The sequence below is a fragment of the Spermophilus citellus genome (genome assembly GCF_964194105.1).
Source record: "Spermophilus citellus genome assembly, chromosome: 5".
NCBI classification, from domain to species: Eukaryota; Metazoa; Chordata; class Mammalia; order Rodentia; family Sciuridae; genus Spermophilus; species Spermophilus citellus.
The window spans coordinates 58,815,724-59,094,982 of record NC_138186.1 but is presented as its reverse complement, the minus strand read 5'-3'; the positions used below and the strand labels follow the sequence as shown (position 1 = coordinate 59,094,982).

Genomic DNA, 279,259 nt, shown 5'->3' with positions numbered 1-279,259 from the left:
TTTCATCTCATCTCCTCTGAAGTGGGGCTGGGTCTGCACCTGGCCCTGGACCTTGTGGACTTCACTTCCCTTTATCAGCTTAGACCAGATGGGTCTGTTTTGGGCCTTCTCGGAGGGCAGAAGAGTCTAGAGGTCTAAAGACAACAGTATGAGGGGAACAGTGGGAGATGAAGCTGGCTGTCCCTAGGGAAGCTATCCAGCCTCCTTTCAGAGAAGTTTGTGAAAAAAAGTTTATTCAGTAAACAGAAGAGGGTGCTGCAGACACTGGGGATCCCCTCCTCACAATGGTGGGAAGCAATGAACTCCCCATCCCCACAGCCCCATGATTCTGGTGGGGCAACTCCAGCAGTTTCCTGCATCCTGCCCCTCAGTCATAGGCTTCATCATCATCCTCCTCATCACCAAAGAAGAAAGTCTCTCGGTCCAGATTTTCAGATTCCTCATCGTAGAAAAAGCTATCATTGTCCAGCTCCTCATCAAACTCATCTTGCTGCCACTCGGGCACATCATCATCATCTTCCTCCTCGTCCTCTTCCTCCTCATCCTCTGCCTCCAGCCCAGAGGAATCCTGGGGCCTAAGGAAAGCCACTGCTCTGAGCCCAGAGAAGCCTGACATCTCCCACTGCCCCTCTGGGGCTCTGTCTGCCCTACTCACTGATTGTCAGGTACGTTGGATCCTCTTGCCTCCCGGGCCTCTACTGATGGACTCTGAAGACCAACTCGGAAATCCTGGTAGAAGCAGGAGAGCAGAGGACATGTGGCCTTGTGCCCAGCATACTTTCAGCTGTGTTTGCTGAGAGCCAGGCTCCTGCCATGAGTGCTCCCTCCTCTTACCATGGCCCTTCACAAGCAAATGCCTTTGTGCAATGTAACTGGCTGGGAATCTCCAGAAATACAAGATACTCTGGCGGGAACCCCACCTGTGCTCGAGCAGCTTACAGTGCGTGTTTATGTATTCTGCCCAAGTTATTTTCTAGTCAGTGACAACCTGAGGGCAGGGTTCATGGTACAGGTACAACACACCCATATTAGAACTGGAAGAACCTTGTAGGCTCCTTACTCCAGTGATCCTCACTTCTGGTCCTCACTTGTGAGATTTGAACCCACATCTGGGAAGTATAGTCTGAAAGGGTTCCCTGAGTGATTCTGATGGGCACCCTAGCCAAAAACCCTTGATATGGGCAAACCAACCACCATTCTATAGGAAACCCCAGGAGGTTAAAAAACAGGAACTGGCAGCACAGCTGGATGGTCCCAGGGATGGGACATCTGCCCAGGCCTCCTAACATCTATTCACCCTCCTCACTGCCTTTCCTTCTGGACTTGACCCTGGCAGGGTTGTGCTGGACATAGGTAGCCCCTGACCTTGTCAAGTACAGGGGCACAAGTGGCCAGCAATGGAGGTACCTGGGTGGAATGCTGCAGGATGGCTAGCAGCCTCTCCTGGATCCGCCGCAGCAGCTCCATGCCTGTGTTGAGACAGTCAGTCCGCAGGAGGCACAGGGAAGAGGCCAGGTCTTGGCAGCGCAGCAGGGTCTCCTCTGTGGAGGGGCAGGTACAAGGGCTTGATTCCTTTTCTCATTCTCACCCACTCCTTCCACAAACACCTATGGAGCATCTACCAGGTGCCAGGCATGGCTATAGACACTCATGGAGCTTACATGCCAGTAGCAGGGTACAGACCAGGATCAACCCATCAGGTGCACATCTGCCCTTGGCCCCTATAGCATGGACTTTAGACCCAAGGGTGAGAAGCTATGCAGAATGAAGAAGATGGGGACAGAGTGAAGATGAGGGCATAGTGTTACCTGGCTGGTTGGGCATGGATGCTCAGGACTGAGAGGGGCCCCGCTCACCAAGAAGGATCTGCAGGGCATTGGTGTGCAGCTCCAGGCTCTCCGTCTGCTGCTCCACCACATCCATGTACTCTGTGTCCTGGCTGTAGAAGCTGTATACACAGGCATAGGCCAGCACCTAGGGAAGCCCCAGTCAGCATTCCCTGCCTGAGGCCTGGCACTTCTGCCTCCCCACCTACCCTCTCCTCAGTCCCTCCATCCAGATAAGTCAGATAAAAGCACCCACCAGGACCCTTTGGTACACTGTTCCCCCACCACTACCACCTTTCGAGCCTGCTCAAGGCCCCGGCAGGCATCACTGAGGAATGTGAAGGATCTGGGTGGGGGCACCTCATGGATGGCAGAGACTCGGTTCCGCAAGTTCACAGCAAATTCCTGCGTGAGGAAGGTACTCAGCACAGCCTCCCATGCAGTCACCCCAGCCCTCTGGCCTCACCCATCAACCTACCCGTTCCCTCCCTGCTCACCCGTGCCTGGTGATGGAAAGTACACCGTTCATTATAGTCCTGAAACCTCTTCTCCTGGCGAGCTGCTTTGCTTACCTGGTGAGAACACGTGGAGAAGGTTGTTGGATGCTTTGGTCCAACAGGATGGAGTTAATAATTAAAACAGCCACCATCCATTGAGGTGCTTCTGCATTGTACACAGGTGATTTTCATTTAAATTAGGGACATTATTAATCCCCTCTACAGGTGGGGACTTTGAGGCTTGCCCAGAGCCACACATGACTTCAGTGTCCTGCTCTGCTGTGCCCAGGCACCCACTGAGGATGCCCTGTCCTCAGATTCTCTGTGGCCACTTGGGGGTGAGAAGTCTTATTCTGAAGATAAAGGCCCTTGAAAACAAGCCTCCCAGTACAGAATTCCCAGTGTCTGCAGGCCCTAGTGGCTTCTGTCCTCCCCTCCACTGAGTCCCAACTGCAGTCACACTGCTCTAGACACAAAGCCCTTTTAGCCCAGGGCCAGGAGCAGCAGCCCATCGTGATTGTGCTTGGGCCTCTGCCTCCTGGGTGCCCAGCCCCTTACCATGGCAGAGCAGTTGTAATAGTCTTTGTGATTTGGCTTCCAGGACTTGAGGCAGCGCCAGCAGAATCCATGGTTACATTTGGCACAGGTCATGCTATGGAGGAAGCTAGCTTGTCAGAGGGTGCCTGCCTCTGGGCAGGGGTGTGCCAGGACTGCCAAGTGCCTGGACACACCACTGACAATGCCCTGGGCCTCTGGCCTGTCCCTCTGCCTTGTAGTTACCTTCATCTTTCCAAGCCCTGCTGCATGCACCCTTGCTTTTGAATTTGCCCACAGTATAGATTTTAAAGTGAGGAAAGGAAAATGAAGGCCTAGGAAGTCACTCTGGGAGTGCCAAATTGAGGGGTGGTTCATCTTCTGAGCTTTACAACAGGCTTCATTGTCCCTTTCTTACTGCCAGGACTCCCTGCCCCTCCCTTGCCCTCTCATGTCCCAGTGCCCACAGTACCCCCTTCTTACTGCAGGCACCCCTCGTTCTTCTCAATGGGAGCCTGACAGCTGGGACAGCGTTTGGAGATGAGCTTGGCCAGGTGCTTGCTCTGGGCCTCCACACTCATGCCGTCATAGTAACCACCATCATCAACCCACTGAGACATGTGGCCACAGCTGGCAGGGTAGTGTGCCTAGAGCAGAAGGGGGTGATGAGGACACAGCTGAGCCCTGACAGTGTGGCCCTGCTGGTGTGTATTGGGGGAGGGAGGGAGAGGACAAATCACAGAAGGGTGAACATCAATAGGGTTGTAGAGGATGAAGAAGGACAAGTCACATTCTGTGAGGGCAGGGGTGCTGAGCAGGGAAGGAGCCGGAATACTTGATCAGGGGCAGGGTATGGGGAGGGCAGCCACCTCAGGGAAGCTACAGTTGAAGCAGGAGGCCCAGCCGCACTTGGAGCAGGTGGTCCCACAGCCTAGGCCTTGGCGGCAGAGAATGCGGTCGCAGCCCTGGGGGTTGGTGCACCAGGTCAGGTTGGAACAGCTCTCCACATAACCACGCAGAAGGGCCTTCTCATACTGTAGGGCCACAGGTGCCACAAGGTGAGTACATGGTTCTCCAGGATGCCAAATCGCCAGGCTCCTAGCACCCCACAGGTCAATACATTCCTGGAGGCCCTTTGGTTCTGATTAGAGCCTCTCAGACTAGAGGGGATACCTTGGAGATGACCTCTGGTGAAGAGACGATGGCACGTATAAAGGCGCTGGTGGGCTGGGCGGGACAGTCAGCAATGGGGCAGGTGCAGTTCAGCACAAGGTTCTGCTCGATCCGAGTTGTCAGATACTCATTCCAACAAGACTGGGAGGGACAGAAGGAGAGATTGCTAAAAGACAGGTGTCCTTGTAACTGACCTAGCACCCACCCCTTCCCTACCATGTGTAAGGCCAGAGACAGCTGTTCCTAGATCTACCTCACAACTGACCCTGATCCTTCTGGTCTCTATGGGTTTTCTTATGCTTGGCACAAAATACAGTTGTCTTTGAGGATGCACAGGCTCAGGCATTAGCCTAATATAATTACTGTTGAGTGGACGTGGAGGAAGGGAGTAAAGAGAACAAGAAAAAGGAGGAGGACCCAAGTTTTAAAAAGGATGGAAAGAGCAGACAGGCCAAAGAGAAAGGAGGCCTGAGCAATGAGTGGCCTTTTCTCTCCTAGGCACTGGTCTCAGTAGAGTTTTCAAGAAACTGTGTTAGGGTGGAGAGTTGGGGGCCTCACCTTACAGCAGTAGTGCTTGCAGCAAAGGGAGGGCAAGTCGTCATTGGGTTCCAGGGGGCTCACACAGACCGGACAGTGATCAGGGCGTGTGGGGGCAGCCTGGGCCGGGGGTACACACAGTCCAGCTGCCAGTAACAGTGGCTCAGGGTCATCACTGTAATTCTGCAGCAGTTGTTCGGCACCCCAGTGGGTATGAGCCAAAAGGTGCTGAGCCACATCTGGCTCTAAGTTCAGTGTCTCCTGCACCTGCCGCACTGTCTGCTCCATCAACCCTTCTACTTCCTGGGGGCTCATGGTGCGGCCTGCTGGCAGCGGTAAAGATGCCAGAGCCACCATGGCTTCTGGGCTTGGGGAGAGAAAAGAGACAGCAATCAGTATCTCTGTGCTATTTATCTGACCTACCATCTGAACCCCACCTGATTCAATTCCCCACTTGCACACCATCACTTGGACTTGCCTTACCAGCCTGAGGGTTACAATGCAAACTGTCTGAACAAAGACCTCCACAGAAGGATTGGTAAATGTGGGGCTAGGGCTGGATGTAGCAATGACTGGTAATACTACATGGATCTGATGGGCAGAGGTAAGGATGCTAAACAACCGATAGTGGATGGGAAGATCCACTATAGGTCCCACCCAAAATGCTAGCAGCACCTTTGGTGAGAAAGAGTAGTCTATTTCTTTATTACACAAAGTGTGGCCTATGGACCAGCAGCACAAGTCTCACAGAAAGCACTGCTGAGCCAGGATCTGCACTGAGCCCAATCCCAGCTGATGTGTGTGCATGTTTATATTTGAGAAAGATTATTCCAGAGAACTCACTTTACATACCATGTAAATAGCAGGCATGAAAATTAGTGTAATTAACAGTTTCTGATGAACTGGATCTGATGTTGGAAGTTTTAGGGGTGCTGGCCAATTATAAAAGGCTGATTGATAGCAAGTTCTGCAGAACAAACTTTTTTCATATTTCACTGAGCAGAGTGCTTTTCAGCACTCTCTATATTTGTAGAATATTTCATATTTTTTAGAATGAGAGATATCTATAAAAGGGCTTGAGTGTTTAGGTCCCATGTGTAAGGGCTGCTTTTAGGAAGACAAGGATAGCAAGACCCCTTACTTAAGGGAATGGTGGTACACAAAGGGAAAATGAAGATTAGCAAAGGGAGGAAATAATAAAGGGAATAGGACCAGACACAGAAAGACTGGAAATGTTTTTACAAAAAAAAAAAAAAAAAAAAAAACTGGCTTTGGCCCTACAACCTTTCCCACCTCATTACAAAGGGACAGAAGTAGAGGTGGCTACCTTGGCTTGGAGGCCTTGGTATTTTGGTTGCCACAGAAAGGGACATCTGCTTGACCCCGGCAGGGACCCATGGGCTCTGGTGTGGCATACATCAGGATCTGGGGCCGGTCATCACGCCGTTCTACATAGCCCTGGCCCAGGAGATGCAGAATGCAAGAGAGGACATCTGTACTAGTACAGGCTACACCTCCAGCAACAGCACGACCCAGGATTCCAGGGGGATTTGGGCCCTTCTGCCAGGCCTCCAGCACCTGGACAGAAGAAACAAAACAAGCAGACTACTTTACTGAGCGGAGCCAGGCTGCCTGAGTTCAATGCCTGGCTCATTGGTTGTGTGACTATGGGTAAGTTATTAACTTTCTCATGCCTTATTTTCTTATCTGTCAAACAGGCTAAAATAATAATATTTAGGATCACTGTGAAAACTAAATGACTTAATCATGCACACATTAAACATTCAAGTTTTTTTTTCTAACTTCTAACTGTTTGGTCAGGAATAGAAACCCAGTCGGAAATGCTACCCAATGGAAGTCTCATACTGAGAATGATTTACCTTACCTTGTGAGACCTCTGGCTCCATCCCCCAACCCCAAGCAGGACTCCCTTCCTCTCCCAATGTCATGGTCCCCTCTGCCTACCAAACAAACCAGCTGATCAATGTGGAGGCCTTTTTCTCCATGGGCTTTAAGAATACGAATAAGAAGACAGCTCAAGAGGTTCCTCTTCTGTTCCAGGGTTCGGCCCTCATCCTTCTCAACATTCAGGTATGTCTGTGGAGGTATGAGCCACAGGACCTCCTCACTGGGCTGGAGTCCAGGCCTGCGGAGCCGCAGCACACCTGGAAACCAGGTTCTAGTCAGGTTCCCAAGGATAAGGAGGGACACATGAGTAAGGACTAAGAAGACACTACTAGACACTCATTCCCTAGTATACCATTCACCAATCTGAGAGCCCCCCTGCCCCATAGAAGAGACTCAGCCCAGCCCCCACTGACCTACCCCTGTGTGGAAAGTCCTGACCCTCTTGCAGGGTCAAAGGGCCATTCTCAGAGGTGAGGGGCAGAAGTGCCTGGTGCAGTAGCTCAGCAGAGAGGTCAGAATTCTTCAGCAAGGTCTCTATTGATAGCTCCTGGTGAGGAGAAACAAGGCCAGTCAGGAGTAAAGGGAAAGGAAGAGAAAAGGAGGGAGGAGTATGGACCTAGAGAGTTTAGTAGGAAAATAGAGACAGGCAGAAGAGAATACTGAGAGGCTAAGGAGCTAAGGCACCTCTATCTGATTGAAATTCAACAGCAGCCACATCTGCACGGTAGACACATGCAGGGTCTGGTCACCAAACTGCAGCTCAGCCCTGCCCAGCCATGTCCACTGCAGTCGCCGATGTGGTCCCATGTCCAGAACTGGGTGGTTCTGACCTAGGAAATTATTGAGGAGAAAGGTGGAGGCAAAGACTAAAGGAAATGAGGGGGTTAGGGTCAGGTTATAAAAGCACAAAATATTTTTCAATCTGAGTTCATAATGATACACATTTTTAAAAGACTTCATTGGGCTTACATGAGTTTGCTAGGGAACCAACATTATAACTAACTGGTTAAAAAATAAAGGAGGGGGGCTGGGGTTGTGGCTCAGCGGTAGAGCTCTCGCCTGGCATATGCAAGGCCCTCGGTTCGATCTTCAGCACCACATAAAAATAAATAAATAAAATAAAGGTATTGTGTCCAACTACAACTAAAACATAGATAGATAGATAGATAGATAGATAGATAGATAGATAGATAGATAGATAAAGGAGAACAGGTGGGGCTGTAACTTAGTGGCAGATACTTGCCTAGCATGTGTGAGGTACTGCGTTCAATCCTTAGCACCAAATAAAAATAAACGAATAAAATAAAGGCGTTCTGTCCATTTACAACTGAAAAAAACTTTAAAAAATTATGGGACAAGAGGGAAGGATTAACCCTTCCCTATAAAAACTATACTTTGAGGTAACCAATAATTGATGAGAGTAAGTTTCTCTTTATAGAGAAAACATTCCAGCTAACACATAAAGGAGTGACAAAACTATAGTATCACCATTTCATAATCCCCAATAAAATGACAGACGGGCTGGGGATGTGGCTCAAGCGGTAGCGCGCTTGCCTGGCATGCGTGCGGCCCGGGTTCGATCCTCAGCACCACATACAAACAAAGATGTTGTGTCTGCCGAAAACTAAAAAATAAATATTAAAAAAAAAATGACAGACACGAAAATCTCATGAAAAATTACATGTAATATGTAGATGAGATTGAAATCCACTGATCTGTCTTAACATCTCAAAGAGAGACAGATAGCTAGCTCTAACATGCCTTCTGCTGGAAGGATACAGTGCCACCCTTGATGCTTTCTGGACAAGAAATCAAAGTAGAATCTGATTAATCCTCTACATCTAAATATCAGGTTTCAGGAAATAAAGGAGAGAGGGGAATATGCTAGAAGATACCAGGTGGATGCAGTCAGCAAAAGCCAGCCTGGGGACAACTCTAATTAACAACCAACCAATTTCCTCCAGAAACAATTACAAGGGGGAAAAAAGGGAGGCAGAAACCTATAGATTAAGGGAGTGAGTGATAATTCAACCAAATACATTACGTGGGCTGCTTGGATCATCATTAAACTAAATAATCAAACAAAAACAAAAACAAAAAAACTCGAGATAACAAGGGAAATATGAACACTATATATTTAATGGTATTAGAAAATATTTTTAACTTCTAAAGGTAATGATAGTGCCCTTGTTTTTAAAAAGGGAGTCCTTACCTTTCAGATTTGGGGATGAGAGAAAGTAGGTTAGGGGACTAGATGAAACAAGATTGGCCAAGACTTACAATATACTGGTGGGCTGAAGTTTATTTATTATGTTTGTATATGCTTGAATTTTATTATAATAAAAAATTATTTTTTAAATAAGAGTAAAATGACCCATTCTCAGACAAATAAAAACTGGTAAGGTTTTTCTTTTTTCATGGTGCTGGGGATTGAACCCAGGTTTTCTACCAATATTCCCTCAATGCAGAAACTTTTAATGGATGTACTTAAAAAAAAAGACAATTGAGCATAGAAAGACCAAGATGCAAAAAGAATGGTGACTAAAGCAATTGGCATGATGGCAAATGTAAATAACCACTGAATAATGGTTAAACTTGGAAATAAAAAAAAAAAGATAATTCTAAAGTACTAAACACCAGTAAAATAGGAGTTAGGATTGGAGTTGGGATTTTTCAAAGGTCCTTTAATTGTTCAGAAAAGTGGGAAATCACATTAATTCAAGAAGGTTAAAAATATAAAGGTAGGGGCACTACTAGCATGCATGAGGCCCTGGGTTTGATCACCATTATGGCAAAAAATAAAAATGAAAAATAAAGACCAATACAAAAATGAATGCATAACTTCTAAAACTGACAGAAAAAAAAATTAAAAAAAAATCTGTCAATCCAAAAGAAGAAAGTAAAAATGCACAAAAACCCAGAGTAGAATCATATGTACAAAGGTATTCAATTTATTATTTTTTTTTAAAATATAAGAATAAATAAAAATATAAAATAAAAGATTAAAGATGTTGTTATTCATAAATAAATAGGCTAGAATTGACAACTCAGAAAAAGAGACTGTCGGGTTGAACAGAAAATAAATTCTAGGTAATTTCTAAGTCATATGTAAAACATAAGGGTATGCCAAAGTTAAAATTATACTGGGGAAAATTCTGATGGGAGTAAAATGCTGGCATGACTTTAAAGTATCTTCTCCCACATACTGCTTGTTAATGGTAACAAGGGAGAAATATTAACTATAAGGTAGAGAACTCAAACAACCTTTTGACCTGGTTGTTAAAATTAACATCACAGGGGGCTGTGATGATACAGCAATTACATAGCATGAATCAGGCCCTAGGTTTTTTTCAGCACTGAAAAAACAAAAACAATAATAAAATAAAAACTTCAACCGTCAACACTGAAAAAAAAATTAACATCATAAACAAAAAGGCAGATAGAAACTGTGTGTCTGGGGATGAAATACCTTGAGAAGAACATAACATCATTTACTTAGTACTCCACCTGGGAATGTATAACCTGAAGTCTAATCATGAGAAAACATACAATTAATCATGAGAAACTATTTAAAAAATTTTAAAGGTCTGGTTTATGTGATGGTGCACACCTGAAATCTCAGTTCCTGAGGAGGCTGAGGCCAGCCTAGGTAATTCAGTAAGAAGACAATCTCAAAATATTAAAAAAAAAAAAAAAAGCTGATGGTGTAGCTCAGTGACAGAGCACCTGAGTTCAAGCCCCAGTACCACCACCAAAAAAAAAAAAAAAAAAAAAAAGTCAATTTCCCAGATGACAAAGAAAGCTGAGGAAATAGTCTAGATTAAAAGAGACTAAAGAGACCTGACAACAAAATATGACAGGTAATCCTAGACTGCATCCTCTCCTGAAAAAAAAAAAAAAGACATGGAAAATGTTATGGGTCAACTCACAAAACTGGAATATAGATGTTAAATTTATTAATAAATAAACTTATTATGTAGGAGAATACCTTTATTCTTTAGGAAGTATGTACTAAAGTATTTAGGGGCAGAGTTTATGCAATGGTTGCCAAAAACGTGTATATGTGTGTGTGGACCACACATAGATAATGTACATGCACATACATACATATACAAGAAAAGCAAATGTTAAGAGCAATGTTAATGAAAAGTTCATAAAAGGAAAATCTGGATAAAGGTTACATGGGTTTCTTGAAATTATTTGCAAATTTTAAAAAATTTTAAGTAAAAGGACAACTAAATTGTATACTTAAAAATCATTAAAATGGCAAATGTTATGTTAGCTATATTTTGTCACAATTAAAAAAGAAATCTAGAGCCAGGCACAGTGGTGCTGCCTGTAATCCCAGCAGCTTGGGAGGCTGAAGCAAGAGGATCATGAGTTGGAAGCCAGCCTCAGCAACAGTGAGGCACTTACCAACTCAGTGAAGCCTTGTCTCTAAATAAAACACAAAATAGGGCTGGGGATGTGACTCAGTGGTCAAGTGCTCCTGAGTTCAATCCTCAGTACCAAAAAAAAGAAAGAAAAGTAAAAGATGAAGAACTTCTCTTAATGCAAAAACAAAACAGTAAAAGGATAGGAAAAAAAAAAGATACACCAGAAAAATGAGAACCAAAGAATGCTGGTATACAATTAATACCTGAGAAAAATAGACTTTAAGAGAAAAGGCCTTGTTAGAAAAAAGTTCACTTCACAATAATAATAAAGTTTAATTTTCCATGAAGACTACATGTACAGAGTCCATTATAGTAGTCACTAGTCACATGTTAACTATTTATATTTAAACTGATTAATAAATTATTCAGTTCCTCAGTTGTGTTAGTAACACTTCAAGTACCTAACAACCATGAATGGCTATCATGTTAAAGAGTGCATGAAAGAACTTTTCCATCATTACAGAAAGTTCTATTATATGGCATGACTAAATGATTTTAAAATGTATCTAATAACATAACAAAAAAATTATATGTGGGCTGGGGATGTGGCTCAAGCGGTAGCGCGCTTGCCTGGTATGCGTGCGGCCCGGGTTCGATCCTCAGCACCACATACCAACAAAGATGTTGTGTCCGCCGAGAACTAAAAAAAATAAATAAATATTAAAAATTCTCTCTCTCTCTCTCCTCTCTCTTTAAAAAAATTATATGTATATATATTTTTTGTTATATAAGATATATATTTTTGTTATATAAAAAATATATTTATTATATAAATTATATATATTTTTGTTTTGTATATATAACAAAACTGACATGGTTAAGTTTTTAAAATCACTATGATAAGGGTACATTTTAGCAAACCTCTCTCAGTAGATGAAGTAGATAAAAACTAGTAAGGGACTGCGGGTACAGCTCAGTTGGCTGAGTGTTTGCCTTGCATGCACAAGGCCGTGGGTTCAGTCCCCAGAACGGGGGGAAAAAAATTAGTAAGATACATAGAATATGTTAACAATTCAATTAACTAATTAACTAGGTCTGTTAAATGAAACATATAGCATCCTATATCCAACAGTTAAGGAACACATTTTTCTTTCCCTTATGTTTTTTTAGTTTTGCAGTACTGAGGATTGAACTGGGGGGTGTTCTATCACTGAGCTACAGCCCTGGCTATCTAGTTTTTGTTTGTTTGTTTGAGACAAGGTCTTGATAAATTGCAGAGATTGGTCTCCAACTTGGGATTCTCCTGCCTCAGCTTCCCTATTAGCTGGAATTACAAGTGGGTACCACTGCTCCTGGCTCCACATTTTTCTTAGTCATACATGGAACACTTATAAAATCTGGCCATCTATTAGGCCATAAAAGAAGTTTCTGAGGAAATAGTCTAGATTAAAAGAGACTAAAGAAACTATAAATTGCAAAGGTTCAGAATCACAAAAATCATATTCTCTAGCCACAACAGAATGAAGGTAGAACTCTAAAATTTTCAAATATACGTTTAAAAAACTAACAAATCAAAGAAAAAATAATTATAAAAATTAGAAAATTCTTGGAACTAAGCAACAATTAAAAATACTGTATAATGGAAACATGGAAGCTGGGTATGGTGGCACATGCCTGTTATTTCAGCGACTTGGGAGATTGAGGCAGGAAAATTGAAAGTTCTTGGCAAGTCTCAGTAACTTAGCCAGGCCTAAGCAAATTAGCATGACCTAATCTCAAAATAAAAAAATAAAAAGGCTGGGGATGTGACTCAGTGGTTAAATATCTCTGGATTCAATCCTCGGTACCAAAACAAAAAACAAAAAAACAACCCCAAATAAATAAAATAAACAAACATATGGAACACCCCAAATATCTATCAACAGCAGAAAAGATAAATAGATTCAGACAATGGAATATGACTCAGCAATACAAAAGAACAAACTAATGATATAACTGATGATCTGATAATTCTTACAATTACATGTGTGCAAGAAATCAGGTACAACAGAATACATCCTCTATGATTCCATTTGTATGATATGCAAATACAGACCAAAAAAAAATCTATGATGATAAGCCAGGCACAGTGGCACATGCCTGTAATCCCAGTGACTCCTGAGGCTGAGTCAGGAAGATTGCAAGTTTAAGGCCTGTCTCAGAAGAAAAAATTAAAAAGGCTAGGGATGTGGTTCAGCAGTTGAGCACCGATTGGGTTCAATCCCTGCTACCAAAAAAAAAAAAAAAAAAAAAAAAAAAAAATCTATGGTGATAAATGGAAGTAAAGGGAAAAAGAATGGTATCTTTTAGGTACACAGAGGGTGAAGTCTTCTGGGATGTTGAAGATGTTCTTTACTTGGGGGAATGTGGTTGTACGTGGGCTAGGAATTCAGTAAGCCTTATAGTTGGTATTTGTACATTTTACTGAATACTAGTTATATTCCAATAAAAAAAATCTTTTAAAAAAATCCATGGGGTGCAGCAAAAACGATATATATTTTTAAGGACTGAAAATTAAATATATAACTTTAAATTAGAAAAACAAAACAAATTCATAGAAAGGTGAAGGAACCAAGAGCAAAAATTAATGAAGCTAAAACCCACACTTTTGTACCCTTTCCTAAGAAACTGCTGAACCTAGAAATTATTTCTTCATGTCTACATATTCCTGTCCCATGATCCTCTCCTTTCCCTCTCTTGCCACCCCAAATAAATCATTCCAATCTCTAGTTTCCTCTCCCTAGCTCCTCACTCTGGCTGTAGAAACTGGAGAAGCAGTCAAGGGCATCACAGAATTCTGTGGGAAGGCACTTTCTGGGATGGTGCAGATAGCAGAGTGGGGAGACAGGCCAGCAGCGTGGTGACAGGACCAGTATGGAAACTGTTGGACTTGGATCTTCCATAAAAATTTCTTTCCCCGCCTCTTCTTCCTCCTCTTCCTCCTGAGGAACAGAAGGATTTCAAGGGTCCATGGGCTCCCTTCTTGACTCTAGTCTTCTCTTGTTTCCTATTCCCCCACTCTTTCCCCTTGCTCTTACCCCCTCTTCTTCTAGTTCCTCCTCATCTTCCTGCTCCAAGAGCAACCTGTCAAGCTGCTGGAGCTGGAAAAGGTGAAACTGGCGCTGTAGCTCCTCTGAGGTGCTCAGGCTCCGTAACATCTGCTGGGGGAGGCGGTTGGGAAAGCAGAGGCCAATCTGCTCCAGCACAGCCCCCTCCAGCCAGGTGGAACCCAAGCTCAGAAGACGGTCTGCCATGTAGTGCCTGCAGCACACACAACATAATCCAGGCCTAAGTGTAGGTGCCAGCACAGTACAGGCCCAGCTTCCCCCTCCAGAAGGCAGGTCCTTCTGTTGCAGCCTGCTCGAGTCACAGGCCCTACTGCTCTTCCTTTCCACCCGCTTTCCATCAATGTATGAACATCTCTATAACTTAACTCTCCTCTCCACTGCCGCCTCCTTCTCCTCCCCTCTAAAACTTAACTCTTTCTCCTCTAGAATCTAGGCCTCCCATCCCCTCCCTCTCCAGACCTGCACTCACTGATAGAAATGCTCAAAAGTAGTGGCCAGCTCTAAGCCAGAAAGGACCATGATGGGTTCCAGGTGTTGCTGAAGCTGCCCCAGCATTTCTGCTCCAGGGGATCCACCAAACAGGTTACCCTGGATCTGTTGGTCAAGGTGCCTAGCAAACTGCTCACTCATCTGGGAACAATGGAAAAGGCACTGGGCAAACGGTGAATGAGGCAGCAAAGGAGAATATGGAGTGAAAGGAGGTGAAAGAACAGAGTAGAAGGAAACGAACACAAGTTTATGGCTCTGTGGCCTGGGAGGCTGGCAAACTCACGTGAGCAGCAGTGAGAAAGGACTGCTGCAACAGGGCACCAGAGAAACCGCTGCGCAGAGCCAGGGTAAAGGCTGCCCGGGACCCAAACAGCTCGGAACCTGCTCTCTGCAAGTGCTCATAGAGTTTGCAGTAACGAGGCACAAAGTCTGGGGCCCTCCAGGCTGCAGCCAAGAATCTGCTGACCTAAGGAGACAGAGCAAGAAATGACATAAGAGGCACAGCCTGCACCCCCCCAGACTTCAGCTTGCTTCTGCCCACCTGCTCCTGCACTACACTCAACCAGCACTGGGTTATGTTCCTCAGGCTGCTGCTTGGAAGAACTGGTGAGGGCGCAGGGCTCCGATCCCGAACTTTGCTGTTTTTGCTGACTGTGGAGACAGAGGGCAGAAGAAGGGGTTTCACCTCAGCCTCTGGGTGAGTGCAGGGGTCTTGGATACTGATTCTCCTGGAAAGGGCAGTAGATCCCAGGGGGCTAGAAAGTCAGAGAAGGAAGGAACCAAAGATTTTCAGTTCAGCTGGCCACCGATGGGACTCACAGGGCCGTGTCAATGGTTCAGGAGAAGGTCCAGGAGGAGGCTCCGCATGCACCAGCAAGTGGCAAAGGCGACGAACTCGAGATGCAAATGATGCTGCTCGACTCATGGGGATTTGAGAGTTCTCTCTCTGCTCTAAGTACTGATCCAGCAGCCATCCCAGAGAGCTCACACCTTCTGCATCTGAAAGTCAGGAAGAGGCAGCTTTGGGAAATGAGCAATAGGTAGTTCAGGGAGAAGGAGAAATTGTACAAAAAGGTTTTGGGGGCAGAACTCTAGTCCACCCCTCAGCAAGGCTTGCTCCAGCAGGTTGGAAGTAGGGTTGAGAGGAAGATTCAAATATCAGAATCTCAGGAAACAGTCTCCAGAGTTGGAAGGAAAAAGGAACAAGGGGGTGACAGGCCTTTGGGGACAAACATAGGAATCAAGAGAATCAAGAATATTGACTCAGGTGATTCCTGGGGATAATTATAAGGAGCTGGTTAGCAGGGCCAGGCATTGGGATGGTTACCGGGCAAGGTGATGTTCTGCACTAGGGGGCTGACCAGGGCCTCCCAGCAGGTCTTGCCCAGTGCTTGGGCGGCCTCATCATCAGGGAGGAAGCGATCAGCAAAATTCTGTTCGTGACGCAAAACCCTGTTCAGTCTGGGAACAAATACTGGAGTTAAGACTAAAGACACTGCTATTCTGGAGATTGAGGCAGGAGGACCGCAAATTCAAGGTCAGCCTGGTGAATTTAGCAAGATCCTGCCTTAAAATAAAAACTAAGAGGCTGGGGTTGTGGCTCAATGATAGAGCACTTGCCTAGCACAGGCGAGGCCCTAGGTTTGATCCTCAGCACTACATAAAAATAAATAAAATAAAGGTATTGAGTCCAACTACAACTAAAAAATAAATATAAAAAAAAAAAACCCAAAACTAAAACGGGGATGCAGCTCAGTAGCAAAGTGCCCCAGTACCAAAAACAAATACAAAAACAAAACAAAACAAGGATTAAAGACACAGGTTTGCCTGAGGCCTACACTCAAATGCAAATTAACACCCAATCTTCCCAAGCTTAGTCCTTTCCCCAGTTCTGCCCTATCAGCACATACTTCTTGCTCATGTCCACTTGTCTCCTCATGTCCTGACTAGTTTTACTTCTCAGACTCCCATGGAAACCTATCTTCTGCCACCTACTTTTTACAGTATCCTTAACCATCTTCCCTCCTTTATACCCCACCCACCTGGGACAGAGCTGGAGAAGGCGCTTGCGGTCCTCTGCTATGTCCCGGCTCCAGGCTTGTGCCCGAATTGTGTAGAAGAGACATGTACGGCGACACAGCTGCTCCCGGAACAGTGGCCAGAAAGTGGGCTTAGGGCCCAGGACCTCCACACCCCGAACCCGGGTGTCGATGCCGCCCTGCATGCAAGTAGACTCATCTGTCACATAAATCACCTGAGCCACTACGTATTACCAAAGTCAGGCCTTATGCCATGAGTTCCACAGAGCTGCTGAGGATACCTCCATACCTCTGCAACTTAATGGTTTGCTGGGTCATCTCCCAAGCAGACCAAAGAGAAACCTTGGCTGAAGCCTCGACCTTTAAATGTTAGGGAACCCAGTCCCTAAAGGGACCCTGTGTTACTTCCTGATCTTCTGCCCCATTCTCTTCCCAGCCCCACCTGCTGGCAGCGCTTTATACGGATCTGGATGATGGGCCAGAAGCGGTTCAGATTCTCTAGGAGGATTACCCGGCTGGCAGAGGGCATCACGTTTACCTGGCAGGGCAAAAGAGACCAAGAGAGAGAGCTGTCACCTAAAGAAGCAGGGCTGGAAGGACTGCTGACAGCAACCAAGGTGGTTATGGCATGTGCCATTCACTGAGCCTAGGGAGCCACACAGTTACAAATCCCTAATTCTATTCTTGTTGCTTACAAGGTGAGGCCTTTCCAGAAAGGAGGAGACTGCATCCAGGGACCGCATTTTTCCCATAGGCCATGGGATAAATAGAAATATGGGGAGTAAAGTAAGGTGAAGGGGGGCACATGCATCCTCACCATATTGAGCTCGGTGCTGATGCAACTGGTACTGTCACCCCCAAATACCACCACCCTGGCTGGCATGTAACTTGAGTCCTCACTGGCCACCAGCAAAGTCAGCTGCCTGAGAGAGGAGAAAGGGGTCAGTCAAATCTATTTCACTCTACTATTTCTTTCTCGGGCTCCTGCTCCTTTGCTGGCTCCTAACATATCTTTCTTCCCCAGACCCTCTGCTCTTGCCTTTATACTTCCCCAAAGTGACTTCATTTAAACTCACAGCTTCAATAAAAAATTAATTCAAAAATGACTCCAGATTCACATCTCTAACCCAGTCTGCTCCTGAGTGTTCATGCTGTATACTTAAAACATTTCCATGTCATGTCCCACAGGTACTTCAAATCAGCAAGCTCAAGTAGAACAATCATCTATCCATGTAAACCTGCCCCCTTCCTATTGCTCTCTCCTGTGAAATAAATGGGCCATTTACTGTATCCTCAAACTAGAACACAGACCACTGTCACTATGGACATCTCACTTTCATGGCTTTTACCATCCAATCAAGAGTGAGTGGGGCGGGGTAGGAGTTGTGGCTCAGAGGTAGAGCATGTGTGAGGCACTGGGTTCGATCCTCAGCATCACATAAAATAAAATAAAGATGTTGTGTCCACCTATAACTAAATATTAAAGAAAAAAGAGTAAGTCCAATAGACCCCTGATTCATCACCTCCTCTCTATTCCAAGTCCTTCTGCCTAACTGAACACATCAAGCACTCCTTGACTAGACCACTGAAGAAACCTTTCAACTCCTTTTTCCTGGCCTCTAACCCAAACTCCCATAATTGCCTAAATGAGTTTTCTAAATAAAAAGTTTAGTTTTGTCTGTTCTTAAAATTCTTCAATGCCCCCACCAAGTTTCAAAGCAAAATTCAAATAACTTTAGTTCATAAATCTTTCTCATCTGCCTAAGCCTACTCTCCTGGCTTCATATTCTGTCACTATGATAACATACACATTTCATTTCATGCAAACACAATTACTTAAAGTTCCCCAACACAGCGCTGTTTCTTACTTCCATTTTACACACATGTTGTCCCTCTGCCTGCGACATCCACTGCCCCTTCTTTATCTAGCTAATTTCAACTTCAGGGCTGGGTGTAGCTCAGATGACAGAGCTCTTGCCTAGCATAAGCAAAGCCCTTAGTTTGATTCCCAGCACCACAAAAAAAAACAACCCCTCCTCAAACCAAAAAACAAAAACCCAACCAAATAAAACACTCAATTTTAAACCTCAGTTCAGTCAATCCCTCCTTCTAGAAGGAAGTCCCTTGACCCTTCCATCAGCCTCAGGACTCAAGGCACATATAAAGCATGATGTTTTTTGTTCTTTTAGCTTTTTTTTTCTTTTTAAAGATGGGGTCTCACTAGTTGTCCAGGCTGGCCTTGAACTCCTGGGCTCTAACAATCCTATCACCTCAGTTCCACAAGCAGCTGGGATGTTAGGCTTGCCACCTGCCCAGCCCATGTTTTTTCTTTACTGTACACTCTACTTTTTTGTGTGTATGGTGCTGGGAAATAAACCCAGGGCCTTGTGCATGTGAGGCAAGCACTCTACTAGCTGAGCTATATCCCCAGCTCTGATTTTCTAACCTGACTCCCCAGCTAGACGGTAAGTTCCCTGATACAACCATATCTTATTGTCCTTGTATCCCCAGATCCTAGTACAGTGCCATGTACAGATGCTTGGCATTAAACAAATGACTTCAGGAAGAGTAGATAAATCAGTTACTGATATCCCTCAACACTAGTCACAGGGAGGTGACATCTGTAACTGTTGGGATATATGTAGGTTATAATGCTCAGCAAGCAAGAAGTATCTATACACAGAACCAAGGTAGTCAGTCTATCTTTTCACTGCACGGAAATGGGTTTGAGTATGGCCCTCAGGGATGGGAGTTATATGTAGAATTCTATGTGGATGCTCTGGAATATATATATATATAAGGGTCTATCAAAATATCTGTGTGCACGAACATGCACGCAAATGGGTGTGTTCATACCTAATAAGAACACCACGGTGCATGTGCAAAGTGATGTAGTGGGAGCCAGTGCTGCCATTGGACTCCCAGTAGGTCTTGGGGTTGCGGTCCATCAGCTTATTGGCCCGGTGTGGGTTGGAGGACACCTCCACCTTCTCCCAGCACTTGTCTTCCTTCACTTCCACACTGGAGCCTGGGGGCCAGTGGTAAGGGGTAGAAGCCACACCTGGTTAGTTGACACAGAAATAAGGAAAGGGAGCAGGAAGGGAAGGAAAGAGTAAATGTTGGGTGGGAGTCAGGAGAAAGCAGAGGGAGGCACTAACCCTGGCAGAGATGCCTGAGGAACACATCAAAGAAGGGAATATTGATGGGTTGGTGGGTTCGTCTGTGGTCTTCAATTTGACCCAACACCATCTGTAGTGAGAATATCACAGAGGGAGGGAGACAGAAAGTGAAGAACATTAGAGAAACATGTATAGAGAAAGAGTCAAGGAGCAACAGAATACCCAACCCCTTTCTCCCTACATTTTGATAGGACCATGTAGGGTAAAGGTTAGGGAACAAGTACTCCAGATTTGCTGCCACTTCTGCCACACAGGGATCCCAGAGAGGCATACATGGAGTGCCTTTCCCTAGCTCTGGCTTACCTTCTCTCAGCTCTATATGCATAAGCCCTTCCTCACCTGAATGCAGCCAGCCAAGATGCTGGAGGTGAGGTTGCTATAGAGCTGGGCATACTTCTCACACTCTGTCACCAGGTCCCGCAGCTCAGAGGCCAACAGCAGTTGAGCTGAGTGCTTGTCTAGAGCTTTGGAGAGGGCCTCTTTTGCTCCCAGGCAGCAGAGAAGTACAGCATAGTCCTTATGCATCGAAGCCAGGCGATGCAGGAAGCAGGTTAACTCCTGAACAATCTGACCCAAAAGCCAAATGGATTAGTTTTTAGGAAATGAAGATCAGGGCAAGTAAGGATTGAGGGATGGGTCTAGTAAATTAAGAGTGATGGCTAACATTTTGGAGAAACCTGAAAGCCCAGAGAAAGGACAGGGCCAAGGACAGAACAGAACACAGAGTGAGCTGGCAATGGCAGAGCTTGGGCAGTTTCCCAGGTTTATTCCTGCCAGGACCCAGCTATCCCAAGAACCAACTATGGTGCCTGAGCCTCACTCCACATACACAAACCCTGACAAGTGAACAGCAAGGGCTATTTGGATGGGTGAATATGAGCTTCTCCAAAACCAAGAATCTAGAATCCAGGTACAGCCACAAGGTTAATACTCTATAAAGATGCCAGTTCCAAAGACCCTTCAATGCTATTAGCCTTCCTCTCCCCAACCCCATCCCAGAGCCTGCAGACATGGTCAGAATGGATCTGCTATGCCTTGAGCCTCAAGAGGTGGGTGTTACCCCAGATGTTGCCTTTCTCTTCCCCACTCCTGCCAGGGCTCTGGTACCTCAGAGTCACTGCTGGGTCCACTCAGGCAGTTGAGGCAGGGCTCCAAAACCTCATGCCAGGTGAGGGCCATTGCTTCAGGGTAATCCAACAGGCGGGTCATGACCCTGTGAGGGGATGGAAACAAGTGAAGTCTCTGCAGTCTCTCTCACCCCTGCAGTGCATGGGTGCCTGGACAGACCTCTCACCTCAGCACTTTCAGGAGCACAGTCTTGTTGGGCCCAGGGGCATCCAGAGTTCGCAGCAACAGGAGGAAGGGCTGGGTCTCCTGCTGAAGGCGCTTGAGGAGGGGCCTCACAGCGCCCCCTGGGCTGCCCTCATGGCACAACATATGCTCCAAGTCCAGGAGTAGTTCTGCAGATGGGCCCCCGGCTAGGGATCGAATCAATAGCTCAGGGGACCCATCCTGGCCCTGGGCACTGGGGGTTTCCAATGCTGTAGTCAAAACATGCCAGATGGGGGAAAATGTTTATGAAGAGGAGTCTTGTAAGTTCATCGAACTGAGATACAGAAAGGTACAGAAAATCACCTCCAAATTTTCTTCCCATATCAAGGATGTCTACAATTTTTACCAAACTAAGAGAGATTTGTTTTTTTTTTCTGTTCCCAAATACAGACATATCTACATCTAAAAATAAATCTAGTATAGCAAAACATTGTCAAGTTAAACAGTTTTAATTTCATAGACATTAAGCAATAATCACGTAATGATTATGAATAGTTAATATTGTCTAGCCACAATGTCTAGTATGATGGCTTTAGTTTATAGACTAACAGAAATATAATGCTTATTTTGATATCTGCCCATACTTCTGGGTTTTCACCTGTTTTTTTTTTTCAATTTTTTTTTTGGTGTAGTTGGACACAATACTTTTATTTATCTATTTTTATGTGCTGCTGAGGATCGAACCCAGCGCCTTGCACATGCTAGGCGAGTGCTCTACCTCTGAGACACAACCCCAGCCCTCACCTGTTTTTTAAACATAAGTTTTCTGTACCACCAATATTTCATGTTTCTAGTCACAAATTTTCCATACCGTAAATTGCAATTCCTCTACAGAAGCCTTCCTACATGCCATTTCAATACATTTTCTACTTTCCAATAAGATAGACCAAACCTAGACAAAACTGGCTAGATTCCCTGTCTGTTTAAAGCCATTCATAGAAGGCAATTTCTTTGCACTTATTCTAGAATATCCTACCCTTGATCAGGAAGTTCCACTGAAGCACCAAAACCCTCACTCATTTCCTGAAGATAGCTCAGATCATTCTAGTAAGAACTGGTTTGTAAATCTTAGCTTTTCTGGACATTGGCTGGCACTGTATGATTCCTCAGCAGAACAACTTCCCTCCACAATGGTACCTGTATACTCAGGACTACCCGGTGGCTCAGAGTAGCGATTGAGAAGCATCATGAGGATGGTGCGTGTGGTAGGCATGGGTTCTACTCCTGGTGCTACCCCTGAATGCCTGAACAAGGTGTCTCTCAGCTCTCGGGTTATGATCTGGTCCCCCAGAGTGTGGTGGTTACACAAAAGCATGTTGAGCAGAAGCAGGCCGTTTCTCACTGCAGAGGAACACCTGAAAGAGGGAGGTGACCCAGAAAGAAATTGATGGTAAATGAAACTGAAGCAGCAAAGCAAGTGCAGAGGGCCCTGCAGTTGAGGGGGCTATTATCCCTCTGAGGCAGGACTTTTGGCACCCTGACCTGAGGCTACTCCTCTCAGTCCCATGAATGAAGATCAGGGTCTCTCTGCTTTCTCTGGGAATCTCCCTACCCCAACAACTTAGTGTCTCTTATAAGGACATTCAGGGAGGGCCACCATCACTTAATTCGGAAGTGACAATGTAAGAGGAATTTCTGTGGAGCGCACAAGCCTGGGACAGAGTAGTGGGGTTTGAGACTTAACAGAAATCTGAAGTTTGGAGGGTAATGTTCTCACCCCTCAGTGTTCAGCATCAGGATCACAGCTGCAGGGACAGTAAGCAGTAGGCTCTCAGAGCCTGGGCGTGTGGCTGAATCAATGCTGGCAAAGATCTCTCTGGTCATCTGGGCATCAAACAAAGGCTGAATGGAATCTCGACCAGCAACAAAAGTGGGGATCTCTGAGGAGCTAGAAACAGCCAGCATCTTCAGCACCTGCAAGGGGGATGTGGAAGCAGAGTTAGGAGTAGACAAAGTCACTATAAAGCAATGGGAAGATAGGAGTCAGCATTCTAGATCTCAAACTTTGGGGCAGCTGAACTATTTGCAAATAGGTAGTGCAGGAGGTGAAAATGGAAGATGTAGTGATAGAATATCAAATGCTAAGGAGGAAGGGAGGAGAAAGGGAGGGAGGAATAAAAAAGAAAACAAACAAACAAAAAAAGAAAACAAACCAAACAATCTAATATCTGATGGTAATATCAGACCACCATTTCTCTCTGCCTCTACACTCTCAGCTCCAAGGCTACAAGAGTGGTCTGGCCACCCACTCCTGAATCACCCCACTCAGGATGGTACCTTTTCACCCTTTCACAGTCTCACCTGTCTTCAGAGGCTTTCCTTGAATTCCTCTTCCGTTTCAAGTGACCACTCCTTCCTTTGCAAAACCTCTCTTCCCTGAGTCCTGTGACTTCATAGCCTCCTGGTTTTTCTACTCTTTGTTGTTCTTTTGTCTGGTCCTCAAGCACTGAAGTTCCTTGTCCCCTTTCTCTTCTCTTTTTGTGCTCCCTCCCTAAACAACTTCATCTACTCATTACCATCTATATACCTTCCAAACCTATATCCCCTGGCCTTAGCCAGTATCCAGCCCTTCTTGACAATGCTACTTGGTTATCTTACCAGCAGAGTAGTTGGAATTATAGGAAAAGAAAAATATAGCATGAAAACTTATTTGCTGGTACTACAGAGAAAAATTAATTTTAAATGAGCACTACATCATCAAAGTGCAGAACCTCTCTGCTGGTAAAAGCACCGACTCTCTAGAAACAACCCACTAAGGATGGACAAAGCTAGAACTTATTCTCAAGAGGACCCATGTAAGGCCTGAGTCCACCAAGCCACCTGGTAATGAGGTCTTCTCCCTTTGATTACCCCACTCTGACCCAATTAGATAAATTCTATAGACCTCAAGTTATAAACAAGATGATGAGATTTTATTATGGGCAAGAGTTTTAATTTAAATGTAAACATTGTATTTTGGCCATGAAATTTGAAAGGATCAAAGAATTCTTTGAGCACATGTGGCCAACTCTATGAATGCCTGGCAGCTGTTGGAAGAAGAAGAAATTCGTTGATCCCATAAAGGAAAGAACCTCCTGCCCTCTCCCAGATGGCATGCTCTAAGAGGACATGTCCTCCCATCCATGCTGTTCTCATTATACTATTAGAATCCATTCTCAGAACTGCTCTGGTTGAAGTCTACCTGTCCCCCAAAGAGACCATCAGGCTATACAGAGCCCACACTTCCCAACCCACCCTACCAGCCAACACTTCTGTCTTGAGTAGTCAGGAAGTCAATCTTTTGTAAGATACCCTGAACAAGGACTTCCCTTTCCTATTCTTTGCAGCTGTCGGGGTGGACAGAGTTTGTTTCCCAAATCTGGTGAGGGAATATTTTCTGGGTAAGAGTATCACTCAGATAAAAGGGTAAAAAAATCCTTTTAGTTTAATTGTCTCATTTAAAATGTTAGCCTTTAACCAGACATTCAACACAACTAAAAACTCAACTCCTGAACTTCTCCTTCCCCTTACCTCCTTTTCTTGCAACATTCTTTAAATTGGTAAGCAGCCACTTTATGTACTCTGCTGTTCAATTTTAAGCCTGAGCATCATTCTTTTTTAAAATTTTCTCCACATTTTGTTTTGGTGCATTATAGTTGTACATAATAGTGGGATTTTTGGTTACATATTAGTACACACACACAATATAATTTGGTCACTGTCCCTCCCCAGCACTTCCTTCTCCCACCCCCTGGTCCCTTTTTTCTATTCTAATTGATCTCCCTTTGCTCTTCATGAGCTCACTCCCCACCTTTCTCTTTCTTTTTCTTCTCTAGCTTTCATAAATGAGAGAAAACATAAGCCTTGACCTTGAGAGTTTGGCTTATTTCACTCAACATATGGTCTCAAGTTCCATCCATTTTCCTGCAAATGACATAATTTCATTTTTCTTTATGGCTGAGTAAAATTCCATTGTGTACATATACCACATTTTCTTCATCCACTCATTCATTAATGGAAACCTAGGCTGGTTCCATAGTTTGGCTATTGTGAATTGTGCTACTATAAACATGGATATGCATGCATCACTACAGTATACTGATTTTAATTCTTTAGAATACCAAGGAGTTGTATAGCTGAGTTCATATGTTAGTTCCATGCCTAGTCTTTTGAGGAACCTCTATTCTGATTTCCTTGGTGGTTATACTGATTTACAATCTCACCAACAGTGTAAACATGTTCCTTTTTCTCCACATCCTCTCCAAAAAATACTATTGTTTGTATTCTTGATGATTGTCACTAAGTCTGATATGAGATGAAATCTCAGTGTGATTTTAATTTGCATTTCTTTAATTGCTAATGATATTGATAAACATTTTTTTCATGTATTTGTTGGCCATTTGTATTTCTTCTTTTGAGAAGTATCTGTTTAATTCATTTGCCCATTTATTTTTTGTATTTTTTTTTTAGTTTTTAATATATTCTAGATATAAATCTTCTGCCAAAAGAGTAGCTAGCAAAGATTTTCTCCTTTTGTAGGTTCTCTGTTCAAATTCATAATTGTTTTCCTTTGCTGCACAGAAGCTTTTTAATTTGATGCCATCCCATTAATTAATTCTTGGCATTATTTCCCAAGCTTTAGGAGTCATGTGCCTATAACATGAGCATCAGGTTATAAAAACTGCCTTCCCCTTTTCTTCAACATGCAATCTCCAAGACTGTCCTGATTGCAATCTTAAATCCATGTGTGTCTTTTCTTTCATTCTAATGTCTACACCTTAAATACCTCCAAGGTCAGAAGTTCCCCAATTTGCCTGTCCTGCCCATTGCTCTTTCCCACAGGGCCCAGTGCACTCACCGCCAGCCCTGCCTGTTGTACCAAGACAGAAGTCTTATATTCTTGCATGCAAACCAGCACAGCGTAGATGCCACCCTCTCTGGCAAAGAGTGAGCGCCACTCATGCTTGGTCATGAGCAGGTAAAGGAGGCGGAGAGCCAGCACCACCACCATCTTCTCTCCCACCTGATTGGTCAGCAACTCCACCAGCGTCTTCACTAGCTTCTCTCTGAGAAAAGACGAGACACTGGGGCTCCCCATCCCAAGGAATCTTTCCTGACTTTCACCATCTGACTCCCTGCCCAACCCCATCCATTAAGATCGTGCCTGTCCCCCTCCCAAACCTGTTCTCCTTGCCCTCCCCATCACTACCTCCTTCCCTTTGCAGACTACCTCTGGTAGAGAGCAAAATGGCTACAAACTGGCCCAGCTTTCCAAATGAATCTACAGATTCAATATAATTCTATCAAAATGCCTTAAAAATTAAAAAAAATTATAGGTAGATTCAGACAGAGCAAGAGAAAATATGTAATAATAATCAAGAAATGTTTGGAAGGACTATAGACGTAGCTCAGTGGTAGAGCATTTGTCTAGAATTTTTGAGGCCTTGGCTTTGATTCCCAGCACCTCAAAAATACAAAAAGAAATGTTTAGGAAAAAAAAATGATAGAGGGGCTGGGGTTGTGGCTCAGAGGTACAGCATTTGCATAGCATGTATGAGGCACTGGGTTCAATTTTGTGCATTGCACATAAATAAATGAATAAAATAAAGGTCCATCAACATCTGAAAAAAAATTAAATAAAAATGATAGACTGTCTAAAGTTATCCAAATATAACTAGAAAGACATACTAATTAAAACTCCATGGGCTAGGGATATAGCTCAGTTGGTAGAGTGCTTACCTCACATGCACAAGGTCCTGGGTTCTAATCCTTAGCACCATATTAAAAAAAAAAAATCTGCCCTCAGAGAGAAATCAGCAACACACTGAAGGCAATAAATGAAGAAACAAACAAACAAACTCAGTAATTCTAAAACAGGGTAGCCAAACAGATCAATAGATGACAAAAGAGATAACAGTGACATCTCAGCCAAATGAGGACAGAATGGAATACTTCAAAACTGATACTGGGCTGGGGATGTAGCTCCATGGTAAGAGAGTGTGTGCTAAATACACATGAGACCCTAGGTTCAATCTCCAACACAAAACAATACCTGAAAACAAAAAATGTGAGGTTGATACACTTGAACTTGAAGTTCTACTTCACACCATTTATTAAAAAAAAAACTGCAAATGGATTTTAAAATGAATGAAAAAACAAAAATCACAGATCATTTTAGAAAATATTTTTCTAGGAAAAAAAAAAGAAAATATTTTTCTAGGGCTGGAGTTGTAGCTCAGTAGCAGAGCACTTGCCTAGCATGTGTGAGGCACTGGGTTCAATCCTTAGCACCGCACAAAAATAAACAAATAAAATAAAGGCATGTTGGGGCTGGGGATGTGGCTCAAGCGGTAGCGCGCTCGCTTGGCATGCATGCGGCCCGGGTTCGATCCTCAGCACCACATACCAACAAAGATGTTGTGTCCGCCAATAACTAAAACAATAAATATTAAAAATTCTCTCTCTCTCTCTCTCTCTCTCTCTCTCTCTCTCTCTCTCTCTCTCTCTCCTCTCTCACTCTCTCTTTAAAAAAAAATAAATAAAGGCATGTTATCCATTTAAAAAAATAGTAAAAACCATTCAATTGTATAGCTTAAATGCTTGAAGCTATGGCGTGTAAATAATATCTCAATAAAATTGTTTAAGAAAAAGAAGATCTTTTTCTAATCCTGGAATAGGACAGACCTTTCCTAATGGACTCAAAATCTAGAAGACACAAAAAAAGTTGAAAAATACAGCAGCAAAAAAGCCTAAAACTTCATCATAATGAAAGATACTATAAGTAAAATTAAGAGATAAACAACATGAGCTGGGGAAAAGGTTCAGTGGAAATGCTGATGTGCAATGAAAAGAAGTGGTGCCTCCAGAGTCTCTAGTCCTCAGTGAAGGTTAGTTACAAAAGGCAAAAAGCAGGTACTGACACCTTTGACAGTGATAGATGCAGATGAGAAGGTGGCCTTGGAACTATGGAGAAAAGAATACAAATAGAGAATTTCTGGGGAAGAAAGCAAATAAATGTACTGGAGAAATTGTTTTGATCTACATTTTCTCAAGAGGGCTTATGATGAATCAAATATACTTTAAATACATAGCTACTTCTGTAGCCAGGATTTATTATTAACTACTTAATGTACATAGTTAATATATATAGGTAGATTAAAAACATAAGAATATTAAATATTTATTGCCAAAATATTAATACTTATTGTCTTGTATAAAGGGATTCTAGATGATTTTTATATTTCTAATTTTCTAATTTTTTTTACAGAGAGCATGTATCCTTTTATAACCACAAAAATAAAACTAATGAGATTTTTTTTTAAAAGACATAATATTTGAAACATAAACAACAGAAGTTTAATATCCAGAATGCCTATAAATCCTTAAGAATAAGGCAGTGACCCAATTAAAAACTGGGCAAAGGACAAGATAAAATTTTTATAGAAGAAACATAACAAATGCATGCAAATATGCCTAACTTTATCAGAAATGAAAATTAAAACAGACACCATTTAAAATTTTCACTGATTTAATCTATTGTTTTTGAGAATGATATCCCATTATTGATGGAGGTACATAAAAAAGAGATCCACTAGAAAACTGTACTTGAATTTGGCTGTGACCATATCAGAGTTCTATGCAGCAATGAAAATAAGGAGTGGTTCCATGTGAACTGACATGAAAACCCTTAGAAACATACTAAATGGAGGTAGAGAAACATGCAGTCACAGAAACAACCTCTGGAGACAAAATAACCTAGGTTTGAATCCTAGCTCTGCTATCTGCAGAACTCTAAGTTAAAGTGGTGTAAATTCTCTAAGCCTGTTTTTTCACCCAAATAGTAATACTGTGTTAATAATAATGATGGAATAATAATACTATCAATGTTCCTTGGTAGTATGCAGATTTAATGAGAATGTTTGTAAAATTCTAGCACAAAAGTGCTTCAAGAATATTTTAACAACCCACCTCCTGCTTATATATTAAAAACACAAACTCAGAAAATGTTCTATTTCAACTTCAATAGTAAGTACAATTTTTATGTTTTTATGCATCAATTAAAAATAAATTTAATGTGAATTTTTTAAATACTGCCAAAAAGCCAGGTGTGGTGGCACATGCCTGTAATCCCAGTGATTTGGGAGGCTTAGGCAGAAGGATCATAAGTTTTAGGCTAGCCTCAGCAATTCAGCAGGATTCTGTCTTAAAAAGGGATAGGGATAAGGGGCTGGGATTATGGCTCTGAGGGAGAGCGCTTGCCTCACATGAGTGAGGCACCAAGTTCGATCCTCAGCACCACATTAAAATAAAGATATTGTGTCCACCTATAACTAAAAAAATAAATATTAAAATAAAAGGGATAGGGATAAAGCTCAGTAGTAAAGAGCCCTAGGTTCAATCCCCAGCATCACAAAAACAAATAAAAATAAATAGAAAATAATAATATAGTAATAAATACTACGCCAAATGCTTTATTTCCAAGTACATAATTACTAGTGTAAAACTGTAGATGGTCTGACTGATATACCAGCCTGATAACAGTGGTAAAAAGGACTCAGGCTTTTCATTTTTAATGATAATGTATTTGTGTATTATTATTTGTAATTAAGAAGCAGGAAAAAAGCCAGGCACAGTGGTGCATACCTGTAATCCCACTAGTTTGGGAGGTAGAGGCAGGAGGATCATGAGTTCAAAGCCAGCCTCGGCAAAAGCAAGGCACTAAGCAACTCAGTGAGACACTGTCTCTAATAAAATACAAATTAAGGCTAGGGATGTAGCTCAGTGGTCCACTGCCCCTGAGTTCAATCCCCAGTACCTGCCCCTCCCCTCATAAAAGAAGCAGAAAAAACTTTCAAAATGAAAAAAAAAAAAAAGCGGAGATAGAAGAAAAACATTTTTTAAGAGATTCCTTTTTTTTTTTTAAATGGGCCTTTACTTTGTTCATTTATTTATATGCGGTGTTGAGAATCAAACCCAGTGCCTCGCAAGTGCTCTACCACTGAGCCACAACCCCAGCTCCAAGAAAAAACATTTTTTAAAGAAAAAAAATCTTGGGCTGGGGCTGGGGCTCAGTGGTAGAGTGCTTGCCTCCCATGTGTGAGATACTGGGTTCTATTCTCAGCACTGCATATAAATAAATGATTAAAATAAAGATCCATCAACAACTAGAAAACTATTAAAAAAAAAAAAAAAGAAAGAAAACAATCTCAAGCTCTACAGCCAAAGGACCTAGGTTTGAATCCTGGCTCTGCTACCTATAGAACTCTTGAGCTAAAGTTATTTAAATTCTATTAAGCTTATTTTCTCACCCAAACAATAATACTGATATTAATAAATAATGATAGAATAATAATACCATCAATGCTTCCTTGCTATTAGGCAGAGTTAATGAAATAATCCATATAAAATCCTAGCACAGAAATGCTCTGAGATTATTTTAACCCCTCTCCTGCTCAGCTGCTCCTCAGGATGACCCTTTCTTCACCCTTAGCCTTTCTAATTCTTGATTACTTCTTCCCTCCACCATCAGCCTCACTGCCCGCAGGTTCAACCCAGACCTCTTCCCTCTGTAACATGCTAACCTCAATGATCTGTCAGGACGGACCAGAGGGTGGTCCCGCTCTGTGACCTCTTCCAAAGCCTGAGAGAGGGCAGAGAGCCCTGAAAGCTGCAGGTTTGTGTCCAAGCTGGATATCTGCACAGTGGCCACGACTGCTGCCACATGCTGATCCAGGGAGCTGCGCGGACCAGGACCCCGCAAGGCTCTAGCCATTTCTGAAATTGGTGGGAGAAAGGCAAGTGGCTTAAAGAACTGTGGCACCTCCTCCACACTGGAAGTCTTTAAAGGTCAGCCCAGTTATCCTATTGACATTTAAATGTTATCCGTTACTATAGCTTGCATTTGGAATATTTCCAATTCTGTGTGAAAGATCTAATCAAATACAGAAGATGGAAATACCCTGAGAAATGGACTCTCCTTTTCCAGAGATACTGAAGAAAAGGAGTTCTTTTCAAGTTCAAAGGGAAGATGATGGATGCAAGCCATTTTCCCTGCAAAAAAGGACCTCACTCCATGGCTTTTCCTCCACCCTCACAACCCACCTCTGGGCCCATGACAGGATTTGTTCCAATGTCTTTGCCCTCCCCTCCCAGAACCTGACTCACCACTGGCTGCCTCCTTCATCTCAGGGGACAGAACCATCCCCTCAGTCACCAGAAGCTGGTTAAACAGCTGTGAATCACTCTGGGCCATGGGAGGCTCAGTCTTTGCCTTGGCAGGCTGTGACTCTGCCTTAGGGGGCTCAGTCTTTGCTTTAGGGGATTCAGTCTCTTCCTCTGAGAAGCTGGCCTCTGACTTGGATTCCTCTTCTGGATCTGAGGTACAGCAGTGACTTCGTGAAGATAAGCTGCTTAGTTCATCAGGTAGCAGCCCATATTTGGTATAGATTTGGGAGTTGAGCAAGTCACGGAGGGTGCTGCCCTCAAACCGATTACTGAGAACCTGCAGAAGACCCTCAGCCATCGCCACAGGCACAGAGATCTCACCTAGAGCCTTTTCACCCAGGGTCTGTCAATACAAAGAATATAAATTTCAGGGACAAGCAGACACAAAGGTCCTGGGGATAGAAATAGATCACTCCCACCATAACTTCATCCTTTCTACATACTAGAAAGCACATGTCTCACAGCACATGTCTCCCCCAACCAACAAGACCCCTATACTCTCTAACTCCAGCCTCCCCTTAAGTGGTATCCATAGATAAAACTTCCTTTAGTTTCTACCTCTAATCCCATTACTACTACTCTTAATCCCTCAATGTCCATCTCCCACCATATCTCAGGCCTAAAATACCTCATCTAGTTTCTCCTGAAGATTCTGGAAAATTGGCTGCTGCTCACATATGTCCAACTTTTTGATGAAGAAAAGCAATTCCCACCACTCAGCTTGGGTCAGGTATCCCAATTCCTCATTCTTCTGAGGCTCAGTCTGGAGGTACGGCAAGCAGTAGAGGCCATCCACAGGCTTCCAGTCCCAGGAAGGAAATGCTAAGAACACAAAGATAGGGCTATCAGCACCCAGTAGAAATAACAGCTGATTTCTGAACCTGGGGAAGCTCCCAGTCAGAAGTGGTTTCATATGAGACACAACTCCTCTGTTCAGAGACAGGCTACCCACATCCTCTCTTAGGCTCACCTGTGCCCAATACAGTAGCCCCTGCCCCCTTCTCCACAGCTGCCGAAGCTGAATCCCCAGTAGCTTCCTCAGCACCCAATATCTCCAGCATGTGCCAGTGCACCCAGTAGGTGCGGCCTGTCGACTGCCAGAAGACCTGTCATGAAGGAAGAACAGAAAGGGCTCAGTGCTCTGAGCTCTGAGCTGTAAAAGCTTGAGAGAACATGCCCAAGTCCAGATCTGGATCATACCCTCAGATACACACCTGTCTAGGCTTGGAAGAACCTCCATATAGCTAAAGGATTTCTTCCCCTATCAGGAGTGGACCCTGCCTCTCTTCCTAACCTTGATGGTCTCTGTTCTCACATTCTTTCCTAGCTTCTTCCACTAGTGGAAATGATGATATTATCTCCATGTATCACTTCTGCTTCCTGGTTATGAGCCTGTCCATGACCTCATACCCACTCACACCCACCAAGTTTTCTCAGCTCTTCAAATAACACCCCTTCATTTGCTGATGCTCTCTTACCATTCCAATTCCCCTGGAGGTTTTCACCTTGGGTGGTGTACCAGAGCCTCCTACCTGGAAGTTCCAGTTTATGCCCCACCCAGAAGAGACCCCCAACAGTGTCCCATCACTGTGAGTCCCTTACCTGCACAGGGGGCACACCACTGTTGCTCTGCCGGAACTCGCCTTCATCCCCAGCACTGATCTCCTCGTAATCATCCAGCATCCGCACTCGCATCCCTGGCTGCAGTGTCTGCTGCACGTACTCGCCATAGCCACTACGGCTAGAGAATTCGGAGCGCTGGCGAAAGGCCCACCCTTGCCTTCTGGGGATGGTGACAATGGTGGGGAGTAAAAGGGGTGGTCTTGAAATGCAGGGTTGAAAGATGGACCGAGGTGGCCGGGGTGGTAACGTGCCCTGTTCACTGATGTTCCGGGCCCAGCCCATGCTCCGCACCAGTTCTGAAATGAGGTTGCCCACAGCCATGCTGAACTCCAGCTCCCTTTGTCCCCGGTTTTTCTCCCTCATGGTGCTTGGGGAACTTTGGTCTCCAGCTCCTGGCTCTGGACTGTTATTTAGTTGATCCAGCAAGGAAGTGACACATAGGTAGCACTTCACCAAGGAGAAGAGCAGCTTTCCTGGGATCTAGGACACAATCCCAGGTATAGGTTCATCTCTTCCTGGCTTGGCCTCTTCCCTTGCCCCTTAATATCCTCCCCCACAGAAAATTGCAAAGGTCTCATTCCTAGGTCTATAGCTCTTTGATTTGGGTAAGAAACATACAGGGAGGTCTTAAAACACTTTGGTTCTAATTTTTAAAATTCTCAATGGGAGAGCTTGGGAAAATGGACATGAACCTTCATTTTAACTACCTGTTCAGGTGGCTTTGGTGCTGACATAGTCCTGAACCATAGCTTCAGAAATAATGCCTTGAACAGAGTATTCCCCCATAGCCGTGGAGTACCTGAGGCAGATGAATGCCTTCAAAGGCCATGCAGTGCTCTTCAGAGGATGTGGTCTCTGCAAACAGCTCCAGCAAAGTATATCGGCTGTCAAAATCCATGTGCTGCTCGATGCCATCTTGCTGGCTCAGTGACAGAAGGACGTGAGCCCGACTCCCTGTAATCCACACCCAATCCGTATCTTCTCAATCCCCAATACTTTCTCCCTGCCTTTCCTAGGCTTTCTATCTCCTTCCCTAGGTGTTTTCAAACTTCCTTGTGACTAAGACCCACAGCAAAAAAATATATTTTATGTGGTGACCTGAAACAAACCTATACACATAAAACTGGAACATACAACATGTTACAAAAACTTTATACTGCATATTGATATTGTTTTGTAAAAATGTTAGTTAAAACCCAACAAATTGATTTCACAACCAATAAATCTCAACCTACTTAAAAATTACAAGTCTACCCCATTCTCTTTTCTTACACTGCACTGAGAATGGACATACCTACCAGGTGCCAACAATTTGTCCTGTTTATGTACTTGTAATAACCTAATAATTTATATGCCTCCTTTACACTGAATTGATATTCACCAATACTAGGTGTTCTAATAGAGTTGGGAAATCTCTGTTTTTACTCCTTGCAGCCCCATTTTCTCCAATGTTTTCCTTCTTTCCCTGGCTGTCTTACCAGCATCATGGGCTGCCAGAGCCTGCAGCATCTTGCCCGCACTCCGACGAATTTGAGGCTCAGGATTGCACAGCATGTGCATGAGCAGGTCCAGGGCTCCTGTTTCCCTGAAGACCCCGGTGAGAGGCCCGATGCTGGCATATGCACTGAGCACATGGATGGTGTGAAGCACAGCAGCTGTAAGGCTTGAGGTCCCACCTTCTGCCAGCTGCCTGGCAGCCCTGCGTACCAGCGCCCGCACATCAGCCTCCATCTCTCCCATTGCCACATCGTCCAGGCCTCCTGGGTCTCTGGGAAAGCTTCCTAAACCCCCAGATGGTTCATGCTGAGGTCCCTTAGATAGTGCTCGCTCACCTAATAGCATGGGGCAGTTAGCATAGACCTCTGGGGCTGACAGCCACATGAGAATGTGCTCTGCTTTGCCTTCCTCTACACCCACTTTGCTCACTTCCCCACACTTCAGGACACTCCATCGGATCAGGTATTCAGGGCGTCCATCATGTCCAGGCCGTTGTCGAATAAGTTCTTCAGGATATGCCTGCAGCTGGGGCCCCAAGGGCACCATAAGGTCCCTAGCACGCCGTTCCCCTATCATCCTGATCTCCTGAGATACAGAAAGAGAAAGATCATACAGTATGGGAAAAGAAAGACTATACATAGTGGGATAACTTTTGGAACAAGAGAGGGTGTGTGGTGACTGGCAGGCTACATGGTAGAATTCAGAGGCCAAACATAAAAGATAAAGAATAGGATGGAATGAACAGCTGAACTTAACTTTGATATTTATAAGAGAAGAAAGAGTGAAAATATCAAGGGGATGAAATAAAGGGCTTCAAGAGATGGAAATGGTTACAAAGAGAATAAGACAAACAAGCAAGGTAACAATACACAGAGTTAACAGTTAAGCAGGACAGGCTGGGCAGTAAATAGTAGAATGGCTGAAGGATATAGATCAAGACTTAAAAGGCTAACATGAATGAACAGGAAGGACAGCAGCATGTGAGATAATGAGGCCAGAAGGCTGGGGGAGGGACAGGACAGGGTAAAGCTAGAATGTGGACATAGAGGGGTGGGCCACAACAGATACAAAGAAGCAAAGGAAAGGAGGCAGGGATGTAGGGCAGATTACTGGATGGGAGAAATATGAGTTTTGTGAGAGGAGGAGCAGCTGAGGAACCAGATAAAATTATGTGAGAAAAAGACCACATCCCACCCTGTACTTTTGCTGTATGTATAGTAAGGGTTTAGGTCAGCTAGATTAACAGGAAGGTAGTACTCACAGGGTACAGGGTAGTGAATGAGATCATGAGATAAACAATAAAGCACAGATTTCAGAGTCAGATAAATACATGATTCTTAATTCCAACTCACTACTGCATAGTTTTGAACAAGTTGCTTAAAATCTGAGTCTATTTCCTCCTCTATAAGGTGGTAATATTCACACCTATCTCATGAAATAAAAACCTAATAAGATTATGTATGTAATACATTTAGAGTAGCATTTAAGGCTGGGGATGTAGCTCAGTGGTAGAGTGCTTGCCTAGCATGTACCAGGCCCGGGGTTCAATTCTAGAACCATACAAAGAAACAAAAACATCTAGCACATGAGTGCTCAGTAAACATGGTCTAATATTAATCTACTATTATTCTTATAAGGTACAGGCAGTTATCAGATAAATTAAGTCAGAAGATTATAAGTCAGAAGATTATAGTATGATCAGGAAAAGCCATGTGTGATAAGCAGTATAGAGGCAACAGGGAATAGTAAGCATAAGAATGTAAGATGAACCGGACGGGGATTGTGTCAGGGTACAGAATAGAAGACAAGAAGGAAGGACAGAAGAGAAAGAGACATAAAAGATGTGGACTTCAATGGGGGTAGGGATTCACTGAGCAAGAAGGAAGGACAGAAGAGAAAGAGACATAAAAGATGTGGACTTCAATGGGGGTAGGGATTCACTGAGCGCGGGGGTAGGGAGAGGCCGGGAGGTAACCAGCCTCCCTGCAATCGGCAACTGATTAGCGCCAGGAGGAATAAAATGAATAGGCCCGGCGGGTGTGGAAGGAAAATTGAGGAGGCGCAGAGTGGGCCTAGACCAGGAGCAATAAACAGATGTAGGGGTGAGGTTTGGCTGCGGGGACTGAGCCCAGCGGGGAGCAAGGCCAGTCTCACGTTTGCAGGACAGTGGGGCGGTGGAGACCTGTACAGCAAGGGAATGGGATTGAGGGACGGGGTAGGGATGCCGGGTAAGCATGGTGGGGGGCGCGGTCAGAGAAGGATGACAAGACCGAGCGAAATCTCAGAGTAAGTCTTGGTTCCCTCGTCAGCCTCACAGAGAGTGGGTAAAGGACCAGAGATTGGGGAAGGGACTGGGTCGGGCGCAGAACCTCCTCTCACCTCCCACCGTCCGGACCGGTCCTAGCTGGGACCCGCCGTCCAGGTCCCGCCTCCTCCTCGGCAGCTCCCTTCCGGGTCACTTAGCGAGTGCACGCACCGCCTAGCTTCTACGATCTACGGGTCCCACAGCGGTCCAGGCCGAGCGTGGCGGAACAGCGCGCGTGGAGCATGCGTACTACTCGTGGGCCCCGTGCTCGTGGAGAGGGGCGTGTGAAGGCGGCGCGCTAGAGGAGTGCAGTATCACTGGTTGCTCCTTCTTAGCGGCAGTGGGCTGCCCTTTCCATGTAGTCAACTGGAAAACTTCCCTTCTCTTTACTAGGTCTGCCTTCCTCATATTATCTCCGGTTACTTCATCCATTCTGAAACATAGTAATCTCCCACCGTAGGGCTTTTCAGTAGGTCACGTGCCATGATTTCCCCAAACTTATCAGCAATACTTTGGGTAATTGATCCCACATACCCTGTTAATAAAATTGCTTGATTCTGCTGGCCTAAAGCACCTAGCAAAACTATGCATAGGGAGACAACCCCCCCCACCACCACCACCATGTTCTTTAAATCATATAGAATCCAACAGCACAAAGCACCCCTTAACATTCCGTTTTCATCAAGCAGCCAGATTTATTTCTTGGAACAGCTTTGGGATTTGTTTCATGTTTGCAGCTCCCTCCCTATGTTGAAAAACAGAGCCAAAGACCCCACAGTCTGTGCACAAAAATGATACATTTATTGAAAGAGTATTTTTTTTTAATACAAAAGAAAGCTCTGTACATAGGACTGTGACCATGTCCACTATTCCTGGGTCAGTATCCCAGGGGAAGTAGAAACCACTGACACACACACCCCACATTCACACACACACATTCACTCAGGCACACACACATACCCCAGAGCCATCAAGTAAGGGAAACACCAAGGGTTGCTCCACATACAAATGCCACCTCATCCCTGATGCGCATGTTCTCCCAAGGCCACACTCACACAACACACATTGTAAGCACTTTGCCTGATTCACTCATTGGGTCTGTCTTTCGTGGGAAGGAGAGAAATTCATCAACATCTCCTCCTCCGGGTGGGGGATTGGGGAGTGAGTGAGTGGTGGTGGAGTGAAACAAGAGCAGAGAAAAGGGGTTGGGCAGTTACAGACCTGAGTCCCAAGCTCCCCAACTCTGGCCCCTGATTTGCCATGCCCCAGCCTTAAAAACCACCCATAAGCCCCAGCTATCTCCAGGAGAAAGCCTAGGAAGGCAACTTCCATCTTGGTACTCCAATTTGGGGCAAGACAGCAATGGGGGTTAGAGGTTAGGGGGTTCTTAATTGTGTCGGCAAATCATCCCCTTGATAACTAGGCTGTGCGTAGAATCTTCCCCCACCCCTTCACCTAATCACAGAAGCAGGCTTGTTCCTACTGAAGGCAGTCGTTAAGGGGTTAATAAAACTCCACCCCAATTGCTGCCCCATTTCTGAAAAAGCTCCCTCTCTGGATACAGGTGGTGAAAGTAGGCTCTAACACAGGGTAAAAATCTTCCCCCATGGTGGCCCACCCTCAAGTTCTACCCTAAGGGAGCAGGGGTGGGGTGGGGCATGGCCCCTGTACAAATTACATAAATACTGAGGTTACACTTAGAAAAATAAAGTCATTTTCTTCAAGGCTTTTTGTCTTAATTTAAAAAAGTTACAGTAGCTGCTCACTCCCTGGGAGAGCTGCCCATTTCTGGCTCCCCATCTCTATACTCAGCCCAAAAGCTGCTCCCACTTCTGACCCCCCATTCCTGCCTCTCCCCCCTCCCAGATCCCACCCTGCTCACTGCAACTTGGGCCCCAGGCAGCTGCAGGCCTGGGGGAGCACAAGGCTGCAATGCCCATGTGTGTGGCACAAATGAACTCAGTTGCCTCTACCTGACACCCTCCCACCCCACCCCCACATTTGGTCTCCCTCTTCCCTCTCCGGAGCAACAGCCTAAAGGGCAAAAAGAGGCCCAGAGCTGTGGGTCACCCTCCCCACCCCTTCAGGGCATGGCCTGAGGGCCCCTCCCCCGGCTTTCTCCTGGAAACAACTCAGGACCGGGTGATCCCAGATCTCCCCCACACACTGGCAGACCCCAAGCTCTTGGGGTGACTCTGTCCCCAGGGATCCAGCCAGTTCTGGGGAGCACTTGGGCTCCCCAGGGAAGGGGAGTTCGGGTAGGGAGGGGGATGAGAAAAACGCCATAAAAAAAAGTTAAATATTTTAAAAATATATATTTATAGATTTGTTTTCACTTCGTCTCCTCAAATAAAAAGTTCAAAATCAACTTTAAGTAAAGCAGCTGGGAGGAGTGGGGGGGGGAAGACAAAGGGAAGAAGGGAACGCTGGTGGTTCCCTCCAACCCAAGAGCCCCTGGAGGTCCATGGGGAACGGCAAGGCAGGGCAGGTGGCCCCAGGAACCTGCCCAGTGCACAGGCCCAGCTACTCAGGAGCTGAAGGGGCAGAGGGCGGCAGCATGAGGGAAGAAGCTCCCATCTCCTCAGCTGGCTCCCTGAGGGGAAGGTACAGGGCTCCTTAGACCCAGCCTGTGGCAGACACAGTGCTGACTTGGAGTCAGCAAGGAGGCTGGAGAGAGAGTCCCAACCGCTTCCTCAGGGGAGGACACAGTGTCCAGTCCCACAGAAGGCCTGTGAGTGGGAAGGTGGGACACGGTCCCATTGGGTAAGCTAATACTCATGGCAAACATCCAGCCAAGCTGTTGAGGGGAGTCTGAGGAGGGAGGACAGCCCCACTGTCAACAGAAGTAGGAGGTGGAGCAGGAAGGAAGGAAAAGTGAGGGAGGACAGGTGGAGGGCAGGCAGGCCCATTTCTTTGGCTGGAGTGAGAGGGCATAGTCCTGTGGCTGCCCGCTCCTCCTCCCTGCCTCCCTCCTGCGGCCCGTCAACAAGTGTGTAAAGAAAACGTGAAAAGGCAACAATAAATAAGTGGTGCCGTCCCTTGGGCCATCTGTCCAGGGCAGCGGGCGGATCATTCACTCTTGGTGCTGTGGGCGGCATCCAGGTTCACCACCTGTAGCTCGGTGAGGTTGCTGCTGCTCCCGGCCTGCTGCCCTATCACAGCCATCTGGAGGGAAGGGGGTATATGAGGAAGTGGGCAGGAGGATCAACCAGTCTGCTGCTGGCCTGCCTGCCTGCCCACCAAAGGCCTGAGCAGAAAACAAATTAGGATGTGGGCTCTGACCAATTGGTAATAATGTCCACCCAGCTTTAGATGCAGTAGCTATGTGGGATGATGTGAGAGGTGCCCCCACCTACCTGGTGAAGCTGGACTGCAGAAACAGGGATCTGCACTGTCCCAGATGGCGCTGTCAGGAACACCTGGGGGACGCCACCTGCATTGGAAACCATAAGAGATACACACTCATGTTTGCTGAAGAGGATCTTCCAGCTATTGGAGGAGTGGCAATGCACAAGTGACTAGTGAGTCTCAGTGCCCAATATATCTTGAGAGTACTTGTGGGTATGAGGGTCCAAGTAGACAAGTACAGGTGTCCTAGTGTATGTGAGAATATTCAAGTCTCTGTGTGTGTGTGTGTGCGCGCGTGCGCGCGCACAGGAAATATGTATTGGCATCCAAGTGTGTGTGTATGTATACCTCAGTGAGGGAGTTGGAACATTTGAGTGTATAAGGGAGGAAATGGTCCTCCTTCCTTCAACCCTGCCCTTCCCCTCACCTTGCTCCTGAACCTGGCTGTGTGACACCTGCATGGTGGATGGCGCCTGGGAGAAGGCATTGAGCACGGTGAGGCTGCCATCAGCTAGGCCCGAGGTGGGGGCATACATCACCGCATGGGGGCTAGGGTACATCATGTGGCCTCCCACAGTTGTGGGCACGGACGATGTCATGATGGTGGCGGGCAACGTCACTGGAAAACACAGACACATGTTAGGCACTAGTCTCTCTGATATCTCCCTTCCTATCCTAGGATTCCAGTCTCCAAGATCTTTTCGCAATGTCCCAGGGGGTCAGAAGCTTGACGAGACTATAACTCTGCTCTCTTAGTCACCAGCTAAGAAAAGCCTATTTTTTTCCCGGAACACAAAAGCACCAACCTTTGACTATATCCCATCATTTGTACTATTGGATTGTCCATCTACTGAACTTTTTGCTCAAGCCCTAAGATTTCAAGGACTAACCCTCTCCCAGGAAACTCAGATTCTCTCCCTTTAGAGTGCTCCATCATCCCATTTTTTAAAAATTTGTTCTTATGCCTCCTCCTCCTTTCTAAACTCAAACCTCACAAATTCATCTTCTAAACAAGCACTTCTCAAATGTTAACAAACATACAGTTACATAGGAATCTTGTTAAAATGCAGATTCTGATTCAATAGGCTTGAGGTGATGCTTAAGATTCTTTATTTCCACAAGCTCCCAGGTAATGCTGGTGCTCCCAGTCCCTAGACCACATTTTGTGTAATAAGGTTGAAATAAAGATAACTTAAAAGTAATTTTGAGATAATCCTATTGTTTCTGAAATGACCAAAGATACCTGAGGGGTGAAATGACCAAAGATACCTGAGGGAAATTATGGCTACTCAAATTCTAGAATACCTTCCCCACAAGGAGATAACTGCCCCACAAGGAGATAACTGCCCCACGAGTCCTTCCTGTTAACTGATTAAATGCTGGGGTTTAGGGCAAATAACTTCTCCTTATCTAAATAAGAAAGAGGTAACTTCAGTGATCCTTAATTTCCTCCTGGAATCCACAAGCCCACTGCAGGGCAGGATTTAAAATCCAGCATTCTCACCTGACTTTTCCTTAAAATTATGCCAAATGCCTCAGTTTCTACTTTAAGAAACTCTCTTACTTTACATACAGGAAGGATATAGTTGGTATCTGCTGCTAGGCCTCGTGGGGTGAGACAGAGCAGGAAGGGCAACAGGGCTGCAAGTTATACCTGTCCCGCTGGAGGAGGTCTGCGTGAGGTCTGTGCTGCTGTCGCGAGAGGGAGACGCTTGCTGTGGGGCCTGGTGCACCTGAATGGCCTGCACTGGGACCTGCTGGGCCACTGCCCCACCTATGAGACACAGAGTCTTACTTGGGCTCTATCCTGCCCAGTTGCCACCTGCAAACATGTTTAAACACTCCAGTCCTAGGGTCTGGCACACTGGTCCCAAACTCCCAACCCTCTTTCCTAACAGCCAAACAGGTCTTCCATGCCCTGAATTTCCTCTCCAGGGGCTTCCTTTCTTCTCCTTCCCGAAACCTTACCTCTACCTTCTTCAAATGACCCATCAAGGACATAATCTGCCCTCCAGTCAAGATAGGAGAGTAATGGAATGTCTACTGTCCCCATAACAATGGAGGAACATGGCTGGGCTAGCTAGAATGGCTAGAATATACAGTTGAAACTTACTGATGAGGACAGCAATCTACCAATAGGATATATAAGGTTTCTCTAAGGTTCTAACTCTTGTTCTGAGCTGAGAAAAAGGGTCTCCTCATGCCAGTCCTAAACCCACTCTGAGCATGCTCAATTTGGCCCAGGGAGGATAAATCTCTCCCTGCCTCTTGTGACTCACCAGGCATGAGGGTGAAGCTGGTAGGCAGCTGCATAAGGCCCCCAGAAGAGACGGGGCCACTGCCTGTACTCTTCAGCACAGTCCCGTTGGCACTGCTGACAGCGCTGGGGCTGACGCTAGCAGACACTGGTGCCAGGTAGTTGGTGATGGGGAAGGAGGGGCCGCTGCTGACTTGCATGGTGGTAGAGGTGCTAGGTGCTGTTTGGATCGTGGAGGTGGTACCTGGCAGGTTGGTGACTGTGAACGCCGGCTTCAGTGTGTCCTATACCCAGAGTAAAGATGAAATAGTGAGCCTCTACCAGACCCCACCCAGCAGAAGCTTTGTGTGGACTGAGAGCCCAGACTGAAATCAGTGTGCTTTGGTTCAAATCCCAGCTCCACAATATCTGATGCAGGACCCTTGGGCAAGTTATGAAGCTGCTAAGCTTCAGTTTTCCACCTCTGAAAGCGTAGAGGGCTGGGAGCACAGCTCAGTGGTAGACAGTTGGCCTAGCATTTGTGAGGCCCTGGGTTTGATCCCCAGCACCATAAAAATAAAATAAAAATAAATGACTAAAAGGAGGACAATACCTCATAAATTTCTGTTTAGATTTAATAGGCTAACATATCCAAAAACATTTAGAGACTATTACCTAGCACATAAAGACAAATACATATCTGCTACTCTTGTGATCATGATGACAATGATAGTCATGATTATCATCATCAGAACTCCCTGGATTCTCTGCCCCAGTGGACTGTGGTCACAAATCATGACCAGGGTCTGTTTCCAGCTCTGGCAATGACCATCTGTATAAAGTTGAGGAAATTACTTTCTTTTTCTGAGCCTCAGTCTTCCTCTTCCTTATGTTTATAGACACAAGGAGACTGTACTACTATCTTATCTTTAAAGGGTTCTTCCAGCTCTGCCCTGCCAGGCTTCTAAGATGACTGAGAGTTTTTCAGGGAACTCAGGATGTGAGAGAGATCTTAGAGTTCAGGCACTGAAGAACTATGCTAAATGCTTAAGACTTAAACTACCTAGTAACTTACTCATCCACCAGAATTTCCTATTGCTACAGGGGTCTGAAAATGATTACAGGTGTAGGAACTAATAGAGGGGAAGACTGGAGCATTGACTCTCTCTCCTCATGGGGGCGGGAGGAAGAGGGGAGGGGCAGCTCTGTTCTTAGAAGGGGAAAGAAAAAGCCAGGAGCTTAAAACCAACCACCAAGCCTAAATCACTGAGTTAATAGGGGTCTCAAAAGCTGGGGGTGGGTCAGCGAGGGATGTTTGCTAAGCAGCTGGGCTCAAGGCCGCTGATTGGTAGTGGCGTTGCTAAGGCAAACAGTTCCCCTTCCTCTCATTGGCCAGTTAGTTAAGGCACACCCGGAAGGTGGAGCTCCCCAGACAGCAAAGAGGAAGCCCCGCCCCATCTCCTTACCGGGAATAGGAAGGGGGAGGCGTAACTAGGGCCGGCATCCCTAGCAGCAGGCGAATACACTCCCTAACTGCACAGGCCTCAACATCCTGAAGGGATAGGCGGCTAGCTAGTAAGGTAGTCCCCCGCCCAGTCGGCCAGCCCGCCTGCCAACAGTGCTGAGTTCCCAGGACCCTGGGACCCAAAGTGCTCCCTTCCTACTCCCGGGCGACCCAGTCTACCAGGAGGGCAGGGCTAAGTAACACCCCCGCCCCCAGCAGGGAGACAGCTGGCGGGAGGAATGCAAAGGTTCTGCCAGGCAGGCGGGCTGCGGCGGGAGGCCGGCGTGGAGCCCGAGCAGGCCTTATATGGGCACGGAGGCCGCCCGCTTATCTAGGGGGCCGGCCTCCTGTCAGGAATGGAGGATGGACACCTGTCCCCTAGGATAAGGGGCACTAACCTGGCTCTACCCACCTTTGTAGACACCTTTCTACCTATACTGAGCCAGGTAGGGAAAGAGATCCCCTTCCCTTCCCTCCTCTTACATATGTGATACAAACACACCTTGGTCTCCCCACTGCTGTCAGACTCCGACACCTGGTAGGTGAGATCTGGCTCTTCAAAGCCAGTGGCACTCATTCTCTGGTCTGTGGTGGGGTCTGAGCGGGGTGGAGAGTCTGGCGAGTTCAGGCAGGTCTGAATCAGTGCCTTGCCGGTGTCACTGGTGATCATGGGCTGCAGTTTGCGAGTGGCAAAAGTATACACATGGCCTGTCTCACTGGCCACCAGCAACAGCACCTGTGTCCCTGTCAGCGTGGACAGCTCATAGGCCTGAGGGATGGGGAGGGAGATGGGCAAGTCAGCAAAACTTTTTATCTTCAACCTTCCTCAGGAAGAAGGAAAGAGAAGAACACACAGAGATCTCCAGCCCCCACTCCTATAATGACCTTCATCTTTAGTGACTCTACAAGGGTCCCATCAGTGTATATGAAAGTGAGCTATGAGCAGTAAAACTATCCATGCCTCTCCCCAGAACACAGATAGCCAGCAAACAGTCACTACCTCCCCAGAGATGGAGCATATAACCTCAGGGGACATGGAGGGACCCAGTTAGCTCCCAGTGGATGGAGCCTCCCTCTCTCCTCCCTGTCACAGGGATAGGGCTAGAACCCTATGACACTGGAATTCACACATCACATTAGTGATAAGGGACCACCTAAGCCACAAACTGTTTCATGGTTCTTCCCAGGCCCTAACCTGTTGCTATAACCTAATTTTTCCTTCTGCCCTATAACATTGTACTAACCTTTTTTCCTACTTGTCTTGGGAAGGAGGGAGAAGGAAGGGAGGAAGGAAGAAAGAAAAAGAGGGAGGGAAAGAAAATAAAGGCGAGTTTTTCTTCGTGAACTATCTTTCCACACAACCTTCTCATGATAAAATAACAAGGGACACTGATGTAACACTATCTGGAGTGATGGGAGATGGCACCAAATACTCTGCCAGGAAGGGGACCCCAGAGATACCATCCTTACTCCCAACAAAGTTCCACACCCACATTGGATGCACACACAGATAAAAATACCAGCCAGTGTTCCCAAGATTGTAGCTTGTTTTCCATTTCCTCTGCTTCCACCCATTCTCATATATTCTACCCCCAAGATGACTCGGAGGAGGCATTTCTAGGCACTTCTACAAACTTCCCTGATCTTCCCTCAAAGTCCATGCCCAAATTTTCCCTAGGGTTGGAAACCCCATCTGCCCCAAAGACAGGCGATTCTGCAGACAGTCCTACCGGGAGCTTGAGGTTTCCAGTGAAGCAACGGAAGACACATGGCCAGGGCGGGACTTGGTACCCGATGGCTACTCCAGACAGCACGAGCTCTCCTGCCCTCCTGCTCGGCTACCTCACCTGGCCCCTAGCCCTGCCAATCCTCTAGCCAGCACTACTCTTGTGGTGCCCACCTTCTTCCCACACATGCTCGCTCACTGTTGTCATACAGCTCCGGTCTTCTCATCTCCATACCTTCCCTGCTCCCTGCTTTTCCGACGCTTTTCCCTAACACCGAAGTGCACCGGACCTCTGACCCCGGCATCTCGTTAGCCACCTCCCCGGCAGCCACTGCTCACCCCTTCACTCCGCCCGGTCTCTCTTCCTCTCTCGTGCCGGTCACTCCCACCCCGGGGCCTCTTCCCTCTATTCCGGACGTTTGCGGCATCTCCCCTCTCCCCACATTTCCCTGGCGGCCCCTCCCCTTTCGCCCTTCGCGGGTAACAACCATCCCCTCCCACACACCTCCTACGGACTCGCCGCCTCTCACCTCCGCCTCAGCTCTGCCTTGCTCCCGGGCTCCCCCTGTGCCTACCCACCCTCCTGGTACCCGGTGGCCGACCAGCCTCCGGCTTGGTACCTTCTTCATGATGCCCGTCTTCCTCTTGCTGAAGGTCGTGTAGCGCCGCAGCTTGTTGTCGATGAACTCCATCTTGATCTTCACCCGGCCCCGGGTCTTCTTACCCGGCTTGGCCCCGCTCACCGCGCCGCTCACCGGCCCGTAGCCCCCAGCGGCCGCCGCCGATGCCTCGGGCCCACCGACCACCACGCCGAGCTCCATCTCGCTCAGGCTCCTCTTCAGGCCTCGCCGCTCGGCGCCCAGCTCCTCCTCCTCGCCCGACTCCGAGTCGCCCTCGCTGCCGCTGTAGAGGGCCCCCGCGGTGGGCGCCGGGGTGGTTGCCGCCGCTGCTGCAGCCTCCCGCTCGAGGCGGCCCGCTCCGGGCCCCGCGCCGTTCCCAGGGACCCGGCCCCCATTAGCCCCGCGAGTCCCGCCGCCTCCACTCCCCGGCCGCCCCGTCGGGGTCCGGTTAAGGCTGCCCCCCAGGGCCGAGCCCCGGCCCAGAGCCGCCGCGGCCCCAGCTTGGCTCGGTAACATGGCGCTCAATGCAGGAGGGCGGACGGGCAGTCAGCAAGGAATCGGAGCCGCTGCCGCCGCCGCCATCGGCTTCCCGGCTAAACCCGGCACTCCTGCTGCTCCTAGTGCGGCTATAGCTGCTGCGGCCGTCGCTGCTAACCCGGGGCCCCTGCACGCCCGGTCCGACCTGGGCCCTCACTTTCCTGCCCCTGTGGCCCGGGTTGCCCCAGGCCGCGCGCAGCGCCCCCTGTCCGTATGCTAGGGCGGCGCGCCCGGCGGCCGTCAGCGTCCCCCGGGGGGCAGGGGCTGCTGGCCGCAGCCGAGACGGCGGGTGGAGGGGGCCGGGACCGCGCGCTGGCGGCGGAGGGATCCCCCGACCCTTCCCCCCATATAAAGAGATACAATGTTTCCTTTTATGGCGAGGCCGCTCCTTATATGGTGAGCCCCAGCGCCCCCGCCCCATTGGTCCGCGGTTCCGGCACCTCCGCTCCCCATTGGCCCGCAGGGGGCTCTTATTTGCATAGACATACCGAACTCGCTGCTGTCATCCGGCGTCAGACAGCGATTCCGATAGGGGAGGAGTCGACGCCCTTAAAGGAACCAGAAAGGAGGCACAACTCCGCCCCCTGAACCAGAGAATGGTAGATTTGGGAGGGGCCTGAAGAGAGGAAGCCTGGGAGAGAACTGGAGCGCTGTCTTGCGGGGAGAAGGGAGCTTGAGCCAAACACTCCGGGACCGCCTGATGGGCTGGAGGTTTGCAATAAATAGAAATTAAAGCCCAATTCCGATGAAGGAATTGACTGGAGCACTTCTTCACGTCTTCCTGAGGAAGGCAAAGTTATTGATCCAGCGGTGGGGGCTCGGGTGCCTGGTATTTACGGACTCCTCGCGACCAGTGGCTCCACTCCCCTCTCACCGCCCCCCCCCCCCGACTTCCCATTCCTTTCCCTCGCTTTTCGAGGGATCAACACTTTCCCACCAGTTCGGCTCCAAGGTCCCCATTCATCACCCTCTTCACTGGGGCGTCTTTGGCAGATCTACATCTGGAAAAAGCCGGGGGGAGAGAGGTGGTCTTCCTACGTCCCTGATGGGGGCAGGGAAGAGAGATGGAGATCAGTGAAGACTTCCAGCTGTTGGGTGGGCTGGAAGAGGGGGTGGTCCAGACGATCAAGCATACCCTAAAAAGTCGTGCAAAGGCCTGAGATAAAGTGTAGCGGGACCGAAAGTTTAAAGGAGCGAGCAAGCGAGCACATGCACGCGCGCACTTGCCCTTCTTTCAAAAACCAAGGAAAGCTCTTATCTTAGAAATTAGGCTACAGGGCTGGGGTTGTGGCTCAGCAGCAGAGCACTTGCTTAGTACTTGAGAGGCCCTGGGTTCGATCCTCAGCACCACATATAAATAAAATAAAGGTATTGGGTCCATCTACAACTAAAATATATCAAAGAAAGAAAAGAAATTGGGTCTTTGCTCCAAGGTAGTAAAAATAATTTGGACTTAGCTGTTAAAAAAATTACTCAAATCTGAAATCTGCCTCTTGCTAGTCCTGGCCTGGAAATAAGTGATTAGATCTCTCCAGACTTCATATTTACCATTGTTGGTGTCCATCTCAAGAGATTTTGAATGCAGATTTAATGAGATAAAGAGTAAAGCACACAATAGTCAGTGAATAGTTAATAGGAGCTACCTAGAATAAGTCACCTCTTTCCAGGGATAAACATCCTGGGTGTTTTTGTTGTTGTGTTTTTACATTTTATTTTAGTTGTAGGTAAACACAATGCCTTTATTTATTTTATTACTGTGGATTAGGGGGCCAAAACTGTTGATGGAGGATCTAACCCAGTGCCTCAGGCATGGGAGGCAAATGCTCCACCACTGAGCCATTCAGGTGTTTTTAAGGGAATAGGAGAGAGTGATGATTTCTGCCTTAAAAATTATTGTGGGGCTGGGGATGTGGCTCAAGCGGTAGCGCTCTCGCCTGGCATGCGTGCGGCCCGGGTTCGATCCTCAGCACCACAAACCAACAAAGATGTTGTGTCCGCTGAGAACTAAAAAAAAAAAAAAAAAAAAAAAAAAAATTATTGTGAAGGTCTGGGGTTGTGGCTCAGTGATAGAGTGCTCACCCCGCACCTGCAGGACCCTGGGTTTGATTCTCAGCACCACATAAAAATAAATAAGAGAAATAAAGGTATTGTGTCCAACTACAACTAAAAAATAATTTTAAAAAATTGTGAAGATTAAATAAAGCAGTTGATTGTGACTTATTAGCGCTATTGTTAGTGATATCAATTTAGTGTACTGTAACCAGCATTTCAATGAGTAAATTAATGGGTATCAAAAAAAGCAAGGGAGGGCTGGGGATGTGGCTCAAGCGGTAGCGTGCTCGCCTGGCATGCTTGCGGCCCGGGTTCGATCCTCAGCACCACATACCAACAAAGATGTTGTGTCCGCCGAGAACTAAAAAAAATTAAATAAATATTAAAAAAAAAAAAAAAGCAAGGGAAAGCTGGATGCATCATGCCAGTAATCCCAGTGGTTTGAGAGCCTGAGGCAAGAGGATCAAAGCCAGCCTCAGCAACTTAGCAAGGCATTAAGCAACTCAGTGAGGCCCTATCTCTAAATAAAATATAAAATAGGACTGGGGGTGTGGCTCAGTGGTTGAGTGCCCCTGAGTTCAATCATGGTACAAAACAAAACAAAAACAAGGTAAAGTATCATTGCATAAAACTTGTGTTTGCATTATATATAGGCTGAACCATATATCACCATTTTTTTTTCTTTTAGAGAGAGGGAGAGAGAATTTTAATATTTTATTTTTTAGTTATCGGCGGACACAACATCTTTGTTTTTTTGTATGTGGTGCTGGGGATCGAACCTGGGCCGCACGCATGCCAGGCGAGCGCTACCGCTGAGCCACATCCCCAGCCCCAATATATCACCATTTTTATAGGTCAAGAAGTTGGAATATTGTCAATTTCATGTTTCAATGTATGTTTGTACTAGATGTTAACTGCATTTGTTACTGTGAGTCATAGTAAAAAAAAACTTTGAGAAATACTGAAATAAAGTACTACATTTGAGGGATTTGTGGGACATAGTATACACATGCATATTCATCAAACCCCTAAACATGGGGATTAGAACCCATCTTCCTCCCCATTTCCCAATAGTGTTTACTTTTCCTTTCCTAATTTACACAATAGATAAACTTATGGAATGTATTAGCTCAAGAGGATAAATAGGTCAAATAAATAAATAGGTCCTATTTACAGTTTCAGGGGCCACTAATGGTGCTAGGGGGTGTGTTTTGTCTAAGCAATACAATCTTACAACCACAGCCTTGGAGTTTCATTCGTGCCTGGCCTCTAAAGTCTTTTTCTTTTGAGACCTCTAGTCTAGACATATGCAGGATTGATTGACTGCCCTCAGTAAGGCACCCCAGAGGATAACTACTCTGCCACATCCACAGGGACAGTGTCTAGCAAGATTCTACTCCTCAGCTTCCCCTCAAATGAGCTGTCCTTTCTCCAACTTCATGAGCTCCTGGGCCATTGTACACCAGTGTTAGTGCTACAGTCCCTTTGCCTTCTTGGGATGGCCTTATCCTCAATCCTTGGTCACCACAGGGAAGCAGAAAGAGACTTATACCCACACCACTCTGAATTACTGTGGATTCAGGGGCCAAAACAGTTGATGGAGATAAATTCAAAATAATAAAAAAAAGGACTCATAAATGTGCTTCATTTGGGCTTTATAATGCTTAAACATCAGGAGATTTTACATAAAAATCTGAATATCCAATGGGGAAGTGGCTGAATGGTAGAGCATTTGCCTAGCATGCTCAAGGCCCTGAGTTTGATCCCCAGCACCACAAAAAATTTAAAAATTTTAAAAATCTGAATAATGGACCTTTTTTAAAAAATGGGATTTTTCATCTTTGCTCTTTTTCTCAAGATATGATTTTGCTCCACAACAAACTCCAGCCAAGATGTGCTGCCTCACGACAGACCCAAAGCCATGGGACCAATCCATCATGGACTAGACCTCCAAAACTTCTGAAAGTTTCTCAAGGATAAAAACCAAGTCCTAATCATCTTTACTTCTTCCATACCGTGCATGTTTTGTTTTGTGGTGCTGGGGATCGAATCCAGGGCTTCATTCATGCCAGGCAAGTGCTTTACTACCAAGCCACATCCCCAGCCCCAAGAGTTGTTAAATGAATGACAAAACAAATGAACGAAATGAATGAACATCCTGAGTTTAGGCTGATGGGTGAGTTTAGATTTATGGCTGAAGGTAGAACACAGATGATATCCAGCAGAAAGGATTATCAAAGAAAGTTTATTCATATGTTGGACCTTAAAAAATTATTGGCATTTTGGCAACACAGGGCTGAGTACCCACAGGAAGACTCTAACCTAGAACTTAATGGTGGCCATAGAAGAGGCATGTGCTTTCAGCTTCACCACAGACCCCACAGGGAGTTCAGGTAAGCTCTCTACCTGAGCTCACTGGAATGTGTTTTGTGCTTTTTCAATAAAGTGTAAGTCAACTAGTCCCTGCAACAGAGGGAACTCACACCCACACCAAATCATGCAGGGCCTCCAGAGATGCATCAGAATTCTAGCTAGGTCCTCTCCACATGGTTCCCTCTCGTCACATGATTCCCATTTGATCTTCCTTTCTCTTGATTTTTATCACCCAGATAACATCAACAGAAATTAAGTCTACTTTTAAAAGTGGCCCTGCCAGGTGCAGTGGCACATACCTGTAATCCCACAGGTATGCTAAGGCAAGAGGATAACAAGTTTGAGGCCAGACTCAGCAATGTACCAAGACCCTAAGCAATTTAGTGAGACCCTGTCTCAAAATAAAAAATTTAAAAAAGGGCTGGGGATATAGCTCAGGGTTAATGCATCCCTGCGTTCAATCACTGATACCAAAATAATAATAATAGATGACCCTGAAACAGTTTTCATTTGAAATTACACCTTTACCAGGGGTTCTTCATCTGGAGGCAGAGGGTCTCAATTGTGACGGCAGATTAGAGGGAATGAAAAAGAAAAATAATCATGAGCCAGTGTGCCCAGGAAAAGTCTGGAAAACCATGCTGCAAGACACTAATCATTCTGGAGGCTAAAGCAGGAGGATTCACAAGTTCAAAGCCAGCCTCAGCAATTTAGTGAGGTCTTGAGCAATTTAGTGAGACCCTGTTTCAAAATAAAGAAATGAGAAAAAAAAAAAAAAAGGGCTGGGTATGTGGCTCAGTGGTAAAGCACCCTTGAGTACAATCCCCAGTGCAAAACAAAAACAAAAACCAACCAACCAACCAACCAATAACAAAAACACTAGTTATTCTTACCTCTAGAGAGGTTTGGGACTGAAGGGTTATATATTTTTATGTACTTTGACTTTTTACACAATCAGTATCACTTTTTTTATTTTTGATTTTTTGGAGGGGATTTGTTATAATATTTCAGAATCACTTTTTTAAAAATGTATATATTTTTAGTTGTTGATGGATCTTCATTTTATTCATTTTTTTAAATACATGGTGCTGAGGATGGAACCCAGTGCTTCACACATGATAGGAAAGAGCTCTACCACTGAGTCACAACCCCAGTACTCAGTATCAGTTTTTGTTTAAATATTTTTTTTAGTTGTATTTATTTTTATGTGTTGAGGAGGATCAAATCTAGCACCTCGCCGTGCACTAGGCAAGCACTCTACCATTAAGCCACAACCCCAGCCCTCAGTATCACTTTTTTTTAACATTTATTTTTTGTAGTTGTACACAATGATTTTATTTTATTTATTTATATGTGGTGCTGAGGATCGAACCCAGGGCCTTGCACATGTGAGGCGAGCGCTCTACCACTGAGCCATAACTCCAGCCCCTGAGTATCACTTTTAAATGTTTTCTTTTAAACTCAAGCAAAAAATAGGATTAAGGCAGCAGCAGTCTAAATGGATTTTGGCAGTTGGCTATACAGGGAAGGGATGCAGAGATTTATGATGAATGAAGGTTTTGAGTAAAGCTAACTCATCTCCAAACAGTGGCACCTGTTATGGTTTGGATGTGAGTTGTACCCCAAAAGCTCAGATTTGAGACAATTCAAGAAGGTTCAGAGAAGAAATGATTGGGTTGTGAAAGTCTTAACCCAATCAGTGATTTAATTCCCTGATGGGGATTAACTGAGTGGTAATTGAAGTGGTGGGGTGTGGCTGGAGGAGGAGAGAATTGGGGCATGGCTTTGGGTATATATTTGTATCTGGCCAGTGGAATCTCTGCTTCCTGATCATGATTCGAGAGCTATTCCACACTCTTCTGCCATGATGTTCTGCTTCACTTTAAGCCCAGAGGAATGGAGTCAGCCTTCTACCGACTAAGACCTATGAAACTGTGAGCCCTCAAATAAACTTTTCCTCCTCTACCTTCTGGTTGGGTCCTTTTAGTCACAACAGCAAAAAAAAAAAAAAAAAAAAAAAAAAAAAAAAAAAAATGCTGACTAAAACTGAGCTCTTCATGGAAACAGGGAAGTTGGATGAAGGAAGTTTGGGAAGGAGGTAAGTTCAGCCTGGGCCCAGGGAGATGGGCAGGGGAAAACATCCAGTAGGAAATGGCAGTAGGGTGTTCAGAAATTGAGGGTAGAGGTGGGATCTGAGTGGTTCTCACTGCCCCCAACCCCACCAATGCATGCTCAAGATTGGACCATGGGTCTCACACATGTTCAGCAAGCACTACCACTGAGTTACACACCAGTTCTAGAGCTGAGGCTTTGGGAACTGTCCACACTAGGGCTAGGAGATAGCTCAGTGTTAGGGTGCTTGCCTAGCAAGCACAAGGCCCTGGGTTTGATCTCTAGTACCAAAAAAAAAAAAAAAAAAATCACTCAACGGTCAGTTAAAGCCTTAAGGGGTTATAAAGTTGAGGAAGGACAAGGATGGTCTCAGAAGAATGGACAACTCTTAAAGCAGGCAGAAGAAAAAGAAGCCTCAGCCATGGCTGCAAGACTGGTCAGAGAAGCTGGAGACAGTGCACCTACCATTACCATTACAAAAGTTGAGACAGGAGATTCTGAAGAGGAAGGAAGGTGTGGCCAACAATAGTAGCCACAGGAAGAGGAGGCAAAGAGGTTTTTGGTTTTTTTTTAATATTGTTAGTTGTCAATGGATCTTTATTTTATTTATTGATATGCGGTGCTGAGAATCGAACCCAGTGCCTCACACATGCTAGGTAAGCGCTCTGCCACTGAGCCACAACTCCAGCCTGGAAAGGAGGGTTTTGGTGATTGATGACTTTCTAGAATGATGCCTTTCAAATATTTTTTAAAAATATTTATTTATTTTTTAATTGTAGTTGCACACAATACCTTTATTTATATGTGGTGCTAAGGATCAAACCCAGGGCCTCACACATGCTAGGCGAATGTTCTACCACTGAGCCACAACCCCAGCCCGGGCCTTTCAAATATTTCTGAGTGCAAACCACAATAAGAAATCATTTTACAGGTGGGCACAGTGGCATGAGGCTGAGGCAGGAAGATCACAAGTTCAAAGCCAGCCTCAGCCAAAGCAAGGCACTAAGAAACTTAGTGAGATCCTGTCTCCAAATAAAATACAAAATAGGGCTAGAGACGTGGCTCAGTGGTCGAGTGCCCCTGAGTTTAATCCCTGGTACAAAAAAAACCCCATCATTTTACATTCTAACCTGAGGTGAATTAGATGATTATTCCCAACTATCCACTCCCAGTGATAGGATTATACTGCAGGCCCTTGGGAGCGGTGGGCTCTTTATCCTCAGATCCAATTGATTTCAAACTGAAAATATTCATTCCCCAGGGGATCAATTTCATGACCCTCTAAGGATACCAAAATCCGTAGATACTCAAGTCCTTATATAAAATGGCAATAGTGCTTGCATGTAACTTATGTACATCCTTCTGTATACTTTAAATCCTCTCTGTATTGTTTATTTTTAAAAAATTTTTATTTATTTATTTATTTATTAGAGAGAGTGAGAGAGAGGGAGAGAGAGAGAATTTTAGTATTTATTTTTTAGTTATCGGCGGACACAACATCTTTGTTTGTATGTGGTGCTGAGGATCGAACCGGGGCTGCACGCATGCCAGGCGAGCATGCTACCGCTTGAGCCACATCCCCAGCCCCTCTCTGTATTGTTTATAATACCCAATATAAACACCTATTATACTATATTATTAAGAATGATGATGAGAACCAACTCTACATAGGAGGATGTGTATAGGTTGTACACAAATACCACACCATCTTACATAAAGGACTTAAGCACCTGTAGATTTTGTTTTTTGAGTTGTTTTTGTTCTGTGGTGCTGGAGATCAAACCCAAGGCCTCAGGTATGGTAGGCAAGCACTCTACTACTTAAGAGTGTACCATCACCATCCCAATAGCTATACACCCAGCCCAAGTGTCTGCAGAGGTAAGGTGTATATCCTGGAACCAGAGATAAATGAGGGATAGTTGTATACCTATGTCTTTTGCCATGTGGTAACTGCAATAACTCCTACTGGTGCTGATGCAGAGTTTTATATATGAATTTGGCCAATAAAATGTTAACACACCTGTGGTTTTAAATGTGCTTCTGTGATTTGGCTTGACCTCTTGTACTTCTGCCACTGCATAATTGCAATCTCTAGATGTAGACAGACTAGATTTAAACAGCCTAAAGATAAGCCCAGCTGAACTTGGATCAATCAACATCAGCCAAACCTCTCCTACCTGCAGATCCATGATTGAGAGAAATGTTTGTTGTAAGCAAATGAGATTTGGCAGATTATTATGTAGCATCACCATCCCATATAACCCTATACATTAGTCCCCCCTTACCCATGTGGGTATGTGCCAACATGTTTTTCAGATGCCTGAAAGCTAGGATAATATCAAACCCTATGTATATTGTTTTTTTCCTATACAAATTTATTTAAAACTCATGAATTTTTTCTGGAATTTTCCATTTAATATTTTCAGGCTGTGGTTGATTGCAGGTAACTGAAACCTTGAAAAATCAAAACTGGATAAAGAGGGATGATTATGGTTTCTGAGATTAAATGAGAGAATACCTATTAAGTTCTCAGCAAAGTGACTAATATGGAGTAAGTCTTCAAAAATAATAGCTGTTATATCTTTTCATTACTGAGAAGTTGGTGAGGAACAGAAGAAACTAGAATAATTTCAGAGATATGGACTCATTGCTTTAGGTCAGGGAATCGGGCAGAAGTTACTGGAATGAGGTGAAGGACACCAATGATGTAAGGGGACAGAATTGAATCAGTGGAGGGCTGAGATCCCTGTAGGAATAAGACCTCGGAGGTGTCTATATATCACTTTTCTGCTCAGTTTTTTTTTTTTGTTTTGATGCTGGGGATTGAACTCAGGGGTGCTTTATCACTAAGCAACATCCCCAGACTTTTTATTTGAGACAGGATCTTGCTAAGCCACTGAGGTTTTCCCTAGGTTGCCAAAGCTGGCCTCAAACTTTGTGATCCTCCTACTTCAGCCTCCCAAGTTGCTGAAATGATAGGTGGGTGCCAATGTACCCAGCTACCTTTCTTCTTAGTTCTACCTGAGTTATTACCTTCCCAGAGTATTTTGTGTGTATGTGTGTTGAGGGAAGGGTTCTGGAAATAGAACCCAGGGTCTAACATATGATAGACGTGCTCTACCACTAAGCCAGAACCCCAGCTCTTCCTAGAGTTTTAACGGGACGCAGAGTCCAAGTCTGACATCGATCCCTTCAATCCTACTCCAATTTGTCCTCCCTTACACTTCTACCCTACCCACCTGAGGGTGGTGACAGGGGTGCTAGGACTAGGATTAGTATGTGGCAGTTCCCAAGGGTTGGATGGACAGACAAGATCTTGTGCCTCTGAGCCTACATTTCAACCATCTGTGAACTGGAGGCAAGGACCAGTGTCTATCCGTTAGTCCCATCCAAGTTTTATCAGACTCCATGAAGGATCACAGCTCCTTCTGGTCAGCAAGAAGAAAGCAGAGCATGAGCAGAAGCAGGGATTGAGTCTCAGAAACAGGTTGTAAAAAAGGCTTCTTTATTGACAGCAGCGAGTGTAAAAAAACAAAAACAAAAAAAACACAAAACAAACATTAACAACAACGATGATAAAAATGTGAGGCAGGAGTGGCCCACCCCACCATCTCCTCCAGGGCCCACCCTCACCTCCCATGCCCACCCACCCCACGCTGCAATTACATACAAAAGCCGCCCATGGTGCATACAAAAAGGGCGGGTTATAAGTGTCAAAAGCTCCTGAAAACTCCTTCATCTGCCAGGCACTTAGGATGAGAAAAGGAGAGAACCATGGGGGTAAGACGTGGGTCTGGGTAGTGTGCACAAGCTCACAGCAGGGAGGACTCACTTGCTATGTCCTCCACAGTCCTGGTGGGATCCCTAGGTGGGAACCGTGGGTTAAAAGGCCCCTTGGCCCTGTGTGCCCAGAGCTAGCTAGCCAGCCCGGAACTTGAGTATATTATGGAACTCCCCGCAAACCCGGCTCACCCCAAGCCTAGCCCTCCCCAGGCAAAGTTGGCAGATGAGTGGCAGAGCTGGACTTGGTCAAAAGGAGAAGATGCAGGCCAGAAATAGGGGTTACCTGAGGCACCCACATTGTCCCTCATGAGGGAAGGGGTGGCAGAGAAAGCTGCCCAGCCCAAGGCCTAGTCACCCAGACTGGGTCTGAATCAGCCTCCCTAAGGGCTGAGAGTCAGGAAAAAAGAGGGAAGTCTGCCTGCTGTGTGTGGGCAGGAACCCTGGGGCCCAGGAGGACAGGGATCTTGCCCATCATGCTGTAGGCTCCCCTCAAGAGGTGTCCTCTCCCCTGCCCATGCCATCCTGAGGCACAGCCCATTGGGTTCCCTCCTCACGGCTTGCTGTCTGCAGGGCTGTCTCCCAGGGAATTGGCAATCTCGCTGAAGGAGGGCCGGTCCTTGGGGCTGAGGGCCCAGCAACGCTGCATCAGCCGGTAGAGCTTAGAAGGGCAGCCCTCAGGCTGGGGAAGTTTAGACTTCCCAGCCTGCAAATCTGCAGGGAAGATGGGTGGAGTGTTAGGCAAAACATTTAACAACCTATCCAATACCTTGTGAGGCCTATCGTTCTCACAAGCAGTCACATAAGTATGACTCTAGGAGTGCTGGCCAGTGATGTATGGATCTTGACTCGAGCAAGTATCCTGCAAGTCCTGTGGGAGCTTAAGTTATCTGATGGACACACAGCATTGCAGTTGGGGCCAAGAGCTATTTGCCAACCAGTACAAAAGTATTTTAGTATTTTAACAACTGGAGTAGTCCTATCTGTGTACTTGCTAAACACCAGTCCTAGGAGGGCCCTAAGAAAACTCTGGTGTGTGTGTGTGTGTGTGTGTGTGGGGGGGGGGGGCATCTGGAATCATCCTTGGGAATACAGCTGCCTACCTGCCAGAACTTCGTCATCTGCCTGCCCACCATGGGGCATCTCTCCATGGGTGAACACTTCCCACATCAGCACTCCAAAGGCCCAGACATCAGACTTGGTGGAGAAGTCACCTTCCAGGATGGCCTCAGGGGACATCCAGCGTAGGGGCACCCAAGCCTGGCGGAAGTGGTAGTACTCACTGCAGGATAGAAGCAACACAAGAAGCACAGTTGGGTGGGGCCAGGACCTTGAGTCCCAGCCTCCTGCTAGGTCTGGGACTCCTCCTTGGGCTGAGGTCCAGTATTTCTCCAACAAGACACTCAGAGAGATAATATATGTCCTGAGCACCAAGGTACACTGGGTAAATTCTGGAGACACCCACATGGGGTTTTAGGGTTTAAATATTCCATTAAAATAATATTTTGCGTAAATGTTAATTAAAAATAAAACTAATAATCATACATACTGTAATGGTTAAAAAAAATTGTGAAAAAGAACTCATTAGGGATAGAACTGTAGCTCAGTGGTAGAGCGCTTGCCTAGCATGTGTGAGGCACTGGGTTCGATCCTCAGCACCACATAAAAATAAATAAAATAAAGGTCCATCAACAACTAAAAAAAAAAATTTAAAAAGAGAATGTCTTAAAAAAATGAGCTCATTGAATGGAAACAGTTTTATTAGTGATAAACGAACTGTGACCAAAGCAACAGTCAGATGAACTAGGGTGACTGGGAACTAGGTGACTCAGGGGAGGTTCCCGGAGGGCGCCACCTAGCATGTGTAGGCATTCCACACTTGATCTTAGCCAAAAGGCCGAGAAGCAATGTGTAGGCATTCCAGAGCCATCTCTGCCCATAAGGCTGAGCTTGGAGTCTTAGTCTTCAAAATAATAACTATTGAATTTAGGAAGTTACAGAGGATGTTATATGAATAGTTACACTACATAAAAACTATTAAACAGTTTGCCTAGTTATAACAACAAAAAGGTGTATCATTTTTTGTCACTACAGAAAACTTACAAACATCAGGGACCCACTGCTGGGAAGCCTGATGTACCTTTGGACAGAGGATGGGAAGGCTCTGCTCCCTTCAGGGCCTTCCTACTTTGGACTAAGTAGTCATGAAGTTCTTTCCCACATACCCCCAAACTTTATCTGCCCTCTGCCCATCACCCTCTGGGAAGGAGTACAGAGCCCCCATTCTTCTAGGCCCTTCTACCTGTTGTACACGTCCTTGCTGAGACCTAGGGCCGACACCTTCACCTGTCTCTGGGCGCTGACCAGGCAGTTGCGAGCAGCCAAGTCCTTGTGTACAAAGCGGTTGTTGGACAGGTGCTCCATGCCCAGGGCCACCTGGGTGCACAGGGCCACCTGGAGAGAAAATAAGGGTCTGTCAGAACAGTCCAGATCCAGGGCTTAAGGTGACCTCCCTTGACACCAACCCTTGTTGTGCTGGAGTGCTGCTTAGGAAGCCCAACAACAAAATAACCTCAGCTTCCTTTTCTATAAAATGAGGATAATACAGTACCTGCTTCACTAAGTTGCTAGAAGGTTGAATTAAATGAAATAAAGTGCTTGACATCATTCTGATACACAGCAAGTATGAGACCTAATGAGTAGTACATGGGGCTGGAACAGAGTAACCATTTGTTGAGTGAGAAATAACTGGACAGTAATACCAGCTTATATCTTTAGGGGTTACTTCTTCTTTTTCTTTTACTTTAAAAGTAGGTATTTAAGTAAAAAACTGTGTGTGTGTGTGTGTGTGTGTGAGAGAGAGAGAGAGAGAGAGAAAGAGAGAGAAAGAATACAGACACACAAAACTGGGTGCCTCCAAGGAAGTAAACTGGAGTCTAGGGAATAAAGAGATAGTTAACTTTTAGCTTAAATTTTTTAGATTGGGCAGGGAAGCAAATCAACAATGCTAGCACCCCAGAAACCCCCCAAGGATTCCCTCCCAATGCTACATTCTCCCCCACCATTAGCCAAGCATGGTGGTGCATGCCTGTAATCCCAGCAACTTGGGAGGCTGAAGCAGGAGGATTGCAAGTTCAAGGCCAGCCTCTGCAATTTAGTGAGGCCCTGCCTCAAAAACAAAACAAAACAAAACAAAAAAGACTAGAGATGTATATAGCTCAGTGGTTGAGTGCCCCTGGGTTCGATCCTCAGTACTACCAAAAAGAAAAAAGAAGAGATCCCTGTGAACTATGGAAATTATTGAATAAGTTACTGGCCAGCTATGTGTCCTTCAGGCCTACAGATTCACTCTAAGGATCCCTAAAGGAGAAGTCACTCACTACATAATGCAATCATGAAGGGATGAAGAACACCGTTAGTAACCAAAGTCACCAGTGATCAAGGAAATACAAACCAAGACCCATGACACATCAATTTACACACAACTGGTTGCAAAAGTTCAAAAGCCTGTCTTCAGCTTATCTAAAATGGTTCAGAAATAAATGCATAAAAATGATAATACACTCATATGTCTCTCTGTGTGTGTATACACACACACACACACACACGAAATTATAAAGGAAATGGGGCAAAATGTAAAAAATTGAATCTGGATATAGGTTTGTAGGAGATTCTTGAACTTTTCTTATTACCTTTTTTTTTTTTTCAATGCTGGGGATTGAACCCAGGACCTCATAGAGCACTAGGGAAGTGCTCTATCACTGAGCTACATCCCCATCCCTTTAAGTAAATGTTATTTTTTTTAAGTAATTACTTTTTTTTTAATACCTTGATTTGTTTATTTAGCTTTTTTATGTGGTGCTGGGGATTGAAAACAGTGCCTCAAGCATGGCAAGGCAAGACTACCACTGAGCCACAACCCCGGCCCCTGTTACTTTGAGACAGGTTCTAAATTGCCCAGACTGACCTTGAACTTGCAATCCTCCTTCTTAGCCTCCCAGTTAGCTGGCATTATAGGCATGTGTCACTGTGACCAGCTTGTTGTTACACTCTTCAAAATACGAAATACCAAAATTAAAATTTACCTACCCCTAACATACAAATAGCCAATAAGCACATTTTAAAAAACCAACAATACCTGACTAAATAAACAAAAGCAGGCCACAGAGGTTGGGGGTTGAAGGGTTGATTTTAGATAACAGGAGACATCTCCTCTGTAACACCAAAAAAAAACCCAACAAAAAAAAAACCATCATGTATGAATAAAAAAATAAACAAATATATGGGGCTGGGTTTGTAGTTTGTAGTTTAGTGGTAGAGCGCTTGCCTTGCATGAATGAGGCACTGGGTTCTATCCTTAGCACCATATAAATAAAATAAAGATATTGTGTCCATCTACAACTAAAATAAATAAATAAATAAAAGTAAATATATTGTGTCCATCTATAGCTAAAAAAATAATAATATTTTTAAAAAGCTAGTTTGTAGATTTCCTATTAGCAAATTAGACTCCTCTGTGGACCAATAATGAGATTATGTTATGAATTAACCAAGGATTATTTATGTTTAATCTGATTCTACACTTCTGGGGTTAAAAAACAAAGAAAGAAAGAAAGAAAGAAAAGGGATGGGAGGGAATAGGGGGCTGCTACCAAGTTAACTTCACGCAGGCGAGAGGTCAGCCTTTTAGTGGAAAGGAAGGGCTGGAGGTGTGTAGCTTAGTGATGGAGCATGTGCTTAGCTCAAGGTGTTGGGCTCCATCTGCATCACTGGAATAAATAAACAAGCAAATAAATAAAAGAGGCCAGGGGAAGGACACTGCTGAGTACATACTGGGCCAGCTGCCTTTTCTCACGTGCACTCTGAGGCAGGGCTCATCCTCAGCTTTGTCCAGAATCCACAGCCAGGTTTTACATACAGCCCAGTGTCAACACCACAGCTACCTCTCCTGGGTCACATCACTGGTGAGGGGCTGGCTGTCCACCATTACAGAACTGGCCCTTTGGCTTCCCTTCACCAGACTGGCCCCCAGGGTTACAGGCAGGCCTGTAGAGTAGCACAGTCCAAGTGCTGGGAGAGGGGTCATTCCAAAGTGGCTCTTAGCCTTCTGTGCACTGGCCAGTGACATCCCTGTGGGTCTCCACTGGTGGTTTGCTAACTAGGGTCACAGCCTGTTAATACAATATGAAACCAATTTACCGAATCTTAACCAATATTAAAAATAAATGAAAACAATGGAATAGAAAATAGCACATCACCATGTGGCTATCTAAACTTAAGTTAATTGAAACTTCCTAAGATTTAAAATTGAACTCCTCAGTCACTCTAACCACATTCCAGGTCCTCAATAGCCACATGGGGCTATTGCTGACCATATTGGCCAGGAAAGATACGGAAAATTCCATCATTGTAGGGGGCTCTATTAGACAGCACTGATCTAAACCACTACCAGAGTGGACCTTGCTACACAGCCAATGTGTTGCCTGGCACTCTATCAACACAGACGTGGCAAACAAATTATACCATCAGAACTGGGGAAAATTTTTTTTTTATATATTTCGTTATGAAAGTAAAGACACAAAATCTCTGGATAGCTTCCAACCAACACAGGGTTAAAGTGGGGCCAGATGGACAATCTGCCGAGATTACTGAGCAGCCCTGGGTGCAGGTGCTGCACTAGGTCTCCAGGGGAAAATAGAAGCCAATTCCCCAAATGATCTCTGGAAGACCATTCTCAGAATGTCCGAAGTGCCTCTGGTAGTCTAAAAGTGCTTAATGATCAGTGGTCATCATAAACAGGGTTAACTCTGCTTCAGGCATTAAAACCCCAGGGCACTGTCCTATCTGTAAGTGGCAGACAACCACTTTGGTATTGTGCCCACCTTAGACCTGCAGCTCCCCTCAGCCTGCTCTCACTAGATCTAGCTCACAAGCTAAGCAATCTACTACAAGTCAAGAGAAACAGAAAAGTGGACCTGGCACGGTGACTAACATGCTGTTTTTCCAAAGAGGCAGTGTTTCTGGAAATACTGGCTAAGTGAGGATAGTAAAAGAGAATTCTGTTATTCCCTAGCCAAGTAAGTCTTTCCTTGCTTCTGTTATATCCTAGCCAAGTAAGAGTTTCCTTGCAAGATGCCATAAGATGGCCATTGGATTAATTGTCAAATACTGTTATAATATCCTTTTCTTTGGTAAACACCAGACCCACCCTTTCCTTTCCAACTTTATCACCTGGAGGGTTTGCCCAAGTCCCAGCTAACCCACTATGACTACTAAGCTCTTCCAACAATGGGCTTTCTGTTTCTGCCCAAGCATCTGACTGGATAAAGCACAGACCTCCAGGTATGCTAAGCTGAATCTGCTCCTCCTTGTTGTGTAGTAGGTGATCCATTTAGCAAGCACAGGTCATTTCTCTGGCTGCTATTGTCCTCTGACATCATCCTATCAACTACTCTAACAAGCATTACCTACAATTGTGCCAACTCCCAGGGCCCATGTCTTTCATTTCTATGGCTGCCCACAGCTGTCTTAAAATTCCCCTGGGGCTCCTCTCAGCCCACTCACCTTCCTTCCAACTCTAGTTGGCCAGAGAATAGCCAGCCCACTGCCCCACCTTCCTCTAAAACCTTGACTTTTCCTCCTTGCATTCACTCCTATAGGCCTTAGCAATATGAAGTGAGAATGCAGCTCACTACATTATTAGAAGGAAATACCTAAAAAGTTTTAGTATATCATTTCTAAGAATTTTCATTTTTATGGAATCCCCCAAAGCATTGTTTTTGAACAGCTCATCCAGACCCACATGGGGGGCTGGGGTTATACTCAGTGGTGGAGCACTTGCCTGGCATGTGTAAGGCACTGGGTTTGATCCTCAGCACCACATAAAAATAAATACAGTATTGTGTCCACCTACAACTAAACATAAAAAAAAAAAAAAAGACCCATATGGGTCTTGAAACCAATTTAGTAGGTTTAAAAAGCAAGAAAAAAAATCTGGGCCCAGTGACACACACCTGTAATCCCAGCAGCAGGGGAGGCTGAGGTGGGAAGATTGCAAGTTTGAGGTCAGCCTCAACAACTTACCAAGCCCTAACCAGCTTAGTGAGACCCTATCTCAAAATAAAAATAAATAAATAAAAAGGGCTAGGGATGTAGCTTATTGGTAAAGTGCCTCTGGGTTCAATCCCCAATACCACCACCAAAAAAAAAAAAAAAAAAAAAAAAAAAAAAGAATAAAATAGTACATATCAAGTACATCAAATGTAGAGTTGTGAAAGTTCAATTTTAGTTTTAGTTATATATATGTGCATGCTTGGGTGCATGTGTGGAAGGGTATACATGCTGGGTCATGAGCAAAATGCATTTCTTATAGGAAATCCCAATCAAAAAACATTTCAAAGCCACTGGTTTCCAACAGGGTTCCTCAAAAATTTTTTTTCTTTTTTGATACTAGGGCTTTCAGCATTCAGGCTCCTAGAACTTTATGAGCTTAAGAATCTGCTACAGAGAATGGGGTTGTAGCTCAGTGGTAGAGCATGTGCTTAGCACGCACAAGACCTGGGTTCAATCTCCCGCACCTAAATAAATAAATAAATAAATAAATAAATAATGACCTGAAGAGATTATTTTAAAGATTTAGGTCCTCAGAGGTTGGGGTTGTGGCTCAGCGGCAGAGCACAAGACTTGCGCGTGTGAGGCACTGGGTTTGATCCTCGGTACCACATAAAAATAAAAATATTGTGTCCATCTACAACTAAAAAAATATTAAAAAAAAAAAAAAGATTTAGGTCTTCAGGCCCCACTCACAAGCCCTCTGATTTCCTCATTCTGAAGTATGGTCTATAAAAATTTTAAGACAGGACTGGAGATGTGGCTCAAGCGGTAGCACGCTCGCCTGGCATGTGTGCGGCCTGGGTTCGATCCTCAGCACCACATACAAACAAAGATGTTGTGTCCACCGAAAAAAAACTAAAAAAATAAATAAAATTCTCTCTCTCTCTCTCTCTTTAAAAAAAAAAAAAAAAAATTTTAAGACAATGTCTCACTATTTTGCCAGGCTGGTTTCAACCCACTTGTGCCCAGAAGGATCACTGCATTCAAGTGATCGATCCTCCTACCTCAGCTTTCCAAGTAGCTGGGATTCAGGTGTGTTGCACCATGCTCAGTGAAATCTGCTTTTCTTTTCTTTCTCTTTTTCTTACTGGTACCAGAGATTGAACCCTGGAGCCCTCTACCACTAAGCTTCAGCTCCATTTCTTTTTATTTTTTTGAAACAGGGTCTTGCTAAGTTGCTGAAACTGGACTCAAATTTGCCATCTTCCTGCCTTAACTTCCTGAATTGCTGGGATTACAGGCATGTGCCACCATGCCTCACTGAAATCTTCATTTTTGAAAAGCATTTCTCCTATGTGATGCAGAATAGTGTCCTCAGAAAGTATGGAACTCAACTTTTTGAAACTCCCTCATCAAATTCAAAATGCTATAGGGAAAAAAAAAAAAAGCTGGGGGGGGGATGTTTAGCTAAGGGGGAGATAACTCTCAAAAGTGTCCCTCAGGTCACTTGACAGAGATAGCTGACTTCCTGTCAGCCTACCTCCCTGACCCAGACACACAAACTTACCTTGATCCCCTCCCTCTTGAAGCCATCATCCCCTTCCTGCCATTCAACTAGTTCCTGTCCTTGAGAACTGGACTCAATGGCTTTTTCTACCAGGAAACCTTCTTTGTTAATCACAGCTGTCTGTCCACCTGAAGGACTCGATTGTCATCAACATCTCTCATCGATGCCGCCCACTCACTTCCGAGTGGTACCTCAAGTCCCCAGGTCTGTAATGTCAGACTCATTTACCTAATCTCCCCCACTAAATCCTAAGAGCCTGAGGGCAGGCTGTCCATTCAGAGAAGGGCCAGCTACCCCTGGAGCCTGGTGAAACCCACTCAGGGCCACACCCAGCCAACAGGCCCTGGGACTTGGACTACATGCAGCCTCCCTACTCAGCTCACCATAGGTAAATAGGTGTCTGGTTCCAAGGAAAGCTCCTGCCCCAAAGGCAAGGGCCAGAGCTGCTTTCTATGTGACGTCACTAGGAGAATACAAGGCTATTTTCAGGCTCCATAAGTGGGGCAAGTCCCTTAACCTTTCTAAGTTTCAGATTCTTCCTCCACAAAATGGGGATAATAACATATATTTCGGGGGACAACAGTGATGAGTAAAATAACACATATGAAGTTCTTACTATAGAGCCTGACCCTTAGGGAGCACTGAATAAAACAGCAGCTCTGTTACTATTACTGCCCTTGCTCTCGGCCCACTCTTGGGACCTTTCTCCCCACCTCCTCACCTTCTGCTTGGTGCTGAGGGGCTGTGACTTCAACTTCTCATCCTTGCTCTTGGAAATCCTCAGGAACTGTTTGAGGTCTCCCTAAAGGAAGAGCCAAGCATCTGTGAGGGCAGAGTCCAGCTATGGCATGAATGTTAGCCCTGCCTTAGTTTACTTACTAAAGCAGTAAACTAAGCAGGCGCCTACACAGATTCTGCCTAGGGAGGTGGTAAGAAGGCCCTGACCCCAAAGGCCCTCCCAACCTGCCCCCTCTCCTGTGGGGAAAGCTCACCAGAAATGTGGGAATTAAAAGTCACATACGAAATGCCTTCTAGGAGCTTTGTCAGAAAAGGAGGAGAGCTGTCCTTCCTACCCTGACAAAGCTTCTGCCCTTAGGAAGCCAAGATGAAAACACAGGCCCCTACCCTGTCCTCACAGATCCCTGAGAAGACACCCCTGTCCTGCAGACAAAAAAAAAATCTACTAGACAAAAATGAACATGGAGAATACCAGCAGCTGAAACATACACAAAGCACCTGTAAGTACTTGTTAATGGACACACTGAGAATACTCCCTCCCCCGCCCACTCCAGAGCTGGGAGACTTAACAAGGGGATCAGGGACTAGAGCAACTGGGGAATGAAGAGGAAAGGGCAGCTCTGGGAAGGGCTGGGTGGAAAGGAGAAGACTGATGCAAGGCTAACACATGCCAGAAGAGGAACTGGGGAGGCAGTGGGAAAGAAGGAAAGGAAGGAGAAAGAAAAGAGGGAAGGGGTGAGGGAAGGAAGGGAAGAAGGAAGAAAGGCCAGCCAGCTAGTCAGCCTGGTCTAACAAGTTTATTCTCAAGGGGTGACAAGTCCTGGGGGGAAAACTATAACAAATCAAAGATCAGAATCAGGGGCTGGGGTTGCAGCTCAGTGGTACAGTGCTTGCCTAACACACGTGAGGCAATGGGTTCAATCCTCAGCACCATATAAAAATAAATAAATAAAACAAAGGTATTATGCCCAGGTACAACTAAAAACAAAACAAAACAAAATTAAAAAAAATAATTTAAAAAAAAAGGTCAGAATCAGGGAAGTTGACCCAGAAGATGCCCTAAAACAACTTAGGATCAAGCAGACACTGACAGGAAAGATGGGGTGCTGGTGAAGGAAGGGCAGGTGTCGGAGAACTGGGAGGGTAGGGAGCAGAGCATCTCAAGGTGGCAACAGCAGGCGGGCAGAGGTCTCAGCTAAGACCACATAAGATAAGACCTCCAAGGTGTCCCTGCCCCCATCTCTGCTAGCATACCAGGTCCACATATTCCAGCACCATGTAGTGGGGCTCAGCCTCCCGGCACAGCCCCAAGAGCCGCACCACATTGGCATGATTCAGTTTCCCGAACATCTCAAACTCCCTCCGGAAGTCCAGTTGCTGCTGCTCGTCCTTGCTCTGCAGACTCTTCACAAGTACTAGGGTCTCTGCCACACCCTCTTCCAAGCCCTGTGCCTTCGCCAGGAACACCTCCCCAAACTCGCTTTTTCCTGTGGGTACAGATCTGGGTCAGGCTGCTGCCTTTACCCAAGCAGAGGAAATCACTAGCTTGGGGAGGACCTATGGCCTCACATACAGTGGGGAGTCTTTGCTCCACCCCACCTACCCTGGTGGGCACTAGCCCTGGTTCTGTTCATCCCTCCCCCTGGGATTCAATGACTCCAAGAATAAAATAAAATGGTTGGACAGATAGCACTTTCCAAACGGTGGTTTACATAACAATTTTTGGTGGTTTATGATAAACATGTGTTTAATAGTTAAATGTTTTAAAGTATGTTACAAAAAAAGCCAACTAGTACAAACCCATAATTCTCACATTTTTTTCATATAAAAAAGCTAACTTTGCTTTGTTTTCTCAATACTGGGAATTGAACCCAGGGGTGCTCTACCACTGAGCTACTCCCCAGTCCTTTTTATTTTTTATTTTAAGACAGGGTCTCACTAAGTTGCCTAGGTTGGCCTTGAAACCTGTGATCCTCCTGCCTCAGCCTCCAAGTAGCTGGGATTATAGGCATGTGCCACCACATCCAAGGTGTCAATTTAATACAAAACATCAAGAGAATAATACCATAGGCAGGACCACAGGCGGGACACAATCTGTATGGAGGTAGCCTAGCACACAGGGGACACCCCAGATAATATCTCCACCTATGCTCTCCCATCTCTTACATGCTAGGGTTCACAGACATCAGGGTCACCACCTGGCTATCACCAAGGCTCAGAACAGGCCTGGTGACATATAATGAAGCAGGATCATCTGTTACTAAGGCAACATACCCAGCGTGGTAATGGGCTGCAGGCTGGCCCGTGGGAAGTGCATCTTATCACTTGTGCTGTGCCGCTTGTTGGTGGCTGCAGAGCCAGAGCCCAAGCTAGTCAAAGCCACTTCCTCCTGGATCTCTGCTGAGGTTTGCCCATTCTGCAAAGGCCCACCTGGAAACATGGGACATGGGGGCATGTCAGAATGAGACCTGACACTCCAGCTACCACGGGGACCTCAGATCTTTCCCTGTCTCCCTTGCTTGCCATGTGGGGCCAATCACCTTGTTCCATGTGATAAGGTCAATGCCACTGACAAATTGATGAGGCTGAGAGGAGAAGCAGGGATGGGTTTCTCTTAGTATATGACCACTTATTATAGCTGATTATGACCTCTGAAATGAACACACCGCAGAAGTCTGAACCACCAGTCCCTGAACATCAAATTTCAATCAGGCCTTTTCTGTTCATGGGGCCTCCTATGGGCATGGTCCTAACAGCCACAAGGGGGAAATCACAATGGGGGAAACCCAAGCCCTGCTCTGAACATCTAAGCTGACAGGAGACCCACAAATGACCGTAGGGAGTGCCCTGTCAGGGGAAGAGGTTAGGAAGATGGACACAAAGAGATTGCCCTTGGGGGACTGTTAGACGTGGGGGAGAGATGTGCTACAGAAACATGTATGCATATACTACTATATTGTATGTGTCATTTCGTGCTGGGAGATGCCTGGGAAACAGGCAGTGGTCAAGAGGTTCCAATGAGGAAGAATTGAGTGAGGCTGTTCAGTAGCTAAGGCCCTGGGAACAGGCCAACACCAGGCTTCCAGCTGGGGTGAGACAGTCCCAGTTCCAACACAGACCTTCAGTGCCAGGGCTCACTCCTCCGTGGCTAGGGAGGGGTCCACCTCCAGGGGTCCTCACCATTCAGGCACTCCATCTCCGGCTCCTCACCCTCAGGCTGCTTCTGGAGGCGCTTGGCTTTGCAGCGCTTCTTGCAATAGAACATGAGGCCCAGCACCGCGATGATATAGGCCACAGCAGCGCCCACTGACAGCCCAATGGTCTGGATCATCTTGTAAGGAGGAGGGCTGCCTGGGCCCTCGGAATCTTCCAGCACGGGCTTATCTAGAGACACATAGATGAGTTTGGACAGGGGCTACTGCAGCAAACCAAGCCCTATTTCTCTACTAAACCATCCCACCTCACATATGACAACTTCTAGATATTTCTTGGCCTAATCAAGGCAGAGAGACAGGGGGAGTTCACTATCTTTACTGGCTTTAATGAGGGCCAGCAGGTCCTTGTACCCATGAAGGTCACTGAAGCTCTGAAGGAGATGAGCCCAGTGATTCCCCAACTGGCTGTGCATCAGAACTCAAGACAGGGATATATATGAAAAATACCTCTCAGGGAGCCACCACAAACCCACACTATTAACAAGCTTCCTAAGTGACTCGATATTGTAAGCAAGTCCTGAAGAACATTTAGAAGCTTCCAATTTAGAATCCTAGTCAGGGCCTAGCAGAGAGCAGGGATCTCAATAAACCTATGTGTAGAAGGGGTCTGCTAGTCTAGGGGCTTTCAATGGCATATGGAGAGAGCTCCAAGGGGTCATCAGCTGAACTGAGGGCAAGAGGAGTCCATAAAGGATCCCTCAGGGGCTAGGAATGTGGCTCAAGCAGTAACACGCTCGCCTGGCATGCACAGGGCGCTGGGTTCGATCCTCAGGACCACGTAAAAATAAAATAAAGATGTTGGGTCTGCCAAAAACTGAAAAATAAATTAAAAAAAGGATCCCTCAGTTCTTACGTGTACCCCAACAGCTTCAACCAAGGGTCTGGCTACTTAATTTTCATTCATTTAAACTTCCATATAATATGCTATTTAGAAAAACAATTATTCTGCTAAAACAAGAGTTTGTGAACCTTTCATATAAACCCTTCTATGGGCTGGGGCTATAGCTCAGTGGTAGAGCACTTGCCCAGGATGTGTGAGGCACTGGGTTCAAGCTTCAGCACCACATGAAAATAAATAAATAAAATAAAGATATTGTGTCTACCTACAACTAAAAAAATAAAAAAGGAACCCCTTCTATCTTACAGATGCAGAAACAAGTCCCCAGATGGGAGCTACCGCCTCCAAGGGCATAGGGCTGGTTAGCAGAAGTCTGATCCAGGGCCTTTTTACCTAACACATCATCCTTTGGTCCTGTAGGCCAAAGCCACCTTGTCCTACTACATCCTGACATAATCCCCTCCCCACCCACTCAAGTAGCTGTGTGGCTGCTCAAAGACCCAGGGAGAAGCATTTTAGGAAGAGGACACTCCCCTCCCCACCCATCATACACATCCCGGCTGTAAAACGTTAAATAAATGACAGTAATCCTAAGCAAGGAATCTAAGAATGTGCCATGGCACAGTGGAGGGGACATAGCTGAGTCTCCTCTCCCATCACAAAAAGGATGCCATCTATGTATGACGAGAAAGAAGCCTGGCTGCACCACTTCCTGTGCAAGACACCCCACTGGGCCATACCCACAACGTAGAGGGGGGCCTCCGTGTGTTTGATGTTGCAGCTGTTGCCTGCAATGCAGGTGTAGCGGCCTGAGTCCTCGGGGGCCACATCATGGATCACAAGGGAGCCGTTCTGGAAGATGTGCATCCTGCCCAGAGAGAACCACAGCACTGCCCACCTGGCCAGCTTCTGAGCCAGAACTGGAGAAGAGGTAAAGTGGGTGTGGAAGGGAGGATGTTCTACCTGGGTCCTAGCTTGGTAGGATCTAGGATGCGGTCTTTGCCCTTCCACTGAATGAGTGGCTTGGGGTCCCCCTGGGCCTCACACCGCAGCAGGGCCGTGTGGCCCTGGTACACGGTCGTGCGCTCTGGCTCTACCTTGAAGGTGATGAAAACTGGATGGGAAGAGACCAGCAAGGGATAGGAGTGGTGAGCAAATGGGGCCAATATAGGGGATAGGCTGTGACCCCCCAGAAGGCCTGCCAGCCCTGACTGGTCACACCTGCCACAGTGAGCTGAACATGTGCACGGATCTGGCCCTGTGGCCCATTGGAGGCAATGCAAGTGTAGTTTCCAGCGTCATCTCTGGTCACCCGGGCAAAGTGCAGGGTACCAGCATTGTCGGTCACCCACTCCGGAAGACTGCTCCCATCTGCAGGGAAAAGGAAGGGACATTATGGGATGGACCAGAATTACAATGGGTGGCTGGCAATGCCCTCAGTCACCCACCTCTACTCAAAAATAAGCCATCACTCCTTATTACCATAGACAAAGTCCAAACTTGTGGCAGGGCGCAGTGGCGCATGCCTTTAATCCCAGCAGCTTAAGAGGCTGAGGCAGGAGGATTGAGAGTTCAAAGCTAACCTCAGCAACTTAGCAATGCCCTAAGCAATGTAGTGAGACCCTGTCTCTAAATAGAATATAAAAAAAGGCTAAGGATGTGGCTCAGTGGTTTTAAGTGCCCCTGAGTTTAATCCCTGACACCAAAAAAAAAAAAAAAAAAAAAAAAAAAATCCAAACTTCTGTGCCAGATGTTGGAAGTCCATCACTATTTTTTTCCCCCCAATTACTAGTCTCACCTTCTCCTACTGCCCATGCAACATTCCACTTCTGCCAAACTGGACTTCTGAGTAGAACAAAGGTTGGCTTTGTTTTCATCTCACTGCCTGTCACTCCTCACTCCTAGAACCAACCCATTCTTGCTATCTGCTAATATCTCAGCCTCCAGATTCATTTTTTTTTAAAAGATAGAGTGAGCGAGAGAGAGGGAGAGAGAGAGAGAGAGAGAGAATTTTTTAATATTTTTTTTTTAGTTTTTGGCAGACACAACATCTTTGTTTGTATGTGGTGCTGAGGATCGAACCCGGGCCGCACGCATGCCAGGCGAGCACGCTACCGTTTGAGCCACATCCCCAGCCCTCCAGATTCATTTTGAGTCCCACATCCCCTGCAGAACCTACAACCCTACTCCCACTCCTACTGTTAGTGGGAATGTAAAAATTGATCCAGGATGCAGTGGTGCATGCTCATAATCCCAGCAACTTGAGAGGCTGAAGCAAGAGGATCACAAGTTCAAGACCAGCCTTAGCAACTTAGAGAGGCCCTAAGCAATTTAATGAGACCCTGTCTCAAAATAAAAAATAAAAATAAAAAGGGCTGTGGATGTGGCTCAGTGACTAAGTACCCCTGGGTTCAATCACTTGTACCAAAAGAACAAAACATCTGGGCACAGTGGCACACACCTATGATCACAGCTATTTGGGAAGCTGAGGCAGGAGGATTGCAAGTTTAAGGTCAGTCTCAGCCACTTAGTGAGGTCTTAGGGAACTTAGCAAAAAACCCTGTCTCAAAATAGAAATAAAAAGGGCTGTGGATGTGGCTGGGTTGTAAGCACACCTGGGTTCAATCTCCAGTAGCAAAGAAAACAAAACTGGCCAATCCCTTTAAAATCAATTTGGCAACTCACATCAATCCCTTGCTTTTTTTTTTTTTTTTTTTTTTTTTTGCAGTATTGGGGATAGAACCCATGGGCCTTCTACCACTGAGTTGCATTGCTGGCCCTTTTTATTTTGAGACAGGGTCTTGTTAACTTAACCAAGATGGTCTCAAACTTGTGATCATACTGCCTCATCCTCCCAAGTAGGCTTTCACCACCACACCCAGCTGTTCAAACCCTTTTATACATAATTATTCCATTTCTGGAACTCTTTCCCAAAGGAGGTAGGAGGATCACAAGTTTGAGGCTAATCTGAGCTATTTAGTAGGACCTAGTCTCAAAATCAAAATAAAAAGAGCCAGAGATGTAGCTCAGTGGTAGATTGCTTGTATAGCATGTGCAAAGCCCTGGGTTCCATCTCTAGTATCACCACTGCCCCCCCAAAAAAAAAGGAAAAGAAAGAAAAGAGAAAACATATAAAATGATATATACTCAGGCATAGAAGCATATGTCTGAAATCCTAGCAAGAGGAGAATCATAAATTTGAAGTGAGCCTGGGCAACTAAGTAAAACTCGAAATAAAATTTTTAAAAAGGGCTGGGAACATAGTTCAGTCTTAAAGCACCCCTGGGTTCAATCCGCTAGTACTGCAAAAATAAGTAAATAAAATTTAAAAAATATAATAAATGACATATAGTTGGGCTGGGGGTGTAGCTCAGTGGTAAAGTGCTTACCTAGCACATGAGAGGTTTTGGGTTTGGTCCCCAGCACCACACAAAAATTTGATTTTTAGGGGCTGGTGTTGTGGCTCAGTGGTTGAGCACTTGCCTAGCGTATGTGAGGCACTGGATTTGATTCTTAGCACAACGTATAAATAAATGAATAAAATAAAGATCTATCAACAACTAAAACAATTTGGTTTTTTTGAAACATAATATATAGTTATTATCTGTACCTTGTTTCTAAAATAAGCCACATCTTACTCATCAAGCTGAATAAGTGAAAACTATATATGTAATAAATTGCTATGTAAAAACAAAGAGGCACAGAAAAAGGACATACACTCAAGAAAATGGATAATGGGATTACCATCCCCACCCACCTCTCAAAATTTTCTAAAGGAGGCCACATTACTTATGTCAGAAAGAAAAAAATAGGACTTCACAGCACTGTCTTGATTGACCCAACCACTTGCTGCCTTGAGACGTCTTCTGTTTTGTCCAACGCTGCAATTTGACCCTTTCTGGATCTGGCTTTTCCTTCGTAACTGGATTATACATCGGCCCTACATCTCTATCACATTTCCTGGTGTGGTGCTGGGCACTCAGTGGGCTCTCAGACATGCACACCTATTAGTGGACTGCCCTGCCTCCCGTGTACAAAATACCCACCTGCCCGTACCCACTTAATTGTGGGCTTCTCTCGGCCGGTGGCTGAGCAGGGCACAGTAGCCTCCTTATCAAACTCCATGCACTGCTGTGGCTGGGGTGGCGGCGTGAACTTGAGCTTTTCTGTTTAAACAGAAGGCAGGCAGGTGGGGAGAAAGAGGAGAAACTGAGGCAGCTAAAGGCCAGGGGCAGACCCGCTACTCCTTCCCCATCACTTTCCTGCCCAGACGGCCAGGCACTCTCCCTGCACATCATACATGCTGGCTCACCCAGCACTTGGACACGAGCCTGGGCCTCAATGCTGCCGGCTGGAGTGCTGCTCACACAGCGGTACCATGTCCCATCGTACACCTCCACGTTGTTGATGCGCAAGGTCCCATTCTTAGAGATCTCGAACCTCGAGTCCTGCAGGATATGGTCAAGAGGTATAGCAAGTGAACCCACACAACAGCTCCCTGCAGGCAGCCTCAAGGAGAAGAGAACTCTTGGGGTGAGCAGAGACAGAGCAGCAGAAGGAAATCCCCTCCTACAGCACATCCACCAGCAACCTTCTCATCTCACCTCAGAGATAAGCATCTGGTTCCGGTACCAGATGACCATGGGTTTAGGTGTGGCCTGGGTTAGGCAATGCAGGTAGCCTGGTTTGCCTTCCTCTAGCTGGCTGTCTTGGGGCTTCTTCAGCCATGTGGGCACAGCTAGAGGGACAGGAAAGAACAGGGAAGGCTGTTTAATAGGTCTCCAGGGCTGGGGATATAGCTCAGTTGGTAGAGTGCTTACCGTGCATGCATAAGGCCCTGGGTTCAATCTCTAGCACCACCAAAACAAACAAAAACAAAAAACAAAAAAAAAAACCCAGGTCTCCAGAGCCAAAGGACGCACCCCTAGGAAGTTCTAATATCCCACTGGGCCCTGAGTTCAGAAGCCAGAGGCTACTTGAGTGATTACTGCAGCAATAAGCTCTTAGGGTAATTCCAGCTCCTTTCCAACATTATCTTAGTTAATGTCACAATAAACCCCCAAGGTAAATATTCTATTTCTTGCTAAGAAAACAGGTTCAAAGAAGTAATGGTGATTGGCTAATACATAAAATACATAAAATGCTGGTGTATGTAACTCTAATACCCTGACTCTGAATTCCTCCACAATGTGCCAAGGCTCAGTGCTTAGATACCTGTTCTATTCTAGCCATAGTAGCTCCCCTAAACAATCTCATCCAATCCATGACCTTCAATAACAAACCTATACCCTGACTCCTGACTGCCCACCTCCACCATGAGCTTCAGACTTGTAATACAGATGCCTATTATACACAGCTGCCAAATGGAAATTCAGGCATTCAAGCTTCGTGAGTATAAAGGAGAACACATCATTTCCACCCAAACCTGTTAGACTGCTTGCAATGATAGCTGTCAACTGTCTTCCCATCCATTTCATCTCCTTAATGTGATGGTAACACTTTCCCCACCAAAAGACACCCCATTTCTCTACTCCCTGAAATGTGGGTGGAATCTGGGTGGCCAGTGACTTGCCTTGTCCAACAGAACATAATGAAAGGGCTGCAGCTCCTGCTTTTGCACTCTTGGAATCCAGCTTCCACATGAGCAAGACTGGCCTAGCTAACTGGAGAAGAAGGCTCTGTCAACTGCCAGACTTGTGAATGAGGTCATCGGAGACTAGCCTGCCACCAGCTGAGCTATGAACTGACCGCAAACGTGTGGGAGCCCAGTTGACAGCACATGGAGCTGAAACCCCCACAGAATCAAAAGCAAATCAACCAGGTTTAGGAGTGGCTTGTTATGCGGCAGTAGAAAACCAATAACACTTTAATACAAGCTGAAGTCCTCGCTAAGTCCTTACAAGGTCTCTACCTCTCCAATGACCTTAGTTGCTCTCACCACCATTTATTCAGCTCAGGCCTGCACGCTATGCTGTTCCTCCAACTCATAAATCCATTTCTGTCTTGGGGTCTATCACGTGGCTCATTCTCTCCTTAAGTACCAACTCAAATGCTACCATCTACTGAGGTCTTCCCTAAACTTCCCTCCATCCCATCCTGGTCCTCTCTGTCACTTACCCTATGTTAGTTTTTCTTTATAGCTGTACTGCCACTTAAAAATTATATATTTGTTCATTCAACTGTTTTTCTCATTTTCTTCATCTCCCCACTAGAAGAAAAGCCCCACAAGCAGAGGAGTGTTTGCTTTGCTCCCCACTGCATTTCCAGTCCCAGAAGAGTACCTAGCATGGAGAAGGCACTCACCTAATCTCTGCTGGTCTAGACGCAGTCCTGGAGCTTGCCTTTCTCCAAACTCTACCTTCTACCAAGCAGCAACTGAACCAGCCTTGCTTTTATCAGGCACCCTTCTCAAATTCCACAGGCCTCCCTTTTGAAAGTTACACAGAACACCCAGCATGGGTCATTCAGTGAACGATCAAGACCTGTAGTTCCCAAACTTGGGCATACATAAGCACCTCAGAAGCACTTGTTAAAGACACCTCTGCAGATGGGGAGTAGGGCCTGAAGTCTGAATATTTAAAAGAATCCCTAATGAAGAAATGACCACAGACCCCATTGGAGAAAAGCTGACTGCAGCTTGTATTTGTCTGCATGTTGCTGTTTAAGTGTCCTGAGCACCTGTTCTCTGTGTGCTGCAGCTTCGCACTTGAACCAGTACCGGAACATGAGAGAGAGCACGTCTTTTGAGATTCCAGTATCATATATATGAGAATAACACCATCACAACTTTACATTTACAGAGTCCTTTTCATGTTCAAAACTTTGCAAATTTACCCACATGAAAAGATTAGTAATGTAAAGGTAAGTGGAAGACACAGATAACAAAACAGTCTGTACATGTATGTGTCTTTGGGTATACTATAGTTTGTATTATATATCCTTTGAAACTATCACAAAAGCTTGCAATGAGATATGATATAAAGAAATAGAAAACAAAAATAAATAAATCCTACTGAACTCAGTGGCATATTCCTGACAATCCCAGCTACTCAAGAGGCTGAGGGATTAAAAATCTGAGGCTTGGGGCTGGGGATGTGGCTCAAGCGGTAGCGTGCTTGCCTGGCATGCATGCGGCCCGGGTTCGATCCTCAGCACCACGTACAAACAAAGATGTTGTGTCCACCAAAAAACTAAGAAATAAATATTAAAAAAAAAAAATTTAAGGCCAACCTGGGCAATTTAGTGAGACCCTATCTCAAAATAAAATTTTTAAAAGGGCTGAAGATGTAGCTTAGTGGTATAGCACTTGCCTAACATATTTAGGCTCAATCCCCAGTATGACTAATCAATCAAATAAAGAAATCCCTATACCTATCGCAAGGTATATACAAGGCTTTATCCTATGTGTTTTGGTCATATCTATTGCTCCCCCTCCTTTTTTATTGGTACTGAGGTTGAACCAGGGGTGCTATTTCATTGAGCTACACCCCTAGTCCTTTATTTTTTATTTTTGAGACAGGATCTCTCCACATTGCTGAGGCTAGCCTCAGGTTTCTAAGTTGTTAGGATTACAGATGTGTACCACCTGCCCCTGGCTCGTAAGTAACATATTTATTAAAGAAACTTATAAAATATAACAAATATGAGAAATTAAAACACAGTGAAAATCATCTATTATTTTGTCCACCATTACTTCCTGAAAAAGAAAAACAGGATTTTTAAAAAAAATATTGTTTTAGTTGTCAATGGACAACTATTTACTTATTTATTGCAGTGCTGAGAATTGAACCCAGTGCCTCATGCATGCACACTGAGCCACAACTCTAGACCCAAAAAAGATCTTTTTTTATATACTGCATTTGATCTTTCCAACAACCTTGTAAGGTAGATAGTGGGTTATTGACCCATTATATGTATGAGGTGACTGAGGCCTAGCAAGGCAGATGACAGGCTATCCATGGTTATTCTACTCATTAGAAACTGAGTGGACCCAGGTCTCCAGACTCCCAGTCAAGTGCTCTTTCTTCTGTGGCAAAAGGACCATTTTCCTGTGAGTGCTGTAACTATTTCCTCTGATGTGCTATGCCAAACTTTGTGCCTGGCTCCACACTTTCTCCCAACATCACCTCTTAGCCGGTGACCGATCCCCAAGGTTGGGGGGCCTAGTGCTAAGAGAGCCTCAGTTGAGCACCAAAGAAGGCTTCGTCTATTACACCAGAGTCCAAGCCCTCCTATGACATGGGCTTCCCTCCACCTCTCCTCAACCTTCAGAGAAAATGGACTCACTGGCCACAGTGATGTTGAGGTCCTGTCGCCGTTGACCAGCCAGGTTGGCTGCATGGCAGGTGTAGACACCAGCATCGCTCTCGGCAGTAATGGCAAACACCAGTTCATGGTCCTTCTGGTAGACTCTGCCATGGGTAGGCAGTCGGACTCCTGCATGCTCCCACCATACACTGGGCTCTGGCAGACCCTGGGGAGGCACGCACGCCACACGCTCCTCGCTGCCAGCTGTGAACACCCGTGGCTCAAATGGTAGCATGTCTTCAATCTCTGCAGGATTGTAAGGGGAAGGTGACCAGCCTGATTTCTGTGAGTCCTGGGATACATGATGTTTTCCCCCAGCAAGCCCGGGGCCCCTTCCAGTCACAAATCCTCCCCTGTAGCCCTCTATACCACCTCTTACTAGCCCTATCCTCCTCCTCCCTCTGCCCTCCAGCTGGTAGCTGAGTGAAAAGAGGAGCCTAAATATCTACATGTCACTGCAGCACCAGGGGCTCACCTGCCAGGTGAAGCTTGGCCTCCAGGATGATGGGTGGACCCCTCTGTCCCTGGCCAATGCAGCGGTAGGTTCCTGCATTGCGTGGTCGGACCTGGGTCAGCAGCAGGGACCCATTGGCAAACACTGTGGCTCTGCGGAGATGTGGGGGACTACAGAGGGGAGAGAGGGCTATTTGGAAGAAGTGGCCCATAGGCCTCCTTCTGGAAGGGCATACAATGGAATTCTATCCTGCAGAGGTCAGAAATGTCCTCAAGCCTAAAGCCAGGCCATGAACCTCAGAGCCTAAGGATCCACACCCTCAAGAACCAGAGTCATGCCTGACACTACAAAAGTGCTATCTGCTTTCCTAGAGCCTGGGCAAGAAGCAGAAGTCCCAACAGAGGGACTAGATGCTCCTAAAACCTCTGGAGGTATTTGCCTCCTCCAAAAAGTGTGTAAGTGTGTGCATGTGTAGTGTGAATAGTGTTTTTGCCTTGGACCTTTCTATCCAGAAGGTGATCACATAGATTCCGTGTCCCTCCCTTGGATCTCTAACTCTCTTCCTCATCCCAGAAGACCCAGGGGGAAGGCTGGAGGGGGAAGAAAGCCATTCCTAGCTCACAGGGTGCCTTCATATGAAATGCCTTCATATGAGACTTCCCTTTGTTGGACTCATTTTGTAAAAACAAAACATTATACTGCCATCTGCTGGAAATGAGAAGTAATACATGTACAAATCCATGATGTTTGTTATTTGAACTAAATCTGCATCTCCTTGGGAGAACAAATGTGCAGTCCACAACCTGTTTCACAGTACTGGAAGGCTCCCAGCCAGATGTCTTACCGACTGCGGTTGTTGATTGGAGTATCATCCTCAAAGACCCACTGCAGGTTTGGGGGTGGTTGGGCTGAGAACTGACAATGGAACATGGCCTCCTCATTCCTTGCCACTACCACATTCTGGGGTGCCAGCACCACCCTGGCAAAGCTTTCATCTGCAATGAGTGGAAGTGCAGCAAGGTCAGCAGGCAGGGTAGTAAGCGCTCTTCTATCTTGGCCTCGCCTCCTCTTACCCCAAGCCAGGCTCACCTGCAATGCTCAAGGAGAAGTTCTGGCTACTGCAGGCCTGGCCAAAGGCATTGTGGGCACAGCAAGAATAGAGGCCACTGTGATCAGGACTGGCCGGTCGGAGGGTCAGATTCCGCTCCTTGCTGCTGACTGTGTGATTGCTCTGGCTGTCAGAAAGGGGGGTCCCATCTCGGAACCACTGGTAGGTGGGCCTGTGGGGCAGAGGAGGTCAGTAGCAAGGAGAAAGGGATACTCAGCGGACAGGACAGAGAGACCCTCAGTCTACAAATGGAGAAACTGAGACCTGAGGAGGGGAAGTGCACAAAGGCACACATCATTCAGGGACAGAATCAGAGTGAGATTCCAGATCTCTCAGTTCTCAGAATCTAGGCTCACTCAGCGCACAGTGCTGCCCCTCCTCCGATCCCCAGGGGCTGGCATGGAGCAACTAGGGACAGGCGAAGAGTACTGGTCAGGGGAGCAAGGTCCAACTGCAGAGGCTAGGATTTGGGGGAACATCCTGCTTGTCTAGAACAGCCCTCTCTCATCCACCCTCCTTGGCTCCTTACCGAGGGTGCCCGTCAATGTGACAACGAAGCGTGACCTGGGTCTGTGGCTGGATCTCAGCTTCTGAGGCTGGATGCTTCAGGACCACAGGACCTGCCTCAATCCCTATAGCAGAGGCCACAGTGGCAATGAGGTCAGAGCAGCAGCAGAGGGGAAGCAGGACAATCAGGAAACCACTGAATTGTAAGGCTCTGGATACAGTGACCACTGGGGCCCTGGCTGGTCAGGCCTGAAATGTGGCAGGCGGCCTCATGGCCCCTCCCGCAGCAGAAGATAAATGGGCCAAGACTTGAAGGGGGAAAAAAATACTTTGGAAAAAATGAGATTCTCAGTAGAGTATGTGCTTAGCATGGGTTCAATCCCCAGCAAGAAAGAGAGAATTCTAACTTCTTCTTATCTACGTAAGCAGAAAGAACTGACCACAACTGCACTGTCTTCCCCTTTCAACGGGCAGTGAGAAAAGCTGAGCAAAGGTGGTGAAGGTGGTGTCCCCAAAGCTCAATAGTTAAGGATCTGACAAGGGTCCCAGGTACTGTCCCCAGGTTCTCACATTTGATGTTGAAGGTGGCATTGGCACTTCGGACTTCCTCTCCGGTGACATTATCCCGAGCCACACATTGGAAGGCACCAGAGTCCTGCAGCCGGTCCACAGCTACAAAGCTCAGGCTGTTTCCCTCGGCAAAACGCCGTTCAGTATCTTGGACAGGGGCCCCGTTGAGCAGCCAGTACAGATGCACTGGGCCTGTGGCTTGGACTTTACAGAAGAGCAGGGCCCGGCGCCCCTGCAGTGCATCCTGGGAGGACGGCTCCTTGATGAAGACAATGTCTGCCTGGATACCTGCAGATGGGGACACAGAAGAGGCAGGATCAGAAGTTGCAGCTGAACATAGCCCACCATGTATAAAGAAGGAATGGGGTTGTGTACACAAGACGTGTCCAATAAGTACAGGGATGAAAAAAATCACATTACCACAACTGGCAAGGATCCGCTAAGGAACTTAAACTGCTGGATGCTTTGCAGAATATAAAGATGGTGCCCTCCTTACAACACCTGCAGGACCAGATCCTGGGAGGTCTGGAAGCCAAGCTGAGGAGCAGAGCACAACAGCAGGCAACCTGGCCCCCGACCACATCCGGATCAAGACACTGAGCAAAGTTAAATCCTAGGAAGATTATCTGCACTCACACACTCACTGAGAATACTGGTGGAAGTAGCCAGGGGACAGAGAAGCTTTGAAGCCCACCTAAAGGTGCTTACCAGCCCAACATTCCTGAGGGGCTTCCCCATCACTGGAAAAGCCAAAATTCTCTAAAAACCTGGGCTATTGCCAAAGGCATGCCAAGGTCACCCTTGTGTCCTGTGTGCTATCCCCAAGAATCTGTGAGTCAAGTGGTACCAGGTTTTCACCTGAAGCCATTCCCCCTCCAGCACCACCATTGTTCAGCTCTGGCCAGAGAAGAAGGACCAACCACAGACAAGGGGGCCCTATGACCAAAAGTAGAACTGCAGTCAGTGGGAATAAAGGAAAGAGAAGCCTATACTGAGCACAGATGGGGTACGAAGGCAGAGGGCAGGGCTGGGCAAGTGGGCGGCTGGTTACAATGGCAGCAGGAATAACACTGGGCTTTACTCCTGGCCCATGTGGGCGTCCTGCAGAGGCCTAAAACTGCTGGGCCTTGAACATGGAAGAGGATGCTCCCACTGCCCAGAAGAAGCAGGCTCTGCTCTCAGCCAAACTAGGACTTACAAGGACAGGGAGACTCATGGGGTCTCAAACCAACGGAGACTAATTGTGGCCCAGAGACCACCCTTCCAAGACCCTGGAAGTGGGGTTTGCTTCTTTCAGGCATGAAGTCGGTGTCAAAATAAGACCGGGGCTGGGTCCAGATGAGGGATTGTCCTGGTGTTGGTCCATCTGCCAACCTGCCAGCCCACATCTCCCAATACAAAACAGTTGTGGAGCTAGAAGCAGCCCAGAGCACCCCTATTACTTCTCCATGGAGCACTGTGCTTCTCGGAGTGGACAATTCACCGGGGTGAGCCATACCACCCACAGTGGAAGTTAACAAATCTGCCTCCAGGCACTGCTGAGCACCCCTAGTCATCATGCTAATCCAAATACACCCCTACACATTTCCAAATGCTACACCAGGGTATGGCCCTGCCCCAGCCTCACATTTTTTTTTTAAAAGAGAGTGAGAGAGGAGAGAGAGTGAGAGTGAGAGAGAGAGAGAGAGAGAGAGAGAGAGAGAGAGAGAGAGAGAATTTTTAACATTTATTTTTTAGTTCTCGGCGGACACAACATCTTTGTTGGTATGTGGTGCTGAGGATCGAACCCGGGCCGCACGCATGCCAGGCGAGCGCGCTACTGCTTGAGCCACATCCCCAGCCCCCTAGCCTCACATTTTGATCCAACTTCCTTATAGTACAGATGGGTAAATCCAGGCCCAGAAATGCAAAAGATATGCCCAAGATCAGACAGCTCACATAGAGCAAAGCCAGGATCGCAACACAAAGAAGCCAAGTCCAAGCTCCACACTCTTCCCAGCCCCACCCTGGAAGTATCTGATCCTATAATGGGGAGTCAGTCACCTTCCCCACAGTCAGCAAGAGAAATAGACAATGCCAGGCTCACAAAGGCAACCAGAGAACACTGGCTGAACTGAAATAACCTGGAGGCAATGTGGGGCAAGACCTGGCATCTGGAATACTTCCTGACCACTTCTCATGACACATGCAGGCAGACTTAGGCTGCGGCACCAGTGGATCTCTATAAATGTGACTCACCAAAATCTTGGGCTCCTCAACCTTGAACTCTCAAGATACTAATCAAAAATCAAAGAGAGATCTCCTACTTTCAGAGTGTGGGTGAACCCCACTTACCCACTCAGCTTCTGCAGATATGTTGGGAAGCCAGAAGCCTCACTCACACAAAGGGATGGTTAAGGGTTTGGATTCAGGCAGGTTGGGCTCAAATCCTGTCACAATTAGTGTTTCTGACCTTGGGCAAGTGACAGAGCCTCCTCTGCCTCGTTCATGAGGGTGTCACGGGTTCTCAGTGCATTAATTTGTGAAGCGCCTTGGCCAGAGTTCACCTGCAGTAAATGGCAGCTACTGTTAAAAACCCCATGATCGTCCTTCCTGCTCAAGGATTTGAATCCTAAGAGCATTAGAAAGCTCCCCTCTTGCCAAGGCCCAGGACCTGGAGAGGAGAGAGCCACCAGAGCAGAGGAGAGGTCTGAAGAGAACCACCTGGTGGTAAATGGGATGGAGGAAGGCCCTGGGGTGCAAGAACTGCAGAATACTTTCCATAGAGACCCAAGTTGTAAGAAGAGCCAGCATAACTCAGAGGGACCCCAGCTCAGCTCAGCCCCAGCCACCCCCACCTCTGCCTCCAGCATCTCATCCTGGGGCCTGGGCTGGGCTGGGCTGCTCCATGGCTGTGGTGAGAGATGCTGCATTCCCAGACTGCCACTCAGAGCCCCCTGCGCCCCCACGACAGGGCCTGGGAAACATCAAAGCCAGCCCCGCGGGGGCCTCTGTCCTGACGTCAGCTCACAGCAGGTCCTGGTTAGTGCTTGGCTGGGGCAGACTTAGATGTTTCAAAAGGCAGGGAGAGCAGCCTCCAGGCTTCTCCCAGTCCCTGCTGTGAGCAACTCAGCCAAGAGACTCCCCACTCAGGAGGCTGGCCTGGTGCTGTGGCACCCATGTTTGCTCAGGAGTCAGTCTGTTGCTCTGCTGGGGGGAAATGGGCAGGAAACTCAGAAGCAGCCTAGGAGTCCCCAGCAACAATGGCAGACTTCAGGAAAGAAGGGCTGGAACATAAGGAGCTCTTCAGAAGTTTTGCTGATGCTGATAACAAGAAAGGGAGGAGAACAATGGCAGAGAAAGACAAGTTTTTTGAAACAGAGGTAACACCTGCTTCAAGGTGGCACATTCCTGCCCCTTCTTCCTAATTTGAGGATGCCCTAGGGCTGTGGTCTGGAAGCACACTGGTTCTGGGCCTCCAAAGCTGCCCCTGCTCTTAAGACTGAGCCTCACCACACATCAGCATCACCCCTACCACACACGTGCCCTCGTGGAGTCACCTGGAGGCCACCTGCTCAATACCGAGCTCTGCTGCTGCCCTACAGCCCTGCCCCTGCCCCTCCCTAGCAACACCACCTCATGTGACCTCTCTGCACCTTTCTCCATGCTATGAAATGTGGATACCTGGCCTAGCAGACAGGTAGCGTGAGGGCTAAGTGGGTTCATGTTGGGAAAGCACGGAGTTAGGTCAGCCACTTCCCAGGTAGGAGCTTGTCCCACTGTGCATAGTGGACCTCAGAAGTCCCTTGGCAATGACAGGCAGATGGAGCCATATGCTCACACCAGGCACCCACCCCGACAAGCTGAATCTTTGAACCCAATAGGGAAACTTCCAAGCCATGTCCTTGGTCCCTAACAGCTATCCAGTCACAGACACTTGCCCTGCTTGCGCCTTCAGCCCCAGCCCTGCAAAACAGGACCAGTGGGCAACAGCCCAACTCCCCCAGCAAGCATCTGGTCTGGTGCCCACCCTCCTGATTGCTCTCTGGGCTCCAGGCCCAGTAAACTGTGTATATATAAGTGTGTGCACACACATGTGTAAACAAGAATGCTATGGGGAGCAGTGAGCAGCAGGAAGTTTTTCCTAAGTACTCCAGCTCTAAGTAATTCTGGCGACTTTAGTCTTAAGAGTACCCATCTCAACTACTCAGCTCTCAGGAGCTGGTCCTCCTGGTCTATGAAAACCATCCCCAGAACTGACACATGCCCCAGAACTACCAGACATGACTACCTCCTCTCCTCTTATGAAAGAAAATTCCATTCTTTGGACAGATGCCTCAAGACTGGGCTGAGACACCAATATCCTGGTTAGTGAGGAATTTCATGCTGCCAAAACTCCCCCAGGAGTATGCTCCAGAAGAGCATGGGCACTTCGCATGGTGCTATGTGTGTGATCATCTGAGTGACTGTGACCCCTCCGACATACCTGGCTGACTCCTCCACAACCAGGGCACACCAAAGACTCAGTTGCTGGCTTCAGGACCTGTGGAGGACATCCCGAATTCTAGGTGGCCCCTAGGGCCCACCAAAGTGGCTCCTGTTAGTGCAAACAGGCCCAAGGAAGAGCAGCACCAGGGCACAGGCTGGGACATGCAGCCCTCAGGTTCCCTGACCCATGAGAAGACTATTGTCCTCACAGGACTCCACCATCTAGAAACTTTATTTTTCCAAAATTTTTTTGGTGCATTATAATTAGTACATAATAGTGGGATTTGTTGCAACATATTCTTACATGCTCACTATGCATGGAAACAATATAATTTGACCAATATCATTCCCCAGCATTTTCCTTTTCCTCCCCTCTTCCTGGTCCCTTTCTTCCCTGATTCTCCCTTTGATTTTTAAGGGAAATTTAAGGTTCCAAGTGAGAGGTCTTAGAGCACCAGGGTGTCTCACCAGACACTCAGCAGCTTGACCAACCCTCCTCTCCAAGGGGCTGCCACTCTAATGCAGTCTCTTGGCCTTTGAGGGCTTTCAGTCACCATGCTTTTTTGACTGTTCTTGAGCTGCGAGGAAGGTCCATGACCCACAGACATTAGTAATTTTGGAGGAATAAATCAGTTGCTGCAGGAATAAGTCACGTGGATGAACAGTAAGCCCAGTCATTTCCCAGTTTACTCAGGTTGGCAGAACCACAAAATACTGCAGGGGTATTTGTGATTCTGGGGATTGGAATGTTCTTCCTGACTACCACCAATACGCTGTATATGTGGTTTTAGCATCAGCAACCCAGACTGTTTGATGATAAGTCCAAAACCAGAAGAGAACATAAGGGTTCAGAGGTCAGCAAAGATGGTCCACAACTGACTAAGAGACCTAATGTGTGGCAAGACACAAAATTCCATCCCCCACCACCTGTCTTCCTGGGGTCCTCAAAAGACCCCATGTTCACCAACAAGAGCCTCATTGCCCCCTCCCCCAAATACATTCTAAAATTTGCTCTGAGCAGGGCAGGAGGGAGCAGAGTCAGGGACCCTGCAGAGTTTTCTTGTCCTAGGATTAGAGAACAGAATAAGATCACTAGGGATTGAGGCTGAAACAATTTAGCAGGTCTGTTTTTCCACCTTGGGCCAAACCTCAACTCAGACCTGCCGATCCTACTCCTGAGAGGCCCTAGAATAAGGAGATTGACTTTCAACAGCAGGAGGAAGACCATCACATGGCACCCAAGATCAGGGGGGCAAAACACCAGCCCAGAGGCATGGCTTAAGGTACTGCCCAGTCAGGGGCCACTCCACCAGTCTCTGGAACCTGCTGAGACTAGGAGGGTTGAACTTAGTACATGTGTCTCACTCACCTTTAGTGACCCTTCAATGGCTGTGGTATCTCCAAGCTATGGTGTCATACTGGTGTCCAAGGAGACACCATACCAGCCAGAGTGATGTGGTGTGATGTTGTGGAAGGAATCCAGGGAGACCTGGGTTCTAGTCTTGATAAGCCAGCCACTGGCAATGACTGTGACCAATCAACACCCTCCCTTCCCAGGCAGTCTTGACTATTTATAAAAATTAAAGAAATGAGAGCAGAAGCCTGGACAGTCATCGTGACTTAACACTGCATTAGCTACAATGATGCTGGGAGGCAGTTGCAGACCCAAAGGGCCCACTCCAAGTTACCCCCCACCCCAACCTCCAGCTGCACAGTCAGCACTTGCTTGGCAAATGTAGGGCCAGGCCTAGGAGGGATTATGAGTAACCCTCCTCTATGCGGCAGGTGTACAGGATCTGAGGCAGTTGGGGGCTGCAGACGGGAATCTGGCATCCTTCTGCCTCCCCCTTTCCACACTGCAGCTCAGCCTCCCCAGGACATCTGCCTCTGCCTTCTATTGCCCCTGGAGTTGGGGCCACATTCCTGTACCCAGAGCTCACTGTCTTTGACACCCCTGCTTCTGCTGGGAATGAGGCTTCACCCCCAACACTAGATCCTAAGTTTGAAGGGAGAACAGACCTTTGTGCACAGGGTGACACTTCTGTGCCCCTTATGGCCATGAGCATGTATGAAGAAATTAAACCACTCAAATATCCATCTGACCTGAAATCTTATCCTTTATTTACCTTTATCTTTTGTGGCCAACTTAATTTTCCTCTCTGGGCTTCAGTTTTCTCATCTGGAAGATGGCAGCCTTGAAACGGATTTTTTTTTTATATATTTTTTTAGTTGTAGATGGACACAATATCTTTATTTTTACTTATTTGTTTTTATGTGGTGCTCACACATGAGAGACAAGGGCTCTACCAATGAGCTACAACCCCAGCCCTTGAAAGAGATTTTTTTTTTTTTTTGATAGGCTTACTAGGCAGCCCAAGTTGACCTTGAACTCCAGGTTCAAGTGATTCTCCTACCTTGCCTCCAGGGTAGCTAGGTACAACTAGAAACAGATTTTAGATTCTTTTAGAGCCTACCTTAGGATATTCAAATGAAATATAGTAAGTTACTGACACACTAAAGTCTGCCTATTATTCAGGAAAATTGAAGAACCCTAGATGTTCCAGGGAACTGACACCTCCAATTAAAATGTCCTTGAACTAAAAAGATGCCTTCCAAAAGTGAATGTGAAGAGGGAGGAGGCATGGAACTAAACTGCCAGGGGAACCATGCCTGGGGACAAATCCATTGTCAGCCCCCCAAAGGGAAACAGCAGGCAGCTAGCTGTCTCCCGAAGATGCCAGTGAGGGGCCTGGGGACAGTGACAGAGCTGCTAGACCTGAGACTGAGAAATGAGCCATGGGCTGTCAGCCACAGGAAGACAGTGGTGCTCATCTAGTCCATTCGGGGACCCAGAGTGGACAGAGTCCAGCCCCTCAGTCACTCGCTGAAGGTGTCCACCGGGGTAAGCTCGGGTGTAGTCTGACTCCCCAGTGCAGTGGGGAAGGACCCTGGGATGTGCAGGACCTTCAGAATCCTAGTGGGGTACAGCCCTAGGGCAGAATATGGGTCAGCTTCAGGCAAACTAAATGACAGCCCAGGGACCACCACCTTTGGACTGGCTAGACTGAATCTTAGTTTGATTCATTTTCAAAACAGGCACACAAAAACTCTCTTTTTCTAAAAATATTTTTTAATTGTTGATGGATCTTTATTTATTTTTTATTTATATGCAGTGTTGAGAATCAAACCCAGTGCCTCATACATGTGAGGCAAGCACTCTGCCACTGAGCCACAACCCCAACCCCCGACTCTTTTTTTTTGATGGTCCTGGGGATTGAACCTGGGGTCTTGTGCATGTTAGGCAAGCACTCAACCAACTGAGCTATATTCCCAGCCCCTTAGAGACTCCCTTCTATCAGTTCTTGTTGCCTATCTCTGCCTTATGTCTGAGAGGCTCATGATCCAGGCAGATCTAGCCAGAGTGACCGCAGCAGTTAACTTCAAATTCCTTGTGGCAGAGAGGACATGACTTCCTGCCCTTTACCTTGCCCATACCTCAAGTCTGTTGAGCTCTTTTTAAAATATACATATTTATTTTTAGTTATGGGTAGATACAATATCTTTATTTTATTTTTATGTGGTGTTGAGGATCAAATCCAATGTCTTATGCATGGTAGGTGAGCACTCTACTCTGAGCCACAACCTCTGTCCCAAGTCTTAAGGGCTCAGCAACTGCGTGGTGGCCACAACTCCACTCAACAAGGAAAATCCTCCCTGGCTTCTAAAGAAGTAAAAATATCCCTTAGAATTGCTTTGTCCAATATGGTAGCCACTAGCCACATGGGACTATTTAAATTTAACTTAATTAAAATTAAATCAAAAATTCATTTCCTCAGTCTTGGTTGCATTAGTCACATTTGCTCAGGAGGCACTTGTAACTGGTTGCCACCATATTGAATTGCACAGAGAATAGCTTCATCATCAAACAAAGAGATCCATTGGTGGCACTGCCTTTGCTCCTCTGTCTGCCCGTCTCTTACCAGGCTCTGTGCAGGGACACATTATTTCTCATCAAAGGAAGCCTCAATATTGGCCGGCCACATCGGAGTCAGGATATCCTGGTAAATGGCAGGGCCTGGAGCTGCCCTGGGTTCTGTCTGTCTCCTAGTCTGCATTCTTTCCATGATGCTCCCCCTGTGGGCTGCTTTTCATTTCATCCAGTAATTCCCTTTCATCTGCTTTCCCCTTTAACATTCTCTTATGTTTAAGATAAATCCTTTTGTTTGTATGTGTTCTTACAAAATGTGACTGTTGTTTCACGTGCAAGTATTTCTTTTTAATTATAAAGCTTTTTAAAAAAATTTTTTATAGCTGTAAATGGACAGAATGCCTTTATTTTATTTGTTTATTTTTATGTGGTGCTGAGGATTGAACCCAGTGCCTCATGCATGCTACGCAAGTGCTCTGCCGCTGAGCTACAGCCCCAGCCCATCAAGTGCAGGTATTTTTAACGTATATAGAAGGTCTTGCTTTATATCTTCCCGAATTCGTACTTTTTTTCCCATTTTTTGCACTGTGTTTTGAGGATCCTTCCCTGTGGCCTTTTCCTGCATCCTGTGTTCCTCCCAGTAGATAAATGTATTGTTGGGTTTTGTGGGGCTCAGGGAGAAGCAAATGGATTATTTTTTAAAGAAGTAAGTAGCTGAACAGGGCTGTCCATAGTTTAAAAATCAGATTTTTTGGGCTGGGGATGTGGCTCAAGCGGTAGCGCGCTCGCCTGGCATGCGTGTGGCCCGGGTTCGATCCTCAGCACCACATACCAACAAAGATGTTGTGTCCGCCGAGAACTAAAAAATAAACATTAAAAAAAAAAAAAAAACTCTCTCTCTCTCTCTCTCTCTCTCTCTCTCTCTCTTTAAAAATAAAAATAAAAATAAAAATAATTAAATAAATAAAAATCAGATTTTTAATACATAACCTCCTCTCTGTGTGCTGGGGAGCACCAGGTCCTCCACACATCTGGGGATCTTCAAGAGCCTGGACATGGACACACACACCAGCTTCTCCTGTTCTCCTTTCTCCTCTAATCTCAAAAAGTCACTCAAAAGCCTGGTCCTCAGCTGGTTTCAAAGGGACAAGAGAGCCAGGCTCATACTTTTATATTTAGAAGTGTCTGCAAACCACTTCCCGAGCAGCCAAGAGCGGGGAATGTGAGGAAATTGCTTTGCTATGTCGTGATGTGGAAAGCACGAGCCACTCAGGGCCTGCGGCAGTGGGCAGCATTTGCCACACACCCAGGGACACGCGGCAATGTCTAACATATGTGCAGGAGGCCAAGGCGCCCCTTGGCAGCCAGGCTGTCCCCCCACCCCAAAGCAGGGCCCTGGAGTCAGAGTGACACACCACCCAGCAAAGGCCCCTTCCCCAGCCTTCCTTTGCAGGGGGGCAGAATGTGGTCCCACCTGTCTGACAACAGCTGCTTCTGGAAACCAACCCTCCTCTCCAGGGAGGGGTCTTAGAAAGCTGTTCCTTAGGTCTATAAGGCCAGACTATAGAGAAGAATCCAGATGAGGGAGGATGCAGGAGGTAACCTAGATGAGCTACTGGCTTGAGGGGACCCCAGGCTCATGGGGAGCAGAATTATGCACAGGGCCCACTGCCCCCTTCTGATGACAGATCTGCTTCTGTCAGCCACCTCTAATACCAGGGTGGCTAGGAAAATGGCAACTCTCATATGCACAGAAGAGGAGGTGGAGATACCTTGAGTGATGATCAACTGTAGCCAGGACTGTCACTCAAATATCACTCAGGTCAAGTCAGGCCCAGGGCTCTGGGGTAGAAGGTAGCCTGGGTTAGGTGAACAGAGGGGGTCACAAAAGGCAGGTCAACTGCTCAAATGGGACAAACCATCAGATTTTTCTAGATACTTTTCGGACTCCTCCTAAACCCCATTTTACTGTTTACAATATAAACTTTCTTTTTTAAAAAAATATTTTTTAGTTGTCAATGGACCTTTATTTTATTTATTTATATGTGGTGCTGAGAATCGAACCCAGTGCCTCACACATGCCAGGCAAGCACTCTACCACTGGGCTAGTACCCAGCCCTACAATATAAACTTTCTAGTAAGGCAAAAACTAATTTCATTCTTTTATTTACTCTCTTAACTACAGTTCTAATTATTTATTTGTTCCTTTACCTTTAAGGAAAATAACCAAAAAAGTCCCTGGGTTCAATCCTCAGCTACACACACACACACACACACACACACACACACACACACAGTCACACCATTAAGAAAAAAAAAACATTTAGAAAATGTATTCTGGCTAAAGATAGCAAAATAAGCACTTCAATCTCCAAATCAATAACAACAGATGAAAAAAATATATAAACGGATGAATAAAGAACAGAAACAGCTCCTTATAAGTTATTTTTAAAAGCACCAAAAACTTACAATTCATCACCAGATGCATGCAGCCTGGGGACAACCTACCCTGGGGGCTAACGTTATACAACATAAAGCACACAGAAAACTGGAGAAGAAAGAGCTCCTTGGAGTGGCTGATGCAATAACTGGTTTGAATAGCCAAAAAAATGACAAAGACCTAAAGTTTGTTTCACGCCTACTCTGTCCATCTTTAAGTCAGGGTCTGGAAGGCGCCAAGATCTGGCTTCACTTAAGTCAGGGAACTGGCTGTCCCTGCATTTCAAGAGATGCCTTTTAGAGACCTACAAGGTCATCATGGAGAGAGAGAGACAAAGGGAGGCTGGGAGAGACTAACAGAGAGGAGGATAGGGGAAGGAGAGAGACGCAAACCAAAAGAGACAGAGGCAGACTAAGAGAGAAAGATGGAGAGAAAGTGAGACCCTGGCAGACAGAGAAGATGAGAGACCAACAGGCAGAAAAATATGGACAAAGATGAATGGAGAGACAAAGATGGAATAACAGAGTCATAGAGAGACAGAGAAGGGGGCAAGAGAGACAAAGAGTACACACACACACACACACACACACACACACACACACACACGGCTCCCTGCAACTGCAGTGCAGACCCCCGCCCCACACAGAACCCAGCTGCCTCTGGCAGTCCTGTCCTGTGTCTCCAGGAGGGGGACTCTCTCCATCCACTTCCCAGCAGCTGAGGGGACACCAGACTCAGTCCTTGGACACAGGTTGCCCAGAGTAAGAGCAGATAGGGAAGGTTCCAGCTTGTCTGTAGGTGGGAGTCTGGCATGGACAAGGAGAGGGGAGTGGGCTCTATATGTGGCAGATTTGGACCATGTATAATGTAGAGCCCTCGAATTAGAGGCCCCTGGTAAATAATTCAACAGGAAGAGTACAGTACCTTCCCTGGGCTCATCCATTATTCACCAAGATAAATGTGCCATACTATTATACTTCCTGACATCTAAAAATGGTCTGAGCCATTAGGCCAGGAGCAAGAGGACAGCAGAGCAGTTTCCACCCAGCTTTTCCAGAACTTCTGAACCAGCAGTCGTGCTGCTTTGGGAACTTAGTTGCTGCTCCTCAAGTCATGGCACAGCGCACAGCTTCCAGAAAGGGCAAGGCCTGGGCCCAGTGGTGAGATCCCAAGGGCAGCCCAGGAGCTAGAGCCAGAAGTACACAACTGTGCCCAGAAAAATTCTGAGTAAAGGCCCTGTGTTCACCAGACCCCAGAGATCTCATCCCTCTCCCAGGGAAAAGGAAACTCTCTTGTTTGAATTTAAGAGCCATACTGTTCCTGAAAGGTTCTACTTCGATGCCAAATGAATGCCAGTTACCAAATACAGAGTCCCACATTCCGGATCTGCTCTGTGCGAGTCAGCCCATTCTTTGGGTCTCCATGCCCCCATATGTTAAATAGGCTGGTACCACCTGCTCTCTATCCCCAGGGATGCTACCAGGACAAAAGGCCCCAGGAAGTTTAGGGAGCTCCGCAACTTCACGGCCCTGGCACACAGAGTACAGGCAGGATCGAAATGGAGTCAAGCGCTCAGAGACTGACTGGGCACAGTGGCAAGTGCTGTAACCCCAACTGCTCAGGAGGCTGAGGTGGGAGGATTGTACATCTGAGGCCAGTCACCATAACTTAGCAAAATCCTATCTCAAAATAAAATAAAAAGGGGTTCAGGGTGTGATTCAGTGGTAGTAGAGGGCCTCTGGGTTCAATCTCTATATTATCCCTGCCCTTCAAAAAAATTATAGTACCAGCCTTGTAGGCTGATTATGAAAAGTAAACTCACATGCTAACACAGGCACAGTGCCTGGCATACAGTAGTACATGAGTTTGAGCCTTTTTTTCTTTTTCTTCTTCTTCTTTTTTTTTTTCTTTTTTTTTTTTTTTTTGTAGTGGGGATTGAACTCAGCGGCACTTTACTTCTGAACTATATTCCAGCCCTTTTATTTTGAGACAGGGTCTTGCTAAATTGCCCAGGCTGGCCTCAAACTTGAGATCTTCCTGCCTCAGCCTCCTGAGTCACTGCGATTACAGACATGTACCACAGTGGATTTGAGCTCTTAACCCTTATTTGCCATTATTGTGTTCAGAACTTTTTCTTTTAAAAAAGAAAATGCATTCCATGCTGGGTACAATACCACACACTGTAATCCCCATGGCATGGGAGGCTGAGGCAGGAGGATAGCAAGTTTTAGACCAGCCTTCTGTCACAACCACCAACTTACCTTTTCCTTTGTTGGCATTCTTCCTTTTTTATTTTTTTGAGATGGAATATTACTATGTTACCCAGGGTGGCCCCAAACTCCTAGGTTCAAGTGATTCTTCTGCCCAAGTGGCTAGGACTACAGGCACATGCCACCAGGCCCAGCTTGATGGTGCTTTTCTTATGCAAATCACTTACAGCTACAGAGTACCCGAATTGAAATCCTTCATCCAGTTTGCCACCTGGGATTAGTGGTTCCCTTCAAACAGACCTTGAGGCCTGAAGCCATCTCCTTGATGCCCAACAAGGATCTTAGAGCCACCTGGTCAGCAGATACAAGTACATGAGCAAAGGATAGGTGAAGTTGGGGCAGCTGCTGAGACCTTTGCCCTGGGCGCCTCCATGCAATGTCCTGCTTGCTTTCCTAATAGGGTGCAGAGTAGCAGTTGCTCATGGTTTCACTGGATCCCCAAGAAGCTGTTCAAATCAGAAACACCTTCAATATGAATAAGAATCAGGGCAAACCTGCCTGGATGAAAATAGACCCAGATCGTCTTGGATTGAGGCAGAGCTCTGGCATCAAAGAACACTCTCTACAAATAGATAAAGAGAGCACAGTCATGTTCATGCACCAATGCCTGCTGGAGACGACTAGCAGACTTCAGCATTCTGATCCTTGCAAGGCCCTCCAAGAGACCTGGAAAGCTCTATGATGCATAAGGGAAAGCAACTGAGTGCACGAGACAGCAGCTGCAAATAACTCTCGAAGGCAAATGACAAATTGGGAAAATTATTTTTAGCAAATGACAGAAGAGGGGTTTCTGGCCTTGATATGTGTGTGTGTGTATATATATATACACACACACACATATATATATATATACATATAAAGAGTTATATACATACATATAAAGAGTTACAAATCAATCATGAAAGCTGCTAAAATTCTAATAGAAACAAGGTCAAAACAATGAGAGTTCTCCCAAATATAAATAATTAATAAATGTAAGAAAACACGCCAATGTAGTAGCAATCCAAAAACATAAATTAGAATGAGTTAATTTGCCCATCAGTGAAGGCCAAGATTTTTAAAATAACACTCAACACTGGTGCACATATGGAGAAAATGGTCCTCTCACTTTGCTAAGAGGAGTAGGAATTATGATTCCATCTAGAAAGTGACTTGGTAATATTGTACAAATATTCTTTAAAAAAAACAATGTGTGCCCTTTCTCCTTGGTGAAGTGGCTGATTTCAGGTTTGAGGTAGGAAATGTACCAAATAGGCCTGAAGTGACCTTCTCATACCAAAATGAGCAAGTAGCAGGGCATCATCAAAAGTTTCAGGGCCAGCTTGAAGAGGCTCCTACCAGCCAAAGAGAGGACCACTTAAGCCCTCGTAGGGGTAAGAACCATGTGGACTAAACACACATCAAATAGGTTTAAAACCCATGAGTTCGGGCTGGGGTTATGGCTCAGCGGTAGAGTGCTTGCCTCGCATGTGCAAGGCCCTGGGTTCGATCCCCAGGAAACAAAATAAAGACATTGTGCCCATGTATAACTAAAAAATCTATTTAAAAAAATAAAATAAACCACATATAAATAAATAAAATAAAGTTATTGTGTCCAACTACAACTACAAAAAATAAATTAAAAACATGACTTCACCAGGCATAGTGGCATGTGCCTGCAAGTCTCAGCCACTCAAGGCTAAGACAGAAGGACCTCAAGTTCCAGGGCAGTCTGGGTTACTTAGCAAGACCCTGTCTTAAAATAAAACAAAACAAAATAAATAAAAGGAGAGCTGAGGATATAGCTTAGAGTCCGAATGCTCCTGGGATTAATCTCGGAAAGAGAGAGAGAGGAAGGAAGCAGGTGCGGTGGTGCATACTTTTAAACCCAGCAGCTTAGGAGGCTGAGGCAGGAGGATCACAAGTTCAAAAGCAGCCTCAGCAATTATCAACAGTACAAGCAACAATAAATGTTGGTGAGGATGTGGGGGAAAAGGCACACTCATACTTTGCTGCTGGGACTGCAAACTGGTGCAACCATTATGGAAAGCAGTATGGAGATGCCTCAGAAAACTTAAAATGAAACCACCATTTTGGGGCTGGGGATGTGGCTCAAGCGGTAGCGCGCTCGCCTGGCATGTGTGTGGCCCGGGTTCGATCCTCAGCACCACATACAAAGATGTTGTGTCCGCTGAGAACTAATAAATAAATAAATAAAAAAGAAACCACCATTTGACCCAGCTATCTCACTCCTTGGTTTATACTCAAAGGACTTAAAATCAGCATACTACAGTGACACAGTCACATCAACGTTTATAGCACTCAACTCACAATAGTTAAGAACTATGGAACCAACCTAGGTGCCCTTCAACAGATGAATGGATAAAGAAAACATCCTAACCCAATGAAATATTATTCAGGCTTAAAGAAGAATGAAATTATGGCATTTGCTGGTAAATGGATGGATATGGAGAATATCATGCTAAGCAAAATAAGCCAATCCCAAAGAACTAAAGGCCAAATGTTTTCTCTGATAAGTGGACAAAAATTCACAATAAAGGAGGGGAGCTAAGGAAGAACAGAGGTACTCTGGATTAGAGAGGAGTAAAGTGAGGGGAGTGGGATAGGAAGGACAGTGGAATGAATCAGACATTATTACCCTATGTGCATATATGATTACAAGACTGGTGTGATTCTATATCATGGACAACTAGAAGAACGAGAAGTTATACTCCATTTGCGTATGATGTGTCAAAATGCATTTTACTGTCATGTATAACTAATTAGAACAAATTAGGGGCTGGGGATGTGGCTCAAGTGGTAGCGCGCTCGCCTGGCATTCGTGCGGCCCGGGTTCGATCCTCAGCACCACATACCAACAAAGATGTTGTGTCCGCCGAGAACTAAAAAATAAATATTAAAAAAAAATTCTCTCTCTCTCTCTCTCCTCTCTCAAAAAAAAAAAAAAAAAGAACAAATTAAAATTTTTTTAAAAAAAGGCCAATCTCAGCAATGTAGCAAGACCCTAAGCAACTCAGTGAGACCCTATCTCTAAATAAAATACAAAATAGGGCTGGGATGTGGCTCAGTGGTAGTGGTTAAGCACAGCTGGGTTCAATCCCTACTACAACAAAAAAAAGAAAGAAAAAGAAGAAAGGGGTAATCGGTGCTCAATTCTTTACCGTTTTCAAAATAATGAATTGTTTTTTTTTTTCCTTTCTTTTTTATTTTATTTTATTTTATTTTTAGGTGTAGATGAACACAACACAATTCCTTTATTTTTATGTGGTGCTGAGGATCAAACCCGGGTCCCACCTGTGCTAGGCAAGCACTCTACCGCTGAGCCACAATCCCAGCCCCTTTTTTTCTTTCTTTTTCCCTCTTCCTCCTCTCTTTTTTTTGGGGGGAGGGGGGCAAGGTGGGTGGGTACCGGGAGATTGAACCCAGGGGCACTTAACCACTGAGCAACATCCCCAGCCCTATTTTGTATTTTATTTAGAAACAGTATCTCACTGAGTTGCTTAGGGCCTTGCTAAGTCGCTGAGGCTGGGTTTGAACTAAAGATCCTCCTGCCTCAACCTCCTGAGTTATTGGGATTACAGGCATGAGCCACCGTCTGGCTATTTTCCCTTTCTTGAAGAGCTATATATATCTCAGGACAATAAAACAGTTAATGAGGGGAGATTTGTCTTTATAGAACTTTCCAGCTAATAAATAGAATATCACCATTTTACAATCCTCTAATGAAATAATGGATCTAGCAATGAGTATTAATGTCTGCTAATTCCAGAGAGACAAACAGATATTAAGTTTCTACTGAGAAAAGTACACAAGAAGGAAAATAATCAAATCTGAACCCAAGGAAACCTAGATCTGCTTTTCATTATTAAGAAGTTTTAAGAAGGGCTGGGGATGTGGCTCAAGCGGTAGCGCGCTCACCTGGCATGCGTGCGGCCCAGGTTCGATCCTCAGCACCACATACCAACAAAGATGTTGTGTCCGCCGAGAACTAAAAAATAAAATATTAAAAATTCTCTCTCTCTCTCTCTCTCCTCTCTCACTCTAAAAAATAAATAAATAAATAAGTTTTAAGAAGCTGGGCTGAGGTTGTAGCTCAGCGGTAAAGTGCTCGCCTAGCACGTGTGAGGCCCTGGGTTCAATCCTCAGCACCACATATAAATAAATAAATAAAATAAAGGTATTGTATCCAACTACAACTAAAAAATAAATATTTTTTTAAAAAAGTTTAAGAAGCTTTCTAGAATAGCTGAGCATGGAGGTGCACAACTGTTACCCAGTGACTTGGGAGGCTAAGATTGGAGGATCACAAAGTCAAGGCCAACTTAGTGAGACCCCGTCTTAAAATAAAGTTACAAAGCAAAAAAAATGGGAGTTGGGGCTGAGGATGTAGCTCAGTGGTAGAGCACCCCTGGGTTCAATCCCTAACACACATGCACACATACACTTTCTAGAACAAATTTAGAAAAAAAACAAGGAAGAAATTAGCTAACAATGTGCCACCAAAACAGGAACTGTGAACACACATTCCCAGTGCTTCGTATTGCTCCTACCCTGGCCGTGAGACCTAATACTGCTGTCAAACGCCTCAAATGCTCACAACCTTGTCTCTCTGGCCAAAGTCTATGCTTCCTGAGGATAAGAGTCGATCTCACATCCATCCACCTCCTCCACAGCAGGCACTTTGTCCATGAGAGGTGCTCAGGAAAAACTGGCTGATTTGTGGTGGTGTAAACAAGCCAGATAAGTCTTCACAGTATCTCTACATAACGCGGAACCAGCAGAGGGTCAGAGCCCCATATGGTTCCTGGTAGACAATTACATTAATTATCATTATTAATTCAACAAACATTTATTTAGAGCCTTCCATGTGCCAAGTACTCCCTAAGACATTGGGATGGAAAGAGAAAAACACACAATTACTGCCTTTAAGTATCTCAGTTTACTGGGGGAGTCAGATAAGTAAACATATAATTACAGTAATAGCGAACACTTACTGACCCTTACTATGTACCAGGCACTATTCCAAGCACTCTAACCATATTATCTCTGGTTAATGCTCACGCCCACTTAGTCAAGCAGGCACTACCATCCTCATTATGTAGACAGAGAAACTGAGGTACAGAGAAGTAAAGCAATTTGCTCAAGGTCACAAAGCTAATAGGTGGCATATGTAAGAGTCAAGTCTCAGTTCATCTGGCTCCAAAGGAATGCCTACTGTAGTCACTAGCCAGGGCTGCACTGTCACACAGTATGGATACAAAGGGTGCACGAGGAATGCTTCTCAGGTAGACCTGGGGGAGAAGGGGCCAGGCAAGAATCCTGGAAGAGTTCTTGGATTTATGAAGGAACAAGGTTTTATGAAGGAACAAGACTTGGAAAATAGAACAATCAGAAGACAAGAGACAAAGCAAGGGCAGAGAATTCCAAGTGATTCAGGATGCTCAGAGGAGACAGCACAGCAAGAAACCACCAGGATGCTGGTCAGAGGCAGAGCGGTGAAGGGGTGAAATGCAAATCTCCCCTGCTCAGGTTGTTTTCCAACAAAAAATCACTATGATGAGTCCTTGTTTCCAGGGAGGTGGTTGCCAGGGTGGAAAACGGACTGAAGAAGCTCTCTACCGCAGGGAGGGCAGCAGGCGCAGTCAGAGGTTGGGATTGCAGGACAGCACCACACCTGTGCGTGGGTCTCCCAGGACTGCCACAGCTGCTACAACAGGGCTTCAAACAACAGAGACTCACCCTCCCACAGTACCAGAGGCCAGAGGTTTGAAATCAAGTCCTGGCAGGGACCTTCCGAGGTTCACAGGGAATTTGCCCCGTGGCCCCCTCAGCTCCTGGTGGCTGCCCCAGTCTGGCCTGAAATGTCACTCCAATCTCTGCCTCGTTGTCATTGGCTGTCTTCCCTTGGTGTGTGTCTGTCCCAGCATCCCTTCTCCTCTTTCTACTGGGCACCAACACTCACACAGCATTACTCTCTCTTTTTTTTTTTTTTTTTTTGAGAGAGAGAGAGAGAGAGAGAGAGAGAGAGAGAAAGAATTTTTCAATATTTATTTTTTAGTTTTTCAGTAGACACAACATCTTTGTTGGTATGTGGTGCTGAGGATCGAACCCGGGCCGCACACATGCCAGGGGAGCGCACTACTGCTTGAGCCACATCCCCAGCCCTTTTTTTTTTTTTAACTGCACTTATACTTATCCCTCCCATTTATGCCATGGCTATCACAGTTTACATCTTTTTTTTTTTTTTTTTAAGAGAGAGAGAGAGAGAGGGCTGGGGATGTGGCTCAAGCGGTAGCGCGCTCGCCTGGCATGCGTGCGGCCCGGGTTCGATCCTCAGCACCACATACCAACAAAGATGTTGTGTCCGCCGAGAACTAAAATATAAATATTAAAAATTCTCTCTCTCTCTCTCTCTCTCTCTCTCTCTCTCCCTCTATCACTCGCTCTTTAAAAAATTCTCTCTCTCTCTCTCTCTCTCCATCACTCGCTCTTTAAAAAAAAAAAGAGAGAGAGAGAGAGAGAATTTTTAATATTTATTTTTTAGTTCTCGGCGGACACAACATCTTTGTTGGTATGTGGTGCTGAGGATCCAACCTAGGCGGCACACATGCCAGGCGAACGTGCTACCGCTTGAGCCACATCCCCAGCCCAAAGCATTACTCTCCTACCTCAATGACTTCGCTTTATCTTGGTTACATAAGCAAAGACCCTAATTCCAATTAAAGTCACATTCATGGGTACCAGGGCTTAGAATTTCAAAATATTATTTTGGAGGACACAACTCAACCCATAACATTTGGTACTAGCAGTTTCCTTCCCTCCCTTCCTTCCGCACAATAAACCACAGATACCTTTCTGATTTTTTGTTTGTTTGGTTTTGGACATATCTTTGTTTTTGGTACTGGGGATTGAACTCAGGGGCACTCGACCACTGAGCCACATCCCCAGCCCTATTTTGTATTTTATTTAGAGACAGGGTCTCACTGAGTTGCTTAGCGCCTCACCATTGTTGAGGCTGGCTTTGAACTCGCCATCCTCCTGCCTCGGCCTCCAGAGCCACTTGAATTACAGGCATGCATCACCATGCCAGGCTGGTCATATCTTTTCTTATTTCACTTTTTTTTTTTTTTTTGGTACTGTGGGGGGTTGAACCCAGGGGTGCTTTACCCTATCCCCAGCCTTTTTTGTTTTATTTTTTTTTAATATTTTTTTAGGGCTGGGGATGTGGCTCAAGCGGTAGCGTGCTCGCCTGGCATGAGTGCGGCCCGGGTTCGATCCTCAGCACCACATACCAACAAAGATGTTGTGTTCGCCGAGAACTAAAAAATAAATATTAAAAAAAAATTCTCTCTCTCTCTCTCTCTCCTCTCTCACTCTCTCTTTAAAAAAAATAAATAAATAAAATATTTTTTTAGCTGTCAATGAACCTTTATTTTATTTATTTATATGCGGTGCTGAAAATTTAATCCAGTGCCTCACACATGCTAAGCAAGCACTCTACCACTGAGCTACAACCCCAGCCCTGTTTGTTTTAACTTTGAGACAAGGCCTCACTAAGTCGCTTAGGGCTTGCTAAATCACTGAGGCTGGCCTCGAACTTGTGATCCTTCTACCTCAGTCTCCCAAGTCATTGGGATTACAGATGTATGTCCCTGCCCCTGGCTTCTCTCTGTATTTTTTCACATGGCCCTAGCTCGTTCACCTCAATTACTGTGTAGTATTTCATTGCACGAATTACCCATATACAGTTTGCCAATACCTTAGCAATGGTCAATCAGATAGCTTTCAACGTTTTTTGGGGGGGAGAGAGGGTGCTAGAGATGGAATCCAGGGATTCATACACACTAGGCAAGTGCTCTACCACTGAGCCACACCCCCAGCCTTCAATTTTTTACCATTGTAAAAAAATGTTCCCATTGAACATCTCCATGCAGGTGCCTCTACACACTAGTAATGTAAAGAAGTGTTTGCCAGGATGATTCCCTAAGAAAATAGGAACGAAAAAGAATAAAATTTCAAGTTTTTGATAAATAACAAACTGCTCTCCAAAAAAAAGACTGTGCCGATTTATGCTTCCTTATTAAACTGATGGTTAATTTCTTCCTACTGAAAGATATAAAATAATACTTTGCTTTTTAAAATTTTTTTAGTTGTTGATGGACCTTTATTGGATTTATTTATTTACTATGTGGTGCTGAGCATCGGACCCAGTGCCTCACACATGCTAGGCAAGCGCTCTGCCACTGAGCTACAACCTCAGTCCCCAACACTTTGTTTACTTAATATATATCCTAATACTAATTTAGGTTGTCCCTTCACAAGATAAAGCAATCTCTTGTGTTTACTGGTTCGCTAAATTTCTTTGTCCATTTTCTCTTAAACTTTGTTGCCTATTTTTTTCCTGTTCATTTTTTACTGTTACCTCTTTCTTATCCATCATTTGCAATCAGTAAGACCAGGAATACAGGATCTTTTCTGCATTCCATGTTGCACTCCCCTCCCCACCTATGAGCCAGGCTTGGCTCTAACTGCTGAGAATACAGCAATGAACAAGACAGCGAAGCTTCCTATTCCCGAACTTTATTTAACATCTCTGAAGAAAATGAAGAAAAGGAAACATGATTTGGGATAGAAAATAGTTGAATGAATTTCCACCCTTGAGTGCAGAGATGGCTAATGGAATTCATATGAATACTGTTCTGTTTTGATCCATTTTGAGAATCTCTGGGGAAAATCTGCTCTGTTCTCCAAGTGCCATGGAAGGACCTGCCAAAGGCTTAGTGAAGGTGGAAGCAGGAACGTCTGACAACCTGGCCCTTCCTTGCAAGGAAGCCACACCCCCCCAGGTTCCTGGGAGCTGGTTAAAGCCCTATTTTAGGGAGCAAAGGAAGGAAGTTTCATGGAAGAACAGCTCCAGCACCCAGCATCGAGCTTCCGAGGTAGTATAGAGGGCACCATAGGAGCACCCTCCAACCCCCTTGCACAAGCCCTAGGGACAGAAAGGGCAATATCTGATTGGGTATATTTGGTTCTAGTGCCTGACTATACTTGGCACACACTGTATTTACTTTTATTGGTACCGGGGGTTGAACCCAGGGGTGCTTAACCACTGAGCCACATTCCCAGCCCCCCCTCCTTTTTAAAATATTTTATTTAGAGACAGAGTCTCACTCAGTTGCCTAGGTTCTCACTAAAATGATGAGGCTGGCTTTCAACTTGAGATCCTCCTGCCTCAGCATGCACCACCATGCCCGGCTTGGCACATATTTTATATAGGTAGCCTCATCCTTGTACAGGATGAATAGGACATTTACCTTCTTCAGATTAAAGCCTTATTGCTCAGCCTACCCTTTACCATTAAAACAAATGATACCTTGATCTCCATCTGTCTAATCCCTGGATCTGTCTGCTTTTTTTCCTCTCTCTCCCTGTTCCCTCCCACCTTCTAAATTAGTTTCAAACTCGGAAGTGAAAAGGGTGATATTTACCAACCCCTTAACATATACTTTCCAGTATATTGGTTTATATCTGAGTACAGATATAAACATATAAATATCTGGTTTTGAGAATAATGAATAAATGTTTCTTTTTCCTTTTTGTAATATGGGGAATCCAAATTTAGAGTCTCCCCATGTTAGTGAAGCGCTCTATCTCTGAGCTACACCCCAGGTCTATTTTGTTATTTGTAAAAGATTACTTGTTGATGACAAACAAATGTGTTTTTTTTCTCTTTTTCTTTTTCTGCGTGCTGGGAATTGAACCTAGGTTTTCATGCATGCTAAACACATACTCTACCACTGACCTACACTTCAGCTCCTAGATTTGTACTGAATTTGCATTTGGCCAAATGACTAGTCTCTTAGAGACTGTTGCAATTTTCAGTTGATAATTGGGTATCCCATATAAAAAGGAGTATCTATCTGTTAGCCAGGCATGGTGGCACCCATCTGTAATTCCAACAACTTAGGAGGCTGAGGCAGGAGGATTGCAAGTTCAAGGTCAGCCTCAGCAAGTTAGCAAAATAAAAAGGCCTGGGATGTAGCTTGGTGGTAAAGTACCCCTGGAGTCAATCTCCTGTATCCCCCAAATTAACTTCATTTTTCACTCCCCCCTCCAAATTCCTGGCTTAATAAGGACTTGGAAAAAAAAAGGTAGAAAATACCAATCTGCTAACAAAAATAACCCACAGTCTCAACTTTTGAAAACAAATATTAAGACGATTATACTGATTATTCTTCTAGAGGATTCATTTGACATTCCAACTCTCATTCACAAAACTACATTGTGTTGAACAGCCCTGCATAGGACTCTCAGCTGAGGTATAACACACATACCTCTAACTCAAAGTGGCTTTCAGATGCCACAAATAAACGAGATTGCCTTTGCAGTCAAGAGAAGCTACTACTGAAATCACATATGAATGGAAAGAACTGTACTCCCTGCTTAACAAGAGATGATTTTGGCGACAGATGATAAAAACCATACATCCTTTTTATTTAGCCATAAAGAGACATAAAAGTTAAAAGCAAAATTTACAGGGCAAACTACTAGGAGCATCAAAGGAAGTAAAAAATGGGACCAGACGCAGGGCAATATGAATTAATGAACACAGGAAGGACAAAGATCGGGAGAACAGTGAGCCGAAGACACCAGGGGAGAGGATCTGGTGAAATTCTGACCTTCGACAAGTGCCTAGGAAAAGAAATAATGGGGTAAGATTTTTAAAGTCCACTATGTGCTGAAGAGTCATCCTCTTATTAAAGTCAGGCGTGGTGGCACACAGCCATAATCCCAGCATCTCAGGAAGCTGAGGCAGGAGGATCACGAGTTCAAAGCCAGCCTCAGCAACTTAGCGAGAGCAAGAACCTGTCTCTAAATAAAACACAAAAAAGGGCAGGGGATATGGCTCAGTGGTTAAGCACCCCTGGGTTCAATCCCTGGAACCAAAAAAAAAAAAAAAAAAAAAGCACTCCTTCTTCAACATCCTTAATCAATTCCAGCTGGTCATCCCCCATCTTCATTATCCTCATCAGCCAGTGGGTCCCCTCCCCAGCAGAGTCATCTGCCCCGGCTCGGACTCCATCTTCACATCAGCCTCACCTTTCTTCAGGGAGCTGCCATTCTTCGTTTGCTTGTTTGCCCCTTTTCAGTTTTTTTCAGGCTTTCCAGAGAAGAATGCACTTTGTGTTTTATTTGGGTCAGCTCCTTCTTAATGGCCTGAAGGTCAGCTCCTTTCTCTTTCCACACTTGGAAGAAGATCCCCACTGTCCACTCTTAGAATTGAAGCTACTTTTGCTCCTTCAGGCAAGAATTTCAGCTACAATTTCCAGAATCATGTTAAATAATAGTGATTTCACTGTGGGTTTTTTTTTTTTTTTTTTTTTTGGTGTGGGGGGGTATGTAACCAGGGATTGAACTCAGGGGTACTCAACCACTGAGCCACACCCCCAGCCCTATTTTGTATTTTATTTAGAGACAGGATTTCACTGAATTGCTTAATGCCTTGCTTTTGCTGAGGCTGGCTTTGAACTTGAGATCCTTCTGTCTCAGCCTCCCAAGCCACTGGGATTACAGGCATGAGCCCGGCTATGCCCAGCTCACTGTTTTAATGCAGGACTTCTTTATTTTAGTGAGTACACAATATCATTTTTAAGTTTAATGTTGAATGGGTTTGAGTTTTAAAAAAAATCAAAAAAGGATGCTAATTTGTAACTAGTGTCATTTTTGCCTCTACTGACAAAATTGTATAATTCCTGACTTCTTTGATGAATTGTATGAGGTTAAGCCATCCACACAATTTTTGGAATACATCCTTGTTTGTGGTACATTACCCTTTAATGAAGTGTTAGATTTAATTTGCCAGTATTCTAAATTGGGCTTTTAAATCAACACTTCTTAAGTTGTGTATTTTTCTTTCCTGCACAGCCAGCCAGCATTTGGGAACGAGGTTATATCAACTTTGGGACACTCACAGGATGTTATCCATCAGTTCCTTGGCTCTATGATGATCTAGAAAGCATTATGGACTCTATTTCCTCAATATTTTTCAAAATTTCCCCTCAAAACCATTTCATACAATTTTGGGATATATTTTTTTAACTACCTTTCAATTGTTCTTAATAGTAACTAGTCATTCTAATGGTTGTTGAACAAATGTCAGTCATTTATTTCATACCATAGAATGAAACAGGGTACCTCTTATAAATATTGAAATATTTTCTGGTGCTGGGGTTGTGGCTTGGTGGTAGAGCCCTCGCCTAACACAGGTGAGGCACTGGGTTTGATCCTCAGCACCACATAGAGATAAATAAATAAAGGTATTATGTTCATCTATAACTAAAAAATATCTTCTTAAAAATTTCCCTTTGCAATGATCATATCTGTAATTACTTACATGCATTTTCTTTCTTTTTCCTTTTTTTTTTTTTTTTTTTGGTTTGTTTGTTTTTGGTGCTGGGGACTGAACCGGGGGCACCTAACCACTTCTTATTTTTTATTTTGAAACAAGGTCTCAATAAGTTGCTGAGGCTGGCCTTGAACTTGGGATCCCAAGTTGCTGTGATTATAGGTATGCACCACTGCACTTGATTCCAAGTATGCATTTTCTTAAATAGTAACCCTCCCCGCTGAAAGGTAAGCTCCTTAGAGTCAGACCTTATCTATTTGATGCCTTGCTCTATATCCCTAGTACCAGGTCCTCAATGTGTATTCAAGAAATAGTTGTGGGGGCTGGTGGGTAGCTCAGTGGTAGAGTGCTTGTCTAGCATGCAGGAGGGAGGAGAGAAGGAGATAGGAAATAGTGAAGAGCTATGAATAAATGACATTAAAGCCTCTTTTTTGTGCTTTCTTATCTACTGACCTTTTCTTTTTCTTATCTAGATTAGTCAAAATTTTGTTTCTTCTATTCTTTTAACATTGAATCCTAAATTACTTTATCAATTATATATTCTTTCATTTTAAATCTATTAGTTTTAAAGTGGGATCAGAAGAAAATTAATACTCTTAAATCATTTCCTAAATAATGAGTAAAATAAATGAAGCTATTGGCCTAAAATTAAAATAAAACAACAACTAGACCAACGTGGTGGTGCACAGCTGTAACCCCAGCTACTTGGAAGGCTGAGGCAGGAAGATCTAGTTCTAGGCCAGCTTGGGCAATTAGGGAGATCCTGTCGCCCAAAAAAAAAAAAAAAAAGGGAAAGAAAAGAAAAAAGAACAACTAAACAAGCCCTGTCAACTATTTTAGTTTTGTCTCAAGTAAGGAACATAAAATATTTCTCTTTTTCCTTTTTTCTTTTTCTGGGGTGCTGGGGACTAAATCCAGAGCTTTAAGCATGGCTAGGCGCTTGCTGTACTTCTGAGAACACCACCAGCCCAACATGAAACTTTTTCACTCAGTCTAAATTGTGTCTTAAGTCAGTGGGAGACCTATTCCACTGAAATTTATCATCAGAACAGATCTGTCTTTGCTTTTATCTCGTTTTTTATTTTATCTTGGTGGGGAGCATCAAAGATTAAACCCAAGGGCACTTAACCACTGAGCCATATCCCCAGCCCTTTCTGTTTTTAGAGATAGGGTCTCCCTGAGTTGCTTAGTGCCTCATCGTTGCTAAGGCTGGCTTTAAACTCGAGATCCTCCTGCCTCGGTCTCCTAAGTCCCTGGAATTATAGGCATGCACGACTGCACCCAGCTTCTGATTGTTTCCTTACACCTGTTCACTACCTTCTCCAGTCACCTTATATTCCTTACCCTCTTCATCAACTTCCTTTACTTCTCTCAACTTCTTATCTGATTTTTTGGAGGAAGATTTTTACAAAGAATATGTCTTCTTGATATTTGAGGGGGAAAAAATACATACTACCTTTAAAATTTACTTCCTTATAGTGGCACACACCTGTAATCCCAGCAAGTCAGGAAACTGAGGTAGGAAGATCGCAAGTTAGAGCCCAACCTGGGCAACTTAGCAAGACCTCGTCTCAAAATCAAAAATAAAAAGAGCTAGGGATGTAGCTTAGTGTTAGAACACCCTTTGGTTCAATCCCCAGTACTACAATCATTAAATAAACAAATAATTTTTTAAAAATAAAAAAGAATTCACTTCTTTACTGGCCATGATGGCACATGCCAGTAATCCTAGAAACTTGGGAGGCTGAGGTAAGAGAATCACAAATTCAAGGCCGGCCTAGGCAACTTAGCAAGACCTTGTGTAAACACTTAAAAAAGAAAAGGTGGGTGGGGCATGCTGGAGATGTGGCTCAGTGGTAGAGCACTTGCTGAGCATGCCCAAGACCCTAGGTTCAATCCCCAGTGCAGAAACAAACAAAAACCTTCCTTTCTTTTTTAATATTTATTTTTTAGTTGTAGTTGAACACAATACCTTTATTTCACTTATTTATTTTTATGTGGTGCTGAGGGTCGAACCCAGTGCCTCTCACATGCCAGGCGAGCGCACTACCACCTGAGCCACATCCTCAGCCCCACCTTCCTTTTTTAACAGCAGTATTCAAAAAAAGAAATGACAGGACCTGAACCATACCCAGGACAATGAGACTTAAAGGTAAAGGAACAGATTGAGAGCAATTGAGAAGACAGTAATAAACGGAAAAGTGGAATAAATTCAGACAGCCACCTTAAAGGCTCCCAAGCAGTTGTCACTGAGTAGTTAGGTAGCCCACAAAAAGGAACTCTGTGGCTCTCCTCCCACATGGCAAGAACTGAATGAACACAATCCTTCAAAAACTACCTCACATCCATCACTGGATAGGAAAGGAACAGCATCACTTTCATCCCACGGATTAGAAAATAAGTTCAGCACAATCACCCCATCTTCCAGGACTGGAATTCTAGTCTTTGGGATCCAGGAACTTCTTTTTTTTTTTTTTTTTTTTTTTTTAAGGGGGGGGGGAGAGAGAGAGAGAGAGAGAGAGAGAGAGAATTTTAATATTTATTTTTTAGTTATCTGCGGACACAACATCTTTGTTTGTATGTGGTGCTGAGGATCGAACCCAGGTAGCACGCATGCCAGGCGAGTGCGCTACCACTTGAGCCACATCCCCAGCCCCCAGGAACTTCTTGAGCATCCACTAAGCCTCTGGGACAGGGGCAGGCTTGTGGGAAAACAGAGACAAGACTTTGACCCTCTCCACAAGCTGATCATCAAGCTGGTGCAACAAAAAGAACACATGGGATGGGGCTAGAGATGTGGCTCAAGCGGTAGCGCGCTCACCTGGCATGCGTGCGGCCCGGGTTCGATCCTCAGCACCACATACAAACAAAGATGTTGTGTCCGCTGAAAACCTAAAAAATAAATATTAAAAAAAAATATTCTCTCTCTCTCTCTCTCCCCCCCCCCTCTATCTTAAAAAAAAAAAAAAAAAAAAAAAAAAAGAACACATGGGACAGAACGGAAGATAAGAGCAGGCTAGCCAGGTCGGAGTGGTGCCCGCCTGAGTTCCCAGAGGCTCAGGATCAGCCCCAGAAATTTATCAAGGCCCTAAGCAACTCAGCGAGACCCTGTCTATCAATAAAATACAAAAAAGAGCAGGCAATTTGGCACTAAATGGTACAGAAAAGAGAATAGATCCTCAGGGATCAGGGAATAAGATCCTGGGTGGGCAATGGGCCACCACCCTGCCTCATACCTGGAACAACCCTGGTTCATGCTAGTTATCTTGGCATAATTATTAATGATGGGGCTGGGAATGTCTGGATGATAAATCATCTGGTCACTGTAGCAATGCCCCACATTTGAATCACACTTCACTGTTTTCACACTATCCTGTGATTTTTCACAGGCCCATTGTACAGCAGTGATTGAGGAACTTTTTGGTTACAGGCCAAATAGTTGATGGAAACTATAACCGCCCCTCCCCCAAATAACAAATAACAAGCATACAAATTCTTGCACACAATTTTGATAAGTTCACATCCTTTGACAGAGCAATTCCACTTCCAGGAATTTATCCTACAGATATACAAGTGCAAATTAAAGACAGGTACAAGGATATTTGTGGTGGCATTGTTTAAAATAGGAAACCCTAAGAGAAACAAGCCAGGCAACCAGTGAAATCAACTGGGGAAGGCAGGTGGAGTGTAGACAGCACTTGCTCCAGGATTAGCTTCCCCTTAAAAGGTGTAGGAGCCTTCCTGACCCCCACCCCACGTGCCCCCCAACACAGTAAGTTCCCAGGGGAGGAAGAAACACGAGCAAGCACGAGGAAGGAGGCTAAATAATGAATTGTAAGTATGTGTTTTCTTTGGCTGGGGCAGTCTGGCCAAGCTCTGGGGGCTGCTGGGCAAACATTTTTCATATTTTAGTAGCTGGCCTTTGCCCAAGGTAGTCAGAAGTTAAGTAAGCTTGAATGAGCTGTGCCCATCCTCTCCCCTCCTCTCCTCAGCCCCAGAATTCTTAATGAGGTTGGAAGGCAGCGGCCTCCAGCAAACCTGTCCTGCTGCCTTAAATAGCACTCACTCTTCACTATTTTAATGAATGCAAATGATTCAGCAACAAAACACTTAGCCTGGAGTGAAATCCGTCTTTGTGTGGCGGGTTTCGTCGCCAGCTTACAGCCTGGTGGAGTAGGGCCCTACAGGACAGGCGGGCATCTCAGCAGAGCCTCAGGTGCCCAGGCTAGCCCAGGCAGCCTCTAGCACATCCAGGGCAGCAGAAGGCAGGAAGTACATGGTACAAGGGAAGACCCCCACCTCTGCTGCCCCCACTCTACCCACAAGCCCAGCGACCAGGTGCAGACCCTCACATCTCAACCTCTTTATGACTCTGGCTCCAGGGCAGAGGAAAAGTGTGAGCAGGAAAAACAAAAGGTGTTTCTTTGATCTAAGAAAGGGGTTGGTCTCAGGGCACCTCAAAGGCCTGTCAGGTCACCACACATCCTGCATTCAAGGGCACTTCACAAGAGACACGCCCACCCCCACCCCCACTTCACCTGATGCCAGGTACCTAAGGGACTCAACAACCAAAAACCTGAAAAGGCCACTTGGATCCTCACCCTCCTTCACCAACTTCATGGAGGCAACAACAGAGACAGTGTAAATAACCCAATTCACACCCTGTTTTCAAAGTTCTCTTTTGGCAGCAAAAACTGAAAGCAATTTGTCAGGAGTCTGAGAGCAACTTTTAACTAATTTATTTCCAACCTGGGGCTCAGGGGATTTGTTGCCCTGTTGGCCTGATCAACATCTCTCTCCAGGACTGAGGAAGCAGCCCGGCCCAGAACAGGCCACTGTTAATTCAGAAGCTGCCACCTCCACCCATGAGGCAAACCCCTGGCAGGAGACCCATGGAGGTCTTTCCATACAAATTCTCTCTGGACTTGTCCTCCATGAGTGTAAATGTGAGTAAGGGGGAACTAGAGCAAAACTAGGCAACTGGTTAAACTCAGGACAGTGGAGAGCCCACAGCTATCTGACTGGTGCTCTTGGACATAAAGAGCTTCAAAGTAAGTCAGCTCTCTGTATCTGTATATTTGCATTCATGGATTCAACCCACCTTGGAGGAAAACATATATACATATTTTAATTTGCATCTGTACTGAACATGAACAGACTTTCTTATGATTACTTGAACAATACAGTATAATAACTATTTACATAGCATTTACATTGTACTAACCAGTGTAAGTACATCTAGAATGATTCAAAGTACATGGGGGATGTGCTAGGTTACATGAAATACCTATGCCACTTTACTTTTACTTTTTTTCCTGATTGGTCCATTTGTTTGTTTGCAGTGCTAGGGATTAAACCCAGGGTCTTGCACATGCTGGGCCAGTGCTCTGCCACGCAGGCATATATGCGGCCCCCTATGTCCTTTTATATAAGGGATTTGAGCATTCACAGATTTTGGTATCCAAGCGCAAGGTGGAGGTAGCGGTGTCCAGGAACCAACCCCCCACAGATATAAAGGTACCATATACTATTGAGGTGTCAAGGAACCAATCCTCCACAGATATAAAGGTACCATATACTGTTCACTTGGTTTGAAAGGAACCAGGGCCCCTTATGACCCTCACAGGAGAGAGAGGACAGGAAGATCAGACCCTTCTCAGAAAGAAAAATATTTCACATTATGTTTTAGAGGGCCTCTAAAAATAAGTTGTATACCATTAAAAATGTTCTTACCAGTATATCATAGGTTTTCAGGAAGAGTGTTGAAATTTTAACACCTCCAAACTGTTCTTCCTGATTGTTCGAAGTACAACATGTATAATACCTTATTCTTCTTCAAAACACTCTTAAAGGAGGCCAAAGGGACTAAAGAAGGGCATTCACTTCCTAGAGGGGCTGGGTCTCCTTAGGTGGGTGCCTAAGCTTACAGAAGTGAATCTGTAAGCTCATACAGTCACACAAAAGGGCATATCTTTCTCTTTTCACCTACCACCTAAGCCCCAACACCACAGTCAATCCATCCCACCATAAAATGAACCATAACTCAACCGAATTAAGAATTCCTAGGCCTTTGGGTTATTTGTGTCCTAAAGGGAGTAAGATACTACTTAGTAACTTGGGGATCACACAAAACAGAATGAATGGGACCAGTTGTCTCAACAAAGTTAGGATCAACCTCACACAACTATGCTACCTGGGAAAGAAAATGCTACCATCTCCTGTCTATCCCCTGCCTGTCCCCTCAGGTCCCCAGATCCTAAACTCCTGACACGTACCATGTGGCCTGTGTACCCCCTCTTTAGCCTTCCATGTACCTCTGTCTTGGTAATTACTCTCTTCTAGTTGTGTCCTGATTCACCTACAGACAATCCATTCCTGGAATCAATCTCTAGTCTTCCAAAGGAACAGCTCAGCCTTTTAAAATGGAGACTCTGCCATCAAAGTCCTTAGAGACTGGATGTCTCTTGTCTTCGGTGGAGTTAAAGTGTCCCCCAACACACACACACACACACACACACACACACACAATGTTTAGCATAATGTCTTATGCCTAAGCATCATTTGTTATTTATGTGCCAGACTAAAAGGAAAATGGCTTCTATTGAAAGTTACTGGAGGCTGAGAAGCAAACCCAGTAAATGAACACCCCTTGCGCTGGGGATGTGGCTCAAGCGGGAGCGCACTCGCCTGGCATGCGTGCGGCCCGGGTTCGATCCTCAGCACCACATACAAAGATGTTGTGTCTGCGATAACTAAAAAAATAAATAAATATTTTTTTTAAATTTTTTTTTAATATTTATTTTTTAGTTCTCGGCGAACACAACATCTTTGTTGGTATGTGGTGCTGAGGATCGAACCCGGGCCGCACGCATGCCAGGAGAGCGCGCTACCGCTTGAGCCACATCCCCAGCCCAAAATAAATATTTTTAAAAAATGTATTTATTAAAAAAAATGAACACCCTTATAAAACATCTTTTATTGAGCATTCACTAGTTCACACGCTAAGTCCTTCATACATACTAGATTTCAAAGATGCCACTGATTTTAAGATGCACCACTATTTATGTGCACTAAGGAAAAACAGCACCAGTTAAACAAAGAGAATGCTATATAGTTGATCATAAACTATTTTCCAGTTTCAAAGATTTGAAAATGTGAAAGACCACTTAGCATTAAAGAAATACAATATCTTCCCTCTTAATTCTTAAAAAAAAAAAAAAAACAACTCTAACAAGATTGGTATTACTATATTCCAGCTTAGAATAAACTGAGGCTCAGCAAACTGTATAAGAGCTCTTAGTAAGGAAGTTGTGGAGCCAGAACAGATTTCTGATTTTGGAACTTCCCTATGAGCAAGGGGACAATATGGGCGGCGGGGGGGGGGGGGGGGGTAGTGCCAGGCCTCCAACAGACCCTCCTTGGTTAAACAGTCCCATCAAAGGCAAAAAAACCTTATGTGGCTGATTCCTAAAACCAGGATCTTTCTTCAGTTGCACCTTCACAGATCCTACTTCCAGAAACAACAACAAAAGGAAAACAGGTTTCCCTAGCTCCTTCCCTGCAAAACTGGCTGGAAGTGAGGGGGGACCTCTCAGCCAACTCGTTACATATAAAGCACTTTTAACAAGCTTTTCAAGTCCTGGAGTGGGAGAAGCCAGGGTTCATTGGAAACCTGATACTTTGGCAGCCAGGCGAGAGGGACTGAGCCCTTAGCATCAGCCTCTGGGGATAAACACCATCCCAAACCCCTTTGTGCGCCAGAGGAGATACTTCCTGGGAGGCAGGAGACGGCAATCCTTTTTATGACAGAGCCCACCTAACAACAACCCTCCACCGGAGACCAGGTCGGGGTCTTTGTACAACCCACCTAACCATAAACGCTCTATCTTTCCCTAAACCTGCTGAGGTCCCTCTCTCCACAAATACCTGTGACTGCCATAAATGCCCTGAAACAGCCCCGGTTTACTGCCCAGCCTGCCTGCTGCTAAATGAGGGCATTTGTTTCGAATTTGCAAATACCGAAAGCAGTGGAAACCTAAGTCCACCCCTAAAATGAAATGTTCTGCATTCCTCCTGGCCTGAAGCACCATGCTTCAAAAGCTGGAGAGGCCCAGGCTGTTTACTCACTGGTGAGGCTATTGGGAGAGGTATTTTCCTGCTCCCTGAGGAGGCTCCTTTGATCCCAGTCGGGTGGGAAGGGGTGGAGAGGGGTGCCACCCGTGCCCAGGCTACATTGGGCCCACGCTCTGGGTCACCAGTAGCAGCTGTGGGGGGCCTGGAAAAGGGAGTCTCGTGGGAAGGCCCAAGTAGAGACTCGCCTAAAATTGCAGCCTGGAGACAGAACAGGCCAGCTCAGCGGCCTCCATAGGCCCATCTTCAAAGGGCCCTGAGACAAAGGTAAAGAGGGTAAGGGAAGACTCCAGCAGCCGAGAAGCAGCCCACAGCACTCCAACTGTCTTACACAGCAATAAAGAGGCAAATACTGCCCAGTGTACCGAGCCAATCAGGATACTTCATCAAAATGGGTTACAGTGTTTACTAAATAATAAGTCTTTTGTTTTAAGGAGTTTTCAAAAAAAATTAAGGAGAGGTAAAGGGGGAGAGAAAGAAAAAGAAAGAGAAAAATCCTCCTCTAGGTACCCCCCTGCCTCCTGGAGTGAAGGAAGAGCCCAAAACCCAGGCCTCAAAAAGCTGCTGAGGTGGGCATTATTTCAACCGATCAGTTTAACAATTGGTTTAATTTTCTAAATTAACCAAACTGGTAGAATGATTTGCTCTTTATATCTGGAATTACAAGACCAACAACATTTCCTTGTTTTCCCCCTAAGACTGCAAGACAAGGTTTTCTTTGTTTATGATTTATTTTGTTTTTCAAGTGGCTAAGAATGAACTCTGGATCTCAAATGTCATCCTACCCCATCACCTCTCCTGAGAATCTGTTGGTCTGAAGGAGCCTTCTCGCTCTTTTCCCCACTGGAAAACAGCTCCACTTTGTTTCTGGTCTTATTTTTATACAAGAGTATCAGATCACCAGAGCTGTCTCTTTGCATCCTTCCATGATAGGAACCTGAGAACTTCAGACGCTGAAGAAAAACCTCAGTAGAATCCCCAAGAGAGGTCAATGACTCAGCCAAAGGGAGAAACACCTAGCACAATAAAACTTGCATCCCCTAGAATGTCAAAGGTTGTGATCTTGATTTTTTTCTGAACACCTGTGAGGTTTAAAAGACTTGACTCCAAAGTCCTCAGCCTACTTGATGTCAGGGCCTGGAGCACCATCACCACTACAGGAGTGACTGTTGCCACCTACGTGGTCTCCATCAGAGCAGGCCCCAGTATGCAACTCCCAAGAGGCAGCACTGGTCTGGAATGTGGCAGCAAACCTACAAGCTGAGGCCTGTAGCCTGTGACTTTCCAGAAGCACCAGGTGGAAGAGACTAAGGACTTAAGGCTTGATGAGAAGAACCCTCAAACCATGGTCATTCAGGAGGAGAGTTCTGGACCTCTAGACTACATACAGTCTGACCATGACTCTTAAAAACTTTTAAAATATGTACAGATCTTTAAATGAATTATTTGAAAATCTTAACTTTGCTTGAAATAAAAAAGTGGGAAGACCAGTATTTTTGAATATAGAGCCCAAAAGATCTCTCCATGTATACGTTATTGATTTATTCCTTGACTAGAAAGAGCAAGGAAGGTCATTCCACACTCTGACTTTGACAGGACTGTTCCTAAACCTACCCTCTTGATGGCAAAATCCTCTCTCCAGCACGTATCCTCACCCAAGGTACATGTGTGACATTTCACAGCCTCTAGTAATGACTGTATACCAGGACTTTAAGTGGACAGGACAGTAGAGACAGGCACTCTAGTTGTAACTCTATCACATACCAAATCTGCAGAGCTGAGTAGATCATAATTTTGTGCCTCAGTTTACATGTCAAACATCCCCCCCACACACACATACACACACAAAAACACCCTTGTCTTACCTACTGCTGAGCCTGTAGATAGGACCCAATGTCAGTGTGGGTGGAAAGCATTTTGTAAATTACAAAGCAGGGTGCAGTTGTCGGTTATTACAGGGGAGGCTCTTCCAAAGCACACAGTCCTCCCCAGCTTCAACTCTCCCTCTGGGTATTCTCCCTTCTGTGCACAAGAAAAGGGGACTAACTAGGGACACATGTAAGCCCTCTCTTACTTAGAGAAAAATCTATTATTTTTCTTCTCATGAGAGTATCCCAAACCTCTCCAAATTATTCCAACCTTTCCACTCCCCTTGGCATCCAGGGAATCACACCTTAACACCCACACCACCAGTTGATTAGGTCGAAAGGCACCTATGCCCACGCACTAGAGAATAAAATGCAGCCATCAGATTAAAGTCTTTCCCAAAAACCAAAGGCAAGGAGGAGAGCCTGTGAGGTACGGCAGAAATACAGCTGGAGGTGCCACACTGGGTTGGCTTCAAAGTTCACCACAGTAAAGTCCCTCCAGGGTCTTCCATCTTCAAGCTGAGACCCAGAGAGGATGGGACTTACCTATGGTTACACAAGAAGTTTGGAGGAAATGTGGAAACAGGGTTCCTGTCTCCCCACTCCAAGTCTGGGGTCTAGTACATCCTAGGCTTATTAGGAGGTATGGACATCACCAGGATCCCCTAGAGCAAGAGCCCTTCGAGGCCTGGAACCCACCTTTGACACTAAGGTGATACCACTTCTCTTACATGGTTCCTCTATAGCAGGAAGTGTGCCCACACACTTTACCTAGGGGCCCAGGAGGATCCTGGGAGAGAGAACACTGGAGACAAGAAAGCCTGAAGCTCCACTATGAAATGTAAAATAAACTCTTGAGAGGCCCCTTTCCTTGAAGACTCAGCCAATCTTCTGCACCAATAATTACATGAAGCTAACAGCCTGCGTTTGCCAGGCAGCAAAATCCTCTGGTGGGAGAAAAATCCAGAAATAGGCCAAGATCTCAGCAGCCTCTGATAGGCAATGTGAAGTAGGTAGAGTATTGGAGCCCCAGCCTCCCAGGCTTCTCCTACTGTGTTATAGGCAGCAGTACTCCATCTTAGAAGCAAGGAGAACAGTAACCAAGAGGGTTCATTTAAAATATAACATTAGCTGGGAAGGGTGGTACATGCCTATAATCCCAGTAGCTGGGGAGGCTGAAGCAGAAAGGTCAAAAATTCAAGGCAACTTAGTGAACCCCTGTCTCAAAACTAAAAAGAGCTGGGTGTCAGCTGAGTGGTAAAGCACCCCTGGGTTCAATCCCCAGTACCAAAAACAAAATAACAATAACAAAAACCTAACATTAATATAAAGGTCACCAAAATCATCTTGATCTATCGGCTGAGAAATAAAAGACCACTAATTGCAAGTCCTCGTTCCAATGAGACAGCCCTGAGTAACTCCATAGGTTGTACACAGCTTAAGATGCCTGGCCAAAGTGTAACACTGAAATACTGCCTGAACTCCACTAGCCAAAGGCCTGGGCCCTGGTACAGAGTTGCATCCACCAGGAGAAAGGGGTACCTTTTTTCCTTCCTTCCTTTTGTCTGAGTGTGGGGGAGAGAAGAGGTTTGGGAGGATTGAACCTAGGGCCTTGTGCATGCTGAGGGTACCTATTTCTTTCTTTTTTGGTACCAGAGATTGAACCCAGGGGTAATTATCCACTGAGCTATATCACCAGCCCTTTCTTGAGACAGGGTCTCACTAAGTTACTTAGGGCCTCATTAAATTGCTGAGACTGGCTTTGAACTTGTGATCCTCCTGCATCAGCTTGCTGTATCGGTTGCTGGGATTATAGGTATGCACCACCATACCTGGTAAGGGGGACAGCTGTTTCTAACATACACTAAGGTACTGTGCTGAGACACCTTAACAATTTCAAAAACAAATATTCTCCTCCCTGCCTCACTTCCACCCCCTACTTCCTATGAATGGGACAAAAAAGAGCCAATGTCTCCTGGAGGAGACTCTATGCATGCTAGTCACTTCTAGGAAGAACCCTCCATCCCTGATCCCAAAGCACCTCCTCGGCAACCTCCCAATAGCAATGACAGAAGTTCCCACAAGTTACAGTCGCTGACTGGGGAAATCCTCACAGTCACAGGAGATGAGAGAAGCCCTTCCCACGGGTATGGTAATCATCTGGCTAGACTGTAAGAAGCATATGCCCGCATGCCAGGGAAGATGGTAGCTCTGAACCAGTTATTGACCCCCCTTGGAAGAATCTGCTATTGAGCTGAAGGGAGGGATAGTTCCCCCCAGGAAATACCAAGTGACTGTGCCCACATTTCTAAGCTGCAGTTGGAATACTGAGAGACATTTAAAAAGTCTGTGCTTCTGGTCTGGGGGGTGTAGTTTAGTAGTACAGTACTTGTCTAGCATGTGCATGGCCCTGGGTTCAATCTCCAGCTCTACCAAAACAAAATAAAACAAACAAACAAAAAAGAAATCTGTGCTTTTGAATGAGGAAACTATCTTAAAGTTGTCTGATCAAGTGACTCTGTTGAGCTCTCACAAACCATTCCAAAGACTGAAGGCTGGAAAGAAAGACAAACACCTTGAGGGTGACAAAGGGTCAGAGCAGTCTCTGGGAAGAGATAGCAAGATTAGGCAGAGGGGCCGTCTCCAGGGGTCAACACTGTCCACAACTGGAGATTCATCACAAACTCATGGGGCAGGCAAGGCATGGATCAGCATCACTTGCAGAGTGCAAATGAGGACATGAAAAAAAGGTTAATTAACCAGCTCAGCACCATGTGCTATGCAGCAACAGAGCCAGGACCAGATATGGAAAACCAGGAATCACAGGCCGACAGATATCTTGTCTTACTTTATCACACAAGGGTGTTATGTGATACTGAAAAGAACCATCCAAGTTTTCAGACTCCTTCCAAAGCTTTCATATTATTCCGAAACAGTGACCACTGCCTACTTTTACTTAGCAATATCTGCTCTTCTCTGAAGCCCTCACATCCCCATTTGCTCTTGAGACTTAAGTGCCCACACATTCTGGAATGTTCTATTCTACTTAGCACTTATCAAATGGTAAGTCTTTCATTAATGCTTTTCTGATTCACATCTCTCCATCTTGTCCTCTTCCTGGTTCCTGCCCCTCCTCACACAGCTTCACCCACAGAAGACACTCAAACACTTTGAATGGACTCCTCCTAAGCCCCTCAATAGTAACAGTACCCTCTATCCCATTACTCTACCTCAGACTGACAAAGTCTCTTGTTACCAGGTGGTTCTCAAACTTCAGGGAAGTTAAGACTCTCCTAAAGCCAGGCATGATGGTGCACGCCTGTAATCCCAGAAGCTCAGAGGCTAAGGCAGGGGGATCACAAGTTCAAAGCCAGCCTCAGCAACTTAGTGAGGCCCTAAGCAACTCAGAGAGACCCTGTCTCTAAAAAATTAATTAAGGGGGGGGGCTGGGGATGTGGCTCAGTGACTAAGTGCCCCCGAGTTCAATCCCCAGTACCAAAAATATAAAAAATAAAAAGAATCTTCTATGGCTCTATAAACGCAAATTCCTTTCAAAATTTGAACTCTATGACTAGTCTGGCTACTCAAAAAATGCAGGACAATATAATGTAATATAATATAGAATAATAAAATAAGAGACATTATCTGGTCCCTCCACCAATGATCCTGGTGGACAGGTCTTGCAGTAAGGACCAGGAAATTAAAACTTCAAACAGTACTTATAGCTATCTGCTCTCCCACTCTACTCCCCATCATACATTTTTGGGAAACACCTATCTACACCTTCCTCACCCATGACTCAGAATCCCTACTCCACAACTTCAGAGCTAGTTTTCAGAAGCTGCATGCACACTTAAACCAGCTCAGGGTCAAGCATCCAACAGGAGCTGGGTTCTGCAGGGCTCCTGAGAGACACCATTCCACTCGCCTGTGCATCATTCAAGGCACATCTCAGTTAATGTTCATAGGGAGATGAGAGCTTAGCAAGTAGCGCGTGCCTGTGTCAGCACTTCAAACAAAGTGTCCTCCTTGCCCAAATGCTGTTTGTGTAGCATCACTGGGAAGGAAATGGCCTAAGTGCAGAGAAGAAAAGAGGATGGAAAAAGTGACATACTACAGAGGGCTTCCTCAAACCACTGATTAGCTGTGGCAGCTCCCGCGCCAGCTCCACCAAAGCGCCAGGGGGCTCGGTAGGGCCGAATGTGCACTCCTGTGCACTTGGCAATGAACTCAGAGAACCGCAAGACAGGACACTAACCCAGCCACAATGGCAGAATCTCCACACACTCAGAAAAAAGAACCAAGCAGATGGGGGTCAGAGCAACCATGGAGGAGAGGGGCGGGCAGCAGCTCCAGGGCAAACAAGGGCCAGTGCCAGCAAACAAGCAGAAGCCAAGGCCTGTAACCCACCACGTGGCTCTGGCCAGGGGCAGTGGCTAGGCACAGCAGTAGAGAGGCATGCTATTGAGGTTAGGGAGAGCAGAGAAAGGCTGAGGGACCACAGGCCAAGGACAGCTAACCCTGCTTAATGATCCTTTCTTCCATCAGGAAAAAAAAACCAATGATTGAATCCCTGGCTCCAAACTGCTCTTGGCTCAAATATGAGAATCTGAACCAGCCAGCGTCCATCCCAGATGAGTCTCACAGAAGCTGTGCTGGCTTAAACACAAATAGCACAAACCACCTCACTCTCAAATATGAAACACTCCAAACACAACTGTCGAAGCTCTATGGAGATATGCCCCCCTTTTATGAATCAGACATGTTCCTGAAAAGTCACCCTTGGACCAAATTTCTTTCCTTTTCCTTTTTTTTTTTTTTTTGTTTAGAGGACTGAACCCAGAGCCAGTTCATCATAAGTTATATCCTCAATCATTTTTATTTTCAAGTTTTATTTTAAGATAAGGTCTTGCTAAGTTGCTGAAGATCTCACTAAATTGCTGAAATTGGTCTTGAACTTGCAAGCCTCCTTAGTCTCTTCAGTTGCTGAGACTAAAGGCATGTACGACCATGCTTGGCTCCTTCAACTAAATTTCTGCTTAACAAATCCAATTTCTTCAATGGCGTTAGCTCTAAAAGAGATGTATGCTCCTTAAAGAAAAGCATAGGTTCTGAGAGGAACTAAACATCACATTTCATGTGACAAAGCTCACAAAGTCACACTTCTAATGGGCAAGTTTCCTGACAAAAATCTAATTCAAATTCAGCCCAAAGTGAGGTAATTTTAATTTTTTTTATTTTTTTTTAAGAGAGAGAGAGAGAGAGAATTTTTAATATTTATTTCTTAGTTCTCGGCGGACACAACATCTTTGTTGGTATGTGGTGCTGAGGATCGAACCCGGGCCGCACGCATGCCAGGCGAGCGCGCTACCACTTGAGCCACATCCCCAGCCCGTGAGGTAATTTTTAAACATACACTTTATACCAGTGTTCACATGAACTGTTATTTATTTATTTAAGTACTGGGAACTGAACCCAGGGAGGGGTACTTTACCACTGAGCTACATCACCAGTCCTTTTTAATTTTCTACTTGGTCTTGCTAAGTTGCTTAGGACCTCACTAAATTGCTGAGGCTGGCCTCGAACTTGCCATTCTCCTGCCTCAGTCTCCAGAGTAGCTGGAATTACAGGCCTATACCACCCTAACCAGCAGGAACTAAGTTATTTAAAGCAAATCTTCAAATATCATACAAGGTCTCAGTCCTAATTTACACAGCTGCAAAAGAAAAGCCCCGTATGGCAAGTTTCTGTATAAGGAGGGACGCCTAGACCAGGATTTCTGGAACTTTAGGATGAAATCATCTGAGGACCTTATTAAAAAGCAGATTGTGATTCTGATTCATGCCCTCAGGGAACGCTGATGTTGCTTGCTTTGGCCTTAATTTCGAGTAGCAAAGTGATAGAAAACCTAGGTCCAGCCAGGCGCAGTGGTGCACCCCAGTAATTCCAGCAGCTCTGGAGGCTGAAGCAGGAGGATCACAAGTTCAAAGCTAGCCTCAGCAAAAGCGAGGTGCTAAGCAACTCAGTGAAACCCTGTCTCTAAATAAAATATAAAATAGGGCTGGGGATGTGGCTCAATGGTCAAGTGCCCCGAGTTCAATCCACGGTACCCTCCCCCTCCCCCCAAAAAAAACCCCACAAAAACAATAAAACCTAGGCCTGATATAGTTCATTGCAGAAGGAACCTCAGTATCAGCTTTTAAGCTACCACCCTCCAAAGCAAGTCAGCTTCACACACAGAGGTGGCTGTCCATGCCCAGAACTCTTGGAGAAAGGCAGAAACTCTGCCACATCAAAATTCAGAAAAGATCCACAAAAAAAGACCACACACCAACAGGGAAGGAGTATGATCTCTTGATTCTGTTATACAGAAATGACCACCAGGCAACCCCACCCCAAAGAAGCTGGACAGGGCACAAAGGATTCCAAGTGCCTAGGAGAGGCTTCACTTTGCCCTTGATTACTCTGCCCTATACACAAAAGGTTTAAGCCCTTTTTAAATGAACCTAGATAGGGCAGAGTACTGAACCTCTACAGAGGAAGGCCCTCAGTAAATTAAGGCCAAACTGGAACAAAAATATGGAAGGTGTCCTAAAAATAACAGATTTCCAAAACAATATCTACTTTATGGCAGGAGAGAAGATAGCTTCAGGAAGGAAGTGAAGGTGAACTGGGCAAAAGAGAGATGGGGAAAGGTAACACAACACACATAGGGGACTGCCCTTGAGGAAAGGAAGGTAGAAGAAAACTAAGTAGGTATCAGGAGCTGACATTTAGGCAGGCTGGCTATAAAGGAGCGTTCCAGTAGGTGGAAAACGTATATTGTGGGGATGATGATGAAGCTGAACAGGTATTCCTGCAAAGCACAGGAGCAGAAAGACCTGGAAAGGGGTCTTTATACATCACTCTACTCAGCTCCAAGAAGCAAGCACCTTTACAGAGGAGGCAAACTGAGAAGTTAAGAAATTAGCCCAGGGCTGGGGTTGTGGTGGGTGGTCAATGGCAGAGCACTTGCCTCGCACATGTGAGGCACTGGGTTTGATCCTCAGCAGCACATAAAAATAAATAAGTAAAATAAAGGTATCATGTCCACCTACAACTAAAAGAATATAAAAAAAAAAGAACAAAAGAAAAGAAATGAAATTAGCCCAGGGCCTGTCAATGAATTTGAGTTGGTTATGCCAAATACTTCACCTCCAGAGCCTAAATACTGACCACCACTTATTGCTGTTCTAAATACTAGAAGTCTAACTATATCCTCTAGAAGTGATCTGAAGCACATCCTTTCCCTCCCATCACACTTTCCACAACTGATAAAAGCAAATCCCAGGCTTGAATTACAGGCTAGAAAAAGTTGGGGAATCTACAGTACAACCTATCCCAAAAAGTGACAACTTAGTTTCCCCAAACAAGAGCCTGGAGGAAAGAATCCAGAGATGGGAATGTGAATAGGGATGGGTGGTGACCACAACTGATTATTCAAGTGACTGGTGTTAAGAATCCCAGGTTTGGGGCTGGGTTGTGGCTCAGTGTTAGAGCACTGGCCTAGCACGGAGAGGCCCTGGGTTCAGTCCACAGACCACATAAAAATAAATAAATAAAATAAAGGTATTGTGTTCAACTACAACTAAAAACTAAATATTAAAAAAAAAAAAAAAATCCCAGGTTTCAAACCTCAAGCCTCCCTGTCCTCCTCCACCATATTTATCACACCAGGGATCTCAGAGTTTGGAAAGTAACTCAGTCATTTACAACATAATTACCCAAACTTCAAAATGGTCTAATCTACAAACCTAGCCAGCCTAGGTTCCTAACTCTGGCCTTATTAACAGTGGGGTCTCACTACAACTCTAGTTAATGACACAGTTAAACAATGAGATGGAAAAATCTACTGTGATCTATTAAAGAATCCGTTGCCCCCTGAAGTCATGTGTCTGGGGTGGATAGAGTTAGGGGATTTCACTACAAGACAACAGGCGCCTCAGCTTCGACTGAAATTGTTTACAGCACATAGATAGGTTCCACACCAAGGCACACTTGGTGGAACTGATTTAAAGCTCTCATTAAAATGTTCTTTTGTTGAGCACAAGACATCCCCCCCCCCAGGAGATTCCAGACCTCCAGTCCCAAGCCCTCAGCCTGCCCTAACTCTCCCTCACCACTGTCTCCCCCTCCCCTGCTAAACACCCATCACTAGATTAACATCAATTAACATCAGAGTCATCTTCTCACAGAAGGAATTTAGCATTTGTTGAACAAGAGACCAGTCTCCACCAGAATCCCCCTAACTTCAGAAACTCTAAACAGCCACAGCAAATGAAGCTGTTTCAGTAGAGTCGAACACCAAAACCCAACCAGACAACCCAGAAGGCCTGTGAGCTCAGGCTGCTCTCCCATATGGCTGGGCCCCCTGATCCTGGCTGTGCAAAGGAAAGGAAAGGAAAAAAAAAAAACTTCCATACTTCCTCTGGGAGCAGATGTGGATTCTGCCATGAGCAATAACCACCACACACATCATAAGATGCACCAGGCAGCTCCAGAAACACCTCTTGCAAAGCCCCAGAGCTTCTTCCTTTCAGGGTTACATTAACCTCTCCTTTTACAATTAAGGGTGAGGGAGATGTTGATTCCATCAGCCCCCAAATCCTTCAACAGCTGGCAGGCCAGGAAAACGTCAGAAAACACAATTCCCTACCCCTGTTTTCCCCACTTCCACTTTTCAAACAAGGGAAAAAGTGACAAACTAGGATATATTCCCTAGGCAGAAGAGGAAGCTGCTTGAGGACCACGACCAAAGATTTTGTATTTAGATAAATGAAGGGACATCTTTTCCTTAATAGTCCAGGGTGTTTGGCATGCACTTTGGGTAGGTTGGTGATTTCCTGTAAAGCACTTCCACACTTCAGAGGTGACTCTCAGGTGTGACTGAGCCAGGAAATAAAAGCTGCAGGGGGGGGGGGGTCCGTCTGCCTTGAGATGCGGGCCACACCCTCATCAAAACGCTGAGGCCCTCCAAGAAAAGCCGGAATAAGCTCTTTTTGCCTTTTTATCTTTAGAAAGTTAGATTGTCTTTCCTCTGTGAGGACGGACAGAATGGAAATCCAGGAAGACGCAGAACAAACCCCGTCCGCACCTTGGCAGGCCGGCCATGCCCGATTTTGGCAGCGGCCTTCACACATTAGTCACCGCGACAGCCTGGGACCCTCTGCTCCCCGGATTCAACTCTGGCACGGAATGAGCTCAGGACTTAGGCCAGAAGCTAGAGAGGATGGAGCGGCCCCTAATTCTTCCCTTCCTCCGCCTTCACCAACAGGGCCATCTGGGGTCCCTGCTTTGCTCGGTAACTTGCAGGAGGGCAGCCAGGAACGTCGGGCCGGCGGAGGCAACAAAGCTCCGCGCTTTGCGCGCCGCAGGTCAATCCGGATCCAGCCCCAGACCGGCCTCTCTCACCTGGACTGTGCCTGCGGGTCGTGGGGGGAATCCGTCTCCCCCACCGCCAACCACCTAACCGCACCCCTCACGGGGGGGCGGGGAGCAATTCGTTTATCCTCCGAAAAGAAAGCCCCCACCAGGAGCCGGTAACTCCTGGCAGTTGTCGAGCAAACTCTCAGGTCGGGCCGGGAAAACTCCGTGGAGGCTAAAAACGCAGGATGGGAGAGGGATCCCGACAGAGTCCGCGAGGGCTTCGCCAGCCTCCAGACCCCCCAGCTCCCTGAGCCCTTCCGCCCGGACCAAGCAGTCCCCGCAAGACTCCCCTTCGCTCCAGGGGTACTGCGCCCGCTCCAGCTCACCTCCCCGGGGCCCCCTCTTGCCCGCCGGACTCCCGCGCTTCCCTAGTCCCGCTCCCACAGCTCGCAGGGACTCACCGCCCAGGAGCGGCAGCAGCAGGACGCTTAGCAGAAGCAGCCGGCAGGGGCCGGCCGCGGATCCCCGCGCAGCTCCCATCACGACCGGCTTGAGGAAAGCGGGAGATGGGCGCACGGAGGGCGCGCAGACAACGCTCCGCGGCGGGCCCAGGAGGCCGACGCACTACAGCGCGGGCGCCGCTGCAGCAGCCGCAGCTGGAGCCGGAGCCCGAGCCCTAGGCGTCCGGAGCTGGAGCCGCGCGCGCCCGGTACCTCCAAGTCCACGCGCGCCGCCGTCGCCGCCAAGCCCCGCCTCACGACACCCCCTCCTTGTTGGCCGCCGCGCGGCGCCCCGCCCCCTCAACGCCCCTTCCCCGCGGTGGCAGGGAGGAGCTCTCAGTTGGGGGAGGGGTCTGAAGAGAGATGCGGGACGGAGAGAGGAAGTATCTGGGGAGTGTGAGGGACCAGGACGAGGTAGGATAGCGTACCTTGTACCCACACACCTGGTTTGCAAGCACGCAGGAGTACCAAAGTGACTCTTTTAATTCGTAGCCCCTTGGAAGAATAGTCAGTTATGTGTCTGCCTGGAAGCTCCGACCCTGTTTCCTCAGAATTCTCCAAGTGGTAAGGAAACAAAACACCAGAAATCTTGACTGAGATCTAGACCAGCAGGTTGTCCTTGGTGTCCCCAAGTAGGGTAAACTAGAGATACTCTGGAGCCCTAGGAAGATGTAGTGGGAGAAGCCGGAGGGGGGCGGGGCGGAGAGCAAGGCTGGGGTCTGGTTTGGCTTTGGACCAATCTGAACCGAAAGGCGAAACATGCTGGGCATTGAAAGCCAGGCTGAAGGTTGTTAGATTCATCCCAAGTCCATCTCCAGGCTGTTTGGGCCATGTCAGGGCATGGCCAAGTCTCCAGCTGTGGGGAGGCCCTGCTGTGCACAGCCCTTGTTCCAGGCATCCCCCTCCTACCCCCAGCGCCACCACCCCCACATTCTTTCTTTGTTGTGAAAGCAGCAAGGGGTGTAGGAGGCGGGTCAGGAGGAGTCAAACTTTAGAAGATGGGCCCCAGCTGCTGTTCAGGCCTCCAGGATAGACTGGGAGGGGATGGATAGTGCCTTGTCCCCCCCTTGGTTCTGGAGGGCCCCCCAGGCCTGCTTAGACCTCCCTTCCCCCCAAGCAGCTGGGAGGAGGAGGGGCAGCGACAGAGGGCCTCACAGGCAGAAGAAGTGGCGCCAGGACTCCAGGGTCCTGCCACATGGCCACCACATGTCCCTGACAACCCAGTCCACAACACCTTCTCCTTGAGTTGTAGGCCTCCTTCCCCATCCCCCAGATGCCTTCCTTCAGGCCCTGTGGGAGAGGATACAAACAAGGGAGAAGAGAGAAGAGATTCAAGAATCAACCAACACTATTCCTGGTACCCCATCCACCGTTGCCCCTCACCCTTCTGTGAAAGGCCCCAACAAAATCCTTGCTTCCTATCCCCTTCAATCAGGACTCAAGCAGCAGAAAGTTTACCTGATTCTTTTTTTTTAATTTAAGAAATGTGAAATACATGGACCTGAAGTGAGGCAGCAAAGGGAAGGGAACAAAAGAGGCCAGGGCAAGGCGACTGGCCAGCCCCAAACCCCTGACAGAAAAGTCAGCAGCAGACTACATCTCTGAGATGCATTCCTGCTTTATACCCACCTTGGGGGCCTCAGAGCCAGCTATTTTAGAGGACCCCAGGGTGGGGAGAGTGTATCCTGAGGGTCCTTCCTAAGGGGGATTCCTGAGGAGGGAGCTGAGACCCTACAGGCAGCAGCAATCTTCCGGTTAAACTGCTCCTCCTTCACTGTCCCACCTTGGGGTAGAGAAGAGGCTGGAGCAATAGGGAATGCCGTGTAGGCTGTGGAGGACCCAGCAGATCTAGGGGATGGGTTGAATGTCAGCTGCTTGAAGAGAGGTCCATGGTGCTGGCACTGAGGCCCCGAGAGACCTGAAAAAACAGACATTACCATCCCATCAACCCAGGGACCTCAGCTTTCCAAAGACTGTCTCCCAGAGTCCATCTAACCCAGGGCTGAAATCTATTTCTGGACTTAGGATCAGATCTATAAGCTCAACTCCAAGTTCTGAGACTTTGGTTAGGCCCTGCTAGGATCTTCCAGAAGGCTAGAATCTGATGCAGAAACTACCAGGAGAAAGCACAAGAATATTCACATATTCTTTGAATGAGCTGAACGTAAGTAGTCATCATCATCACTATTTTCTCAAATGGAGACTACTTAATACTTTTATTCTTTTTTAATATTTATTTTTTAGTTATAGGTGGGCACAATATCTTTATTTTATTATTTTATTTTTATGTGGTGCTGAGGATCAAACCTAGTGCCTCATGCATGCTAGGTGAGTGCTCTACCACTGAGCCACGGCCCCAGCCCGATATTTTTATTCTTTTTCTTTGTCTTGGACTATAAAGTCCCGAAGGTGAGTAATATGGTAGCTGCAGAAGAATAATTAAGTGTCTTCAATGGAGGTTAGTATCTCCATTCTTGAATTATTCAAAATTCCAAAGTAACAATTTAGAGAGCATCAATTCCTAGTTTCTTCTTTCTTGTATTTGGGGGGGTTTTGTTGTTGTTGTTGTTATTGTTGTTGTTTGGTTGTTTGGTACTGGGGATTGAACTGAGGGGCTCTTAACCACTGAGTCACACATAACGTAGCCCCCTTTTATTCTTTATTTTGAGAGAAGGTCTTAACAAGTTGCTTAGAGCCTTGCTAAGTTGCTGAGGCTCTAACTTGAGATCCTACTGCCTCAGCCTCCCAAGTCATTGGGGATACAGGTATGCACCACCACACCTGGCTCTTAGTCCCCTCTTGATTAATTTACTGGTTATTATGTCTAGCCTAAAAAATGCCCCTTGTTGGTTACTCCCAACCCCCCAACAAGCTATTGACAGATTCCTCAAGGACTCCAATTCCCTGGCCCATCTTCATCACAGGAGACTTTTCCCTCTTCCCTGCCTTTCATGGGCTTGCTTGATAATCCTTTTCTCACCCACCAATATGCTCACAGCACCACTCTTACCTGGAGAGGTGCTGCACTGGGTTGGTTCAAATAATTCAAAGAGGCTGCCCGCTTCATGTTGCTGCTACAATGGAAAATAAAATAAATAGGACCTCTTTTCTTTCTTCCAGGGGCCCTGAAGCTACAGGCCTCTTGGGCAGTATCACATTAAGTCAGATCACTGCTGCCTCACCATCCCCCATGCCACACCCACTCTTATCTGCATCAGGCATCAGTATTTCCTCAGGTAATTTCATCCCCCATTGAGGCACCCATCCTGCAAGAACTCCTTTGGTCACCATTTCCATTGACCTCTATGTGCCTCTCCAATACTCTTCTCCAGAGATCAGGGACCAAGAGGAGTTGCAGGCAAGGGCTTACTTGCCTGCTTTGCCATAACTCAACCTCATTGTGTACCTGGAAGGCCGAGGCTCAGTCCCCTGGAGCTTCCTCACCAAGAGTTCGCTGCTTCTACGAAGCACATCCCGGATCTTGCCCAGAGAGCCACTCCTCTGCAGGGTCCCACTGCCATCCTGACATAGAGGGATGGGCAATCAAAGCTAAAGGAATCCCACGCAGACTAGCTTCTGAGTAGACTCAGAGAGATTTATTCTGCATAAGTCCTCCCAAAGCCCAGTGATTGAAAACAAGATCACAGTCAAAAGTTGGCTTCCCGAGGTAGTCCTGGGGGATGGACTAATTGGAATGGGGACACATGTCCTCATTGTAGGTTGCCCTCCAGAACCTGGAAAAAGGCAGGCTCAGAGCCTCTCACACCACCAGCAGGAGAAGGCAGGAGAGATCAAGGAGAAATGATTAGACTTACCCCTGACCATTCAACAGCCACAGAAGCATCTTCACCTCCCTCAAATTTCACACTGTCCCCAGGTCCCTCCTGGGAGGTCCTTCTACCATCACCCTCCCCAAGCAGCTCTGCCACCTTGGTCTGGCTGATAGGATCAGTGCCCTGGAAGAAAAAGGAAGAAGCTTAATTTCTCAGGGTGAGCTCTAAATTTTTTCTCCACCATCAGGACTGTAAGGAAAACATTCTTGTATTTTTTCTCCTTGTGATATCCCAGTACACAACTACTAGGGCAATACTCACTTGTTCTATTTGTGATGCACTTTTTTTTTTTTTAATACTAGGGATTGAACCCAAGGGTACTTAACCACTGAGCCAAATCCCCAGCATTTTTTATATTTCATTTAGAGACAAGGTCTCATTAAGTTGCTTAGGGCCTTGTTAAGTTGCTGAGGCTGGCTTTGAACTCACAATCTTCCTGCCTCAGTTCCCCCCCACCAGCCACTGGGATTATAGGCATGTGCCACTGCACCTGGCTGCAATACACTCTTACATATAAATACGTCGATGTATTTTACATATATATGTGTGTATGTATATATACATATATATTTAATTTTATTATATTCTTTTTAGGCAGCATTCCTTGCATGAACATCTCTCTCTCTGGGTAAAACTGGTAAAAACTACAGTCTGAGAGCCTTGCTTGCTGGTAGCAATGTCACACACCTGTAATCCCAGCAACCCAGGAGGCTGAGGCAGGAGGATCACAAGTTCAAAGTCAACCTAAGTAACTTAGTGAGGTCCTAAGCAACTTAGGAAAACCCTGTCTCATCTTGGGATGTAGCTCAGTGTTTAAGCACCCCTGGGTTCAATTCCCAGTATAAAACAAAAACAAAAACAAGCTACACACCTATAATCCCATCAGTTTGGGAGGCTGAAGCAGGAGGATCACAAGTTCAAAGCCAGCCTCAGTAATTTAGCAATACCCTGTCTCAAAGTAAAATATAAAAATGGGCTGGGAATGTGGCTCAGTAGTTAAGTGCCCCTGGGTTCAATCCCTGGTAACAAAAAACAAAACAAAAGTAAATCAAGTCTGAGAGCCTTTTTTATTTAAAAAGCCATAGGTTGCTTATTGGTTAATCAATGATCCTAAAATATATGTCTGAATTTTTTTTTAATCCTAGAAAGCTATACATCCATCTGGTACCCTGAAAGTTATATAGATAGTTGTATCACAATATCCTTAACCTCCAAGTGTGGTGGCTGGGTGTAGAAGTGAGAGAATAACTGTTCTTAAGAAGACTAAGGGGGCTGGGGATGTGGCTCAGGCGGTAGCGCGCTCGCCTGGCATGCGTGCGGCCCAGGTTCGATCCTCAGCACCACATACCAACAAAGATGTTGTGTCCGCCGAGAACTAGAAAATAAATTAAAAAAAAAAAAAAAAAAAAAGAAGACTAAGAAGCAAGTGCAATGGTGCACACCTGTAATCCCAGTTACTTGGTAGGCTGAGACAGGAGCTGCAAAAGTTTGAGACCAGCTGCAGCAACATAGTGAGACCCTGTCTCAAAACTGGAAAAATTAAAATAGCTAGGAAGATAGCTCAGTGGCAGAGCACCCCAGGTTCAATCCCAGTATCATGGCAGGGTCAGGGGGAGAAAGCTAAGAAAAAGAAAGACCAATGTGGCAGTGGTGAAAGAGTCAAACTCAATTTTCCTGCTCATTTTTGCTAAACACAACTCTTACTTATAAATATGTATAAATATGCTTATAATTTCTAGCAGGCAAACAATGTCATTTATTTAAAAAACAATTCTTAATGGGCTTCCCTCCTTAGATTACTTTTTACATAAATCAAACTGGTGTATTGGTTTGTTTTTGTTGTTGTTGTTGTTTTTACCATAGACCACACAGACTTTATTTCACAATCTATTAATCAGTCAAGATTCACAATTTGAGCAGTTTCAACTTTGGGCTCTCCTAACCTCAGCCTCTTATCACCATGCCCATCCATAGGAAAGGAAGGGAATCTTCAGCCTAGCATCCTCACCACAAAGGGTAGACTGGGAGGAAGAACACACTTCATAACCATAAGACTGTCTCACCTTTCTCTCCTTCCTATTAGCCTCTCATTTTCAGGACACTCACAAGAGGCCTGAGCATCCCTTGTCCTCAGCGCTATTCCTTCCCCAGGCCTCTGACCTGTTTCCGGGAACGCAGAGCACATTCCTCCAGGGTCTCAGCTGCCTCCAGTTTTCCTTGGCGCCTGTATAAAGCCCCTAGGTTTCTCAGAGTAGTGTTCACTGTGGGGCTATGGAAAGAGACCGGGAGGAAGGGAGAATGGGTTCAGCGGGGTAAACAGGAGACAAAGGGAGCAGAGCTAAGGCTGAGGGAAGGTAAAAGAATAGAAAGAAAAAGGTGCAGGAGGCTGGGATCAGAGCTTGGGAGGATGGGAATAGGAGGCCAAACCACTGTTCTTAGGCAGCTCACCTGCTCACTTTGCAGGCCTTGTACCAGCCTCCATATTCAGCATAGGGTGTGCCTCCCTCACGGTGCCGGCTCTGCAGCAGAGGGGAAGCCAGAGATGAGGATACAGAGATGCTAAGGGATAAGATGGGCAGGGGGGAGCTGGGGATGTGGCTCAAGCGGTAGCGCGCTCGCCTGACATGCATGCGGCCCGGGTTCGATCCTCAGCACCACATACAAACAAAGATGTTGTGTCCGCCAAAAACTAAAAAAAAAATATTAAAATTCTCTCATTCTCTCTCTCTCTCTCTCTCTCTCTCTCTCTCTCTCTCTCTCTTTAAAAAAAAAAAGAAGATGGGCAGGGGGTTAGCATGCAGGCTGGTGTGGGAAGGCACCATGTATCTGGGGCTGGAGCTGGGGTGGGAAGTGAGTAGCTGGGTTAATGCAATGAGCAAGACAGAGGCCCTGACAGCCTTGGGGGTCCCCAGGTTGGGCACTCCCACTCACTTTGCTCATTTCTTCCCGTTCCTCTGCATGCATCCAGATGGGCTTGTGATGATCTGGGGGTGACACATGGGGTGGAGTGAGGAGGTTATATAAGACAGCTGTACGGTCTGGAGGCGCCAGGACCCGGAGACCAACAGGGCTGAACTAAAGGGATCTGGCTCCCCCTGGGTACTACTGTTGGCCTAATACCCCACCTTTAGTTCAAATTTATTTTCCTCCCTGTAGCCCAGTCCCCAGACCCTCACCACTCACCATCCACAGACCCAAACTCCTGCACATGGGCACGAGTCAGGATCTCCTTGTACAGGGTCTCAGCCTCAGCGTATTTGCCCTGCTTCAGGTAACAGGAAGCCTGGAAGACAGGAGCAAGAGATGGAAGGAGACAAGGTCTTGGCCAGATTCAGGGAGTTCCATTTCTTGGTGTCTATGTGAGTTTCCCCAGAGGTCCTCCTTACACACCCTTTTCAAGCTGCAGGGTTATAGGTATCCCCACCCTACTCCCAGGAGGCTATGGCATGAAGCAGATGCCGCACCCCCAATGGCATATCATTGATGAAATAGGCACATCATTGATGAAAGTAGTGTACCAAATTATGATACTGATTCCAAGACCCAAGTGGCCTTTCCCTTCCCTTTCTTCCACCCATCTTGTCCCCTTCTTCCTTACCAGGTTGTTCTTGGTCCGAGCTACATTAGGGTTATCTGGCCCCAGCTGCCCCTCGTAGATAGCCAGTGCCCGCTGGTAATAGCGTTCCACAGCCTCATACTTGCCCTGGTTTTGGCACAATAGGGCCAAGTTATTCAGCTGCTTTGCCACATCTGGGTGGTCAGTGCCCAGGACCTGAAAAGGAGCAAAGGAACAGATGAATGACTATGATTATGTGTGTGCATGCACATATGGGGAGCAGAAGGAAAAGAAAGAGAAGAAAATAAAGCAGAGGTAAGGGAGAGGCAAGAGGGAAGGTAGGTCAGGAGAGATGAGGAGAAGGGGCTGCGGTGACAAGTGAAGGATGGAGAGAGAATGTGGGTACCTTTTCTCGAATCTCCAGTGCTCGCTGGCACAGTGGCTCTGCCTCCTTGTATTTTCCCCTTTTGCCATACAGCACAGCCAGATTATTGAGTGTGGCAGCCACCTGCAAGGGAAACCTGTCCCATCAGACACTAGTGCTGCAAAAGATCTAAACGAATCTGAGTTGTAGCAGTCCCCAAGACAATATTAAGGAGACTTGACTCCATCACCCTGACCAAAGGCTGGGAGGATGGCAAATTGCTGCCTGGGATGGTTCTGAGGCTCTATAGGGGTGTAGTATTGCCCTCTAGGGGGATTTTTAGAAATTTCTGTGTGTCTGTAACTAGGGATTTAGTCAAGGGTGCTCTACCTCTGAGCTCTATTCCCCAGCCCTGTTTTTTGTTTTCATTAAATTGCTGAGGCTGGCCTCAAACTTGCAATCCTCCTCCCTCAGCCTCTTAAATCACTGGAATCACAGAAGTGTGCCACCACACCCCGTGATTTTTAGAAATTTCTGATGGTGTTTTTTTTTTGTTGTTGTTGCCATAAAGATTGGGGGCACTATTACCAATGGGAAAACAGGAACACTACAACTGTTTTTCACATGCAGGTCAGTGGTCAACTTTTGAACAGACTGCCAGACATTCAGACACTGAGCATAAGCTTTGGCCTTTGGTAGGATATCAAGGTAGGAGTTATATTTTCTGAGCTAATCATCCCTGCCTATCATCACATGTCATATCATAGGGAATTACTTTCACATGTTCAGCTCCTTTTTACATGAAAATATTTTACAATATTTTAAATAAAATCTTACTTCTCACTTTTTCTACTTTGACAATCTATCATTTGTTTTGGCATGCTACCCCTACTTAAGGTTATTTCTTTCTCTTATGTTCAAATAAGTCTGGTCTGTGGTTACTTACTGTAACACTACAGTTTAATTGAGTCTCCATCTATACTTCTTTTCTTTCATTTTTCTAGTATGGCTTCCTAGTCTTCTGAATCCAAAGTCATTCATTATATATCAGTTATGTATCATTGTGTCTTCTAGCACAATTGTACTCAATACAGCTATTGCTGCGTTTTTACTTTTTATTTTATGTATTATTATAAATTACTTTCCTGTTTCTTTTATATTAATTAGGGAATCATATTAAATTTCTTGGAAATCTTATATGTAAGTAGGACACATTACCTATGAATTAAATTCAGGAAAATATTCATAGTAAAAAGGAGTCATCGAGTCTCAGAGCATTAAAACCACTGGGCTCCCTGGAAAGTGCATGGAAGAAAAGAGTTCTGATGCCTCCTTCCTAAGCACCCCTAGAGAGAGGACTGAGGGCAGCAGGTGGGGAAGCTAAGAGAGGGCGAAAGAGCAATGGGGTGGGGAGCACTGGAAGAGGACCAGGAATACTGACAGCAGGATGGTCCCGGCCCAGGGTGCTCTCCCGGATGCTGAGAGCATCATTCAGCAGATGGGCAGCTTCCTTATACTTATTCTGATCCCTAGAAAAGAAAAAAGGGGACAGGTGTTACCCTGAATTCTGTCCCCACAACATATCCTTCCCTCCCTCCCTTTGAGAATACTGTGTCCCAGAAGACTGGGAGTCCCTGGAGACAGGAAGCCTGGCATGGACAGTGAGAGGGTTTCACTGACACACCCACACCAGGCTACAGATCACTGCCAATCCAAGAGGAGGCCACAAGTCACGGGAAGCAAGAGACACTTTTCAGAAGAGAGACTAGAGAAGCAAAGAGCCTGAGAGATGAGTGTTCTTTGAGGTTGAGGGCTTGGGAATGGAAAAAAATAAGTATTCTGGTACATGAGGAAGCACCGTAGTAGAATACACTGGAAAGACCAACAGGAAGGAGAGGCACCTAGTAGAGAGGAGGCACGGGAGCCAGAGGAGGATCAAGGGGTAAATAGGTATTGTGGGCCATGCAGAGGGCGTACTAACCGATATACCAAAGCAAGGATGTTGAGCATGGTAGCCACATCAGGGTGGCCACGGCCAGATGTGCGTTCCAGGTCCTCTAGTGCCTGTTTGCAGAGTGGCACAGCCACCTCATAGCGACCCTGGGCTGCATACTGGATCACCAGGTTGTGCAGAGTCCGCAACCTTGCTGGGATCTCATATCCACCCTGCTGGGCTGCTGCTGCACCCTGGCCACGGGACACTAAACCATCCCAGAAAGTGAACAGGAGACTTCCTCAGAGGACTCTTCCTCTCCCCTTTGGGTATGCCTCCCAACTCCCATACCATGTCTCCTGTGCTACCACCCCCACCCCGCCGCGCCAAGGAAACCTGCTTCCAATGCTATTGTTTTATCCATTCCCTTGCATCTGTGCCCATCACAAACCCATCTGTTCACCTAGTAATTCATTCATTCAACAAACACTTATTGAACAAGCATAAGCCAGTGGCTGTCCCAGGATTACAAAATAAGAAATACCCAGTTCTTTCCCTTGAAGGGCTCATGATCTTCCCATCCCAGGATCCCTCTCTGAATGCCTTGCTAATGAAACCTGTATCATTTTCTTGTTGGTATTCTTAGTAGTCCTCACTATTAAGTGTTTAATAAATATTGATGAGTGAGGAGGAGGCTGAGGAAATGAAAATACTAGCCCAGTCCCTTCTCTATCTCCAGAGGAAGTGGAGAGCTTATTTCTGGATGATGAGCATCCAGTACACAGGGTGGGCCCTGCTGGGACCAGCCTTATCCAACTTCAGAGGCCAACTCACAACCATTGCTGGGGTCCTCTTCTTCCTCATTGGGGAAGAGGTCATCCAGGGAATCCTTGGTAGCATCTCCTTCTTTGTCCTCCTAAAAAGGAAGAAGCAGCATGACCTCTTCATGGGTCCCTCTAAGTCATAAAATCTCTGACAGATGGGGCTTAGGAAAAGAGCCTTATTCCTGCCTCTGCCCTAAGGAAAGGCCATCATCTGGCCAAGTCAAGCTCAGGCTTCTCTTCCTTCCCTCCCTTCCCATTCAGAAACCACCTTACCCTAAACTACCTTCCCTCTCCAGCCCCTCCCTCTCTCCTGCCCAACTATTGTAATTATAGCCCCAGTGCTGATCCCTCTGTTTACATTGATTACATGTCTGCCATGTCTCTCCTGAGGGGAAGGAGTGTTTCTGACCTTGACACGTACCCAAAGTGTCTGGCACTTCTGCCCATCATCTGGCACTGCTTACTCTGGACTTAGTGCCAGACCCTCATATATCACCTATTTCCACACTGGAGAAATTTGCTTTTTCCTATTAGGAACTGCAGTTTAATACAAAGATCTCTAGTCCTCCTACCAACTTCACCAATGTGCTCTATGAAAATCATCTCATTTTCTCTGAGGCAGACCAGCTCTCCATCCCTGAACTCTTCTTACCTGTGACACCCTCTGTCCTGTCTAGAAAGCTCCTCCTTCTCTTTTGTCATCCTTCAAAATTCATCCCAACTCCTAACATTCCAATAAGCATTCCAAACCTGTACCCTGCTTCCTCTGTGAATCACTCTCAGACCATTCCAAATCTCAGGGACCTATCTTCTTTGAATTTCCCTTACACTGACTAAACCACTCATCCAGAATGAGCACCTGCTGCTTTGGATTATCATGGATGTGTTCTCCTGTGTAAGCCTTGTTCCCTAAAGAAACATTATAAACTCAAGAAGGAACTCTCATAGTTCTTTACTTCTCTTCTATGTATGTCTTCTTGCACTGCATAAAGCACAGAAAAACCTAATGCCTGTTCAGTAAGGGTTGAATTTCATACATTTTGAGAGCAAATTTTAAGAGGGTCTTGCTCAACTGAGAGGATTCTGGATTTGAATTATCCAGCTGTTTGTCTTTCTCCTATCACAAATATACCCATGAGAGCAGGAATGTCTGCTCCATTCATGAGTAGAGTACATAATACCTGGAGCATAGGAGGCATTTAATTAAATATTGATTGAATGAAAATTGTTTCCTCTTCTTCTTGTTTAACCTAGAGTTGGTGTCAGGACTGAAAAAGGAATTATTCCAAGTAGGGACAGCTTGGCCATCAATCCTGGCCTCCAGGGATGACGGAGCAATTGCCTCCTGATTTTGCCCAGATACTAGCTTCTAGCCAATCCTGCCTGTGCAAACTCACCGTTGTGTGTCCATCCTCATCATACTGCCGCAGCTGTCCCAGGAACTCCAGGTGCTTCTTTTCCTCCTCCAGCTGAGCCACAGCCTGTTCACTACGCTGTAGCCGCTGCTGGGTGCCTGCCAGCTCATCCCGGAGCCACTGGTTCTCTTGGCACAGCCGCCGTACCTGAGCCCGTAACTTTTGCTTCTCTGACTCCACTGTGCTCAGATGGCTGGCAAGAGCCAGCATGACCTAGGTGGGTACATCCTGTAAGCTCCAGATTCTGGGTGGCAGCAATCAGGGACAGGCAAGAGGGAAGCCTCCTGGGAGGTGGCAAGTGGCAGCAGCACAGAGGAGCAATGGATAGAAGTAGGTAGCAATGGCTTTACCTTGAAAATATACCCTGAACTAATTTCTCACCACCTCCATTATCATTACCCTAGGCCACGCCACCAGCTCCACCCAGATTACAACGACCTCCTCAAAGGCCTCCCTGTTTCTACCCTTTCCCTTAGAGTGTGTTCTCAACCTAGCAGTCAGATGATGTCAAGTTAGACTTTTTAAAACGTTTCAACAGTTTTCATCTCTTGAAGTTAAAGTCTGCAAGTGCCACATGATCTGTCCTCCTCTCCCCTCTTCCATTACTCTTCAGATTTAATTTTTTATTTGCTTTTCCTTCATTCACTCTACTGTAGCCACGCTGGCCCCTTGCTGTTAACTGAAATCATCAGGCAGGTTCCAGCTCAGGGCCTTTGCACTCACAGTTCTCTCTACTTAGGACACTCTTTCCCTATTTCTTGCATGACTGGTTTCCTCACCTTCAGATCTTTGCTGAAATATTATGTTTTCAATGAGGTCTTTTTTAGCCATCCTACCTAAAATTGTACTCTCTCTCCACACTTCCTAGTTCCCTTCCCTTCATTATTTTTATCTTTTTATCCTTAACAATTATCACTTTGACAACACTGAATCATTTACTTACTTATTTGTGTACTGTTCATCTTTCCCAGCTAGAATGACAGCTCCAAGATGGCAAAGACTTTTTTTTACTGCTGTCTTTAGTGATGTATGCCAGTTCCCAGAAGAGTTTCTGGCACATAGTAGGGGCTTTAATAGATAATTACTGTATGAATGAATGTAAATGTCCAGGACAAGATGATCCTAAGTGACCCCAAACCTCCAATCAGACAATTGCCCCTCCTTGTACTATGGACTCCTTGGCACCACCCCTGTCCTCTCACCTGGGCCTCACTCAGCCCTAGCTCGATGTTTTCCATAGAGCGACGCAGTTGCCGGGCCTTTTCATGCACCAGCCCTTCCTCATGGCCTCCCTGCTGTAGACACTCAATAGTTTGGGACAGGCTTTGCAGCACAGCCTGGTGTTCACTGTGTAGGGCCTCCAGTCCTTGGCTCACCAGCCGGGTGCTCCCCAGGATCTCCTCTTGGCTAAGGCGGTGCCCTGCAGGCTCATCCCGCTGCCCCAACACCAGGCCCGACATCCTGGCCAGGTGTAACTCGCCTGGGCTAGAGAGAAACAACAGAGTTCAGGTAGGGTAAAAATGAGACAGGGGCTGAGGTCAGAACATGGTGCAGATTTGAGCGAGCGAAGGAACAAGAGTATGTGGCTCAGCTGGAGAGAGTAATCAGTAGGGAGGCAGCCTATACCACTAAACACATAACTAAGATGAGGGAGAGGAAGTGATTTAAATGAAGAAAGTCTATAGAAGGAACAAAGGTGCTAAGAACTAGCAGAGGGATCTAGGACTTGGGAATAAAGCAAACCAAACAGGAATTGGAGAGAGAGCTTAGCTTAGGAAAAGGGAAAGGGATGAGGGACAGCTCTACAGGGATCAGAGAAGGTACTTGAGAAAGCTGAAAGAGAATAGGGTTAAAGTAGGCAGGAGATATACAGAAAATAAAGCAGAGGCTTCCAAGAAAGGGAAGGAATAGGTTTCAAAGTTAAATTATGAGAGGGAAAAGAAGAAAGCAAGAGCCTTTCTCACAGGATTCAGTGGGTTATACATCTTTAGGCTACATCACCCACAGAACTAGACCAGCATCTCCAAATCGGGTCAGCCTGTCTCTTTCCACTAATCTTCAGCCCATACTTCCCAACACCCTAGGATTAGGCTGTCTACCTACTTCCTCAAAGGTTCTAGTTTTTCATCTCTGAAGTCCTCTTACCTGTGAGCAGAGCTCTTGGCACCACCACTCAGGCCTGAGCCGGAAGAAACTCTGCTCAGCAGCTAGGGATTCAGAAGGATCTGCCCTGCCCAAAGTCCAGAAGTCCGGCAGTCCCACCCCTTCTCTTACCACTTCACAGTCACTCAGAGGACCTGGCACAGAGCCCCATCCAGGACAAACACCCTACCTCCCTCTGCCTTCAGGTCTTCAAAGACGACCAATGTCCCTCCTCCTTCTCCAACTCAGGCCTGGGGAGCTATTTTCTCCCAAGAAGGGAGATTTGATTTAATCAGCGACCTGAGGCAAAGGGTGTGTCTAGGAAAGCGTGAGGACGGAGACCTGGTCACTCCTAGCCCAGTTAATTCCATGGCTTTGTCTGTTTGGAGCACCTCTTAACAGGCTCTGAGGGGAATCACCTTAGGATGCTTCCTAAGTGTCTGATGGTGCAGGGAAGAATGGGAGGTCAGTTGAGCAGCTGCAGGGTCACAGGGAATTGCGACGCTGAGAGTTGGTCTCCAGGACCTGGGGTGGCGGTTCAGGAGTGTCTAGAATTGCGGACCTGCCCTGAGGCCCAGAGCGGGGATAGAGTGAGACAGGCGGGGGCCGCAGGGAAGGAGGTGTGGGTGGACGACCGAGGTTCGTGTCGCGGGCGAGGACCTGACAGCCAGGTAATCCCGAGGTCACTCACTTGGTCGCGCAGGGGGCGGGGCAGACTGTCGGTCTGTCCGTCGGAACGCTGATGGGCGGGGAAGAATGGGGGCGGAGTTTTTAAGTCGAGAGTTTTGTGAGGTTGGTCGGGAGAGAGTTGTTCATCTGTCCGAGAATGAGGGAATAAAAGGTGACGGTGACCTTAGCCTTCAGCCCTAGGGGTACCCTGAAAGACTCACCTGCACTCTGTTGGTCTGGCGCCGCCTTTGCCGGTACTGCCCCTTTAAATTAATCATGGCTGCCGCTTGAGGCAATTGTTTTGACGGCTCTGGGGGCGGGGCCGAGTCCTCAGTCAAGCGACCTTAGAACCGCCTTACGATTGGCTCTGACCTCGCTGGAGGAGGAAAGCTAGCCCTTCTGCAATTCTAGCCCGCCTCCTTTTACGTTATTGGAAGGCGACGGTGCCGGGAGCAGACGTCATCTGGCTGCGCCAAGTAGCCTGACTAAAGGTAAAGGTAGCGTGCTGAACCCAGGGGATCCGAGCCACCCCCATGGCCCTATGGACACTGACTCGTGCTCTGGGCTCTCTCAGTCTGGCGCCCCCGGCCGTTACCGCCCCCCGCACGAGTCTACTCCCTGCTGCGCAGGTAATCCGCCTTACCCGGGAAGGAGGCTGTTTCGATTTGGGCCGTGGGAGAGAGGACTGCTAGGTAGGGATGGGAGGCGGAGGATGCGTGCAAGTCTAGTCAGGAGTAAAGCAGGCCCGTGATCTCTGCCTTAGCTCTCTCCTTTATAAATGTTGCTGCATCATAAGGCGAGATTCTTCAGAAGAGATATTGGGGTGCAAGCTCTTTTGCAGATCACCAGTTGTTCAGAATGTCTACATAAGCGAGACATAATAGCCATTTCAAATAAGTTAACTCCTTTCAGACACTCAATAAAATGGTTAACATCATTTTCATTTTACAGATGAGAAAGCTGACAAGCAGTCCAAAGTCACATACCAACTATTGGAGCTAGGCAGTCTGGATTCAGAGCCTCTGTTTTTGTTTTGTTCTGTTTTGCTTTTTTGGCTTTGTGCTGAGGATTGAACTCTGGGCCTTGCACATGCTAGACATGCTGCACTCTCAGCCTTATTATAATTATAATTATCATTATTTTGTTATTGGGGATTGATCCCAGGAGTGCTTTACCTCTGAGTTACATCCCCAATGATTTTTTTTTTTTTTTGAGACAAGGTCTAAGTTGTTGAGGATGGCCTCAAATTTGTAGTCCTCCTGCCTCAACCTCCTAAGTAGCTGAGATTAGAGGCATGTGCTACCACACAGGCTGAGCCTGTGCTCTCAATCATTATGATGCCTACAAGAATGAGTTATTGGGCTGGGGTTGTGGCTCAGTGGCAGAGCATTTGCCTAGCATGTGTGAGGCACTGAGTTCGATCCTCAGCACCACATATAAATAAATAAATAATAAAGGTACATCAACAACTAAAAAAGAATATTTTAAAAAATGAGTTATTGCTGAGATTAGAGAATGCTGGGCAAGAAACCAAGAATACTAGTCTCAGGAGAAGGTATCCTGAGGTCTCGAGTGGGTAACTGTTAGGCCACAAAAAAAAGGAAATTGTCAGTTTTGTTCCTTTGGTGTTCTCAGGCTGATAATGGTACATTTTGGCAGATGAACATTTAAAGTTAAAAACCAAATCAACCTACTCTGTGAAATATAGAGAATACGCAAGGAACAAGACAGAAATGATCCCTTGCCTCCATTCATATATGGGAAACTCCCTGAAACATAAGGCAGAGGGCAAAAAGCATTAATGCTGATGGTTATATATGGATATGTGGAAATTACCAGCTCTGGAAAAGAGTTGTTTAGGGAAGGAAAACTTCTTGAAGATAAGAGATTTTGAGCCAGATTTTAAAGATGACCAAGGAGAGAGTAGTCCACTGAAGAAATACTTAGAGGTGAGACAATCAAATGAGGAGAGGTAATCAACCCATATACATCTGGATAAACATTCTGTACTGATGTTTGTGCAAGCAGTAAAGGGTGGAGGTTTTGGACATCTGGTGTGGGACACTTCCAGAAAGAAATGGACTACAAGCTAAAAGCGGTCTGAGCCATCTTCAGTTTGCTTTCAAGTGAAGAGATTTCTTATTATCCCTAGGTGGTGAGCAATGCCCTCCTCCAACTGCCCTCTGCATTGATGTTGCTCCCCTGCCGCCCTATACTTACTTCTGGGGCCCTTCATGCCAAGTTTGTATCCTGGAAGAGTCGTACTAAGTACACCATCGTACCAGTGAAAAAGAGGAAATCTGGGGGTCGAGACCACACAGGTGGGAGCAAGGGCTAGGACTCTAGACCTATGTATAGTAACACTTAGACCTTGTAAAGTGCAGAGGAATGTAATTCAAAAGCATTTATTGAGAGGCTCCTTCTTCATGTATTAGAGCCAGAGAGTGGAACACAAAGCAATAGACAACTGGCTGTTCACAGGAAATGCCATGACATTCTTCTTCATATTCTTCCAAAATTTATAACAATTGAAATTATATGAGTACAATTTATGTTTTTGTAAACTTACTGAACTCAATGATTTGAAGTAAATTATCTAAAAATAATATACAATTTCAGTAATTACATAATTATATTTTTACCAAACTCTATATAGATGTTGCCCCAACCCCTTTACCCCAGTGAGCTGTGCAAATTTTTTATAATTTTCTTTCTTCTTCCTCCTTCCTTTTTTTTTTTTTTTTTAAGTTTTTGGTAGTTGTAGTTGGAAAGAATGCCTTTATTCTATTTGTTTATTTTTATATGGGCTGAGGATTGAACCTAGTGCCTCAGTAAGCACCCTGCCACTGAGCTACAGCCCCAGCCCTCCCTCCCTTTTTTTAATGGCACTGGGGATTGAACCCAGGGGCATTCTACCACTGAGATACAGCCCCAAACCTATTTGTTTATTTAGTTCAATCAGTTTAGAGACAGGGTCTCACTTGCTTAGTGCCTCGCTGTTGCTGAGGCTGACTTTGAACTCATGATCTTCCTGTCTCAGCCTCCCAAGCTGCTGGGATTATAGGCATGATCCCTGGTGCCCAGCCCAAACCTTTTTTTTTTTTTTTTTTAACTGTAGTTGGACCAATACCTTTGTTTTATTTATTTATTTTTATTTTTATGTGGTGCTCAGGATCAAACCCAAGGCCTCACAGGTGCTAGGTGAGTGCTCTACTGCTGAGCCACAACCTGAGACAGGGTCTTGCAGAACCCAGGCTGACCTTGACCTTTGGAATCTCCTTCCCAGTACCTGGGATTACAGGCATGTACCAATGTGCCCAGCCTTATCATTTCCTTTATGTGCCATAATGTTGGGAAGTACTACTCTCTGGCCAACATGCCTGTTCCCAGTGCTAGGTAGGAGCTGAACTAATTTGACTTGAACTGCATCCCCAAACTGTCTTGACCACAGGCCGAATCCGAGTACATGGTATTGGTGGGGGCCACAAGCAACTTTATCGCATGATTGACTTTCTGCGGTTCCGGCCAGAGCTGGAGACTAAGCCAGGACCCTTTGAGGAAAAGGTTATCAGAGTCCGCTATGATCCTTGTAGGCAAGTTTGGGATGAGGGACAATGATGGTGTGGTCTGAGTGACTACTGTGAAGTTTGTTATCAGATGATATCAGTCTTCCTTGATAGTCTTCTCCCTTGTCCACGAACAGGTCAGCAGACATAGCTCTGGTTGCTGGGGGCAGTCGGAAACGTTGGATCATTGCCACAGAGAACATGCAGGCTGGAGATATAATCCTGAACTCTAACCACATAGGCCGAATGGCAGGTGAGAGATGACTACTGGATGTATGGGCTGGAGGCTGCAAAGGTTCTAGGGCTGATAAAATTTTGTCTTTTAGTTGCTGCTCGGGAAGGGGATGCACATCCTCTTGGGGCTCTGCCTGTGGGGACTCTCATTAACAACGTGGAAAGTGAGCCAGGCCGAGGGGCCCAGTATATTCGAGCTGCAGGTATGGAGAAAGGAGCTACCTGAGTCTCACAGTTAGAAAGACCAAGGGGCATTTGATGTCACAATTCTCTGAACCCATGGGCCCACATCTGGTCCATTGTCAGAAGAACATGTACTTATAAAATACAGCATGCATCCTTCTTTTTTGTGTCTGTTCCTAAAAGGCAAGGCAAGGGCAGCATGTGGGCTATGGCTCTTGGGTGACCCCCAAACACACCTTTGTGAAGGGTGGCAAAGCTGCTTCTCCCTTCCCCAGGGACTTGTGGTGTGCTGCTGCGGAAGGTGAATGGAACAGCCATTATCCAGTTGCCCTCTAAGAGGCAGATGCAGGTGTGTAAGTACAGGTGGGTGGGATCAGCACAGAAGGAATTTTTGGAATGTATCTTTTCCTGCCTGGGATTGCTCTCAGGTGTTTTATGATACTAGCAACTTCCTCTACCTGGGTCTGCCCTTTGCTACATACCTAAGCATGCCTTGTCAGGTTGGCACCATAACGAAAGAAGAAACATTGTCTTTTCAACTACCCAGTTTCTACTATAGCTCCCCCACGTCCACCCTCTGCACTTAGGTTCTGCTGTATTATGCTTTCAACGTTGTGCGGTTCCTTTTCCTCAGTGATTCTCCTCCATCCACTTTGTCAGGTACTAGAAACGTGCACAGCAACAGTAGGCCGAGTATCCAATGTTGATCATAACAAACGGGTCATCGGCAAAGCCGGTCGGAACCGCTGGCTGGGCAAGAGGCCTTCCAGCGGGCTGTGGCACCGCAAGGGGGGGTGGGCTGGCCGAAAGATTCGGCCACTGCCCCCCATGAAGAGTTATGTGAAGCTGCCATCCGCTGCTGCCCAAAGTTGATACCCCTGAATTCCAATAAAATGTGCCATTTTTATCTGTTCCTGGGTTTTCTTTTGGAGCGGGGAATGCAGATTGGACGTGGGTAAAAGAAGCACACAAGTATATGGGGGAAGAGAAAGGAAAGGGCAATATGGAGGAAGGAGACAAAAATGACCTCCAAAGTCTCTTCCAGTTCTGACTATGGGAAATGGGAAGGCACTTCCGGTGGCGGGAGCGAGGGCAAAAAGGAAGAGGAAAGGGCGGAGCAAAGGAGGAGGTGCAGCACTTCGCCGAGGTGGCACCCGCGGCTCCTCCCCAGCGTTCTCCCAGGGCCCCCAGCTTTCCGCTAGGTCCGGCGGAAATGAGCGGTAGCTCTGGGCGGGCCGCGGAGCCCCCTGAGCTGGGCCCAGGGTGCCACCGGCAGGGACCAGGCCCCGCCCTGCCCCAGCAGACACTGAGGACAGTGGCGCAACCCTGGGGCGCTGGGTCGTGCTGTGCCACGCCCCCTGCCTGTCCTGCGGAGGCACGCCCCCTCCCGCCCTGACCCCTTGGGGGGCCCAGGCGGGGCCCTAATCTTCGCCAGCGCCAGCGTCGCAGCCATCATCTATGCCGCGTCCCTAGTTCTGCGAAGGACAGGCCTCGCGAAAGGACTCCGGTGGACTTCTGAGGTGGCCTGAGCCCTGCCGCGGCCCCCTGCTCCTATCCTGGACTTTCTCGCGCACTGACCTCTCGCTTATTCCATCTCGCGCCCCACTTTCCCTCGGTACCTTAGGATTCTTTATCGACCTTAGACCCCTCTCCCATCCTGTCGCGTGATCCGAGCTTCTTAGGACTTGGTCTGGTCGACCAAGCCTCATGCCCCTCACCCACCTGGTCTCCACTGTAGGGTGTCTGGGGCCTCGCGGCTCCCCAGCAGCCTTTCTTTTCCTATTGCTCCTATTGTAGGCTCGCTTAGCCCCTGACCCTCTCCTCACAGCCCACAGCGCCTTGCACTTATACTCCACCATCAGTTCTCTGCATCTCTAGCCTCTGGGACTCACAACCCAGTGTTTCAGCCCTTAGAAATAGCACCCTTTTTCATACATACTCGGATTTCCCTTCCCAGTCCCCCAAACATACTTCTGGCTTCACACACACCCTTGGGAACCTTGGGATTCTGCCTGTAACTAAGAGGCACCCTGCCCCACTCACTCCATGCTGCAGGCCTTTGTGATCTTCCTTTTTTAATCCCTAAATTTTGATCTCTCAGAACAAATACCCCAGTGTTCCTCTGCCTAGCTCTGGCCCCACCCAGCCTGCAGCAGGCTACTCCTGGGCCCAGCTTTACCCCACCCAGCCCAACAGCTGTTGGCACATTTGTTTCCCCAACTCTTGGGAGGCCTTGATTTTTCTGACCTCCCCTCTCAGTTGAGCTTGCCTGTTCTCTTTTCCTTGTGTCTCAGGTGCCAGGATGGTGGGGGAACTCCGCTACAGGGAATTCAGGGTGCCCCTTGGGCCTGGCTTGCATGCCTATCCTGATGAGCTGATCCGCCAGCGGGTGGGCCATGATGGGCACCCTGAGTACCAGATTCGCTGGCTGATCCTCAGGCGTGGAGATGATGGGGAAGGGACCTCCAGCCAAGTGGACTGCAAAGCTGAGCACATCCTCCTATGGATGTCTGACGATGAAATCTATGCCAACTGCCACAAGATGCTGGGCGAGGATGGCCAGGTCATCGGGCCCTCCAGAGAGTCTGCGGAGGCTGGAGCCTTGGACAAAACTGTGCTAGGGGAGATGGAAACTGATGTGAAGTCCCTGATTCAGAGGGCCCTTAGGCAACTGGAGGAGTGTGTAGGCACCATGCCTCCTGCTCCTTTGCTTCATACTGTCCATGTGCTCAGCGCCTATGCTAGCATTGAGCCCCTCACTGGGGTCTTCAAAGATCCAAGGGTTTTGGACTTGCTCATGCACATGTTGAGTAGTCCTGATTATCAGGTTCGCTGGAGCGCAGGCCGGATGATACAAGCCCTATCCTCCCATGATGCTGGTGAGGGACAGTATGGGGAGGAAGGGAAAGCAGGAGAGGGGCTGGGTCGGCTCAGGGACTCACAGGACACTGTGGCGGGAGCCTCTGACCTCATCAGTACGTAAAAAAGATTCTGTTGCCTTTCTCATAAAAGTTTGAAAAAAAGGAGGGGTCGGTGTAGGGTGGGGGCAGGGGCATCTCTGAAGAAAGAATAACTCTTGAGGAACCTCATTAATTGGCTTTCTGTGCAAAGCAAGAGTCTAGATTTTAGACTATTACAGATTGTGGGTGTGGGTGTGGGTATGGGTAAGATAGTAAATTTTGGCTTTTGAAACAAATCAACAAATCATGTCATTCCTACTGAGTGGTAGCAAAGGATTTTTATTTTATTGAGTGAAAACTCTTAAGAGAGGTGTCTGGGAAGAATGAGTTAGGAAGCAGTTACTGACTGGGATGTGGGTTACAGGGACCCGGACCCAGATCCTTCTGTCATTGAGCCAGCAAGAAGCCATTGAGAAACACCTGGATTTTGACAGCCGATGTGCACTGCTAGCTCTCTTTGCACAGGCTACGCTCTCTGAACATCCCATGTCTTTCGAGGGCATTCAGCTACCTCAGGTATCCTGTGGGGGCATGGGGTGGGGGAGGTTGTGAGCAAGATCTGAGAACCAGGCCTTTGCACCTGTCAGAGGACAGTGTGGAAAGAGGAACTAAAGCTGACAAGGTGGGTGAAAGCCAAAGTTTGTATCCCACAGGTCCCAGGAAGGCTGCTCTTCTCTCTGGTGAAGCGGTATTTGCATGTTACTTTTCTCTTGGATCAGCTGAATGACAGTACTGGGGAACCAGGAGCCCAGAACAACTCTGCCCCTGAGGAGTTGAGTGGGGAGAGGGGCCGGCTGGAGCTGGAATTCAGTATGGCCATGGGCACCCTGATTTCTGAGCTTGTGCAGGCCATGCGTTGGGACTGGGCCACGAGCAGACCAGGGAGCCTGGCGCGGTCCCCCTGTTCCATCTTCCAGCCTCAGCCTGCAGATGCCAGTCCAGGGCACCTCTCCACCCAAGCCCAGCGCTCCTTCAGGAGGTCAAGACGGTTTCGCCCTCGATCTGAGTTTGCAAGTGGCAATACCTATGCCTTATATGTGCGGGACATGCTGCAGCCAGGCATGAGAGTGCGGATGCTGGATGATTATGAGGAGATCAGCGTTGGGGATGAAGGCGAATTCCGCCAGAGCAACAGTGGTGTGCCCCCCGCGCAGGTAAGAAGCACTGTGGCAAGACACTGTTCTGAATTTTATTGGTTGGGTTTAGCTGTGCCTTTATGTGGCCCTTAGCTTGGCAATCCACCGGGAAAACCCTCAAATCAAGATGGTAAAATGGGGTCAGCAATTCAAAGGGAGGTTATTTGAAGGGCTAAGACTATCTGGGTATCAGAGGCTCACACCTAGGAAGAAAATGATATAGTTACCTTCTTCCAAAGGTCAGTATCAGGGAGATGGGGTGCTTGAGGCCAGGTGAAAGTATAGCAATGTAACCCATCAAGCATAGGCTGGCAGGAGAAACATAGCCCATCCCAGAAGAGGAATGTATCTTTTGGGTATATATACATGCTTTTCATATGCCAGTGTTTGGCTACTTAAAAGTATTTCCAAACTTGGTCAGGTGGTCATACTGGAGTTGAGCCCTCATCGTTGGGAATTAGTCAGTCTTAGTGAACCTTCTCCTCCTTTTCCCTCATTTTCCTCCATCATCCAGGTGCTGTGGGAGTCAACAGGCCGCACCTACTGGGTGCACTGGCACATGCTAGAGATCTTGGGATTTGAGGAAGACATTGAGGACGCGGTTGAAGCTGATGAGTACCAGGGGGCAGTGGTCAGTAGAGTCTTGGGCGGAGGTGAGCTCAAAGAGGAATGTAGGGATCAGCCCTGAGCAGAGGAATGGTGGTCTGGCTGGGTGGGCAATGACGTGGCTATCCCACGGCCCATTTGCACAGCACTGCCCTCATGGCGCTGGAAGCCTATGACTGAACTCTATGCTGTGCCTTATGTGCTGCCTGAGGATGAGGATGCTGAAGAGAGTGAACACCTGACCCAGGCCGAGTGGTGGGAGCTCCTCTTCTTCATCAAAAAGTTGGATGGACCTGATTACCAGGAGGTTTTCCAGATCCTACAGGACAACCTGGAAGGGGAGGTAGACACTCAGGGGATGAAGGACATTGTTGCAAGGGCTGGACTGTGACAGACATTTGGAAGGCTCCAGATGGCCAAAGGAAGTCATGAGACAAAAGAGCCACTAGGGAGGAGTCTGGAATGTCCAGAGATGCAGATGTGGGTAAAATGTTTGGGAGGAGCCAGCTACCAGCCTTGAGAGGTTCAGGGTAGAGAGTATGTGTGCAGGGGAGAGAGATCCCTGTCCCTTCCAGGTTCTCCCTGGAGCCTTTGCCCTTAGAACTATCTTCAGTTAGACCTTCTCCTTGATAGCACGTTCTAGATGAAGAGATCCTGGCTGAGCTGGCTGTACCCATGGAGTTGGCCCAGGACCTGCTGCTCTCTCTGCCACAGCGACTCGATGACAGTGCCCTAAGAGACCTGCTCAACTGCCGGGTTTACAGGAAGTATGGGCCTGAGGCCCTGGCAGGGCAGCCAGCTTACCCATCCTTTCTAGAAGCCCAGCAAGATGTGCTCCTGCTGAAAGCCCAGGCTCAGCCTCAGGAGTCAGAAAATGCAGCCAGAGTAGAAGGTGGGTGTCAGGCTTACCACCTAAGGCAAGTGGGCATTCTTTTTTTTGGGGGGGGGGTACCGGGGATTGAACTCAGGGACACCCAATCGCTGAACTACATTCCAAGCCCTTTTTGGTATTTTAATAGAGACAGGGTCTCACTGAGTTGCTTAGTGCTCTCTGTTGCTGAGGCTGGCTTTGAATTCACAATTCTCTTGTCTCAGCCTCCCTAGCCACTGGGATTATAGGCATGTGCCACTGCGCCTGGTTAACAGGGCGTTCTTAAGGACTCTGCTGCTTGTTGTGCAGTTCTTTCTGGGAAAGACGGCACTTTATTTAGCGAGAATCCAAAATTTAGAGATAAGCAATAAGTGGAGAAGTAGACACTATACTTCCCTTAAAGAATAAAGGAGCGGGCTGGGGTTGTAGCTCAGAGGTAGAGTACTTGCCTAGCACTGAGGGACTGGGTTCGATCCTCAGTATCACATCTAAATAAATAAATAAATAAATAAATAAAGGTACTGTCTATTTACACCTAAAAAATATTAAAAAAAAAAAAAAGAAAAAGAAAAGAAAGCCAAGTATGGTGGTATAAACCTGGAGTCCCAGCTACTTGTGGACTGAGGTAGAAAGATCATTTGAGTCTAGGAGTTCAAGGCCAGCCATGGCAAGATAATCAGTCCACATCTCAAAATACAAAAAAGGATAATGGAGGACGTAAAGTTAGAACATTGTAAGAGGTTTTTGAGGCCTAAAAAAGTCCTGACTTTTGCCAGATATGGTGGTACATGCCTATAATCCAGTAAGAGGCTGAGGAAGGAGGATGGCAAATTTGAGACCAGACTGGGCAATTTAATGAGACCCTGCCTCAAAAAAAAAAAAAAAAAAAAAAAAAAGGCCTGTGTTTGTAGCTCAATGGTAGAGTGCTTCTATTTATTTATTTATTTTATTTTTTTTTTTTAAAGAGAGAGAGAGAGAGAGAGAGAGAGAGAACTTTTAATATTTATTTTTTAGTTCTCCGCGGACACAACATCTTTGTTTGTATGTGGTGCTGAGGATCGAACCCGGGCCACACGCATGCCAGGCGAGCGCGCTACCACTTGAGCCACATCCCCAGCCCCCAGAGTGCTTCTATTTAGAGAGAGAGAGAGAGAGAGAGAAATTATGAAATCTCCAAAACTAACTTACAGGAGGAAGACCAAAAAAAGTCAGGCTCAGCATGTGGCTCAGTGGTAGTATATATGCTTGGTATACACAGTGCCACAGTGCCTGGGGTTCTATCCCTAACATGGAAAGGGAAAAAATCAAAATCATTTTTAGGAGACATTAGAAGTAAAGATTGAGAGTAAAGAATATGTCCTTTTCTGAGCCTCTGCATCACTAACAGTGACCAATTCTTCTAACACCTCTTCCTATAGTGAAGGAACCCCCACCTCAGAGCCCCAGTGCTTCCCTGCAGTCTCTGGTGGAGGGTTTGGGCCCAGCTGGGAAACTCCTTGTGGATCTGGAACGAGCCCTGAACTCTGAGGGACCCCGTGAGAGAGAGGTCAAGCCATGCCTGCTGCAGCTCCAGCGGCAGCCCCAGCCCTTCCTTGCACTGATGCAGACCTTGGACACTCCGGCTACCAACAAGACCCTGCATCTGACTGCGCTGAAGTGAGGAACTGGTGAGAGGTGGGGATAGGCAAAGGGCCTCAGGCCAGCTGTGCATCTCTGCCTTCTGCCCCTGCTCCTAGAATCCTGACGCAGCTGGTGGACTTCCCCGAGGCACTGCTGCTTCCCTGGCACGAGGCCATGGATGCCTGCATGACCTGCCTGCGGTCCCCCAACACTGATCGAGAGGTACCCCTGCCCTGCTCCAGGGAGATGCTGGGAGGGAGAGGACACAAGGCAGCCACTGGTGAGGCAAACCCCCTCAGCAAGGAAATGATAGAGCCTTTGTGCTCTTGGTTGAAGTTTTGCTTTTTTTTTTTTTTAAGTTGTAGATGAACACAATATCTTTATTTTATTTATTTATTTTTATATGATGCTGAGGATTGAACCCCGTGCCTCACACATGCTAGGCAAGTGCTCTACCACTGAGCTACAGCCCCAGCCCTGAAGTTTTGCTTTTAAAATTGAATTTTAGCTAGGCACGGTGGCACCTGCCTATAATCCCAGCAACTCAGGAAATTGAGGCCGGAGGGTGGCAAGTTCAATGTCAGCCTCACCAAATTAGTGAGACTTATGTCTCAAAATATAACATGAAAAATGTCTGCAGGTATAGCTCAGTGGTAGAACATCCCTGGGTGGAATCCCCAGCACCTAAAGAAAAAAGTTTAAAATTTCATCTTATTTTTTTTAAATAGGTTATGCATTCAAACAGTTCACAAATCAAAATGATATAACAAGGTATACATTGAGAACTCTTGCTCCTACTTGAATTTCTGTCACTCAGTACTCCCCCCACTTGTATTAATTTTATGTATCCTTCCTGTGTTTCCTATGCAGATATAAACAAATAAGAGCTTCAGTGGTTCCTTTTTTGGCTGGTTCTATGGGGTAAAGAGGTGCAGGAGACAGGGGGCACACCACATTACAAATGTTCCCTGCAAGAGCTACAGAGAGGTCCTGGGCACAGAAGGCTTTAGAAGGGATCAGAGAATTAGGGTCATGGTGGCAGTAAGTGTCTACAGTCCACAACTTTTGCTATTACTCAGATTTTAGTTTCTAAAAGGGTACCCCTGAGGGAATATACACAAATCCAGTTCCTCTTGGGCCCCACCAAGCCCTTCCAAGTGACTGAACTTGGGGCCTGAATATTTCAAAACACAGACCTACAATTCATTTTCAGGATAGGTGGGTGGGCCTGAATGAGAGAATCCAGGATTTCTCTCTGTACCTGTTGTCAACATACTCAGTAGCTTAGAACCCCAGGATGGCAAGATGTCCCTTGGCTCTTTCCTTTTTGGCTTGCTTTTGGTTCTCTAACTCCACCTAGCTTTATGTCTCTCCCATCCCTGTCCTTGTACTTCCTCACTCTGTCTCGTTCACTGCAGCACCCCCAGCACCCAGTACATAATGGGTTTTTACCACTGTGGGTGCCCTTCTGGCCTGTTCCCTGAGTCCTATATTTATGACCCCCTTGACATTGCCATCCCAGGTGCTCCAAGAACTGATCACCTTCCTGCATCGCTTGACCTCAGCAAGCAGGGACTACGCTGTGGTGCTGAATCAGCTGGGAGCCCGAGATGCCATCTCCAAGGCCCTGGAAAAGCACCTGGGAAAGTTGGAGCTGGCTCAGGAGCTGCGGGACATGGTGTTCAAGTGTGAGAAGCATGCCCACCTCTATCGGAAGCTCACCACTAACATCCTAGGCGGCTGCATCCAGGTCAGGAGGAAGGGCAGGATGAAGCTTGTCGGTTCAGAGCTGCCTAAGAATACAAAATCCAGCAGTGGCTGGGAAGGGGCTGTGTTCCTGAAGCTGGGAATAGTGGGTGACTCAAGTGAGCCTGGGAGCATTTGTTCCCTGCTCTCTCTTCCCACCACTGCTTGAGCTTTCCTCCATCCATATTTCTGTGTGTCTTTCCACATTCCTCCCATACCTCTTCTCTTTGATGTTCTGGCTGCAGATGGTGCTGGGCCAAATTGAAGACCACAGGCGAACCCACCGGCCCATCAACATCCCTTTCTTTGATGTGTTCCTCAGATATCTGTGCCAGGGTTTGTACCTGTCCCCCAGTTGCTCAACATCCCCACACCTATTCCATTTCCCCTCTGTACTTGTCTGGCTGTGACCTCCACTTCTTTCCCAGGCTCCAGTGTGGATGTAAAGGAGGACAAGTGCTGGGAAAAGGTGGAGGTGTCCTCCAACCCACACCGGGCAAGTAAGCTGACAGATCGTAACCCTAAGACCTACTGGGAGTCCAATGGCAGTGCAGGCTCCCACTCCATCACCTTGCACATGCGTCAGGGTGTCCTCATCAGGTAATATGCTCCTGTGTATATGCTTAGTGACACACCTGGGCTTTCTTGTGACTTCCCTGTGTTGGAGGATGCACCATCCCTCTGAATTTGGTGAGTCTACAAGGACATGAGAGGTTCCAGTTCCCATTGGGTCTTCCTTCCCACTCCTAGGCAGCTGACAGTGCTGGTGGCTGGTGAAGACTCGAGCTACATGCCAGCCCGGCTGATAGTGTGTGGGGGCGACAGCATCAACTCTCTTAACACGGAACTCAACTCGGTAGGAACCCCTGTGCCATTAGCCTATCACTTGCGGATCTGCCCTCCTATCCTGCCCTAATCTCCTAACTTCCTACCCGTTTTGAGCCCCATAAAAGCAGAGTCCTTTATCCCTGTGCCTATGTGATGGCATCAGGTCTCAAGCAGTGGGGGTGGCATTAGGGTCCCTTTTATTTTTTTATTATTTTTTTTTTAGTTGTACATGGACACAATACCTTTATTTATTGATTTGTATGTGTTGTTGAGGGTCAGACCAAGTGCTTTACATGTGCAAGGCAAGCACTCTACCATTGAGCCACAATCTCATGCCCTAGGGTCTTTTTTTTTTAGGAGCCCCATGTCCCAGGACTATAGGAAGAAGGGACACAGCTAGGAGATTGGTGCTGATATAGGTGCTTTCAGTACTCCCATCTACATATGCAGAGGTGACAGTTCTCTCTATCCCTTGACAGGTGAATGTGATGCCCTATGCCAGCAGGGTGACTCTCCTGGAGAACCTGACCCGCTTTTGGCCCATCATCCAGATCCGCATAAAGCGCTGTCAGCAGGTGTGACTGGGGGTATGGGGTTCTGAGGCCCTGCACTTTGTGGATCTTGAGCCTGGCTCTCAGCCAGCTCCAGGGGTGAGGATTGAGGGCATAGCCAACCCTAGCCCAACCCAAGAAGGGTATGGGCAAATGAAAAGAGTCCTGTGTCTGTTACAGGGTGGCATTGACACTCGCATTCGGGGGCTGGAGGTCCTGGGCCCCAAGCCCACTTTCTGGCCAGTGTTCCGGGAGCAACTGTGTCGTCATACACGCCTCTTCTACATGGTTCGGGCACAGGCCTGGAGTCAGGACATAGCAGAGGACCGCAGGAGCCTTCTGCATCTGAGTTCTAGGTGTGTGGAAATGTAGGTGTGTCTGTCTTTGCAGAAGGTCAGATTATCACAAATGACTAACAGGCTGGGTTCTAGAGAGGCCATGAGTTAGGGCTTTAATACAATTGGGAAGAGAAAAAAAGAATAAAGCAGTTTCCCCTCTGTGCCAGGATGGGATGTACCAGTTAGCCCAGGCCAGTTATTAAATATCAAGAGGGGCTCTGGCCTGGGTGCTGAGGGCAAGCTGACTGGGCAGATACTGGGCAACTTAAGCCTCAAGCCCTACATCTTCCTTCTGCATTCTCCTTCCCAGACTGAATGGAGCTCTGCGCCAGGAGCAGAATTTTGCAGATCACTTCCTCCCTGACGATGAGGCGGCCCAAGCACTGGGCAAGACCTGCTGGGAAGCCCTGGTCAGCCCCCTAGTGCAGAACATCACCTCACCTGGTAATCATTCTGACACTTGGCCCCACCAACCAGCTCTTTCTTGCTCTAACCTAGAAATACCTGGGTGGGCTAGGGATGTGGCTCAAGCGGTAGCACGCTCGCCTGGCATGCGTGTGGCCCGGGTTCGATCCTCAGCACCACATACAAACAAAGATGTTGTGTCCGTCGAAAACTAAAAAAAAATAAATAAATATTAGAAATACCTGGGATATGCCCTTGGTCCTTTTGGTTCCTATGTTTGTCACCCTGGTCCCTTCCTCCCCAACCAGTGTCTGCCCAAGTGTTGGTCAGTGGAAGCCTGCTGCCCCTCTTCCATGTGTCATTCCGTCCTATTGCTCTCTCCCGAACTCTCAGTTCCCCAAAGACATGCCACGTGTTGACTTATTTTTCTCACCCTCCAGATGAGGATGGCATTAGCCCCTTGGGCTGGCTGCTGGATCAGTACCTGGAGTGTCGGGAGGCTTCTCATAATCCCCAGAGCCGGGCAGCAGCATTCTCGTCTCGTGTGCGTCGCCTTACCCACCTGCTAGTGCACGTGGAGCCTTGTGAGATGGCCCCTCCAGTAGTGGCCGCCCCTCGGCCTAGTGAGTACTGGGGATTCCAATAGCAGGTCTAGTTAGGAGCATTTCCTGGGCCCCCACTCACATGTTAGGCTTGTATTAGGCCATCCAGGAACATCATTTTGGAGAGCAGCATGTCTAAGGCCTTAGGAATCATCCTTGGGGACCTGAGGGGCTGCCCCCTTCTTGCCTCTGCCACTTTCTCTGTCTCCACAGAGGGCAGAAACAGAAGCCATGACTGGAGCTCCTTGGCCACCAGAGGCCTTCCGAGCAGCATCATGAGAAATCTGACCCGCTGTTGGCGGGCTGTGGTAGAGGAGCAGGTGGGCAGGGGCAAGCATGGGTTGAGGGACACTGTGGTGGTGGCATGATCAGTGCCTCTTCACGTTCCTGTGCCTTCCTTCCAGGTGAACAACTTTCTAACCTCGTACTGGCAGGATAATGACTTTGTGCCACGCTATTGTGAACATTATTATAACCTGCAGAAGTCGAGCTCTGAGCTGTTTGGGCCACGGGCAGCCTTCTTGCTGGCGCTGCAGAATGGCTGTGCTGGAGCCTTGCTCAGGCTCCCTTTCCTCAGAGCTGCCCATGTAAGCCACTCTCCCACACCTCTACCAGGCCCCTCCCCTCTGACTTTCCCCTCCCTGCCTCCCCTAAATGACCTACCCTCCATTCCCATTCTCTTTGAATATAACCATGTTTGGGGTTTTTTTGTGTGTGTGTTTGGGGGGGGGGTACTAGATTGAACCCAGGAATGCTTTACTACTGAGCTATATCCCCAGACTTTTGATTTTTTGAGACAGGGTCTCGCAGAGTTGCCCAAACTAGCCACAAACTTTCAGTTCTCCTGTGTCAAGTCTCCCAAATTGCTGGGATTGCCAGCCTTAGCCGCTGTGCATGACACATTAGAAGTTTTTTCCAGTGTTGCTCCTGTCCTCATATTTTGTTTGTGCATTGATACCACCTGGTGGATGTACTGTGATTTACTTACCATTCTCATTCTTTCAACAAGTATTTAAAAGCATTGGGCGTCAGGCAGTATGATGAAAGGTAAAGGAAGAATAATGAGCAAGACAGAGGGCCTCATTTAAGGAACACATACAGCAAATGTTAAGCAAATCATGAACATGACAAGCACCCTGGAGAGCAAGGTTCAGTGCAGCAGGGTAGTGGAACTGTGGTTACTTGAGTTGCTTCTGGTTCTGTTTTATCAGTAATACCACAGTGTACTGTCTTTGGCCATATAACCGATTTCCTCATTTAAAATTACTATTATTTGAAGTGGGCACTGTGGCATATGCCTATAATCCCAGCTACTCTGGAGACTGAGAGGCAGCAGGATCACAAGTTGACTATCTCAAAACAAAAATTTTTAAAAAGTAATAAAAAGGAGGACTAGGGATGTAGTTCAGTGGTAGAGTGCTCCTGTGTTCAATCCCCAATACTACAAAAATAAGTAAATAAATAAAATTACTATTGTCTGATTTTTAGACACAAAGAAAACATTTTTCAAAATTGTTAATATTGCTAATTTGCACAGTTATTGATTTTATAAAATAGTTTTATAAAATTGTTAATCAGATTGGTGATGTACCTCAGTAGTTGAGCATGTGCTTAGCATGTACAAAAACCTGGGTTACATTGCCCAGCAACAACAAAAAAATAGGGTTGACCAATGGAGAGGATGCCAGCCATTCACATCTCCTTTCTCAGACCTTCTCACTGCTTCTGCTCACCTGCTCCCCTTGGCTAACTTGCTCAGGTTATCCTTACTTTCCCAACACCTAGGTGAGCGAGCAGTTTGCCCGGCACATTGATCAGCGGATCCAGGGTAGCCGGATTGGTGGAGCCCGGGGAATGGAGATGCTGGCACAACTGCAGCGATGCCTGGAAACTGTCCTAAATTTCTCTGGCCTTGAGATAGCCACCACCTTTGAGCATTACTACCAGTGAGTGTGGACCTAGGGAATAGGAGATGGAGGGACACAGGATGGTGGGTCAGGGCTAGCTCACAGAGCCTGGGAATCTGCAATATAGTCAGGCTGGAACCCTGGAGTAGGAAGCTGGTTCATGCTGGTACTCCCACTGAGATCTGACCTGGGTTGTGTGTGTCACAGGCAGTACATGGCAGACCGTCTACTGGGCGTGGGCTCCAGCTGGCTGGAGGGGGCTGTGCTGGAGCAGATTGGTCCCTGCTTCCCCAATCGCCTCCCCCAGCAGATGTTGCGGAGCCTGAGCACCTCAGAGGAGCTGCAGCGCCAGTTCCATGTATACCAACTCCAGCAGCTCGATCAGGAACTCCTAAAGCTGGAGGACACAGAGAAGAAAATACAGGTAGGTGCCATGGAAAGAATGCACAAGTAAGAAGGTGGGAAGGGAGAAACATGGAGCTGGACAGAAGAGGCCCTCAGCATTTGGAAATCCTGTGCCCCTTCAGGTGGGCCATGAGGCCAGTGGCAAGGAGCATAAGAATGGAAAGGAAGAAGATGCTGGGGAAGCAGTGGCTGCAGATGTGGTGGAGGGAGAGGAAGAGGAGAATGAGGATCTCTACTATGAAGGGGCAATGCCAGAAGTATCTGTGCTTGTCCTGTCCCCACGCTGCTGGCCTGTCGCTTCCATCTGCCATATGCTGAACCCTGGAACCTGCCTGCCCTCCTACCTGAGGGGCACTTTGAACAGATACTCCAACTTCTACAACAAGAGTGAGGAAGCAGGCAGAGGGACTGTGGTGGACTGGAGAGAGGACAGGCTGTTGGAGAAGGGCCTGAGGCTGGGGTAGACCCTGGGGTCAGGAGCTTTGGTGGGAACAAACATGGTCTTTAGGGATAAGACTCCCTCAGGCAACAGGGGAAGGGAGGTGGATCTGAGAAGAAAGGGTAGGAGCTGCAGTTTTGTCTGGGGTAAAGATGCTGGCAGACTGTAGAGCCTAGGAATCTGAGGGTAGTGGGGAGAAGAGAAAGAGGAGGGACCTGAGTAAGGCCACCAGAAAGGGCTTTCCCTGGGAGTAGGTATGTGGCTCCTTCTTGGTCAGTCACCTGTAGTTCCAAACTGCTAACTTCCCATTGAGGGCTAATCCCTGTGCTGGGCAGCAACCAAGGAGGAAAAGAAACTGAATCTACCCTCAGGTAGCTCCCAGACTATTGGGAGAGACACTTCCCCTCTTACAATATTCTAGTTTAATAAGAGCCCCAGTCTTCTTACCTCATTGCATCGTTTCGTCTCTAAATAAAACGGGCCTGACTAACACAGGAGTAGGCCCAGGCTGGGTCCCAGATACCTGAGATTCGCCAGAGGGGTAGATCAGAGAAAGCTGGGATCTGGAATTTCAGATTGGGACCTTCTGTTATCTATAAATGCTGAGGCCACATGCTTTGCAGACATTAGCAGAAAGCAAACTTGGCCAATAGCGCACACTTCCTGAAACCCCATTCCTTCCTTTCCTCTCCCCTTTGTTTTCCTCCCTTCCTTGGCACTTCTCCAGGTCAGAGACACCCTACCTTAGAGCGAGGCCCACAGAGGCAACTACAGTGGACGTGGCTGGGCCGAGCTGAGGTGCAGTTTGGGGACCAGACCCTTCATGTATCCACCATGCAAATGTGGCTGCTGCTGAATCTCAATAATCTAAAGGTGGCCCAGCTCCTCTGCCTTTTCCCACTTTGTCTTTCACTTTTCTAAACTCTTCCCTTCATCCTCTTCCCTCCACTCCTGGAGAGGCCCTGAATGCTTTGTGCCTCTTCTCTTAAGGCGGTGTCTGTAGACAGCCTGTTGGCACTCTCAGGGCTCCCTCTGGAGATGCTGAATCAGGCAATTGGGCCTCTCACCTCTTCAAGAGGCCCCTTGGATCTTCAGGAACAGAAGGATGTACCAGGAGGTATACACTCAGGGCCAGAGGGCCTCTGTTCTGAGCTAGGGCCAGGTGCCTTGTGAGCCCCTACCAAGTAACCACCATTTATTTCAGGGGTGCTCAAGATTCGAGATGACAGTGAGGAACCCAGGCCAAGGAGGGGCAATGTGTGGCTTATCCCACCTCAGACATACATGAAAGCTGAAGATGAAGAAGGCCGGAACTTGGAGAAGAGACGGAACCTTCTCAACTGCCTTGTTGTTCGAATCCTCAAGGCCCACGGGGATGAAGGGCTGCACATTGACCAACTTGTCTGCCTGGTAGGTAGTAGTAGTCAAAGGGATGTGGGTTTGGGGTGAGGGCAGCCTACAGAAGGTGGTGGGTCCATATTTGAAGCATCTTGTTCACCGTGCAGGTGCAGCCTATAGATGTGTGAGAAGTAAGGCTGAGGTTCACCTAATGTGCTCAGGACTTCCTGTCCTCTCATATGGTTGGTGTGGAAGGTGTTGTCTCTGACCTGTTTCTCTCTGGTCTCCCATAATAGGTGCTGGAGGCTTGGCAGAAGGGCCCATGTCCTCCGAGGGGTTTGGTCAGCAGCCTTGGTAGAGGGGCTGCATGTAGCAGCACTGATGTCCTCTCCTGCATCCTGCACCTCCTGGGCAAGGGCACGCTGAGACGCCATGATGACCGGCCCCAAATGCTGTCCTATGCAGTCCCTGTGACTGTGATGGAGCCCCACACTGAGTCCCTAAACCCAGGCTCCTCAGGTCCTAACCCACCACTCACCTTCCACACCCTGCAGATTCGCTCCCGTGGTGTGCCCTATGCCTCCTGCACTGGCACCCAGAGCTTCTCTACTTTCCGGTAGCCCTATAAATGGGGTCCATGATAGGTGAGACTGGAGCTTTTTACAGAAATAAAACATGGAGTTTGATTATGTGATCTGTTGTTTGGTGACTGCTAGAACTGAGATGGGCAAGAGGCTTTCCTGGATGGCTGGGAGAAGGAGCCCTCTGGCACTGAGACTATCTCCTACCATGCTAGGAGATTTGTCAAGATGAGGAAGGTGGAATGGGGAGAAAGGGAGAGGTAGTCAGATGTCTTCCCAGCCCTCTCCACCAGTATTAAGGACCAGGATGGAGCTCAGCCCCTTCTAAGTGTGTATGCAGAGAAGCACTTTCATCTCACAGGCTGGAGACCCGAGCCCACCTCAGCCACTAGCCAGATGCTTTGTAACTTGGGTAGTTATCAGGCATGGTTTCATTTTCCTTGTTTCTGGTACTGAACCAGTTGCTGAGGGACTGATGAGTAACAGGTGTGGAAACATTTGACCCAGGGACAGCTTTGCCAGCAAGTTCCTGTTTGGTTGCCACTCCCAGCAGTAAGTAAAATTCACCCATTCCTTCCCTAAGGCAGACAGGAGATAAAAGACTCCCTGTAGCCACTACAAGCATCCAAGAACCTGTATGTCCTTTTTTTTTTTGGGGGGGGGGGATATTTTATTTAGAGACAGCGTCTCACAGAGTTGCTTAGCACCTCACTTTTGCTGAGGCTGGCTTTGAACTTGTGACTCTCCTGCCTCAACCTTCTGAGCCACTGGGATTACAGGCATGCATCATCATTCCCGGCTGTCTTTTATCCAGTGGTTTAGAATCTGGGTTGGAAGTAGATATGGGACTATAGCTGTTATTTCCTCCCATAAGCTCCTCTACATTGCCCCCCTTTTCCCATCCTCCTCTGCTTCCACCTCTCCTCTGGTAGAGCTGCATACACCGTCCTGGAATTCCTATCTCCATCTAGCCCCCTAGGCAAGCCTTGCTGCTGTGGGGGGTGGGGGTTTGCTGTCCTCTGATTGGCTGCTCTGCCTCCACCCACATTGAGGCTGTACAGGGCACACTAGGGGACCCAGTGCCAAGGGTGGAGTTTTGCATCTTGGCAAGGACACTGGGGAGGAGGGAAGGAGTCCAGGGTTCTTGAAGCTCACCAGTGACAGGAAGAAAGTTAAAAAAAAGAAAGGGAAGAAGGGTGAGGAAGGGTCAGGTGCTAAGGGAGGTCACAGACACTAGCAGAGGAATAGAGCCACTCAGGATTGAGATTAGGAACGGAGTCTATAAGGGAAAAAGAGGTCAGGGCCTGGGAGAATCAGAGAAATCAAGAGGAAGCAACGGAACAGAGGGCAGAGCGTCACCAAAGCACTGAGGGCTCAAATGCTTTGCAGTACTGGTCCCATGGTGCTTTTGGTAGGTATTAACAGCAAGTGCCTGCCTATTGGCCCATGGCTGCCCTGGAGGGGCAGAGACCAGAGAAGAACAAGCAATAGGCAGGGGCAGTAGTGGGCTCAGGGTATGGGGTTGCTGTAGTGTGTCACTTGGGTGCCTTTCCTTTGTAGCAGAGACCATGCCTTTTATTGGTCAAGACATCCTCTTGTTCTTGAGCTAGTGCTCAGGTGCCAAAACTTCTCTGAACTCTACTCCCTTGTGATGGCTAATGTGAATTGTCAGATTGATTAGATTGAGATGCCTAAAATTAAGAGGCTTCTGAGTGTCTCATTGGGGGTGGTTTTTTTTTTTTTTTTATGTTTTAGGTGTAGATGGACACAACACAATGCCTTTATTTTTATGTGGTGCTGGGTATCGAACCCAGGTCCTGCCCATGCTAGGTGAGCGCTCTACCACTGAGCCACAACCCCAGCCCTCATTGGGAGTGTCTGTAGGAATGATTTGCATGTGGGACAGCAAACTGAGACCCACCCTACTGTGAGGAGCAGTCCAGAAGGTTGGGAGCTTAGATGAAACAAAAACTGGAAGAACAAGGAAACAGCAGCAGACACAGCTCAATTCTCAGTTGCAATTGCCTGAGGACATCCGTCACCAGCTCTTTTGCTCTTCCAAAGCACATTCTAACCAAGGACTCACCAGGGGATTTCCCAAATTGGGGCTAATCACTGATCCCTAGTGTTCAGAGGCTCCAGTTCTTGGACTGAGCAGGTACTGGTTCCTCTGGCTTTCCCGCCTGCAGATGATCTCTATAGGGCCCTTTTATAATCAAATCTATATCCTATTGATTTCTCTAGAAAACCATAATATACCCCTGCTGTGGGCTCTATAACCAGGCCAGTACACACCACATGTCTGAACAGAGGATGGGACTTTTTTGTATGGCCAATCCCACCCCCCATCCTGCCACTGACTGCATGGACTCCTGCATTAACTGAGCTGTACATCCTGCACATCCCTTCAAGCATTTTATAGCCACCAAACCCCTCAGTATCCTGGTTCTTCTGCAATGAACTAAGTCTCCATCCAGCAATTTTTTTGGGGGGGAGGGATGCGCGGGGGTATGCTGGGGATCAAATCTAGGACCCTGTGCATGATAAGTGCTCTACCACTGATCTGCACACCCCAGCCCTCCAAAAAAATTTTGTACCCACTGAGCCACATCCATAACCCTTCCTCAACTTTTTTTGAGACAGGTTCTCACTGAATTGCTGAGGCTGGCTTTGAATTTGTGATCCTCCTTCCTCAGCCTCCCAATCAGTTGGGATTGCAAGCATGCACCACCATGGCCAGCCAGTCCTTTAAAAATTCACACCACCAGCTTTGGCCCCAAAACCCGACTTTGGTACAGCACCTGTGTTGTCCACACTTTATAGCACACAGTCACCCACCCACTCTGGCCTAGGTGACTTGTGGGAATCCAGGAGAGTAGCTGACTTAGATACAACCTATGCTCTCACCAGCACAAGGACAATCTGACCTCCTTCTCTGCCTTCAGGATCATCCATCCCATGAGAGCAGACAGTTTGCTTCATTTCTAAGATAACTCAAGAGTTACATTAGAGACTGGAGATTATGTTATTCTCATGCCCATCCCTGCTCCTTTGTGGAGCCATCCTCACGGGCACATATCTTAGATCCCTACAGCTAGTTACGGCCCTTGGCACAGTGACACATGCCTCTAATCCCAGCAATTTGAGAGGCTGAAGCAGGATACAAGTTCCAGAACTATCTCAGCAATTTACTAAGACACTATCTCAAGATAAAAAGGGCTAGAGATGGGGCTGGGGTTGTAGCTCAGTGGTAGAGTGCTTGCCCAGTATGTGTGACACACTGGGTTCAATTTTCAGCACCACATATAAGTCAACAAAAATCCATTAACCAAAAAAAAAAAAAAAATTTAAAAAAGGGTAAAGCATCCCTGGGCTCAAATTCCAGTACAGGGGTTTGGGGATCCTATGGCAGTTACTTTCATCTGACAATCTCAAGACTTAAAGAGGAAAAAAAACACATTTTGACTCAATTTAAATAAAATGTCCCAAATAAGCAAATCCATATAGACAGAGAACAGATGAATTCAGGGGCACTTGTCTACTGAGCCACATCCCCAGCCCTATTTTGTATTTCCTTTAGAGACAGGCTCTCACTGAGTCACTTAGCACCTCACTATGCCCGGCATAGGGTTTCTTTTTGAGGTTTCAAAAATATTCTCACATTGTGGTAATAGTTGCACAATTTTGTAATTATACTAAAAACTACTGTTCATCTTAAACACATAAATTTTTAAGGTATGTGAATTACATTTCAATAAAGCTATTACTCAAAACAAAAAACCCTCAATGAAATCCAATATCTTCTCTGGGTCCTTGCTGAAGGGTGACTGAAGGCCTGGGGTGGCCAGTACTTATTTGGACATGTATGTCCTCTGATCACCAGTCATCTGAGAAACTCCCCACAACTCTAGATAAAGAATAAATTCTTGTTTTTCCAGCCCACCCCCCTTGCATCCATGTGACCAAGGCCTGGCTATCAGAACAAAGCAGGAGAAAGTGGAAAGTACATCTTGGTGGCACTGAGGCACCTCCACATTAATATTCTGGTTCTGAGACAGAGTTACAGAGTATTTTTTTAATATTTATTTTTTAGTTATAGGTGGACACAATCTTTATTTTATTTTTATGTGGTGCTGAGGATCAAACCCAGTGCCTCACACATGTAGGCTAGCACTCTACCTCTGAGCCACAACCCCAGCCCAGAGTATTTTTAATGACTAGACTTTATCCCTATCTTCTTTCCTACAATTTGGATCTTTTCTCTAGCATTCTCAGTAGTTCTGATACTTAGATAGTTTTCTGCTTTTAACCAGCCGGAATCCATTCACTGACTTAAAAAAAAAAAAAAAAAAAGATTGACACACATGACACCAGGGACCCTGTAGTACTCTCCTGGCAAGGCAAACTATACTGATAGCTATGATCCTAGGCTTACAATCAGGGGAGAGGAGCATTTCAGCTTCCATTTCTATCATTAGGACATCTTTCTCCCATTTCAGAGACATCAAGCAATAGATATAGTTCTTTTTTTAATTTTCCCTTTTGTGGTACTGGGGATACTTTACAACCAAGACACATTCCCAGCCCTACCCTACATTTTTCCTTGGGTCCTGAGGATTGAACCCAAAGGTACTTTACCACTGAGTTAGATCCCTGGCCCTGATTTTTTTTTTTTTTTTAATTTTGAGACAGGCTCTTCCTAAGTTGTTTAGTGCCTCACTAAACTGCTGATACTGGCTTTGAACTTGTGATCCTCAAACCTCAGCCTCCCCAGCTGTTGGGATTACAAGCATGTGCCACTGTGCCAAGTTCAGCAAAGCTTTATGTCCCTACCTCCTATTTCCTCTTACAATCAAAACCAAGTAGTTCTGTGGGAGTGGCTGACCCTTTAAATAACTGTCATCTTTTCAGGACCCAGATTTAAGTAGGAAGAGTCTCTGATCTGACTTTTCACTTGTGGAAGGTGTAGGGTTGGTTGTTTATCCTTGTAAGTGTGGCCCACTAAAAGAGTTCTACAAAACAGTAAAATAATGAAAAATAACAGATGTTTATGAAATGATTCCTATATAAAGTCCCAGCCCTATAGCCACAGACTTCATGGTCCCATTTCTTCAGTATCAGAATCACTGGTTTAAGACTAGGATGGAAGAAAGGCAGGAGGACATAATGAACCAAATTCAAATACAGGCAGTGTGATGTAGCAGAAGGCTGAGCTATTCTTCTTGTCCTGCTCTAGGGGGAGTCCAAGAGCCCTAATCTTCTGAGTTCAAGATTGGATGTGATCTTTCCTTGCCCTTGAACAGCAAAGAACCAGGAGAATGAACCCAGAGATCCATGTCTCCATAGACCCTTGTCTCCCTAGGCAGTGCAGACAGATGACAGTTCTTCAATATTCTCTGCTCAAAGGGAGATGTCTCTTGTCCTTGCCTGCATTTCGGTGCCTCTTTCGACTCAAGAAACTCTCCAGCTTCTTGCTGCGCTTCAGCTCCTTGAACTTCTCAGCTAGGACCAACTGACGCTGTTCAGCTAGATTACAAGGAGAAAGCAAGTTGGTGAGCAAAGGAGGAAGCCCCCGTCTTTTCCTTTTCCCTGGCTGGTAATTTCCAGTCCCATGCTGGCATATGTGAGTTGTTTGGAGCTCTCTGATGTGTGGGAAGCCAACTTTTGTGTGTGTGTGTGTGGTACTGGGGTTTGAACCCAGGGTCTCAGGCATGCCAGGGAAGCACTCTATCACTGAGCTACATCCCAGCTTAAGCCAACGTTTTTATTTATTTGTTTGTTTAATATTTTATTTTTTAGTTGTAGTTGGACACAACACCTTTATTTCACTTATTTATTTTTATGGGTGCTGAGGATCCAACCCAGGGTCTTGCATGTGTGAGGCAAGCGCTCTACCACTGAGCCATAACCCCAGCCTGATTAAGCCAACTTTTTGTATGACCCAATCTTACTCAACTGAACCAACTGTGAACTCCTGCTCCTTCTATGTGCCCTGCCCAGCATAAATATGTATGTGGGGGAATACAAGCATCAATCCTGCCATAATCTAATTAGGGATACAAGAGTGGTTATAAATAACTCTTCCTTACTATTCCACTTTCCTCCAAGTTATTGTGGGATCCAGCCTTCATGCATTCTTTTTGTTGCTATTGTTGTTCCTGAGGATTTAACCCATGGCCACTTAACCACTGAGCTGCATCTCTAACCCTTTAAAAAAATTTTTTTTGGAGACAGGGTCTCACTAAATTGCTTCGTCTGGCCTTGAATTTGCAATCCTCCTGCCTCAGCCTCACAAATCATTGGGAATGGGGCTGGGGTTGTGGCTCAGCGGTAGAGTGATCGCCTAGCATGCACGAGGCACTGGGTTCAATCCTCAGCACCACATAAATGTAAAATAAAGATATTTTGTCTACCTAAAACTTAAAAAAAATAAATAAATATTTTTTTAAAAAATCATTGGGATTATACTTCATGCATTTTTAAAGGGGCTCATGGAGCCCCAACACAGTACCCTGCCAAAATGGCCTCCACACCACCCCTGTAATCAGCCTGCAAGAGTTGTGCCCCACTCACATTTCTTCAGGAAGTATGGTCGATGACCCTGCTGGGCTTGAGTCCGCCGCTCTTGCTTCAGGGCCAGGCGAAGCTCCTGCTGCCGCTTTCTTTCCTGCTGTGCCATTTCATGCTGTTCCTGAGGAGCAATGATGAGATGAAATGAGATGTTATAAACACCTGCCTTTAACTGTACTCACCACCCACTCGCCATATCATCTACGCACCATTCGCTGAAGCAGCTGCTGCAGTTTCTCATGTTCCTCCCCTGAAAGGCGCTTCTTCAACTGTTTTTTCACAAGCTCCATATTGGAAAATTAATCAGATGGTTAGTATTTTATAAATGTTAATTGAAAGTCTGTGCCAAGCATTGTTCTAAGAAGTTTACACTATGACACAGGAATTTTATCTTCCCTTTATGTATGTGTGGTGCTGGGGATTGATCTCACAGCCTCACAGGTGCTAATAAAGCCCAAGTTCTACCACTGAGCTACAGCCCCAGCCCTTATTATCCTTTTCATAATTTGAAAGCTTAAGCAATGTTAAGTGAAATAAGTTTGGCACAGAAAGACAAAAACTGCATGTTTTCTTGTTCTCTTATATGTGGAAGCTAAAGCTGGTCTCAAAGAAGTAGAGAACAGAACAGCAGTTACTAAAGCCTGTGAAGGGTGTGGGGGAGGAAGGGACAGAGAGAGGATGCTTGACAGGTATAGCTGGACTGGCCAGAATGGTGCACACCTGCAATCCCAGCTACTCAAGAGGCTGAGGCAGGAGGATCACAGATTTGAAGCCAGTTTGGACAACTTAGCAAGACCCTGTCTCAAAATAGAAATAAAAAGGATTGGAGATGGGACTGGGGTTGTGGCTCAGCAGTAGAGCCCTCACCTTGCATGTTCGAGGCACTGGGTTTGATCCTCAACACTACATAAAAATAAATAAAATAAAGGTATTGTGTCCAACTACCACTAAAGAATATAGTTTTTTTTTTTTTTTTTTTTAAAGGACTGGAGATGTAGCTCAGTGGTAGAACACCCCTGAGATTCTATCCCAACTACCGAAATAAAAGAGCTGCCCCCCACCCCACCCACCCACCACCACCACCACCACCATCGGTGTGGCAGGCAGGGTGTAGTTAGATAGGAAGATGACTTCCAAAGCTGTACAGCACAGCAGGATAACTACAGTTGACAACAGTGAAATGAACATTTCAAAACAGCTCATACAATTTTTTTTTTTTGTGTGTGTGTGTGTGTGTGTGTAGGGGATTGAACCCAGGACCTTGTGCATGCAAGGCAAGCACTCTTACCAACTGAGATATATCCACAGCCCCAGCTCATACAATTAAAAAAAAAAAAAAAAAAAGGTTTTTTTAGTTGTAGATGCACACAATATTTTTATTTTTTTAATGTGGTACTGAGGGTCGAACCTAGTGCCTCATACATGCTAGGCAAGTGCTCAACAGCCCCAGCCCCAGCCCATAGAATTTTTAACATTCCCAGCAACATCAAATTATATGTTGTGGGTGAAAAATATTCCAGTTACCCTCATCTGATCATTACACATTAAACATGTATACTGAAATGCCACACTGTATCCCATAAACATGCAATTACTATGTGTCTATTTTAAAAGATCTTAATTTTAAAAAGTAAAGCTTCCTGCCAAGCCTGGTGCCACAGGAGGATCATGGGTTCAAAACCAGCCTCAACAAAAGCAAGGCACTAAGCAACTCAGTGAGACCCTGTCTCTAAATAAAATACAAAATAGGGCTGGGGATGTGGCTCAATAGTCGAGTACCTGAATTCAACCCTCAGTACCCACCTTCTCCCTCCCCCAAAAAAGTAAAGCTTCCAGCTTTTCTCTGTCTACTTTCTAACCTCTGCCCTGGTTCCCCATCCCCTAAAATACTCATGAACCAATCTCAAGCTTATACCTCTTTCTCTTTGGCTCGGATGTCATTTAAGAATTGATATGTTTTGTCAAACACCTCAGGATTATATTCTCCTGATAGATCATCAAAGCGGGGGTCCCGGGCCACCTTTGGAGAGAGTAGAGAGAATATAAAATACTGTTCAGTCTCCTTTCACTGAGAAACTGCTTCCTGCCTCTTCCTCACCTTTTTACTGACTGGAACAACCTGACGTAAAAATGGCACTCGAACCTTGGCTGACATCTCCAGAGGCCTATGGAGAAATTACAAGGATGGGTCAAGGAGACTCCAGTCTTGGTCAAAGGCTTCCCATCTGCCAACAAGAAAATAAGACACCTAGCGGGGCATAGTAGTACACACCTGTAATCTAAGCTACTTGGAAGGCTGAAGCAGGAAGATTCCAAATTCAAGTCTAGCCTGAACAATTTAGTGAGACCCTGTTTCAAAAATTAAAAAGTGATGGGGATGCAGCTCAGTAGTAAAGGACCCCTGGTTTCAAACACCAGTACCGTTAAAAAAAAAAAAAAAAAAGAGGGAAAGCAAGCAGACCCCTATTCAAGATCCTGGGTATCCAACTCCTAAGATAAGCCTTACTTCTCACCTGTGCTTATCTGCAACACATGCATTTCGGACAGGTGGTCTAGAACATTGCTTCTTAGTGCCGTTTCCAGCTACCAATTGTTTGTATGTTTTGGTTCCCACTTGGCTCTGCAATTTCAACAGTTCCTCAAATGACATGTCAGCTATACCTGCAAAAGTGGGGAGGATTACAAAATTCAGGTTAGTATCTCCCTCTGTAGAAAAGACATCATCTCATTCCCATTCCTCAGATCCTTTCCAACATCCCCATCAGATCAATCATTATTTATAAGTCCCATACAGCACAGGCTGTGATTATGATGCTGTAATACTACTTAACTCTTCAAATGTTTTAGCTACCCGGCGCCTCATCTTACCAACAAAGGTATATGGCTGCTGGGTGAGGTAATCCCAGCGACTCAGGAGTCTGAGGCAGGATCATAAGTTTGCAGCCAGGCTCAGCAATGTAAGAGAGACACTAAGCAACCTAGCGAGACCCTGTCTCAAAATAAAAAGGGCTGGGGATGCTGCTCAGTGTTTAAGCACTCCTAGGTTTAAAAGAAAGAAAGAAAGCTATAGGATTGCCAGGTACAATGGTGCACACCTATAATCCTGTGACTCAGGAGGCTGAAGCAGGAGAATCATATGTTCCAGGCTAGCCTCAACAACTTAGCCACACCCTCAGCAATTTCGAATGACTCTATCTCAAAATAAAAAACAAAAAAGGACTAGGGATGTAGCTCAGTGGTAAAGTACCCCCGAGTTCAGTCCTCAGTACCAGGGGCAGTAGTATCAGAGATCAACCAAGCCATAGTAGGATAGTCTCTCCCCTCCACCTTCTTTTTTAAATTATTCCTTCATGGAGTTACCCCACAACAATCTGCCTCACTCACTCAGTTACCACTGCCACGGTCCTGGTTCATACTTTCAGCATTTCTCATCTCATCTCATTCTTATGCCCTAACCTCCTAATCGGACTCCCAATCTCCAACCTTTCTCTTTCCAAAGCTATGTTCCCCACTTTGCCTGAGGAGCATCAAAACAAAATTGACCTTATCACTCCCACACATAAACTTCAGATCATGTCACTTCTGAACTCACAAGCTTCCCAATGGCTTCCATCCTACTCAGAGTGAAAGTCATTTCTTATGAAGGTCTGAAATCCCCAAGCGACCTGGCATCCCGTAATGTCTCTCACTCTTCTCCAGCCAACTGGCCTCCAACAGTTCCTGAGCAGTAAAATATGGTCCCATCCACGTCTGATGTTGCCTCTGCTTGGTATGCTTCACCCAGATGTATTACTTGCTGCCTCACTTCCTTCAAGCCTTTCCTGAAATATCTCCTTCCCAGGAAGGCTTTCTCTATCTTTAAGTTGCAACCCCCTACCTGCTTTCTCTCCACAGCCTTTAACCCCCTTCTTAAAAACTGATCTAAAAGGGGCTAGGGTTGTGGCTCAGTAGTCCAGCCTTTGCCTCACATGTGTGAGGCACTGGGTTCAATTCGAAGCAGAGCAACAAAAGAATAAAACAAAGGTTCATCAACATCTAAAAAAAATATTTTAAAAAACTGATATACAAGGGGGCTCAGTGGTAGAGCGCTTGCCTAGCATGAGTGAGGCACTAGGTTCAATTCTCAGCACCACATATAAATAAATAAAGTTCTATTAACAACTAAAAAAGTAAGTTTGAAAAACTGATATACAATCCACATACCCTAAAATTCCCCCTTTTAAAGTATACAGTTCAGGGATTTATTGCTTTTATTTAAAATTTGTTTGCCTTTTCTTTTTATTGCGCTTCTGAAAGGTAAGCTACATGAGAAGTGTTTGCTGAATTCACTACAGTATCCCCCGCAGCCCTACCTCTGCCTGCACATAGTGGATGCTTACTAAACGCGCAATCTGACTAAGCCTTTCCCAGAAAATGGAGACCTTTCCTAGCTCCGTGGTACTGAACGTATTTTCTCCTTGCGAAAACCGCTCAGAATGTTCTAAGCCCAGAAGCACCCACCCTCCAACCTTCCACAGCGCGGCGGGCGCTCTCTGAAATTTCCCAGTTTATCGAAGTTTCTGCGGGTTCGAAGTCCCCGCCAAGCCGCGACAGCCTCCCGTTTGCACCCAACCCCGCGCCCTTACCGCATGACAGGTCACGGGCCACGGCTCCGAGCTCCACGTCCCCGCCCTCCGGAGACCCACGCGGATGCCGGACCGCGGGCACCGCGCGCGGACGGGTTCCCGGCATCGCTCTCGCTGCTTTCTGAGGAAAAATGGCGCTGCTTCCGCTCGCAGCGGCTCCCACCCCGCCTCTTCCGGCGACCCGAAAGCTGGGTTTCAACTCCAGGAAGAGAGTACAGAAAACAGGCAGCGCCACCGACGGTCTGGAGTAGAGCCCTAAGGCGTCCGCTCCGCAGAGAACGTCGCAACTTTCCGCCTGAGGCTCTGGGGCCAGGCCTTGGTGGCATTTCCTGATACTCTCGGCTAAGACAGACCCTCAGGGGTGCCCTTCCCGCAGCACCCTGCCCCACAGGCAAACAACTGCCATCTCCACGGTATTTCATAAAAACACGCCACACGTTGGGAGGTTTTAATTCATTTTTATAAAATCCGAGCTGGCTGACATTCAGGGTACAGCAGCAGCTCAGGGAAGAGTGGGATTATCTGCTGGTCCCCGTCTCCCCACGTCGGGGAGAAGGAGGTTTCAAGCCAACAGCTGCAATTCCTCTCAGTTCCCAGTCAATGCTCAAGGCTCAAGCACGGGGGAGGGGTTGGGCATGGAGGGAGAGGGAAGCTCCTGAGGCTCACACACTGCTTGCTTCTCCTTCTCCCCATTCCCTTCTCTTCCCAGCAGAGCCTAGCTACCTGGCTGGCCTGGGGCAGGGCAGAGGCCCAGGAGCAGTCGGAGGGAGGTGGACAGGAACAGAGCACCAAGGGGAAGGGGCCCTTGGCCCAAGGGGGGGCAGGGAACTGGCCCTCCCCATTAGAGCTCCCCCACTGAATTCACAGCACAAAACACCTCTAGTCCAACAACTCCACATGGAGGTATACTGAGTCCAGGGTCCAAAGGGGCAGGCAGGTGAGATGGGAAGGGGCAGTGAAGACAACAGCAGGCTCAGGAGGGAAGGCGGCAGAAGGCAGAAACTTCCTCCTACCCATGGGAGGAGACGATGGGGCGACTGATATTGCTGTTGGTGGTCATGGCATTCAGCTCCCACCTGGAAGGCCAGAAAGGACAGAAGAGGGAGCCCCCCCCACCTAGAATTCCTCACCCAAAACTATGAACACACAAGTCCCTCCAAGCTAATAAAGCTCAATTCCCTACAGCCACCTCTTCCTTACAACCAAGTGAGGTTTAATCATCACACCCCACCCAGGAGCAAATCCAATTCCACCCACTCCACCTCTAAGCTCTGTGGATTTCCTGTTTATGTTTATATATGCATATTTACATGTATGTATATATTTTCATTCCTGAGTCCAAACACCTGGGATCTGTGTGTTCATCTCAATAAACATCCCAACCTACTTTTCCTGCTCTGGTCAGATTTAACCTGGCAGCCTGTCTACCTCAACCCCACCAGGAACATCTACTTTTGCTGTCAACTTCCATCCTTTTAAGGCCCAGAGTAGGGGCCTTCTCCATCCATCCCACCATATTAAAATTAAATTTCTCTACAACAATTTTTCCATTCTACAAAGATTTACTAAGTAGCTACTAGGCCAACACAATGAACAATCTATTTGGTGTTAGGTACATGTATCAATCTTTAGCCAGTCTGGGATCCATCAGTTCAGACAAGTGTCACCAAATTCTTAACACAAAGACCCTCAACAAGTAAGAATTAAAGTGAACTGACATAAAGGATAGTGGTTCAGAATAAACCAGAAGGGCAAAATGATACACAAAGTAACTTGGTGCTTAATCTGATCCTAAGAATGGAATTCAAAGGCAAGAAGCCAGGAGTTCCCTTAATTCTGAAACTAAGGTTAGAGGCTTCTAAACTTGCCTTTACTTTGCATGTAGGGTCTAAGACTTAATAGCTGTTCTCAGCATGTTAACAAAAACTATATAAGCTCAGGTATCAGGAAGCAATGCTTCTGAGTGTGGTTCAAAAAACTAGACTGGGGGGAGGGGGCAAAACTGGAAACTGAACCCAGGGCCTCCTGCCCAGGCTGATCTCAAATGTGGCAATCCTCTTGCTTTAGTCCCTAAGTACCTGAGATCACAAGCATGTGCCACTCACTACACCCAGCTTCATTTTTCTTTTCCCCACATAACTGACCCACCTGACAGGTGACTGACTATACACCTTCGCCTCTTTCCACCTATTCCTCATATGAACACTAAGTCCCTAGCACAACCAAAAAAAAATCTGTCTCTTCCATAATGAAACTAATCAGGTCACACCTGTGCTGCACACTCACCCTCAACCAATCCCTCCTTTGTAACCACTTGCTGTACCTGATGTCATGGGGCAAACAGGACTGGTCCAGATTATACTGAATCACCGCAAGTTTGCACAGAGTCTTCAGACTAGGGCCTTTAAAGAAGGAGTTGGGGTAGGGAAATAAAGCTGAGAAAAATTGCAGTCCTGAACATTACCACACAAAGACAGGGACCCTGATGGCAGGAGCAGTTCAGAAATAACTTACTAAAGTCCAAAATGTGTAAATCAGAGTGATCTATGAGGTCAAATTCATCTCCCAGGCCTTCCTCAGGAGACGGGCTAAAGGATCAAGAGAAATGAAGGTCAGAGGAAACACAACCCACAAGACCCTCTTGCTCAATACCTCCCACTGTTAGTCACAGACTTAGGGCCATTCCTAAGCCTTCCCCTCTCCTCCTAACCTGGTACCCCCAAAGAGGACAATCTTGTCACCAACAATGCAGCAGCACTGGCGCCGGCGGGGACATGGCCCCTTCCCCTTCGGTTCAATTTTTTTCCAGGTAAAAGACACTAAAAGAGAAGTTAATGTATAAATTCAGTACCTGTCCTGTCCAAATATCTTCACCCCTCCAGCCCCTCACCTACTCAGGATTATTTTCTTTTCCTCCCACCTCAATTACTCCTTGTGCCTCCCCTAAAGGCAGTGCTTTTTACCAGGGTTAAACTTCCAGAGATCATGGAAGTGCCGGTTCAGCCTTGCATTATAGCCACCAAAGATGTACAGCTCTCCATTGTAGCCAACTGGAAAAACAGCAAAATGTTAAGAGTGTGAGGTCTGACAGGGGGGGACTCCACAAGCAAGTAACACACTCACAGGCTGAGTGGCTTCGGCGTCCCTCAGGCAGCACTGGAGTGGGTGGGCAGTCCAGCCAGGCCTCAGTTCTGGTGTCAAAGACGCGAATACGGTTGCAGTAAATCTCATTGTTAGAATGGAATGGCCCAAAGCGGTCAGCACGGCCTCCAAAGACATACATGTGATTGCCCAGCATTGTGGCTGAGTGGAAGTCCCTCCAGCGTGCAGGATTGCCCTGAACAGGTGGCAGAGAGATGGGGGAGAACTTCAGCACAGACACTGGAAAGAGATCTGTTCAATTTGAGTTTTCTATGATTTCTATGAAGGGGGGGATCCAGGGGAAAGAAAGGCTGACCTTTGTACAAACAAGGGTCCATGTCATGGTGCTGGTATCCAGCTTATGAATGTCATTGGAAAAGCAGTCCGCCTGAGAGGGAAGAGAAAGAGGGCCAGTGGTCACTCTCTGACTTACTACTCCTTCCCTCAAAACTTGCTAACAAGGGCTGGGGATGTGGCTCAAGCGGTAGCACGCTCGCCTGGCATGCGTGCGGCCCGGGTTCGAGCCTCAGCACCACATACAAACAAAGATGTTGAGTCCGCCGAAAACTAAAAATTAAATAAATAAATAGTTAAAAAAAAAAAAAAAACTTGCTAACAAGCCAAAAAAGCCTCCAATTCCACCTTGCTAAATCCCCCTTCCTCTTTCTCATTTCCACACTAACCCCCTAGCTTCCTCCCAGACTTACCAACTGCTCGTAGCCCCCAAAAATATACATGATCTTGCCCAGGACACAAGCTGAATGTCCATCCCGGGCACCAGGAACCGTTCCTGACACTCGGGGTGTGGACCATTTGTGAGTATCTGAAGGAGGTGAGAGAATGACAAAGGTCAGCAATCTCTGACACTCCCTCCTAAACTCAGGGGTGCCCTACTACCCAGTACCCCCAACCATACCTTTCCCATGCCCCTAAGGCACCATTTGGCAGAACACAGCTTCTCTCTGAGACCCATACTCACTGACATCAAAGGCATAGAGTACGTTGCAGGCCCCTTCGGTGTCATTCCGCCCGCCCCAAAGGAAGACTGTGTCATCGATGAGAACGGTTGAGTGTCCATACCGCATGTAAGGTACCACAGGAGCTTGCCCACGGATGGCAGGCCTCACTGGAGGCAGCTTTGTCCAACGCAAGGACACTGTGGGCACAGCTCTGCTCAGCCTGTTGTCCCTCCCTCCAGGACGTCCAATTTTTCTCAAACCAGACATTTATCCCCAGTCTCTTTGGGCACAGGGACCACCACCAAACCTCATCCAGTCACCTTTTCCCCTCCCTGATATGGGAACCTAGGGACAGAGCTGGCTTTGGCTTACCTGCATTGAAAATGTGCACATCTATCTGACGCAGTGTCTCGTAGTCTTCACCAGAGCAGTAACCCCCGAAGGAGTATACCCGATGCCCAACAGCCACTGCAGCATGGTTCACCCTGCGGGGCCCGCCCTCCAGATGCACCGTCCACCGTAACATCCCCTGGGTCACTGGTTACAGCAACATGCCCCCCCGGCACGGCCTGCTGCCTCTGCTACCTGCACACAAGTCAGGGCCACAGGCTCCTCAGGCAAGGCTTCTGCCTGGCTCTTCGTGACTGCCCAGGACCAGCCCCTGCCTCCAAGTGTCACCCTGGTGGCCCTCCCACACCACCCCTCTGCAGGAACAGTAGTCACAGCTCAGGTGGCTGGCCTTGTTCCAGAACGACTGCTGAGGTCAAGGAGCTAGCCCTGGCTCTGTGTTCTCCCACTGCAAAGGGTGGGGCCACCTTATACTAATGCCAGTTCAGAATCTGGTGATCATGGTTGCCCCTATTCATACAGACTTTACCCTGTCCTTGGCTTGGCACAAGCTCTAAGCCCCCTTTCTGGGCTCGGTGTGTTCTCTTGACTCTGGCTCTGCTTACTGCCACCTCTCTAAGAATCTCTATGCTCTTAAAGGTGGGGAAAGGGATCCCAAAATACTCATAGCTATTAATAGCCCAGCCAGCTCCAGACAGCCCATTGAAACTGGCAAGGGTGCTTTAAAGCAAAAAAAGCTTTTAGGCTTTGAGTGTAACAGTGCCCCTACCCAGGACAGGGAACTCCATGTTACCATGGTTGATTATCCCCTTACAGCAAGTCCTTTTCAAGCTGAGCCACTGTCACTGGGGTCACCCAGGGTGCCCACAGGCACGAGGAGTTCCTTTGACAGCTATGCCTGGTATGCTGCCAGGACTAGAAACTTAAGCCAGAAAGGTATGTGTGTGCTGGTGTTTGGGGATAGGGAAGAGGAGTTTTCTTTTTCTGCCACTTCCTCAACCCTGCTATTATAGTAGAGAAGAGAACAAAGCCATTTCCAGCAGCTCTTCCTCTACTTGGGGTCCCTGAAAGGGGTACAGGGCTGGCAGTGTGCACTGGAAAGGAGATGGTAAGCAAAAATGCTTTTGAGCAGAACAAGAGAAAGACTGAGGCACAAGAGGTCATGGTCTCTTAAAGATAACCTGCCAAGCTAGTGATAATGGGTACATTTGAGGGCTCTTTCAAGCAAATCCTCTTGCAACTGGCAATGCCTTTGCAGGCAGACACCTGCTGGGTTTGGTGGATCATCTGCTCCCTGTTCAAAAAGCCTTGGCAGAGAGAAGAACCAGGAAGAACCTCAGACACACACACACACACAAAAAAAAAAAAAAGAAAGAAAGAAAAAATCACAAACAAACAACAACAAAACTCAAGTAAGGGAGAAACCCCTTGCAGGAAAGAGACATGGCTTTCAGCTGGCTTTCCAGTCCCACCCACCCAACCTCCCCCAACCCCACATCCCATGCTTTAAATAGCCATCCCTCAAAACCTGAAATAGCCACAGCCAAGCTACTCTCACTTCGGTTACTCCAACTCACAATCCAAAATATCTTGGATCTGGGTTTGTGGAGTTAGGAGGTTGAAGGGTTTGGGAATGCAAGTATTTCATCTTCCCTCACAGTCTCTACTCTCCCTTCAAAAATGTCCAGGTAAAGTTTAAGAATGCACACAGAATAAACAAGCAATTCCAGCCAAAGGGGTGGAAAGAGAATCTTAGCTTCTCCTCTACAAAGACAACTCAAAGCAAGACCAAGCCAGAAGGTCTAAGAGGCTCTTCTTATCTTTGGGTCTCCCCGATCCTCCATCACTATGTCATTTTCAAGCTCCTTCCATTTCCTTAATGTATATCGATCCCTTTCCCTGGTTTCTTGCAAGACCCACGCCCCATTTGTGGCCCTTCTCCTGAGAGCTTTGCAGTTTTCTCATTTTCTTCTCCCACCACTTCAAGGACACCCCAAGAGCCCTCCACCATTTTTCTACCTCTACGAAAGGAAGAAAAACTAACAGTGATTGTCTCCTTTCGGCCACAGATATTCCTCTGAATGACTCTCCCTGTTTTCTTCTACCCTACTCAGACTCCCCTCCCCCACAACGCAAGGCATCCCCTCCTTTCATTATGCTCAGCTTCCTCGCTTCCTTTTAACCCGTCTTCCTCCCAATTTCCTTCAATGTCTCCTTTAGCCACCAGGTCTCTCCCACCCTCCAACCACCATCCTCCTCCAGTCCTTTCCCCATTAACACCCTCCTTTCCCATCATCCCCCTAGTTCCCTCCCCACCCCCACCTCATCATTCAGGCCCCTCCCCCACGACTCCAGCCCTTAGCAGAGGCGTCGCCGGCCCCCCCAATTCTTCCTTGCCCCTCAACCCATCCCAGGCTACCTGCCAGGCCGGGCCGGGGCGGGGCCGCGTGTCCTCGCGCTGCCAGCAGCCTAGAACCAGTTGCGCGCCAACCGACGCCTAAGTCCCCAACGAGATAAACACAGCCAGGCTCCGTCCTTCCGGCGGGCAGAGGGGCGCGCACGTGCAGTCTGAGTTACGTCCCGACGCCTTCCGGGACTTGTAGTCCACAGGTTTCCTGAGGCCCGTAAGGGCAGGAGCCTACGGAGAGATTCTGCGCATGTGCATCATATGTGTCAAGACCGTGGGGTTCATTGGGTAATGTAGTCCTTTGTTGTTGGGGTAGGGGATGGCGGAGGCGGGGCTAGGGGCGGACTCTTCGTCCTCGCTCGCGTCAGTCCAGAGCACGGGGCGGGGCTGGAGGACTGGGAGCCTCAGCACGTCCTGCCCCACCGGAAGTGAAGGTGCGGGTCCGACGGTGGGCTCTGAGAGGGTGAGGCGCGCGGAAACACCGGCGCTGAGAATCGGTGGGGCGGGTGGGGACGCCGCAACTGAGACCTTTTGAGGGGCGCCCCGGGAGCCTGAAGGGGTTTTGTCAGGCGGTTTAGAGGGGAACCCTTAGGAGAAAGGAGGAGGGGGCGGGTATGCTCTGTCCTGGGGAGACGTGCGACCTGGGGTTCTTTAGGCCGGGAGGGGCATGGTGGGGAAGCCGGGGTTCTGGAAAGCTGGTAGGGCCTCTAGTTGGGCTGTTTAATATTTAGAGACTGGGAGAGGCGGGTGGGGCCTGGTCCTAGAAAAGAGCCCGGACTTAAAAGGGGGAGCAACGAGAGACTGAAGGAGTAGGGGAGAAGGATGCGAGTAGGGGAGAAGGATGCAGGAACCTTGGGGAGTGAAGCTGGTTTGATGGAAACAAGGAGACTGTGAGGAGCTGGAAAATAAGATGAAGGCGCTCCTAGTTTCATCCAATCCCTATCCTCCTGCCTCCCTGTTCTTGCAGCCCCTGCCCGGATGGCCGCAGTAGTTCTAGGGGGAGACACCATGGGCCCTGAGCGTATCTTCCCCAATCAGACTGAAGAACTGGGGCCACATCAGGGCCCTACAGAAGGCACTGGGGATTGGAGCAGTGAGGAGCCTGAAGAAGAGCAGGAAGAAACAGGGGCAGGCCCGGCTGGCTACTCCTACCAGCCCCTAAACCAAGATCCTGAACAAGAGGAGGTGGAGCTCGCACCAGTGGGGGATGGAGAAGATGTAGTTGCTGACATCCAGGATCGGATCCAGGTATAGTGGAGGGAATTGTTAAGAACAAATAAAGCTGAGCTCCTGCAAATGAAAGCAGGACCCTACCTGTCTCTCTGGTTCCACAGGCCCTGGGGCTTCATTTACCAGACCCACCATTAGAGAGTGAGGATGAAGATGAGGAGGGAGCTACTGCATTGAGCAGCCACAGTTCTATTCCCATGGACCCAGGTAAAACGATCATTCTTTCATTAGGGAATAATAGACTGGCTTGAACCAGGAAAGGGAAGTTACAGGGGAATAATTTATTCCTAGTTTATAAGCTAGGATTTTGCTGACTTCAGAATCCAGGTGAAACATTATTCTGCTAGACTTGGAGATGAGCAGGGTTGCTTAGAAATAAGATGGATCTGGTGACCCCACCAGTTAAGGGCTCTGGGTTGATTCAAGAAATGGGAAGAGGAGCTGGGCCCATTGTTTTTATCTCCTAACTGGCCTCTGGCTGTGATTTCAGAACATGTAGAGCTGGTGAAAAGAACAATGGCTGGAGTAAGCCTTCCTGCACCAGGAGTTCCTGCCTGGGCTCGGGAGATATCAGATGCCCAGTGGGAAGATGTGGTACAGAAAGCCCTTCAAGCCCGGCAGGCATCTCCTGCTTGGAAGTGACCATAGTAAGAACTGCCTCATCTTTCTACATTCCAGGCCAGAACTAGCACAGGACTGAATACATCCGCTGGTTGTAATATCTTACCCATCACCCTTTCACATCAAAGCAAATCAGACTTCTGCTGAGAGACCCACTTTATTCAGTTCTGTACATATGGGGACATTGGCCCAAGCCCAACCCACCTTAACATGTATCATTCTGTGGAGAATAAAGCACCCTACGTACACAGCCAAAAGCCACACTGCCTGTATTCCTGGAACCTGGGTCCAGCCCTCCCAGTCCCTTTCCTCTCCAAAAGGGACCGGTTAGGGCCTGCCCAGCATCAGCACAAACAAGGAAATAAATAGGTATTGGGGGGAGCTATGCTTGGGGCACCACTCCCTGCTTTCTTCTTTCAACTTTGGGAACCAACAGCACAGGAAAGCAGTCAGCCACAGGGTGGTCCCTTCCATGTTTGTGATCCCAGGGCTGCTGCTCACAAGAGAGGGGGTGTAGGGTAGGGGTGATTATTTACACCCTCCCCTGCTTGGTCCATCTGGGCTCTATATTCATCATCTGTTGTCCACAGCCAGTACTTTTCTCCTTTAGGATCTCCATGTTCTCTTCAACAGGCAAGGAATAAAAGGAAATAATAAAACCCTGTCAGCCTGCACACTGCTGGGGCTGTGGGCTTATTTGTGCTGCTGGAGTTTGACTCCCCTCCAGCTACTCACTCCAGGGGCCAGTGGAGCTTGACATAACTTTGGTGAGAATAACCTCCTGCTCCTTCTTATATGCCTCTGCAGTCAGGGGAGAGGAAGAGACACCTAGAATTCAGGTGAGGATGAAGGGGAGAAGAGAGGAGCATATGTATTCCTGTGTGTATTTCTCAGCAACCTCAGATAGCTGTGGGTTAGGAGCAGAAGGGGGACAGGCATCCCCAGGTTCTCTTTGCACTGAGCATCTTGATGCTCAGCCTGTCTGTACTAGCCACAGGGAGGCATGAACACGCTTTGGGGAGAAGAGAGACCACTGGGTGTCCCTGCTTCAAGTGCCTCCATCCTCTAGAGTAGCTAGCTAGAGAGGTGCTGCCTTTCCCCAAGTCAGCCAGTAGGGAGCAGAGGGTGGAGGGCTGAGGCAGCGTCCCAGGGCTGAGTGGGCTGTGACCCTGTGGGAAGGTGAGGGGGTCAGAGAGCCTCTTGGCTGGCAGTTAGGAACTCTTCTGCCCGCTTATGGGCCTCCAGTGCCTTGATGGTGTAGACGTCCTGGGGCAACTCTGACTTCCTCCGAAGCAGCACTTTTTCCTTCTTGATGTCCTTCAGCATCTACAAGTGGATAGGGAGAAGACAAGGAATGATGATCAGTTCCCAAGGAATTGATATTTCCTTCTCTTATTCTTAGGTTCTGTTGCTCTTCTTTCCCTTCCAGACCTGTTAATTTCTACTCCACCTCCCCAGTCCTTACCCCTGGGTGCCCTCCCACCTGCACAGCCTCTGTCTCCACCGTCCTCTTCAGAAGCTGGATGTCCTCTGCTGTAGGGGTTTCTGTCTCCATGGAGTACACAGGGGGCAGAGGTGGAGGAGCACGGAACATGGGATACTGAGGGAGGAGATGTGGATGAAGAGTTGAGAGCCACTTCAGAGGTTTGTGGGCCTGTGTGTCTCATATTCTTCCACCAAAAATCCCTAACCCCTAGTTCCAGATGGGACCCTGAGTTCAGGGCAGTGGCATAAAAATCTCACCTGAGGATTAAGCCGGGCCAGCTCCTCAATCTTTTGCCACATCTCTTCTCTTTCCTTCATTCGGAACCGGCCCCTGAGGGAGCAAAAGTAGGAATGAGAGAATGAAAGTGAGCTGGAAGTAAAAAATGAAAGTCTTCCAGGGAGGGCTGGGATTGTGGCTCAGTGGTAGAGCGCTCGCCTAGCATGGGCAGGACCCGGGTTCGATCCTCAGCACCACATAAAAATAAAGGCATTGTGTTGTGTCCATCTACACCTAAAAATAAATATTTAAAAATAAAATAAAACAATATTTAAAGAAAAAAAAAAAAGTCTTCCAGGGAGAGAAATACTCACTTCTGTTTCTCTGCCTTGTACTGCTGTGTGCAATCATCAAAGAGCTTCTGATTCATTTCCATAAACAGCTTCAGGGCATTGTAGATTAGTCCATGGATTGTCCTGCCACCCAGAAGAAAGATCACATGCAGGCCAGAGCCTACCTTTAATGCCTGGGCCCCATGTTTACTTGTTTATAGGAGGTGTCTCTACTACCCCCATTTCCCAAACCTTTATAAGCAGATAGTTCTAGCCAAATTGTGTGACTTAAGACTAGCATTTCATGGTCTTTGCAAATACTGATCCACCTGTCTATACTTCCCCTACCCCATATTCCAAAAGTCTTCCTTCTTTACACCACTTCCCACTCTAATCCACACTAATGGCCTCCCAGCAACACAATGGACTGAGTGTACCACACTATGTTTGCTCTCAGCAAGAAGCTTTTTTTTTTTTTTTAACAACTCTTAGATTCTATGCATGCTCTCTAAATGGATCACATCAGCTTCTCCCAGCATAGAATTGTGTCTTCAAAGCTGTAACGTACCTGTGGAATAGCTGACCCCAAAGAGCAATGTACAGGCCACTGCTCTGCTATTTGATATCCCAGAGATCTCTCATACATGCATCTTTTCTCTCTAGTCAGTCCCTCAAGGATCTACCAATAAACAGTGGGCATCAGCCCCACTTGCTGAATGACCAAGTGAGATTTACACCTTCAAAGGTTCCAAAACCAGATTCCCACACCCAGCCCCAGCCCAGCCCCATACTTGTTCCAGTGGCTCTTGGAGTTCCTGTAGAGTGCAGGGAACATGATGGGGAGGACTCTGGCAGCATTGTCACTTATCAGGCTCATGATGTATTCATTATTCCAGTAATAGAGAGCACGCTCTGCCACCTGGTGGAGAGAGGTGGGACTCAATGGGGGTACTATCTACCTGCCTTACTCAAGATCTGCTAAATTCCTGGGAGCCTTGGATATGCTGAGTTTGGCTTCACCTGGAAATGGGGGCTGGAGACACACTTGGCAAGCTGACGGAAGAGTGGTTCCATCACTTTGCTAAACTCTGAGGGTTCAATGACATCCAGAATCTCCTCTAGTTCATTCAGGAACATCACCTCCTTGGGGCTGTGAGTCTTGGGCCAAAACTTAAGAAGTCCCACAATCACCTGTTGTGAGAAGAAGACATAGGATAAAATTCTTAATACTGTCTGGTTTTCTGGGAAGCTTTCCTGCCTCTCTTCCCCACCCTTAGCCTTATGGGCAGAGTTTGGGTAACCTCAGGTAATGGCTCATGTTTCTTTGGCTTGGGTCTGCTTCCTAAGTGTATATAGATTTCATTTCTCATTCAGGGAGGAAACCATATCACCTATCATGCCACAGCCCTCCTGAGCACCTGCTTACGGCATTGCTCAATTATAAATTGGTAAGCAATACTGATGACAGTAAAAGGTTGACTTGGGCTCAGAAGGGGAATTACCGGCTCAGTCAGACTGCTCTCCTTCTCCAGGAATTGTACCACACAGTAAGCCAACTGCAAAAGGTTGAGGTAGAAAGGTGAAATTAGGGCCAGACGGTCTCACAATTCAATGACAAAAACAAGATCCCAAAATGGAAGGGGAAATATAAAGGATTTATCCCACCCATTCCCTGTGCCATAACTATCCCAGCAGAATACCTTCCCTCCCCTCCTTGTCTTTCCTGCCCAAGTTGGGGATCATCAGGAGGAAGGCACCTCACCTGAGGGTGGTATACACTCAGGGACTTGACTTTGTGAAGCGGAAGCAGGACACGGATGAGAAACATCTTATGCTCTTCCTTAAGGGGTAGGGCAAAGCCATTGATGATACTAGGAGTTAATGGAGGTTTTTTAGGACCAAATAGCCAGATCCAAGTTCAATACACCAGTCCTCCCAACCTTTTTCAGGTATCTTATGTTCCTCTACTCCACCTCTCACCTGCCCAAGATCTCCAGGAGTTCAGCAATCCCATTGTGATGCTCTGTCTCATAGATGAACCTGAGAGGAAGAAAATGGGCTCTCTTGATACTAACCCTGATGTCCCTCCCACATTCTGCAGAGTCTCCATTATCTCGTTGCTCCCCCTCTCCTCCCTAGCAAAGGCTTGCTTTGATCCTAAGTCTGGGCTCATGAACTCACCTATAGAAGATGTGGTTGATCTGCCTACGGATATAAGCCCGGAGCCCCAAAAACTTGCCATAGATACGATGCAAAATGGTCTTGAGAAAGTCCCGCTCTCGAGGATCCTCACTGTCAAATAGGTCCAGGAGCTGGAAGCAGGAGGGAGGAAAGGCAGCAAGTGAGGCGGCAGCCAGGGAAGGCTAGGGCTAGGTGACAGGGTCTTAGCCAGGGGAAGCTTTCAGGTTTTCTGGAGAAAGGGGAGTAAGGACAAGTATCTGGAAAGCAGAGTAATTCTATTCTACTGATCTACTCCAAGTGGTATCTGGCTATATATATATATATATATATATATATATATATATATCCCATTGAGAAGTACTGTGTTGCTTTTTTTTTTTTTTCCATTTTGCTAAAAGCTTCTTAAGGGCACTGAGCTTTTTTAACCCCCCATGGTCTCCTTAAACTAAACCCAGCTGAAATTCCAGTATAATAGTCATAATGGGAAAGAACATCTGGGACAGAGGTGAGGGGAGGCATGGGGCTACAGTTTATGGAATGGATAGAGGGGGAAGGACAGGAACCTCAGGGACTCACAGCAAGGACAAACTTCTGGTCAATATACTTCTTGGCTATATTTGGCTGGAAATCAGGAGACTCAAGGAAACGTAAGAAAAACTCATATACAAGCTGTAGAGGAAAAGAAACATCCACTGAGGAACTCCCCAAGGAATAAAAGATAGGGTACCCTGTTCCCTGCAGCCAGAGACAGCATGCTCCCTTGCCCTGGTACCTGAAGATGAGGCCAGGCAGCTTCCAAGGTAGGCTCATCTTCCTCTGGATCAAATTCAGCCCCTGTGGGATTCGATGAAGGTGGCAGTGTCCGGAAGAGGTTCACTGAAAACTGAGGGGTAGGCCCAGCTTAGAGCACCGTGCAGGCTTCTCCAGGGCCCCCACCCCTAGCCCTTGTGTTCTTTCCCCATACCCACCATGGTTACAGCCTCTGGGTAGATGGCCTCAGTGACAACATCACGGCTGTGGGTGATGTACTCCACCATCTCATTGAGTCCTGCCCGCTTCACCTCCTTAAATTTGAGGTCACTGAGTGGGTCTGACACAAAGTCAAAGAGGACGCAGCACTGGCGTAGCTTCTGTATAAATAGCTCCTCCCGCTCCTGGGTTGGTGAGTCTGTGGAAGGGGCCCCAGCAGTTAGCTTCTCCTCCCCCATCCCTCATTCCTCATGCCCAACCTGCTGGCCTTACAGAGCTTTCCCCTTTCCCACAGTTACCATCCTGTTCCCTGGACCTCCACCCCAATGAAAGTCCCCCTCACATTCTCTTGAATTCTCTTCTACCCAAGATACCCTAAAACTTCCATTCTGCCAATGCCCAGTGCACGATAACCTTTCTGACTAGCTGCAAGTACCTTTCAGGGCAGGAAGCTTCTGCAGCTCCCGGTTCTTGCTGAGGTTGAAGCGGGAGGAGCTTTGCCGTCGCTCCTTCTTGACAATCTGGGGTCCCCCTGAGTACTTGATTTTGCTGAGCTGTGTTGGGGGGGGTGTGCTGTTGCTGGGACGCTTGTTGGATGATGGTGGCTGAGATTGAGGTTGAGGTTGGAGCTGAGGCTGAGGCTGTGGCTGTGGCTGGGGCTGTGCCTGGTCAAACAAGTAATCTGTTGAAGTCCACTCCCCAGGAGATCTACCCACCCCAGGCTTCCTTCCATCCCTACTCTGTTTATGCCTGTACAGCCTAGGCAGTAAGCAGTTGTCTCTTAGTCTAAAGAAGTTAGACCAGAAACAGGAATGGGTATGGACTGTAGCCTTGGAAGGGAACAGTCAAGAAGTCATGTCTCACTAGGCACAGTGGTGCACACCTATAATCCCAGCAACTCAAGAGACTGAGCCAGGAGGATCATAAGTTCAAAGCCAGTCTCAGCAATTTTACAAGGGCCTATACAACTTAGTGAGACCCAGTCTCAAATTTAAAAAATAAAATAAAAAAGGGCTGGGGATGTGGCTCAGTGGTTAAGTGTCCCTAAGTTCAATCCATGGTATAAAATAAAAGAAAGTCATGTCTCCCAAAGTGATACTCAGGCAGTGGGGAAAAACCCTCAAAATGTTCATTCCTGCCAAGCATAGTGGCATGCACCTGTACTCCTGCTCTTTAGGAGCCTGGAGCAGGAGGATCGCTTGAGCCCAAGAATTTGAGATTTGAGACAAGCCTGGGCAACATTGTAAAACCCTTTCTCAAAACAACAACAACAAAAACACCTCATTCTAATTCAGGCAAAATAAATTGATGGATTGATAGTGACACAAGTCAGAAAAGTGGTTATCTTGCCAGAGTAGGGATGGCGGTAGAGAAGGAGTAAGGGTAGTGGTGGTAAGGTACTGCTGAGAAGAGACGTTAGGAATACTGTTTTGTTGTTGTTGTTGCTGTTTTTATACTAGGAATTGAACCCAGAGGTGCTCAATCCCTGAGCCACATCCCCAGCCCTTTTTATTTTTGATTTTGAGATAGGGTCTCACCAAGTTGTATAGGGCCTCACCAAGTTGCTGAGGCTGGTTTTGAACTCGAGCACCTCCTGCCTTAGCTTCCCAAGCCACTGGGATTACAGATAAGCCCTACTGCACCTGGCTGTTGTTTTTGCGGTATTTAGGATTGATTCCAGGGCCTCATACATGCTAGGAAGTGTTCTACCACTGAGCTACATCCCTAGCCCCATCAATGAAGAATTTTCTTAGTGTTGGAAACATTTTACATCTTGATTGGATCTGGCAAGTGGTACATACCTAAAAATTCACTGAGCAAGTACATCTAAGATCAATGAATGTATGACTTTCTTCAATTAAAGGGTAAAATAAATTTATTCTCATGTCTTAGTAGTTTTACTACTAGAAATTAAGCTTAATAAAGATCGTAAGTTTAAGAAAAGCTTTTCAGGATGGGGAGATAGCGCAGTGGTGGAGCTCTTGCCTAATACAATCAAGGCCCTGGATTTGATCCCCAGCACTACAAAATTTTTTTTTAAAAAGGGCAGTGGGGAGCTTTGTTTGGGGCTAGGGTGTAGCTTAGCAGTAGAATACTTGCTTAGCACGTACAAGGACCTAGGTTCCATTCCCAGAAGAAGAAAAAAAAAAAGTTTTGCTGCAAACACTTGAAGAGTCTCACAAGAAAAAATAAATAAGTAGAATTATGTTTATGAAAACTATGTGATAAATGTAACTATGAAAAATAGTTACACAATCCTAGTAAGTTCACCAAAATTAATAAGCATTTTGAGAAGAGGGGCAATGTCAGCATAGGGGCACAGGAATGGTAAGAACTTATATTTTCCACTGTAGAAAGTCAATAGATAAACCAGGTATGATGGCACACACCTATAATCCCAGCAACTGGGAAGGTTAAGGCAGGAGGAAGTGGATTCAAAGCTAGCCTCAGCATTATGTAAAAATGTGGATGTGTAACCGATGTGATTCTGCAATCTGTATTTGGGGTAAAAATGGGAGTTCATAACCCACTTGAATCTAATGTATGAAATATGATATGTCAAGAGCTTTGTAATGTTTTGAACAACCAATTAAAAAAAAAAAAAAGCTAGCCTCAGCAATTTGGTAAGGCCCTACACAACTCAGCGAGACCCTGTCTCTAATAAAATATAAAAAAAAAGAGCTGGGGATGTGACTGAGTGTTTAAGTGACCCTGGGTTCAATCCCTGGTACCAAAAAAAAAAAAAAAATCAAACCCAAAAGTCAATAGATAATCCAAGTTTCAAATTAAAAAAAAAAAAAAGGCAGTGAAAGACTCAATTTGGTAGCTGGGTGTGGTGGCATACACCCACCTCTAATCTCAGCTATTCAGAAGATTGAAGCAAGAGAATTCAAATTCAAGGCAAGCCTGGACAAATAGCAAAGACCCTATCTCAAAACAAAAAAGAGGGCTGGAATAGAATTCTTGCTAAAATTCACAAAGCCCTGGGTTCATTCAATCCCTAGCACCACAAAAAAAAAAAAAAAAAAAAAAAAAGCTGGGTGTGGTGGTGCACACCTACAATCCCAGGGACTCCAGAGGCTAAATCAGGAGGATCACAAGCCAACCTCAGCAACTTGGCAAGACCCTGTCCCAAAATAAAATTAAAAACAAAAAGGACTGGGGATGTGGTTTACTGATTAAGTGCTCCTGGATTCAACTAAAAAAAAAAAAAAAAAAGATGGGTAAGGATTAATGCTTAGAGTCACGAAGCCAAGCTAATTTGGCTAATTTGGAAATACAAATACAAATATCAATCTGTGAGGAAAGAGTTCAGAGTGGTTACACAAAGCAACAATGCAGGGGTTGCTCTTTTCATCACAAGCCAACACTACCTTTTAACTTTCTGAATGACCATGTTGAAAAATATTAAAACACAAAGCCAAAAACTACCTAATGAAAGAAAACTGCTTCCAATATGAAGTTAAATAAGGACAAAACTGTATATGCAAAATGAGCTCATACACATTAAAATACATGCAAAGGGCCAAAACAGGTTCTAAAATGGAAAGAACAAGTCTAAGGAGTCCTTAGTAACTAAGTCCTATAGTGATAACATTATAGATGACATTTCCTTTTCCTTTTCCCTATTTCTTTGTTTATGTTTTGTTATTTTTGGTACTAGGGGTTAAACCTAGGAGTGCTCTACTACTGAGCTACATCTCCAACCCTTTTCAAATTTCTTTGAGACAGGATTTCACTAAGTTGCCCAGGCCAGCCTCAAACTTGTGGTCCTCCTGCTTCAGCCTCCCAAGTAGCTGGGATTCCAGGTGTGTGCCACCATGCCAAGCATAGATACAGTTTTCTACATTTCCAGATTTTTTACAAGCTGACAGTGCTTTTGTAATGAAAGAAAGATGACTAATTTTTTAAAACGGTCCCTTTGGGAAGGGATAGCTCCCAGACACGGTAAAGGGCCCATAAAGCCCATTTTCAGAAGCCTAAACAGTTCTGCAGGGATGTCACTCACAGGTATTCCTAAATGTCCTGGTAACACTCTTGTAAGAACAGAAGATCCTAGCCCCCAAATAGAGGCTGCAGGAGTAAGGTCATGTCCAGCTGGATACCCACACCACGGAAGGAAAAGTTGACCTCCTATTCTTAACCACATCATTCCCCTCCTCACCATAAGAATGGGAGATTTAAAACCCTCTGGGTTGGAGGAGGGGAGGAAAACAGAACTGTCATCCTTTTCATATTCTGAATTATTTTGTAGAAACCAGTTCTGACAAGTTTGTGACCTATCTGGGAATGAAAGAACTAGAGAGCAGTACTGGGTATAGCCCAGGCAGGTCTGTGGGTTCAATGTGGCTCCTTACCACTTAGGCTACCTCACTCTCTCCTTTACTACAAAGGACCGCCCCAGACACCAGTTTCACTAGAGGAATGCAAGGAAGCGGGGCAGGAGCAGCTATCATACCTTCTCTGCCATGACAACACTCAGCCAGTGTGATTTTAGTTAGATAATGCAAGGAGCCCTGGAGTCTGGGGTTTCCTTTTCTATATATGGCAGATGAATCACCTTGGGGACAGGCTCAGAAAGAGGTAGAAGGTTGGGAGGCCATCACTTGGTGTGCATCCAGACCTTTATAAGAGGTATCTTCTACTAGTACTATTCTTTTTTTGTTTTTGGTACTAAGGATTGAACCTAGGGGTGGTTTAGGCACTGAGTTATATCCTCAGCCCTTTTTTTCTTTTTCTTTTTTTTTTTTTTTTTTTTTTTTTTGAGACAGGGTCTCACTATGTTGCTGAGGCTGCCCTCGAACTTGTGATGCTCCTGGCTTAGCCTCCCAAGTTATTGGGGCTTAAGATGCTTTTAGGAATGCATTCTAGAAATTCCTTCCTATGCTAACACACCTCAAATGTTTGAGTCCATTTTTCTCTTGTTTGAAAATGGGTGACCCAGAAAAATCACTGTATCTCTCAGGACCCAGTTTAAGTTCCACCTTCTTCCAAAAAGGCTTCTCAGATCATGCCAGTCCTTAGATACTGCTCCACCCCCCACCTCCTAACACTACTTGTCTGTTCCACTGATTCTGTAATTATTCACCCCTAGTAGTAACTCTTGCTTTGTCTCTTTATATATCATTTCCTCAAAATGACAAGCCCCTTGAAGGTCCAGTCTCTGGTTTATACCCCTGTAGGTACCCTTGTACTGACATTAACAAACATTCAGTGAATGTTTGGCTGGTTGATTAAGAGCCAAAGCTCTTGGCTCCTCTTCAGGCTTCTCCCCATGGCCCTTCCTCTCCTGTCCCAACAAAGGAACCCGCAACACAGAGCACTGTACAGCATCAGGAACAGAGAAAACTTAGTGATACTAGGGTAAGAGGCTCAGTGCCAGCCTGAGGAACAAGACTCTGAGGGAGAGACAGACACCCAGCACCTCCATGAGCCACATACTGGGCCACATACAGAGAAAGGCATTCTTCCCAGAATGGGGAAAAACAGCCTCAATTTTCTCTGTTAAAAAGGAGAAAGTTGGACTAGATTGTTGGTTTCCCAACCACTCTCCAAGTAAGGTCTTAAGAAAACAGAGGGTTGCATAACTATAAAAATAATGTTCAAGGGCTGGGGTGGCTCAGCAGTAGAGTGCTCATCTAGCATGTGAGAGGCCCTGGGTTCGATCCTCAGCACCACATAAAATAAATAAATAAATAAATAAAGGTATTGTAAAAAATAAAAATAAATAATAATAATGTTCAAGCCAGGTGTGGTGGTACACACCTATAATCCCAGCAACTCAGGAGGCTGAGGTAGGAGGATCGTGAGTTCAAAGCCAGCCTCAGAAACTTAGTGAGGCCCTAAGCAATTCATCAAGACTCTGTTCTCTAAATAAAATATAAAAAAGGGCTGAGGATGTTGCTCAGAGGTTAAGTGCCCTGGGTTTAATCTCTGGTACCCCCCGCAAAAAAAAAAAAAATCGTAATAATAATGTTCAAAAAGCCACCCGAGTCGATGCCTAAGGTTCCTTCCACACTAGGATTGTGGTATTGAAGGCTGGGCTAGCCAGAGAGCAATAGAGTAGGCTAAGTCTACCCTCTACCCCACTGTGCCACGCCAGTTTTGTGAGGACCATTGGCTCCCAGGCACTAGACCCATCTAAGAGATAGCTGGTCCAGCCAGTAAAGCCCCAGTTCTCAAGATACGATGAGGCACCCTCTGTCTGTTTACACTTTACAAGGGAGCATTCTTGTCATACAGGAAGTATGGGGCTGTGTCAGCCATTCACTTCATGTTCAACCATTTCTCCTAAAAACTCCAGCCACTGACTCTTCACTCAACGTGGGTGGGAGGCAAGGAATGGAGAACCTTCTATAACCAGCACAGTAGGGCTGGCTGACCAAAGGCAATCCATCTAGTCTGCCCTTTACCCCCTACTTTGTCCTGAGACGCTATAAGAGTCCTGAAGTATCTTCTTCCATTTCCAAACTCAACAGGATCCACACCCTAAGAAGCCTTCCTGCATTCAGGTCTCCAGCAATCAAATGGCACCCTGAACTTATGCACCATGCTCATATTCAGGTGATTTCAACTAAACTTGCCCACTCTGAACCAATCCTGATCCTACCTAATCCTAACATGGCTGCTAGATACTTAAATATAATATATATATAATTATATTATATATAAATTATATTATATATAATTTAAGCACTTTGGAAATATTACAAGAAAGATTAAGCATAAAATTAATAAAAATGCAGATTAATATCAGATCTTTTGCATAATGAATTAACTGGCCTAATAAGGTTTCAACTTTGAATACTACAGAGGCATTCTCTTCATGTGAGTGACATCTAGATCTCACTCTGTGCTTAACTCTTTCCTTCATTTTTTCACTAAGCTTTATGCTAAGCATTAAAGGTTAAAAGGTGACTGGGGGCTGGGGTTATAGCTCAGTTGTGGAGTGCTTGCCTAGCATGTATGAGGCACTAGATTTGATCCTCAGCAACACATAAAAAAAGGTATTTTGTCCATCTATAACTAAAAAATTAAAAAGTGACTAAGATATGGCACTTGCCTTCAAGAGTTCACAGTTCAGTAGGCAGGACAGACACAAAATCAGCTAATGGTTCTAGAGCAGTACAAGAACAGAGAGGGCCCCAAAGGCTATGGGAACACAGAGGCTGAGCTACAAACTCTAACTGGAAGAATTAGGGAAGACATCACTGAAGAGGTGACATTTGATTTAGCTCTTAAGGATACATCTTAGTTAGGCAAAAAAAAGAAAAGAGGGAAATGAGGCAATCTAGGTCAAAGCAACCATATCTATGAGGGCCTGAGTCATAAAAAAAGCTTATATCAAAAGATGAGACATTCAGTTGGACAAGAAAACATGATAGGTACTAGAAGAATGAGGTGGGTCAGCTCAGAAAGGCCTTGGAGTTTGGATTTTAACTTGTAAGCAATGAGATGCCAAAATTGTATTTTAAGTATTGAGAACATGGCTGGGAGCGTAGCTCACTGATGGAACGTGCATTTGTCATGAGTAAAGTTCTGGGTTCAATCCTCAGCACACAAAAAAAGTAGAAGACTGATAATCCCAGAAAGGTTTTGTTTTGCTTTGTTTTTTTGATACCAAGGATTGAACTCAGGGGGGCTTAACCACTTAGCCACATCCCCAGCCATTTTTAAATATTTTATTTAGAGGGTCTTGCTGAGTTGCTTAGGGCCTCACTAGGTTGCTGAGACTGGCTTTGAACTCGTGACCCTCCTGCCTTAGCCTTCCGAGTCGCTGGGATCACAGTCAAGTCGCTGGGATCACAGACATGCCCCAATGTACCCAGTGCACATTGTTTTTAGGTTTTTAGAAGTAACAGGCTGTGGCCTCAGGGAAGACAAGATGAAGTGAAGGAGACTGGGATAATTTCTTCTTCCCTCTGTATCTGTTTTTTTTTTTTTTTTTTTAATTTATTTACTTATTTTTTTAGTTCTCGGCGGACACAACATCTTTGTTGGTATGTGGTGCTGAGGATCGAACCCGGGCCGCACGCATGCCAGGCGAGCGCGCTACCGCTTGAGCCACATTCCCAGCCCCCCTCTGTATCTGTTTTTTGAACTCAGGACAGCAAAGCACACAACAGTTTTTTTTTTTTTTTTTTTTAAGAGAGAGTGAGAGAGGAGAGAGAGAGAGAGAATTTTTAATATTTATTTTTTAGTTCTCGGCGGACACAACATCTTTGTTGGTATGTGGTGCTGAGGATTGAACCCGGGCCGCACGCATACCAGGCGAGCGCGCTACCACTTGAGCCACATCCCCAGCCCAACAGTTTTTATATAGCATTGAATTTTTTCCTCCAAAGCCAGACCAGGAAAGACCCTTACCTGCAAAAGCAGATTACAATGAGTCTCACTTTATTTCCCAAAGCCCCCTTCCGTTCTAGGCTTCTTTACTTAGAGCCAGCATGTAACTTCATTAAGCCCACAAGAGACCTGGCTCCTGAGTCACAGACCTGGGTTGAATTCCAGCTCTGCTGGAGCAAAAGCTATTTAACATCTCTAAGCCTCAAGTTCATCTGTAAAATGGGAATAATAATAACAGAACAACCCAAGGAAGTTCTGTGATGGTTAAATGAAACAATGCATGCATATTACTTAGTACAATGCCTGGTACATAATATACTAGATTAACGATGTCCCCCAAAATTCACATTCACCCAGAATCTGTGAATGTGACCTTATTAGAAATAGGCTCTTAAAAAAAAAAAAAAAAAAAAAAGGGGGCTGGGGATGTGGCTCAAGCGGTAGCGCGCTCGTCTGGCATGCGTGCGGCCCGGGTTCGATCCTCAGCACCACATACAAACAACGATGTTGTGTCCGCCGATAACTAAAAAATAAATATTGAAAAATTCTCTCTCTCTCTCTCTCTCTCCCCCCCTCCCTCTCTCCCTCTATCACTCTCTCTTTAAAAAAAAAAAAAAAAAACCTTAGCAGGGCTCAGTGACACATGCCTGTAATCCCAGAGGTTCGGGAGGCTGAGACAGGAGGATCATAAGTTTGAATCTGGCCTCAGTAATTTAGCAAAGCCCAGAGCAACTCAGTGAGATCCTGTCTCTAAATAAAATACAAAAAAAAGGGCTTAACCAATGTGGCTCAATGGTTAAGTGGGCCTGAGTTCAAATTGCAGTACCAGGGGCTGGGGATGTGGCTCAAGCAGTAGCGCGCTCGCCTGGCATGCTTGCGGCCCGGGTTCGATCCTCAGCACCACATACCAACAAAGATGTTGTGTCCGCCGAGAACTAAAATAAATAAATAAATATTAAAAATTTTAAAAAAAAATTGCAGTACCAGGAAGAACAAAAAAAAAAAAAAAAAACTTAGAGGTAAGAGAGTAAAAAGAAATAATAATAAAACATAAGTAAATAAGAAACAAGGTCTTTGCAAAAGTAATCAAGTTAAATTGAGGTCATACTGGATAAGAGTGTTCTTGATGACTAGTGTCCTTATAAGAGGGAAATCTGGATAGAGACAGACACACAGGGGAGAACACCATGTGACCACAGAGACAGAGGTTGGAATGATGCATCTACAAACCAATAGATGTCAAGGACTGTCAAAGGCCATCAGAAACTAGGCAAGGGGAACAGAACAAATTCTTTCTACAATCTTGGAAGGACACGACTCTGCCAACACCTTGATTTCAGAATTCTAGTCTCAGAACTTTGAGAGAATATGGGTTTTTTGTTGTTGTTGTTTGTTTTTTTAATATATATATATATATATTTTAAGTTTTAGGTGGACACAATATCTTTATTTTACATTTATGTGGTGCTGAGGATTAAACCCAGTGCCTTGTACATGCTAGACGAGCACTCTACCACTGAGCCACAACCCAGCCCAAGAATAAGTTGTTTTTTTTAATATTTTTAGTTGTAGTTGACACAATACCTTTATTTATTTATTTTTATGTGGTGCTGAGGATCGAACCCAGGGCCTCACACGTGCTAGGCAAGTGCTCTACCGCTGAGCCTCAACCCCAGTCCTTAAGTTTTTGTTATTTTAAGCCAACCAGTTTGTGATAATTTGTTATGGAACTGTAAGAAACTAATACAAAGTAACTACTCAGTAAAATAGATGTTAGCAACTATAGTTATTAGGATCACTTGGAAAGGCTTATCAATTTGGGCCAAAAGAGTTCAAAATTCTGGACTAGAAAAAGGGCAAGGGAAGGATTGTGACAAACTGAGATTGAAGACCATGACCTCACAGCCTGGCTTTTAAAGCATCACTCTGCCATCCATGCATGGGTACCTTTCTGGAAAATCATGGAGCAAAATTCGGGCAGCTGCCTCACATAGGGGAGCACTGAGCAGCTTTTCATAAAGAGCCCAAGGTGAACTTGACACCCTCCTTTTCCAACAGCTTGAAACAAGACCTACTCCTCTGGGCAGATTTGTCCAGAAGCAGTGGGGAAATCACAGCAACTAGTCTCAGCATACTTCTTAATCTTTTCAAACTTTCACTTTCCCATCTATAAAATGAGAGAATTAAATCCTAAGATTCCATCGAACACCAATCTGAAGTTGGTTGGTCTGTTCATACACTAGTTCACTCATTCACAAATGCATTCAAATGCTGGGTGCCCCTGCTGCACCAGGTCCTTCAGTGGTGAGCAAGAGCCTCCTGAAGCTCCCATGCTAACACAGGAAACAGCTTATAAACAGTGAGTTCACAAGGAATTATTTAAGGAGAGTCATGGTTGGGTGCTATCCTGAGACGGAGTGTCAAAAGAGCAACTAACAGAAACCCTGACCATGTCCTAGAGATGGAGATGGGTAGTCAAGGAAGGCTGCCTTAAGGAAATGATATCCAATAGCTGTATCTAATAACTATATGAAGAAGGGTTAGGCAAAAGGTGAAAACAAACCCCTAAATATTCCATTCTTTCCTTTTAAACTGGGATTCTTAGCCACCCTTGGCTTTGAATGTCAGCCACCAGCTCCCAACTACCTTTCCTTGTGGGTTCCACCAATGTCACCATTCCTAAAGGAGAGACTGAGCCCACAGAATGTGTTGCCAGAAGAACTTATTATAAACCAAGTGAGCACACAGGTGTGAGGAAGAAGCAATGCAGAGTAAAACCCAGCTTCTTCCCTTAGTTCACAGCTGACACAAATGAAAACAAATGGTTACAACACCAAATGATAAGAACTAGTCTAGAAACACGTTCATACAACTATGTAAGTGCAGAGGAAGGAGCAATTTCTCTTTTGTGGTCCCAAACTTCCACATCTGTAAAATGGGCAAAACCTAGCATGCTGCTTCTGCTTACTTAGAGGAGGCCTAAAACAATGCTCACTGGTATAAAAAGTGTTTTGATCTCTTTAGAAATGACAGTGACCAGCACTAGTTGGCAAAGTCTGATTCCACAGTTAACCCAAACACTTGTTAATCAATCTCTTCTGCCAAAACACCACAAGACCCACCCATAACTAAGAGCTCTGGTGTTCTCCATTCTGAATGTCAAGCAGGAGGGAGGAAGCACAGCACTGGACAGCAGCTTCCACACAGTATGGCTTTTATTCCACATGTTCACACCATCCAAAGCATCCCACTGAGCACACCTCCATATGTTCATGGACATACCCTGTACTTCCTCAAGTCCCTCCATTCTCTGCTGATCTTTCTCTTTCTGTTTATTGCTTTACAACCCTAGATTGCTGAGCTGCACTGACCTCTGTTCATGACTGTCCCATGGTCCTCTCATTAGAATGAAACCAAGGGCAGTGGGCCCAACCCTGAAGGGACACCAGACACTCCCAACCCCTTGCCCCACCCAGAGCCATGTCAAAGTCACCTGTCACCCCATAAGCACTCGTGGACTTTTCCTCTTCTCCCCAGGACCCTGGACCTCCCAGCTTTTTGCTTTAAGAAAAAGAGACTTCTTTGTTTTGGGGGACTGGGGATCAAACCAGGGCCTTGTGCATGCTTAGCACTGAGCTATACCCCCAGCCCATGAGAAAGGAATTTTCAACACTCAAAAATCAACACAAAGAAAAAATGACTTTCATAGCAATCTGAGAAGTCTGAAAGAATTAGAGAAAACCAGCCAAAGGGACCTCTGAGGATAATCCAGATGAGCTGTTCAGGGCTGTGTTAGCCTCCTTCCTTCTCCTTCCCTATGTTAGCTTCCCTCCTGGGTAACGCTGAACCCTAGGAGCCCTCATCCCCAGCCATCATGGGACTAGAGCTGGCACCTGCACCACAACCATGGCTGTGCCTATATTCATTACCTCCTCAGTGTTGTCACCTCCACCATCCTTGCCTGAGCTGCTGGGCTTGGCTGTGCCTTTGGCAAGCTTGGGGGGCTCCTGCTGGGAGAAGATGGAGGAGTTTGGGTTAGCAGAAACCAAGGGAAGGGAGAGGCCTGTCTGGATCCCTTATCCTTGTTGCAACTATACTCTGTCTGACTGAATCAATCAATCAGAACCTACCTTGTACCTAGTTCTAGGTGGGGGATACATATAAAAGGAGATTCAGTCCCTCCAAGAAGTTTAGAATCTAGTTAAGAAGTTATCCTTGGGGCTGGGGATGTGGCTCAAGCGGTAGCGCGCTCGACTGGCATGCGTGCGGCCCGGGTTCGATCCTCAGCACCACATACCAACAAAGATGTTGTGTCCGCCGAGAACTAAAAAAAACTAAATATTAAAAATTCTCTCTCTCTCTCTCTCTCTCTCCCCCCTCTCTCACTCTCTCTTTAAATAAAAAAAAAAAAAAAAAAGAAGAAGAAGAAGTTATACTTAACACACAATAATCAATGCTCTTTCATCTGGGACCTCACCAAGCTTATGCATGGGTTAGGCCTAGGAGGGCCCTCAGTCAGGTTCAGAATCAGAGTAAGGAGGCTTTAAGGAAAAGCACTAGAGAACAAGATACTCAGACTGGCTTCTGGCTGAAGGGGTCAAAGGGATACCAGAGGCTTCCTTGCTAGAAGGGTAGGAGTCACCCTCTCCCCTCACGGCTATCCAGAGAGACCAGGAGGCATTTTTTAGATGTCACAAATATCATCAAGACAAGAAGGTGCTACTGTCATTTAATCAGTAGGGCCCAGGGATGCTAACTGGTAAAGGAAGTGTCCTACCCAAAAGACCAAGAGAGCCTGGGCTGGTAAGTACTGGGACAGGGATGAGGGTAAAACCCTGAATTGTTACCAAGAGTGAGCACTAGACTAAAGTTTCCCTTGGGAACCTGGCAGCTGGCTCCAGACCTGCCCAGCATCTCTTCCTAGGCTTTGGGCCAAAAAAAAAAAAAAAAAAGCAACCACACAGGAACAGGATGGGGAGAATGTGAAAAAGACTTGGGGATTTAGATCTGACTGCAAGCTCAACACAGATCAACCATGTGCCGTGGCTGCCCATCCATGTGCCGTGGCTGCCTCCATAGCTTACATGACCTTCCACTCAGTTAACAGACCTATGCAGAGTGCTTGGCACTGACAGGGCCCACCTAGAGCCTCTGGTTCAGTCATGAGCATCACACTTTAGGAAGGGCAATGAGAAATCTGAATTTTTCTTAGGGGAAATGTGACCCATACTGGGAGTGTATTCAAAAGCATGGCCCAAGAGCAACAGCTGCAGGAACTAGGATAGTTAACAATGGAAGGGAGGAGTCCTGGGGGGGTGGGGAAGCAAGATGGATCTCAACCAGCAAATGAGGAGCTGCCATGTGGACTAAAGATGCAACTTGTCCATGTGGACCCAGGGGCAGAAGAGCAATGGGATGAAGTTGCAAGAGGATAGGCTGGGGCTTGCAAGAAGGATGAATTTTCTCACGGAGCAGTTGCATGGAAACTGGCTGCCTAGTGAAGCTGAAAGCTCCCCAGCCCTGAGAGCATTCAAGCAGAGGCTGGGTGACCTCTTCTAAGGCATGTTGCAAAAGGGATTCAAGTCTTCAATGAGAACTGGATTGGAGGATCTTGGAAATCACTTCCAGCTCTGAGAGTCTGCAATTCAATAGCAGCCAAGCCCCTTCAGCAAGAAGTGTTAAATCAAATGATTGTGACTATGGGGGCAAAAGGATTTCAGGGAGAAGAGAGCTCTGTGTGGGCTGGAGTAGGGGGAAGGCTTCTTGGGGGAGGGGAGGAAAGAAACCATTCTTGGGTGTGGAGCAGCTGGATACAGTAGCACAAGGGGGAAAGTATTCCTTTTTAGGCTGAGCATTCCTGATGCCTACTGTCCAGGTTGGCCATACTGACTTCTGTCAGTGGTTCAGTGTATAGGGTGGAGAGAGAGAAGATGGGAGGGAGGCAGGCAGGACACAAAACTGAGGTAACTGTCTTTACCCTCAGATGTGGATCCTTCAGACAATCGAAACCCATCTTCATATAAGTCTGATCTACTTTATCTACTTTTAATTTTGCAGTGCTGGGGATCGAACCTAGGGCCTCACTCATACCAGGCAAGCACTTTACCACTAAGCCATATCCCCAGCCCTGATCTCTCTATTTGATCATAAGCTGCTTATTCTTTTTTGTACCCCTCCACCCACCCAATGACACTCAGCATGATGCCTGAGACACATCTCTCACGGAATGTAGTTAAGAGAAATCCAGCTGCTTTGGTGTGTGGGTGTGAGTGGGTGAATGGGGAACAGCGCCCACCAGCCTTGTTCCCCAGCTCCTGCAGAACAGGTGAAGTGCACACACTGAAGGCCAGCCCAGCTATTGAGTGCTGCATGACACTGAAGTTAAAAGAATGGTTTGGAGCTAGCCTTGTGTTTGGGGGCTCAACTCTCACTAGCTATATAATCGGATACAAGTTAACTGGCCTCTCTAAGCCTTGTTCTCCTCTTCTATTAAATGACAATCATAGTACCCACTTCCTTAGCATAGTGGCCTGCACATGAAAATCCTAATATTGATCAATGTTGTTGTAATTATTATTATTATGAACAAGAAGAAAGTGGGAGGGAGCAGAATCACCTCTCCCAAGAACGTAACACGTAAATCTCAGATCAGAACAAGGGAGAAGGGGAGACTGCATATTCTCCTAAAAGATTGTCTCAGCACCTGTTCACTAAGCACCTACTGTGTGTAGGTAAGATGTGAAACCAAAATGCAGCTTATTTGTGATCTCAAGGGAGAAGACAAGACTTCTCTATAATTAATTCCAATCCAAAGCTGAACACAAAAGGGCCACAAGTGGCCTACCGAATGTTCTGCAAATACAGGGGAGTAGGTAGAGATCACTGGCTCAGGAAAAGCTTCAGGGAGGAGGCAGTGAAGGATAGGATTGAGACCAGCAGAGATGAATGAGAAAGGGGACAGGTGATGGATGAGCAATAAAGAGTCTCCACCCACCCACATGCTCTGTGCCCATCCAGGCAAACTTCAGTCACACTGTCACCTCTCTCCCCCTCAGAACTTGACAACCATTGAAGGAGAACAAATTCAGCCAAAAATCAAATGCAGGGAGTTAAATCACACAGGGGATCAGAGATAGGCCTGGCTCCATACATCCTGATTCTTCTAACACCCTTTCTCAACTTAATAAACTTGTGGTCCTTGCAAATCCATGAATACCTTGTCTTCTCAATTATCTAGTAAGTAAAGATGTTCTGCAATGGGACAGTATCTGGTCCATCAAGCCAAAAGCTACAGATGGATGCGAACCTCACCACATCCCCTGAATGCTACATCTCTTAACTCCTGGTATGGCTGACTTATGTATACATACACTGTCTGTAGCTGAACAGCCCAAACCACACTGGCATGCCCACTTCCCAAGGACAGGACCTGGGTGAGGCATACAGCCCGATCTTGCTCTCTGCCTCAGGAAATTCAACACATAGTATGTCATTACCAACCCTGAATCTCAGGCCCTGAAAGGTTATGGAGACAACCTAGAATCAAAGCTGCCTGGCAAATATCTGAAAGCTCCAGGATAAAGACTTTGATTGATAAGGTCAAAGATGGCAGTCCAACAACTCAGTCAATCAGATGGAAAATGAATGCTGCCAATACACCTCTAGAGTCATCAGAAGGGTAGCCACATCAGACCAGAAACATCCCCCAACATGAGGGGCCAGCCCCAAGAGAAGCTGGGGGGAGCTGGAGCTGGTATCCTAGCATCCTCTGTGTGAATCTGTACCTTAAAGGAACCACACCTCTGAGTCAGACCTCAGCAACAGCAGGAAACAGAGGGTAGAAACAGGCAGGGATGAAGAATAGGGAAGGCAGTATGGAGGTAGAATAGAAAGTTGAAAGAAGGCAACATCAAGAAATGGCAAAAAAAGAAGAAATGGCGTGTGGGGATGGGAATATAGCTCAGTGGTAGAGCATATGCTTAGTATGTGCAAGGTCCTGAGTTGGATCCCCAGCACCACTCACAATGATAATCAAGAAATGGCTTGTGTCAGGACATCATCGCAAAAGCATGGATGTCCAGGGATGGCCTTCATGCTAAGAAGAAAAACTAATCTGAAGGGGTAGATTCCTAATTTGAGGATCGTGCAGCCTACAAAGGGGAAAATGCAAAGGTTATTTTAGGATTAGGAATAAAGGGAGGAGCTTGATCAGATTAGGAAAGTGTCTGGTCTAAGATGAACCTAGGAGCCAAGTGATGTAGGTTAGGAGGGCTTTGGTACAGAAAAGCCCTTTAAGTCAGGGTATCTGATATTGCAGCTGGGCCTCCAGCAGACTGTGTGACCTTGGACAAGTCCCTTCCCTTACAGGGGCCTCAGTCTCCTCATCTGTACCAGTAGGGATTGCACTACATGTGCTCAGAGCTTCCTTCCAGCACTGACGTTCTGAGGTTCCATCAACAGAAGGAAGAGCTCAGTTCTGGCTTACAAGTTTGTGTGTGAAGGAAGAACTAAAGAAAGGGCCTAGCCAGATTTAGGTGAAGGAGAAAGAAAGCAGCGCTGTTCTAGGTCAGGGGGCTTGGCGTTCAGGAAGAAGGGGCGTAGGGAACTGTGGAGAGGCAATCCTAGGCCGGTGAGAAGAAGAGGGAAGGGGGCTGCGCAGGGCGGGGGGAAAAGGGCAGTTCTGGAGGGAGACACAGAAACCGGTGGGGGATCGGGGACGGTGGGACACAGAGGAAAAAAAGCAGGGGAGTGACCTAGGAGTGGGGCAGATCCGGAGGGAGGAGGTTACTGGAGCCGCGGGTAGGAGGAGGGAGGAAAAAAAGGGAGGTGTATATGGGGGAAATACGTCCAGGGCAAGGTGGGGAGCTGTCCTAGATGCGGCAGGGGCTGAAGGTGCTGCCAGCCGCGGGGACTAAGGGCTGCTCCGGGGAGTACTGCGGGGGGCCGGACGGGAGGGTCAGTCTAGGGCTGTCCCGGGCCTGGTTCGGGCCCCTCCCAGAGCTCCGCGCAGGCCCTACGGCGGAGGCGCGAGGGAAAGGGCCACGCTCACCTTCTCCTTCTTCAGTTTATAGGGCATCTCGGCCCGTCCGGACCCGGCCCGGCTCCTGCGGCCCCGCTCCGGCTCCGGCTTTGCTCGGCCGCACTCGGCCCGCTCGGCGTCTCTCCGCCACCGCCTGCGCGCTGCGCCCGGATCGAGCGGTGCCTGCGCCTCTAATTGGCCCGAACTCTTACAAACCTGCCTGACAACCAGGCGCCGCCTCCTCGGATTGGTCATTGGAGCCAAGCTGCTTCCTTTTTTTCTCATTGGAAAGAAAGAGTACAAACCGCCAGGGTTCGGCTCCCAGAATTGGCTGAGGTGGGAAATCCCGCCCCAAAATGGGTCGGGCTTAGTGAAGGAGGCGGGGGTAAGGGGAAGACCCAGCTTGGCCAGGAGAGCTGCACTCCAGCGTCGGGTGTGCGTCGGCCTCGGCCATTCTTCGTAGCCCTTGGAGCTGTGCTCTTTCTTTTTGAAGTGACTCTCCCACTTTCCCCACTCTGCTAGCTCGCCCAGTATGAAATGAAGAAAAGAAGCCCTAAAACGAAGGGCACCTTTCTTCACTGGGGTAAAGTAAAACTGATTGCAGGTGCCAAATTGCCTAAGTCTCCTAAGGGCCCTCCAGGGCATTCACCCCCCCTAGACCTGAGTTAGAGGGGAGTAAAGGGGATGCCTGCCAGGGATGGGACCTGCGTGAAAGGAGATGAGGATTCCTGGTTTGTTGTAACCTTATGAAATGGGCCCCTGTACTTACCCCTATACCTACTGCAAGTATCCTGGGATTGGAGAACTAGTTCGATTTGAGCAGCTAAAAACGAAGTGGAAAAGCAATCTCATTGTTAATGTCTCTGGAAATACATCCCTTACGCACCACCCCACCCAAACCAGGGCTCTAATGGGTGAGACTCAGTTCCTGCCCTCAGGGAGTTCATAGTCTGGTGAAATTCAAACTTGTGTAAACCAATGGTTAAGATACAATGTAATAAATTCGGGCAATGAGGCATAAATCTGTAATCCCAGTGATTTGGGATCCTGCTGAGGCAGAAGGATCCCAATCTGGAAGCCAGTACCTAGCAGTTTAGGAAGATCCAATCTTAAAAAAATAAAAAGAGCTAGAAATGTAACTCAGTGGTAAAGCACCCCCTGGGTTCAATCCCCAGTACCAATGATAATAATAATAGAGTGCACGAACCTTGAAGTGGCAAGGAGGAATAGTTCAGAGAGGCTACTCTGGTAACTGACTGACTATATTAAGAAACTAGTCCTAGGCTGGGGATGTGGCTCATTGTTACAGCACTTGTCTGGCATGTGTTAGTTAGGCCATGGTTTCAATCCCCAGCACTGCAAAAGGAAAAAATAAATAAATAAAATAGGGCTGGGGATGTGGCTCAAGTGGTAGCATGCTTGCCTAGCATGCGTGAGGCACTGGATTCGATTCTCAGCACCACATAAAAATAAAATAAAGATATTGTGTCCATCTAAAACTAAAAAAAAAATATTAAAAAAAGAAAAAGAAACGGGGCTTGTAATCCCAGCTACTAGGGATCTTTAGGCAGAGGGATGGCAAATTTGAGGCCACCTGAGCAATATATCGAGACTCTACCCCAAGATAAAACTAAAAACTGGGGCTGGGGATGTGGCTCAAGTGGTAGAGCGCTTGCCTGGCATGCGTGCGGCCCGGGTTCGATCCTTAGCACCACATACCAACAAAGATGTTGTGTCCGCCGAGAATTAAAAAATAAATATTAAAAATTCTCTCTCTCTCTCTCTCTCTCTCTCTCTCTCTCTCTCTCTCTCTCTCCCCTCTCTCACTCTCTCTTTAAAAAAAAAAAAAAAAAAAACTAAAAACTGGCATGTTGGTGCATGTCTGGAATTGAAGCTGCTCAGAAGGCTGAGGCAGGAGGATCACAAGTTCAAAACCAGTTTCAGCAATTTAGCAAGGCCCTAAGCAATTTAGCAAGACCCTGGGGATGTGACACAGTGGGTTAATTGCTCTTGGATTCAATCCCTGTTACAAAAAAAAAAAAAAAACTATAAAGGGTTGGGAGGGCTGGGATATAGTTCCATGATAGAGTAAGGCCCTTGGTTTGTACCCCAATACCACACACATATCCCATAAAAGAAAGAACGAAAGAACGAATCACCTTGGAGAAGGCCCATCAAGAATAACCTATGGAGAGTAAATCTCTGGGCCTGGAGGTTCAGTCATAGGTGCTTGCCCAGCAGGAGGAGGTGCTACTTTCCCCCAGCACTGCAAAATAAATAAATAAAACTTGCCCAGGGATAGTAACATTTAAAGGCAGTGGTCATAGGGATGGAGAAGAGAAGTTGGGATTGGAAAATGTGTAGATTCAACAGGATTTGGTGATTCATTGGATTGTGGGGAGACAGTATCAGAAAGGGAGGAGCTAAGGGTGGCTTCCAGAAGTGGTCAAAGACATAGGAAGAAAACTGGTGTCATAATGGCAAGGGAAGTAAAAGAGGATTGGTCAGAGGAAGACTGAGTAAGATAAAAATTGAACAGCAACAACTTGATCCTGCAGTTAGGAGGTTACTGGTGATCTTTGCCAAGGAAGTTTTAGAGTCATAGAAAGAAGTTTATAATAGGATGCAGTGTGAAAAAAAGTTAAAGAAGTGAAGACAACAAATGTAGGATCCTAGCTAGCTTACAGAAATAGTATTTGACTTTAATAAGTAATGATTTCAAGGCAACACAAAGTTTCCATTTCGTATCAGTCATTTGTTGGGGAAAAGCCTGGGTGAGAATATGTTTATTAATGGATGGGCATTTGTGTCTGCATAAGTGCTGATATAGACAAGATACCAGATGTATTTGTCCATGCCCAAGGCCTCAAGGAACACCATAGTCCTGAGGCCTAGTTCTACTGTACAAAACAGACATATCTTCTACAGGCGCAATCCATTACCCAGTCTTTGATCCCTCTGGGAGGCAGGGGACAGAGCCACAGATAGTAGGACTAGGACTACCAAATGGGAACTTTTATCTATGTGAATCCAGATTCCTAGCACCTTCTTGTATGCTGTTTTTAAAATATAGGAATTGGGGCTGGGGATGTGGCTCAAGTGTTAGCACGCTTGCCTAGCATGCGTGAGGCCCTGAGTTCGATTCTCAACACCACATAAAAATAAAATAAAGATATTGTGTCCACCTAAAAAACTAAAAAATAAATATTAATAAATAAATAAATAGATAAATAAAATGTAGGAATTGTGGGGGCTGGGATTGTGGCTCAGCGGTGCAACACTCACCTAGCATGTGGGAGGTCCTGGGTTTGATCCTCAGCACCACATAAAAATAAAATAAAGATATTGTGTCCAACTACAACTAAAAAATAAATATTTAAAAGAAATGTAGGAGGGGGCTGGGAATGTGGCTCAGGCAGTAGGGCGCTCACATGGCATGCATGCGGCCTGGGTTCGATCCTCAGCACCACATACTAACAAAGATGTTGTGTCCGCCGAGAACTAAAAAATAAAATATTAAAAAAAATTCCCTCTCTCTCTCTCTCTCTCTCTCTCTCTCTCTCTCTCTCCCTCCTCTCTCACTCTCTTAAAAAAAAAAAATAAAAGAAATGTAGGAATTGTGGGGCATGGTGGCACATGCCTGTAATCCCAGTGACTCTGGAGGCTAAAGCAGGAGGATCACAAGTTCAAGGCCAGCTTGGGTAATTTAGCAGGACCCTGTCTCAAAATAAAAAAAATAAAAAGGGCTGGGGATGTAGCTCAGTGGCAAAGTGCCCTAGTTCAATCCTGAAAAACAACAACAAAAAAGTAGGAATGGGCAATTTCAAGTATTTGACTTTTAGGTTTTCAGAAATATATGCTACTCAAAATAGACTACCTCAAGATGTAGTCTCAAGGAGAAAGCTGGGCACTAGCTAAAAGAGATCACAACATTCAGAGAAAAGAGACCGCCACCATCTAATCCATTGATTATAAATGATAATATATTGGAAATGTGGCCTACCACTGTACGAATGAGGATAAGGATGGACTCTAACAGCACAAGTAGAAAGCAGGCTATTGACTCAGTAGTCGTGACAGAAGCCTCAAACCCCTCCCTTCACCCAGTTCTGCTGCCTGCCCTCCTCCAGGATAGAAATAGCAAAGGGTCTCCAAGAATTAGTGCGGGGGAGCAACTAAGTTTGAAGGAAGAGGGAAGCTGCTTTGTCTTCAAGTTTGGTGGGAATAGAAAGACAGGACAATGAACAGGACAAGAAGTGCTGGAATGTGGGTTTTGTGTAGGATGTGTTGGAACAGGTGTGGCGGCACCAAGCACTCCAGGGCTACATGAATCACATATAGTAATTCAGCCAGCAGTCACTACGTACCTATAAGCATGTCTGAGACAGTTTTATAATCTTACCACTCCCTCCAACAATATTCTCTACAACCCTCAAACTTCAATGCCTACAGCTGCATAGAGCAAAGTGTAAGAATTCCTACAGAGGAGTGGTCTCTTTTGAAACATTCCATCTACAACTCCCAGCACTAGTCAGTCCCAGGCCGCTCACTGATCAGTCAGTAAACTATTTAGAATATGCTAAGGGGCATAATAGTTGAGAGGAGGTTACTCCCCTCCAAGGCAAAGGCAAATCCTGGTAAACACTGGTTCACAGGGCGCATGCGCACAGGGTGATTATGGTTACTGCCAACGAGGGATGGTCTGGATCTTCCGAGGAGCAGAGCAACCTCTTCCGAGGAGCAGAGCAACCTCTCAGAGCTTGCTCCGGGAACCTGACGCCCCTCCCATTTTCCTCACACCGCCTTTAACCGAAGCGGAAGCAGCACTTACGTCGCCTAGTCTTCCGGTTCGCAAGCTCCGGAAGCCGTACTACTTGGTTCTCCTGGTCTATCTCTAATCACCATGGTGCTGGCTGTCTTGCGCGTCCTGGAACCCTTCCCGACCGAGACATCCCCTTTGGTAGTACTTCTGCCGCCCGGGGGCCCATGGCCTGCGGCGGGGCTGGGCCTGGTTCTGGCCCTTCGGCCTGCAGGAGAGAGTCCAGCAGGGCCGGCTCTGTTAGTGGCTGCCCTGGAACGGCCAGGTGCTGAGACTGAGGAGCAAGGTCCTGGGCCCCCGCAGCTGCTGGTTAGCCGCGCACTGTTGCGGCTCCTAGCACTGGGCCCCGGGGCACAGGTGCGGGCGCGGCCGGTGCGACGGCCCCCGGCCCTGGGCTGGGCGCTGCTTGGCACCTCACCGGGGCCTGGGCTCGGACCACGAGTCGGTCCTCTGCTAGTGAGGCGTGGAGAGACCCTGCCGGTGCCGGGGCCCCGGGTGTTGGAGACGCGGCCGGCGTTGCAAGGACTGCTGGGCCCCGGGACGCGGCTGGCTGTAACTGAGCTCCGCGGGCGGAACAGACTGTGCCCAGGGACTGGGGATAATAGCCGGCCCCCGCCCCCGCCGGTGGTGTCCTCCTTCGCTGTTTCCGGCACAGTCCGGCAACTCCGAGGAGTTCTGGGAGGGACTGGAGATGCACTGGGGGTGAGCCGGAGCTGTCTCCGTGGTCTCAGCCTCTTCCAGGGCGAGTGGGTGTGGGTAACCCGGGCCGGAGAGTTATCGAACACTTCTCAGCCGCACTTAGCCACGGTGCAGGTCCTGCAGCCTCGCTGGGACCTGTCTGAGAGACTGGGACCCAGCTCCGGGCAGCTGGCAGAGCCGCTCGCTGACCGAACGGCCCTCGTGCCTGCCACTCTGGCTTTTAATCTCGGCTGTGACCCCATGGACGTGGGAGAGCTCAAGATTCAGGTGAGGAGTGTTTCCTTATCCTTTTTTTCTTTCTTAACTGAATTGAAGATTAGAGTTGTATTTATTTTCCCCGCCCTTTACCACCTTGAACTGTTGATGTCTCTCAGCCTTGTTTATCCATTCTCTTCAGTCAAAATATCATAGCGTAGTGGTGCATGGAAAGGGTTTTCAGTTGTTCGAGTGAAAAATGAAGTTCACGATCAATTGACAGGTGTGTATATTAATCTGCGCAGTCTAATCAGCTGTTTAATTGGATTGCTGCAATGTATTCAGTGTTGTACTGGATAGTGTTTCAGTGCTTTTGATTATGTTTATTCTTTTTTTAATCTTTTTATTTTTTAGTTATAGATGGACACAAAATCTTTATTTCGTTTATGTATTTTTATGTGGTGCTGAGGATGGAACCGGGTGCCTTACATGTGCAGGGCAAGTGCTCTGCCACTGAGCCATAACCCCAGCCCTTATGCTTATCCTTGACTTCAAATTCTTTCCTTTTTTAGCTCCTTTTGTTAAAATCCTGCCATCCTTTCCTACATCTTTTAGCCCTCCCTAACAATGCCACCTCTTCATAGACTTTCATAATCTCGCTACCACATTATTTCTCCAGTAGCATTTCGTACCTTTTTTTTTTTTTAGGCATTTATCTTTTGCCTTGGTGATTACATAATCTGTCTAATCTCTAATTATATTATTGTTGTAAATTCCTTGAAGGAAAGGACTCCTTTTTTTTTTTTTTAATCTCCAGTGCCTAGTGTTTAACATAACTAATTAATTTAATTTGGTACTAGAGATTGAACTCAGAGCCACTTTACCACTGAGCTACATCCCCAGACCTTTTTATTTTTATTTTGAGAGGAGTGTCTCACTAAGTTGCTTAGATTCACTAAATTGCTGAAGCTGGCCTCAAACTTGCAATCCTCCTTCCTCAGCCTCCCAAATCACTGGGATTACAATCATGTTCCACTGCTCCCAACCTGGTCAACTTCAATATTTCATTAAATATATCGAAAAGAAGATTTTGATGTTTGTGGTTTCTGCCTTCACTTCAAGAAGACAGTTGTAGGGGCTAGAGTATGGCTCAGTGGTAGAGTGCTTGCCTAGTACGCATGAGGCACTGGGTTTGATCCTCAGCACCACATAAATATAAAATATAGTGTCAACCTAAAACTAAAAAGTGAATATTTAAAAATAAAAAGAAGGGACTGGGATTGTGACTCAGTGGTAACGCGCTTGCCTAGCATGCATAAGGCACTGGGTTTGATTCTTAGCACCACATACAAATAAATAAAATAAAGGTCCATCAACAACTAAAAAAACAATAAATAAATAAATAAAAAGAAGACGACAGTTGTACTTAGAAAAATATAGTTTTGGGCTGGGGTTGTGGCTCGGCGGTAGAGTGCTCGCCTCGCACGTGTGAGGTCCTGGGTTCGATCCTCAGCACCACATACAAATAAAGATGTTGTGTCCGCCAAAAACTAAAAGAATAAATAAATATTTAAAAAAATAAATAAATAAAAAATAAAAATAAAATAAATAAAATAAAGGTATTGTATCCAAAAATGAATGTTAAAAAAAGAAAAATATAATTTAACGTTTAATTAAGCATCTGTACATATGTTTTAGACTGGTGCTGTCCAGTATGGAAAACACTAGCCACTTTGTGGTTCTTTAAACTTAAAACTAAAGTAAAAAATTCAGTTCTTTATTTAGCCATACTTCAAATGCTCAGTCACCTCATGTAGATATCAAATATTTCCATCATTGCAGAAAGTTCTGTTGGACAGTGCTAGAGTGGCTAATTAATACTATGGGATGGGCTGAGGGTATGTGCCTCAGGGTAGAGCATTTGCCCAGCATGTACGAAGCCCTGGATTCAATCCTAATATTGTAAAAACAAAAACTATGAGATGGCAGGACAAGAAGATATACATAAATGGGAGATGTGGATTCCTTCTTTTTTTTTAAAGAGAGAGTGAGAGAGAATTTTTTAATATTTATTTTTTAATTCTTGGCGGGCACAACATCTTTGTATGTGGTGCTGAGGATCGAACCCGGGCCGCACGCATGCCAGGCGAGCGCACTACCTCTTGAGCCACATCCCCAGCCCCCGAGATGTGGATTCCTTCTCAATGGGGAAAATCTACTAGAGTATTCACAGTGGATCTCATTCAGCTGAACCAATTCTTTCAACTTTATTAAGATCATGTCTTTTTCCCACAGTCCACTTAATATCAATCCCATTGGTTGCCTAATGTCATTCAAAGGACTTGTGGGAATAATTGTCTTTGTCACTTTACTGGATGTGGGCCAGAAAGATTGTCTTTACTGGGGAATTTTTTGGATGCAGAGTCAGGAAAAGAGCTTCCTGGTGTTCATTAGAGGGAAAGGCTTCTATCTTCTAGGGAAGACAGAGGTGTTCAGGGGGCTGGGGATATAGCTCAGTTGGTAGAGTGCTTGATTCATATGCACAAGGCTGTGGGTTCAATCCCCAGCACCACAAAAAAATATTAAACCCAGATCTAAAAATAAATACAAAAAATAGTATACCCAAATCTATGCTTGAGTAAAAATAAGAAAAATGTAAAGAAAGCAGACAGAGGTGTTTAGTTCTGCTTCCTCAGGCCCCACCTCCGACAAGTCTGTGGCTGCTAAGAAGTAGGACAGGACCTGACTCTTTGGGAGAAAGTTATAAAGTGGTGATTATTTCTCTAATAGAGATACTTGGAAGGCTCCATCACCCCCGAAGACAAAGGAAGCTGCTCATTGCTGCCTAGGCCTCCATTTGCCAGAGAGTTACACGTCGAAATTGTGTCCTCTCCCCACTACAGCACTAATGGAAGTTATGACCATGCTCTTTACCAGCACTTTCAGACACCCAGGTTAGCTGCCTACCCCTTTTAAGGAAAATAGCATCTCACCCTCATCACTTGCCTCTTCTACCTATCCAGGTAACCCCTCTGGTTGAAAGAAGCCATTTTTAGGCATATTGTATTCTCATTGTGTAAGGCAGACAATAGAAATCTGAATCATAAGGTGAATTTGGACATTGTAAACTAAGAAACCTGTTTGATCAAAGAGCACTCCAGAAGAGCCAGTAGCCTGCTCTCTCATTATCTCTGCTCCCCCTTTCTACTCTCACCTCCATTTCCCCAGCTTGGTCTAGGTCTGCTTGTTCTCTGGTAAATTTGGTAATCTCTGGTGAGCAGTAGATCCCTAAGAAGTAGTCTATATGTTGGGAGTGAGCATGGGGAGATGTGGCAAGCACATGCTTATAACTCCACTGGTAGCTGACCAAGGCCACGACTGTGTTTCAGGGTGGTACAGGAAGGGGATGTTCTGTGTGTGCCAACGTTCGGGCAAGTCGAGATCCTGGAAGGAAGTCCAGAGAAGCTGCCCAGGTATGCAGCTTCCTCCTATTTTATAACTTGGGATTTGCAACCTAGGTGCAATTCTATAATCCTCTCCCCCCACAATTATATGTAATAATTTATGCCTAAGAATATTTTGTTGTTGGGTACATTTTTTTTGTAGAGGAAAAAATTCTTTGGGTTCCCAAACAGGTGTATGACTGAAAAAAAGTTAAGAACCACAGCCTAGGACTGGTAGAGCACTTGCCTGGCATGGGCAAGGCCCTGAGTTCAGTTCCCAGGACTGGGGAGGGTGGGGGGCTGCGGGGCTGCTAATGACTTGACCAAGATGGGATTCCTTCCTTTTCCTTCTCAACAGTGTTGTTTGGGCCAGGACTCAGGCCATGTTGCTCATATTTCAACATAAGGATACACAGACTTTGATTTTTGCCCTAACCCATCGAGTGTGCACATGCTGCTTCACAATCTTATCTCAGAAAACGGGACAGAGGGATTGCTGCTGGAGAGGCCCACCCTCAGAGAATTAGAGGTAGAATGTAGTTTAGCCAAGAGCCCAAGTCAAGTATCCAGCTTTTCTGTTCTCCTGTTGCTTCTGAACACTGAAGTCCCATGTAAAAATGGGGAGGTAAAAAAATTGAGAAGGTAAAAAAATAAATAAAAAATGTCAAAAAAAAATTTGAGAAGGGGGCTTGGGACTGTGGCTCAGTGGTAGAGCGCTTGCCTAGCATGTGTAAGGTGCTGGGTTCGATTCTCAGCCCCACATACAAATAAATAAAATTTCAAAATTTCAAAAAAAAAAATTGAGAAGCAGTGGTGGTGTAACTCAGTGCAGTAGTACATGTGTAGTATGTACAAGGCCCTAGGTTCAATTCCCAGCAACAAATAAGAGTGCTTCTGCCTTATGTGAAGGGAGAAAGCTGTCTAGCTCTGTATCCCAGGTAGTCCCTTTATTAATTGGACTGATTTCCTCTAGTGCTAGGAGGAGAACACAACTGATAGGTACACTAACCCAACTCTGAGAGCCATCAGGCATAAGATCTCTGGCCCAGCCAGCCTGTCCTCTGTCAAAAGCAACACCTTGTCTGGAGTGCCTGGTTCATCCTTGGTCAATATCTATGCTTCGTTCTGTCCGGTGTTCCGTGCACCCAGTTTCAAGATGGTGGTGCCCAGATGAAGGGCCTGGTAATGCCCTGTGTAACTTCATTTAGGCTCCATGGTACCACTTTGAGGTTTCCCAGATTAAATCCTGGCAGGAAATGCTGACTGGCATTTATCGGTCACTTTCTAACTGTGTCTCTCCTCTTTTTTTTTTTTTTTTTTTTTTAAAGAGAGAGTGAGAGACGGAGAGAGACAGAATTTTTTAATCTTTATTTTTTAGTTTTCGGCGGGCACAACATCTTTGTTTGTATGTGGTGCTGAGAATCGAACCTGGGCCGCACGCATGCCAGGCGAGCACACTACCACTTGAGCCACATCCCCAGCCCTGTGTCTCTCCTCTTAAATCTAGCAAATGCTTATAAGCTATAAGAAAACTACAGAATTCCACCTTTTTGTACTTTCAAAAGAAAACAAGCACTGGAACTTTCTGTGATAGACCAGTGAGCCATTTCTGTTCCTGGACTTTTGTCTTCCCCCTGAGCAGGCACCCAGTCAAGCAGGGTTTTGGAAGGTGGCCTAAGGACAGATAGAAATTAGTATTAACAAGCCACACTAGGCTTGTTAAGGGAACCCCTCAGAGGGCCCTGAGCTGCCTGCCTGGGAAGGGATTCCACTGTTATTGGCACCTCTTCAGCTTCTCCTGTGTTGCACTTCCCAGAACCAGGTCACATGGGAGCCAGTTTCATTGCCACCCATCCAGCATTCTGGGTGGAACACAACCCAAATAGATTCCAGAGTCTGGCCATTCTCCTCAAGGTGGTCTAACTACTTTTCAACCAAGGAAGGTGGTACCCTAACCCCCCACACACACCAGTGCCTTCCTTCCTCACTTCCCTAGACAGTGTTTCCAATATGCGTTCCAACTCAAGGTGTTTGCCTTAATTGAGGTTCTACACTTTAGAAGCCCCTGTCACTTATTTAACTAGTTACAGTAAGATACAGTTTTCTGGACTGGGGATGTTTAGTGGTAGAATTCTTCCCTAGCATGCTGAAAGGCCTGGGTTTCATCCCCAGCATATAGTTTTCCCTATGGTCTAATAGACCATATGGTCTAGTACATGAACTTGCTATGCTACTCCCTTCTACCATGAGGCATTCCCACCCCCCCCCCCACTTTGCTTCCAAGCTTGGCGTCTGTTGGATAGTGTGACCAAAGGAATTTGCACCCTGATTGGACCTTGAAGAAGCCAGGTTAGCCAGGTGCGGTGGTGCACACCTATAATCCCATTGTCTCAGGAGGCTGAGACAGGAGGCAAAGCCAGCCTCAGCAACTTAGCAAGGCCCTAAGCAACTTAGCAAGATCCTATCTCTAATTAAAATATAACAAAAGGACTGGGGATGTGGCTCAGTGGTAAAGCACCCCTGGGTTCAGTCTCTATAGAGTACCAAAAAAAAAAAAAAAAGTATGATCCAGTCCAGGAAATAAGAAATACCATCTGCTTTCCTTTCCCCTTACTCCCATACTCCCTGCCTCATCTCAGGGCACTTATTTATATTGCTCTTGAGTTTGTCCTCAATGTTTGAGAAAGCTGTCTGTCCTTGGGAAAGGGAGTACATGGGCTCCAGGTCTGGGGTTCATTGGGCTCTTTCCTTCAGGTGGCGGGAAATGTTTTTTAAAGTGAAGAAAACATTTGGGGATGCTCCAGATGAACCAATCAGGGCTTACTTGGCTGACACCACCCATACCTCCTTATACATGGTGAGGCCTAGGGGTGGGAGTAGACCTGGTATAGGGGGTAGAATGAATGTTTAGAACCTAACACTTCCTCCTGCCTTTCACAGGTGGGTTCTACCTTGAGCCCTGTCCCAATGCTTCCTTCAGGAGAATCCACTCTCTGGAATAGCTTGTCTCCTCCGGGTCTGGAGCCCTTGGTGACTGAGCTTTGTACTGCTCTGAAGCCGCGCCTTCAGCCAGGGTGAGTGAGGCCACAGCCACAGGGTATGAGAAAAACCTGCTTAGAACATCCCTGCAGGGGCAGCAGCCAGACAGATGATTTCTTTCTTTCTTTTTTTTTTAAGTCAGAAATATCAATTGAACTTCCTAGCTTTGTTTTATTTATTTTTTTATGTGGTGCTGAGAATCGAACCCAGTGCCTCCCGTATGCAAGGCAAGCGCTCAACCACTGAGCTACAACCCCAGCCCAAGACAGATGATTCCTAATGCTCTCCCCAGAGTGGAAGCCTTCACACCAATTGCAGGCCACCAGCCCTGTCCTTTCTGTGTTCTTTGCTAAAATAATGTCCATCTTCCAAGGTCGTCTGTGCAGGAAGAGTCTCCAGCAGGGGCAGTCGTCTCTGAGGCTCCCTTCTTGGGGAACTCAGTGGTCATCCTGGCCTTCACCACTCTGGCCCTGAGGGACACAGCTCCTAATACAAGTGTCTTGAGTATAGACCCAGATCCCTTCTTGGTGCCTCTCAGTTCAGTTCAGACCATACATGATAAGCCAGACTCTATTGAAGGCACAGCTGACCAAAGAGAGTTAGTCTTTGGCTGCTGAATAAGTTCCATGCCCCTTCCAGAACACCAGAGATGGTGTGGGATATATGGCCTCATCATAGAGATAGAGCTGGAGGCAGGGACCTAAGGAGAGACAAATAGCGTATCTGCTTTTGAGATCCAAGGGTCCCTGGGTTACTGGGGCTTCTAACATTTGAACAGAATGGAGGAAACAAATGTCTTCTCTGGTTGTAGGGGATCCCTACTGACAGGAACTGGCTGTGTCCTCCTACGGGGCCCACCAGGCAGTGGGAAAACCACAGCAGTTGCAGCTGCCTGTAGTCGCCTTGGGCTCCACTTTCTGAAGGTGAACCCTAACTGCTTCCTCTCCCCAGACCAGAGTCTGTCTCCCTCTTCCTCCTGTCTTCCTCTGTTGACCATTGGCTCTAACAACTTTGCCTAGTGGCCACAGCATATTCCCACAATATTCATCTCCTGAGAGTCCTTTCAAGAAAGCAGTGTTTGAGCTGGAGTTGTAGCTCAGTGGTAGAGTGCTTGCCTAGCACATGTGAGATACTGGATTTGATCTTCAGCATCACATAAAAATAAAATAATTAAATAAAGGTATTGTGTCCATCTACAACTAAAAAATATATATATTTAAAAAAAAAGTAGGAAGTGTTTTCAAGATTATGGTGGACAGTCCACAGAATGGGTTGGGTTAAAAAGTAAACCTTGGACTAGGGATGTAGTAAAGTGGTGGGGTGCTACTCCAGTATGCCTGAGATCATGGGTTCAACCTCCAACTCCCTAAAAGGGAGAAAATGCGAGACTTTAACCTAGTATAGCCATACAAAGAAACGTCTGCCATGTCGGATTGGGTGTCACATCTAGGGAGGCTGAGGTAGGAGGATCACAAGTTCTTGAAGCCAGCCTCAGCAACCCTGTCTCCAAATAAAGAGGGCTGGGAATGTAGCTCAGTGGTAGAGCTCCTTGGGTTTAATGTTCAGTACAAAGGGTCGGGCGAGAGGGGAGAAATAGTAGAATTTGAACCCTCCTTTGCCCATCCCTGCCCTCCCAAGTAAAGATGACCTGCATCCTCTAGTTTCTCCTTTCCCCACCTCCCTGTCTCAGTCATGCCTGCCCTTGCTCATAGACCACTGACACCCCTTTCCTAGGTGCCCTGCTCCAGCCTCTGTGCAGACAGCAGTGGGGCTGTGGAGGCAAAACTTCAGGCCACCTTCTCCCGGGCACGCCGCTGCCGGCCTGTAGTGCTAATGCTGACAGCTGTGGATCTTCTGGGCCGGGACCGTGATGGGCTGGGTGAGGATGCCCGTGTGGTGGCCACACTGCGTCACCTCCTCCTCAATGAGGACCCCCTAAGCAGGTATTTATGCAGAGCAGGATCTGCTGTAGAGCTGAGGCCCCTGTCCTCTTAATTCTCTTTAGCCTTTCAGTCTTTTCTCACCCTCCTGTGGCTTCCAGCAATCTGCCCATTTGGCTACCCTAAGCTAAGGGTCTTTGGAGTGTTCAGGGGGAAGGAAGAGTGTGGTTTCGTATTGGAGGGGGACACTAGGCTGAAGTGAAAATACAGCCTCTCCCCTCTGTGAGCTCCCCTTGTGAGGGAGAAGCACAAGTCCTCTCAGGCTGTTTCTGTAGATCCCCATCCAGGAACACTTGGGTGATACTCCTCTTCATACCCCATTCCAGCACCCACCCCACTTCCCCTGGACTTCTGCACCAGTCTTAGGACAAGGCAGTGCCCAGGAGCTGCCAGGCACATTGTCACCCTCAGTGCCCACTCCCATCTGCAGTTGCCCTCCCCTGATGGTTGTGGCCACCACAAGCCGGGCCCAGGACCTGCCTGCTGATGTGCAGACAGCATTTCCTCATGAGCTAGAGGTGCCTGTGCTCTCAGAAGGGCAACGGCTCAGCATCCTGCAGGCCCTCACCACCCACCTGCCCCTGGGCCAAGAGGTGAACCTGGCCCAGCTAGCACGGCGGTGTGCAGTGAGTATCAACATAGATTACATGGGGGAGGTTATAAGACCTTTGTCACAGGAACTCAGCCCCGATGCCCTGTGCATTAGTGTACGAACCCAAGGCCTTGGCTCCAGCTGGGGGACCAGCCCCGCAAAGGTTCCTGCCTACTTGCCCTGCTCATGTGTCCTTTCCCGTGATTCCTTAGGGCTTTGTGGTAGGAGATCTCTATGCCCTTCTGACTCACAGCAGCCGAGCAGCCTGCACCAGGATCAAGAATTCAGGGTAAGGGGAGTGGAGCACAGGAGGGAGAAGACAGGAAGAGGAAATTTAAGGGGAGGGGCTGGTGAGAAAAGAAGGACATGGGAACTGACAGGGATGAAGCCTTAAGTGCAGCCCTCCAGAGGCCTCTTGTGTGTCTCTTTGCAGTGTGGCAGGCAGCTGGAGCGAGGAGGATGAGGGGGAGCTGTGCGCTGCTGGCTTCCCCCTTCTGGCTGAGGACTTTGGGCAGGCACTGGAGCAACTTCAGACAGCTCATTCCCAGGCCGTTGGAGCACCCAAGGTGGAGGCTCCAGCTCCTCAGAGGTGGGGAAGGTGCTTCCTCCACTTGGACATCCCCAACAGCCTGCTTTCTATGTCTTAGATTCCCTCAGTGTCCTGGCATGATGTGGGTGGGCTACAGGAGGTGAAAAAGGAGATTCTAGAGACCATCCAGCTCCCTCTAGAGCACCCTGAGCTCCTGAGCCTGGGCCTAAGACGCTCGGGCCTCCTGCTCCACGGGCCCCCTGGCACAGGCAAGACCCTCCTTGCCAAGGCAGTAGCCACTGAATGCAGCCTTACCTTCCTCAGGTGGGCAAGGGGCCTGGAAGGGATGGCAGTTGGGTGAGGTGCTGCGGTGGGTTGGGGAGCAGAAGGGGATACCTGAGAGGTCAAACTGTGGGACCTGTTTCACCTTCTCACATCCTCTGGTTCAGTGTGAAGGGGCCAGAACTCATCAACATGTACGTGGGCCAAAGTGAGGAAAATGTACGAGAAGGTGAGCCGGATGAGAGGTAGAGCTTCTGGTCCTTCCTAAACCCTAATGGCTCCTGTGCCACTCCCCTCCTTAGCTAATCCTGGTCATTCCTAGTCTTCCTTTCCACAAGTTGGGTTCCTGCCCAGGTGGACCTAGTATCTTCAGTGCCAGAGCTGAATTATCAGACACTAGATCCCTCCCCATCTTCCCTGATCAAGTCCTCCTGAGGTCCACTCCCCTTCTGTGAGCTCCTCTCTCAGTCTTTTCCAGGGCCAGGGCTGCTGCTCCATGTATCATTTTCTTTGATGAACTGGATTCCTTGGCCCCCAGCCGGGGGCGAAGTGGAGACTCTGGAGGAGTGATGGACAGGTGGAGGCCCAAAGTAGGAGGGATGTTGAGACAGGTTGTAGCAGTCTTCAGAGCCCCAAGACAGAAGTTCTTACCCTTTGAGGGTTTTTTTTGTTTGTTTGTTTGTTTTTTTGTTTGTTTGTTTTTTGCTGTTTGTTTGTACCCAGGATTTAACCCAGGGGTGCCTTACTGAACTATATTGCCAGGCCTTTTTATTTTGAGATAGTCTTGCTGAATTAATGAGACTGGTCTCGAACTTGTGATCCTCCTGCCTCAGCCTCCCAAGTTGCTGGAATTACAGGCATGTGCCACCATGTCTGGCCTGCTCTTTCAGTTCTGAGATAATATAATGGAAGCTAAAAGGAATCGTGGAGTTGGTTGTGGAACATTGAAGAGAATGGGGGCTTACATGGAAGGGTATTCAGGACAGAGCTGAGCAGAGGGCCCTGTTGAGGCAGACTGTAAGAAGCAGCGCCACAGGCAGGGGCAGAGTCTGATCTGGACCAAGGACTCTCTGCCTTTGCTTCCTCCTCTACAGGGTGGTGTCTCAGCTACTGGCTGAGCTGGATGGACTTCATAGCACTCGGGATGTGTTTGTGATTGGTGCCACCAACCGACCAGACCTCTTGGACCCTGCCCTTCTACGGCCTGGCAGGTGGGCACCCTTGCTCTGACCTTCACCAGGCCTGTTGGAATTGTCCTTCCATACAATTCTGTACTTCCTTCATCCCTCCTGGCTGACCTCCCTGACACTTCTACCCACCTGTCTCCCTAAAGATTTGACAAGCTGGTGTTTGTGGGGGCAAATGAGGATCGGGCCTCCCAGCTTCGCGTCCTAAGTGCCATCACACGCAAGTACATACTATTTGAGAAAGACTCCCAAAGGGTTTGGGCAGTTAGGGGATGCATGTAATGCGCAAGATAAGCTGGTCAGCAGTGGCTTTCAAGGAAGGAAGTGGCACCATTTATAATGTTTCTGGTGTACCCACACAGGTTCAAGCTAGAGCCCTCCGTGAGCCTGATGAATGTGCTGGATTGCTGCCCTCCCCAACTGACGGGGGCAGACCTCTATTCTCTATGCTCTGATGCCATGACAACTGCACTCAAACGCAAGGTTCACAACCTGGAGGAAGGTGAGCCACATAACAACCTGGGGGGTCAACCAGAATGCTAGCAGAGACAAGTCATTCTGGGATTTTAGAGAAGGGACATCTGGGGGACTCTGAGCAGGAAGGTACCTCCCACAGGGCTCTCTGCTGAGGTGTAGAACACAGCCTCTGTTCTGCAGTAGGAAGCTGCCTTACTTCCCTTTGTCACCTCTTAGGGCTGGAATTGGCGAGCTCAGCACTGTTGCTTACCATGGATGACCTGCTACAGGCTGCCACCCGCCTGCAACCCTCAGTCAGTGAGCAGGAGTTGCTCCGCTACAAGCACATCCAGCACAAGTTTGCTGCCTGCTAGGAGCTGCCTGCAGCCTGGGACTGCCCATACTGGCAAAAGGTACCTAGATGGCCTCTCAGAGAGACCTGAGACGAAAGGGTTCCTCTTCAGGCTATGCTGACCCCCCTGAAGGCTGCCTCCCTCCAGGAGACACCCTGGGTGCAGTGTGGCCTTACCCCCAATGTCTCCTCCTTGCCCCTACTTCCAGGCCAGCTTTAAGATTGGGCCCACCTGCTGAGGAGGGCCAGGGACTATCTATCTGGGGATTGGCCCTGAAGTCATTTATGGCAGAAAATAAAGTACATGCTGACCTCTTCTGGTGTTGTGAAAAGTTGGAGTGGGGAAGAGCAAGGTTGTGGGAGGAGTGAGCCTAGGGAAGTGGGCACAGGCACTCTGGGGGCCTGTTCCTTTAGACATGAACACAAGGCTTAGGGAATTAAAAGGCACAAATTGTATTGTTTATTCTTTTTTTTTGCCTGAACCCACATCCATGAACCTCAACTGCAGTGTCTCTGTACTAGGGTTGGGCTTGGTATGGGGCCATGGATCCCTACCTTCCCAGAGCTGGAGTCCCTAGGCAGGGGATCATGGGAGGCAAGACCACCTTCATTCTGTCTTCTTGAGCACGTGGATGAAGTAGCAGGGAATGTAGGTCTGGCCCGGCTTGTAAGGCTTGAAGTCACCCAGGATGCTGTGTTGGCACTTGCCCCCAAAGGCTGCTTGGAGCAACTCCGTGAAGGACGCCAGACAGTGTGGGTAGTAGGAGAGCCGGAATTTACTGCAACAGGCCCCCCCGTCAACCATGAGGACCAGTGGCCTCAAGCTTTCCCCACTACTACCTCACCCCTGCCAGGCCAAGCAGTACCTGAAGCTAGGAGAACCATCCCGGCCAGCGTCCGTCACTTGCACTGTGTAGTCCAGGGTCACCATGTGGGCTTTGTTATTCACTGTTAGCACTGATGTCGTGATGTCCTTGGTCGAGTCACTCTATAGGCAGTGGCGTAAGCTACATTAACCCACTATGGAGCCAGAGGACCCCAGCTCACACCTTCCATTTGGGACCTGCCCTTCCCTGGTGGACCACACCTTGTAGTAGATGTTCTTCCCTGGGGGTGCACAACCTGTGCTCAGGATGTGGTCATAGTTGCGATGATCAATGACTAGCAGGCCCCCTGACCGCACCATGCTTGCAATGTTCTTCAGTGCCTGCCGATGCTCACTCTGGTCACCTGGACTCCAGCAAGGGCAGAGAGGCTCCATCTGGACAGGGCCCCTAGCACCATTCTCCCTCCTATTTCTCCCCTCCCAGATGCCATGCCAAGGCAGAGGGGCCAAAAGGCAAAATCATCTTTGTCAGGGGAGCAGGCACCCAGGAGTCTGTGGAAAGGGGTAGAGGTCGAGGCAAGTGACGTGCCCAAGATCACACCTCTCACCTTTGCAGTCTGGCAAATGGGCAAAACTGTTTCCAAGACAGATGACTGCATCGAAGCCACCTCCTGCTGGTCGGGGCACATCTTTATCCAGAGTCATCCAGTTGGCTTCTTCAATGACTAGGGGCCAAGAAGGGGAAGGAATTAGAGTGGCATCATGGTACCTGCACTGTCCACCTCCGCCAAGTGCAATTCTCCATCACTTTCTTCTTCAAAACACAGAGTCCCCATCCAGTTAGAGGAACATGGAGAGTAAGAAGAGAGGAGAGAGCCATTTTGGGGGACAGGGTCTCTCTGCTTATGTATTTTTATTTGGGAAGAGGGACAAGATGCTATAAGTAGTTAAAACTAGTCTTTCAGAGCTAGGTGTGGTGATGCACACCTGTAGAATCATCTACTCAGGAGGCTGGAGGCAAGGAAGACCAGACTGGGCAACAGACTCCATCTCAAAAAGGGTAGGGAGTACTGCGAGTACAGCTCTTTGTAGAACTCATGCATAACATGCCCAAGGCCCTGGGTTCAACCCCAGCACCAGAAACAAACTAGCTCTTGACCCCAGTAGCTCATTCTGATACTTAAGCCTGTCTTTAGGAAAATGACAGTAACATTGTTATCTCCTGAGGAAAACAAAATACCCCAAACCACCCCATGTAAAGGAGCTCAGGGAAGAGAGACCAGTGTTCCTGGGAGTGTCAGTCAGGAAGGCCTGGCTAGGTTTACATACCCCACTTGTCAAATGCAGGCTCCTGCCGTCGGTTCCAGCGCTCCTTAAGTGCATACTTCAGCATCTTGTCACTGGCGTCCACACTCGTCACACTGAAACCCTCTTCCACAAGCATGATGGAGTCCACCCTGAGCAGGGCCAGGGATGGGAGGCCGAGAAAAACAGGAGAGTCTAGGATGCCAAGGACTCCCTGCGCAAGGCACTTCCCTCAACTCTTCAGAGTCTATTTCTCTGCCTCTTCTCCCAGACCCTCTCCACTGACCTAAAATGACCCCAGAAATCTGTACTGTGGATTGTAATTAGGGGTTCTGTACTACTGAACTATATCCCCAGCCCTTTTTATTTTTTGAGTCAGTGTATTGCTAAGTTGCCCAGGCTGGCCTTGAATTTTTGATCCTCCTGCCTCAGCCTCTCAAATACCTGGGATTACAAGCATGTCCTACTAAATCTGGAATAAATCTGTTTTTCTTTTTTTTGTTGTTGTTTTTTGTCTTTTTATCACTGGGTAGTAATTTTCATTTTAAAACACCTTGTCAGAGCTAGGCACTTCACAAATGTGCATTAATCCTTTTGGCAATCCTATGAGGTAGATGATAGGAAACTGGCTCACCACAGGCAGTATATGTCGCATGCTGGTCTGGAGCATAGACCAGACCCTAAATCACCTGGGTTTGTATCTTCCCTCTACTACTTGGGGAACTTTTCCTTCTATGGGGCCTAGTTTCCCCAGTAATAACTGGAGAATTATCATACTTACCTCATGAGGTTTTGTGAGGGTTTGAAAAGCTGGTATATCAAAAACTCCTGGCACTGCGCTTGGCACGTGCAAATATTGAACAAATGTTAACTGTTAACGCTGCCCAAGGCCATCAAGGATCTGGCCTGGCCCCAAAGCCCAGTTCTTGCTCTGCGCCATGCACCCTCACTACTCCGCCCACCCTCTCTTGCCCTGAGTCTCCCACACACCTTCTTCCCCCTTGGCATGCTGGTGCACTTGAGGTGCCCATTCTGCCGGGGGAAGCATATAGCCGCAGCCCTGGCGTCCATCCTGAGCCTGCCCAAGTCCGGCAGGTGAGGACCGCCCCAACGTGCCCAGTCGGTCCGGCAGCCCACCTGTCCGGGCACAGCCAGTCCCTCGTCCCCACTCCCCAGCCCCAGTTGGGGCTCACCCCGTGCCGCAAGCCACGTCGAGCACCCGCTGGCAGCCATGCTGGCGTAGCAGCCCGAGCAGCCACGCCTTGTACTCGGCGGTGCGGCTGCGGGTGTCCCCGATGTAGAGCTGCCACACGCGCGCCGCCTCCCCGTCCGCATACTGGTCCGGTATCCCTTCAGCTGCCACCCCTAGAGAGCGGGTTCGGTACACGCTGTCCACCATCCTTCGCAAGCCTGGCTCGGCAACCACCAGCTCCGCATTTATAGTTAGGCTGTGTTCGGCGGCCCCACCTGGCCAATGGCAGGTGAGCATGGGGACACGCCCCTGGTGGGCTCTACGCCCGGTCTGTCCTTGCCCGCGGGAGGGCTCAGCATCGCAATCCTGGATCCCGCTCTTCGAGCCCTCTGTGCAATCTCCACCATGAGACCACTCTTTGACCCTTTGCCCACCTAATCCGGGGGGCGGGGGGCGTGGCGGGGGGCTGTGCCAGGAGAGGGCGGAGCAGTGAGATTGCTCTCTCTACCCCTACCTAAATCGGAAAGAGTACCGTAAGGCAGGATTGGCCAGCGCCCTGGGAGGGAAGAAATTAGCATATCTAAGGAAGGAATGTCCATCTGGAAGGGACTAGCAAGCCAGGGCAGGGAAGACGTTTGAAGTCTAGGATAATGCGGTCTGTCCATGAAAGTCCAAAGGCAGAGCAGGGCCCTACCCTAGAATCATCCTCACTCACCTGGAAGCAAGTGTGCCTTTAACATAGATGACAGCATCAGCTTTTTTTCCCCAGAGCCTCCTACAGTGGAGGAGTCTGGTCCTTCCAATTTGTGGCCTACTGAGCACTCTTCTAAAGGACTACTTGCTGGGGCTAGGGCTGTAACTCAGTGGTAGAGCGCTTGCCTAGAATGGGTGAGGCACTGGGTTCCATCCTCAGCACCATATGAAAAATAAATAAAGTCATAAATTATATATATATATATATATATTTAAAAAAAAAGACCACTTGCTAGCCAGGCACAGTGTCAAATGCCTGTAAACTCAGCTACTTTGGAGGTTACAAGCAAGAGGATCAAGGCCAGCCTGGGCAAGTTAGCCATACCCTTTCTAGAAAGTCTGGAATCTGGGGGCTGGGGTGGTGGCTCAGTGGTAAAGAGCTTGCCTGGCATGTGTGAGGCACTGGGTTCAATTCTCAGCACCGCATTAAAAAAAATAAATAAATAAAGGTTCATTGGAATATATATATATATGGTGCAGCTCAATGGTAGAGCCTTGCCTAGCATGCTGGGAAGCCCTATGTTCAATCCCCACTACCCACCCCCCCAAAAAAATTGTGTGTGTGATGGCACCTGCCTTTAGTTCCAGCCATTCAGCAGGCCGAGACAGGAGGATCCCTTGAGCTCAGGAGTTCAAGGCCAGCTGAGCAATAATGTGAAACCCTGTGTCACACAAAAAAATTGCACACTAAGGACCATCTGCTTTCCATAGGGGCCTATAGAGAGAAGTTTGGAGTGGTAAGGTTTTGGTGTCTTTATTATTTATTATACTAATTGTCACTTTATAAATTGGTCCTTTGGTTTGGTTTGGTTAATCTACATCCCCCATTTCCTCCCCAGAGCAGAAGGTTTCCCAGATTTCTCACCCAAGGACAAGACCTCAGACTTAGGTAGATTCCAGGAGCCACAACTGAGCAAATCCTTGTAAGAAATGGAGAAAAATCAAATCCATCTGCATTGGTTGTTCCAGCCTCAGAAAAAGTGAGTTAGGGATGAGAGAACAAAGAAGCATCCTTCCCTTATCTTTACTTGTCAGAATTGCAGAATTGGAGGAACCCCAAAGACTGTGTAAGCATTCCTAACTTTCTAATTCTGGCACAGAGACAGTCCCAAATGGACCTGCCCAGGCCCAAACAAAGAAGCCTTGGGCTCATGTTCACCTTACAAAGAACTCTCTGAGAACAGGCTTAGAAAGATATTGTATTGGGTAATTTCAAGTAAGCCCAGAGTCATTCTTTTATCAGAATATTCTGGGGAAAATGCACTCTACCACCTCTTGACTTTATTTTCAAATCTCATCCTGAAAAAATTCTCCTCATTGGGCACCATGTTGTGTACTTGTAGTCCCAGCTACTTCTCAGACTAAAGCTGGAAGATCATTTGGACCCAGGAATTCAAGAACAGCCTGGATGACATATTGAGATGCTCAACTAAAAATAAATAAATAAAAAGATGTAATAGTGGCTCAGGAGGTTGAAGCAGGAGGATCACAAGTTCAAGGATAGCCTCAGCAATTTAGCAAGACCCTAAATAAATTAGTGAGACACAGAATCCAAAAAGGGCCATGGAGGTGGCTTAGTGGTTAAGCACCCCTGGGTTCAATCTCTGGTACCAAAAATTTAAAAAAAGGAAAAAGAAAGAAAAGACAAAGGAAAGAAACAGAATTATTCTCAGTTGTGGGCAGCATCACAGCATAATATACACCTTATTCTATGGGATTGGCTGTGTTGGCTGTGTGTGGGGCTGAGTGCAGTGCTGGGAATCAAATCCAGGGTCTCCTACATGCTGGCAAGACCTCTATCACTGATCTATACCTACAAGTCAGAAAGAGAGAGAGAGAGAGAGAGAGAGAGAGAGAGAGAGAGAGAGAGAGAGAGAGGGAATTTTTAATATTTTTTTTTCGGTGGATACAACATCTTTGTTTGTATGTGGTGCTGAGGATCCAACCCGGGCCGCTCGCATGCCAGGTGAGCGCGCTACCGCTTGAGCCACATCCCCAGCCCCCAATAATTTCTTTATATAAATTTGATATGTATTTTACCCAGAGCCAAAAGGAAAATAATTATTTGGCTCTAAAATGACAAGCTAAATTTGATTATAAATTGACAAGCTAAAGCTGTTAAACAAAAATTTGATTATAAGGGTTGGGGCTGTGGCTCAGTAGAAGAACACTTGCCTAGCATGTGTGAGGCACTGGGTTTGATCCTCAGCACCACATATAAATAAATAAATAAAATAAAGATCCATGAATGACTAATAAAAATATTTTTAAAAATTTGATTATAAGAAGTGAAATTTTGCTGGGGATATAGCTCAGTTGGTAGAGTGCATACATCTCATGCACAAGGCCCTGGGTTCAATCCCCAGCACCCAAATAATAATAATAATAATAATAATAATAATAATAATATATAAGAAGTAAAATTTCAAGGAAAAATAGACCTATTGCTATTAATTTTATTATACCAGAGTTTTTAAAATGAAAAATTTAAATTATTTATCTATTGTAAGTCTAGGGATTGAACATGGGGGTGCTCTACCACTGAGGTACACCTCCAACCCATTTTATATTTTGAGACAGAGTCTCCCTAAATTGCCCAAGCTAGTCTCAAATTTGCCATTCTCCTGCCTCAGCCTCCCAAGTTGCTGGGATTACAGACTAGTATGTGCCACTGTGCCCTCGGCTTATGGAGCTCTTTGATTAAAACTAGCCCAACAATATACATAGATACACACACACACACACACAATTTAGAGGAGAAAGGCTGGGTGCTTTGGCGCTCACCTGTAACCCAGCAACTTGGGAGACTGAAGCAGGAGGACTGCAAGTTCGAGATAAACCTTAGCAATTCAACAAGCTCCTTGATGAACTTAGTGAGACCCAGTCTCAAATAAAAAGGGTTGGGGATATGGCTCAGTAGTAAAGCACTCCTGGATTAAATCCCCAGTAACCTACCCCAACCCCCCAAAAATAGAGGTGAAAGGCCACACTGATACTGATAAAGAAGAAATTTATTTATTTTTTCTTGGTACTGGGGATTGAATTTAGGGATGCCTTAACAATGAGCTACACCCCCAGCCCTTTTCATTTTATTTGAGATAGGCTAAATATTCCTTGTTTAAATACTGATGGTTAAGCTTTTTAGAAATGCAGACTGGGGTGTAGCTCAATGGTAGAGTATTTGCTAGGTTGCATGAGGCCCTGGGTTCAATTCCCAGTTCCTAGAAATCACTAAATAACCCATTTCCTCATAGAGATTACATCCTCCTTCAATTACTGTAAAAATAAGAGTTAATCATAAAATAATAGCACCTAAGGTTGTTTGCCACATAGTAAGCACTCAAAAAATGATGCTTACTAATGTTAGTTACTATTCCAGTGAAACTCCTTAATAGAGGAAGCCAAACTCTCAGTGGATGTTGATGAAGTTTCCTTATGGTTTTTGCCCCTAGAATTAGTATACAGCTAGTATACAGTAATTAGTATACAGCTAATTAGTATACAGATAATTTTATGGAATGATACTGGGTACCAATATAGAATTGGTACACAGTACCTTTCCATAAACCAGGGGGGCATGGGCCATGCATCCATCAAGAAAAATGGGTTTTCTTTCAATATCACAAAATACAATGGACCAGACATGTTGGATGTAGTGGTGCATGCTGATAATCCCAACCACTCTGGAGGTTGAGGCAGAAAAATTACAAGTTCAAATCCAGCCTGGGCAATTTAGCTAGACCTGTCTCAACAAATAAAAAAGGCCAGGGAAGGGAGGGTTGGAGTGGGGGTTTGAAGCTCAGTGGTAGAGCACTTACCTAGCATGTGCAAAGCCCTGAATTTAATCCCCATTACTGGAGCAAGATGGGTGAATATGTGGAGATGCCCTGATGAAGCCAAGAGGACCCCTGAGACCTCATTGTCTGGTTCTGTGGCTCCTTTATTAGTATCTTTTGTAGTGTTGGGAATCTAACCTACTGACGCAAGTGCTGTACCCCTGAGCAATGCCTCTCACACCACCTGTGGTTTTTCTAATCATTGAATTGGAATTGGCCTTGTGTTTTGTCCATCAGTCCTTATGGTTCTGGTTAATGGGGCCACTCTGTCAAATCAATACACTCTGGTGTCTGACAAGTCATGTTTCTGAAGACAAAACCATGACCCACCGGAGTCCTGCCGCCTTAGGGCAGGTGAAGTAGGTCCTAGCCAGTCTCATCTTAAGAACTATAAGGGCTATCTGTTCAGCTTGAAGACTGCTAGGTCCCAACCTAGCACTGCAATGGGCCCACCTGAATAAGCATTCCAAGTGATGCTCGTGTCCATGTTTATTTAGGAAATTCTGTTCTAATAAGATTTTGGTTTTTGGTACTGGAGATTGAATCTAGGAGTGCTTTATCATTACATTACCTACAACCCCAGTCCACTTTTAAATTTTGAGACTGGGTCTTGAGGCTGGCCTCAAGTTTGCAATCCTCCAAGCTGCTGGGATTGCAGGTATGTGACATCAAATTGAGTCTCTAAAATAAGCACTAAAATGAGGTTAATTTGAGCTCAAGTTAACTGATGGGATTGGAAGGGGTGTGAGAAACTGGAAGGTAATATCCAATTTTAGAATTCTTGTGGTAGGGAAAAGAAAAGAAATACCTGGTAAACCAGATCCTGCCTTCTGCCTCTTCTAGGCTGGTTCAGGACTGTTTGTTGACATGGGCTTGGGGGAGGAGCTGGGGGGGGGGGCGGGGGAGAGTGTACAACAACCTGGCCCATGGGAGGCAGTGGGGGGCTGTCCTGCAGTAGCCAGGGGTCAAAGAACAGAGAAGTCCCAGTGCTACCTGCCCTCAGGCCTTGGCTCGGATTGGGTCCCTGGGCCAACACCCCAGGAAGTGGATAGAGCTTTGCTTCATCCTTCTTTAAGAATCAATGACATTTTGGGGACAGACATAACTAGGCACTAAAATACTATGGGTTAGTGGCAGAATGGAACCAGAGACTGGTCACCAACACAAATTACACCAAACTACAAATGGACTCCTGGCCCAGCATGCAAGCCCCCTACCCAACCATCTCCTATGCTCAGAACAAAGTTCAGGGCAGGACCTGATTTTAGACTGGACTCTCACAGTCCACAAGCCCCTTTAACAGTGGGAACATCAGTCCTGAAGATAGAGGTGGGGGCTAGACCACAAAAGTACCATCCTCCAAGGACCTGTCCCAAGGCTCAACAGGGAGAAGAAAAGCTTCTTTGCTTCACTCTACAGAGCCTTGGGACCCTAACTTGGAAGGGGGGGCCCACATTCTCAGGAGCCTCCTACCACTGTCTAGTCCAGGAGTGTGGCGTGTTGATGGGGGTGCTCACATGCTAAGGGCACTCTGACAGCCATTTCCCATTCTTTTCTTCTAAACAGCAATAACTGTTCCCTGTTTTCCTTTTTAGTGGTGCTGGGCGGTTGAATCCAGGCCCTTGTGCACAATTAGCATATGCTCTACCACTGAGCTACATCCCCAGCCCTTATTTTTTGAGACAGGATCTCACTAAGTTGCCCAGGAAGATCTCAAACTTGCTATCCTCCTGCCTCAGCCTCCCCAGTCTCTCGGGTCATAGATGTGCACCACAGTGCTCTGCTCTTATTTTCCTTTTACAAGAGTCTTGGTGGTAGGTCAAGGTCAAAAAAACAAACCAGTTATATGAATTATACTACTAGGACCAGGTATTGAGGGACGGGGTCCAGACAGCTGTGGATAGTGGAAAGACAAAGGACTTAAAATCTGAAAACCACAGTCTGAGTCCCAGATATTAACAGTAGGACCTTTGGCACATCACTTGACCTAAGCCCACTTTCTCTTCTTTGTACAAAATGGGGCTACCATAAACCACCACCCAAGTGTGTTGTAAGTATTAAAACTAAAGCAGAATACAATTACCATCACTATTGCTACCAACTATCTGAATCCCTGCCCAGCAGACAACTGGGGTGCACCTATACCTCCTCTCCTCTTCTCTAGAGGCCAACCTTCCTGTTCCTCCTCAGTCCTGGAGAACGTGGTGTTAACAAGGGATTGTTGGAAGACCAGAGTGTCAGTTACGGAAATCTTTTTTTTTTTTTTTTTTTTTTTCTATTTTGTGGTGCTGGGGATTGAACCCAGGGCCTTATGCATATGAGGCAAGCACTCTACCTACTGAGCTCTATCCCTAGCCCCTAGATGCAACAATTAGGAAGAGCAAAGGGACAGGTTGAGTGCAGTGGCTCAGGAGGCTAAGACAGGATGATCACAAGTTAAAAGCCAGCCTTAACAACTTAGCAAGACCCTAAGCAACTTAGTGAGACCCTCTTTTAGATAAAAAATATAAAGGGCTGGGGATATGGCTCAGTGGTTAAGTACCGCTGGGTTCAATCCCTAGAACCAAAAAAAAAAGAGACAAGTGACCAACTGTGGTCATCAGGGAACAAGGTTCAAGAATAGGCAGGGCCAGATGGAGGTGGGAGGGAGGCGGGAACTGGTAAGGTAACAGCAAATACTTTGCACAACAAATGGAAAGGCTGGGGACAGGGAGACAGGAGAGAAGGAGGGAATAAGGGCAGCCAGGTGCCCAGGACACACATGCACAGCTTGAGGTAGGAGGGGTTGGTGGCTAGGGGGTCAGGGAGAACAAGGGCAGCTGCCACTGCTCCGTGAGTCAGCTGAAGGACAGCATGCTGACCCTCACCCTGTGCCCAGGCCTACTCCTCAACTCAAAATAGCCCTAGGTGCTCTCTGCCCTTGCTGCTCCCAACAGTTGACAGGTTCAGCTTTAATCATCAGGGTTGGGGCAACCATGCTCCCCTCTGCCCCCAAGGCTGGAAGGTGAGGGGCAAGATAGAGCAACAAGGGTCTCCAGGGCACCTCTGAGGGCTGAAGAGGACTCAGGAGTCAGAAGCAAAAGGCCAAAAGGTTTTTACTCTGTGAGCCTCTTCTGTGGGAAGGAGAGCTCAGGGTGTCCATGGGAGGGGGTGCAGGGAGGGGAGCTCTGGGGGTTGCAGTTTTACTTCCTGTGGGGGAAGAAATGAGAGGAGTAGAGGTGGTTGCACCCTCCTCAGAGGGACTGGAGGGACTCTAGTCCTGGTGCCCAGTTCTGACACCTGCCCTCCTAAGTGCACACTGGAGTCCTCGAAGTCTTGAAACCTGCCTGAAGCCCATGTCAGAAGAGGAATTCATGGCAGAGGGAAAAAGCTGGCATGGGCTAACCAAGGCTGCTTGGAGTTCTTCTCAGGGCTTGTTGTCTTCCCTTGGCAGGAAAAGGGCACAGCTGAGGCAGGAAGACCTGAAGCCAGGAGGAGAGTCATCTTGCCTGCTGGAGCCGTGCCCCAGACTCTTCAGCTTTGAGGTTTGGGACTTCAGATCTGGTATGCTGGGTGAAGCTCAAAGCTCATCAGGGGCGCTGTGCGGGAGGGGGGATGCCTTCTGGATGCCCTCCTCTTCCTCGGGGCTGGGGTCTCCCTCAAGGCCTCCCAACTCCTTCCTCTGTTTGCTGCTGCCGCTCCTGCTGCCTGAGGCCTTGGCCCTGCTGCTCTTCTTCTTGGACTTTTTCCCTCCTAGGGAAGCTGTGTCCCCCTTCTTGCCAGACCACCGCTCTTTCAGGCAACCTAGGCAGGGAGAGAGAGACCGCAACAGAGCTACCTCAGGACCAGATTGCTGGGGAGCAACACTGACTGGGGAGCCACTGTAGCAACCACATCAGTGCCAACACAGCATCCCTGCCACCCGCCTCTATGTACCCCTCTGGGGGTGCCTCAGTTATCTGTGTTATCCTGCACTGGTTTTGGTCATATCTCATCAAGATCCCAAGGACAGAGATCACCCATGCTCTCTTCTACCTCTTCTGCCCTCCTCCTGAGGGGGAACACAGGATACAATTCATCCCTACACTTCCCCTCCGACTCACTGGTATCTTTTCCCTTCAGCACATGGTTGGCGCAGAGGAATTCAGTCAGGTCCTCCTCCTGGTGGTTCCTGTACCAGTCCTCGATCACCTCCTCAAACTCTTCCACCAGCACATCGCACTGTGAATTCACAACACTGAACATTGGCCAAGCCCCACACCTGACCCACTCCTGGGGTAGTGGGCTAAGCCAACCACCTACCAGGAGATAAGTGGGTAGTGGTGATCTGCCTGAGGAATCTGAAGCACAGGCTGTCGGTGGCCTTCCTCAGTGTAGACCCAACCCCACCTGCCCATCTGGCACAGATTGAAAAGCCCATACCTGCTTCTTGAGGTCGGCCACCTCAGCAGAAGTCTCATTCCACAGCTCATAGGGGATGTCCATCACCACTTTGACCCCTTTGTGTACCAGGTTGTGCAGTGTCTCAAAAGTCTCTGACATGCCCTGGAAGAGGCCACCAGACATGGGAAGTAGAGGCATCTTTGCTAACTCCTATCCTCCCCTACCTGGTGTCTGAGGGCCTGTCTTGAGAGATCAAAAGCCTCTAATACATCTAGCCCTCAATGGCGTCTTCCTCTCCACTCTCTCAGGCTGCTTTCCATCACTCCTGCACACCCACACCCTGACCTACTTCCCTACACCTCATTCTTTCAAAGAGATCTGCTGTTGTCCTCAGGTTCTTTGAACTTAGACTCCTTTTCAGGAAATAAGTTTGTCTTGGCTCCCTCCCTTCACTGTGGCTGGGCACACTTACTCCCTATACCCAGACTCGCTCTCTGCTCCAGGTTCTTCCTCGCCTATGTCTTTATTTTGTAAGAAAATAGCAGAGGCAGGAAAGAGGAAAGACACTTTACTCTATAAAAGCTATCTCTGCCAGCTACCCTGGTCTTATCCCCAGGACAACATATTACCCAGTTCCTCCATCATCCTAGATTTAATTCACACATATACAACATACAGGGGTTGGGGAGGTAGCTCAGGAGTAGACTGATTGCTTAGCATACGTGAGGAAGCCCCGAATTTAATACTGATCTCCAGCAAAAACAAAACAAACAAAAAAAGCATTCAAATATATCCTCTCCCCAATTCTTGCTTCTCAAACAAGAAGTAGTGTATCATACACAATTTTGCAGCTTGCTTTTTTTTCACTTAATATACCTTGGAGATCAGTTTAATTCAACTCATAAATAGCTGCCTCATTCTTTGGTTTACAGCTGCCTCACAGCCCACTGAAAGGCCATCTTAATGCATGTAACTCTTCCCCTACTGGTAGATAGATTGTTTCTAATTGTGTGCTACATAAAATAATTTTTAAATTAAATCAATCATGAATTTATTAGCTAAACTTGTGTAAGTTTTATTGTTATTTCATTTTTTTGCAGTGCTGGGGTCAAACTCAGGGCCTCGTGCATGTTGGCAAACATTCATCCACTGAGCCACATCCCCAGCCCTCAGATAAATTTTAAATACAAAACCTAAAACTACTGCTGCTTGAGACCATATCCTTAGGTATCCCAGGGGTTTATCTCTTTTACTAAAAGGCAATTTAAGGGGCAAATGTGGGCAATAACTATCTTACCACATGCTAAGAACTGAAGATGTAGAGAAAAAGCAATAACAGCCTTGCTATAAGCAATGTCTTCTCCAGAGACAGAAGCATCATGCACAGCAAGTGAATCAAATGTAACACAGGCACACTGGAAGGAGTCTAGAGAAGTGCTACCATGATGGTATGGATGAGGAACTAGGCAATCACTATCCCCAAGTGTCTTCTAACATCTTCCTTTCTAACCATATGTGCACATCCTATACCTTGCTTAGTCCTCTTTGCTCAAGTGTTTTAGACCCCCATGGGAGTTGTCAGCTGGTGCATTTCTGCCTATGTCCATGAATGAGGCAGGACCCTAATGGACAGCTCCAGGCCATCATGAATTTGTCTAATGCCACAGAAAAGTCAGGCCACTCAGGAGGAGAGGAGTACAAATGGCAATCCGAGAGTAGGAATAGGCAACAAGGGAGGCCTCTCCTAAGACATGATCTGCAAATCACCCTCACACTAGTAGACATACTTAGATACAACACAGGCCTGGCCTCAGAGGGGATGAAGGACAAGCACAAAGCCAACCTTGGCAAACCGGTTGCTGCCGGTCCTCTCCTTGTGCAGGCTGTAGTCCAGGAGCCTCTTGCAAATGGTCTCAGTGACTTCAATTAACCGTAAGTCCCTGCCGAGATAGCAGTACCAGAGGAACTAAGTTCTCCTCCCAGTCCCAGTGGTTAGTAGTCCGTCCCTCCAGCCCAGTTGCCCAACACCTGAGCATCTCACCAAAGGGAAGTCAGAGCTGGAAAGAAGATAGTTCATCTGGTATGGGGGTTCTGAAATGCTGGAACACAGACCAGAGAGACAACATTTTAACAGCTCTAAGGGAAGGACCTTCTTTCTTTCCTTTTCTTTATTTTTTGCAGTACTGGGAATCTAACCCAGGGCCTCACGTATGCTAGGAAAGTGTTCTACCATTTCAATTTTTTTTTTCCTTATATAAAGCCAAATGTATCAAATTTTGATGGTAAAATACCATTTCATTTTGAAAGAATGATCATAGTTAACAGAAGTTGTTTTTCTTGTTTAATAATAATTTTATTTGGCAAGATAAAAACAAAAAGTTGATAATTGCATGTCACCACTTTATTTATTTATTTATTTGTTTGTTTGTTTATTTATTTATTTATTTTTGAGGGGACTGAACCCAAGGCTTTGCACATGCTAGGCAAGTGCTCTATCCTTAAGCTGCATCCCAAGCCCTATTTTTTTTTTTTTTTAAGGCAAATCCCAAGTCTCTGGGGTTACAGGCATGCACCACCATGCCAGCTTCAATTTTTTATAAATTACACTGGTCCATGAAATCTTGGTCTCTGAATCACTAATATAGTACTATCAGTCTTGCTTTTATAGATGAGGAATCTGAGTCCCAGAGAAGTAAAGAAATTTATAAAAAGGTCAGCTAATTAGCTGGAAATAGAATCAGTGGGCATACTTGGGTCTCAGAGCTGACTCCCTTATGGTGGGTTTGCCTAGCTGAAAGGGAAAAGGGAATGCCAAGCCCCCAACCCTGCCCCGCACCAGGTACAAAGCAGGCTAAGCCACTGAGTCCCCATTCACTTACGACTTGGTATATTTGACTCCAGAGGCCTTCCGGTCCAGGATGCCATAGCCCGTGTCAATCACCTCCTTGGTCTTGCTGGTTTCCTCAAAGGCTGACTTTAGCTCCACAGCAACATATTTACACACTGCGGGAGGGAGATGCACCACAGCCCACTGAGTTTACAGGAGCTTCCGACCAGAGGCAGCTCCCAGCAAGTCTAGGTGGGTGTCCTTTCCTAGCCTGAGCTAAGTCAATACTCAAGGCAAGAAAGGAGCTAGTACCAGACACCAAATGGGGTTCACTATAAGAAAACGGCCCCAAGAAGATCTACTGTCCAATGTCACTCTTGGTCTGAATTCTCCTGACTACATTTCTATCATGCCCCTCACACTGCCCTCACCTCATCACTTTATTTTTAAAAATGTTACACATAGGGCTGGGGATGTGGCTCAAGCGGTAGCGTGCTCACCTGGCATGCGTGCGGCCTGGGTTCGATCCCCAGCACCACATGCAAACAAAGATGTTGTGTCTGCCGAACAACTAAGAAATAAATATTAAAATTATCTCTCTCTAAAAAAAAAAAAAATGTTATACATAGAGCTGGGGCTGGGGCTCACTGCTGGCACACTTGCCTGGCACGTGTAAGGCACTGGGTTCAATTCTTAGCACCACACATAAATAAAAAAATAAAGGTCTATCAACAACTAAAAAATAAATAAATAAAAGTGTTATACATAAACTGGGTGAAGTGCTACATGCCCATAATCACAACTACTCAGGAGGCTGAGACAGAAAGATCTCAAGTTCAAGGACAGCCTGGGCCACTTAGCAAGACCCTGACTCCAAGTAAAAAATAAAAAGAGGGCTGGGGTCGTGGCTCAGTGGTAGAGTGCTTGCCTAGCATATGTGAGGTCCTGAGTTCAATTCTCAGCCCCATAAATAAATAAACAAATATAAAGGTTCTCAACAACCAAAAAAAAATTAAATTAAAAATAAAATAAAATAAAAAGGACTCAGTGGTAGAGTGCCCCTGGGTTAAATTGCCAATACAGCAAAATAAATAAGTAGTAGCCAAGCATAGTAGCGTACAACTGTGATCCCAGTTATTCTTGGGGTTGAGGCAAGAGGATTGCAAGTTCAAGGACTGCTTCATTAATTTAGCAAGACCCTGTCTCAAAATAAAAAGGGCTACTGATATACCTCAGCAGTAAAGCACCCCTGGATTCAATCCCCATTACCAAAAACAAGAACAAAACCCACATACGGAAAAGCTCAAAGAGTGCAATGAATAACAATATTCTTCTGCTCATATTCATGATTAATGATTTGCCATAATCTCTCTCCAATATCTAATATATATCTTAATAATATATACATTGTTTTTGCTAACCCAATTTGAAAGTATGAACTTTCATCCCTAAATATATCATCATATACCTCCCAAGAACAAGGACCTTTTATGTAACCATAAAACAATTACAATGTTGGAAAATTAACAATAATTCTGACATCATCTAATAGTCCATATTAAAATTTACCTAACTGTCCCTAAAATGTCTTTTTGTTTTGTTTTGTTTTGTGGTACTGGGTATTGAACCAGGGCCTTGTGCACGTGAGGCAAGCACTCTACCATTGAGCTATATCCCCAGCCCCCTAAAATGTCTTTTAAAAAAATATTTATTTATTTATTTATTTTTAGTTTTATTTATTTATTTTAATATTTATATTTTAGGGTTTTTTTTTTAGGTGGACACAATATCTTTATTTTATTTTTTATGTGGTATTGAGGATCGAACCCAGTGAGCATGCTAGTGCTTGAGCCACATCCCCAGCCCTTAATATTTATTTTTTAGTTGTAGTTAGACACAATACCTTTAGTTTATTTGTTTATGTGTGGTGCTGAGGATCGAACCCAGGGCCTCCCACATGCTAGGCAAGCACTTTACCGCTGAGCCACAACCCCAGCCTCCTAAAATGTCTTTTATGGTTGTTTTATTACTAGATTTCATATGTGTTTCAACACCAGCTCTCTATTCCTGACAAATTAATTTGTTTCATCTCCTCCAGAGAGGCCTGATTCCTACTGTTTCCATACATTCATTTTCTCATTTCCTCTCACTCTTCCTTGAACAGTTATTAAGTAACTCCTGTGTGTCAGGTACTGTTTGAGATACATAGATGAAAATAAGGGCCCTCCCTTCTTCCATATACTCAGTGTAAAGAAGCAAAGTTATAAATAATTACCACTGTATAAGGAGTGCTATCTATAAGGTAGAGGGTCCTAAAAAAATGATTAATGCCCCTTTAGGGGCTTCTATGTCCTCTCCTATGTCACATTAAACCCTCCTCATCCAGGAAGCCTCCTGGACTAATAGTTTTTTTTTTTTTTTTTTTGAGGGGGGGTAGGTGGTAGGATTAAACCCTGGACTAATAGTTTTTTTTTTTTTTCCTTTGGGGAGCGGGCAGGTGGTAGGATTAAACACTTGCTAGGCAAATGCTACACTGAGCTACATCCCAGCACCCCATCTGTTATGGTTCGGATATGTGGTGTCCCCCCAAAAGCTCATCTGTGAGACAATGCAAGACTGTTCAGCAGGGCAAGGTGGCGCATGCCTGTAATTAGCAAGGCTCTAAGCAACTCTAAATAAAATATTAAAAAAGGGCTGGGGATGTGGCTTAGTGTTAGAGTGCCCCTGGTTCAATCCCTGATACAAAAAAAAAAAAAAAAAGAATGTTCAAAGGCAAAATGATTAGGTTAGGATAGGTATAACCCAATCAATAGCTTAATCTATTGATATGGACTAACTGGGTGGTAACTGTATGCAGGTAGGGTGTGTCTGGAGGAGGTAGGTCACTAGGTGTGTGCTTTTGGGTCTTTAAGGTCTCTATTTTGGCCCTGGTGAGCAGAGGTCTTTCTCTGCTTCCTGATTGCCACATGCTGAGCTGCTTTCTTCCTCTACACCCTTCCACTAGGATGTCCTGCCTCACCTTGGGCCCGGGGTTGGCTGACCATGAACTGAGACCTCTGAATTATGAGCCACAAATAAACTTTTCCTTCTCTGCATTGTTCTTGTCAGATCTTCTGGTCACAGTGACAAAAAAGCTGACTATAACACCATCTGCTCTTGATTTCATTCTGGGCCTCTGCAAAATTCACTCTCCCTAAGGGACTCAGTCATCTCAAGAGTCTCTCCATCTAGATAGACTACACAGGTCTCTAAAGGGGCATCACATATTGGGATTTTTTTTCCTGTATTGCTCTACTCTGAGTCTCTATGCATGTTGGATGCTTGATTAAATACTGCTGATAGAGCCAGTGTTTGTAGCCTAGCAGCTTCTGATGCCTCTGAATGGAATAGTTTGCAGGCTAAATGCATGGTGCACTGTTATAACATTGATTGCAGAGTTTGGTCTAAAACCAGTTTACACAAAAATAAATACATCCCCTGCAGGCTTGCTTGATGAAATTTTATAACAAATACATTAACTGATGCCTTGGAGAACTTGGAACATACAAAAGTTCCAAATTATAAGCTGGTGATCTCAGAGTCTACAATGCATTGAGGTCATCTCTTCCTGAATTTACATCCAGAACTATCTGGCTCCCTCCCCTCTTCTGTCCTGAAAAAGTTCATCATTTTTCTGGCTCCTCTGCCCCCTTCTCCCACGCCCTCAACATGTAATATTCCAGGAGGTGAAATAGGGAGATTTGGAACATCCTTTCTCTCTTATACCCACTGACCACAAACTTGCCTCCCAACTCTTCCAAACACTACCTCTTCAATACATCCTCTGGGATCCCTCAGAACCAGACCTGGAGGAAGCTCATGGCACAGACTGCAGACCCTCACAGACATCCACCCACTCTTTTTCTGGGCAGACTCTCTTTTCCTCTGTGCCAGGACCTGTTCCACTCAGGTTACTGAGCCTGAAGGCAAGCTTTGTGGGCCAGACACAATCAGCATTTAATAACAAAGGTGTAATAATAATAAATATAAATAAATGCAATATTAAGAGGAACTTAAGGGTTGGAGTTTGCCAAGCCATTCTGTGACTGAAAATCCCTTGTAAATTAATCTTCACCAATTACAAAATGAGATTAGGCTATTCAGAATGATCTCTAAGATCCTTGCCAGCTCTATGCTTCAAGTCTGTGAATGCCTGCTAAGGAAAAATATGTGAGCTTTTCAGACTATGAGAATTATAAAAGAAAACAGTAAGAGCTTCTTGGTATCAGAATAAAATTAAAACAAACAAAAAGGAAGTGAAACACCAAAGTGTATCAGTTAGAACTAGAGGAAGAGTGGAAGGAAAGCATCTTGACATAGGCTAGATGTACACTGGGTGCCCTACCCATGAGGTGAGGTCAGCCATCTCTGGAGCACCTCTCAATATCTTTATTTTATGTTTATGTGGTACTGAGGATCGAACCCAGTGTCTCATACGTGCTAGGCGAGCACTCTACCACTGAGCCACAACCCCAGTCTCCTGTTTTTCTTTTTTGTGTGTGTGTGTGTTACTGAGGATTGAACCCAAGATCACTTTACCACTGAGATACATCTCCAGCCCTTTTTTAATATCCAGAATGCTATGCTGCCCAGGCTAGCCTCAAACTCACAACCCTCCTGCCTTGTCCTCTCACGTAGCTGGGATTACAGGCGTGCCATCAGTCTGCCTGGCTTTTAGCATTTCATTTTCAATCCCTCAAATGGAAGGATTATGTGTCCCAAATCACCCACCCCAATTTCCAGTACTTAGGGAACATCTGCCCTGGTGCAAGCTTTTAATTAAAATAAAATGAATCTATAGCCAACTTTCTGGGGAGCCTGTGGCTAGAGTGTGGGAAGGAAGGAGTGAGTATTAAGTTCAAAAAATGGAGGAAAAGGGCTGGGGATTTAGCTCATTTGGTAGAGTGCTTGCCTTGCATGCACAAGCACCACAATCCCCAGCACCACACACAAACAAAAGGCAGGGGGAGACGAGCCCTTCATAATTTTGTATCCTTGCCCAGATCTCTCTTTCTCAAGGTCCTGCTTCCACCCCTATATCTTGGGGTCTTCACATTTGTAAAATCTTTCTCCCTCACTAAATTCCCCCAAGCTCTGTGTTTGCCCTAAAGTGACCTCTTAGGCCTCAGATCCTCCTTCCTGAACACACACTCACAGGCCCTTCATTTAATCATGTGTACTTCAAAAACAATTTATTAGGTACTTGATAGATACTGTGTGAATAAAGATGGAACAAGAGACAGGGACAAGAGACTACTACAGAGATTAGGTTGCAGTGTCTGTCCACACAAAGAGGAGAGTATCAGATTCTTCTTCACCCAAGATGAGTCATATGGAGCTTTTCAGTTCCTCAAAACTCGTCCTTTGCTTCCCAGTCTGCAGGCCTCTGCATCTGCTTCTGCATCTGTGGTTTCCTCTGAGAAGGCTACTCTCTCTCCACTTCTTGTCACCTGGCCTAAATACTCTGCAGGCTTCCTATAAGACTTAGGGAAGTCTTATGACCCCTCTACATACATCCTTCCCTCCAGCCCAATATCTCCTGGCTAGAATAGCTGCTCCTCACAGGCCCCCAAAGCCCTGTACCTCCCTATCAAGGTACCTCTCGTCCACCCCTACATCCCAGCGCCCAACACAGTGCCAAGCACACCGAAGGTTCTATGAACGCTAAAACCTCGCTCTAGAGCCTGGGATCCTCCATCCATCCACCCTACTGGGAAAGCCCCGCCCCCAAGCCCGCCCCTCAGGCAGGATACACCCCGTGGGCCCCGCCCCCTCACCTTCGCATTTGCTGGGCAGTCGAACCCAGTCGGTCTCCTCGGCCCTGGCTTGGCTCGGGCCCAGCTCCGGGGCCGGCAGTTGCAGCAGCAGCAGCAACAACAAGGGGAAAAGCAGAAGACAGCGGGGCGCGAGCTCGGGGAACGAATCCATGGCCCAGCCGGACCCGACCCGAGCGGACCGGGCGGCGCTTCCTGCAGCGGCGCGCGCTCCGCAGCTTCCCGGAGCCGCTTCCGGGACTGCACACGTGCCTCAGCGTAACCACAGCAACAGCGAGCCCCTGGCTGCCCCCTCCTCTGGCTGATTCAGCTCGCCTTCAAAGCGGACGAAGGCCCGCGGACAACCCAGCCAATGGGCTTTCTCGGTATTTGCCTTTTAGCGAATGGGAAGACGATCTTTTTTAAGCCTCCGCCAATAGGAGAGAGGAGAGTGGCCTCAGCGACCTAGGGCGACATCTTTTCCCACCCCTAACAGAAGCTCGGGGAGAGGCTGGAGGACCCGGACTCAGGGAGTAGGACCCCTAGTCCGGCCCTGAGTGGGCTAGTTCGGACGCATTGGCCCTGGGAGCTGGGGGAAGAGTTTTTTCCTGGTTTCCTCCTCCACCTTAAATGTCACTTCCCTCTTGGATTCATAAAGCCCCAAACTCTTACTGAGCACCTGCTTTTTTTTTTTTTTATTATTACTGCATTATAGTTATGCATACTATTGGGGTTCTTCTGACATAATCATACATATAATAATGGAATATAATTTGCCTCATTTCAATCCCCGGTACTTCTCCCCGCCCCTAGCACCTGCCTTTAAATTTCTTTATTGTTGTAGGCCACCCTAGTAGGCCCACCGGTGAGAGAAGGACTACTCAGTCTCCAACGCTCAGTAACCCTGTATTTGTCCTAGTGAGAACTATAATAAGTAACTTCCTCTCCGAACCACAGCTTCCATTTGTTTGATGACCAAGTGATCCTTGTGCTGTGAGAGACTGGCCTATTTTGGGGAAGCTCAAATCATTTAATGGAATTAAAGCTTATGGAGCAGATGGCAGATCATTAAGAAATTTTCTTTTCAGTATGTACTCAGTTCCTTTTACTGTCCTATTATTTATTTCTTTAGGTTCAGAGCTCCCAGGGGCAGGAAGTTGGCTGATGAGCAAATGCATATCCCTCCCACTTCCCCAGCAACAACGGGGTGCCTGGCACAAGGAGATAGTTAGACCCCTCTCTGCTGTATCATTAAGAAAAGGGTTTGGCCGGGCCCGGTGGCCCATGCCTATAATCCCAGCTCCTCTTGAGGCTGAGGCAGAAGATCATGAGTTCAAAGCCAGCATTGGCAATTTAGTGAGGCGCTAAGCAATTCAGTGAGACCCTGTCTCTAAATAAAATACAAAATAGGGCTAGGGATATGGCTCAGTGGTGAAGCACCCCTGGGTTCAATCCCAGGTACCAAAAAAAAAAAAAAAAAAAAAGACACTCTGGGTCCTAGGGGTTGCTTCAGTGTCCTGGGAATACACACAGATCAATCCTGTTTCTCTGGGAAGTTGTCTGCAAGTTGCATTTTTGCCTATAAAATTCTTTCTCCCAGTTCCTTATGTTTCCTTCCTAGCAGTTGGATATTTTTATTACTTTATGAAAACTTCAAAGGACTGAAGCCCAAGACTTTGACTTGTTGTCATTTTTCTGGTCTTACTTCTTGCTTAAAACAACTGTAAGCTCTTCTGCTGCTCTTGCCATGTACACCATTAGCCCACCCGGGATTCTGTGGTCTGTCTGCTGTCCGTCATGAGTGACTCGCCCAGGGCTCCCTGACATCTGCTGCCATTGTTCAGAAATGGGGTCATTTTGCAGGCAAACGATGCCACCTCCAGCAAAAGAGGCATGTTCCTGCAAAGTTTTTAGACATAACCGAGCACCTGAATGACACAGTCCAACCTCAGCAACTGCTCAGCTTCAGCACAGACTGGATGGCTGCCACTGTACTGGTGTTGATAGGCCCCAGGGGGCTGCAGTCACAGGGGCCAAGGTTGGAGATTAAAATGCACACACAGAGATAGCAGTGACAAAGATGAAGCATTTACTGCAAGTTGGTTCTAGCTTATATAGAAAGTGAGAGTCAGAGGCTGGGGATGTGGCTCAAGCGGTAGCGCGCCTGCCTGGAATGCGTGCGGCCCGGGTTCGATCCTCCAGCACCACATACAAACAAAGATGTTGTGTCCGCCAATAACTAATAAATAAATAAATATTTTTTTAAAAAAAAAAGAAAGTGAGAGTCAGTTATCTTAAACCAGGAAGCTCCCGGGGCCAATCATAGTAAAGGTCAGGTCATCACCTACGGTGCACGCACGTCCGCCCTGCATAAGATTCATGGGGGGCACGAACTGTCCACGAGTAGGAAGATGGGAGGGCCAATTAGAAGATTTTCAAAACAACTTGTTATCTGCCCACTGGCAACTTGCCCGCCGCCATGTTGCATTAGGGGCTCCTTATCTGAAAGGCCCAGGGAGTTCTAGCTGCCCACTGGGAATTTGCCCACCGCCATGTTTGAAAGGCCCGGGGAGTTCTCAGGGAGACTCCCAACAGCCACCACCTCCACAGCAGGCAGAAAAGTATGTTGTGTCACATAGTGACACTCTGTCAGAACAGTGAGGAAGTGATGTTAGGAATGTGGGGGGTTGGCAGCCAGTGGTGCATGTCCTTTGCACATAGAGAATAGGACACAAATATGGCTTTCATATCTAAATTCCTCTAGAATAGCTTACCACCCAAAGCAATCTCATTAAGGGTCCTAGGTTCCATTTTGGCCCTTTCACACCAGCATACGTCCCCAAAAGAAGTCACTGAAGGGAAGCATTCTGGGTCTGGGTGTCTTAGTCCACCCATCCTGTCTCAGTAAAGATTTGTGGCCATGGACTCACTGATTCAAAATCCAGCCTTTGTCAAGAGTACCAATGACATAAGGTAGAAAGCAGACACATTTGCTCAGAAGGCAGGACTTTTAGAAGCAGAGAAGTTCCCCTGATAGGTAGCAGTGACATCCTGGAGCATGAGTGTAAGAATGGAGCCTCATGGGGACCACGAGGGCAGAGAAAGCAGAACTATCAGTTCTGCTCCCAACCTGCTTCCCCATAATGCCCCACTGTTGTGGACTCAGGGATTGCCAAGAGACCCACAAAAGAAACCATTCGACTTCAGCATTGAATGGCGGGCTATGGAAACTTCACACATAAGCAAGAGCCCTAAATTCTGCAGAACAAACTTAATGATTTGCTTTAATTAATCCACAAGTACTTAATAAGTGTGGTTGAGTCCTCCTTAGATTCCTGTGTCCTCACAGCCACAGGTCCACCCTAAATCCAGGCAGGGGGCACAGTCTATGTGCAAAGACAACCCAGTGCTGGGCTGCAGGTGTGACCAATGCTGAGGTCACTCCCACAGATAGCATGGAAATGGAGAAGGCCTTGAGGTTTCAAGTGTTTAAAGCTCTGTATGGACAGGCTGAGATGAAGCTCAGGGAGAGGTGGGGCAGGGCAGCACAGCCCAGACAGACCCCAGGAGCAGGGAATGACAGGGTACAGCACTCCCAACTGTCTGCCCAGGAAATGGTCAGCCCTCCATTCCCAGTGGGTGGTCTTGACACCCAGGGATCTGCTGGAAGAAGCCAACAGTGCTGGATCTTGGAGACACAGAGCTGGCCACGCAGAACACTGAGGAATTCAGGAGACCCAACAGCAGCAGAAACAGCTGTGGAGTTTCAGCTTCCTAAGTTGCTTTGTCTTGTTGAGCTCATCTTTTCCAGCCCTGCCTACCACTGACCCAAGGCACTAGCATTAACCACCTTGACAAGCAGGGAGGGGGCAAGGCACTAGCCTTTCTCAGAGATGTTCTGACAATAAGCCAATTGTAATTAAGTATTCATCACCTTCTTTAAAAAGTAGGTATTTCCTAAAGTAGCCTAACAGATCATTTGTGAATTAGTAGCTAACAGGAATATTCAGTCATTTCTCATTTGAATCAACTGGACAGACATTTCTTGGGTGCCTATTGCATATCGAGCACCACTCTTCACATGTTAATGCTGAATTTTCCCTTGGAGCATCTGAGGAATCCTGTTAACTTTCTGGCTCCCAGTGTGCTAAACCCAGCAGACACATGAGGGGAAGACTGAAAAGCCCCAGAGGAGGCAAGACCCATACAGGAGCCTTGCACCCCCCAGAGGAGCCAACCCCAGACCTGAGCCAGCCAGCCTGGCAGGCCTCTCTGTCATAGAGGCAGAGAGCAGATAAGGGCAACCCCAGGGTTTCAACATGGAGGCTGGCCTTGTTGGACAGAAGGCCAACCAGGTTGCCCTTGGGCATCTGGCTTCATGAAGATATGAGGTTGAGGATTTGAATGTTGTGATAAAGGACTCCACCACTCAGCCAAATCTGTCCACTTGCTCTGCGGAGGCAGGGATGGTGTCAACCCTGGTTGTCTTTGTATCCCAGCAAGGGCCCTGTGCCTGGCATGTAGCAGATGCTCAATAGAGGAGCAAGCAAATAAGCAAATGAATGTACAGAGAGTGGGACTGGACTTCAGGAACAGCCACCAAACAGAGGCCTCCTTGAAGACTTACAGCAGGAACCTAAGGTGTGCAAGAACAATAGAGCTTCTTTCCCTAAAGCACAAGGCACACTCCCCAGTGCTTCCATGAGCTCTAGACCTGGACAACCAGGGCCTCCTATACTACAGAGGGGCGGCTGGGACACCTGTATCTATACCTTGGTCTGGGATCCATGGTCTGCAGTTCCTAAGAAAAGCCACAAACCCTCCTCCACCAACAGCAGACAGTGGCCCAACTGTGGATGCTGGAGTCAGGCTGTGGGTTCTGTGGGTTTCAGACCCTGTGCTGAGCTTTATGACCCAGGGTAGGTCAGAGGAGCCCGTGGCTCAGTGTCTTTTTATGCATGATGAGAGTGTGAGAGAGCCTTTCTTATAGGTTGATGAAGATGACAGGGATTGATGAACTGTTATTTGCACTTGCAATACATTTGGAACCCATCTGGCACATATATGCACATACATATAGGGGACATTAAATAAACATTAAGAAATGTTCTAGAATGAGGGCTGGGGTTGTGGCTCAGCAGTAGAGTGCTTGCCTAGCATGCATGAGGCACTGGGTTCAATCCTCAGCACCACATAAATGTAAAATAAAGATATTGTGTCTACCTAAAACTTAAGAATAAATATTTTTTTTAAAAAAGGGACTGTGACAAGGCATTTTGAATAGGCCAAGCTGTGGCATGTGGAATTCTACAGTACAAGGATCAGGACATCCTCCTGAGGTTCTCTCTAGACTTTTGATAAGACTTGGAGAGGTTCAGAGGTCAGCCATGGGCTTTGATTTCCCTAGGCCCAGAAGCCCTCTTGGGAGATGATATTAAGCCAGCCGCAGTGGGAAACTGACAAGCTGGGTAGGGCAGGACTGGGAATTGGGTAAGATGGAGAGAGGAGTTGAAGCTAAGGGACGCCCTCCTTCTGGAACCGATAAATAGTGGCTGAGGGAGTAATGCATTCCACTGTCATATATAAATAAACAAATAATTAAAAAATAATAAGAGTGGCTGAAAGAAAGCCTAGGCTCAGCATCTGGACTGAGAGCTGAGAAGATATAATGGCTAGAAAAAGTCTGAGGCTTCAGATAGACCCTTCCCTGGATACAGCCCATGCTTCCTTCAGTCTGGGTGCCAGGGAAGGAGCAGGCCCTGTAGGGTTGGTGGATACCATTTATCCCCCAGAGCTGTGGAACCCCTCTCCCCCTGCGCCAACAAGATGAGCAGTGGAGCAGACAGTGAGGGTCTCCATTGCACAGCAGCTAAGAGTGCACAGAGGCTCTGGGAAATTGGGGTATCACTGACATCATCTGTGAGGAGATATTGAGGCATAGTTTCCCATCCCCCACTTGGGGGAAGGAAGACTACAGGAGTGTCATTGATCCAACAGACTGTCCTGTGGTGCCCAGGGGACATCTGGATTCTCTTGAGAGTGCTTAGATTTTAGAAGTGATTAGTGGAGAAGAACCCTCAAAAAAGGCTGGATTTCCTGCCAGTGCTGGAGAAATCAGGGACACACAGGTCATACTCCTCTGTGGAAACTTCATGTACTATAAGAATTCCTCTTTAGGAAACAAAGCAAAACAAAACAACAACAATAAAAAAAAAATGCTAAACCTATTTAACACCTGGTTATAGTTGATGCTCAATGAATATTTGTCAAATGAAAAATGAATGCCCCTTAACTAATTGATAATGTGTAAATTTGGAGTTACCATCTGATACTCCTGTCATCAACATGATCCTGTTCCCCAGGAATCCTGGCCCTGTTCACATTTGTCGAGTCTGTACAAGACTTTTAAGACCAGCATTCATTTCCCTGGGTTCCTGGGCTCCCTGCCCTACCCTTTTACAGAGGCTGGGCCAGGGTAAGGAGAAGAGAGGGAACCTTGCCCAGAACCTGACCGGGGGGAGGAGACAGCTTCCCCCATCCCCCAACCCCCCTCCACAATTCCCAGGCTCCCACTCTCAGGAAGCCCTCTTCCTCAAGAGAGCCTTTTCAGATTTCTTCTTCCTCTAATCTGCTGCCCCCACACACGTGAATTAAAATGTTTTTCATCTGCTGTATCATTTAAATTCTTTAATTGTGCTCAGTTATCTGTACCCAAAATGCTCCAGAGACTGGGCAGATCCCCACCCTCAGGGGCTCTGTCTGATGAGAGTCACAGCCTTTATCCTGGGAAAGCTCCAGTCTACAGGAGGAGGCGGGTCACATAAAAAAGAAAAGAAAAGAAAACAAAACAAAACAAAAAAACTCCAAGACTTGAGGAAGGAACACTGAGGGCTCAGGGTGAGTGCCAGGTCCGGCTCTGTGAGAAAGTCCCCTCCTGGCAGCCAGAGCTCCTGTGCTCCCGACCCATATGGCAGTTCAGCATGGGCTGGGCAGGCTGGGTGTGCTTACAACCTGAAGTCCCTCCGCAAGTGCAGGTGGTGGCAGCTGGGGGCTGCATTAAGAGGCAGCTGCAGGTCAGGAGCACATCAAACAGCAGCAGCTTGAACAGCAGCAGCCGAAGAGCCCCCAGCTGGAGGGCCTGGCCAAGTGTCCCAGCCCCTGCGCGGAGAGGAGGGGGTGAGGAACCTGGAGAAGTCCCCTGGTGTATGTGGGGTAGAACTCAGGGGCATTTGACCATCGAGACACATCCCCAGCCCTATTTTGTATTTTATTTAGAGACAAGGTCTTGCGAGCTGCTTAGCACCCCGCTTTTGCTGAGGTTAGCTTTGAACTTATGCTCCTCCAGCCTCAGCCTCCTGAGCTGCTGGGATTATAGGCGTATGCCACCAGGCCAGCTCTGCTTTCTGCTTTGTCCCCTCCTCAAGGGAAAGTCCTCATTTCTTATTGGTAATAATAAATACCTTCCTGTCCTTCATTTTATTTTCTTCCCCCAAAAGTTGGGGGTGAGCTGGCAGGAATTAACAATTTGGTGTAGAGACTAACTAGTTCAAAGTTTTTTATTTGACCAGGCACAGTGGCCCACGCCTGTAATCCCAGCAGCTAAGGAGGCTGAGGCAGTAGGATCTCGAGTTCAAAGCCAGCTTTAGCAAAAGCAAGGCGCTAGGCAACTTAGTGAGACCCTGACTCTACATAAAATACAAAATAGGGCTGGGGAGATGGTTCAATGGTCAAATGCCCCTCAGTTCAATCCCTGGTACTACCACCCCCACATCCCATCAAATTTTTTAATTTGGTCAAGAAATAGACTTTAAGACTCTCAGTCAACCACTCCAGCTAATTTCCCATTTACACAGGCTCTCCCTGAGTCCACTCTCCGGGCTGCTGAGTCCACTCTCGGGCTGCCCAAGGAGCCACCAAGGACCCTTCTATTGGCTGTCACCTGTGCTTCTCAACCGATGTCCAGGAATTAGGCTGGGGCCAGAGGATTCACCCCTAACATCAGTTATCTGGTCAGATAGGGTAGACTGAGGTCCAGGCTAGCCAGTACCCCAACCCAGCAAGGCCACCACTTTATGAGACACTAGCTACCCCACATACACCAGGAACATATCAGGTCAGAACAGAGTGCTCCACGTAGGCCAAGGTCCTGGTCCCCATCATTTATTCCCAGCCTGTACCACCCTGTGCCCAAGTACTCACCCCTGAGAGGATCCTGGAAGCAGGTCCTGGCTCTGGAAGCCTCTCCTGCCATCCAAGGAGAGGGGAGTGAGTTCTTCTGGGATGGACCATGCACCCTGGAGCACTGCTCAGGGGCTGCACACCCAGGCCCCCGTGCTTTGCCTCTGTCCTGGCATGGAGATGGTGGCTTTCAGGGCACATAAACAAATGCACCCATAGCAGAGGCTGCTGCAAGTCCTCTGAGGGTCCCAGATCCCCTCCGCTCACCATTCCTGTTCTGGAGGGTGGGGAGCCAAGGTGCCTGAGCATCTTCACAGCCACTTGCTTTGGAAGGCAGGGCTTTATTCAACATTCCCATTTAGGAGATGCCCAAAATGAGATCATCCAGAAAGATGGGGTCAGTAATAATAAGACCCTATCACAGCCATGTGACTTAACCACCCTGTGTCTGTGTGCATAAATGGGGACAATAATATTATCTAGTTCATAAATGGGAAGTGTTTAGAACAGTGTCTGGCAGAGAGTAAAGAATACATAATTCAGAGAAGGGCATGGTGACACGTACTCAGAATCCCAGTGACTTGGGAGGCTGAGGCAGGAAGGTCACAAGTTCTAGTCTAGCCTGGGAACCATAGCAAGACCCTGTCTCAAAATAAAAAAATGAAAAGGGCTAGGGATATAGCTCCGTGGTAGAGCACCCCTGGGTGGCTGAAAAAAAAATGATAGAGATTTATCATTTAATTATTATTTGCGGGTATGCTTACACACACACACACAAATAACTCTAGGAGGGAGAAGGAGTTATTATCTATTATTATCTCTTGGCAGTGATGCAGCAGAGTCTGGATTTGAAATATCACAATTGCAAACCCCAGGACTCACGGCTCTGAGGTCAGTCTGTCCTGAGCCCAGGCCTGGATGGTTTCCACTTGAAAACCCTTTATGGCTCCATGACTTAGAGTCGGTCTTCCCTCCCACCCAGCTCCAGGATGTGTGGAAGGGGACAAGGAGCATCCAGAGGAACCCAGACTCCATCCCCACCTGACAGCTGTAGGGGCTGTGTGCTCTGGCTCTGGCCCCCAGGTCCAGGCCCAGTGTGGCAGACCAAAGGTTCCCAGGCTGCCAACTCCTCAGAGGGCAGGGACAGCTGGGCCAAACTAGTCCAGGTGCCATCTGCTGCTGGGGAAAGACCGTAGGTGAAGGCATCCAACGCGCTGCCATTGCCTCCTGAGAACCATATAGGGCTGTCAAGGCCAGGGGGTGTGACATCAAGGACCAGGCAGATGACCAGTGTCTGCTGCTTTCCATCCACCAGCAGTGTGACAGGTCTGGCCAGAGAAGGGAAGGGCGTGCCAGACACACCTGCAAGAGAGCACAGCACCTAATAGAGGCACATCTCATTGTAGGGTAGGGCTCTAGGTTTCTATCTTTCCATTTATTCTCCCACCATCACCGTCCACCCACCTATCCTTCTACTTAGCCACCCTCATTGCATGCATCCCTCCCTGTTTGCATTTGCCTATCTAACCTTCCTCCCCCCATCAATACAGTCTGTCATTCACCCAACTATTTATCCTTCCTTTATTCCACCATTCATCCCTCCTTCGTTTATTCTGTCTTCCATCTCTATGGCTGCCCATCAATTTACCTTTCTGCCTACCCATATATCATATCTGATCTCTTTTGTATTCCCAGTACTGAGGATATAATATTGCATAAGACATTGTCCCTGGCTTAAGGAACTCAGTCCCATGGGAAAGACAGCAGATAGATAAACAAACACTTATCATAATACCATGTTGTGCCAGCCTTGGGAGAGTGGTTACCTCCGGGAAGGAAGGGAAGGAAACAGGCCCTGGAATAAGATCAAAGATCTGATTTAAATAGGCAAAATGTTAACAATTTGCTAATCTGGGTGGAATGTGCATGGGTGGTTTGTTTTTATTTGTTTGTTTGTTATTTGTATTATTCCCAGTTATTTCCTGAACACCTGAAATCTCCATCTTTTTTCCTTTTCTTTCCTTTTGTCTTGTTGGGGAGGTACTGGAGATTGAACCCAGGGATGTTCTATCTCTGAGTTACAACCCCAACTCTTTTTTTTTTTTTTTTAGAAACAGGGTTTCACTAAGTGGCTGACACTGGCCTTGAATTTGCGATCCTCCTGTCAGCCTTTTGTTTTGTTTGTTTATTTTTCAGTGCTGGGAATTAAATCCAGAGCCTCGTGCACACTGGGCAAGTGTGCACACTGGGCAAGTGTTCTGCCACGGAGTCACATACTCAGCCCTGTTTTTTGTAATGCTCAGGATCAAACCCAAGGCTTTGTGCATGCTAGAGAAGCATTCTACCACTGACCTACATCCCCAGATCTTTTTATTTTTACTATGGAGACAGGGTCTCACTAAGTTGCTTAGGGCCCTGCTAAATTGCTGAGGCTGACCTTTAACTTGAGATCCTCCTACTTCAGTCTCCAGAGTCGCTGGGATTACAGGCCTGAGCCACCACTCCAGGCTAACATTTTTTTTGGAGGGGGAGCGGTAATAGGTATTGAACCCAGAGGTACTATACCACTGGACCACATCCGCACCCCTTTATATTTTTATTTTTATTATTTTTTTTATTTTGAGACACAGTCACATTAAGTTGCTTAAGGTCTCACTAAGTTGCTGAGGCTAGTCTTAAATTTGTGACCCTTCTGCCTCAGCCTCTGGAGTTGTTGCCTGTACCACCAAACCTTGCTCTCCTCATCCCATTTTTAAATAGCTTTGTTTATATTTAAGCCACACATTGTACAATTTACTCATTTAAAGTCTAGGTCTGTTATTTCTTTCTTTCTTCCTTTCTTTCTTTTTTTTTTTTTAGATGTTGATGAACCTTTATTTTGTTCATTTATTTACATGTGGTGCTAAGAATCCAACCCAGTGCCTCACACATGCTAGGTAAGCACTCTACCACTAAGCCACAATCCCAGCCCTAGGTCTGTTGTTTCAAATTAAAAAAATAAAAATAAATCATGTGGGTACTGCAAACATCTATCCTATATTTTCCAAAATAGTCCTGATTTTCCACAATCTTATTCTTTTCAGTAAAGATGAATCATTTAAGATATAACAAAATGTTATTTTTTCAGTAGATTCGTTCATATAAATAAAAGCTCAAATGTGACATCTATAAACAAATTTACACCATGAGTTAAGTGTACCCAGATTCAAGAATGCCTTAGAGACAAGTGTCTCTATAATCCCAGGAGGATCAAAAATTCAAGGCAAGACTCATCAATTTAGTGAGGTTCTACACAACCGGTTTCAAAAAAAAAGTAAAAAGGAGCCATGCCAGTAATCCCAGTGGCTTGAGAAACTGAGGTAAGAGGATTGTGAGTTTAAAGCCAGCCTCAGCAACATATGAGGCCCTAAACAACTCACTGAGAATCTGTCTCAAAATAAAACACAAAAAAGGGCTGGGGATGTGACTCAGTGGTTAAGTGCCCCTGGGTTCATTCCCTGGTACCAAAACAAAACAAAAGGGGTGGGGCGGCAGGGAGGCTGGGGATGTGGTTCAGTGGCAAAGCCCCTCTGGGTTCAATCCCCAGTGTTTAAAGAAAAAAGAAAAGAAATGCTTCAGATGATAGCCTGGTGCAGTGGTGCATGCCTGTAATCCCAGTGATTCTGGAGGCCAAGGTAGGAGGATTGCAAGTTTGAGGCCAGCCTCAGCAAGTTTTTTTTTTTTTTTTTTTTTTTTTTTTTTTTTTTGGTGGCACTGGACCACTGAGCCACATCCCCAGCCTTTTTTTTTTTTTTTTGGCTTTGTTTAAAGACAGGGTCTCACTGAATTGCTTACTGTCTTGCTTTTTCTGAGGCTGGCTTCGAATTCATGCTCCTCCTGCCTCAGCCTCCCTAGCCTCTGGGATTACAGGCATATACCCCTGTTCCCAGCCAGCCTCAATAACTTTTGAGAGTCCCTCAGCAATTTAGTGAGACCTTGTCTCAAAATAAAAACAAAAATAAAAAGGGCTGGAGAGGGCTGGGGCTGTAGCTCAGTGGTAGAGCGCTTGCCTCGCATGTGGGGGGCAATGGGTTTGATCCTCAGCACCATATAAAAATAAATAAATAAAGATATTGTATCCATCTACAACTAAAAAAATATTTAAAAGGCGGGGGTGCTGGAGATGTAGCTCAGTGGTAAGACAGGGTTAATAATACCACCCCAGCAAAATATTGTGAAGACCAAAGATCCTAGGAATTATTATTATTATTTATACATTTTAGTATTATTATTTTACCAAATTACATTTTGATATTATTATTATTTATATTACTATTACTAGGGCATTGCAAACAAAGGGAATAGAGAAGGCTGGGAGTAAGCCCCAGGACCCTCAACTTTCTGAACCTTCTCAGCTGTACAAATAAAGACTTTCCTAAATTGAGTTCAGCTTCCACCTCCTCTGTGAAGCCTCCCAGGGTTGTTCCTCCTCACCCTAGCTGCTTCCTTCCCACAGCTCAGGCCTCCTGCCATGGGCACTCTCTGTTCCACTTGGTGTTGTTTTTTTCCCTATGGGAGGGAACACCTGTAAAACCCCGGGATCTAGCTTTTTAGATCAAGTAGACTCTCCCACTCAAAGGTCAAGGACCTTTTCCCTTATGTAAATATGCCCAGGATTCCAGATGAAGCTAGAATTCTTTCCTAAACCAGAGCCCTTTGCTCCAGCCTTGATCTTTGGAGGGCTGAGGATAAACACCCTGGCAAGTCACTGAAGCCTTGGAACCTCTCCTGAGACCACTGGCAAGGGGAGAGCTGGAAGGGAACCTGAGACACCCTGAGCCCTACAGGAATGGAGCACTGTGAGGGCAGAAAGGACAGCACAGAGCCTCACAGTGTTGCCCCCGTCCCATTACCATCACTTCCTACCAAAGAACACCGTCCTGGCTCCACTAACCCCGACGTCCAAGGACACCATCCAGTTTGCTCTTATTTCCCCATCCCTCCAAGAGGGACTGCCTTCCCTACCAACTCCTCCAGGGCAGGACTTGGGGGCCCCTGAGCCAGGTGGCTGGAAGATGGAGTCCAGTGGGAAAGGAATGATACCTTCTGGTGTGACCCTGGGAGCGGGCTGCTAACTAGCTGTTGTCCTGTCTCCTTGATTCCATCCATCCCCTGGGGTGGGGGCAGAGAGGATGCACAGTGGAAGGAGGTGCTTACCTGTGGGCAGCGCTGGACACTCAAAGGCCAGGAGAAGCAGCAGCCATGGCCCAGCCATGGCCCACTGGAGGAGGCAGAAGCCAGCTGCAGACCTGAAGCCTGGGGGGAACAACCCTTGAGGTTGCCTCCCAGGCCACAGGCCCAGCTGCACGTCAGCTGCTAAGCCGTTTCCCCACCCCCAATCCCAGTCCTCTCTGGGGGCCAGGGAACTCAGGGGCCACTCCCACAGAAAGCTCTTGCTCACCCATCATCTCCCATGCTCTCTCCTGTTTGAAGAGCACTTCACAGTCTGCAAAGCCCTTTCCCAGTCACTGGCTCACTAGAGGACAGCTATCATCCACAGGTCACACACACCAGGAGGGATGTCAGGGACTCATCCTGGCCCTTCACCGGGTCCATTCTTGAGGGTGATCTTGAGTTTGTTATATGAGTTCCATTTGGAGGGTGAGGCAACTGAGTTTCTGAAAGATTGAGTGACCTGCCCCAGGTCACACAGCTGGCAGGTGGCAGAGCCAGGGCTTGAATTATTTCCAGATGGCTGGCCTTATAGGCAAAGAATAAAAAATAAAAATAAAAATCCAAGAGACTTCTTGCTATAGGGTGTAAAAGGGAAAAAAAAGCCTTTGTTTATTTATTTATCTTCTTTTTTTAATGGTTCTGAGAATTAAAGCCTGGACTTCGTACATGCTAGACAAACATTCTGCCACTAGGCTATATCCACAGCCCTCACTTTTTTTTTTTCTTTTTTCTGTTTTTGGTAGTGGGGATTGAAGCCAGGGGTGCTTTGCCACTGAACTACATCTCCATTTCCTTCAATTTTTTATTTTGGGATAAAGACTCAATAAGTTCCTTTGTATCTCACTAAATTCTTGAGGTTGATCTTGAATTTGTGATCCTCTTGCTTCAGGCTCCCTAGATGCTGGGATTACAGGTATGTACCATGGTGCCTGGCTCATTATTTATTTTATTTATTTATGTATTCAGTTAGTTAGTTAGTTAGCTATAGTGCTGAGTTCAAACCCAGAGTCTCATGCATGCCAGGCAGACTCTCTACCACTGAGCCACATCTTCAGCCCTTTTTTTTTAAAAAAAAATATTTTTAGTTGTAGATAAATACACAGTATCTTTATTTATTTTTGTGTGGTACTGAGGATCAAACCCAGTGCCTCACACATTTGAGGCAAGCGATTTACCACTGAGCTACAGCCTCAGTCCATTCAGCCCTATTTTTAAAAAAGATTTTATTTATTTATTTATTTATTTTTGATTTATTTTTTAGTTGTAGATGGACACAACGCCTTTATTTTATTTATAAATGGTGCTGAGGATTGAGCCCAGGGCCTCTCATTTGCTAGTCGAGCTCTCTACTGCTGAGCCACAAGCCCAGCCCCAATTTATTTATTTTTTGTAGTTGTAGATGGACAAAATGCCTTTATTTTATTTGTTTATTTTTATGTGGTGCTGGGAATCAAACCCAGTGCCTCACACATACTAGGCAAGAGCTCTACCAATTAACCCTATTTAAAAAAAAAATAATTTTTTTTTTTAGGTACTGTGGATTGAATCCAGGGGTATATTACCACCAAGCTACATCCCCAGCCCATTTTTATATTTTATTTGGAGACAGGGTCTCCCTAAATTGCTTAGGGTCTCGCTAAATTGCTAAGTCTAACTTTGAATTCACGATCCTCCTGCCTCAGCCTCCCCAGTTGCTGGGATTACAGGTGTGTGCCACCATGACCACTTTATTCTTTATTTCTGAGACAGAGTCTTGCTAAATTGCTTAAGGCCTTGATAAAATATTGAGGCTTGCCTAGAATTTGCCATCCTCCTGTCTCAGCCTCCAAATCCTTTTATAAATAAAAACTTTTTATTTACATTGTATTTTTTCACAACATCTTTATTCTATTTATTTATTTTTATGTAATGATGAGGATTGAACTCAGGGTCTCACATGCGCTAGGATAAGCGTTCTACCACTGAGCTTCAGCCCCACCCCGTATTTATTTATTTTTAAGACAAGTTCTTGCTATGTTGTATAGGTTGGCTTGAACTCTTAGGCTCAAGTGATCTTTCTAGTTAGCCTCTTGGGTAGCTGGGACACCACCATGCTCAACTTCAAACTTCCTTTTAATTAATTTATTTAGGTACTGGGGATTGAACCTAGGGGGATGCTTTACCACTGAGCTACATTCTCAGCTCTTTTTATGTTCTTAATTTGGAGATAGAGCCTCACCAAATTGTTGCTGCTGGCCTTGAACTTGAGATCCTCCTGCCTCAGCCTCCCAAGTCACTGGGATTACAGGCATGTTTCACAATGCCCAGCTCAAACGCCCTTTTTAAAAATAAACTCTTTATAATGTCATTTTAATTGACTCCACTAAATTTTATCTAAAGCTGTCATTTTGATCCTAAAATTCCCCATCTAGGCATATACTGTAACGAGAAAGTAAGATATTCAGCCAGTGTGGAACAAAGATTGATACACAAAGATGTTCTTTTATATCTAAAAATTATTATATATCTATAATAATTAGAGATATAGCTCAGAGTATGTTTTATATGTACAAGGCCCTGGGTTTGATACTCAGTACCACCAAAAAAAAAAAAAAAAAAAAAGGTTGGATGAATGAAGGTTTGAAGCTAGATGCACAGAACCTTACAATTGTAATCCCAATGACTCCAGAAGTTGAGGCCGTAGGATCACAAGTTTGAGGCCAGCCTCAGCAATTTAATGAGATCCTCAGCAACTTAGCAAGATTCTGTCTCAAAATGAAAAATAGAAAGGAATTTCCAGCTCTGGGCCTCTTCTCTTTGGAGAAGTCTCTATTCATATCTCTGTTTTCAATAAACCTACTTCTTGTTTGCTAGGAAAAAAACAAAGATAGAAAGCAATGGGGATGTAGCTCAGTGGTAAAGGACCCCTGAGTTCAATCCCTGGTACAAAAAAAAAAAAAAAAAAAATGAACATGAGTGTTATATATCTCTTTGAAATCCTGCATTTAATTCTGGGCATAAACCCCAAAGCAGAATTAACTGCTGGATCATATGGCTCTAAGGGTCTTGATTTAACATCTGAGCAGCCATCTTAAACGTTAACCAAGGTTAACCACCACCTTATGAGATAAGTTTTGCTTTCCTGTACTTCCTCTTACCCAAACTCTCCCCACCCCGATTAATGACCTACCCCACGGTACCATAACCATAAGCCAATCCCAGGACACGACCCTTGATTCTGGAAAGCCCCATTGTGCCATCAACCTAATCCAATACCATGCTATTCCCACCTGCCTAGCTCTGGCAAGCACCCCAGATCCTGTCCCATAGCACCCCAGCTACAACTCCAAGAGCCCCAACCCACAAAGGCTCAACACCTGAACATCTCCAGGCCTCTCCCTCCTATATAGAGATGGCCTTTATGTGTCAGCTCTGCCTGGTCTCTGTCTTTCATTTCTCTCTTACCCGTCTCCCGTTCCTCACTTTCCCTTCAATGGCAATTTTATTTTTAATTGTTTGAGGAACAGCTAGACCATTTGCTATAGCAGCTGCATCATTTTACCATTCTTACCGTCTGTGCATAGAGATTCCAATTTCTCTACTTTCTCACCCACATTTGTGATTTTGTTTTGCTTTGGGTTTTTCTGATGGAACTCAGGAGTGCTCTACCACTGAGCTACATCCCCAGCCTTTTTTATTTTGAGACAGGATCTCACTGCATTGCTAAGACTGGCCTCAAACTTGCAATCCTCCTGCCTCAGCCTCCCAAGTAGTTAGGATTACAGTCTTGGGTCACCAAGCCTATCTGATTTTCTGGTCCTTTTGATACTGGCTATCTTCATAGAATGAAGTGGTATCTAATTGTGGTTTTGATGTGTACTTCCTTAAATGATTAGTGATGCAGAGCATCTAAAGCTTCAGTAAGGTATTTTAAGGCTCTCCATTACACATCTGTTATATTATGTTCCACAGCAAGGAATGATTCAATCCTATAGGGATTTCTCATTCCTTAAAAGGAAAAAAATAAATCAATAAATCTTGTTGCTCAGAAGTAGAGCCTTTGCCTAGCATGCAGAAAGCCCTAGATTACCCCAGTACCTTTTCCCACCCCACCCCAAACTAGTTTATTTTTTTTTAGAGAATTTTTAAATATTTAAATATTTAAATATTTATTTATTTATTTATTTATTTATTTAGTTTTCGGCGGGCACAACATCTTTGTTTGTATGTGGTGCTGAGAATCGAACCCGGGCCACACGCATGCCAGGCGAGCGCGCTACCGCTTGAGCCACATCCCCAGCCCCCAAACTAGTTTACTCAGTTAAATAAATATAGTATTTGATTTCCCTGATTACAACATTTTCCCATTTAGTTATTTCCTGCACTGCATTGTCTTAGTTTTGTTAAAATTTTTACATACAGAATAAAATTTTCACATACAGTACAACTTTACACATTTATCTTTGTATTATTGCACTTGCTGGAGCTGTTTCCCAATTCATTAACTACTTCCACTTTTTTCAAACCTATAATTTTTTATTTTGTATGAACCAACAATCCACTGTAGGATTTACTCATCCCCTTTAAGCCTAGAAATCCTTTCTCTAGAGAATTAACAACACTCTCATTTCTATTGTATTTTTGTGCATGTTTGGCTTAACCTTACCCACTCACACTTTAACTCTGCCAGGTGTGTGAACGGTAGAAGCTGTGCATCAAAAGCACTTATTTATTCCAAAGAGCTAGTCATTATCCCGGGATGATTATTTATTGATTAATCCTTCCTGATCCCATTATTTCTGAAATGTTCCTTTTTACATGTTAATGTCTTTTATATAGACAGGTTTATTTCTTCTTGAATCTTTGACTTCTTTATTCTGGTGCCATCCTCATCCATTTGCGCCGGGTTGGTTGTTGTTATTATTATTATTTAGTTTCCGGTGGACACAACATCTTTATTTTATTTGTATGTGGTGCTGAGGATCGAACCCAGCGCCCCGCGCATGCCAGGCGAGCGCACTACCGCTGGAGCCACATCCCCAGCCCTTATTATTATTTTTTTTTTATATTTATTTTTCAGTTGTAGTTGGACACAATACCTTTATTTTATTTATTTATTTTTATGTGGTGCTGAGGATCGAGCGCTCTACCGCTGGACCACAACCCCAGCTCTCACGGATGGTTATTTTAATGACCATGTGGCGTCCCCAGGGAACCTGGGCTGCCCGCTGCGCTCCACCCTGCCTCCCACTGCTGCCTGGAGGCCGCGGGTTCCACGTGTTCCCAGGCCCCGCCGCGCCCAGGTGCGCTGTGGTGGTGGGTTCCCGCCGGGAGGGGGAAGAGAGGAGGCAGGTGTCCCTAACGACTCTCCAGTCCTCCAGCCCGGGGAGGTGCCTCCCAGCTCCGTTACCACATTACACATGGGGGAAAAGCCCCCTGGACTCCTAGGTTTCAGGACCTCCCCAGGGCGCCTCGCCTCCCTCCCAACTGCCCGCTTCGGTCGCCTCCCTGTGCCAAAGCTACTCTTCCTTTTACACACTCCCAGTTGCCAAGGCAGCTCAGGCGACCCTGGCCAAGGGTCAGCTGGAAGCTTTCTGTCTGCTGCCCACATCGGTTCCCGCCTTCTAGGACCCCGGGAATCTTCCTCTGCCCCCACAGTCTTGCGGATTCTGAAGGGCTTTCCGGGATGGGTAGGGATGCACACGCACAGCGACCTCTGAGCTCCACCCCTGGAGCCTCCTACTTGTAGAAACACCCAGTTACATCTCTGAAGATATTCCAGCAGTCAATGATGAACCCTGATGCACTAGGGCGATGTGTTTGCAGGTCGCTCTCCCCAAAGCTCCCAAAGGTTGTTGGGAGAATTTTAGTACACCGGCCAAGCTGTGGTGGCACAGGCCTATTATCTCAGCTACTCAGGAGACTAAGGCGAGACGATCCCAAATTCAAGAGCAGTTTGGGCAATTTAGTAAGACCTTGTCTCAAAATAAAAGGGCTGGGGCTGGGGCTCAGCCGAAGAGCGCTTGCCTTGCACGTGCGAGACCCTGGGTTCCATCCTCAGCACCACATAAAAATAAATAAAGATATTGTGTCCAACTACAACTAAAAAAATAAATATTAAAAATAAATAAATAAAAGGGCTAGACTTGTAGCTCAAGGGTAGAGCACCTGCCTAGCAAGGAGATCCTGGGCTCCTCCCCAGTTTATGGCTGGTTGAAGACAGGACAGGAGTACATATTCAAGCGCTTGGCACCTGGTAGGTGCTCACTCTGTCATTCCTTCCTTTTCCTCTTCCATATGTACAGGTAGAAAAATCAAAGACCCTTATTAAGCTGATATGAGACACATGGGATGTGAAAAGGAAAATCAGGGAAAAGTAACTGTGTGTTAGAGAAGATTATTTACCAAATAATTATGGATTGCGAATCTGATATACCAATTAGAAGAATATAACCAAAAGGACGAACAGGAACCAGCCTATTATGTACTGAAATGTCAAAAAGAAGTTTCTTCCAGGAATTCTGACGGGGTGCCATTCCATTTACCAAGTAAAAATCCTACAGTGTTAATTAAGGCTGGGGATGTAGCTCAGTGGCACTGTGCCAGGTTCTGGGTTCAGTCCCCAGCACTGGAAAAAGGAAATCCTACACTGTTACTTATAATTTAAAAAAATCATTTACATGTTCAAAGATAAGAAAATGGATGAATAAATTATGGTGCATCTACATAAGGAAATATTATGCAGTCAAATATGCATTTAAAAAAAATTTTAGTTGTTAGTAGACCTTTATTTTATTTGTTTATATGTAGTGCTGAGAATTGAACCCAGAGCCTCACACATGCTAGGCAAGTGCTGTATTGCTGAGCCACAACCCCAGCCCCATTAAATATCCATATTTATTTATTTATCTATCTATCTACTTTATTTGTTTATTTATTTAAAGAGAGAGTGAGAGAGAGAGAGAATTTTAATATTTATTTTTTAGTTTCTGGCAGACACAACATCTTTGTTTGTATGTGGTGCTGGGGATCGAACCCAGGCCGCACGCATACCAGGCAGGCGCGCTACTGCTTGAGCCACATCCCCAGCCCTACCTATCTACTTTAATGAGGTGCTGAGGATCAAACTCAGTGCCTCACATGTGCTAGGCAAGCACTCTACCACTGAGCCACAACTTCAGCCCATATCCATTTTTTTTTTCATTCTAAACCATTTATTGGTCTCTGTTTTATGCCAGGAATTGGGGTTGGGGATATTAAAACAAGGGATACTTTTAGCAGTTAGTGGGAGGATGACAGGAAGGTGACTTGGAGTAACTGAGCAAAAGTGTGTGCATCTGAGTGTGTGTGTGTGTGTGTGTGTGTGTGTGTAGAGGCAGAGTATGAACCTGGGGGTAGAGATTCTGAAAAGTGCTTTGGAAAATAATACTTGAGCCAAGCCTTGATTATTTCTAATGAGTGCATAATGACCTGGAAAAATGTCTATGTTATGATGTGAATGTTAAAAAGATAAAGAAAAAATACAGTTGCATGCACATGATAACATTGTAGTCAATGACCAGCTGCATATACAGCTGTGGTCCCATGAGATTATAATGGAACTGAAAAATTGCCATGCCAGGGGCTGGGGATGTGGCTCAAGCGGTAGTGTGCTCACCTCGCATGCGTGCAGCCCGTGTTCTGTCCGCCGAGAACCAAAAAAATAAAAAAATAAAAAATAATAAATATTAAAAAAAAATTGCCATGCCCATCTCACAATGCAAAATACATCTGATCCATTTTCTTTTTTAAAAAATATTTTAATATTTAAAATATTTATTTTAAAAAATATTTATTTTTTAGTTGTAGTTGGACACAACACCTTTATTTTAGTTATTTGTATGTGGTGCTAAGGATTGAATTCAGGGCCTTGCACGTGCTAGGTGAGTGCTCTAATGCTAAGCCACAACCCCAGCCCCATCTGATCTATTTTCAAGAGTCCCCATAATCTTCTTTTTGGGAGGAAGGTTACTAGAGATTGAACCCAAGGGTGCTTTATCACTGAGCCACATCCCCAGCCCTTTTTATTTTTTTATCTTGAGACAGGGTCTCACTAGGGCCTTGCTAAGTTGTTGAGGCTGGCCTCAAACTTGTGACCCTGTGCCTTAGCCTCCTGAGTTGCTCGGATTACAGGTGTGCGCCACCATGCCTGGTAGAGTCCCCATAGTCTTAACAGTTCCAGCACTATTCAAAAATCCAACTCCAAAATCTCCCGAGACTCAAGGCAAACTCAGTGTGAGCCCCTGTAAAAATCAAAGCAAGTTATATATATCCAATATATAAAGGCACAGAGTAAACATTTCCATGCGGAGAAATAGGGGGATATAAACAAGGGCCGGGACCAAAGCAGATCGGAAATCCAGTTGGGTAAACAAATCCTGTAACTCCATTTCCAGCATCTGGGGCACTTGATATTGTGAGGTTATCTCCAACTGGCTTGTGTACTCTGCCCCATGGCCTTGCTGGTTGAAGTCCACACAGCCTCTCTCTTGGCTTGTTTCTGCTCTATTCCTGTGGCTTTCCTTTGCATACATGCCATGGTACTGGCGTCTTTTAATCTCAGTCACCCTTGCAGCTTTGGCTTCCTTTTCACTTCTCTAAGTATTGCCCTCTCAGAAGCAACCCACAGGAACTCTGATTCAGCTGCACATTATTGGGCCTCCAAGTCTTTCCTTTGAAATCTTGGCAGAGCCTCCATAATCCCCTACATTTCTGCAGAACCAGCACCAAGGTCTGCCACCATCTTGAGCAGTAGCCAAGTCTCCTGGGATCACAGCTGTAGCAGCCTGTGAGTGCCTGGTTAAGCATGGTGAAGCAACTTCCTGGACCCCTGTGTAAGCAGGGCATCCCCATTGGTCTCTTCTCAAAGGAATTTTTACTTTTATGCCCTTGAGCCTTGACTTGGGTATGGTCTTGCCAATTCCTGAAATGCTTTCAAGGTTTCTTTCCTATTGTCTGTGGGTAACATAGTTAGCATCTCTTTAGTGCCTGTAGTCTTTAATAATAACCACAACTTCCTTACCTCAGTTTTACTCTTGATTTTTCTAGCCAAACTTCAAGTTTTTTTCTGAATCTTTTTGCTCTGCTTTCTACTCCTGATTATCACAGTAAATTTGGCTAAAAGCTGTCAGCAATACCCATGCCACCATCCAAATGCTATGCTGCCTTGAAATTTCCTCTGTGAGATTAATTAGTACATCACGTTTTAATTCAACCTCACAGCTGGGATTGTGGCTCAGTGGTAGAGTGCTCACCTAGCATGGGTGGGACCTGGGTTTGATCCTCAGCACCACATAAAAATAAAGGCATAGTGTTGTGTCCATCTACACCTAAAAAAATAAAAAATAAAAATGAAATGAAAAAAGAATTCTTTGTGTATATAAAAAAAAATTCAACCTCACAAAAAGTCTCTGGACATGGGCAAAATATAGACAATTTCTTAGCCAGAACATAACACAAATGACTTCTATTCCATTTTTCAATAGAGTCCTCCTCTTCTGAAACCTCATGAGCCCAGTCTTTACTGTCCATAATCCTATTGGCATTCTGGTCTTTTGGACTCCCACCAGAATTGCTTATTAAGTTCCACTTACAACAATTTAAAACCTTTCCAGCTTGCATCTCTAAACTCTCCAAAATTCCTCCCACTAATTCCAAAAACCTCCAAAAGCTTCTGAATCACATGGCAGAGGCCCCACTCCTAAAACCAATTTCTATTTTAGTTAGTTAGTTCACTGCTGTGACCAAAAGACCTAACAAAAACAATTTTAGAGGAAGAATTGTTTATTTGGAGCTCATGGTTTCAGAGGTCTCAGTTCTAGACGGCCAACTCCATTGCTCTGGGTCCAACATGAGGCAGAACATCATGGGGGAAGCAAGTGGTAGAGGAAAACAGACAGGGTCATCAGAAAGCAGTTACTTTTTATCATTACTTTAGAGTGCACTTCTTGTACTGATAAAAAAGATTATTGTGAAACAATGTGCTGCCTTTGGGTTGTGGTGGCGTATGCCTGTGATCCCATTTACTGGGGAGGCTGAGGTAGGAATATCACTTGAGCCCATGAGTTTGAGATTAGCCTGGCAATATAACAACAAATAAAAACAAAAGATTAAAAAAAAAAAAAGCAAAATCCCCCAAAACACTATGTCCTGTTACTCTGGCAGCAGTATCTGATTACATCATTTTCTCTTGTGTTTGCTCTAATCTCCTGTTGTTTTGTTCAACATGACCCTAAGTGTGCAAACTCCATTGCTAATGTTTCCAATAAGAGGCCACATGGAACATTTGGAAATGAAAAGCGATTCAGGACTATGATGGTGGAAAATCAGTGGTTACTGCTCCCCACTCAGGCATATCCAGTTCCACCACTGTTACTCTCTTGAAGAGCAATAACAAAGTGACAGAAGCTGTTAGAGGATCTACTTCATCAAAAGCAACAAGACTGGGGCTGGGGATGTGGCTCAAGCGGTAGCGCGCTGGCCTCAGCACCACATACCAACAAAGATGTTGTGTCCGCCGAGAACTAAAAAAATAAATATTAAAAATTCTCTCTCTCTCTCTCTCTCTCTCTCTCTCTCTCTCTCTCACTCTCTCTCCTCTCTCACTCTCTTAAAAAAAAAAGCAACAAGACTAATACAAATTTGAGAAGGACCTTTATTGAACATGGGTAAACTTCTAATGACCCCAGTTAAAGACCAGTCCAAAGAGCACATACTTCCCAGCACCACAATGATCACGGCCAAAGCAGAAAGCTTGCTTGTGATGTTGAAAGAAAAGACTGGAACTAACTATGCTGTTGAATTTACAGGCATCTCTGGGTGGCTTCAACGATTCAAGCATTGTTCTTCATTCTTACATCATGTGAAAGTAAGTGGTGAATATGTGTGTGCTGATGTCAAGGCAGCTGAAGAATTTTTGGAAACCCTACCTAAGCTGATTGTGGAGCAAAATTACTTGCCTGAGCAAATCCAGCAAGAGCAACCTGGCAGAGCAAATCAGGGCAATGTGGCACGGTAATATGCTATGCCTCATAGCCTAGGCTAGACCATCTAAGTTTCTGTATGTATATTCTCTGACATTTGCAGAATGATGGAATCACCTAATCTAACCACACATTTCATTTGTGAGAGAATTGTCCTCACCATTGACACATGACAGCATATGCAGTATGATATAATGTTCATGGTGTCACTGCACCAGCCTTGACCTATGCAATACCTACTTTATATAAGAAACACAAAAATTTTTATCTTGTGTAAGCTACTGTTATTTTGAGTTTTCAACAGCTCACTGCCAAAATTGATCCTAAAACATATACTGTTCCAGGGTCCTAGAAAGGAGAACAGATGGGTTATTTGAAGAGAGTTTAATAAAGGGACTGCTTATAAAGAGAGAGAAAAAACACAGAGGCTTTGGGGTGTCAGCACTAAGGTCTGAAGTGGGGAAGGAGGAAGCATTTACAGAAACCCGGAGCCAGAGAAAGCTGTGGAAGAGTGTCTGACATTGCTGTGGTGGTGACTCCGCAGAGGAAAGCAGAATAAATTCCCTGACCTTACCATCCTCTCTTCTTTTGATCCCAGCCGGAGACCCCACTGCCTGAATGCAAGAGGAGCAGTGTGGTGGTAATTGGATGCAGCTTGGCTTCCTGGAGCCCAGGGCCTGTTGGTGTCGGGTGGGGAGGCCAGATTTGGAGGGTCACGAAGCCCCTCAGTACCCGAATGTCCTTTACCAGCACTGTGGCTGGACAAGGTTCTTTACCTGGTGAGTGACTTAAACCTTTATTCCTGTAGGGTCTTTGGTGGTCCTGACTTTGTTGGGCTGATGAAATTTTTCTGGGTTTTTTTTTTTTTTTTTTTTTTTTGTGTGTGTGTGTGTGTATGTGTGTGGTTTTTGGAAACCAGATCCCAGGAGAGAAAAGTGTTCTGCCACTAAGTGTTCTGTCTTATGCATTTCAGGCAAGCGCTCTACCACTTGAGCTACACACCTTGAAATTTTCTGTTGACGAGGCAACTGGATAAAGGATTTAAAAAAAAAAAAAAATATATATATATATATATATATTTTAATTGTAGATGGATACAATACTTTTATTTTATTTATTTATTTTATATGGTGCAGAGGATTGAACCTAGGGGCTCATACGTGCTAAGTGAGTACTCTACCATTGAGCTATAACCCCAGTCCCTGGATAAAGGATTAAAGAAGCATCATAGTGACTTCCCTGGGTTCCAGATCTCATCTCTACCTCCCTTACAGAGAAGCAATTAACTGTCCTCTGGTAGTCATCAACCCAGACATAACAATGATCACTTTTTTCACCTGTTGGTTCAGTATCATGAGAAACCAAAATGGCTGAGGATTAGTTCAGCTTCTAAGTCATTGGTACTATGATTGTGCATGGTGGAAATGCTTCCCTCTGAAATACTGGGCTCTCCAAATCCTCTGAGGTCCTTTCTAGGACCCTGGAACAGTATGTGTTTTAGGATCAGTTTTGGCAGTGAGCTATTGAAAATTCAAAAGGTTATGGAAATGGATGGATTTTCTGTTCCATCTTGATTTTCCCCTTACAAGGAAAAAGGTTATGGGAATGGATGGCAAAAATTCTTCTAGTGAGTCATAAACTTCTAAAGTGTAATAGAGAGGAGGCCATTGCCACTCCTACCTCTTGAGGTTACATATAATTTTAGTTATGATTTAAAATACTCTGCAGCAGCCTGCAGGATAGCATCCCAACTTCTAGGAATTAGTTTCCTAGTTTTCCTAGTGAGGCTGGCCCAGCATTCGATCCAGCCAACTGCTTCTGGGTCATGAGGCAGGAGTAAGGCCAGTGAATTCTATGGGCATGGGCTCATCTGTACGTTCCCTTGGCTGTAGCAGTTGTGACCTGAATGGAAGTTATTTGATGTGGAATGTTATGGTGATGGGTATGGCATTCTGAAAGCTCATAAACAGTGCTAACAATAGGGCCATAGGAAAAGAAAGTAGATTCATATCTGAACTACGTGCCTGCTCTTGCAAGGATGAGGTACAGTCCCAATGTTATGGTAGTCACGGTGTATGGCAATCTATAACCATGTGAGATTGGTGCCCCATCAGGGTCTAGCATTGGGCTGCAAAAAGGTCAGCCATTGGTGGGGTTGGGGAAATAGCTCAGTTGGTAGAGTGCTTGCCTTGCATGCACAAGGGCTTGCGGGGGTTGGACATTTGGCATTGGCCTTACCACATCAGTCAGTAGTGACTGAGCCAAAGCAGGGCTTCCATGTCTGACATTCCATGCTTACCATTTATACACAGCTACACTGAAGGAGCCCTAGGGAAGGGGCACTGTGAAAAGAAATATCATCCACAGGGCTATCATATTGTCTATCTGATGATCACTTTGTCCTTTTGCTTTACTGTGGAACATCGCTTATTTATTTATTTATAGTGGTATTGGGGGTCAAACCCAGGGTCTCTTGCATTTCAGGCCCTAACCTTGCTTCCCTCCCCCCCGGGTATAGGGGTTTGAACCCAGGGAAGCTTTACCGCTGAGAACATCCCCAGCCTTTTTTATTTTTTGAGACAGGGTCTTGCTAAATTGCCCAGGCTCGCCTTGAACTTTCAATCCTCTTACTTCAGCCTCCTGAGTAGCTGGAATTACAGGTATGTACCACCCTTGCTTTTGACTCTTTTTTATTTTATTTTAATTTTTTTTTTAGTAACTGTAGATGGGCAGAATGCCTTTATTTTATTTGTTTACTTATTTTATTTTTCAATATGGTGCTAAGGATCAAACCCAGTGCCTCAAGCATGCTAGGCAAGCGCTCTGCCACTGAGCCCCAGCCTCGACCCCAGCCTTTGACTCTTAAGCATCACCATTTGGCCTCCATGCTACCAGGTTGCCATTATTCTCACCAAAATGAGAGAATCCAGTTCTACTGATTGATCTAATGACTCTAGTTTTCAGATCAAGGTAAGTTACCCTGGTGGCCCTCCTCACTGTGTTTCTTTCTTTCTTTTTTTCTTAAAAAAGAAAAAAAGATATCCATGTGTATATGCTTAGAACATTTCTGTAAACCATATAAGGAGACAACCTTTGGAGGTGAATTGGGAGAGCAAATGTTTACTCTTGACTTTATGCTTTTCTGTTTCATCTTGATTTCCCCTTACAAGGAAAAAAGACCAAATAATTTAATTTGGCTAAAACTACCTTGTGTGAGCTTTGCAAGTACTGACCAACATAAAGTTTTGTATACTTCGCCTCACATTTTCACTGACAAGGCCCAACAACTTTAGAATGCCAGATTCCCTAGGCTCCTTTCCCATTACTAAATGCACCCAAACTTGGAGCCTGCGCTTATTCCTGAGTCCTCTTCACTAACTCCACCTGTGATCTCATCCATCCCCAAGTTTCTGAAGATAACATCACATTTCTAGCTTGAACCCTCTCTTGTGAACTCCTGAGCCTCCACAGCACCCCCTGGATGTCAAGGAGACATCTGCATTTACATGTCCCAAAATAAACTCATCTCTACCCCCAAAACTTGCCCTATTCACAGCCTTCCAGATTTCAGCAACTAAAATTTGGAAAGCTGTGAATAGGTACCTCCAAGCTGATAGTTGTTCAAATATATAACCTCAGAGTAAATGAATGACTGGAAAGTAGAGTCTGACTCATGCTGCCAGTTACCCCAATACAAAGTTATTCCTGTATGCCTTATAAAATGTTTTCTGAATTATGTCTAAAGTTAACTCATGTTAAGTCCAGGATTTGGATTCTAACATTTTAATTTCTTTTGAATATAAGTCACTATTTTTTTCCAAGCAAAGAAACAGAATCAATCCCTTCCAGGGATCCAAGCCAAGTCTTGATATCTTCAGCAGAATGACACTATAGTACCAGGTGCTAGCAATAGGGTTAGACACTCTAAATAGCAACCACTTATCTTCATTTTTCATTAGGCAACAGCCAAAAGTACAGTCTTTAAAGGCATGGTATATAGAACATCTTGATCTACAAAGGATAGAATGACCCAAATTTTAAGCAGGCCAACCTATTGGGAAATAAGATCAGAGCTGGCCAAGGATTGATTATCAGAGACAGTGCTTATACTTTGAAAATTTACTCTGTGGCTTAAAAAATTCCTGGCTCCTGTCACTAAGAAACAAAGTAAAAAATATTACTGATGGATCCACACTAACATGTGATTTTACAGAGGTCTTCCACCAGAATGTTGAAGGTAGAGTTAAGTGTAGGGGATAAGATCTTTTGATATTTTAAAAATAAATTACTTAGTAACTAAGAAATTAGACATACCACACTCTTCCATTTTTTATGATAACAAATTGACAAAGAAGACTATTTAAAAGAAATGTTCAATCTAAAGAGGGAGGGAATGGTAACACTTTCCACAACAAAATAACCTCCTGCTTTCCCAATTAGCATTGCTATTCCTTCATGATACAAAATTAAATTAATTCATTTATTTTTATGTGGTGCTGAGGATTGAACCCAGGGCCTCACCCATGCCAGACAAGTTCTCTGCCACTGAGCCATGACTCCCATGATACAAATTTATATGGAAAACCTTGATGAGTTTTGCCAGGGCCAGGTAAAAAACACAGTGTTTTGTAATTAGCTAATTAAGCTCAATGAATATTTTTGGGATGGACCCATAAACTCTGGCCATTGTTTTGTCAAACATCTGCAAACTGCATAATTCATCAGCCCTTTGCCATAGTTTCTGTTCAGTATCTTTAACCTGGGTTCAGTTCCACTGTGACTTGTCTCAGGGATGAAGTGTTAGTCATCCAAGTCTGGAATGTCACATAGGAGTAACCCCGGTAGCCTTTAGATGCATAGTGGGCAATGCACAGATGGTAAAATCCTGGTAGGAACACCAGAATGACCATGATCAGGACAGGTCTGCCCCACTGTTTGCTAATGTAACCTATGATAATGAGAAAAATGCCAATCAAAAACAGCACAGTGACAAGTGCAATGGCCTTATAAGGGATCTTAGGCGGGCTTTTCTTAAATTGAAGATCAATGTAGCCATCATCTGTGCTGGAGTGCCTTGAGTATTTTACTTTACTACTGGGGATTCCAGTAGCCAGATTAGTGCGAGATGGAATCAGAACACACCGACATAGCTACAATCCAAGCACCGTACCAAGACTGGGGCTAGCAAGGAACTCGCCCGAGGCTACCAGACAAGACAATGTCCCAGGCCTGACCGCACAGCTAATCTAACCTGGCACTGTGTATGGCCAAATGCTCTCCATCATGCTTGCCTGAAGTTGCATTCGGTCATGACTTGAATCTGCACTTGAATCTATTATATTTTTTAAACACTTTTTTTTTAGTTGTTGAAGGATCTTTATTTTATTCATTTATTTATGTGTAGTACTGAGATTCGAACCCACCATGCCAGCAAGCACCTCCCACTGCGTTTCTTTCTTTCTTTTTTTTTTTTTTTTAAGAGAGAGAGAGAGAGAGAGAGAGAGAGAGAGAGAGAGAGAATTTTAATATTTATTTTTTAGTTCTCGGCGGACACAACATCTTTTGTTGGTATGTGGTGCTGAGGATCGAACCCGGGCTGCACGCATGCCAGGCCAGCGCGCTACCACTTGAGCCACATCCCCAGCCCTGCGTTTCTTTATTTTTTTTTTTTAAGAGAGAGTGAGAGAGGAGAGAGAGAGAGAGAGAGAGAGAGAGAGAGAGAGAGAGGGAGGGAGGGAGAGAGAAGATAATTTTTTTTAATATTTATCTTTTAGTTCTCGGCGGACACAACATCTTTGTTGGTATGTGGTGCTGAGGATCGAACCCGGGCCGCACTCATGCCAGGCGAGCGCGCTACCGCTTGAGCCACATCCCCAGCCCTTCTTAAAACTTCTTAATAATGAAAAGCAGATCTAGGTTTCTTAATGATTTAGTAAAGCAAGCGTTTTCTGGACCCCCTAAAAATAGGTGGCTGGGGTGGCACATAATAAACCCAATCCGGCACACTTGTCTCTCTGAACTCTGATTCATTCTATAACATGCCAGCAACATTCTGGCATTTCATGCCCATTAACTGTAGGCTACCACTAAATCCAGGCTTTAATTAACCAACCTAGCAGATGATGACTGCCCTTCCCAGGTGCCTGAGCCAACAAACACATTAAATACCAAGTCTTGGATGAGCAATGACAATGAGTTTGGCTCAGCTGAACCTTACATTCCACCCTCCCGGGTCTATTCGCTTAGAACCCACTCCATACATGCCCCCGCAGAGCCTGCCCAGCAGCAGACAGGCAAGGCCTGTAGCTCCTTCAGCCTGGGCAGCTTGTGTATCCAGCTTCTGCAGGGATCCAACTCATGAAGGTCCTGGAACCCAGGAGGGATAGGGGCAGGGAGGGCTCTGAGGATAACATGCTGATGTCTTGTCTTCATAGACAAGAAATTTGAGAATTCAAAGTTCTTGGCCTTGTTCATGGCTGCTCAAATGTCTCTGTCCTGGGATGGGGGTATAGCTCAGCTGGTAGAGGGCTTGCCTTGCAAGCACAAGAACTTGGGTTCAATCCCCAGCAGCACACACACACACAAAGGTCTCTGTCCCATCTTAGGGCTCCTACCCTCACAGACCATTACTTACACCTGGAGAGCTGAAACTTGGGGAACCTTATGATGACCTCCCTGGCCAGTCCTCAGCTGCATTATGCCCTGTGTGTGTAGAAGGGGACTCCTCCATGCTACCATCGAGGTGCTTTGGTGCTTGCTCACAACTCTGTAAGATAAGATAACTTTTGGTTCTCCTTTCCCCTCTGTGTGTTCCCTGTGGCCATCAGAAGAAGCCAGTGACTGACTCCATGCCACAAAGAACCAGTCTCGGGGCTGGGGTTGTGGCTCAGTGGTAGAGGACTTGCCTACCATGTGTGGAGCACTGGGTTCAATCCTCAGCACCGCATAAAAATAAATACAATAAAGGTATTGTGTCCATCTACAACTAAAAGTATTTTTTAAAAAGAACCAGTCACTCATCTCCTATCTCCCCACTTTCCCTATGCATCAGTCCCTGCTATCCCCAAAGATAATTTGACTGATGATATCATCTCCACATGCCATGAGTCGCCTGGGTGCATTTCCCCTTCCACAGGAAGGCTTCTCCTGTACTCCTTGAATTTATAATTGATACAATCCCAGTACCTGGTCTGGGGCTGCTCCTGGAGTCAACTTCTTTATGGGTGAGTATGAGCAAGAAACAGATGATACACTGACATTGGGTAATTTGAGGAGAGTTTAATAAAGGATCTATTTACAGAGGTGTGGACAGGGCAAAGGGAGACCCTAAGAGTGTAATGTCTGGGTCTAGAAACTTGCCTGAAGGAGTGAGGGGAGGAAGCAGTGTCTGCGGAGGACCCTGCTGCCCATGGTGATCCTGCAGGGAGGGAAACTGAGGAAGAAATACACTGGCATCTTTCTCCTCCCTCCTTCTATTGCTCTCCCCCTCCCCTTGGCCAACCCCCCAAGCCTCCAAACCAGGGGGCAATGAGCCTACTGAAGGCACCTGAGGATGCTGGTGTCCAGGAGGCTGAATGGGCAAGGGTAGAGAGGGCTTGGGGGGGCCAAGGAGGAGACTGGTTTAATTGCCCCTCTGAGAAGGATCTTAATAACTGCCTTTGTTGAACATCACTCATTATCCCAATTACCCAGCGGACAGTCCTGCGGGGGAGATGCCATTATCCCCCTCATTTTGCAGATAGGAAAAGTGAAGCGGAGATAAGTGGAGAACATGCCCCAAATCTCACAGCTTAGAAGTGGAATAGGACTGGGACTTGGTCTGGCTTCCAAGTCAGACTTGGGCCAGCCCTATAGGCTAGGAAGTGACCACAAGAACATTTTGTGTGTGGAGAAAATCAAATACACCTTAAAACTGGTATAATGTGTGAACCCTTTATTTTGCTTGGCATATAACACTGTTACCACACTCAGTACTGCACTGTATCATTTATTTAATAAATTCTATGAGGTATGTAGATCATAATCATCATAATGACTTACTTCTGTAATGTTTTCCCTTGGTAGGCTGTGAGCCCCTGAGACTGGGGATCTGTGTGCCAGCACTTGGCACTGTGTATGGCCAAATGCTCTCCATCAAGCTTGCTTGGAGTTGCATTCAGTCATGACTTGAATCTGCACTTGAATCTATTATATTTTTTTAAACATTTTTTTTTCAGTTATTGAAGGACTTTTATTTTATTCATTTATTTATATGCGGTACTGAGATTCAAACCCAGTGCCTCACACATATGAGGCAAGTGCTTTACCACTGAGCCACAACCCCAGCCCACTTGAATCTATTATAAGAAAATATCTGACCTGCCATGGTGATACATCTCAGGTAGAGGCAGGATCTCAAGTTTAAGGCCAGCCTCAGCAACTTAGAGAGGCCTTGTCTCAAAATAGAAAATAAAAAGGGCTGGGGATGTAGCTCAGTGGTAGAATGCCCCTGGGTTCAATCCCCAGCACTGCAAATGAAATCAAAACAAAACAAACCCACTCAATCAGTCAGTGTCTTATTCTGTTTTGTGCTGCTTTAACAGAATACCGAGACTAGGTAATTTTTTTGGGGGGGGGCTACTGTGGGTTGATCTTAGGGGCACTCAACCACTGAGTCACATCCCTAGCCCTGTTTTGTATTTTATTTATAGAAAGAGTCTCACAACTCAGCTTAGTGCCTCATTTTTGCTGAGGCTTGCTTTGAACTAGTGATCTTCCAGTCTCAGCCTCCTGAGCTGCTGGGATTATAGGTGAGCGCCACCGTGCCTGGTGAGATTAGGTAATTTATAAAGAAAAAAAAAATTGCTTCTTATAATTCTGGAGGTTGGGAGCTGGAGGCTGGGGGTTGTAGCTCCGTGGTAGAATGCTTGCCTCTCATGCGTGAGGTCCTGGGTTTGATCCTCAGCACCACATAAAAATAAAGATATAAATTAAAAAATAATTCTGGAGGCTGGGAAGTCCAAGATTAAGGGGCTGCGTCTGTGAGGGTCTTCTTGTTGCATCATAACAAGGTAGAGATCTGAACTCATTTTCATGAACAGCATCCAAATATAAATTAATAAAAAAAAGACTCTTGCATAATGAACCACTCTCCTGATAACAAGATAAATCCATTCATGAGGGCTAATCAAATCTTAAACGTCCTCTCTCTCAAAACCGTTGCATTGATGATTAAGTTTCCAGCACATGAGCTTTAGAGGACACATTCTGACTTCAGCTGACAGTCACCACTAGGTCTCTACAGGTGCTGGTCTAAGCACATGTAGATAGATTAGAGTAAGATTCGTGGTCATAGTGAGATGAGCCAGGGATTGTGGGAGCATAGAAACAGGATTGGTTAATTCTGAGGCTAAGAAAGGATGGAAATTGTGGGCTCATTGAGGGAAAGCCTTTGAAGGATGAACTAAGGTACAACAAGGGAGCAGAAAGGCATTTCCTTCTGTGATAGATTTTTTTTTTCTCCCTGTACCGAAGATCATTGAACACAGTCCCTAGAATTAAAATAATAATAATAATAAATAAAAATAGGGGCTGGGGGCTGGGGATATGGCTCAGTGGCATAGTGCTTGCCTGGCATGTGTGAGGCACTGGGTTCAATCCTCAGCACCACATAAAAATAAACAAATGGAATGGAGGCATGCTTTCCATCTACAACTACAAAAATTTTTTAAAATATAATAATAAATATAAATAAATCATGGGGGGCTGGGCTGTAGCTCAGTAGTAGAGCTCTTGCCTTCTATGTGTGAGGCACTGGGTTCAATCTTTAGCACCACATAAAAATAAATAATGATATTGTGTCTATTAAAAACATAAATAAATCATGGGGCTGGGGATGTAGCTCAGTGGTAGTGCTTGTCTAGCATGTGCAAAACTCTGGGTTTGATTGCCAGGACCAAAAAAGAAAAATATTAAATCGTGGATGAAAGATGTCTAGTGAGTTATACATGACTTAAAGGTATTCAGAGTCTATCTAATCATGGAGGTTGATGCCTCTGCTTGCTACTTTCTGCTGAAATAACATCTAAGCCTTTGTGGTCTTGGTTGATACATAGAAAGGCTCTGGACACACCTGGATGAGGTTTATCTGTGTCTCTGTCTTTGCTTTATTCAGTTATCCTTGTTTTTTTTTTTTTTTTTTTTTTTTTTTTTTCACCCAGGATTGAACTCAGGGGTGCTCCACGCTTGTGCTGAGGCTGGCTTTGAACTCTTGATCCTTCTGCCTCAGCCTCCCGACCTGCTGGGATTATAGGTGTGCGCCACTGCACCCAGCTCAATTATATTTGTTTCCCTGCCTTCTTCATGCACATGGATGACTGTCCACAGGACAGGGGCCGCTGGGCCCTAACAAGGAAGATGCAGCTGTTACACAGAGACAGCACCGGGTTAAAAGTCAGGAGGCTTATGTTCCAAACCCAGCTCGGTTATTCCTTTCCTGGGCTCAGTTTACTGTATTAAGGGGGGTTGCACTAGTGGTGTTTGAGGTCCCTCCTTATAATCCATAATTCGTTGCCTTGTCCTGCTTGGGGACAAAATGAAAATATAAGAATGATAATGCTGAGATGACTCCCATTTCCCAAACTCATATATTGTACTCTCCTTATTTTTGAGCAAATTCCATATTTATTGGGCCTTCAAGGACACCCAAGGTTAGTTTTAACCTCACAGAGATGTGACCATCCTGCACTTGATTAGTAGACATATGGTAATAAGGAAGCAGAAAACCAGAGCCTCGAAGTAAGGGTGGTGGGAGCGGAGCCATGACCTCTTCTGAGGAAGAAAGTGAACCTGGTGAGTTAGGAAGGAATTCTGAGGCAAGAACAGCAGGAGATTGCCCAGGCAACTGACCCTGGCCACAGAGAGAGGGCTGAGTTCCCACTTCATTCAGTAGTCTGTTAAATACCAAATGGTGTGCGGCAATTCCTGGCACTCACCATCCAGTTAGTGAACAGCCTGCAAGTTAAAAGGCACTGTTCCCAACAAGGCAGCTTTTACTTCAGGTGCCAGCTGTAAATTTAGAGTCCCTAAGTCACCCATTCGTCTACTACAAATTCGGGGGTCCCCACAATCCTCAGATTAAAAAATTCACTAGGGGCTGGAGGTGTAGGTCAGTTGTAGAGGCTTGCCAGACACGCAAGAAGCTCTGCAAAACAAAACAAATATCACCACTGCAAAAAGAAAAGGAAGCGAAGTGCGCCTGCGTGTGTGTGCATGAAAGTAGGTGTGTGTGTGTGGTGCCTCTGCATCTTTGCAGAGATGTGTCCGATTGCACGTTCCATTCTGGGCAAGTCTTCAAATTTTGGTGCGTCTTTTCCTTTTTATTCTGAAATATATTACACGTTGAGGACTCCGGGGTGGGCTAAATTTTTGCGTTTGAAACGTTTCTGCGCGGAATTGGTCAGCGTTCTGCAGTGCCCCCACCCCGCCCGTCTTGGCAGCTTGGTGTGGTCTACGTCCTCCCCTTTGTTTCCGCCCACGGTGGTTGCACCCACCACAGCCGGAAGTGCTTTCTTGTTACCGTAACCAGGGTTCGTGGCCGAGGATGGAGCGGCGTGGCAGTTCGGGCAGCTGTGGCAGACCCCGCCAACCTGCTGAAGCAGCCCCGGCCTCGGTGACCCTGGCGCAGCTCCTCTGTCTGGTTCAGAACGGCCGGGAACTTCCGGGCCTGGAGAAACGCCACATCACGGCGACTCACGGCGACCCCACGGCGTCCCAGCTCCCGCGGAGGCCCAAGCCCTGGGAAGCCGCGGGTTCCGCAAACTCTATCAGAGCCACCGCGGCCCCGGAGCCCCTGCCATCCGCTTCGAAGACCCTCGGGTAGAAGAACGGCCCCGGAAGAGCCCAGCGCGGCGGAGATGGCAGGCGTCTGTGACTCGAGGTTCTTTGCAGCGGGGGCATGCGCCTGGCACGAGCTTGCGACCCTGGATTCCCAACAAAGCCCTGACCTGTCTCAGCTGGACCTGATTCTCTCGGGAGCCTCATAGGGGTTGCTCTGTATTGGTATTTCTGGACCACGCTTATCAGTTCTAAAAAATTCTGTACCAGTCGGTATATGGAACTCAAGTCTCCTACTTTACTACCTGCGACGCTGTCTTCAGTTCCAAGACACCAAAGGGGGTAGGGGGTGGGTGGCCGTATACCTCACTTGCAGAGCCCTTGCCTAGCTCGTGCAAGGGCCAGGGGGCTTATCCCAGCACCTGAAAACACTAATGGGTC

The 279,259-nt window shown here is 46.3% G+C and overlaps 14 protein-coding genes across 37 annotated transcripts; 4 read left to right on the top strand and 10 right to left on the bottom strand.

The window, feature by feature from the left end:
- Positions 1 to 202: 202 nt before the first annotated feature.
- Positions 203 to 36,818, bottom strand: CUL9 (cullin 9). 6 transcript variants are annotated; one of them, XM_081293962.1, is made up of 41 exons: positions 36,700 to 36,818; positions 34,302 to 34,905; positions 33,623 to 33,777; positions 32,803 to 33,303; positions 32,171 to 32,306; positions 31,829 to 32,022; positions 31,141 to 31,543; positions 30,558 to 30,750; positions 25,835 to 26,042; positions 22,715 to 22,911; positions 22,135 to 22,352; positions 20,960 to 21,206; positions 20,773 to 20,878; positions 20,005 to 20,232; positions 19,645 to 19,735; positions 19,343 to 19,514; positions 17,304 to 17,409; positions 16,929 to 17,024; positions 16,490 to 16,665; positions 15,775 to 15,908; positions 15,267 to 15,446; positions 14,989 to 15,098; positions 14,731 to 14,913; positions 14,428 to 14,588; positions 13,929 to 14,151; positions 13,643 to 13,832; positions 7,160 to 7,305; positions 6,889 to 7,022; positions 6,533 to 6,746; positions 5,895 to 6,145; positions 4,589 to 4,934; positions 4,031 to 4,171; positions 3,727 to 3,891; positions 3,341 to 3,504; positions 2,882 to 2,975; positions 2,324 to 2,398; positions 2,121 to 2,231; positions 1,857 to 1,974; positions 1,408 to 1,541; positions 656 to 729; positions 203 to 575 (listed from the first exon to the last, which is right to left on the bottom strand). In XM_081293962.1, the coding sequence occupies exons 2-41, from the start codon at positions 34,894 to 34,896 to the stop codon at positions 368 to 370; spliced, it is 7,578 nt and encodes a 2,525-aa protein (XP_081150088.1). In that variant the 5' UTR covers positions 34,897 to 34,905; positions 36,700 to 36,818; the 3' UTR covers positions 203 to 367. The 6 variants fall into 6 exon arrangements, 5 of the variants coding, with proteins under 5 accessions (XP_081150088.1, XP_081150089.1, XP_081150091.1 ...); XM_081293963.1 differs by having other exon boundaries at positions 6,533 to 6,732; positions 6,893 to 7,022; XM_081293965.1 differs by lacking the exon at positions 36,700 to 36,818 and having other exon boundaries at positions 33,623 to 33,742; positions 34,302 to 34,432.
- Positions 36,819 to 38,920: 2,102 nt separating this feature from the next.
- Positions 38,921 to 46,950, bottom strand: SRF (serum response factor). 2 transcript variants are annotated; one of them, XM_081295231.1, is made up of 7 exons: positions 46,060 to 46,949; positions 44,216 to 44,482; positions 42,253 to 42,514; positions 41,628 to 41,747; positions 40,401 to 40,592; positions 39,982 to 40,058; positions 38,921 to 39,790 (listed from the first exon to the last, which is right to left on the bottom strand). In XM_081295231.1, the coding sequence occupies exons 1-7, from the start codon at positions 46,573 to 46,575 to the stop codon at positions 39,695 to 39,697; spliced, it is 1,530 nt and encodes a 509-aa protein (XP_081151357.1). In that variant the 5' UTR covers positions 46,576 to 46,949; the 3' UTR covers positions 38,921 to 39,694. The 2 variants fall into 2 exon arrangements, with proteins under 2 accessions (XP_081151357.1, XP_081151358.1); XM_081295232.1 differs by lacking the exon at positions 41,628 to 41,747 and having other exon boundaries at positions 46,060 to 46,950.
- Positions 46,951 to 56,769: 9,819 nt separating this feature from the next.
- Positions 56,770 to 126,930, bottom strand: PTK7 (protein tyrosine kinase 7 (inactive)). The gene is made up of 20 exons (XM_081295839.1): positions 126,646 to 126,930; positions 81,271 to 81,558; positions 80,723 to 80,825; positions 80,175 to 80,365; positions 79,930 to 80,080; positions 79,107 to 79,255; positions 78,611 to 78,877; positions 74,929 to 75,062; positions 74,637 to 74,772; positions 74,371 to 74,490; positions 71,546 to 71,695; positions 71,288 to 71,438; positions 71,065 to 71,192; positions 69,452 to 69,655; positions 68,546 to 68,701; positions 67,526 to 67,758; positions 66,255 to 66,335; positions 59,216 to 59,367; positions 58,017 to 58,195; positions 56,770 to 57,627 (listed from the first exon to the last, which is right to left on the bottom strand). The coding sequence occupies exons 1-20, from the start codon at positions 126,722 to 126,724 to the stop codon at positions 57,467 to 57,469; spliced, it is 3,213 nt and encodes a 1,070-aa protein (XP_081151965.1). The 5' UTR covers positions 126,725 to 126,930; the 3' UTR covers positions 56,770 to 57,466.
- Positions 126,931 to 128,152: 1,222 nt separating this feature from the next.
- KLC4 (kinesin light chain 4) lies at positions 128,153 to 141,771 on the bottom strand. Of its 3 annotated transcripts, none has more exons than XM_081295644.1 (16): positions 141,642 to 141,771; positions 139,812 to 140,094; positions 138,592 to 138,822; positions 137,205 to 137,286; positions 136,419 to 136,638; positions 135,879 to 135,966; positions 134,480 to 134,581; positions 134,116 to 134,289; positions 133,701 to 133,800; positions 133,449 to 133,501; positions 132,966 to 133,036; positions 132,678 to 132,786; positions 130,500 to 130,640; positions 130,091 to 130,206; positions 129,695 to 129,758; positions 128,153 to 128,602 (listed from the first exon to the last, which is right to left on the bottom strand). In XM_081295644.1, the coding sequence occupies exons 2-16, from the start codon at positions 140,067 to 140,069 to the stop codon at positions 128,552 to 128,554; spliced, it is 1,860 nt and encodes a 619-aa protein (XP_081151770.1). In that variant the 5' UTR covers positions 140,070 to 140,094; positions 141,642 to 141,771; the 3' UTR covers positions 128,153 to 128,551. The 3 variants fall into 3 exon arrangements, with proteins under 3 accessions (XP_081151770.1, XP_081151771.1, XP_081151772.1); XM_081295645.1 differs by lacking the exon at positions 141,642 to 141,771 and adding an exon at positions 141,171 to 141,604; XM_081295646.1 differs by lacking the exon at positions 141,642 to 141,771 and adding an exon at positions 140,755 to 140,942.
- A 72-nt stretch (positions 141,772 to 141,843) lies between these two features.
- On the top strand, positions 141,844 to 146,314 carry MRPL2 (mitochondrial ribosomal protein L2). Its single transcript, XM_081295647.1, has 7 exons — positions 141,844 to 142,049; positions 143,573 to 143,741; positions 144,872 to 145,013; positions 145,124 to 145,239; positions 145,313 to 145,423; positions 145,679 to 145,752; positions 146,064 to 146,314. The coding sequence occupies exons 1-7, from the start codon at positions 141,954 to 141,956 to the stop codon at positions 146,274 to 146,276; spliced, it is 921 nt and encodes a 306-aa protein (XP_081151773.1). The 5' UTR covers positions 141,844 to 141,953; the 3' UTR covers positions 146,277 to 146,314.
- Positions 146,315 to 146,505: 191 nt separating this feature from the next.
- On the top strand, positions 146,506 to 161,846 carry CUL7 (cullin 7). 2 transcript variants are annotated; one of them, XM_081295643.1, is made up of 26 exons: positions 146,506 to 146,923; positions 147,698 to 148,282; positions 148,728 to 148,879; positions 149,017 to 149,517; positions 150,014 to 150,152; positions 150,252 to 150,448; positions 150,739 to 150,997; positions 152,395 to 152,632; positions 152,713 to 152,818; positions 154,119 to 154,346; positions 154,588 to 154,678; positions 154,771 to 154,942; positions 155,093 to 155,198; positions 155,650 to 155,745; positions 155,902 to 156,077; positions 156,370 to 156,503; positions 156,905 to 157,087; positions 157,280 to 157,386; positions 157,471 to 157,653; positions 158,852 to 159,012; positions 159,181 to 159,397; positions 159,501 to 159,765; positions 160,545 to 160,690; positions 160,808 to 160,934; positions 161,022 to 161,227; positions 161,452 to 161,846. In XM_081295643.1, the coding sequence occupies exons 2-26, from the start codon at positions 147,706 to 147,708 to the stop codon at positions 161,773 to 161,775; spliced, it is 5,091 nt and encodes a 1,696-aa protein (XP_081151769.1). In that variant the 5' UTR covers positions 146,506 to 146,923; positions 147,698 to 147,705; the 3' UTR covers positions 161,776 to 161,846. The 2 variants fall into 2 exon arrangements, with proteins under 2 accessions (XP_081151769.1, XP_081151768.1); XM_081295642.1 differs by having other exon boundaries at positions 147,698 to 148,378.
- A 4,182-nt stretch (positions 161,847 to 166,028) lies between these two features.
- Positions 166,029 to 173,084, bottom strand: RRP36 (ribosomal RNA processing 36). The gene is made up of 7 exons (XM_081295545.1): positions 172,932 to 173,084; positions 170,820 to 170,967; positions 170,405 to 170,471; positions 170,222 to 170,326; positions 168,516 to 168,590; positions 168,310 to 168,427; positions 166,029 to 167,262 (listed from the first exon to the last, which is right to left on the bottom strand). The coding sequence occupies exons 1-7, from the start codon at positions 173,035 to 173,037 to the stop codon at positions 167,123 to 167,125; spliced, it is 759 nt and encodes a 252-aa protein (XP_081151671.1). The 5' UTR covers positions 173,038 to 173,084; the 3' UTR covers positions 166,029 to 167,122.
- A 272-nt stretch (positions 173,085 to 173,356) lies between these two features.
- KLHDC3 (kelch domain containing 3) lies at positions 173,357 to 179,954 on the bottom strand. 4 transcript variants are annotated; one of them, XM_081295542.1, is made up of 12 exons: positions 179,799 to 179,928; positions 177,909 to 178,686; positions 177,404 to 177,616; positions 177,052 to 177,228; positions 176,780 to 176,895; positions 176,389 to 176,460; positions 176,055 to 176,268; positions 175,895 to 175,981; positions 175,642 to 175,750; positions 175,446 to 175,519; positions 175,218 to 175,333; positions 173,359 to 174,007 (listed from the first exon to the last, which is right to left on the bottom strand). In XM_081295542.1, exons 3-12 carry the CDS (start codon positions 177,555 to 177,557, stop codon positions 173,651 to 173,653), a joined length of 1,476 nt encoding a protein of 491 aa, XP_081151668.1. In that variant the 5' UTR covers positions 177,558 to 177,616; positions 177,909 to 178,686; positions 179,799 to 179,928; the 3' UTR covers positions 173,359 to 173,650. The 4 variants fall into 4 exon arrangements, with proteins under 4 accessions (XP_081151669.1, XP_081151668.1, XP_081151667.1 ...); XM_081295541.1 differs by lacking the exon at positions 177,909 to 178,686 and having other exon boundaries at positions 179,799 to 179,954; XM_081295544.1 differs by lacking the exon at positions 177,909 to 178,686 and having other exon boundaries at positions 173,809 to 174,007; positions 175,255 to 175,333; positions 179,799 to 179,954.
- A 132-nt stretch (positions 179,955 to 180,086) lies between these two features.
- On the top strand, positions 180,087 to 182,798 carry MEA1 (male-enhanced antigen 1). 3 transcript variants are annotated; one of them, XM_081293993.1, is made up of 4 exons: positions 180,087 to 180,220; positions 180,754 to 181,034; positions 181,121 to 181,223; positions 181,507 to 182,798. In XM_081293993.1, exons 1-4 carry the CDS (start codon positions 180,106 to 180,108, stop codon positions 181,656 to 181,658), a joined length of 651 nt encoding a protein of 216 aa, XP_081150119.1. In that variant the 5' UTR covers positions 180,087 to 180,105; the 3' UTR covers positions 181,659 to 182,798. The 3 variants fall into 3 exon arrangements, with proteins under 3 accessions (XP_081150119.1, XP_081150120.1, XP_081150121.1); XM_081293994.1 differs by having other exon boundaries at positions 180,110 to 180,249; XM_081293995.1 differs by lacking the exon at positions 180,087 to 180,220 and adding an exon at positions 180,224 to 180,283.
- PPP2R5D (protein phosphatase 2 regulatory subunit B'delta) lies at positions 181,776 to 205,664 on the bottom strand. Of its 2 annotated transcripts, none has more exons than XM_081293991.1 (16): positions 204,217 to 205,664; positions 199,097 to 199,174; positions 187,258 to 187,486; positions 186,821 to 187,020; positions 186,625 to 186,735; positions 186,429 to 186,521; positions 185,853 to 185,983; positions 185,652 to 185,711; positions 185,434 to 185,542; positions 185,174 to 185,227; positions 184,692 to 184,862; positions 184,463 to 184,590; positions 183,714 to 183,815; positions 183,381 to 183,453; positions 183,121 to 183,237; positions 181,776 to 182,963 (listed from the first exon to the last, which is right to left on the bottom strand). In XM_081293991.1, the coding sequence occupies exons 1-16, from the start codon at positions 204,829 to 204,831 to the stop codon at positions 182,826 to 182,828; spliced, it is 2,409 nt and encodes an 802-aa protein (XP_081150117.1). In that variant the 5' UTR covers positions 204,832 to 205,664; the 3' UTR covers positions 181,776 to 182,825. The 2 variants fall into 2 exon arrangements, with proteins under 2 accessions (XP_081150117.1, XP_081150118.1); XM_081293992.1 differs by having other exon boundaries at positions 199,097 to 199,177; positions 204,217 to 204,286.
- Positions 205,665 to 209,018: 3,354 nt separating this feature from the next.
- PEX6 (peroxisomal biogenesis factor 6) lies at positions 209,019 to 222,036 on the top strand. Of its 6 annotated transcripts, XM_081295934.1 has the most exons (18): positions 209,019 to 209,971; positions 212,690 to 212,853; positions 213,289 to 213,372; positions 216,097 to 216,199; positions 216,283 to 216,416; positions 217,193 to 217,304; positions 218,116 to 218,324; positions 218,752 to 218,947; positions 219,126 to 219,202; positions 219,347 to 219,479; positions 219,561 to 219,766; positions 219,892 to 219,953; positions 220,193 to 220,301; positions 220,819 to 220,935; positions 221,058 to 221,135; positions 221,274 to 221,413; positions 221,605 to 221,780; positions 221,929 to 222,036. In XM_081295934.1, the coding sequence occupies exons 1-17, from the start codon at positions 209,090 to 209,092 to the stop codon at positions 221,739 to 221,741; spliced, it is 2,943 nt and encodes a 980-aa protein (XP_081152060.1). In that variant the 5' UTR covers positions 209,019 to 209,089; the 3' UTR covers positions 221,742 to 221,780; positions 221,929 to 222,036. The 6 variants fall into 6 exon arrangements, 5 of the variants coding, with proteins under 5 accessions (XP_081152060.1, XP_081152059.1, XP_081152061.1 ...); XM_081295933.1 differs by having other exon boundaries at positions 221,605 to 222,036; XR_014022220.1 differs by lacking the exons at positions 221,274 to 221,413; positions 221,605 to 221,780; positions 221,929 to 222,036 and having other exon boundaries at positions 220,193 to 220,386; positions 220,822 to 220,935.
- A 120-nt stretch (positions 222,037 to 222,156) lies between these two features.
- LOC308650013 (glycine N-methyltransferase) lies at positions 222,157 to 225,280 on the bottom strand. Its single transcript, XM_081295938.1, has 6 exons — positions 225,044 to 225,280; positions 223,875 to 224,002; positions 223,154 to 223,270; positions 222,807 to 222,949; positions 222,586 to 222,707; positions 222,157 to 222,498 (listed from the first exon to the last, which is right to left on the bottom strand). Exons 1-6 carry the CDS (start codon positions 225,247 to 225,249, stop codon positions 222,327 to 222,329), a joined length of 888 nt encoding a protein of 295 aa, XP_081152064.1. The 5' UTR covers positions 225,250 to 225,280; the 3' UTR covers positions 222,157 to 222,326.
- Positions 225,281 to 232,708: 7,428 nt separating this feature from the next.
- On the bottom strand, positions 232,709 to 243,685 carry CNPY3 (canopy FGF signaling regulator 3). 4 transcript variants are annotated; one of them, XM_081295941.1, is made up of 7 exons: positions 242,637 to 243,663; positions 236,873 to 236,996; positions 236,035 to 236,092; positions 235,837 to 235,959; positions 234,033 to 234,155; positions 233,714 to 233,831; positions 232,709 to 233,414 (listed from the first exon to the last, which is right to left on the bottom strand). In XM_081295941.1, the coding sequence occupies exons 1-7, from the start codon at positions 242,785 to 242,787 to the stop codon at positions 233,191 to 233,193; spliced, it is 921 nt and encodes a 306-aa protein (XP_081152067.1). In that variant the 5' UTR covers positions 242,788 to 243,663; the 3' UTR covers positions 232,709 to 233,190. The 4 variants fall into 4 exon arrangements, 3 of the variants coding, with proteins under 3 accessions (XP_081152067.1, XP_081152065.1, XP_081152066.1); XM_081295939.1 differs by lacking the exon at positions 236,035 to 236,092 and having other exon boundaries at positions 235,837 to 235,933; positions 242,637 to 243,653; XM_081295940.1 differs by lacking the exons at positions 236,873 to 236,996; positions 242,637 to 243,663 and having other exon boundaries at positions 235,837 to 235,933; positions 236,035 to 236,076.
- Positions 243,686 to 249,504: 5,819 nt separating this feature from the next.
- On the bottom strand, positions 249,505 to 256,044 carry PTCRA (pre T cell antigen receptor alpha; the record flags this gene model as incomplete). Its single annotated transcript, XM_081294986.1, has 4 exons — positions 249,505 to 249,770; positions 250,812 to 250,856; positions 251,832 to 252,152; positions 255,987 to 256,044. The coding sequence occupies 4 exons, from the start codon at positions 256,042 to 256,044 to the stop codon at positions 249,505 to 249,507; spliced, it is 690 nt and encodes a 229-aa protein (XP_081151112.1).
- Between the last annotated feature and the right edge of the window lie 23,215 nt (positions 256,045 to 279,259).

Bases quoted from the DNA above. Each gene is read 5' to 3' on its own strand.
- CUL9 (XM_081293962.1), bottom strand. From the start codon at position 34,896: ATGATAGGGGAACGGCGTGCTAGGGACCTTATGGTGCCCTTGGGGCCC. The intron at 16,666-16,928 runs GTGGGGCTGGGA...ACTTGCATGCAG, and splicing joins GTATAAAGCGCTGCCAGCAG to GGCGGCATCGACACCCGGGT. The intron at 730-1,407 runs GTACCTCCATTG...TGCTTCTACCAG, and splicing joins TCCTGCAGCATTCCACCCAG to GATTTCCGAGTTGGTCTTCA.
- SRF (XM_081295231.1), bottom strand. From the start codon at position 46,575: ATGTTACCGAGCCAAGCTGGGGCCGCGGCGGCTCTGGGCCGGGGCTCG. The intron at 42,515-44,215 runs GTGTGTTTGTAT...CTCTGGGTATAG, and splicing joins ACAGCAGTGGGGAGACCAAG to GACACACTGAAGCCGGCGTT. The intron at 40,593-41,627 runs GTATAACTTGCA...TGTGTTTTCCAG, and splicing joins GACCTCCTCCAGCGGGACAG to TGACGTTGCCCGCCACCATC.
- PTK7 (XM_081295839.1), bottom strand. From the start codon at position 126,724: ATGGGAGCTGCGCGGGGATCCGCGGCCGGCCCCTGCCGGCTGCTTCTG. The intron at 74,773-74,928 runs GTGAGATGAGAA...CATATCCTGCAG, and splicing joins ACCAGATGCTTATCTCTGAG to GACTCGAGGTTCGAGATCTC. The intron at 74,491-74,636 runs GTGAGCCAGCAT...CTGTTTAAACAG, and splicing joins GGCTCGTGTCCAAGTGCTGG to AAAAGCTCAAGTTCACGCCG.
- KLC4 (XM_081295644.1), bottom strand. From the start codon at position 140,069: ATGTCGGGCCTGGTGTTGGGGCAGCGGGATGAGCCTGCAGGGCACCGC. The intron at 138,823-139,811 runs GTGAGAGGACAG...GTACCCACCTAG, and splicing joins TAGGGCTGAGTGAGGCCCAG to GTCATGCTGGCTCTTGCCAG. The intron at 136,639-137,204 runs GTGAGTTGGCCT...GGGATGGTTTAG, and splicing joins AGAGGACCCCAGCAATGGTT to TGTCCCGTGGCCAGGGTGCA.
- MRPL2 (XM_081295647.1), top strand. From the start codon at position 141,954: ATGGCCCTATGGACACTGACTCGTGCTCTGGGCTCTCTCAGTCTGGCG. The intron at 143,742-144,871 runs GTGGGAGCAAGG...TCTTGACCACAG, and splicing joins TGGGGGTCGAGACCACACAG to GCCGAATCCGAGTACATGGT. The intron at 145,424-145,678 runs GTATGGAGAAAG...TCCCTTCCCCAG, and splicing joins CCAGTATATTCGAGCTGCAG to GGACTTGTGGTGTGCTGCTG.
- CUL7 (XM_081295642.1), top strand. From the start codon at position 147,706: ATGGTGGGGGAACTCCGCTACAGGGAATTCAGGGTGCCCCTTGGGCCT. The intron at 152,819-154,118 runs GTACCCCTGCCC...TTGCCATCCCAG, and splicing joins CCCCCAACACTGATCGAGAG to GTGCTCCAAGAACTGATCAC. The intron at 157,088-157,279 runs GTGAGTACTGGG...CTGTCTCCACAG, and splicing joins AGTGGCCGCCCCTCGGCCTA to AGGGCAGAAACAGAAGCCAT.
- RRP36 (XM_081295545.1), bottom strand. From the start codon at position 173,037: ATGCCGGGAACCCGTCCGCGCGCGGTGCCCGCGGTCCGGCATCCGCGT. The intron at 170,327-170,404 runs GTGAGGAAGAGG...CTCTCTCCAAAG, and splicing joins TTGTTCCAGTCAGTAAAAAG to GTGGCCCGGGACCCCCGCTT. The intron at 168,428-168,515 runs GTGCGTAGATGA...ATTGCTCCTCAG, and splicing joins AGCAGCTGCTTCAGCGAATG to GAACAGCATGAAATGGCACA.
- KLHDC3 (XM_081295541.1), bottom strand. From the start codon at position 177,557: ATGTTACGGTGGACGGTGCATCTGGAGGGCGGGCCCCGCAGGGTGAAC. The intron at 175,751-175,894 runs GTAAAAAGCACT...CTTCTCTTTTAG, and splicing joins TCTCTGGAAGTTTAACCCTG to TGTCTTTTACCTGGAAAAAA. The intron at 174,008-175,217 runs GTGAGTGTGCAG...CTGGCCTTCCAG, and splicing joins AAAGGAGGGATTGGTTGAGG to GTGGGAGCTGAATGCCATGA.
- MEA1 (XM_081293993.1), top strand. From the start codon at position 180,106: ATGGCGGAGGCGGGGCTAGGGGCGGACTCTTCGTCCTCGCTCGCGTCA. The intron at 180,221-180,753 runs GTGCGGGTCCGA...CTGTTCTTGCAG, and splicing joins CTGCCCCACCGGAAGTGAAG to CCCCTGCCCGGATGGCCGCA. The intron at 181,035-181,120 runs GTATAGTGGAGG...CTGGTTCCACAG, and splicing joins ACATCCAGGATCGGATCCAG to GCCCTGGGGCTTCATTTACC.
- PPP2R5D (XM_081293991.1), bottom strand. From the start codon at position 204,831: ATGCCCTGGAGGGCCCTTAGGAGACTTAGGCAATTTGGCACCTGCAAT. The intron at 187,021-187,257 runs GTACTTGCAGCT...CCCCTTCCACAG, and splicing joins GAAGCTTCCTGCCCTGAAAG to ACTCACCAACCCAGGAGCGG. The intron at 183,454-183,713 runs GTGAGTATTTCT...TTGCTCCCTCAG, and splicing joins TACAAGGCAGAGAAACAGAA to GGGCCGGTTCCGAATGAAGG.
- PEX6 (XM_081295934.1), top strand. From the start codon at position 209,090: ATGGTGCTGGCTGTCTTGCGCGTCCTGGAACCCTTCCCGACCGAGACA. The intron at 219,954-220,192 runs GTGAGCCGGATG...CTCCTCTCTCAG, and splicing joins TGAGGAAAATGTACGAGAAG to TCTTTTCCAGGGCCAGGGCT. The intron at 220,936-221,057 runs GTGGGCACCCTT...GTCTCCCTAAAG, and splicing joins GCCCTTCTACGGCCTGGCAG to ATTTGACAAGCTGGTGTTTG.
- LOC308650013 (XM_081295938.1), bottom strand. From the start codon at position 225,249: ATGGTGGACAGCGTGTACCGAACCCGCTCTCTAGGGGTGGCAGCTGAA. The intron at 224,003-225,043 runs GTGAGCCCCAAC...GGCCCTGCTCAG, and splicing joins GACGTGGCTTGCGGCACGGG to GGTGGACTCCATCATGCTTG. The intron at 222,499-222,585 runs GTACTGCTTGGC...GGCCTGTTGCAG, and splicing joins GATGGTTCTCCTAGCTTCAG to TAAATTCCGGCTCTCCTACT.
- CNPY3 (XM_081295941.1), bottom strand. From the start codon at position 242,787: ATGGATTCGTTCCCCGAGCTCGCGCCCCGCTGTCTTCTGCTTTTCCCC. The intron at 236,093-236,872 runs GTAAGTGAATGG...TCTGTGTTCCAG, and splicing joins GGAGTCAAATATACCAAGTC to CATTTCAGAACCCCCATACC. The intron at 233,415-233,713 runs GTGAGTCGGAGG...CTCCCTGCCTAG, and splicing joins GCTGAAGGGAAAAGATACCA to GTTGCCTGAAAGAGCGGTGG.